General features: G+C 45.7%; 2 protein-coding genes and 1 pseudogene across 8 annotated transcripts; 1 reads left to right on the forward strand and 2 right to left on the reverse strand.

The window, feature by feature from the left end:
- Positions 1 to 62,333: 62,333 nt before the first annotated feature.
- On the reverse strand, positions 62,334 to 62,458 carry LOC132222956 (U2 spliceosomal RNA; annotated as a pseudogene).
- A 6,079-nt stretch (positions 62,459 to 68,537) lies between these two features.
- EDC3 (enhancer of mRNA decapping 3) lies at positions 68,538 to 189,923 on the forward strand. Of its 6 annotated transcripts, none has more exons than XM_059657201.1 (8): positions 68,546 to 68,691; positions 76,867 to 76,995; positions 93,451 to 93,661; positions 97,153 to 97,472; positions 141,651 to 141,986; positions 176,334 to 176,487; positions 180,398 to 180,615; positions 187,627 to 189,923. In XM_059657201.1, exons 3-8 carry the CDS (start codon positions 93,498 to 93,500, stop codon positions 187,959 to 187,961), a joined length of 1,527 nt encoding a protein of 508 aa, XP_059513184.1. In that variant the 5' UTR covers positions 68,546 to 68,691; positions 76,867 to 76,995; positions 93,451 to 93,497; the 3' UTR covers positions 187,962 to 189,923. The 6 variants fall into 6 exon arrangements, with proteins under 6 accessions (XP_059513194.1, XP_059513184.1, XP_059513155.1 ...); XM_059657172.1 differs by having other exon boundaries at positions 93,480 to 93,661; XM_059657181.1 differs by having other exon boundaries at positions 68,554 to 68,754; positions 93,480 to 93,661.
- Positions 189,924 to 190,260: 337 nt separating this feature from the next.
- On the reverse strand, positions 190,261 to 203,858 carry CLK3 (CDC like kinase 3). 2 transcript variants are annotated; one of them, XM_059657233.1, is made up of 13 exons: positions 203,720 to 203,858; positions 200,021 to 200,172; positions 199,121 to 199,337; positions 196,934 to 197,030; positions 196,591 to 196,657; positions 194,845 to 194,961; positions 193,995 to 194,161; positions 192,745 to 192,839; positions 192,525 to 192,654; positions 192,196 to 192,278; positions 191,691 to 191,770; positions 191,334 to 191,424; positions 190,261 to 190,746 (listed from the first exon to the last, which is right to left on the reverse strand). In XM_059657233.1, exons 2-13 carry the CDS (start codon positions 200,170 to 200,172, stop codon positions 190,570 to 190,572), a joined length of 1,473 nt encoding a protein of 490 aa, XP_059513216.1. In that variant the 5' UTR covers positions 203,720 to 203,858; the 3' UTR covers positions 190,261 to 190,569. The 2 variants fall into 2 exon arrangements, with proteins under 2 accessions (XP_059513216.1, XP_059513226.1); XM_059657243.1 differs by lacking the exons at positions 194,845 to 194,961; positions 203,720 to 203,858.
- Between the last annotated feature and the right edge of the window lie 11,443 nt (positions 203,859 to 215,301).

Consider the following 215,301-nt stretch of genomic DNA (forward strand, 5'->3'; position numbering starts at 1 on the left):
CATAGATGGAGAACAAAGCCTTTGGTTGTCAGCCACATAAGCAGACTGTGGCCCAGATTTCTTTTTTTAAATATATTTTTATTGATTTCAGAGAGAAAGGGAGAGGGAGAGAGAGACAGAAACATCAATGATGAGGGAGAATCATCAATCAGCTGCCTCCTGTGTGCCTCCTACTGGGAATCGAGCCCACAACCAAGGTACATGCCCTTGACCGAAATCAAACCCGGGACCCTTCAGTCCACAGGCTCTATCCACTGAGCTAGAGATGCCCAATCATTCTTGTACTGATTTATTTTTTTACTTAAAAAATAACTTGTTTCCTGTGCTATAACACATATGAGCCTGAGAACATCATACTAAATGAAAGAAACCAGATACAAACGGCCACATCTACACTAATAAAAGAGAAAAATGGTAATTGGCGTACAGCGATACCCTTTTCATTGGCTAATCAGGGCTATATGCAAATTAACTGCCAACTAAGATTGGCAGTTAACTGCCAACAAGATCGCGGTTAATTTGCATATGTAGGCACAATGCAGGGAGGCGAAAGGGAAAGCAGGAAGAAGCCCCCTGCCACTGACAGTGATCGGAAACCCAGGGGGGAGCTAAGAGCTAGGGGGCAGGGCATAGGCGGCCCTGGGGCCGCCTTTGCCCTGCCCCCCAGCCATGATCGGAGAATCAGGTGCCTTGTCTGCCCTGGCCAGTGATAGCAGGAAGTAGGGGTGGAGCCAGCAATGGGAGCTGGGTACGGTTGAAGCTGGCAGTCCCAGGAGCTAGGGGTCCCTTGCCTGGGCCTAAAGCGAAGCCCACGATCGCGGGGCTGCTGCAGCTGCGGGTCCCCGCTGCCTGGGCCGGACGCCTAGGCCAGAGGCGTTAGGCCTGGGCAGGGGTGGAGCCTGCAACCGCGGGGAGCTGGGGGTCCCCTGCCCAGGCCTGACACCTCTGCCGGAGGCCTCAGCCCTGGTCAAGGGGCCGATCCGGTGATTGGTGATCGGAGGGTGATGAGGGTCAACTCCTCTGGCCGAGGCATCAGGCCTGGGCGGGGGCCAGAGCCAGTGATCAGGGGAAGATGGGAGTCCCCTGTCCAAGCCTGACACCTCTGGCGGAGGCATCAGGCCTGGGCAAGGGGCAGAGCCAGCAATTGGAGGGGTCTGGGGGTGCCCTGCCCAGGCCTGATGCCTGGGCCAGAGGCATCAGGCCTGGGCTGGGGGCAGAACCAGTGATGGGGGGAAATGAGGGTCCCCTGCCCAGGCCTGACGCCTCTGGCAGAGGCGTCAGGCCTGGGCAAGGGGCCGATCCTGCAATTGGAGGGTGATGGGGGTCAACGCCTGAGGGCTCCCAGTATGTGAGAGGGGGCAGGCTGGGCTGAGGGACACTCCCCCCCACACACCCAGTGCACCGGGACCCTAGTATTATATAATTCCATTTATATGAAATGTCCAGAACATGCAAATTCATAGAGACAGAAAGTACATTAGTGGTTGCCAGGGGCCAGGGGATGGAATAAAGGAAGGTACAAGGTTTCTTTTAAGAGTGATGGAAATATCCTGGAATTATATAATGGTGATGATTGTATAACCGTTTTATGCTATTTTTCAATTACAGTTTACATTCAATATTATTTTGTATTATTTTCAGGTGCACAGCATATACTAAAAACCACTGAATTATGCAGTTTAAACTAAAACACTAAAAATGAAAGAGTTTGTCAACCTTTTTTCTAAAAAAAAAAGTGAGAAAGGAATGGGGATAGTATATACACAATTTATGTAAAGTTCTCAATAATCATATTAGTAATAATATTAGTATTTCTATTTTGAGACTACATGGTAATTTAGGGTAAAATAAATGAGCAATTAATAATGAGAATATTCTAATTCATAATCCCCTGTATCCTTGAGAACCAGGATTTTTGGTATGGAAAAAAAGAGATACAGATATAATATAGAAAAGGTTAAGTTAAAAGGTATATATGTTGCCTGGCTGGTGTGGCTCAGTGGTTGAGAGTTGACATATGAACAAGGAGGTCACAGTTCAATTCCCAGTGCGTGCCAAAGGCAGCCAACCAATAATTCTCTCTCATCATTGATGTTTCTATCTCTCTCTCCCTCTCCCTTTCTCTCTGGAATCAATAAAAAATATTTTTTTAAAAAGCATAAAAGGTATATATATAATGTATATGTATATTTCTAAGTGTTAGAAACAATGGCCAACTCATAGCAATGAGCATTCCTAATGCCTAGATTACCATCCAGGGTTTCTTGGAGAAACACTGGTTACAGATATGGGGTAAGAAATGTAAAAGATGAGCTTAAAACAGTTGCACAAACCACAAAGCAAATATGCCACAATATGACCATGAGTGGATTAAGCCATTCAGGAGCCTATGGAAAAGGCTCCAACTGGCCAAAGATAGAACAATTCTGAGTGTCATAAAAATATTTCCACTGATTAAAACCCATCAAATATGTTTGAATCCATGAGCTCATAAAAAATCAGCTGATTACCTTCAGCGGAACCAACCTACTATCTTGAAAAGTGAAAAACCAAGGCAAAAAGGAAGCATTTATTCTACCTTTTCTTTTTTTTCTTTGATTAGTTAAATCTTTATTGTTCAGATTATTACATTTGTTCCTCTTTTTCCCCCCCATAATTCCCCTCCACCCAGTTCCCACCCCACCCTCCGCCCTCACCCCCCCCCCCCGCCACTGTCCTCATCCATAGGTGCACGATTTTTGTCCAGTCTCTTCCCACATCCCCCTCACCCCTTTCCCCCCCAGGAATAGTCAGTCCACTCCCTTTCTATGCCCCTGATTCTATTATAATCACCAGTTCATTCTGTTCATCAGATTCTTTATTCACTTGATTTTCAGATTCACTTGTTGATAGATGTGTATTTGTTGTTCATAATTTGTATCTTTACATTTTTCTTCTTCTTCCTCTTCTTAAAGGATACCTTTCAGCATTTCATATAATACTGGTTTGGTGGTTATGAACTCCTTTAGCTTTTTCTTATCTGTGAAGCTCTTTATCTAACCTTCAATTCTGAATGATAGCTTTGCTGGATAAAGTAGTCTTGGTTGTAGGTTCTTGGCATTCATCACTTTGAATATTTCTTGCCACTCCCTTCTGGCCTGCAAAGTTTCTGTTGAGAAATCAGCCCACAGTCGTATGGGTACTCCCTTGTAGGTAACTGACTGTCTTTCTCTTGCTGCTTTTAAGATTCTCTCTTTGTCTTTTGCTCTTGGCATTTTAATTATGATGTGTCTTGGTGTGGTCCTCTTTGGATTCCTCTTGTTTGGGGTTCTCTGTGCTTCCTGGACTTGTAAGTCTATTTCTTTCACCAGTAGGGGAAGTTTTCTGTCATTATTTCTTCAAATAGGTTTTCAATATCTTGCTCTCTCTCATCTTCTGGCACCCCTATAATTCGGATGTTGGTAAACTTCAAGCTGTCCCAGAGGCTCCTTACACTATCTTCGTATTTTTGGATTCTTTTTTCATTTTGCTTTTCCAGTTGGGTGTTTTTTGCTTCTTTGTATTTCAAATCGTTGACTTGATTCTTGCGATCCTCTGGTCTGCTGTTGGGAGTCTGTATAATATTCTTTATTTCAGTCAGTGTATGCTTAATTTCTAGTTGGTCCTTTATCACAACCTCGAGGGTCTCATTAGATTTCTTGTAGGTCTCATTAAGTTTATCAGCAGTTTCTAGAAAATTCTTAAAAATCCTTGAAAGTGTGGTTTTGAACTCTATATCCAGTAGTTTGCTTTCTCCATTTCTGTCATTTGTGTCCTTTTTATTTGTCTATGCATTTTTTATGCTTCCCTGTGTTGATAAAGTGGTTTTCTGTGCTAAGTGTCCACTAAGGCCCAGTGGTTCAGTCTCCCCAATTACCTGAGGAGGACACTCTTGGTGCACCCCCTTGTGGTCTTTGTGCACAGTCTTGTTGTAGTTAAGCCTTGATTGTTGTAGCTATCACTGGGAGGAATTGACCTCCAGGCTAATTGGCTGTGAGAATCAGCTGTGTCTGCAGTGGAAGAAGTTCTGTGCTGGAGACCCCCTCCGGGGCAAGACTTGCTTCAATGGGGCTTTGGTGCTCACTGAGTCTGCCCCCTGAGTGTGTCCTATAAGGGTCCAAGGAGGTGCAAACTGGATGGTCCCACTCTGACCACTGGGAACACTCACTCCTGGTTCTCTAGAGAGGTGCTAATCTAGCCTTTGCCTGAGGCTACCCAGCAAAAGCCTCCCTGCAGGGCTTGGGCGGGGCAGGTCTCACAGGATCAACAGGGTGGGGCTAGCAGTTATGGCTGCTCTCAGTCCTGCCCTCAGAGGCTCTGCTTCTCAATGTCCCAGTAATCGCTGCAAGTCCCTCGGAGAGAAAGCTGCCCTCGAGTTCCGACCGATGTCAGACAGTCCCGGTTCTCCCATATGAGTCTGGGTCCCCAAAGACTCATCCAGAACTGGAGCTCTGAGCCTGAGACTCCCTCCCGATTGCAAAAGACAACCACGCCCTCAGCCGCCAGCCCGCTCCACGTGCGCCTCTGTACCTTAGTATTTTACTTCCGCACCGCTCCTCCTCTGAGTCTCGGTAAGCTTTTCTCTTTCCTGCTAGTTGTAGAATTTCCACTCATCCTGTGGTTCTGGATGATGTCCGTTCCGTCTTTTAGTTGTATTTTTGAAGTTGTTGTGCGAGGCACCAAACTCTGGTGTTTACCTATGCCGCCATCTTGGTTTCTCGGTCTTGTTTTTTTACATTTTTTAAATGTTGGTAAAATATACATAAAATTAACATCTTAACCATTTTTAGTGTACAGTTCAGTGGTATTAAATATATTCACAATATTATGCAATGGTCACTAAGATCCATCACTATAGCACTGAAACTCTATACCCACTAACAATAACTCTTTATTCCCCTCCCCACATAGATTCTGCCTCTATGATAGTGGCTTTATTTTGTTTTATCATGTTCTCAAAATAACCCTGTATGAGAAAAAGAACTGAGAACAAAGTGGCCAATGAGTATCAGGCCAGCTTATAAAAATACTGAGGTCTAGCTGGGAGCATCAAATCAGTTCCAGAGATTAGGGTCTGTTCTTTCTCAGTCCTCTTTTTTGGTCAAGTACAAACAAAGGGAGGCCTCAGAACATTCATCCAGATTTTCATCATTGCCAGGATTTTGCTGACTAAGATCACTCTGCTGATTAAGAAGAGCATACACTTCTGTAATTGACTGTAGCCTATAACTGAACCAGGGTTAATCTTTTCTTCTGTTGCAGGATGTTATTGGGCCATCTGTTGTGACAATGGCTACCCCACTTGTAGGACCCTACCACTACTTACGATTCTAGACAGGCCATATTGGCCAATTGTAAATTAGAAAATTATCAGAATCAAAATGACTATTAGTATTTTGAAAGGCCTGGAAGCCAAGGACCTACATTATTAAAACCCAGGCAATGAAAACATGTTCTAGAATTCATTTGGGCCTATTGTAGGGAGTCAGTGGCTTTTTATATTTTCCTTGTATTTATTTACATAGGTGCAGCAAGCATATTTGCTATAGCCCAGACTTCCCCTTGCTTGACCAAGAGGAAATCACAGACTGTATGATTGTCTGACAACTTTAGTCAATGAATTTAAACTAGCCTGTTGGGCTTCAGAACAGAAGTGGGATCATATGTTACTCTGGTAGGTCAGAGACAACTTTGAATCTTTTTTAGTTGTGCTATTCCCACTGTGAGAATTGTAGCTGCAGAGTACCCGTGAAGAAGGAATCAGTTATCCTTCATGGAAGTTCTTATGAATAATTTGTGTTTGCCTCATTTTGGAGGCTTCTGAGTGTCTTTTTAAGGAAGCATGATATACTTTAGTGTCTGCAAAAATAAACACTTATGTATTGCTGTGGAAATGTAAAATGATGTCGATGCTTTGGAAAACAGCTCCTCAAAAGTTTAAATATAGAGTTACCATGTGACCTAGAAATTCTACTCTTCGATATATAACCAAGAGAATTAAAACATATGTCTACACAAAAACTTGCTCATAAATGCTCATAACAATGTTATTCATCGCTGGAAGCTGGTCCATCCTTGCTGCTTGACACAGTCGCTACAGGGAAGAAACATCTGCACAGCATGTTTCAAGGGACCTGGCATACTGTTCTTAATATGTTTGCTCCCCTTCTTAGCGCTATGTGTTCTAACCAGGGCCACCTCCCCGAGAAAGGTTGTTTCCCCAGGTGAAGATTTTTCCCTGGAGTTAGGTATTAACAGGACTAAGGAAGGGAATAAATCAGTAAAACCCCTTAACTAAGTGCCAGGCGGGTAGTTAATCACCTTAACTATGAACAATCACGCTTAAGCTACATAATCTTTACTTAGGATAATCTCCTTCAGTTACTTCCTTGTAGCTTAACAGAACAGTAGAATAGTGACCTTGGAATGGAGATAACAAACTAGCCCTAACCTTTGGAATAGAATGGATAGGATTAAACTCAACTGAACTAGATGGAGATGGGATTTTTGGCAAAGGTCAAATAAGAAACTATAGACATGAAACAAGGAACTGTAGAAGGTCAAGGGAGGACCCAAAACATATGATGATGTAACTATAGAGGCATGCTTATAGGATCAAATGGTATAAATACAGATGTAACAGGAGAATAAAGAGAGAACCTGGCTATGCTGATCAACTGAATGCTGTCTCCATGTCCTTCATTGTTCGCCGACTCCATCCACACCTTTGGGAACCCTTGGTCCGCTGGGGCCAGACCCCAGCAATTCATAATAGCCAAAATAACAGAAATAACTCAAATGTTATTTGAGTTATTGGATAAACAAAATGTGTAATATCCACAATGGAATATTATTCAAACTTAAAAACAATGAAGCACTGATACATGCTGTAACATGGATGAGCATTGAAAACATTATGTTAAGTGAAAGAAGCCAGACCACATATTATATGGAGGAATGGGGAATAACTGCTAATGCGTACAGAGTTTCTATTTGAGGTGAGAAAAATGATCTGGAATTAGTGGTGATCGTTGCACAACTTCATGACTATAGTAAAGAAAACACTGAATTAGAGACTTTAAAAGGGTGAATATTATGGTATATGTACTATATCTCAAATTTAAAAATTACATCAGGGACCAGGAGGCCAGGACAAATGAGTCTTATAGAATGTTGAAGCTGTTCATATTTGGTCTACAGGCCAATCAGAATCTTCTGTGCCTACTAAGTTTAACATATAAGACTGGCTAAGCAGTGGTTCTCAACCTTCCTAATGCTGCGACCCTTTCAGACACTTCCTCATGTTGTGGTGACCCCCAACCATAAAATTATTTTCGTTGCTACTTCATAACTGTAATTTTGCTACTGTTATGAATCGTAATGTAAATATCTGATATGCTATATGTGTTTTCCGATGGTCGCGACCCATAGGTTGAGAACCGCTGGAAGAGTTATTTGGGAAAGACTGTATTTCCAAATAAATGAAGGTCTCTATTACTTGGCAAGTTTAATAAATTCACTTTTGTCTTTCAGTTAGTCTCCATTTTAAATTTTCTTCAAAATGAAGGCCCCACATGGTGGCTATCCCACAGGACCCTCAATTCTTGAGCACTCAATTCTGACCTTGTGTGCCCTTTATTGATAACTTCCAGTTTGCTGTTGGGTGTATCTCAAGGACAATGTTGAATTTCAAGTATTTCTGTTGAGTCTCACTGCTGTATTTTGTTATCCTAGGATATACTAGGCTCCTTTGTGGTTCTCTCTTTTATTAACACTTTAGAGAGTTCATTAGGCAATCCTTTACTAAACCTGTTTATCATTTCATTGTCAAATGATTTTTTTTCATTCCTTAGTAATTCCTTAAGTTACTAAGAGGAAGGGAGGGGAGAGAGAGATAGAAACATCATTTGGCTGCCTCCTGCATGCCCCCACTAGGGATCAAGCCCACAATCTGGGCATATGCCCTGACTGGGAATTGAACTGTGACCTCCTGATTCATAGGTCAACATTCAACCACTGAGCCATACCAGTTAGGCCATTCCTTAGTAATTTTTTTTTTGATTGTTTTAAAGGAGCATTTTTTAGGGAACACATAACGGCACAGATCTAATAAGTCCCTTTCCAAGCTGGCCCTCAAGAGCTTTAATAACTTTTTAATATAAGTATGTCCCATGCAATATTTGGGACATACTTATAGTAAAAAAAATTTAATTGTTTATCTAAAATCCAAATTTAACTGGAAATCCTATATTTTTATTTGCTAAATCTAAAAATCTAATGGTACCCCATAAAGATTATATCATCTTCAAACAAAGGCATTTTTACTTCTTCCTTTCCAATGTGAAAGGCTCTGGCTGAATTTCCAGTACTGTGTTGAGCAGGAGTGGTGAAAGTGGGCAACTTGTGTTGTTCCTGATCTTAAAGGAAAAGTTTTTCTCCTTTCACCATTGAGTATAATGTTAGCTGTGGGCTTTACATATATGGCTCTTATTATGTTGAGGTATGTTCTTTCTATAGTCAATTTGTTGAGTTTTTATCATGAAAGGATTTTATATTTTGTCAATGCTTTTCTGCATCTATTGAGATGATTATATAATTTTCATTTTTAATTTTGTTAATGTGATGTATCACATTTATTGATTTGTATATATCAAACCATCTTTGTGTCCTAGGGATAAATCCCACTTGATCATAGTGTATTGTTATGGGTTCACTCAGTGAGATAGACCACTGACTCAGAATTCAAATTTAAGAGCCTATATTAAGCTGGCCCAGCTGACTACAGTTACAGCACCCTACCGAAGCAGAGGCTGAACTGCAGCCCAGACTACAGGAATTACAGCATTTTTATTTGCAAAAACCAAAAAGTTATAAAACCTTAGTTTCTGACACAGTACAGCATCATTACAGTAACTACCTTCCTATCTATGTGTTCTAGGAACAGAGAGTACAGCATGCTGGGAAGGGGCCATGAGACCATATCTCAAGGCCTGGCCTGATGTCAGTACCTTCCTATCTATGTGTTTTAGGAACAGACAGCACAGCATGACCCATCTGGCCAAAGCGCCAGATATGTAGCCCAGCACAGTATGATACTTTTAATGTGCTCTAGAATTCAGTTTGCTAATATTTTTGTATTTTTAAGTCACAGTTGATGTACAATATTATATTAGTTTCAGGTCTACAAACCCACAATTAAACATTTATATAACTTAGGAAGTTATCACCCCAGTAACTGTAGTGCTCATCTGACACATGTAGTTATTACAGTATTACTGACTATATTCCCTGTGCTGCACTTTACATCTCCACGACTATTCTGTAACTACTAGAGGCCCAATGCACAAAATTCATGCAAGGTGGTCGGCCCTCACAGCCCTGGCTACCTCAGCCCACATGGCCCCTGCCCACTGGTTGTTCCGGAAGGTCGTTCTGCCATCTGGTCTAATTAGCATATTAGTTCTTTATTATATAGAATTAATTTGTACTTCTAAATCTCTTCACCTTTTCACCCATCCCCCAACTCCCCTCCCATTTAGCAACCATCAAAATGCCCTCTGTATCTGTAAGTCTGGATTAAAAACCCAGAAGTGGAATTGCTGTGTCCTTCTTTGTTTCTTATTATAGCCTTTAAAAATATACATATTTTGTCTGGTATAAGTATTGCTACCCCAGCTTTTTTTTCAACTTTTATGAAATATTCTTTTTCATCCCTTTACTTTCAGTCTCTGTGTGCTTTCCAATCTGAAGTGAGTCACTTGTAAACAGCACATGTAAGGGTCTTTTTTAAATTATCCATTCATCCATTGTATGCCTTTTGATTGGAGTATTTAATCCATTTGCATTTAAAGTAATTATTGATAGATATGTATTTATTGACATTTTATTATTTATATTTTAAAATGTTTTTATTGATGAGAGAGAGAGAGAGAGAGAGAGAGAGAGAGAGAGAGAGAGAGAGAGAGAAACATCAATGTGAGAAAGAAACATCAATCATTTGCCTCCCATATGCACCCCAACCAGGGATCAAGCCTGCAACCTGGATATGTGCCCTGACTAGGAATTAAACCAATGACTTTTTGGTGCATGGAACAATGCTCAGTCAACTGAGCCACACCAGCCAGGGCTAATCACATTTGACCTTTTTCTTCCTTATTCTTCTTAAAGAAGACTTTTTAACATTTATTTTAATACTGGTTTGGTGGTGATGAACTCCTTTAGCTTTTTCTTATCTGGGAACCTCTTTATCTGTCCTTTAATTCTAAATGATAGCTTTGCTGGGTAGAGTAATCTTGGTTATAGGTCCTTACTTTTCAACACTTTGAATATTTCTTACCAATTCCCTATGGCCTGCAAAGTTTCTGTTGAGAAATCAGCTGACGGCCTTATGGGTGCTCCCTTGTAGGTAACTAACTGCTATTCCCTTGCTGCTCTTAATAGTCTCTATCTTCCACCGTAGGCATTTTAATTATGTATCTTGGTGTGGGCCTCTTTGGGTTCATCATTTGGGATTCTCTGTGCTTCCTGGACTTGTATGTCTATTTCCTTCACCTGGTTAGGTAAGTTTTTCCATCATTATTTTTTTTTAATATTTTTGTTGATTTCAGAGAGGAAGGGAGAGGGAGAGAGAGATAGAAACATCAGTGATGAGAGAGAATCATTGATTGACTGCCTCCTGCACACCCCCACTGGGAATGGGGCCCGCAACCTGGGTATATGCCCTGACCAGAAATCTACCCTTGACCTCTTGGTTCATAGGTTGATACTCAACCACTGAGCCACGCCGGTCATGCCCATCATTCTTTTTTCCACAAAGGTTTTCAATTACTTGCTCTCTTCTCTTCTCCTTCTGGCACCTTCATAGTGTGAATGTTGGTACACTTGAAGTTGTCCCAGAGACTCCTTACACTATCTTCATTCTTTTTGGTATCCTTTTTTTCTTTTCTGATTGCATGTTTTCTGCTTTTCCAAATTACTAATTTGCGTCTGTTTCACCTACTCTACAGTGGATACCCAGTAATGTATTCTTCATTTCTGACTGGTTCTTTTTTATGCTGTCTATCTCCATTTTTATGTTTCCTATCTCTTTGTTGAAGTTCTCACTGAGATCATTGAACATCCTTATAACCAGTGCTTTGAACTCTGCATGTGGTAGATTGCTGGTCTCCATTTTGTTTAGTTCTTTTTCTGAGGTTTTGTTCTGTTCTTTCATTTGGGACATGTTTCTTTTCTTCCTCATTTTGGCTGCCTCCCTGTGTTTGTCTTTATATATTAGGTAGAGCTGCTATGTCTCCTTGTCTTGGTAGAACAACCTTATGTAGTAGGTGTCCTGTAGGGCCCAGTAGCACAGCCTCCCCAGTCTCCCAAGCTGGGCACTCCAGGTGCCCCTCTCCCCACCCCCCATGGGCTGTGTGTACTCTGCTATTGTAGTTGAGCCTTGAATGCTGTTGGCACTTCAATGGGAGGGATTTACCTCCAGGCCAATCAGTGCCAAGGATTGGAAGTGATCTCCTGTGGAGGATCTGTTGTGCATGCAGGTCAGTTTCCCCCTGTGCCCAGCCTGGAGCTACCAGGCATGAGCTACAGAGCTATCTACAGGTGGCTGCTACTTGTGCTGGGCTTGGAGGTGCCTGGAAGAGGCCAAGCTGCCAACCAAAGCTGGTTGCCTCTAGTGCCAAGCCTGGGGCCACTTAGCAAGAGGTATGGAGTACACAAAGGCCAGATGCTGCTTGACAGATTTTAGGGACATTGCAGCATGAGCCAAGGTAGGCTATTGGTATGGAACAGCCACTGGAAAGGGCTTGGATGGGGCCCACAGGTTGGGTGGGGCAGAGTTTCAGGGATTCACCAGGGTGGGTGAACAGTGATAGTCAAGTTGATAGAGACTCAGATATGGTGCCCTGATGACTGTGGGGAAAAGGGGGGGGGGGTGCTCAACAAAGGAACAATGGCTCTGCCAGCACTTCTGTTTGGGAGAAAGCTGTCCTTCTAGTTCTCGCCCTGATGCCAAACAATTCAGTTCTCCCTTGTATATCTCTGGCAACTTTGGAGTTGCAGTTGTAGCACTGAAACTCAAAGCAAGTGAGTTCAAATAAGTCCATCTGTGCCCTTTAAGAGAAATACCTGGGACTCCAGGATCTCTCAGTCTCACTCAGCCACAATCTCTGCTTGTTTTTACAGCCAGAATTAAGGGGGCTCCTCTGCCTGGCACTCAGACCCTTGGCTGTGGGGTTTGGTGTGAGACTGGGCCCCCTGACTCCTCAGAGGGGGGTTCCTCTACAGCCAAAATAACCCTCCCTGTTACCACCCCACAGGGTGTGGGACCAGACAGTTTGGCATCTCTGCCCCTCCTATCAGTCTCAATGTGGTTTCTTCTTTATATCCTTAGTTGTAGGACTTCTGTTCAGCTAGATTTTAGGCCAAGGGTGGGCAAACTTTTTGACTCGAGGGCCACAATGGGTTCTTTTTTTAAAAAAAAAATTTTTTTTTATTGATTTTTTACAGGAGGAAGGGAGAGGGATAGAGAGCTAGAAACATCGATGATAGAGAAACACCGATCAGCTGCCTCCTGCACACCCCCTACTGTGGATGTGGCCTCAACCAAGGTACATGCCTTTGACCGAAATCGAACCTGGGACCTTTGAGTTCGCAGGCCGACACTCTATCCACTGAGCCAAACCAGTCAGGGCTACACAATGGGTTCTTAAACTGGACCAGAGGGCCAGAACAAAAGCATGGATGGTGTGTTTGTGTGAACTAATATAAATTCAAAGTAAACATCATTACATAAAAGGGTACGGTCTTTTTTCTTTTTTTAGTTTTATTCATTTCAAACGGGCCGAATCCGGTCCTCGGGCCGTAGTTTGCCCACGGCTGTTTTAGGCAGTTCTGAATGATGGTTGTAATTTTGATGTGGTTGTGGGAAGTTCCAAGTACCACTTTTACTTATGCCACCATCTTGACTGGAAGCCCCAGTTTGTTAATATTTTTAGAAGAATTTTTGCCTCTATATTCATCAAGGATATTGGTTTGTAGTTTTATTGTAGCATCCTTTCCTGGCCTAGGTATCAGGGTAATGTTGGCCTGATGAGTTTGGGAGTGTTCCCTCCTCTTCACTATTTTGGAAGAGTTTGAGGATTGGAGTTAGTTTTTCTTTAGATGTTTGTTAGAATTTGCCAGTGAAACCATCTGATTCTGGGCTCTTCTTTGTTGAGAGGTTTTTGTTTACTAATCCAATCTCTTTTTTTAAAGATATATATTTTATTGATTTTTCACAGTGAGGGAGAGGGATAGAGAGTTCGAAACATCCATGAGAGAGAAACATCAATCAGCTGCCTCCTACACACCCCGCATCAGGGATGTGCCTGCTACCAAGGCACATGCCCCCCGATCGGAATCGAACCTGGGACCCTTCAGTCGGCAGGCTGACGCTCCATCCACTGAGCCAAACTGGCTAGGACGCAATCTATTTATTATTGATCTATTCAGATTTTCATGATTCAGTCATGTGGGTTTTATGTTTCTAGGAATTTCTCCATTTCTTTGAGATTATCTTATTTCTTGCATCTGGTGGTTGTAATCTATTATGGTCCTTTGTATTTCTGTGGTATCAGTTACAATGTATCCTCTTTCATTTCTGATTTTATTTATTTGAGTCTTCTCTTTTTTTCTTGGTGAGTCTAGCTAAAGATTTGTCCATTTTATTTATTTGTTTGTTTTAAAACAGCTCTAGTTCCGTTTATCATTTCTATTGTTTTTCAGATCTCTGTTTCACTTATTTCTGCTCTGATCTTCGTTATTTCTTTTTGCTAACACTGGGCCTAGTTTTTTGTTTTTACTAGCTCCTGAGGCATAAATTTAGGTTGTTTATTTGAGATATGTCTTTTTTGTTGTAGGCATTTATTGCTATGAACTTCCTTATTAGGACTACTTTTGCAGCATCACATAGGTTTTGGTTTGGTGTGTTTCCATTTCTGCTTGTTTCTAGATATATATTTTTTTCACTTCCCTTTCATTTGTTCTTTTGACCCATTGGTTGTTCAGAAGTGTATTGTTTAATTTCCACATATTTTTTAATTTCCCATCTTTCCTCCTTTTAATTATTTCTAGTTTCATACTGTTGTGTTTGGAGAACACAACTGGAATTATTTTAATATTCTTAAATTTGTCATCACATGTTTTGTGACCTATTCTGGAAATGTTTCGTGATTTATTCTGGAAAGTGTTTCATGGGCACTTGAGAAGAATGTGTATTCTGTTGCTGTTGGATGGAATATTCTGTTAGGTTTATTTGGTCTAAACCCGTGGTCGGCAAACTGCGGCTCGTGAGCCACATGCGGCTCTTTGGCCCCTTGAGTGTGGCTCTTCCTAAGCCTTAGGAGTACCCTAATTAAGTTAATAACAATGTACCTACCTATATAGTTTAAGTTTAAAAAATTTGGCTCTCAAAAGAAATTTCAATCGTTTTACTATTGATATTTGGCTCTGTTGACTAATGAGTTTGCCGACCACTGGTCTAAACTATGGTTCAAGTCCAATATTTCCTTGTTGATTTTCTCTCTAGATGATCTATTTATTGCTGAAAGTGAGATATAGAATCTTCTACTATTATTGTATTGCTGTTTATTTCTTCCTTCATATTTGTTAGTATTTGCTGAATATATTTAGGTGCTCCACTGTCAGGTGCATATATATTTACTAGAGGCCCAGCCCACGATTAAATAGTGCACGTGTAGGGTCCCCTAGGCCTAGCCTGCAATCAGGGCCATGTCCACAGCCCCCGACACCTCGAATGCTCCACGGACGCTGCCGCCCCTTGCCCTCCACCGGATGCCAGGTTCTCACCTTCCCTGGGCCTGGTGTTCACCCACATGGAGGATGCCTGTAGGCAGTAGCCCCATTGTGGAGCCGCTCTCAGCGCCCTCCCCTTTGGCCATGACCGCAGGCCACACCATCTGGTATCGGGATGCCAGGATGTCCTTCTGCTCCACCGGCCTCTGCTCCATCTGGGCTCGGGTAGTAACCGCAGCTGCCACCACAGTCACCGTGCAAGAGTAAAACTGGCAGGCCGGTGGCACACGGGAGTGCACACTCTCTTATACTCCCCCTCCCACCTCTCAAAGGTTAGCCCCACCCTTTTGAATCCAGCCAATCCCGGAGCCCTGTTGCCCCACCTCCAGCCAATCTGCTCCCCACCAGCCTCCCCCGCCCCACCGCAACTGCCTTCCCAGCCACCCTTGAGGCTCTCAGTCTTTTGAGCTGAACCTTGCAACCCAGTGAAGGTGGGGAGGGCCACCTGACACACCAGGAAACTGAAGTCGGAGGCTGAGTGTGAGCACAGCTCCGCTCTGTTCCCTCCCATGGAGCCTGTCCTATCCCTCTGCACCAAGTGCTCAGGTCCCGCCCCTCCCTGAGGTCAAGGGCCTATTGTGCCTCCCCGGAGCCGCCTGCCTCTCCCTGCCTCCTGCTCCCCCCATACCCCTGCTGCCCGCCGTGCACAGGCCACCCGCAGCGCCCTGACTCCGCTCCCGCCACTGCCGCCTTGGTTCTGTTCCTGTCTCCGCTGCCTCTACTTTGCTCCCTTCTGCAGCACTTGGCTTCCTTCTACCTACATTGTCTTCAGTCTTCACTCCCCGGCCAGCATATGCAAATTAACCGCCATCTTGGTTGGGTTGATTTGCATATGGTCGCTCTGATTGGCTGGTGGGCACAGTGAAGGTACGGTCAATTAGCATCTTTGTCTTTTATTAGTGTAGATAATCATTACATCTTCCTGATGAATTGACCCTTTTATCATTATGTAATGATGTTCTTTGTCTCTTGTTAGTGTTTTTGGCTTAAATTCTATTTTGTATAACTATCCAAATATCTTTTTCCATCCCTTAAGTTTGAGCTTATGTGTGCCTTTAAAATTGCAGTGAGTCTCTGTAGGCAGCATATAGTTGGGTCTTTAAAAAACAACAACAATTCATCCATGTCTTTGAATTGGAAAACTCAATCCATTACATTTAGAGTAATTATTGAGAGGTAGGAACTGTTATGTAATAATGTCCAAAACTGCAGAAAAATTTTATAAGAGTTTATTTGAGCCAAATTGTTGCCAATCTAAAAACATTTTAGAGAATTTTTTTATATTGACAAACCTGTAGAGAATTTTATTTGAACCAAACTGACAATATGTGCCCAGGGAGCAAGATCTTGAATGCCCCATAGAATAACAGTTTTGCAGCCTCTTTTATGCATTTGAAATTAAGGAGGGACCATATTACATGGTGGTAGGAGAAAGCAAGGTGGGGATTGGATTACAGGGTAGTTAACAAGATTGAGGGCTCCCTTGAGGGTGGCTACATCTTACAGAAAAACCTTGATAATAACAGACTAATTTGGACAAGGAGGTGTTGCTTAAAGCCTAAAGTCCATCCTACCTAATAAAAGAAAAACATGGTAATTAGCGTACGACCGCTACCCTTCCCATTGGCTAATCAGGGAGATATGCAAATTAACGGCCAGCCAAGATGGCGGCCGGCAGCCAGGCAGCTTGAAACTAACATGAGGCTTGCTTGCTTCAGTGACGGAGGAAACCAATGTTCCCCGCCTACCTTGCCAGCCTCTGAGCCTGCAGTTTGAAACATTGTTACAAATACAGAAGCTAAACAAAACCCCAGTAACCTGCTTTCAGCCAGCCGGGATCTCAGAGCTGGAGTTGAAACAGTGTTTCGATTATAGAACCCAAACAAACCAGATACCTGCTTTCAGCAGCGGAGGCCTAAGAGCTGGAGCCAAGCCTCAGAGCTAAAGCTGGCCCAGAATTAAAAAAAAAGAAAAGAAAAAAAGGAGCAGTTGGGAGCTTCAGTCACCTGCCAGCCTGAAAACAGCCCTCAGCCCCTCACCCAGACCGGCCAGGCACCCAAGTGGGGACCCCCACCCTGAAGGGTGTGTGACTAGCTGCAAACAGCCATCATCCCCTCACCCAGGCTGGCCAGGCACAGCAGTGGGGACCCCCACCCTGATCCAGGACACTCTTCAGGGCAAACCAGCCAGCCCCCACCCGTGCACCAGGCCTCTACCCTATATAGTAAAAGGGTAATATGCCTCCCAGCACCGGGATCAGCGGAGCCGAGAGACCTCCCCGGCACCGGGATCAGCATGACAGGGGGCAGCGCCCCAACCCCCTGATCAACCTGCGGCTCTGTGTGTGACAGGGGAAGGCGCCCCAACCCCCTGATCAGCCCTGCTCTGTGGGTGATAGAGGGCTGTGCCCTAACCCCCCCTCCCCCCACGGGCCCTGCTCTGTGTGTGATGGGGTAGAGCCATAACCTCCCCATCGGCCCTGCCCTGAGTGTGACAGTGGCGGCACCCCAACCCCCTGATCGGCCCTGCTCTGTGGGTGATAGAGGGCGGCGCCCCAAGCCCCTGATCGGCCCTGCTCTGTGTGTGACAGGGAGCGGTGCCCCAACTCCCCTATCGGCCCTACTCTGTGAGTGACAGGGGGGAGCTCCTCAACCCCCTGATTGGCCCTGCTCTGTGCGTGACAGGAGGGAGCTCCCCAATCCCCCTGATGGGCCCTGCTCTGTGCGTGACAGGGGGGAGCTCCCCAACTCCCTGATCGACCCTGCTCTGTGCGTGACAGGGGGCAGCGCCCCAACCCCCTATTGGCCCTGCTGTGTGTGTGACAGGGGGTGGCGCCGCAACCTCCCCATCGACCCTGACTTGAGTGTGACAGGGGGCGGCGCCCCAACCCCCCAATCGGCCCTACCCTGAGCGTGACTGAGGGTGGCATCACAACCTCCCAATCTGCCCTACTCTGTGAATGACAGGGGGCGGCGCCCCAACTCCCCAATCGGCCCTGCTCTAAGCCCGACCAGGGCCTGCACCTAGGGATTGGGCCTGCCCTCTGCAACCTGGGAGCAGGCCTAAGCCAGCAGGTCGTTATCTCCCGAGGGGTCCCAGACTGCGAGAGGCCGCACAGAGCAGGGCCAATCAGGGGGGTTGGGGCTCCTCACCCTATCACGCACAGAGCAGGGTCAATCAGGGGGTTGTGGCGCTGCCCCATCACGCACAGAGCAGGACAGATCAGGGGGTTGGGGTGCTGCCCTCTATCACCCACAGAGCAGGGCCGATCAGGGGGTGGTGGCGCCGCCACTGTCACACTCAGGGCAGGGCCAGTGGGGAGGTTATGGCTCTACCCCGTCACACACAGAGCAGGGCCTGTGGGGGGCGGGGGGATTGGGGTGCTGCACCCTGTCACACACAGAGCCGCAAGGCGATCAGGGGGTTCAGGAGCTCCCCCTATCAGGCACAGAGCAGGGGTGATCAGGGGGTTGGGGTGCCTTCCCCTGTCACGAACAGAGCAGGGCCGATAGGGAGGTTGTGGCCCCGCCCCCTGTCACACACAGAGTCACAGGGCAATCAGGGGGTTTGGGCGCTGCCCCCTGTCACACTGATCCCAGTGCCAGGAGGCCTCTCAGCTCCGCTGATCCCAGTGCTGGGAGGCCTCGAGGCTATGCTGATCCCGGTGCTGGGAGGCATATTACCCTTTTACTATATAGGATAGAGGCCTGGTGCACGGGTGGGGGCTGGCTGGTTTGCCCTGAAGGGTGTCCTGGATCAGGGTGGGGGTCCCCACTGGGGTGCCTGGCCAGCCTGGGTGAGGGGATGATGGCTGTTTGCAGCTGGTCACACACCCTTCAGGGTGGGGGTCCCCACTTGGGTGCCTGGCCAGTCTGGGTGAGGGGCTGAGGGCTGTTTTCAGGCTGGCGAGTGACTGAAGCTCCCAACTGTTCCTTTTTTTCTTTTTTTTTTTAATTCTGGGCCAGCTTTAGCTCTGAGGCTTAGCTCCAGCTCTTAGTCCTCGGCTGCTGAAAGCAGGTATCTGGTTTGTTTGGGTTCTATAATCGAAACACTATTTCAACTCTGAGATCCCAGCGGGCTGCAAGCCATAACCTCACCCACAGAGCAAGGCCAATCAGGGGGTTGGGGCGCCGCCACTGTCACACTCAGGGCAGAGCCGATCAGGGGGTTGGGGCGCCGCACCCTGTCACACACAGAGCCGCAGGGCGATCAGGGGGGTTCAGGAGCTCCCCCTATCAGGCACAGAGCAGGGTTGATCAGGGTGTTGGGGTGCCTTCCCCTGTCACGAACACAGCAGGGCAGATAGGGAGGTTGTGGCCCCGCCCCCTGTCACACACAGAGCCACAGGGTGATCAGGGGGTTGGGGCGCCGCCACTGTCACACTCACAGCCCCCTGATCGGCCCTGCTCTGTGTTTGACAGGGTGCGGCACCCCAATCCCACCCCCCGCCCCATGGGCCCTGCTCTGTGTGTGAAGGGGTAGAGCCATAACCTCCCCATTGAGGTTATGGCATTTTTATATTAACAGGGTGTTAATTTTCAGGTTTTTGTTTATCTTCTATATTTGTAACAATGTTTCAAACTGCAAGCTCAGAGGCCGACAAGGCAGGCGGGGAACATTGGAGTCCTCCGTCACTGAAGCAAGCAAGCCTCATGTTCGCTTCAAGCTGCCTGGCTGCCAGCCGCCATCTTGGCCAATGGGAAGGGTAGTGGACGTATGGCTAATTACCATGTTTCTCTTTTATTAGATAGGACTAGAGGCCCGGTGCACAAAATTCATGCATTGGAGTGGGGGTCCCTCAGCTGGCCTGCGCCCTCTCGCAGTCTAAGAGCCCTCAGGGGATGTCCAATTGACGGCTTATGCTTGCTCCCTGTCTCCGTCACTGCTGCTGCGCTTGCCAGCCATGAGCCTGGCTTCTGGGAGCGCACTGTGGGAGCGCACTGACCACCAGGGGGCAGCTCCTGCATTGAGCGTCTTTGCCCTGGTGGTCAGTGCATGTCACAGGGCTGGTCGTTCCGCCCTCGGGCCAAAACTGGCTCTCTGACATCCCCCAAGGGGTCCCAGATTGCAAGAGGGTGCAGGCCAGGCTGAGGGACCCCACTGGTGCATGATTGGGGCCTGGGAGGGATGTGGGAAGTTGGCCAGCTGGGGAGGGACTGCAAGAGTGCTCCAGGGCGTGTTCAGCTTGTCTTGCTCAGTCCCGATCGGCTGGACCCCAGGAGCAAGCTAAACTACCGGTTAGAGCATCTGTCCCCTGCTGGTCAGTGCACATCATAGTGACTGGTTGACCAGTCAACTGTCTGCTCCCTGGTGGTCAGTGCACATCATAGCGAGCAGTTGAGCAGCCTTAGCATATCATTAGCATTTTATGCTTTGATTGTTTGAACAGCCAACTGGATGACCGGACACAGCATATTAGGCTTTTATTATATAGTATACATGTTTATGTAATTAAAATTAAGTATGTATGAAAAGTTTAATTTCACAGAAAATTATTCTATATGTAGTACTGTAATACTGTATTTAGACTGAATAGGTCTAGTACATGTGTGCATTCATCAGACACAGAGAGTAAACAAATGCACAGGGTGGGGCATGGCTTAGCACAGGTGGGAACATCAGCCAGTTGTGTTAAAACTGCTGCAGAAAGTCATGCCACAGGACAACAGAATCAATTATCTTGTGCGATAAGGTGTTATCATGTGCTAACCATTTGCCAAACTGTTTACAAGGGGTAACACTTGGATTTAAATATGTTGACCACAGTTGTAAATACGTCAGAGAAGTTGCTACAGTGTTTTTCCCAACATATGGCATATTCACTAAAATTTGTTAAAAATAACAGTGAATTAATAACAAAAACAATAACCTGTTAATTATAAGCCAATCTTGGAAAAAGCATTTTTTTAAAAATATATTTTATTGATTCTTTCACAGAAAAGAAGGAAAAGGGATAGAGAGTTAGAAACACCGATGAGAGAGAAACATCGATCAGCTGCCTCCTGCACACTCCCCGCTGGGGATATGCCCGCAACCAAGGTACATGCCCTTGACCAGAATCGAACCTGGGACCCTTGAGTCCGCAGGCCGACGCTCTATCCACTGAGCCAAACTGGTTTGGGCAGAAAAAGCATTTTTATATTAACAGGGTGTTAATTTTCATATGTGACATACAGACCAGAAATGTTGCCTGTTAAATCTGAAGTCTGCTGAAACAAGGTCTGAAAAATCAAGGGTTTACTTATCTCAAATGTGTCAACCTAACTGTACAGAAACAATGGACAGGGTTTGCTTAAAGCAAATATAAAGCTTCTACTAAAAATTTATATATGTCTGTGGTGTGCCAGAGACGGAACCTGCAACCCCAGGTACATGCCCTTGACTGGGAATAGATCTCTCGACCCTCTGGTGTGAGGTCTGATGCTCTAACTACCGACCAGCACAGGCCAGGGCTTTTTATGTTTTGATGTCACAATTTACATGTTTTTATTTGTTTAGCCATTAACAAATTATTGTAGCTATAGCTATTTTTAATCCTTTTGCCCTTTAATCTTACATTAAAGTTTAGTGGTTAATATACACAATATTACAGTATTAGAGTATTCTGAATCTGACTATATCATTACTTTATCCAATGTGTTGTATATTTTCATGTTACTAATTAGCATATTTTTATTTCAGCAAGAATTCCTTTCAGCATTTCTTGTAAGGCAGGTCAGGTCCAATGGCAAATGAACTCCTTCAGCTTGTCAGTGGAAGTCTTCATCTCATACAAGACATTTAAAACTAGTGACCTGGTGCACAGATTCATGCACATTGAAAGGAAATTAATTAGAAGGTGGCTGGCAGGGCGGGACTGGGTGAGATGGGCTGAACATGCCCTGGAGCCAACCTCCCATGGTCCCTCCCCAGCCGGCTGCACCTGGGGTGGCGTCGTGGCTCAAAGGGCATCTGTGGAGTGAGAGGGGTCCCTCCGGCAGGTAGGGTCCCTCGGCCTGGCCTGCGGGGATCAGGCTAAAACCATCTCTCTGACATCCCCTGAGGGATCCCAGAGTGTGATAGGGCACTCTGCAAAGTTGCTGTCATACAGGGTGTGGAACGCAAATGCAAGTGTGCAGTAAAACAGATTTGGGGCCAACAATGCCCCAGCAACAACAAACCCATGGCTGAAGGTGGAATTGCGCAGCCCCATGAGGAATTGGGCTCCCTCCTCTCTGGTTTCGGGGTGTGTCACCCGAGAACCACCACTGCCAAGTCACTGCAGCTCAGCAGCTCCTGCATTGGGCATCTGCTCCCTGGTGGTCAGTGAACATCATAGTGACCAGTTGGACAGTTGGACACTTAGCATATTAGCCTTTTATGTACTATAGAGATAGCAAAGCTGAGGGAGAACCAAGATGGTGGCATAGGTAAATGCCTGTACTTGCCATCTCCCACACCACATCAAAATTATAACTAAAATACAGAATAACCATCATTCAGAACCACCTGAAAGCTGGCTGAATGGAAGTCCTACAACTAGAGAAGAAGAAAGCACATTGAGACTAGTAGAAGGGGCAGAGGCATGGAACAGGCTCGTCCAACACCCACGTGTACTGTTCTTTTAATTGGGAGGAAGACTGTCTCTGCAAAGGCTGCCCGTGAGGAGCAAGGGGTCCCAGCCCCACACCAGACCCCCAGCCCAGGGTTCCAGAGCTGGAAAAAGACATCCCCACAACTACAGGCTGTAAAAGCCAGTGGGGATGGTGGAGACCTAGGTGTTCCATTTAAAGGGCTGGGGCACCAACTTACTCAGATTTCCAGCACTGGGAGACTTTGGGGGACACAGACACATATGGGGAGGAACAACTATCTGGCATCAGGGCAGGAACTTGGGGGCAGCTTCTTCCGGACAGGGGTGCTCTCAGGGGTCATTGTTCCTGTGCTGGAACCAACCCTGTTGCAGGGCTAACTGGAAGTCATATCTGAGTCCCTATCAGCCTGAAGCATACTGTTTACTCAGCCCTGGGGATTCTCTGAGACCCCATTCCATCCAATTTGCAGCCCACCCAAGCAGTTTGCAGCAGCTTTTCCATATGAATGCCCTGTCCTGGCTCAGGTTTCAGACTTTGCTAAAATCTCTCAAACAAGCTGCAACTGGTGACAGCATGCCCCAAACCTATCAATAAAAGGCACAAGACCTGGAACTAGCACCAGCCTTCATTTCTTCACATCTGGGTTTTGACTGGGCACCTCCAAGCCCAATACCAATAACAAATAGCAGCTGTCTGCTGATCTCTCTATAGCTCCTTCTGGGTGGCCCAATGCTGTGGCTGACTTTGCATCTCCCTAGAGGTAATAGAGCCAGTGCACCCCATGGACAACTTCAGACTATACCAGATTACAACTCTATACATCCACAAGACACACACTCAAGGGGCAGACTCAGTGAGCACCAAAGCCTCACTGAAGCAAGTCCTGCTTCATAGGGGTATTTCCTGCACAGTAGCTCTCCCACTGTAGTTGCAGCTGGTCCTCACAGCCAATTGGCCTGGAGGTCAACTCCTTCCAGTGACACCAACAGCAATCAAGGCTCAACTATAAGACTGCACACAGCCACCTAGGGGTACACCTAGAGTGCCCAGCTCAGGTGACTGGGGTGGCTGAGCCACTGGGACCTATAGGAAAACTACTTCACAAGACCACTCTAATAATTCCAGGAGACACAGAAGCTCTACCTAATAAATAGAAACAAACACAGGGAAACAGACAAAATGCAGAGACAAAGAAACAGGTTATAAATGAAAGAAATGGAAGCAAGCAAACTACTGGATACAGAATTCAATATCATGGTTATACCAGTAAGATTACTCAAGGACCTTCATGAGACTTTCAAGGATCTTAGTGAGAAAGTCAAAGACATGAAAAAGGACCAGTCAGAAATTAAGCATACACTAACTGAAATAGAGAATAATTTATAGGGCTTCAACAGTAGAGTAGAGGATTCCAAGAATCAAATCAATGATTGGAATATGAGGAAGCAAAAGACACCCAATCAGAAGAGCAAAAAGAAAAAAAGAATCCAAAAATATGAAGATAGTGTAAGGAGCCTCTGGGACAACTTCAAGCATACCAACATTCTCATTATAGGGGTTCCAGAAAGAGAGGAGAGAGAGCAAGATATTGAAAACCTATTTAAAGAAATAATGACAGACTAAAGTGATGGTGGCAGAATAGGCAGGTGCGTCCCAAGGCTTGTCCCAGAGCAAATAGAATGAGCAGCTGAAACAGATAACACCCACCCCCAAATTGGCAAAGTATACTCAGCTGGTGAGACAGTCTGCAGCCAGGAAGGGCAGAGGTCCCCTGGAAAGGTAAAAACCAGGGACCTGGGCAGGAAAGTTTGCCAGATCTCTGAGCCCAGAGGGTCAGAGGGAGACTGCAGGACACCCAGCTGCGTCACTTGGTACAGGCACAGCCCCTGATTGGGGAAAGGAAATCTGCAAGATTTGTTGGCGCCGGGGGATTTGAGATCTGGGTTCCATAATTACAGAGGACTGAGCCTAAAGGGGGCAGTCTGAAGCACTGACCAGACCATGCAGTGCCGGTAAGAGAGGAGCTTACAGAGACTCAGTCTTCCTCGTTTCTGCAGCCGGCATTTATTTGTTCGTTTTCACTGAACCCCGTTCATAGGACATTTCAGATACAGACACTCACCCGTGCTGAGGAGCAGGAGAAGGTGCAGACGAGTGGAATCTGGGAAGAGGCTGGGGAGAGAAGGGGGTCCAGGAGAGGTGGCAGCAAATTGAGTGCTGAGTCACGCCTGAGCCCAGACTTGGGCAGCCATTTTGTCCTGAGGATATAACTCCTCCCTCCAGACCCCAGGCAAGGAATACAGCCACACCCAGATTCCACCCTGAATGATATGAAGAATTAACAAACCTGATTAGTCCCTGGGAGTTAACAGGGTCTGGCCTATAGAGGGGCCTTCAGTCCTGGCAACAGAAAAAAAAAAAAAATCACTGACACTCCAGAAAACTGGGATCTTAAGCCAGCCAAAGGAATGACATTTCAATTTTTCATTTTTATTTTTTTATTATTATTTTATTAGCTCTTTTTTTTTGCTTTTTTCTTTGTTTACCTTTTTTTGTTTGTTGCTCTTTTTTTGCTTTTTTCTTTGTTCTCCTTTTTTGTTTGTTGCTTTATTTTCTACTTTTCACATTATTTTTTCAGCATTCAATTTTATTTTATTTTTACTTGTTATTTTCTATTTTTATACCATTTTTTAAATCAATTTTTTGTAAATATATTATTTTGTTCCCTGTCTGTCTCTTCTTATCCATTCATCCCTTTTCTACCTCCACTATACTGAAGTGAGGTCCTCCCCATATTTATACTATTCTCAACCTTATTTCTTGTATATCAGCTCAGCCTCTACAGATTCTACCCCCACCCTCTTTACTGGGTGTTTGGTATTTGTATTTGTTTGGTTTATCTATTAGTTCTGTGGTGTCTTCTCTCTCTCTCTCTCTCTCTCTCTCTCTCTCTCTCTCTCTATATATATATATATATATATATATATATATATATATATATATATGTATGTATATATATATGTATGTATGTGTGTGTGTGTATATATATATATATATATTCCTTTTTCTTTTCTCTCCTATCTTTTTTTTTCTTTCTCTCTCTCTCTCTCTTAGATATCATTTGTACTCTCTTTTCTCTCCCCTAATCTCTTTTCTCAGGTGGTCACTTATATTGGGGTTATTGGTGTCATGAGTACATTCATGCTTTGTTCCCCTTGAGTCATGTCTTGTTAAGGTGAATTTTATCCTGTCTGGCTAAAGTGCTACAGAGCAAGCCACATAACTAGACACCTGGAGAGGAGGAGCAGCGACGTGTGCAGCTCACTCCTGTTCAAAGAGCAGCAGCCGTGCAAGCAGCCCACCCCCATCCAAGGAGCAGCAGACTTGCAATCAACCTGTCCAAGTCCAAGGAGCAGTAGCCCCACAAGCAGCCCACCAATCAGAGGAACAGCAGCAGCGTGCAGCCAGTCCCCATTCAAGGAACAGCAGCCACGTGAGCAGTCTGCCCCAATTCAAGGAGAAGCAGCTGTGTGTATAGCCCACCCCCATCCAAGGAACAGCAGCCTCATGATCAGCACACCCTCTTTCTGAGGAACAGCAGCTGTGTGAGAAGCCTCCCCCACCAGCCAGAGGAGCCACCACGGATGTGAACAGCACCCACCAGAGGAGCTGCTGCCAACTGAGGAGCAACTGCTACCACAACCGCCTGAGGAGCAACCGCAGCCCGAGGAGACACAGCCACCCAAGGAGCATCCCCTGAATGACTCAACATCTAGATATGTCGGTGAGATCAAACATGGGTAGACAAAGAAACCCCCAAAGGAAAGAAGAGGACTCGCCAGAAAAGCAGCTAAGTGAACCAGAGGCATGCAACATGACAGAAAAAGAATTCAGATTAAGGGAACTAGAGTGCATAAACCAGATGGAGGAAAAAATCAACAACTTCTGCAAGAAGCTAGAAGAAACAGATGAAAAAATCAACAACATATGTAAGAATAAAAAAGAAATGGATGAAAAAATCAATAACTTATGTAAGAACCAAGAAGAAATGAAGAATGATATAGCTGCAATAAAAAACACCATTGAAAGTTTCAACAGAAGACTAGGAGAAGCAGAGGACCCAATTAGCGAATTAGAAGACAGGGAAACAAAACACACCCAAACTGAACTGAAATTGGAGAAAAAAATTAAAAGACAGTAGGAGAGCCTAAGGAGCTATGGGACAACATGAAACGAAGCAACATATGAATAATAGGGGTGCCAGAACAACAGAAGAGGAACAAGTGTTAGAAAACCTATTGGAAAAATAATATCAGAAAACTTCCCTGAGGTGGGGAAGAAAAAAGTCACACAAGCACAGAGAGTCCCAAACAAGGTGAACCCGAAAAGACCCATGCCAAGACACATCATAATTACCATGGCAAATGTTCAGGACAAAGAGAGAATCTTAAAGGCTGCAAGAGAGAGACAGAAAGTTACATACAAGGGATCTCCCATTAGATTATCAAATGATTTCTCAATAGAAACACATCAGGCCAGAAAAGAATGGATGGAAATTTACAAAGTGATGCAAAGCAAGGGACTGAATCCAAGAATACTCTATCTAGCAAGGCTATCATTCAAAATTGAAGGGGAAATAAGAAGCTTCACAGACAAAAAAGGCTAAGGGAGTTTATCACCACCAAGCCAGCAATGCAAGAAATGCTAAAGGGACTGGTGTAAAAAGAAGAAATAAAAAGCTCAGAAAGAAAACAGGCACAAAAAATAGAAAAGGCTACAAACAAGTGCCTTTCAATAATAACTTTAAATATAAATGGGCTAAATGCTCCAATCAAAAGACATCGAGTGGCTGAATGAATAAAACAACATGACCCATATATTTGCTGTCTACAAGAGACCCACCTCAGAATAAGGGACTCACACAGACTGAAAGTGAAGGGATGGAAAAATATTTTTCAAGCATATAGAAATGAAAAAAAAGCTGGGGTAGCAATACTTATATCAGACAAAATAGACATCAAAGTGAAGGCCATAACAAAAGATAAGGAAGGCCACTTCATAATACTAAAGGGATTGATACAAGAAGATATAACCCTGATAAACATATATGCACCCAATGCAGGAGCACCCAAATACATAAAAAAAAAAACCTGGAAGATATCAAGGGAGAGATCGACAACAATACAATCATAGTAGGGGACTTTAATACACCACTAACATCACTGGATAAATCCTCTAAACAAAAAATCAGCAAAAAAACAGCCATCCTAAATGACTCACTAGATCAGATGGACTTAATTGACAACTTCAGATCATTTCACCCCAAAGCCACAGAATATACGTTCTTCTCAAGTGCACATGGGACATTTTCAAAAAAAGACCACATATTGGGTCACAAGAAAAGTCTCCCCAAATTCAAGAAGATTGAAATCATACCAAGCATCTTCTCAGATCACAATGGCATAATATTAGAAATAAACTACAATAAAAACAACCCAAAATACTCAAACACCTGGAAGCTGAATAGCATGTTATTAAATATTGACTGGGTTACCAATGAGATCAAAGAAGAAATTAAAAACATCCTGGAAACTAATGACCATGAAAACACAACAATCCAAAACCTATGGGACACAATGAAAGCAGTCTTGAGAAGGAAGTTTATAGCCCTACAGGCCTACCTCAAAAAACAAGAAAAAATGGTAGTAAATCATCTAACTCTACAACTCAAAGAATTAGAAAGACAGCAACAAGAAAACCCCAGAGTGGGCAGAAGGAAGGAGATAATAAAGATCAGAGCAGAAATAAATGACATAGAGACCAAAAAATCAATACATAAAATCAATGAAAGCAAGAGCTGGTCCTTTGAAAGGATAAACAAGATTGATGAACTTCTAGCCAGGCTCACCAAGAAGCAGAGAGAGAGGACCCAAATAAACAAAATCAGAAACGATAGAGGCAAAATAACAACAGACCCCACAGAAATACAAATGATTGTTAAAAAATACTATGGACAACTCTACTCCAACAAACTAGACAACCTGGAGGAAATGGACATATTCCTAAAAAAATACAACCTTCCAAAACTCAATCAGGAAGAATCTAAAAATCTCAATTGGCCAATAACTATGGAAGAAATTGAAGCAGTCTCAAAAAGCTTCCAGCAAACAAAAGCCCGGGGCCAGACGGCTTCACAGGGGAGTTTTACCAAACATTCAAGGAAGAACTAAAACCTATCCTCCTCAGACTACTACAAAAAATTGCAGAGGAAGGAACACTTCCAAGATCATTCTATGAAGCCAGCATCACCCTAATACCAAAACCAGGGAAAGACAACACAATGAAAGAGAATTACAGGCCAATATCCCTCATGAACATAGATGCCAAAATCCTCAACAAAATCTTAGCAAATCGGATCCAGCAATACATCAGAAAGATCATACACCATGACCAAGTAGGATTTATACTAGGGATGTGAGGATGGTACAATATCTGCAAATCAATAAACGTGATATATCACATGAACAAATTGAAAGAAAAAAAAACCACATGGTCATATCAATTGATGCACAAAAAGCATTTGACAAAATCCAACACCCATTTCTTTTTTAAAAATATATTTTATTGATTTTTTACAGAGAGAAAGGGAGAGGGATAGAGAGTCAGAAACATCGATGAGAGAGAAGCATCGATCAGCTGCCTCCTGCACACCCCCTACTGGGAATGTGGCCAGCAACCAAGGTATATGCCCTTGACCAGAATCGAACCTGGGACCCTTGAGTCTGCAGGCCGATGCTCTATCCACTGAGCCAACCCGGTTAGGGCAAACACCCATTTCTGATAAAAACTCTCAGCAAGGTGGGAATAGAAGGATCATACCTCAACATAATAAAAGCCATATATGACAAACCCACAGCCAACATCATAATCAATGGGCAAAAACTAAAACCATTTCCCCTAAGAACAGGAACAAGACAGGGATGCCCACTCTCACCACTCCTGTTCGACATAGTACTGGAAGTATTAGCCATTGCAATTAGACAACAAGAAGAAATAAAAGATGATCACCCATGAGTAAACAATGTTCCCCAAGAACTGAACATAGGAGGTACAAAAGGAACTCCTTTGCAAAAATCCTGTTCTAACTGCTACCATTTCCCTTTTTTGAAAGCTTCTTTTGCAAATGGGAAGATGGAAAGATCAATCAACTACATTGCAGGAGACAACCCTGAATGACACTAAGAGTTGGATTTTTCATAACTTTAACTCTTGGAAGCTGCTAAACTCACTAATCACTCAGAGAAGTAGGCTATGGCCCAAGGCTGTGAACTATTAATCAATTTCCTAATGGCTATGTCACTGAAAGGAAGCATTATATGGTGCTCAGAGCCAAGGATATTCCTTATGCAAATAAAGTATATAATCAAAGATAATTACTTACAGGAAAGTTCTCAGGATCATATTCATCTCAGACAGAATTTTGTTGGTGCTATTAAAATACTTTAAAACAATATAGTGTTCTAATAGTACTCCTTAAATTTTCGCTTTTTAAAGAAAAACATATAGTAGTTTCTTAATGGATCAGGTACTAAAAAATAAATAGCACAAATAAGTATTAAAAAAAAGAAGAAGAAGAAATAAAAGGCATCCAAATTGGAAAAGAAGAAGTAAAACTGTCCTTATTTGCAGATGACATGATATTATACATAAAATAACCCTAAAGACTCCATCAAAAAACTATTAGACTTAATAAATGAATTTGGTAATGTAGCAGGACACAAAATTAATGCCAAGAAATCTATAGTGTTTCTATACACCAATAGTGAACTTACAGAAAGAGAGACTAAAAAAGCAATCCCATTTACCATCACACCAAAAAAAAAAATTAAGCTACCTAGGAATAAACTTAACTAAAGAGGTAAAAGACCTCTACTCAGAAAACTACAGGACGTTGAAAAAAGAGATAGAGGAAGACATAAAGAGATGGAAGAACATACCATGCTCATGGATTGGAAGAATCAACATCATTAAAATGTCCATACTACCCAAAGCAATCTATAAATTCAATGCACTTCCCATTAAAATACCAATGGCATATTTCACAGACCTAGAACGAACTCTCCAAAAATTCATCTGGAATAAAAAAAGACCCCAAATAGCTGCAGCAATCCTGAGAAAGAAGAACAAAGTAGGTGGGATCTCAATACCAGATATCAAGCTGTATTACAAAGCCACTGTTCTCAAAACTGCCTGGTACTGGCACAAGAACAGACATATAGATCAATGGAATAGAATAGAGAGCCAAGAAATTGACCCGAACCAATATGCTCAATTAATATTTGACAAAGGAGGCAAGAACATACAATAGAGTCAAGACAGTCTCTTCAATAAATGGTGTTGGGAAAATTGGACAGATACATGCAAAAAAAAATGAAACTAGACCACCAACTTACACCATACACAAAAATAAACTCAAAATGGATAAAGGACTTAAATGTAAGACGGGAAACCATAAAAATACTAGAGGAATCCAAAGGCAACAAAATCTCAGACATATGCCGAAGCAATTTCTTCACCGATACAGCTCCTAGGGCATTGGAAACTAAAGAGAAAATAAACAAATGGGACTACATCAAAATAAAAAGCTTCTGCACAGCAAAAGAAACCATCAACCAAACAACAAGAAAGCCCACTGCATGGGAGAACATATTTACCAACGTTATCACTGATAATGGTTTAATCTCCAACATTTATAGGGAACTCATACAGCTTAACAAAAGGAAGATAAACAATCCAATCAAAAAATGAGCAAAGGACCTAAATAGACACTTTTCAAAAGAGGACATTCAGAAAGCCAAGAGACATATGAAAACATGCTCAAAGTCACTAATCATCCAAGAAATGCAAATCAAAACAACAATGAGGTACCATCTCACATCTGTCAGAATGGCTATCATCAACAAACCCACAAACGACAAGTGCTGGCAAAGATGCAGAGAAAAAGGAACCCTCGTGCACTGCTGGTGGGAATGCAGACTGGTGCAGCCACTATCGAAGACAGTATGGAGTTTCCTCAAAAAGTTAAAAATGGAACTTCCATTTGACCCAGTGATCCCACTTCTAGGAATATATCCCAAGAAACCAGAAACACCAATCAGAAAGGATATTTGCACCCCTATGTTCATAGCTGCACAATTCACCATAGCTAAGATCTGGAAACAGCCTAAGTGCCCATCAGCAGATGAATGGATTAGAAAACTGTGGTACATCTACACGATGGAATACTATGCTGCTATAAAAAAGAAGGAATTCTTACCATTTGCAACAGCATGGATGGAACTGGAGAGCATTATGCTAAGTGAAATAAGCCAGTCAATGATAGAAAAATACCACATGATCTCGCTCATTTATGGATAATTAAGACCATTATAAATTGATGAGCAAAAGTAGATACAGAGGCAGAGCAACATCGAACAGACTGTCAAACTACAGCGGGAAGGCTGGGGGGGGGGGTTGGGGAGTGGGGGGGGCGGGTAAGAGATCAACCGAGGACTTGTATGCATGCATACGAGCATAACCAATGGACACAAGACACTGGGGGACATGAGAGGCTAGGGGAGGGTCAACGGGAGAAAAAAAAAGGAGACATATATAATACTCTTTGTAATACTTTAATAAAACAATTTGTTAAAAAATAAACATTAAAAAAAAATAATGACAGAAAACTTCCCCTATCTGGTGAACGAAATAGACTTACAAGTCCAGGAAGCACAGAGAGTCCCATACAGGAGGAACTCAAAGAGGACCACACCAAGACACATCATAATTAAAGTGCTAAAGAGAAGAACCTTAAAAGCAGCTAGAAAAAAGCAGTCAGTTAAAGGGAGTGCCCATAAGACTGTCAGCTGATTTCTCAATAGAAACTTTGTAGGCCAGAAGGGGTTGGCAAGAAATATTCAAAGTGATGAATAGTAAGGAACTACAACCAAGGTTACTCTACCCAGCAAAGCTCTCATTTAGAATTGAGGGTCAAATAAAGAGCTTCGCAAACAAGAAAAAGCTAAAGGAGTTCATCACCACCAAACCAGTATTACATGAAATGTTGAAGGGTAATCTTTTAAAAAAGGAAGAAAAAAAAGGAGAAGGAGGAGGAGGAGGAGGAGGAGGAGGAGGAGGAGAAGAAGAAATAAAAAATATGAACAACAAAATGGCAACAAATATATATCTATCAACAATTGAATCTAAAAATAAAAATAAACAAGAAATCTAACAGGGAACTCATACAACTTAACAAAAGGAAGATAAACAACCCAATCAAAAAATGGGCAATGGAACTAAATAGATACTTTTCGAAAGAAGACAGAAGGAAGGCCAAGAGGCATATGAAAACATGCTCAAAGTCACTAATTATCCAAGAAATGCAAATCAAAACGACAATGAGGTACCATCTCACATCTGTCAGAATGGCTATCATCAACAAATCAACAAACGACAAGTGCTGGCAAGGATGCAGAGAAAAAGAAACCTCGTGCACTGCTGGTGGGAATGCAGACTGGTGCAGCCACTATCGAAGACAGTATGGAGTTTCCTCAAAAAGTTAAAAATGGAACTTCCATTTGACCCAGTGATCCCACTTCCAGGAATATATCCCAGGAAACTAGAAACACCAATCAGAAAGGATATATGCACCCCTATTTTCATAGCGGCTCAATTCACCATAGCTTAGATTTGAAAACAGCCTAAGTGCCCATCAGCAGATGAGTGGATTAAAAAACTGTGGTACATCTACACGATGGAATACTACGCTGCCATAAAAAAGAAGGAATTCTTACCATTTGCGACAGCATGGATGGAACTGGAGAGCATTATGCTAAGTGAAATAAGCCAGTCAGAGAAAGATAAATATCACTCATTTATGGAATATAATGAACAACATAAACTGAGGAACAAAAACAGACCGAGAGACAGAGAAGCATCGATCAGAACGTCAAACTTCAGAGGGAAGGTAGGGGAGAGTGGGGGTAAGAAGGAGAGATCAACCAAAGGACTTTTATGCATGCATATAAGCCTAACCAATGGACACAGACAACAGGCAGGTGAGGGCATGAGTCAGGGGGTGGGGGGTAATGGGGGTATAAGGACACATATGTAATACCTTAATCAATAAAGAAGTTTTAAAAAAAGGTATCTAATGAACAAAATAAGCTGATGAATAAAATAGAATCAGAGGCATAGAGGCATGGAACAAACTGACGAATCTCAGAGGTAAGGAGGAAGTGGGGAGGGAACAGATTAACCAAAGATCTTATCTATGCACACAGACAGTAGGGTGGTGGAGGCCTGGGGTCTGGCAGGAACCTGGTGGAAGGGGTCAAATGGGGGAATAAGAAGGCACATTTGTAATACTCTCAACAATAAAGGTTTTAAAAGAAAAAATAAAATAGTAAAGCCTACCCACCCTGTGTGGCTCAGTGGTTGAGCGTCAACCTATGAACCAGGAGTTCACGGTTCAATTCCTGCTCAGGGCCCATGCCCAGGTTGCAGGCTTAGTCCCCAGGAGGGGGCATGCAGGAGGCAGCCAATCAATAATTCTCTCTCATCATTGATGATTCTCTCTCTCTCTCTCTCTCTCTCTCTCTCTCTCTCTCTATCTCTCTCTCTCTCCCTTCCTCTCTGAAATCAATAAAAATATATTTAAAAATCTTAATAAAACAGCAAGGCCAATGTGATATACACTATCTAATAATATGTTAATAAGATTAATTATTTTTTAAGATTGAAAATTAAAACTTTTAATAATATTGTCATCCAACATTGTCGGATATGACTAAATCTTTAAATATATACATACAGTAATGTCAGTAAGCAAAAAAAATTAAATGTTATAGGAAAAGGGGGACTTATAAGTAAGGAAAAATTATGGCCCAAAGTATACAATTTGTTTTAGTTATGAAGAAATAAAGAATTGTTCTTTGTCCACTGCACACTCAACTCAGATAACAAAATTTTATTTTACCTCACTTATGTACAGACCCTCAATTCTCAAAAATCTAATTTTTGTTCTTTTATGCTGCCTAGATTGTTTTATTTTTATTTATTTTTTAAATATTTTTATTGATTTCAGAGAGGAAGGGAGAGGGAAAGATAGAAACATCAATGATGAGAGAGAATCATTGATCAGCTGCCTCCTGCAAGCCCCACACTGGGGATCGAGTCCACAACCAGGGCATGTGCCCTGACCAGGAATTGAACCGTGACCTCCGGGTTCATAGGTTGATGCTCAAACACTGACCCATGCTGGCCAGGCTGCCTAGGTTGTTTTAAATAAAACAGCAAGAATTCTTCACTTCAGAAAAGACTAAAATTCTTAAAGATTATCATGTTAACTTTTATTATGTTTATTTTCAATAGTAATTATTATTCTGGTTAATGAGATAGCCAAGATAACATATTCATTGTTCTTGTGGCCAGTTTGTTCTAACAACATTTTTTACATTGCATTTACAAAATTCAAAATAATAAAATATTAAGAATTTTTGGGACTAGACCACCAACTTAAATCATACACAAGAATAAACTAAAAATGGATTTTAAAAAAGGGCTGGGGAAAAAAATGAATTTTTGGGATAGTGGTTGGTGGTTATACAAAATTGTGAATGTACTTAATAACATTTAATTGAGCCCTTAAAATGCTTAAAATGGTGAAGTTCATGTTCTGCATATTTTACCATAATTTTAAAAAAGAAAAGTCTTGTCCTGACTGGTTTGGCTCAGTGGATAGAGCGTCGGCCTGGGGACTCAGGGGTCCCAGGTTCGATTCTGGTCAAGGGCATGTACCTTGGTTGCGGGCACATCCCCAGAGGGGAGTGTGCAGGAGGCAGCTGATGGATGTTTCTCTCTCATCAATGTTTCTAACTCTCTATCCCTCTCCCTTCCTCTCTGTGAAAAATCAATAAAATATATTAAAAAAAAAAAGAAAGAATAAGTCTTACAAAAAAAAATAAAAAGAAGAAGAGCAAGTCTTTTATACCTAAACTGACTAAGGTTTCCTCAATGTTCACTGGGGAACCAGAGAAATTTGCTTCTCATCAAAGGAAGAATAATAAAAGTTTGTGTAGTTAATTTCCAGATTTTATTTAACTTAAATTGTTGAGAAAATTATTTTGTTTTCCAAATCCAGATGAAAATAAATTAAATTTGCCATATCAAAAGAGAAGTTCGGTTTTGATATTATCTATAATAATAAAAGGGGAATATGCTAATTATACTGGACGTCCTTCCTGAGGAAGCCAGGGCCGGAGGGAAGCCAGCCATTCCCGGGTGCCTGCCGGCAGCCGGAGGAGGGAAGCCCGGGTCCTGGGTGCCGGAGGGAAGCTGGTGCCAGCAGCTGGGGGAAGGAAGGCCTACTCTTGCACAAATTTTCATGCATCGGGCCTCTATTTATAAATATTTTTCAGGGACTATGTACTTTTTTTGTTTGAGAATAGACATTGTCATGTTGACCTGCAGCAACAAAAACAATAACTACACACAGATTGATGAACAATTTTTGTTTCTAGGTTTAAATAATATTTTCCGTTGGGAACAATCATAAAAATACTTTGTGGTGTAAATGACTGACTAAAGCTTTATAAATTGGTGTGTATTATTCTCAATAGAGGATTTCACTTTCTAAGTCTAGTATTGTTGATTATTAAATTAAGCCAGAGCCATTTGGTCAAATAGTTTCCGTTTTGTTTCCGTATACTTGCCGGGTCCCTGCTATAAGTTATAGATCAGAAACTGAGTCTCCTAGAAGGAACATCCAAAAGTCTCAATAGCCAGTCAGCGTGGCTCTGGTTGAGCGTCAACCCATGAACCAAGAGTTCACCAGTTTGATTCCCAATCAGGGAACAAGCCCTCGGTTGCAGGAGGCAACTGATCAGTGTTTCTAACTCTCTATCCCTCTCCCTTCCTCTTTCTCTAAAATAATTAAAAACATTTTTTAAGTGATTTAAGAGAAAAAAATGTCTCAATAATCATCACAGACACTTGCCAGACTATACTCAGTGTCCAAGTCAAGGTATCCAGGACCTTTTTAGTACTAGCGGCAGGGACATCATGGAAATAAAACACTCAAACCCAACACTTTTTAATCAAGACCATGCCTATAAATAGGGCTACTAATTTACCTTCTAATTATTTTAACTATTTTTAATTTTTGTGACTATCCTAATTCTAGGAATGACTCTTTATATAGAGACTAGAGGCCTGGTACATGAGATTCATGCCCTGGGGGGAAGGGGGTCCCCTCAGCCCAGCCTGCGCCCTCTCGCAGTCTGGGACCCCAGGGTGATGTCCACCTGCCAGCAGTCAGACATCCCTCTTGCAGTCCGGGACCCCTCACTCCTTACCACCCGCCTGCAGGGGAGGCTTGAGCCCAGCTTCTGGCTGAGCAGCACTCCCCCTGTAGGAGTGCACTGACCACTAGGGGGCAGCTCCTGCATTGAGTGTCTGTGCCCTGGTGGTCAGTGCACATTATAGCAACCAGTCATTCCACCATTCAGTCAAATTGCATATTAGGGTTTTATTATATAGGACTAGAGGCCCAGTGCACAGATTCGTGCACTGGTGGGGTCCCTCAGCTTGGCCTGCAGGGATCAGTCCAAAACCGGCTCTCTGACATCCCCCAAGGGGTCCAGATTGCAAGAGGGCACAGACCAGGCCAAGGGGCCTCTAGTATGCATATAAGATCTTGGTTGATCTCTTCCCGCCCTCCCCCTATCCCTTTGATATTCATCCGTCTGTTCCATGTTTCCATGCCTGTGGTTTCTGCTCCTGCACTGAGCGTCTGCCCCCTCAATGGGTGGTCAGTGTGCGTCATAGCTACCAGTCAGCCGGTCACTTAGGCTTTTATATATATAGATAGTTCATTTTTTAGATTCAGTAGCACCTCAGGAAATGTAACTTGTTGGGAATATCACTTGTCTCCAAGAATACTGATGAGAGATCCCTTCTATTACAATATTTCGGTGTGGCTCAGTGGTTGAGCATTGACCTATGAACCAGGAGGTCATGGTTTGATTCCAGGTCAGGGCACATGTCCGGGTTGTGAGCCTGATCCCTGACGTGGGGCATGCAGGAGGCAGCCAATCAATGATTCTCTCTCATTATTGATGTTTCAATCTCTGTCTCCCTCTCCCTTCCTCTCTGAAATCAATAAAAATATATTTAAAAAAATAAAAATAAAAATGCCATCAGCTACAATTGTGATAGGGCTCATTTATGGAAATTGTTTTCTGTTTCTGATTGGTCCAAAATTAATAACTTTATTGAAGAAAAAAGTATATAATATAGGCTGATCATATTGAGGGGGAAAAACTAGTTATAATAGTTCCAAAAATATTTTATATATATATAGCTTGTGTTAAGATAACTTATGCAAATATGACATAAATACTTGTTGCAAAGGTTGATAGATTTTTGTAAAGCCATGTAATATAAAATCTTTCTGATTGTGCCACATCACATGAAATACCAATAACATTTACAGTCAACTAATTGATCAAAGAAAATGTCTTTGTGTTGGCAGGACTAAGTATACTCTTTTATCACTGAATCTATCACTTCAGGCATATTTTTTATAATAATTCCAAGACATCTAAAAAATATAAATTTAACAAAATTGCAGATTGTGTTTGTGTTTATGCCAAAGGAATATTGCTACACAATGGGGATGTGAAAGGGAGTGAGGAGCCTGATATATAGGAATTTTTTATGCCATTCTTGGATTTTAATATTTTTCCACTCTCTGATAGTATCTATAATAATGACTTAATCTGTTCTCACTGACATGCCTGTTCAAGTACAGACTATCTAGGAGGAGTCCAAAAAATTATTGTCCAACACTTTGTGAGTGTATTTGCTCCTTGGTTTGGTATACCTGCACTTGAACATTATACACAAATTTTTTCTTCATATGGCATTCATTGTATTAAATTACAGAATCAGACTGAGCTACTTGGCTGAATATGGTAGTGTCTGTTCATTAGCAATACGGTAGTGTCTGTTCAATGCCTTCTCTTGTATATTTGGATAAATATTTCTGCTCAAGTAGAAAGGTCTTTACACAAAATATAAAAATAAACTACTTTGCTTTTAAAATTACTCTTTTGGAATCAATTCTCATGATTAAGTGTGGGGAAACCTTGAATTATGGTTCAGAGGTGCTTTTCAAACCCTCCTTATAGTCTAATTGACATCTTTACATCAGAGTCATCTGATGCTAGAACTCCAGAGTTTTCAAAGCTACTGTGGAGCCCCTATTTGCAGAGAAGGAAAATGGATCCACTAAATTATCAAATCAATTTAAACACCTGATGACCAACTGGACACAGAGAAGGAATACACACAGCTGTGAAGATCTAAGAACATGAATCAGAATTTTGTGGTCTCTCCTTATTTAAATTAAAAAGGATCAAAGGCCATAACCGGTTTGGCTCAGTGGATAGAGCGTCGGCCTGCGGACTGAAAGGTCCCAGGTTTGATTCCAATCAAGGGCATGTACCTTGATTGTGGGCACATCTCCAGTAGGAGGTGTGCAGGAAGCAGCTGATCGATTTTTCTTTCTCATCGATGTTTCTAACTCTCTATCTCTCTCCCTTCCTCTCTGTAAAAAATCAATAAAATATATATATTTTTAAAAAGGATAAAAGGACAAACAGGGTGTTGCTTCTGATAATGAACCTCAAGGCCATAATATTAGGAATCATATTTATTGAAATCATATCAACATCAGGGACAGTGCTGAGAAATATTGTTCTTTTAAATCATAAGACCCTGAGATTTTGCTGTTTAAGATCATATTGGGGGGAAAGAAGAGGAATGTTGGAGAAATTACACTACCAGATTTCAACACTTACTACAAAGCTACAATATTCAAAACAGTATGGCACTGGAATAAGGATAGACATTTAGGTCAATGGAATATAACTGAGAGTCCAGAAATAAATCCATATATCTATGGTAAATAAATTTTTAACAAGGGTGTCAAGGCAATTCAATGGGGAAAAGAATAGTCTCTGCAACAAATGGTACTTGGTATCCACATGGAAAAGGACTTGGGCCCTAGCCAGTTTGGCTCAGTGGATAGAGCATTGGCCATGGACTGAAGGGTCCTGGGTTCGATTCTAGTCAAGGGTATGTACCTCGGTTGCAGGCTCAATCCCTGGCCCTGGTCAGGGCATGTGCAGAGGCAACCAATCAATGTGTTTCTCTTTCTCTCTCTCTCTTCCCCTCCCTTCTAATTTCCTAAAAATCCATGGAAAAATATCCTTGAGTGAAGATTAACCAAAAAGAAAAAAGAAGTTGGACCCTTATCTCCACCATATACAAAAATTATCTCAAAATAGATCAAACGCCTAAATATAAGGGCTAAATCATAAAGCTATTAGAAAAAAAAAAAAGAGACAAATCTTTGACAGCAGTTTCTCGGATATGACACCAAAAACACAGTAAGAAAGACCAGATACATTGGACTCTATCAAAATTTAAAACTTTGCCCGGCCAATGTGGCTCAGTGGCTGAGTGTCAACCTATGAACCAGGAGGTCATGGTTCAATTCCTGGTCAGGGCACATGCCCGGGTTGTGGGCTCGATCCCCAGTATGGGGTGTGCAGGAGGCAGTCAATTAATGATTCTCTTTCATCATTGAGGTTTCTATCCCTCTCTCTCTCTTATCTTCTCTGAAATCAATAAAAATATGTATATATTTTAAAAAGTTAAATATAGAATTACCAAATAATCCAGCAATTCCACTCCTAGATATATGCTCAAGAGAATTGAATACTGTTATTCAGATATGAACTTGTACATGAAAGTGTATATAAAATGTGGTATATCCAGCCCTAGCCAGTTTGGCTCAGTGGATAGAGCATCAGCCTGCAGCCTGAAGGGTCCCAAGTTTGATTCCAGTCAAGGGCTCATGCTCAGGTTGTGGGCTCGATCCCCAGTAGGGGGCGCGCAGGCAGAAGCTGACAATGATTCTCTCTCATCATTGATGTTTCTCTCTCTCTCCCTCTCCCTTCTTCTCTGAAATCAATTAAAAAAATAAAATAAATAAAAAATAAAATGTGGTATATCCATACAGTGGGAGATTATCCTATATAATATAACCCAAATATGCAAATCAACCAAATGGCGGAATGACCGGCAGAACAACCAGTCATTATGACACACACTGACCACAAGGGGGCAGAGGCTCAACAGAGAAGCTGCCCCCTGGTGGTCAGTGCGCTCCCACAGAGGGCGTGCAGCTCAGCCAAAAGCCAGGCTCAAGGCTGGCGAGTGAAGCAGTAGTGGTGGGAACCTCTCCAGCCTCCACTGCAGGTGGGCGGTAAGGAGCAATGGGACCTGGACTATGAGAGCTCTGGACTATGACAGGGATATCTGATTGCCAGCTTAGGCCTGATCCCCGGGAGGATAGGGCCTAAGCCGGCAGGCAGACATCCCCCAAGGGGTCCCAGCCTGAGCGAGGGTGCAGGCCTGGCCAAGGGACATGCCCCCCAAGTGCACAAATCTCGTGCAAAGGGCCTCTAGTCTACGTATAAAAGCCTAAGCGGGAGGAAAACAAGATGGCAGCATAGGTAAACACCGGAAATTGCTGCCTCCCACAACAAATTCAAAAATACAACTAAAAGACAAAACGGACATTATCCAGAAACACAGGAAGGCTGGCTGAGTGGAAATTCTACAACTAGAAGGAAACAGAAAAGCACACTGAGACTCAGAGGAGGTGCGGAAGTGCAGAGGTATGGTAGCGCACGAAGCAGGGGCTGGCGACTGAGGATGCGGCTGTCTTTTTGAATCAGGAAGGAGTCACAAGCCCCCTACTGCTCTGAACTCAAGGCCCAGATGAGTCTCTGGGGACCCAGACTCATACAGGGAGAGACTGGACTGTCTGGCAGCGGGCAGAACTCCCAACTCGAGGGCGGCTTTCTCTCAGAGGTACTTGCAGTGATTACTGGGACACTGAGACGTGGGGCCCCTTAGGGCTGGGCTGAGGATCAGCCATAGCTGCTTGCTCCGCCCTGTTGATTCCCTGAGACCCCGCCCAACCCAAGCTGTGGCAGAGGCTTTTGCATATGAATGCCCTGGCCCTTTGCAATCGGAAAATTACCTAAGAAACTGCAGCTGGGCCAGACAGACCCAGAACTTCCAAGAGAAGGCCTAAGGCCCCACAGCTGCTTGCACTGCTTCACAGCTAGGCCTCATTTGGGCACCTCCAAACCCCAAACAAGGAAGGGAAATCTGAAGATCGCTTCGTAGCTCCTGCTGGGTAGCCTCAGGCAGGGGCTAAATTAGCACCTCCTTAGATCCAAGAGCCAGTGTATCCAGTGGTCAGAGTGGGACCATCCAATTACAACTCCTTAGATCCATAAGGGACACACTCAGGGGGCAGACTCAGTGAGCACCAAAGCCCCACTGAAGCAAGTCTTGCCCCAGAAGGGTGTCTCCAGCACAGACATTCTCCCACTGCAGACACAGCTCATTCTCACAGCCAATTGGCCTGGAGGTCAATTCCTCCCAGTGATACCTACAACAATCAAGGCTCGACTACAACAAGACTGTGCACAAAGCCCACAAAGGGGTGCACCAAGAGTGTCCACTTCAGGTAATTGGGGAGGCTGAGCCACTGGGCCCTATAGGACACCTAGCACACAAAGCCACTCTATCAACACAGGGAAGCATAAAAAATGCGGAGACAAAGAAACAGGTCACAAATGACAGAAATGAAGGGAAGCAAATGACTGGAAATAGAGTTCAAAACCACACTTTTAAGGTTTTTCAAGAATTTTCTAGAAACAGGCCAGTTAGCCTGGAGGTCAAATCACCCCTGGTATTGCCGACAACAATCAAGGCTTAATTACAACAAGACTGCACACAAAGACCACTAGGGGGTGCACCAAGAAAAGATTTAAAAAAATGCGGAGACAAAGAAACGGGACGCAAATGTCAGAAATGGAAGATATAGAGCTCAAAACCACACTTTTAAGGTCTCTCAAGAACTGTCTAGAAGCTGCCGATAAACTTAGTAAGGCCCTCGAAAAGACTGGTGAGACTGCCGATAAATGTAGTGAGATCCTCAAGAAATCTAATGAGACCCTCAATGTTGTGATAAAGAACCAACTAGAGATTAAGCATACACTGACTGAAATAAAGAATATTATACAGACACCCAACAGCAGACCAGAGGAGCGCAAGAATCAAGTCAAAGATTTGAAACGTGAAGAAGCAAAAAACACCCAACTGGAAAAGCAAAATGAAAAAAGAATCCGAAAATACAAAGATAGTGTAAGGAGCCTCTGGGACAGCTTCAAGCGTACCAACATCAGAATTATAGGGGTGCCAGAAGATGAGAGAGAGCAAGATATTGAAAACCTATTTGAAGAAATAATGACAGAAAACTTCCCCCACCTGGTGAAAGAAATAGACTTACAGGTCCTGGAAGCACAGAGAACCCCAAACAAAAGGAATCCAAAGAGGAGCACACCATCAACTAAAGGACTTGTATGCATGCATATAAGCATAACCAATGGACATAAGACACTGGGTGATAGGGGAGGCTAGGGGACTGTCTAGGGCGGGGGGATAAAATGGATACATATGTAATACCCTTTGTAATACTTTAAGCAATAAAAAATAAATAAAAAAAAAATAAAAAAAAAAACAAAGAGGAGCACACCAAGACACATCATAATTAAAATACCAAGAGCAAAAGACAAAGAGAGAATCTTAAAAGCAGAAAGAGAAAGAAACCCAGTTACCTACAAGGGAATACCCATACAATTGTCAGCTGATTTCTCAACAGAAACTTTGCAGGCCAGGAGGGAGTGGCAAGAAATATTCAAAGTGATGAATACCAAGAACCTACAACCAAGATTACTTTATCCAGCAAAGCTATCATTCAGAACTGAAGGTCAGATAAAGAGCTTCACAGATAAGGAAAAGCTAAAGGAGTTCATCACCACCAAACCAGTATTATATGAAATGCTGAAAGGTATCCTTTAAGAAGAGGAAGAAGAAGAAAAAGGTAAAGATACAAATTATGAACAACAAATATGCATCTATCAACAAGTGAATCTAAGAATCAAGTGAATAAATAATCTGGTGATCATAATAGAATCAGGGACATAAAAAGGGAATGGACTGACTATTCTTTTTTTATTTATTTTTTATTTTTTTATTGCTTAAAGTATTACAAAGGGTATTACATATGTGTCCATTTTATCCCCCCACCCTAGACAGTCCCCTAGCCTCCCCTATCCCCCAGTGTCTTATGTCCATTGGTTATGCTTATATGAATGCATACAAGTCCTTTAGTTGATCTCTTACCCCCCTACCTCCTGCCCCCCAACACTCCCCGGCCTTCCCGCTGCAGTTTGACAATCTGTTTGAGGCAGCTCTGCCTCTGTATCTATTATTGTTCAAAAGTTTATAATGGTCTCTATTGTCCATGAATGAGTGAGATCATGTGGTATTTTTCCTTTATTGACTGGCTTATTTCACTTAGCATAATGCTCTCCAGTTCCATCCATGACGTTGCAAATGGTAAGAGTTCCTTCCTTTTTAGAGCAGCATAGTATTCCATCGTGTAGATGTACCACAGTTTTCTAATCCATTCATCTACTGATGGGCACTTAGGCTGTTTCCAGATCTTAGCTATGGTGAATTGTGCTGCTATGAACATAGGGGTGCATATATCCTTTCTGATTGGTGTTTCTGGTTTCTTGGGATATATTCCTAGATGTGGGATCACAGGGTCAAATGGGAGTTCCATTTTCAGTTTTTTAAGGAAACTCCATACTGTCTTCCATAGTGGCTGCACCAGTCTGCATTCCCACCAGCAGTGCACAAGTGTTCCTTTTTCTCCACATCCTCCCCAGCACTTGTCGTTTGTTGATTTGTTGATGATAGCCAGTCTGACAGGTGTGAGATGGTACCTCATTGCTGTTTTGATTTGCATCTCTCGGATGATTAGTGACTTTGAGCATGTTTTCATATGTCTCTTGGCTTTCTGAATGTCCTCTTTTGAAAGGTGTCTATTTAGGTCCTTTGCCCATTTTTTGATTGGATTGTTTATCTTCCTTTTGTTAAGTTGTATGAGTTCCCTATAAATTTTGGAGATTAGGCCCTTATCAGATATGACATTGGCAAATATGTTTTCCCACACAGTGGGTTTTCTCGTTGTTTTGTTGATGGTTTCTTTTGCTGTGCAGAAGCTTTTTATTTTGATATAGTCCCATTTGTTCATTTTTTCTTTAGTTTCAAGTGCCCTAGGAGCTGTATCAGTGAAGAAATTGCTTCGGCATATGTCTGAGATTTTGTTGCCTTTGGATTCTTCTAGAATTTTTATGGTTTCCTGTCGTACATTTAAATCCTTTATCCATTTTGAGTTTATTTTTGTGTATGGTGTAAGTTGGTGGTCTAGTTTCATTTTCTTGCATATATCTGTCCAAATTTTCCCAGCACCATTTATTGAAGAGACTATCTTGGCTCCATTGTATGTTCTTGCCTCCTTTGTCAAATATTAATTGAGCATATTGGTTCGGGCCGATTTCTTGGCTCTCTATTCTATTCCATTGATCTATATGCCTATTCTTGTGCCAGTACCAGGCAGTTTTGAGAACAGTGGCTTTGTAATACAACTTGATATCTGGTATTGAGATCCCACCTACTTTGTTCTTTTTCAGGATTGCTGCAGCTATTCGGGGTCTTTTTTTATTCCAGATGAATTTTTGGAAAGTTCGTTCTAGATCTCTGAAGTATGCCGTTGGTATTTTAATGGGAAGTGCGTTGAATTTATAGATTGCTTTGGGTAGTATGGACATTTTAATGATGTTGATTCTACCAATCCATGAACACGGTATGTTCTTCCATCTGTTTATGTCTTCCTCTATCTCTTTTTTCAACGTCCTGTAGTTTTCTGAGTAGAGGTCTTTTACCTCTTTAGTTAAGTTTATTCCTAGGTAGCTTAATTTTTTTGGTGCGATGGTAAACGGGATCGTTTTTATAATCTCTCTTTCTGAAAGTTCACTATTGGTGTACAGAAATACCTCAGATTTCTTGGGGTTAATTTTGTATCCTGCTACATTGCCAAATTCATGTATTAAGTCTAGTAGCTTTTTGATGGAATCTCTAGGGTTTCGTATGTATAATATCATGTCGTCTGCAAATAAGGACAGTTTTACTTCCTCTTTTCCAATTTGGATGCCTTTTATTTCTTCTTCTTGCCGAATTGCAATGGCTAACACTTCCAGTACTATGTTGAACAGGAGTGGTGAGAGGGGGCATTCCTGTCTTGTTCCTGTTCTTAAGGGAAATGGTGTTAGTTTTTGTCCATTGAGTATGATGTTGGCTGTGGGCCTGTCATATATGGCTTTTATTATGTTGAGGTATGATCCTTCTATTCCCACCTTGCTGAGAGTTTTTATCAAAAATGGGTGTTGAATTTTGTCAAATGCTTTTTCTGCATCAATTGATATGACCATGCGGTTTTTTTCTTTCAATTTGTTTATGTGATGTATCACATTTATTGATTTGCGGATATTGTACCATCCTTGCATCCCTGGGATAAATCCTACTTGGTCATGGTGTATGATCTTTCTGATGTACTGCTGGATCCGATTTGCTAAGATTTTGTTGAGGATTTTGGCATCTATGTTCATGAGGGATATTGGCCTGTAATTCTCTTTCATTGTGTTGTCTTTACCTGGTTTTGGTATTAGGGTGATGCTGGCTTCATAGAATGAGCTTGGAAGTGTTCCTTCCTCTTGAATTTTTTGTAGTAGTCTGAGGAGGGTAGGTTTTAGTTCTTCCTTGAATGTTTGGTAAAACTCCCCTGTGAAGCCGTCTGGTCCTGGGCTTTTGTTTGATGGGAGCTTTTTAATGACTGCTTCAATTTCTTCCATAGTTATTGGCCTGTTGAGGTTTTTAGATTCTTCCTGATTGAGTTTTGGAATGTTGTATTTTTCTAGTAATTTGTCCATTTCCTCCAGGTTGTCTAGTTTGTTCGAGTAGAGCTGTCCATAGTATTTTTTAACAATCATTTGTATTTCTGTGGGGTCTGTTGTTATTTCGCCTCTATCGTTTCTGATTTTGTTTATTTGGGTCCTCTCTCTGCTTCTTGGTGAGTCTGGCTAGAGGTTTGTCAATCTTGTTTATCCTTTTAAAGAACCAGCTCTTGGTTTCATTGATTTTCTGTATTGTTTTTTTGGTCTCTATGTCATTTATTTCTGCTCTAATCTTTATTATCTCCTTCCTTCTGCTCACTCTGGGGTTTTCTTGTTGCTCTCTTTCTAATTCTTTGAGTTGTAGAGTTAGATGATTTACTACCATTTTTTCTTGTTTTTTGAGATAGGCCTGTAGGGCTATAAACTTCCCTCTCAGGACTGCTTTCATTGTGTCCCATAGGTTTTGGATTGTTGTGTTTTCATGGTCATTAGTTTCCAGGATGTTTTTAATTTCTTCTTTGATCTCATTGGTAACCCAATCAATATTTAATAGCATGCTATTCAGCTTCCAGGTGTTTGAGTATTTTGGGTTGTTTTTATTGTAGTTTATTTCTAATATTATGCCATTGTGGTCTGCAAAGATGCTTTTTATGATTTCAATCTTCTTGAATTTGGGGATACTTTGCTTGTGACCCAATATATGGTCTATTTTTGAATATGTCTTATGAGCACATGAGTAGAATGTATATTCCCTGGCTTTGGGGTGAAGTGTTCTGAAGATGTCTATTAAGTCCATCTGATCTAGTGAGTCATTTAGGATTTCTGTATCTTTGCTGATTGTTTGTCTAGTGGATTTATCCAGTGCTGTCAGTGGTGTATTAAAGTCTCCTACTATGATTGTATTGTTGTCGATCTCTTCTTTGATATCTTCCAGGAGTTTTTTTATGAATTTGGGTGCTCCTGCATTGGGTGCATATATGATTACCAGGGTTATATCTTCTTGTTGTATTGATCCCTTTAGTATTATGAAGTGGCCTTCCTTATCTCTTGTTATGGCCTTCACTTTGAGGTCTATTTTGTCTGATATAAGTATTGCTACCCCAGCTTTCTTTTCCTTTCCATTTGCCTGAAAGATATTTTTCCATCCTTTCACTTTCAGTCTGTGTGAGTCCCTTCTAATGAGGTGGGTTTCTTGTAGATAGCAGATGTATGGGTCATTTTTTTTTATCCATTCAGCCACTCGATGTCTTTTGTTTGGAGCATTTAGTCCATTTACGTTTAAAGTTATTATTGAAAGGTACTTGTTTGTAGCCATTTCTTTTTTTGTGTGGCTGTTTTCTTTCTGAGCTTTTTATTTCTTATTTTTATACCAGTCCCTTTAGCATTTCTTGCATTGCTGGCTTGGTGGTGATAAACTCCCTTAGCCTTTTTTTGTCTGTGAAGCTTCTTATTTCCCCTTCAAGTTTGAATGATAGCCTTGCTGGATAGAGTATTCTTGGATTCAGTCCCTTGCTTTGCATCACTTTGTAAATTTCAGTCCATTCTTTTCTGGCCTGATGTGTTTCTGTTGAGAAATCATTTGACAGTCTAATGGGAGATCCCTTGTATGTAACTTTCCGTCTCTCTCTTGCAGCCTGTAAGATTCTCTCTTTGTCCTGAACATTTGCCATGGTAATTATGATGTGTCTTGGTGTGGGTCTTTTCGGGTTCACCTTGTTTGGTACTCTCTGGGCTTGTGTGACTTTTTTCTTCCCCACCTCAGGGAAGTTTTCTGATATTATTTCTTCTAATAGGTTTTCTAATCCTTGTTCATCCTTCTGTTGTTCTGGTACTCCTATTATTCGTATGTTATTTCGTTTCATGTTGTCCCAAAGCTCCCTTAGGCTCTCCTCCTGTCTTTTAATTTTTTTCTCCAATTGCAGTACATTTTGGGTGTGTTTTGCTTCCTTGTCTTCTAATTCACTAATTCGGTCCTCCGCTTCTCCTAGTCTACTGTTGATACTTTTAATGGAGTTTTTCATTGCAGCTATATCACTCTTCATTTCTTCTTGGGTCTTACTTAAGTTGTTGATTTTTTTCATCTGTTTCTTCTAGCTTCTTCCATATGTTATCGATTTTTTCATCTGTTTCTTCTTGCTTCTTGCAGAGGTTGTCGATTTTTTCCTCCATTCGGTTTATGCACTCTGGGACCCTTATTCTGAATTCTTTTTCTGTCATTTTGCATGCCTCTGTATTACTTAGCTGCTTTTCTGGAGAGTCCTCCTTCTCTTTCCTTTGGGGGTTTCTTTGTCTACCCATGTTTGATCTCACTGACATATCTAGACGTTGAGTCATTCAGTGGTTGCTCCCTTGGTGGCAGTGACTCCTTGGTCTGTGGTTGCTCTTCGGGCGGTTGCGGTAGCAGCTGCTCTTCAGTTGGCAGCAGCTCCTCTGGTGGGTGCTGTTCACAGCTGTGGTGGCTCTTCTGGCTGGTGGGGCGAGGTTTCACATACAGCTGCTGTTCCTCAGCAGAGGATGTGGTGCTCAGGAGGTTGCTGTTGCTTGGATCTGCTGCGTTGATTTAAAGGCACTAAATACAACACAACAAGGCACCATGTACCAGGCACTATACACAAATATACTCACGATATTAATAACCCCAAATAAAGGTGACCACCCGAATTAAGAGAATTTGGGGATAAGGAAGAAGGAAGAGAAAAAGATAAAAGAGAAAAAAGAAAAGAAAAGTAGGGACCAAAAAAAGGAGTGCAAAAATGAAATTGGGAAAAAGGAGGGGGGAAAATAAAAGCGAGAAAAGAAAAGAAAAGAAAAGAAAAAAGAGCGAAAAGAGAGAATGAAGTGGAAGAGGGGAAGAGACTTTTTATATGAGGCGAATACTCCTATAGAACAGCCATTAATCCCAACAAATTCCAGCAACAGCTCCCTGGGGTTGAATGCAAACTAGAAACAACCAATAATATAACGATGAAAATAGAATGGAGAACACTAATCCCAAAATAAAATAAAGAGAAAATAAAATGGCACTTTAAAAAATGGTAAAATGGTAGCAGTAATAATACTGGTTAAAAATAAGAAGGTAGTAATTAAAAGGGTAAAATCAGGTGATGGAAAAGGAAGAAAAACAAAGAAAAGAAAAAAAAAGAAGAAGAAAAAAAAGAAAAAAAATTGGTTTCTTAGTTAAAAGGTGAAAAAAGAAAAAAAAGATTGCAGTAGTGAAGGTCCTTCGGTTCTTCTATTCTTCAGTGTGGCTCGCCTTAGACCTGCCAGGTATTCAGGAGAGTGTTGAGTTTCCCTGCGATATACTGTTCCTCTGTGTTGTAAACCACAGTCCTTATTTTAAAGCAGGCCGCATTTATTTCCCAGACTGCCTTATTTTGTGTTTAGCAAAGAGTCAGTTTGTGGGTCAGCCTCTGGGTGGCAGTGTTCTGGGGTTGGCCTCTGAGGCTATAGGGCCTCTCTGTCCAGTGGAAGTTCACTGCCCAGAGCTGACTGCGTAATAGTTACCGGCGCTGTGTTGTTGCTGGGATTGAAAATCCCTCTATAGGCCAGACCCTGTTAACTCCCAGGGACTGATCAGGTTATTTTAATCCTTGATCTCGTACAGGGTGGAATCTGGGTGTGGCTGTGCTCCTTGCCTGGGGGCTGGGGGGAGGAGTCTCACTCTCCAGAGAGAATGGCTGCCCCAGTCCTGGGCTCAGGGGTGTCTCAGCACTCAATTCGCTGCCACCTCTCCGGGCTCCCCCTCTCTCCCCAGTCTCTCCCCAGATTCCACTCCTCCGCACCCTCTCCCTCTCTTCAGCACAGGTGAGTGTCTGTATCCGAAATGTCCCATGAACAGGATTCAGTGAAAACAAACAAACAAACGCCGGCCGTGGAAACGGGGAAGGCTTGGTTTCTGTAAGCTTCTTCTCTTACCGGGACTGCATGGTCAGGTCAGCTCTTCAGGCTGCCCCCTTTAGGCTCAGTCCTCCATGATCACAGAACCCAGCTCTCAATTCCCCCAGCGGAGCCAGGAATCCCGCGGTTCTCCTTTCCCCTAGTCAGGGGCTGTGCCTGTCCCAAGGGACGCGGCTGTCTGCCACGCGGTCTCCCTCCGACTCTCTGGGCTCAGAGGTCTGGCAAACTTTCCTGCCCAAATCCCTGGTTTTTTTTACCTTTCCAGGGGAGTTCTGCTCTTCCCGGCTGCAAACCGTCTCACCAGCTGAGCAATTTCGCCAATTCAGTGTGGGTGTTACTAGTTTCAGCTGCTCACTCCATTTGCTCCAGGACACGACCTGGGACGCGTCTGCCTATATCGCCGCCATTTTCCATCCCGGACTGACTATTCATGGGGCGGGGGGGGGAAGGGGTGTGGGAGATGCGGGAAGAGACTGGACAAAAATCATGCACCTATGGATGAGGACAGTGGGTGGGGAGTGAGGGCGGAGGGTGGGGCGGGAACTGGGAGGAGGGGAGTTATGGGGGGGGAAAAGAGGAACAAATGTAATAATCTGAACAATAAAGATTTAATTTAAAAAAAAAAGAAAAAAAGAAGAATTTTCTAGAAACCGCCGATAAATGTAGTGAGACCCTCAAGAAATCTAGTGAGACCCTCGAGGTTATGATAAAGGACCAACTAGAAAATAAGCATACACTGACTGAAATAAAGGATATTATGCAGAGTTCCAACAGCAGACTAGAGGATCGCAAGAATCAAGTCAAAGATTTGAAATACGAAGAAGCAAAAAACACCCAACCGGAAAAGCAAAATGAAAAAAGAATCCAAAAATACGAAGATAGTGTAAGAAGCCTCTGGGACAGCTTCAAGCGTACCAACATCCGAATTATAGGGGCGAATTATCCAGAAGATAAGAGAGAGCAAGATATTGAAAACCTATTTGAAGAAATAATGACAGAAAACTTCCCCTACCTGGTGAAAGAAATAGACTTACAAGTCCAGGAAGTGCAGAGAACCCCAAACAAAAGGAACCCAAAGAGGATCACACCAAGACACATCATCATTAAAATGCCAAGAGCAAAAGACAAAGAGAGAATCTTAAAAGCAGCAACAGAAAGACAGTCAGTGACCTACAAGGGAGTACCCATACGACTGTCAGCTGATTTCTCAACAGAAACTTTGCAGGCCACAAGGGGGTGGCAAGAAATATTCGAAGTGATGAATGCCAAGAACCTACAACCAAGATTACTTTACCCAGCAAAGCTATCATTCAGAATTGAAGGTCAGATAAAGAGCTTCACAGATAAGGAAAAGCTAAAGGAGTTCATCACCACCAAACCAATATTATATGAAATGCTGAAAGGTATCCTTTAAGAAGAGGAAGAAGAAAAAGGTAAAGATACAAATTATGAACAACAAATACACATCTATCAACAAGTGAATCTAAATATCAAGTGAATAAATAATCTGATGAACAGAATAAACTGGTGATTATAATAGAATCAGGGGCATAGAAAGGGAGTGGACTGACTATTCCTGAGGGGGGAAGGGGTGTGGGGGATGCGTGAAGAGACTGAACAAAAATTGGGCACCTATGGATGAGGATAGTAGGGGGCGGGGGGCGTTTGAGGGCGGAGGGGGGGTGAAAACCGGGTGGAAGGGAGCTATGGGAGGAAAAAAAGAGGAATAACTGTAGTAATCTGAACAATAAAGATTTAATAATTAAAAAAAAAAGCCTAAGCTACCGAACGACTGGAATGACTGGTCACTATGATGTGCACTGACCACCAGGGGGCAGATGCTCAATGCAGGAGCTGCCCCCTGGGGGTCAGTGCGCTCCCACAGCAGAAGTGCTGCTCAGCTCACTGACCCATCCTAGTGGCCCATGGTCCTGGTGGCCCACCAGCCTGGCAGCAGCCACTCACTCCTTCAGTAGTCCTGCAGGTCCAATCTCCAGAGAATGGGCCAGGCACCGACGGACCAGTGCTGCCAGCACAATCCTGACAGCGCTGCCAGCCTCCTGGAAGTCAGCCTCGAGCATCGTAGCCACTTCCCTTCCCTAGATGCTCCACAAGGAAGTAACAATATAAAAGCGGCTGCCAGGTGGCTTCCGACAACCAGCGTGAATGTCAGTGGGACGGATCCGGATCCCAGGCCAGCAAGGGCATCCGCCCGCCTGGAGGACCGATTGCATCTCATCCCCCCCACCTGCAGGGCCCTGCTCGTGTACAAATTCGTACACTGGGCCTCTTGTTAAGCCATAAAAAGGAATTAAGTACTAGCACATGCTATAAACACAGATGCCTTGAAAACATGCTAAGTGAAAGAAGCCAGTCACAAAAAATACATACAAATATTGTGTATATAAAATGTCTAGAATAGGCAAATCTAGAGATATCCCATATCTGTTAAGCAGTCACTTCCAATTTTCCCCTCCCCCAAGCCCATGGTAACCTCTAACTTACTTTCTGTCTCCATGTTTATCCATGCTTTTGTTGTACATTTAGGTTGTTTCCATTATTGGCCATTGTAAATATTGCTACTATGAACATTATTGTACAATATTTTGTTTGAATATATATTTTTAATTTGAGGGGGTCTATATCTAGAAATGAAATTGTTGGATCATATGGTTATTATGTTTAACTTTTTGATGAACTGACAAATTGTTTTAAACAGTAGCTGCACCATTTTACATTCCTACCAGCAATGCATGAGGGTTCCAATTTCTCCATATCTTCACCAACACTTATTTTCAGTTTTGTTTTTTATAATTATGGCCATTCTTGTGGGTATGAAGTAGTATCTCATTGTGGTTTTGACTTGTATTTCCTTACTCATTAACTAAAAAATAAATAGTTATTCCAATGACTTTCCAGCTTAAATTTTGGAGGCTAACTTTCCTTAATAGTGATGTAACCGGACAACCAAGAGGTCTGGGTTACCTGTCACTACTTCAGCTAATTAAGCAGGGACAGCGTTGAATCATATATGAGCATTCATTCCAATACTGCTGGCAGTATGGGAGAGCAGCAGGTCATCCATAAAAATCTGCTCTGCCTCTCCCCATAAGCCAGCTGCTTATATTGGGTAGGACAAAGATTATATGGGAAAGTAGGAATTTCAGGTATGGGAAAGTGGGCATGGGATAATCTTTACAGGTTACAAGTCATGCAAGCTGGGGTGGAGAGTGTCACAGAGAGCAGGTGCCTCGATTACAGATAACAGGGGCTGGGGATTGTAAAGAGCAGGTGACTCCAGGACTAGATTGTCTCAGCCACAAGGTTCTCAGGAGGAGGATGGACTGCATTCCAATGTTAGCTCCCATGTCCCAAGGTGTATAACTCCCAGCAAGGTTAGGATGTGCTCTTTCTAATCAGAACAGAAACATCATGGTTAACAGAGCATGATTAGTATCCTATATAAGAAAAGGGTGATATGCAAATTGACCCTAACAGCAGAATGACTGGGAATGACAGGTCACTATGACACACACTGACCACCAGGGGGCAGATGTTCAATGCAGGGGCTGCCCCCTGGTGGTCAGTGTGCTCCCACAGGGGGAGCTCTTCTCAGCCACAAGCCAGGCTGATGGCTGCCAGTACAGCAGTGGTGGTGGGAGCCTCTTCAGCCTCCTCAGCAGCGCTAAGGATGTCCGACTGCAGCTTAGGCCTGCTCCCCGCTGGCAAGTGGACATCCTCCGAGGGCTCCCGGCTGCCAGAGGGATGTCTGACTGCCAGCTTAGGCCCAATCCCCCAGGAAGCGGGCCTAAGCCAGCAGGTGGTCATCCCCAGAGCGTCCCAGACTGAGAGAGGGCACAGGCCGGGCTGAGGGACCCCCCCGAGTGCACAAATTTTTGTGCACCGGGTCTCTAGTCTATAATAATCTATAATAATAAAAGTGTAATATGCTGATTAGACCAGATAGCCAAACGACCTTTCAGATGTCATTCTGGACGTCCTTCTGGACGAAGCTGCCATGGCGGGGGCTGAGGCAGAGGTGGTTAGGGGCGATCAGGCAGGCAGAGGTGGTTAGGGGTGATCAGGCAGGTGGGCAGTTAGGGGCAATGAGGCAGGCAGGCAGGCAGGTGAGCCATTAGGGGTGATGAGGCAGGCAGGAGAGTGGTTAGGAGCAATAAGGCAGGCAGGCAGAGTGGTTAGGGGTGATCAGGTAGGCAGGCAGGTGAACAGTTAGGAGCCAGCTGTCCCGGATTGCGAGAGGGATGTCTGACTGCCGATTTAGGCCTGATCGGGCCTAAATGGAGTCGGACATCCCCCGAGGGGTCCCAGATTGCAAGAGGGTGCAGGCCGGGTTGAGAGACCCATACACAAATTTCGTGCACCGGACCTCTAGTTTCTTATAATTGTAGCTGGTCCCCAATATTCTATTTCTGCCCCTAACAGTGATACTGTTATAATAACCTGGTTACTATTTAACAGGGAAAGAGTAAAGGGAAGACTAGATAATATAGGCAAGCCATTTACACAGCTTTGACAGGAAGCTGCAGTTAACTCTCTCCAAGTCAGTTTCCTGCTGATCAGTGGAGGAAGGAATTGGACAAAGGCAGTAAGGTCTGGGTAATGTGGGAAGGTGCTTACCTGTCAATCACTGGGAACAGGTAATTGCCCAGAATAGCTGTGGCCACTGTGAGGGCTTCAAACCTGAATATTTAAACTCCTAGACAAAAGGCGTTTCCTCTCTTGGCTCTCTGGCTCACAGGCCTCCTCGTTCTCCTGTTGCAGGGGGTGTGCTCTCCTGCCCCCAAATGGCTCACAGTCATGTGGGACCCACATAATGAACTAGTGGACTTTTTTTAATCCTCACCTGAGAATATTATTTCCATTGATTTTTTTTTTTTTAAGAGAGAGTGAAAGGAAGGGAGGGATGGGGAGAGAGAGAGGTGGAAACATCAATATGAGAGACACATTAATTGTTTGCCTCCCACAGGCACCCACCCCACACCAGGGAGGTGGGTGTCGAACCTGCAACACAGGTACATGCCCTTGACTAGGAATCAAACCCTCCACCATTTGGTGTGCAGGCTGACACTCTAACCACTGAGCAACACCGGCCAGGGCTGAACTAATGAACCTTAATTATTTAATGCTAAATTGGACCCAGATGCAACATGGAAAAGAAACTCTGGACACTGGCTTTGTTTTTTGGCTTTGCTGAATCCACAGCTGCCCCCTTTTCAGGACTGGTTTAAGGGACATGGGACATTACAACTCAAGAAATATAACTCCATGCAAATAAAGCCTTTTACCACATCTCATTCTCCTGTGTGAATCTTAGAAAATTCTTTTTCTGAAGATATTGCACCACCCCATGCTTACTAATGTCGGGGAAATTGGATCTCCTAATTTCTCTGGTAACAATAGAGTACCAATATATTCAAATGTTGATAATGCTGTTACATTGAAGTTCCACGAATTCACAATTTAATATCATATACACTACATAATCAAATTTTCAATTTTCACAGCACATTTAACAAAGTAACTAGGAATACTGAACACCAAAGATGTTACAGAGTGTGCAGAATTCTAACAGGGAGAGCCAAGATTAAGTAGGTTTCTTTAGGAAACAATTCTACCAAAAATATGGGAATACAAGTAATTTAAAATGTTTGGCTCAGTGGATAGAGCATCGGCCTGTGGACTGAAGGGTCCCAGGTTCGATTCCGATCAAGGGCATGTACCTTGGTTGCGGGCACATCCCCAGTAGGGCACGTGCAGGAGGCAGCTGATCGATGTTTCTCTCTCATCAATGTTTCTAATTCTCTATCCCTCTCCCTTCCTCTCTGTAAAAAAAATCAATAAAATATATTTTTAAAAAATAAAATATTCAAGACATTAAATGCACAATTGATTCCAAATTGCCACTTAGCATGCTTTGTACTATAGTATTATCACTGTAATTAGCCAGCTATTAATAACGGGAAAGGAGCAAAAAAGGCGGCCAGACATTATAAGCATGGCCATCCAGGAAGCTACAGTTTCACACTTCCCACGGAACCACCAGTCCACTTCCTGCAAACCACTGGAGGCTGGGGTCCAAACAAAGGCGAGATGGGTGCACGCACAGTGAAGCAGGGGTGACATAGGGAAGAGGCCAGTCTAGCCTGGGTCACCATGGATTGGCCTACTGAAAGCCCATGAAAATTTGGGAGCACATAATCTCCCGAACAAAGGAGCTTCTATAATAGTCCAGAGGGAAATGGGACCTTGGGAACTCAGGGGTGTAATTCCACAGAAATAAAGTTTTCTACAATATCTCATCCTCCTGTGCCAGTCTCAGAAAATTATTTTTTGTGACATCGCAAGAAACCCACTGTTAGGTCTGATCAAATAATTGAATCCACTTCACAATGGACATTCCACTTCGCTTAGAACACATTCCACTTGCTAAGACTACATTCCACTTGCTAAGACCATTATCTCTCCCCTGCAGACCTTTCCAGGATCTGGACCCGCCCCAAGAATGCTCCGCCCAGAAAAAGCCCGCCTAGAGTCCTTTAGAATCTCTGACTCCCTGACCCTGGGTGCTGGTGCCATTTTGGGGCTCAGCCCATCTGGTCTCCGGATGACTTAATAAATTTATAATCCCTTACCACTTTGGCCTCGTGCATTCCTCCTTCGGCAACCCTAACACCCACATCCCCTGGCATCCCATGAGGAAACAGAGAGCTCCCCACCGATAATAATGAGATATAAAAACTGCCCCATCTATGGAATGTTAAACTGACACCCAATAAAAGCCTCCCATATTCAGTATACCACTATTTCCTGGTTGTACCAAAAAGATAACTAACCAGCAAATGATTTCACTTCTTAAAAAAGCATTTACACTTAAAAAAATGGGATGAGGTGGAATTCCCTCCTTCTTAAATATGTTTCTAGAGCTACTAAAAAACTTGCATTTACAAAATAGTTGATAAAAAATATATTCCTCTGGACTGTACAAGAAGGGAGACAGGGACCACCAATAAGACATGGTATATGCTATGAATCAGGCTCGGCTTCTTTCTCTCCTGCTTCATCAGAGTCTGAACTCTCCTCATTTTTGTTAGGGTCACTGAAGGAGGAAAACACAAGGCAAAAAGGGGTAAAGAATTATGAATTTATTAGGTCATCTGGAAAACCAGATGGGCTAAGCCCCAAAACGGTGCCAACACCCAAGGACAGAGAGTCAGAGATTTTAAAGGACTCTAGGCAGGCTTTCTCTGGGTGGAGAATTCTCTGGGCGGTCCTGAGGGGAAAGATAATGGTCTTAGCAAGTGAAATGTGGTGTAAGCAAAAGGGAATGTTGGTTGTAACGTGGTCTAAAGGACAGTTCCCAGGGAAGGGGGTGTTGATTCAATTATTTGATCAGACCTAACAGTTTTTAATTTCTCCATTCTCTGCAGATACATCTTTAGTGTCCTGGTTGGCCACTTCAACCTGTTTTTCCTTTGCTCCTCTTTTCCCTTTTGTTTGCCTCTGTAGGTTTATCCTCTCCTACTGCCTTTTTTGGCTTTGTTTCCACTTTTGAAGGAGAAGGTTTAGCTGACAACCTCCCTGATGGCTCTTGAACTCCTCCTTCTCAGCTGAGCTGAACTTCCTCTTGGCATTGTGGAGGAGGGTGTCAGCCAGTGTCTGTGGGCCACACTCCCCTCTCCAGCCTTTGTGAACCTGGGCTGCCTAGTTGGCTGCTTCTCCTGCTGTTCACACTACTTGGACCCACCAAGGTTTACTATTCCATCTGTTTTCCTAATTTCTTAGTGATTATAAAAATGATTATGACTGAAAAACTTTAATGGCATGGAAAAATACAATAGGCTTTGAGTAAAACAGCATGGTACAATACTAAATATATAATATAATCTATACTAATAAAAGGGTAATATGCTAATTAGATTGGATAGACCGGCTGTCTTCCGGATGTCCTTCCAAACAAAGCCATGGTGGTGGGGGCTGAACCAGAGCAGTTAGGGGCGATCAGGCCCGCAGGCAGAGGGGTTAGGGGCAATCAGGCAGGCAGGCAGAGGGGGCTAGAGGCAATCAGGCAGGCAGGCAGGCAGGCAGAGGTGGTTATGGGCGATCAGGCAGGCAGGCAGAGGCAGTTAGGGGCAATCAGGCAGGCAGGCAGGCAGAGGGGTTAGGGGGCAATCAGGCAGGCAGGCAGACAGGCAGAGTGGTAAGGGGCAATCAGGCAGGCAGGCAGGTGAGCGGTTAGGAGCCAGAGGTCCTGGATTGCAAGAGGGATGTCCGACTGCCAATTTAGGCCCAATCCCACAGGGGACATCCCCCAAGGGATCCGGGACTGGAGAGGGTGCAGGCTGGGCTAAGGGAACATCCCCCATGCACGAATTTTGTGCACCAGGCCTCTAGTATCATGTATATATGTGTGGGAAATTTTCAGTAAGGCTGCATTCCAAAATGTTAACAGTTGTCATTATTTCTGAGATTTGAGATTACTGATGATTTTTCTTTCAAATTTTTTCTGAAATTTCCAAGGCTCTAAAATAAGCATTTTTAAATTTTGTAATCATGGGAGAAATTAAGGTTATTATCCTTTTTAAAATCCTAACCTTTATATAGCATTTTATAGTGTGGGATCTGATTTCATGTACATTACCTCACTTATAAAATGACATGTGACAGTTTAATACTCTTAAGTAAAAATGAGATCACATAAAAGAAAGATAATCTTATGTCAAATAACTATTAATTTAGAGCTTGCTTATCCCCAAAACCTATACCATATAAGTAGGGTGACTTAGAATTTATTGTCTAAACCAGAACATACTTGAGAGTAAACGGGGGGATACTAATCATTATGACAGAGTACTGGGCATGAACTGGGCAAACTGGGACATATGTTCCCCCTACATGTAAGTAATGGAGACCCAAATCCCAATGTTGGATCCACCGTTAACTTGCTAAACCTTCACCTATATTAATGGGCAGTAAAGTAGATAATTTCTAAGATTCCTTTCAGTTCTGTCATTCTGGAACTCTATTATATGTACTGTCAAGTCAAGGACTATAAAAAAAGAGATTGGATTAGTAAACAAAAACCTCTCAACAAAGAAGAGCCCAGAATCAGATGGTTTCACTGGCAAATTCTAACAAACATCTAAAGAAAAACTAACTCCAATCCTCAAACTCTTCCAAAATAGTGAAGAGGAGGGAACACTCCCAAACTCATCAGGCCAACATTACCCTGATACCTAGGCCAGGAAAGGATGCTACAATAAAACTACAAACAAATATCCTTGATGAATATAGAGGCAAAAATTCTTCTAAAAATATTAACAAACTGGGGCTTCCAGTCAAGATGGTGGCATAAGTAAAAGTGGTACTTGGAACTTCCCACAACCACATCAAAATTACAACCATCATTCAGAACTGCCTAAAACAGCCGTGGGCAAACTACGGCCCACGGGCCAGATCCAGCCCGTTTGAAATCAATAAAACTAAAAAAAAAAAAAAAAAAAAAAAAAAGACCGTACAAGTTTGCCCACCCCTGGGATAGAGCGTTGACGCCTATGGACTGAAGGGTTCCAGGTTTGAATCCTGTCAAGGGCATATGCCCGGGTTGCAAGCTCAGTTCCCAGTAGGGGGCGTGCAGGAGGTAGCCGATCAATGATTCTCTCTCATCATTGATGTTTCTATCTTCCTCTCCCTCTCCCTTCCTCTCTGAAATCAATAAAAATATCCTATCTAATAAAAGAGAAACATGGTAATTGGCGTATGACCGCTACCCTTCCCATTGGCTAATGAGCGAGATATGCAAATTAGCTGTCAGCCAAAATGGCGGCTGGCAGCCAGGCAGCTTGAAACTAACATGAGGCTTGCTTGCTTCAGTGACGGAGGAGTCCAACTTTCCCTGCCTGCCTTGCCAGCTTCTGAGCCTGCAGTTACAAACATTGTAACAAATATAGACGCTAAACAAAACCCCAGAAACCAGCTTTCAGCTGGCTGGGATCTCAGAGCTGGAGTTGATACAGAGTTTCGATTACAGAACCGAAACAAACCAGATACCTGCTTTCAGGAGCGCAGGTCTAAGAGCTGGAGCCTCAGAGCTAAAGCTGGCTCAGAATAAAAAAGAAAAAAGAAAAAAAGGAGCAGTTGGGAGCTTCAGTACCAGCCTGAAAACAGCCCTCAGCCCCTCACCCAGACTGGCCAGGCACCCCAGTGGGGACCCCCACCCTGAAGGGTGTGTGACCAGCTGCAAACAGCCATCATCCCATCATCCAGGCTGGCCAGGATCCAGCCTGATCCAGGACACCCTTCAGGGCAAACCAGCCAGCCCCCACCCATGCACCAGGCCTCTATTCTATATAGTAAAAGGGTAATATGCCTCCCAGCACTGGGATCAGCAGAGCTGAGAGGCCTCCCGGCACCAGGATCAGTGTGACAGGGGGCAGCGCCCAAACCCCCTGATCACCCTGTGGCTCTATGTGTGACAGGGGGCGGGGCCACAACCTCCCTATCGGCCCTGCTCTGTTCATGACAGGTGAAGGCGCCCCAACCCCCTGATCGGCCCTGCTCTGTGCCTGATAGGGAGGAGCTCCCCAAACCCCTGATCACCCTGCGGCTCTGTGTGTGACAGGGTGCGGCGTCCCAACCCCCCCGCCCCTCACGGGCCCTGCTCTGTGTGTCACGGGGTAGAGCCATAACCTCCCCATCAGCCCTGCCCTGAGTGTGAGAGTGGCAGCGCCCCAACCCCCTGATCGGCCCTGCTCTGTGGGTGATAGAGGGTGGCGCCCCAACCCCCTGATCCGCCCTGCTCTGTGTGTGACAGGGGGGAGCTCCTCAACCCCCTGATGGGCCCTGCTCTGTGCGTGACAGGAGGGAACTCCCCAACCCCCTGATTGGCCCTGCTCTGTGCGTGACAGGGGGTGGCGCCACAACCTCCCCATCGACTCTGCCTTGAGTGTGACAGGGGGCAGTGCCCCAACCCCCCAATCGGCCCTACCCTGAGCGTGACTGAGGGTGGCATCGCAACCTCCCAATCCGCCCTGCTCTGTGCATGACAGGGGGCGGCGCCCCAACTCCCCAATCAGCCCTGCTCTGAGCCCAACCAGGGGCTGCACCTAGGGATTGGGCCTGCCCTCTGCCACCTGGGAGCAGGCCTAAGCCAGCAGGTCGTTATCTCCCGAGGGTCCCATACTGCGAGAGGGCACAGGCCGGGCTGAGGGGCCCCCCCCCCTCGCCCCCCCCCCCGAGTGCACAAATTTTTGTGCACCGGGCCTCTAGTTAAAATATAAACATCTTTATAATGCCTGTCTTCACTTCATAACCTCACCTTTCTGCCTTAGTTTGGATTGTCATTATGGGTCATCTGGTCTTACTCCCTTGCTTAAAGTTTTCATTTGTTTCCCATTGCCTTTAGGATAAATCTAAGCTCCTTAGAAACCAGAAAGCCCTTAGGATTTGGTTCCTGCTTATCATTCTAGATCAATCTATCATCACTTCCTCATTTTACATATATACTTTATCCAGTTGAATTACTTGTATTTCCCTGGATGGGCCAAACTTACCCACATTTCCTTGGCTATCTATGCACTTCTACCTTTACTGGAATAACCTAATTAATTTAACCTAACTAATCCATTTTTATCCTTTGAACCTCAGCAAAATGTCACATCTAGAAAGTTCTGTGCTCCTGTTAGTGTCTCCTTCCCCAACCTAATGTGCCTGGGTGCCAGGACAGATACCACAAATTCCTTCATTGTTACCATGTTAATTGTTCCTGCACCCACCTAAGTATGTGTCTATCATTTTACTTTTTATCCAATCCCAGGGATTTCCCCCACTTTGCTTTCTCCCACCTCTCTGGTCTATCATCAATGGATTTCATGTAACCACCTACATCCCTTCCTTTGATTGCAATGTATAAATATAGATGTAACCCGCCATTCTCTGGAGCATATCCCAATCCGTTGAGATTCTGCTTCCCGGCAATTGTCAACAGATTGGCTCAAATAAACTCACAAAAATTTTTTTTTTTTTTTAAATTGAGACCCAAGCTCAGGAAGGCTTTTAAACTGATAAGAACAGATACTACACTTGATCTTAGCCAAAAGGCCGAGAAGCGATGAGGAAGGAAGGCTTTTGAGAATTTTTTTAAAAAATACATTTTATTGATTTTTCACAGAGAGAAAGGAAGAGGGATAGAGAGTTAGAAACACTGATGAGAGAGAAACATCGACCAGCTGCCTCCTGCACACCTCCTACTGGGGATGTGCCCGCAACCAAAGTACATGCCCTTGACCAGAATCGAACCCGGGACCTTTCAGGCCGACAATCTATCCCCTGAGCCAAATTGGTTTGTCCTCACAAAAATTCTTCACAGATTTGAATGTTTTATGTTAATAAGCTGCACCCTTTATTCCACTTTTAAACCCCTGTCAAAATCACTAGGGAACTCTTAGTTGCTAAGTTTAATGGACATATTCAGGCTTCCGCTGATTTAAGCTCTTTGCAGTATTTAATATGTCAACTAATCTCTTGAAACTCTCTTTTGAACCAGTTTGGCTCGGTGGATAGAGCCTTGGCTCACCGACTGAAGGGTCCTGGGTTTGATTCCGGTCAAGGGCATGTATCTCGGTTGCAGGCTTGAGGCAACCAATCAATGTTTCTGTCTCCTCCACCCTCTAAAAATCAATGGAAAAGTAAGTTATTAAAAAAATAAAAAAACCTCTCTCACCAACTGCTGGGTTTTCTTTTCTTTTTCTAAATATGTTTTTCTTTATTTTGAGAGAGAGAGAGAGAGAGAGAGAGAGAGAGAGAGAGAGAGAGAGAGAGAGAAACATTGATAGAGAAACATGGATCAGCTAGCTGCCTCCTACACACCCCCTACTGGGGATCAAGCCCACAACCTGGGCATGTGCCCTGACCAGGAATCGAACCAGTGACCTCTTGGTGCATGGGATGACACTCATCCAACTGAGCCACACCAGCCAGGGCTGGGTTTTCTTATTTTCCTAGCTGTTGCTTCTCAACTTCCTTGGAATCATTCTCTTTCGGTGTATATACCTTAAATGTTATGTTCTTGGCTTTTGACTCTTCTCATGCTGCTTGCTATCCCTGGACCATATCACCCACTTTTAGGACTTTAATTACAGCCTGATTACTGATGACTTCTAAGTTTCATATCTCTTTCCTGACCTTCAGATCCACATATCCAATAGCAGGCCTATTCCTAACATGAGCACGGCCAGAGCAACAGTACACACGGAGATACCTGACTTGTCCCCCTTTTCTTTTTACACCTTTCTACCTTATATTGTGAGGGGCTTCTTAGTTCTACATGTGTGAATTTCTAAACTCCATCCACACACCACTCAAATAGCCACTTTTTTGGTTACTCCTTGGACTTAGAGGAGTGTTGTACAATGGCAGTGAAGTTCACCCTTAGGGAGGACAGACCTGGGGAAAAGGCCTGTCTATGGACTGAAAGTGGCCCTGGGCCATTGGGGAGGGAATTTGGTAATCCCAGGAATGAGAAATGGAGCAGGTCTGAAAGTGGGGGTGTGAGCTCTGGGAAGTCATGTCCCCTTAGCACTACAGAGGAAGGCTTGGCTTGAGGAGAAACAGAGTGGGGACCATCTAAAGTGTGGGGTCACGGGCAATGTCCCAAGTTTTCAAATCTAATGATTTTAACTGCTCCCACAGGTACCTTAAACTCACATACGCAAACCTGAATTTATCATCTACCTCCTTTTCTTCCTCTATTACTGCCTACCCACAACTTCTTTATTCTCTTCGTTCCAGGTTTGAATAAATAGCACCACCAAACAATCTTTTGCCTTAGCTGTAAATCGGAGAATTGATCCTATCTCCTAAACATCTTTATAGCCTTCGCAGGTTTGGTTCAGTGGATAGCAGCCGTGGGCAAACTACGGCCCGCGGGCCGGATCCAGCCCGTTTGAAATCAATAAAACTAAAAAAAAAAAAAGACCATACCCTTTTAGGTAATGATGTTTACTTTGAATTTATATTAGTTCACACAAACACTCCATCCATGCTTTTGTTCTGGCCCTCCGGTCCAGTTTAAGAACCCATTGTGGCCCTCGAGTCAAAAAGTTTGCCCACCCCTGGGATAGAGCGTTGACGCCTATGGACTGAAGGGTTCCGGGTTTGAATCCTGTCAAGGGCATATGCCCGGGTTGCAAGCTCGGTCCTCAGTAGGGGGCGTGCAAAAGGCAGCCGATCAATGATTCTCTCTCATCATTGATGTTTCTATCTTCCTCTCCCTCTCCCTTCCTCTCTGAAATCAATAAAAATATTAAAATATAAACATCTTTATAATGCCTGTCTTCACTTCATAACCTCACCTGTCTGCCTTAGTTTTGATTGTCATTATGGGTCATCTGGTCTTACTCCCTTGCTTAAAGTTTTCATTTGTTTCCCATTGCCTTTAGGATAAATCTAAGCTCCTTAGAAACCAGAAAGCCCGTTGGGATTTGGTTCCTGCTTATCATTCTAGATCAATCTATCAACACTTCCTCATTTTACATATATACTTTATCCAGTTGAATTACTTGTATTTCCCTGGATGGGCCAAACTTACCCACATTTCCTTGGCTATCTATGCACTTCTCCCTTTACTGGAATAACCTTTTTCACCTAATTAATTTAACCTAACTAATCCATTTTTATCCTTTGAACCTCAGCAAAATGTCACATCTAGAAAACTCTGTGCTCCTGTTAGTGTCTCCTTCCCCACTTGCTTGTTAGGGTCCCCTCTTATATGCTGTTATAGTACTTGGTGCTTTTGTATCATGCTGGTTGTAATTCTGTTTTTCCCTCTGGAATACGAGCACCTTGAAGGCAGAAACTCTGTCTTTATTCCTGTCCTAGTACCCAGCACAGAATATGACACCTAGAAGGCAGGCCCTCTATAAATGCTTACTGAATGAATCAAAGACATGAAATGAACATTCTATTTATATATACTTTTAAAAAAATATTTTTTAAATCCTGACCCAGGGACATTTTTTTTGTTTTTTTGAGAGAGAGAGAAAATCGATCTGTTGCCTCACAATCTGGGTATCTGCCCTGACGGGGATTCGAATCTGCTATTTTTTGGTGTATGGGAGGACACTCCACCAACTAAGCCACACCGGCCATGGCTATATATACTTTTTTTTTAAATTACTGTTTTTTTAATGTAATTAATAAGCAATTTATGTGTCAATTACTATAAGGTAGAAGGAGTTCTGAAATCAGTTTCTAGTTTTTGCTGATAAAAATCCTTAAATATGTGTGACCATGAAAAATGCTGAGCCTGGTTTTCTCCTCTTCCAAGCTCTGTGGCACCTTTTCTGGATACCAAGATATGTCCTGGGATTGTCATGTCCTAATGGCAGGGCCTTATTGCCAGTCTTGGGTTACTTATGCCTTTCCTCAACCTTCACTTTAAGTAATTTTTAAACAGGTACTGACTGTATTGCTATTAGGAGGTTTTGTTGTTCTTTAATACTCCCTGTAGAATGCTGGTATTCTGCTCCACTTCTTAAGCTGGGAATTTTCTCTTTGTGGGGGCACTTGGCCTTGCTAATGGTATCTGAGTTCTTAGTGTCCTGACCTGTCTCTAGTCCTGAATTCTGCCCTTTTGTATTCCTCACCATGCTGAGGTACAGGAAGGATTGCTGCAAACTCCCCTTTTTGTGGGTGTAAGTGGGAAGTAACACTGATTGGGATCCCAGTTGTTAAAATGGGTTTCCCCACTGATTGACAGTACACATGAAATCATAATTTTTAATATCTGTAACACACTTTTCTGCATAAGTAACCAATGCCCCATACTGAATGGCCAGCTCTGTTTTTGGTGAAGTGGGAGCTAACTTTTCCTAGGGCAGTGGGTGGATGGAATGCTCCTAAGAAGCTCCATTTCAGAACTCTTTTAAACAATTTTAAAAGTGTTTAAACATTTTTAATTATATATAATCTTTGTAACAATTCAGAAGTATATGCAGTCATGTGCTGCTTAACAACAGGAAATGTTCTGAGAAATGCCCTGTTAGGCTATTTCGTTATTGTGTGAACATCATAGAATGCACTTCCACAAACCTACTGCGCACCTAGGTTACATGGTATACCACTATCGTTTATGTGGTCTGTCGTTGACTGAAATGTTATGTGGCTCATGACATAGTAAAAAGTGAAAATCTTCTTCGCTTATTCCCGTACTCCCATTCCATACCTCTCCCCTAGGTAGCTACAGTTTAGAGGGTATCTATCCTTTCAGACTTTTCTCCATGCATTTACACATGTAGTTTTTTTGTTTGGGGAACATCACATATGTAGCTTGTTTTCACAAAAATGAGATTGTAATGTACATATTGTTCTGTGACCTTTTTTAAAACTCTTCTTTCCAGGTCAGTAGCTATTCATTAACTTATAGCAGCTGCCTACTGTTCTATTGTTGATTAATTGCTCAAAGCTCCCAAAGTGAGCTAATTTTATCAAACCAGGAAGGCTACTTTTGGTTTTGTTGAGATTAGATCTCAGCCAGTTAGCTGTTTTGTTTTTCCCTACAAGTACTCTTTGAAATCTATGAATCTTTTTTTTTTTTTTACTTTCCTTACTAATTATGCTTATTTGCAGTTATAATTTGCTGTCACATTTTACTATAATAATCGTTAAATTTGATTCCAGAATGCCTCACACATGTGCCATAAACAAACACTACTACACTTTCAGTGTAATGTTAAACTTATCCCTGGCTGCTACATAGCTCAATGTGTTCCTATTTTAACCATTTCATAGCTAATATTATTCGAGCTAGATTAACATATCAAATGAGGCTGCATTGGCTTTGGTAAAGCTGAACAGTGGCCAGTGTGTTTAAATATTTGTTATTTAAAAACTTCATCATGGTGGCTTTTGAACATACACAAAAGTAGACAGTATGATCTATAATAACAAAAGCATAATATGCTAATTAGACTGGTCAGAAGTGGACGACCTTCCAGACGAAGCTGGGGCTGCGAGGGAAGCCCGGGTCCCGGGTGCCTGCTGGTGGCCAGAGGGAAGCTGGTGCCAGCAGCCGGGGGAAGGAAGGCCTACTCTTGCACGAATTTCATGCATCGGGCCCCTAGTAGTATAATAAAGCCCTATATACTATAACCCAGCCCCAAGAACCATCAACCCATGGCCAATCATTTGGGAATATCAACCATGTTCAGGTACACATTATCTCACTTAACTCCACAGCAACTTTGTTAGCTATTATCTTAGGTTTGTCTCGAATTGCATAGCTTGTTTGTAATAAATAAATTCAACTCAGGACTCAACCCTACCGCCGATACACCAGTGGATCCCAAACTAGAAGGAACCTTTAGCATAATAGATGCCAAGGTCTCTCCAGTCCTACTAAAACTGAATCTCTGGTGATGAGGGAGGGGAAGGGAGAGTCCTTGGAAAGTGAAAATTTTATAAAGTTCCTCAACTGATTTCGAAGAACCAGTTTTGAAACCACTACCCTACCCAGTGCTGCCTGTTCAAGCAGTGGTTCTCAAACCAGGTATCAGACTTTAAGATGACCTTGTAAATTCTAAGTTCTACAATTCCTCATTATATTTAGTGTTGGCCCTAAACACTTGCGTTTCATAAAAATCAAGACTACCAAAATAAATGCCACGGCGGGGGCGGGTGGAGAGCGGAAAGAGGGGAGGAGAGGCATTTTCTCCTGCAGCTAACTAGTACTGGGGGCGGATGCGGGGGGGGCGGGGGGGGGGACAATCACGCACAGATTGGCTGACACTAATCCCCAAATGGGCCAAAGGTGATAAATTCTGATCAACCACAAAGGGACTTCTAGTTTCCTTTAATCCATCCCGGGGCCTGCTTATTGCGTCCCACGGCTGCAACTGACCAAAGATGGGGCTCACGTCACAACTCCTCGTCCCCAAAATTCTCTGCTCTTGCTCGGAGATTAGCACAAGGGGGGCTAGAGGGAAAGCGGGAGCTTGTCACCAAGTCTTCCAGAAAGAGCGTAGTCCCCCCGGAATCCGGGCCGGGATGGGGGTAGGACCCCCCAAGCAGGTCTCCAGCCGACATAAGCAGGCGGGGCAAGCAACACCGGCCCTCCCGCGGGCTCCCAAGCTCTTCAATTTCCCGGCGCCCCGCCCCTAACCGCCCGCCCTCGTTTCCAAGGCGTCCCACAGGAAGTGACCTCACGACGGTGGCGTGGATACGCAGGCACTTCCGGCGGCCGCGCCTGTGGGGGTGGGTTGCAGCAGCCCCTTGGTCTGTGGGTTCCTCCTCGAGTGTGGGCTGATTGGCGTGGTGTGCCGAGGAGGCGCGGACCTGACGGCTTGGAGGTGGGAGCTAGGGGCGGCGGCTGGTTGTGGGCGCTCGTGAGAGAGGGCTTCCGGGGTTGCCAGGTGGGTTTGCTTTAAGGCTTCGAGAGTCCAGGCTTCCTAGACTTTTATAGAGGCGCGCACGTGCTGGAGGCCGCGTCCGGCGCGCCGAGGGCCAGGTACTAGGGGTGGCCTCGGGGGCGTGGTTTGAGGTGGAGGCCAAGGACCGCCGGTTTCTAAGCAGTTTGGGAATGGAGTGGGTGTGCAGCTTTAAGCGGCCTGGCCGCTTGGTTAGCCTTGTTGATGGCTGCTACAGCTCGCCCACTCATTGCTTTGTGCCTCAGTTTCCTTTTGCACAGTAGAGTAGGGTGGCCGGGAAGAGCGCGAGTGCCACATCCATCCATGGCTGATGGCTTGAGGACAGAGATGAACTGGGGTCTGGAAGGGAGAGGTGGCTGAGAAACTAATGGTACCTGCAGGGCCCAGTTTCTGCTGAATCCTGGGAACTTCCCCATGATTCTTTCCTGTTGTTGGAGTAAGGCTGAACTTCTTATTATCACTGCTCTTTGTGTGATATTGATTGACTTTAACAATAATTGACTTATAAGGGGTTAAAATATTTTGCTGTGTGGGAGGCATAGTCCTCGCCTGCTTGGCCAGTTAGTTTTCAATAAATCTCCCAATTCCAGAGCTAGCTGGAATCATAACAATCCTCTCCCCTGGTATCAGGAGAGGAGCTGAAGACCCAGAATGGTTTTGTTCTCTTTCGTAGCCATTGGCTAAAGTGATTTCATCCTGCCGTCTGTATAATTGGTCTTAATCTCAGGAAAGCATAAATGACAGTTTTCTGAGTAGGTCCCTATTTCAACTGGAAACCCCCGAATGAGTCAAGTCTTTTTTGTTAATGAATAGCAGGTTAGGTGTACTAAGCACAAAATTCCTATTTGTTGGTTTTTCTGTGAAGATGGTTACAAACAACAACTTTTGATTACCAAGAATATTTTGTTGGATCTTCCTTGTGAGGGTAGGGCTTTGGGACTAGCAATGTCTCTCAAACAATATCTCCTTTGACTGTGACCCACAGCTAGATACATATTACATCGTGACTCAGTATGTCCCCTGCATGCATAAAGTGTGTGCACACACACAAACACAACAAAAATTTACCCTTTCTACATATGATGCACTCGGACATCACTTCATTGAAAGAAAAAAAAGTTGATTGCAACTCACTAAATTGACTGATTGCTAAAACCTATAGTTTGAAAAACATTGGACTAGAAAATGTTTAAGTTCCTCGTGATTCCTGAGATTCTGTAGTTAATTCAGAGTGGAAAATGTGTAATTTTTCTGTTGTTCTCAGCCAGAGTAGCCAAGTTACTAGAATTCTTATAAATTCAGATCAGCCGGACAGGCCATCCAAATTGGTAGCTCAAAGTGGATATAATATCCATAGTGATAGTGTCAATTTTAGCAAGGCATTTAAGTCTTTTATGATGGCATGATGGGTGAGATGGGGGAATTTGCCAGATTGTGGTAAAAGTAGATGGAGTCATGACATTGAGTATCTATGTTTTGAGGGTTTGATTTATGGATACAAGACCGCTGGGATCTGATGATCTGAGTTGAGGCTCTGTCACTTTCTTTATACACAGAATGTCTTTATAGTCTTATCTGAAAGGTATGCTTAGCAAATATGTGGCCTTGATGAAGTATCATCTGGCTAATCTCAAGATTTGCCCAGTGCAACTTAATGGAATGGAAGGATCTTATAAATGTGAGGAATTCCACTTGGAGTCCAAAAAATTCAGTTATACCAGTTAATGATGGGAGAGATGTGACCTAGGAGGGGCTCATGTATAAAAAGATGTGGAATCTCAGTCATCTGAGTCAGTGGTATGGTTAGCCTGTGAGAAGAACTGGTGTGACCTGAAGTATTAGATTGCATTAGGAAAATGTAAGATCAAGGAAGGTTGTTGCATCACTTGACCCCAGCACTGGTTGGCTCACACCAGGAATTTTAGGCTTAGGTCTTAGTATTCTACAAGAATAAATAAAGTGTGAGGTTAGACATTAGAAGGAATTGGAATTTGTCAGCTTATAAAAAGTAATTTTTTTATTGGTTGTCTGAGATGGTGAAGTTGCTTTGGCATGAGTGATCCTTTTTCCCATCATCATTTCATACATATTCAAGGTCAGTGTGGTCTTAAAATATTTTTGCTTGAAAGTTTCTAAAACATTGGGAAATCTCTTACTTTTAAGTTGGCATCTGAAATTTTTCATCATAAACTTAAGTAGTTTAAACATTTAATTTTTAAAAAAAATTTTTTATTGATTTCAGAGAGGAAGGGAGATGGAGAGAGAGATAGAAACATCAAGGATGAGAGAATCATTGATGGGCTACCTCCTGCATGCCCCCTACTGGGGATTGAGCCTGCATCTTGAGCTTGTGCCTTTGACCACAATTGAACCTGGGACCCTTCAGTCCTCAGGCTGAGGCTCTATCCACTGAGCCAAACCTGCTAGAGCTAAATATTTAATTTTTAAAAGTTAAGGATATGCTCTGGGTTGGAGTGTTAGCCCATGCACCTAAGGGCTGCTGGTTCAATTCCTGTTTAAGGGGACGTCCTTGGGTTGCAGGTTTGATCCCCAGTCCCCATCTGGGCACTTGCAATGTTTCTCTCTCTCTCTTTCTCTCCCCCTCCCTCCCTCCTTCCACTCTCTCTAAAAATCAATAGAAAAAATGTCCTCAGGTTAGGATTAACAACAATACAAAGTTAAGGATGTAATTTCTTATATTGTAAATGTTGACTTTGTAAAAATAATACAAAGCTAAATAAAATAACAATTTGATGTTTTTAAAATATAAAAATAAAACTTTATTACATTAAAAACCCTCTAAGAGCCCAGCTGGTATGGCTCAGTGGTTGAGCATCAATCCACCCATGAACCAGGAGGTGGCAGTTCAATTCTCAGGGCACATGTCTGGGTTGCAGTCTTGATCCCCCATAGTGGGTATGCAGGAGGCAGCCAATCATGATTCTCTCTCATCATTGATGTTTCTATCTCTCTCCCTCTCCCTTCTTCTCTGAAATCAATAAAAACACATTTTTAAAACCTTCTAAGACAGTGGTTCTCAACCTTCCTAATGCCTCGACCCTTTAATACAGTTCCTCATGTTGTGGTGACCCCCAATTTCATTGTTACAAATTGAACATAATTAAAGCATAGTGATTAATCACAAAGACAATATGTAATTATATATGTGTTTTCCGATGGTCTTAGGTGACCCCTGTGAAAGGGTCGTTCAACCCCCAAAGGGTCGCGACTCACAGGTTGAGAACCGCTGCTCTAAGATATATATAAATGGTATATTACTGTGCTTGATTTTCAGATGTTAAGCCAGTCTTGTGTTCCTGTAATGAACCCCACTTAATCATGGTGTATAATACTTTTTATATGTTGCTGAATTCAATCTATAATAATAAAAGTGTAATATGCTAATTAGACCAGACGTCCTTCCGGACATCCTTCCGGATGAAGCCGGGGCTGCGAGGGAAGCCCGGGTGCTGGGTGCTAGAGGGAAGTCAGTGCTGGCAGCAGGGGAATGAAGGCCTACTCTTGCACGAATTTTGTGCATTGGGCCTCTAGTTTACTAATATTTTGTTAAGAATTTTTGTGTGTGTTCATGAGGGATATTGATATGAGGTTTTCTTTTTGATGTCTTTGTTTGGCTTTCGTTATCAGAGTGATACAGTTGACCCTTGAACAATATAGGTTTGAACTTCGTGGATCCACTTATACCCGAATTTTTTTCTTTTTTAAATGTACTTTTACTAGAGGCCCGGTGAACAAAAATTTATGCACTTGGGGGGCAGAGAGGGGATCCCTCAGCCTGGCCTGTGCCTTCTCATAGTCTGGGACCCCTCAGGGGATGACCACCTGCTGGCTTAGGCCCTCTCCCCGGGGGGATTGGGCCTAAGATGGCAAGCAGACATCCCTCTGGCAGCCCTCAGGGGATGTCCACTTGCCAGTGGGGAGCAGGCCTAAGCTGCAGTCGGACATCCTTAGCGCTGCTGAGGAGGCAGGAGAGGCTCCCACCACCACCGCTGTACTGGCAGCCATCAGCCTGGTTTGTGGCTGAGCAGAGCTTCTCCCATGTGAGAGCGCCCTGACCACCAGAGGGCAGCTCCTGCATTGAGCGTCTGCCCCCTGGTGGTCAGTGTGTGTCATAGTGACCATTCATTCCCAGTCCTTCTGCTGTTAGGGTCAGTTTGCATATTACCCTTTTACTATATAGGATAGAGGCCTGGTGCACGGGTTGGGGCCGGCTGGTTTGCCCTGAAGGGTGTCCTGGATCAGGGTGGAGGTCCCCACTGGGGTGCCTGGCCAGCCTGGATGAGGGGATGATGGCTGTTTGCAGCTGGTCACACCCCCTTCAGGGTGGGGGTCCCCACTGGGGTGCCTGTCCAGCCTGGTTGAAGGGCTGAGGGCCGTTTTCAGGCTGGTGGGTGACTGAAGCTCCCAGCCTCTCCTTTTTTTCTTTTTTCTTTTTTTTATTCTGGGATTTATTTACTTTCTATGGCTGTCACTGGAACTGAGAGCCGGCTTTAGCTCTGAGGCCAGCTCCAGTTTGAGGCCTCGGCTGCTGAAAGCAGGTATCTAGGCTTTGTTTAGCTTCTATAATTGAAACACTGTTGCCATCACTGCCGCTCTAAGCTCCGAGGCCGGCTGGCTGAAACAGCTATCTGGAGCTTGTTTAGCTTCTATAATTGCAGCATTGTTTCTTAGACTGCAGCTCAGAGGCCGGCAGCAGCAGGCGGGGAACCTTGGCTTCCTCCATCACTGGAGCAAGCAAGCCTCCTGTTCGTTTCAGCTGCCTGGCTGCTGGCCGCCATCTTGGTTGGCAGTTAATTTGCATATCGCCCTGATTTGCCAATGGGAATCGTTCGGGGGTATGGTCAATTTGCATGTTTCTCTTTTATTAGATAGGATTGATTTCAGAGAGGGAGGGGGAGAGAGAGAGAGAGAGAGAAACATCAATAATGAGAATCATAGATCGGCTGCGTCCTGCACGACCCCCTACTGGAGATCTAGCCCGCAACCCAAGCATGTGCCCTGACCGGGATTTGAACTGTGACTTCCAGGTTCATAGGTCAACGCTCAACTACTGAGCCATGTGTTTTTTCTATAAATTGGCCTCCATATACCTGGGTTTCTGCCTCCATAGATTCCATCAAGTGTGGATCGAAAACAGTATTTTCAATTCTCAGTTGGGAATCTATCAATATAGGTCAACTGTATGCATTGTTTATGCCATTTTATGTAAGGGACTTAAGCGTTGGTAGATTTTGGTATCCTTGTGGGTGTGAGAGTGTCCTAGAACCAATCCCCTGTGGCTACCAAGGGACAGTGTTAAGTTTTTTGGGAATCAAAAGTTCAGAGATGCCCTGACCGGCTTGGCTCAGCAGATAGAGTGTCTGCCTGCGGACTGAAGGGTTGTGGGCACATCCCCAGTGGGGGGCGTGCAAGAGGCAGCTGAATCGATGTTTCTCTCTCATCGATGTTTCTAACTCTGTATCCCTCTCCCTCTCCCTTCCTCTCTGTAAAAAATCAATAAAATATATATTTTTAAAAAAAAAAAGTTCAGAGATTTTAGACTGCCCCTAACTCCCTCATTGGTCAAGATCAACTGTACTACCATGGTAAATTAGTTGGGAAATGTTCCTTCCTTTTATATTCTCTGAAAGAGTTTGTCAATTATTTCTTTCTATATGTCTGATAGTATTTACCAATGAAGTCCCTGGGAAAGGACTTTTATGGGTAGATTTTTAATTACTAAATCAATTTCTTTACTTGCTATAGGTCTATCCACATTTGCTTTTATTCTTAACTCACTTTTGGTAATTTGTATCATTCTGGGAATTGGTCCATTTCATATTTTTTTCATTTTTCTTTTTGAACTTGTATCCATCCATTTTCAGGAAATTTTGCCTTAAAGCAGAAGTCAGCAAACTTCTGTAAAGGTCCAGATGGTAGGCTTTGTGAGCCATGTAGCTTTTGTCATAACTGTTCAACTTTTTCATTGTAGTGCAAAAAACGGCCACAGACAACAAGCAAACAGCTGAGCATGGTTGTGTTCCCATAAAACTTTATTGGTAGTGAGCAAGATTTGGCCCATGCGCTGTACTTTTCTGATGAAGTAATAAATGTTATGGTTAAAAATCTTTTATTGATAATTCAGTTATCTAGGCAGATCAAGTTTATGAAAAGTAGTGTGGAAATTGATCCTCTTGCTTGCATATGCTCAGTGGTTAGAGTGTCAGCCCATCCATGGAAGGGTTGCAGGTTCGATTCCAAGTCAGGGGCAAGTCCCTGGGTTGCAGGTTAAATCCCCAGCCTGGGTCAGGACATGTGGGGGAGGCAACCAATCCACGTGTCTGTCTCACGTCAATGTCCCTCCCTCCCTCCCTCTCTTCCTCCCTCCCTCCCTCTCTCCCTCCCTCCCTCCTTCCCTAAAAATTAATGGAAAAAGATATCCTCGGATGAGGATTAACAACAACAACAAAAAAAGAAGTAAAAGTCTTTTCACATTTGATTAATTTCTGGTATTTTAAAAATTCTTACTGTAGCTTTTCATTCTGCACCTATCCTATATAATAAAAGGGAAATACACAAATTGACTCTAAAGGCAGAATGATCATAACGACTGCTGGACCAGTCACTGTGAGGCTCACTGACCACTTTTGGTTTTTTTACCCCCGGCGGGCAGGCTCTGATCGCCTGATGGGAACTGGGAACCACTGGCAGGAGATGTGGGTGGTGTCAGACCAAGGCCCCCACCCCCACTAGTTGCCCCACACACAGGGCAACCCACAGCAGGGGCGGGGCCGGCAAGCGGGCAGGAACAGCCAACTTCTCAGTCCCTTACCCCGGCTGTCAGGCACCGAGCACCCAGTGGCGAAAGGGGAACTAGGGGTGGGTGGCAGCAGGGGGTGGGGCCAGCTGTGGGCAGCCAGGGAAGATGGCCCTGATTGCAGGCCAGGCCTAGAGACTGTACCCACGCACGAATTTCGTGCACTGGGCCTCTAGTCTAAAATAAGCATCAGAATAGAATCATGATGGGCATAAATGATCAGAAAAGAAATTCATACTTTTGTTACATTAAGTAGTCAAAGGCTGATCAGTCTGGGGAAAATAAGCCTGAAGTACATATGTGTATTTTGTTTCGTTTACTGTCATCAGTGTTGTGGAAATTGTGTTGTATGGGAAATTTACCTGATTTATTAAATTTTTATAGATATATTGATAATTGTTGCAACTCAGTGAGGATATGTGAAGGTTTATTATGCTGTTCTACCTACATTTTTGTAGTTTGAACTTTTCTATAATAAAATGTGAAAAAAAAAGTCTTATGGATGAGCCTGCTAATGCATTGCTTCTTTTATTTCTGTTCTGTCAGGATAGTTTTGTGATACTTGCTCAATTAGATCACTAGAGAACTACCTGAGTTTGTCTTTAGGTTTTTATATTTTTGATTACCACAGGAGTGCTTTTTTGCTTCTTTGTATGCTTTTTTGTTATTTTTCCTTTTTTATATTTTATGTAGATATATTTCTAAAATTAATATTTGAAACCGCTTGAAATGCTACTCTATTTTTTATTTTCATGGAAAACACTAAGCCAGTATTTCATTTTATACTTAATATTGTAAGTTACATATATACTCATATACTCATCTGCTATTTCCTGACTTCTCTGTCTAGGGCACTGTTAGATGTCATATCTTATATAGGATTTTGCATAGAGTATGCTTAAAGGATAATTGTATTTTTAGAACCATTTCCAAAAAACAGCCAGGCATTTAAAAAAATATATTTTTATTGATTTCATAGAGGAAGGGGAGAGGGAGAGAGTGATAGAAACATCAATGATGAGAGAGAGTCACTGATCAGCTGCCTCCTGCACTGGAGATTGAGCCTACAACCCAGGCCTATGCCCTTGGCCGGAGAATCGAACCTGGGACCCTTCAGTCTGTAAGCCAACACTCTAGCCACTGAGCCAAACTGGCTAGGGCCAGCCAGGCATTTAGATACAAACATTTAGGTACTCTAGACTTTGAGTGATTAACTTCTGTCAGATTTATTATGTCTAATTCATTCATTGATTATTTATTGAGTTCCATTTCTATTCTAGGCATTCATATTGACTGAACAAGACAGTCAAGGTTCCTTGCCTTCATGGAGCTTACAGTCTAGTGGGGTGACACAACATAAACAAATAAGATAATTCATATGGGTGATTTATTCTGAGCTCATACAGAAGGTAAGATGCTTTCGAGTGTTGGGAAATAGATTGGGTATCCAGGAAAGCCTCTTTGGGATGGTAACATTTTAGCAGATACCCGAAAGACAAGATAGAACTAGCCATTCACAGAGTTGGGGAGAGTGTGTTCTGAGACTACCTGGTGCAACGTTCTGGAGGGAAGGAACAAGCTTAACATGTTTGAGGAACAGTAGTAAGACCAGTGTATCTGCAGGACAGTGGAAAGGGAATGGTGAGAGATGAAGCTGTGTGAGGTTAGCAGAAATCAGATCATGTAGGGATGATAGTTTTATGGAAAAGAAGGTTGTCTTGATGACTAGAACAGCTGCTAAGCAAGATCATGACAGCTGACTTACATTTGAAAATTTGCTCTGGTTGCTGTGCAGAGAAAGAATAGAAGGGGGGGCAGGAGTAGTAGAGAGACCAGTTAGGGGACATACGCAATCATGAGATTGTGGTGGTTTACAACTAGGTTTAGAGTTGTAATACAAATAAATAGTACAAGATTAAACTCTGCACATATTCACAACTATAAACCTGCTTTTGCCTACCACTTTATGTACATTCATGTACAAGTCTTTGTGAATATGTTTTCATTTCTCTTGGATAGATCCTAGGAATGAAATTTTGGGTCATGGGAGTGTGTTTCATATTATAAGAAACTGCCAAACTATTTTCCAAAGTGGTTGTATCATTTTACGTTATCAGCATTGTAAGAGAGTCCCAGTTACTCCACATTGTCACACACTTTTGGTATTACCTGCCAGTTCCTTTTATTTTAAGTCAATGTAGTGGCTATAAAATGGTATCTTATGGCGTGTGTTTTTTCTGATTTGATAATTTTTTTTATTATAAAATTTACCATTTTAACCATATTTAACTGTTACAATTTGGGGCATTGAGTACATTCACATTGTGCAACCATCATCACCATCCATCTTCAGAACTTTTTCATTATCACAAACTGAAACCCTGTCCTCATTAAGTCAATTCCCCATGCCCTGCTCCCCCAGCCCTTGGCAGCCACCATTATATTTTCTTTCTCTCTGAGTTTGACTACTCTAAGAACCTCATATAAGTGGAATCATACTAAATTTGTCCTTTAGTGTCTGGCTTATTTCACTTGATGTCTTAAAGGTTACTCTATGTTGTAACATATATCAGAACTCCCCTTTTAAGACTGAATTATATTATTCCATTCTATGTATATGCCACATTTTGTTTATTCATTCATCTCATGGACATTTGGATTGTCTGGTGTTTTAATTTGCATTTACTTAATAATGATGTTGAAAAGCTTTTCATATGTTTCTTGGCCATTCAGATAACTTCCTTTGCTTGCTTTAAAAAAATGTGTCATTTTCTTATTGCTGATTTATAAGCTTTCCTTATATATTCTTTTTTTCCCCTTATTTTTATTGATTTCAGAGAGGAAGGGAGAGGGAGAAAGAAATAGAAACATTAATGATGAGAGAGAATCATCGATAGGCTGCCTCCTGCAGCTTTCACACTGGAGATCGAGCCTGCAACCTGGGCATGTGCTCTGACTGGGAATGAGTTCCTGGTTCATAGGTCAACACTCAACCACTGAGCCATGCCGGCTGGGCTAAATTTTCCTTACATATTTTTGGTACATTCCCTGGATCAGAAACTTTTGTTGTGATTATTTCTCCTTGACTGTGGCTTACCTTTTTGTTTTTTTTCTTCTCATTGTTTTGGGGTGTTTATAAAGAAGAAAGCAGGCCCATCTTTTTACCATCATAAATCTGAAAGCTTTCTTGAAGTGCTTCACTGCCTGGGAGGTAGTCTCCAGTGGAGTGATTTGGGGATGAGGCAAGATGATATGGAATACCTTCTTAAATATTGCAGTACCATTATTTTAAATGTATGGCTATCTAGCCTGGTGAGCGTGGCTCAGTGGTTGAGTGTCAGCCCATGAACCAGGAGGTCACGGTCCAATTCCCGGTCAGGGCATGTGCCTGGGTTGTGGGCTTGATTCCTGGTGCGGGGCGTGCAAGAGGCAGCCATCAGTGATTCTCATTATTGATGTTTCTATTTCTTTCTCCCTCTCCCTTCCTGTCTGAAATCAATAAAAAATATATACTAAAAGAAAGGTATGACTATCTAAACCTATCCAGAGAATGATTTGGTTTGTAAAAAAATAGTTTTCTGCTCTGGTACATTGTAATATGACAAAAGGTGATTTTACCTTTGAACTGATTGAGCCTCTATCCTAAGACAATAATTTAAGACCAGCACTAAATGAAATTGATCATTGCTGTATTTTTTATAAATGAAAAATGGAATTATCTGAATGTGCAAAGAAAAGAAAGGAGTAGTATGTACAACATAGAAAATATGCCTTTGTACTAAGAAGCTGACTTTTTTTTTAGAACCTCCCTGAGGATATGTTTTTATTAATTCTTAGAGAGAGAGAAACAGACATTGATTGGTTGCCTCCTGCCTATCCCCCACCCAGGGATGGAACCCTGGACCTAGGTATGTGCCTGACCAGGAATAGAACTCGCAACCTTTTGGTGTACGGGACAATGTTCCAACCAACTAAGCCACCCAGCCAGAGCCTAAGAAGCTAACATTTTGTTCTGGTTACAAGTGTGTAAAATATCCAGTATAATATCTGGGTTGCATATACCCCATCTGTAAAATCGTATAGTAAAATAGCTACCTCATTGGGTTGTCTTGCGATTGGAAGGAAATAATAGCCCCTAACGTTTTAGCTCATGCCTGAAATGGTAAGTATGCAATAAATGCAATCTCTGCTGCTGTTTCTTACACAATATGATGGTATGTGTAAATGGTTGTGGGATTACGTGTGTAATGGTTATGGGATTATGTGTGTTCCAATCACCTCTTATTTTCTTGAAGGTGATTTTTCCCTTTTCTGTGACCTACCACATTAAATTACCAACAAATTCTATACTAGTATAGGTCTTGAATCCATCAGCTTTGTCCCACCTTCATTGATGTCATCTATTCTAGCTTACTCCTGGAGCTGTCTCCCAGCTGGTCGCACTGCATCTTTTTTTGCACCTCTTACAGTTTGTATTCTTTTTTAAAAAAAAACACCAAAAAACCCCAGAAATTTATTCTCTCACAGTTTTGAAGGACAGAAGTCTGATCTCAGAGTGTCATTTAGCAGGGTTGGTTCCTTCTTGGGGACTCTGAGGGAGAAGCTGCTCCATGCGCTTAGCCTCTGGTGATTGTTGGCCATCCATGGCTTGTGGCAGCATCACTCCAGTCTCTGCCTCTTGTCTGACAGACATGGCATTCTCTCTGTATCCAGTTTGTATTCTTTTTCTTTTCTTTTTTTAAATTAAATCTTTATTGTTCAGATTATTTCATTTGTTCCTCTTTTTCCCCCCCCCCCATACCTCCCCTCCACCAGTTTCCCACCCCACCCTCTGCCCTCACAGCCCCCCACTGTCCTCATCCATAGGTGCACGATTTTTGTTCAGTCTCTTCCTGCACCCCCCGCACCCCTTTCTCCCCCAAGAATAGTCAGTCCACTCCCTTTCTATGCCCCTGATTCTATTATAATCACCAGTTTATTCTGTTCATCAGATTATTTATTCACTTGATTTTTAGATTTACTTGTTGATAGACGTGTATTTGTTGTTCATAGTTTGTATCTTTACCATTTTCTTCTTCCTCTTCTTAAAGGATACCTTTCAGCATTTCATATAATACTGGTTTGGTGGTTATGAACTCCTTTAGCTTTTTCTTATCTGTGAAGCTCTTTATCTGACCTTCAAATCTAAATGATAGCTTTGCTGGGTAAAGTAATCTTGGTTGTAGGTTCTTGGCATTCATCACTTTGAATATTTCTTGCCACTCCCTTCTGGCCTGCAAAGTTTCTGTTGAGAAATCAGCTGACAGTCGTATGGGTACTCCCTTGTAGGTCACTGACTGTCTTTCTGTTGCTGCTTTTAAGATTCTCTCTTTGTCTTTTGCTCTTGGCATTTTAATGATGATGTGTCTTGGTGTGATCCTCTTTGGATTCCTTTTGTTTGGGGCTCTCTGTGCTTCCTGGACTTGTAAGTCTATTTCTTTCACCAGGTAGGGGAAGTTTTCTGTCATTATTTCTTCAAATAGGTTTTCAATATCTTGCTCTCTCTCATCTTCTGGCACCCCTATAATTCGGATGTTGGTACGCTTGAAGCTGTCCCAGAGGCTTCTTACACTATCTTCGTATTTTTGGATTCTTTTTTCATTTTGCTTTTCCGGTTGGGTGTTTTTTGCTTCTTTGTATTTCAAATCTTTGACTTGATTCTTGCGCTCCTCTAGTCTGCTGTTGAGAGTCTGTATAATATTCTTTATTTCAGGCAGTGTATTCTTAATTTTTAGTTGGTCCTTTATCACAACCTCGACGGTCTCATTAGATTTCTTGAGGGTCTCATTAAGTTTATCGGCGGTTTCTAGAAAGTTCTTGAAAAACCTTAAAAGTGTGGTTTTGAACTCTATATCCAGTAGTTTGCTTTCCTCCATTTCTGTCATTTATGTCCTGTTTCTTTGTCTCGGCATTTTTTTATGCTTCGCTGTGTCAATAGAGGGGCTTTCTGTACTAGGTGTCCTATAGGGCCCAGTGGCTCAGCCTCCCCAATTACCTGAGGTAGACACTCTTGGTGCATCCCCTTGTGGGCTTTGTGCACAGTCTTGTTGTAGTTAAGCCTTGATTGTTGTAGGTAACACTGGGAGGGATTGACCTCCAGGCCAATTGGCTGTGAGAATCAGCTGTGTCTGCAGTGGGAGAACTTCTGTGCTGGATACACCCCTCCGGGGCAAGACTTGCTTCAGTGGGGCTTTGGTGCTCACTGAGCCTGCCCCCTGAGTGTGTCCTTTATGAATCCGAGGAGCTGCAATCTGGATGGTCCCACTCTGACCACCGGGCACACTGGCTCCTGGATCTCTAAGGAGGTGCTAATCTAGCCTCTGCCAGAGGTTATCCAGCAGGAACCAGCTGTGACGCAATGCAAGTTGCCCTGGGGCCTTGGGCCAGCTGCAGTTTGTTAGGTAATTATCAGATTGCAAAGGGCCAGGCCTTTCATATGCAAAAGCCTCCGTGGCTTAGGCAGGGCGGGGTCCCTGGGGATCAACAGGGTGGAGCAAGCAGTTATGGCTGCTCTCAGCCCTGCCCTCAGAGGTCCTGCTTCTCACTGTCCCAGCAATCGCTGTAAGCACCCCCGAGAGAAAACTGCCCTCGAGTTCTGACCGATGCCAGACAGTCTAGTTTCTCCCGTATGAGTCTGGGTCCCCAGAGACTCACCCGGACCTGGAGCTTAGAGCTTGAGACTCCCTCTCGATTAAAAAAGACAACCATGTCCTCAGCTGTCAACCCTCTCCGCATGCGCCTCTGTACCTCTGTATTTTACTTCTGTACCGCACCTCCTCTGAGTCTCGGTATGCTTTTCTCTTTCCTTCTAGTTGTAGAATTTCCACTCAGCCAGCCTTCCTGTGGTTCTGGATGACGTCCATTCTGTCTTTTAGTTGTATTTTAGAAGTGGTTGTGTGAGGCAGCAATTTCCGGTGTTTACCTATGCCGCCATCTTGGTTTCTCATCTCTAGTTTGTATTCTTTAATGGTGGCCTTTGATGAACATGAATTTTTATTTGATGAAATCTAATTTATCAGATTTTTTTTTCCAGGATTAGCACTTGTATTTTGTCTAAGAAATCTTTACCCCAAAGTCACTAAGATACTCTACATTTGGTTTTCTAGTAGCTTTAGTTTTTGCTTTTATGTTTAGAGTAGAGGCCTGGTGCACAAAAATTTGTGCACTCAGGAGGGTCCCTCAGCCTGGCCTGTGCCCTCTCGCAATCTGGGACCCCTCAGGGGATGACCACCTGCTGGTTTAGGCCTGCTCCCCGGGGGGATTGGGCCTAAGCTGGCAGTCAGACATCCCTCTGGCAGCCCGGGAGCCCTTGGGGGATGTCCACTTGCCAGCAGGGAGCAGGCCTAAGCTGCAGTCGGACATCCTTAGTGCTGCTGAGGAGGCAGGAGAGGCTCCCACCACCACCGCTGTACTGGCATCCATCAGCCTGGCTTGTGGCTGAGCAGAGCTCCTCCCATGTGGGAGCACACTGACCACCAGGGGGCAGCTCCTGCATTGAACGTCTGCTCCCTGGTGGTCAGTGTATGTCATAGTGGCCAGTGATTCCCAGTTGCTCTGCTGTTAAGGTCAATTTGTATATTATCCTTGTATTATATAGGATAGAGGCCTGGTGCATCCGTGGGGGCTGGCTGGTTTGCCCTGAAGGGTGTCCCAGATCAGGGTGGGGGTCCCGCTGGGGTGCCTGGCCAGCCTGGGTGAGGGGCTGATGGCTGTTTGCAGGCTGGCCAAGCAACCCAGCGGAGACCCTTACCCCATGAGGGTGTGGCCAGCCTGGGTGAGGGGTTGATGGCTGTTTTCAGGCTGGCCACACCCCCTTCAGGGTGGGAGTCCCTGCTGGGGTGCCTCGCCAGCCTGGGTGAGGGGCTGATGGCTGTTTGCAGGTTGGCCAAGCAACCCAGCGGGAACCCTTACCCCATGAGGGTGTGGCCAGCCTGGGTGAGGGGCTGATGGCTGTTTTCTGGCTGGCCACAGCCCCTTCAGGGTAGGCATCCCCGCTGGGATGCCTGGCCAGCCTGGGTGAGGGGCTGATGGCTGTTTGCAGGTTGGCCAAGACCCCAGTGAGGACCCTCACCCCATGAGGGTGTGGCCAACCTGGGTGAGGGGCTAAGGGCTGTTTTCAAGGTGGCCACACCACCTTCAGGGTTGGGGTCCTCACTGGGGTCCCTGGCCAGCCTGGGTGAGGGGCTGAGGGCTGTTTGCAGGCTGGCCACAGCCCCTTCAGGGTAGGGGTCCCCGCTGGAGTGCCTGGCCAGCCTGGATAAGGGGCTGAGGTCTGTTTTCAAGCTGGCCACACCCCCTTCAATGTGGAGGGTCCTGCTGGGGTCCCTGGCCAGTCTTGGTGAGGGGCTTATGGCTGTTTGCAGGCTGGGCACGGCCCCCAGCCGCCTAAGCTCCCAGTGGAGGCTGGCTGGAAGCAGGTATCTGGGATTTATTTATCTTCTATAATTGAAACTTTGTTGCCATTTGCAGAGTCCACAGATGGCCAGAGCAGGCGGGAAGCTGGGCTTCCTCCATCGCCGGGCAACCAAGCCTCCTGCTTGCTCCAGCTCTGTGGCTGTCGGCCGCCATCTTGGTTGGGTTAATTTGCATATTGCTGCTCTGATTGGCTGGTGGGTGTGGCTTGGGTGTAGCGAAGGTACGGTCAGTTAGTATCTTTGTCTTTTATTAGTGTAGATAGTTTATTTCAAATTAATGTTTGTATCTGGTGTGGGATAGGAATAGGTTATTTTTCTCACATATCCATCTACTTATTCTATCACCATTCATTGAAAACTACTTTGATTTATCCATTGATTTACTTTGGTACCTTGATCAGAAGTCAGTTGACTGTATGTGAATGGGTCTACTTCTGGACTCTATTCTGTTTCATTGTCTGTCTATTCTTGCAGTAATATCACACTGATTTCTATAGTTTTATAGTAAATCTTGATAGAAGGTAGTGAAACATCTAACTTTGCTTCTTTTTTTTCATAATTGTTTTGACTTTTCTATTTTGCATTTCCATATACATTTTAGGACCAGTTTTTCAGCTCCAAAAAGGCCAGATGAGATTTTTATTGATACATGTATTTGATTCACTTGGGGAGACTTGACAACAGTAAGCTCCTCAGTCTATGAATGTGGTATATTTCTCCATTTATTTAGATATTTAAAAAAAATTTCTCATCAGTCTTTCTACTGGAGATCCTGCACATTTTTCATTAGATTTATTCCTAAGTGTTTTATGTTTTTTAATACCATTATAAATAGTATTTTTAACTTTGACTTTGTTTTTCGTTACTATTCTGTAGAATACAGTTGTCTATTTTATACTGACCATGTATCCTGTGACTTTGCTAAATTCACTTATTAATTTTAGTAGGATTTTTTTATTTTTTGGTACATTCCCTAGGGTTTTTATATACACAGTCGTATAGTTTACAAATAAAGACTGTTTTACTTTTACTTTTCCAGTAGTTATGCTTTTTAGTTCCTTTTTATTGCAGTGGCTAGGCCCGACAATATAGTTTTGAATAGAAGTAGAATTGATAAGTTTGGACATCCTTGCCTTGTCCCAGTCTTAGGGGGAAGTATTCATTATTTCACTATTAATACGTTAACTGTAATTGTTTTGTAAAAGCCAACCCCTTTTTGATATCATGAATGGAGATTGAATTTTGTCAAGTGATCTTTCTACATTTATTGATATATATAGTCATACATGATTTTCTTATTTTGTTAGTGCTGTAGAAGACATTGGTTTTTTATTATAAATTTTATTTGAGGTCATTGCACATGCATATGCATTTGTAATAAATAATACAGAGAGATTCCATATATCCTACCTGATTGCAAAAGTATAGCACAATATCACTACAAGCATATTGACATTGATATGATTAGGACACAGAACATTTTCTTTACCAGAAGGATACCTCGTGTTGCTCTTTTATAGCCATACCTGTTTCCCTCCTGTTGCTGCCCCTTCCCTAACCCCTGGGAACCATTAATCTCTTCTCTATTTCTATAGTTTGTCATTTCTAGAGTGTTCTACAGATGGAATCATACAAAATGTAACCTTTTGGGGCTGGCTTTCATTTTTTCCCATGGTATGGATGTACACAGTTTGTTTAACCATTCACTTATTAAGGTCATCTGGGTTGTTCCCAGTTTGGGGTTATTAGGAATAAACATGATAATAGTATTCATGTGCCCTAACCGGTTTGGCTCAGTGGATAGAACGTCAGCCTGCAGACTGAAGGGTCCCAGGTTCGATTCCAGTCAAGGGCATGTACCTTGGTTGCGGGCACATCCCCAGTAGGGGGTATGTAGGAGGAGCTGATTGATGTTTCTCTCTCATCGATGTTTCTAACTCTCTATCCCTCTCCCTTCCTCTCTGTAAAAAATCAATAATAAAAAAAAATGAACTCTGATTTCTAAAAATAAATAAATAAATAAAATTCATGTGAAGATTTTTGTGTAAACCTGAGTCATTCTTCTGGGATAAATGACCAGTAGTGCATTTTCTGAGTCATGCAGTAGTTGCATGTTTAGATTTTTTATAAGTTGCCAAATTGTTTTCCAGAATGGCTGCACTATTTAATATTCCCATCAATAATATATGAGTAATCTAGTTTTTTCACATTCTTGTCAGCACTTGGTATGATCAGTATTTTTTAATTCAGCATAGGTGTGTAGTGATACCTCATTATGGTTTTAATTCGCATAATGGTTGATGATGTTGAACATTTTTTCATGTGCTTTTTAAAAAATCCTTTTTTTAAATTGATTTCAGAGAGGAAGGGAGGAGAGAGATGTAGAAACATCAATGATGAGAGAGAATCATTGATTGGCTGCCCCCTGCGTGCCCTACACTGGGAATCAAGTCCACAACTTGAGCATGTGCCCTGACTAGTAATTGAACCGTGATCTCCCGGTTCATAGGTCGATGCTCAACCACTGAGCCACGCCAGCCGGACTCATTTGCTTTTTTCTTATCTTCACCTAAGGATATGTTTATTGACTTTAGAAAGAGTGAGAGCAAGAGTGGGAGGGAGAGATAAGGAGAGAGAAACATCAATGTAAGAGAGAAACATTGATTGGTTGCCTCCTATATGCGCTCCGACGGGGAATCGAACCAGCAACCTTTTGGTGCACAGGAAGATGCTCCAACTAGCTGAGCAACCCAGCCAGGGCTTCATGTGCTATCCTATCTAATAAAAGAGAAAAATGGTAATTGGCGTACGACGATACCCTTTTCATTGGCTAATCAGGGCTATATGCAAATTAACTGCCAACTATGATTGGCAGTTAACTGCCAACAAGATGGCGGTTAATTTGCATATGTAGGCACAATGCAGGGAGGCGAAAGGGAAAGCAGGAAGAAGCCCCCTGCCACTGACAGTGATCGGAAACCCAGGGGGGAGCTAAGAGCTGGTGGGCAGGGCAAAGGCAGCCCCAGGGCTGCCTTTGCCCTGCCCCCCAGCCATGATTGGAGAATCAGGCGCCTTTGCCGCCCTGGCCAGTGATAGCAGGAAGTAGGGGTGGAGCCGGCGATGGGAGCTGGGCACGGTCGAAGCTGGCAGTCCCGGGAGCTAGGGGGTCCCTTGCCTGGGCCTAAAGCGAAGCCCACGATCGCGGGGCCGCTGCAGCTGTGGGTCCCCGCTGCCCGAGCCGGATGCCTAGGCCAGAGGCGTTAGGCCTGGGCAGGGGCGGAGCCTGCAACCACGGGGAGCTGGGGGTCCCCCGCCCAGGCCTGACACCTCTGCCAGAGGCCTCAGGCCTGGTCAAAGGGCCGATCCGGTGATTGGTGATCGGAGGGTGATGAGGGTCAACTCCTCTGGCCGAGGCATCAGGCCTGGGTGGGGGGCGGAGCCGGGGATTGGGGGGATATGATGGTCCCCTTGCCCAGGCCTGAAGCCTGGGTCAGAGGCGTCAGGCTTGGGCGGGGGGTGGAGCAAGCGATCAGAGGGAGATGGGGGTCCCCTGCCCAGCATGATTCCTGGGCCAGAGGCCTCAGGCCTGGGCGGGGACCAGAGCCAGTGATCAGGGGGAGATGGGGGTCCCCTGTCCAAGCCTGACACCTCTGGCGGAGGCGTCAGGCCTGGGCAAGGGGCCGATCCTGCGATTGGAGGGTGATGGGGGTCAACGCCTGAGGGCTCCCAGTATGTGAGAGGGGGCAGGCTGGGCTGAGGGACACTCCCCCCCCCCCACACACACACACCCAGTGCACGAATTTCGTGCACCGGGCCCCTAGTTTGTATATATTTGTTGAAATATCTTTTCATTTCCCTTTTGATTGGGTTATTTTTGTTCTGTATTTACTATTGGGTTTTTAGACTTTAAAAAATATATATATTTTAGATACTAACTAGCCCCTTGTTTTTGTCCATATGTAGTTTGCAAATATTTTCTTCTAGTCTGTAATGTGTCCATTTTTTTCTGCTAAAGTCTTTTGCAGAATAAAAGTTTTTAATTTTCAAGAAGTCCAATTGATCCCAGCCTGTGTGGCTCAGATGGTTGAGTGTCTCCCAAACACCGGGAGGCCACTGGTTCAATTCCTGGTCAGGGCATATATCTCAGTTGTGGGCTGGATTCCCAGTAGGGGTATGTAGGAGGCAGTCCATCGATGTTTCTCTCTGTCTCTCTCCTTCCTCTCTCTGAAGTAAATTTAAAAAATAAAATTAGTCCAGTTGATCAGTTTCTCTTTTTATGGATTGTGCTTTTGGTGTCAAGTCTTATAACTCTTTACCTCACCAAAGGTTTCTCATATCTTTTTCCTGAAAGTTTTATAGTATGATATGTAAGTTCAAGATCCATTTTGAGTAAATGTTTATTAAAGTTACGAGACTTAGGTCAAGGTTTATTTTTTATTAGTGGATATCTCTTTGCTCCAGTACTATTTGTTGTAAAAGCTATGTTGCCTCCTTTGGATTACTTTTGCCAACTACTGATCTTCTTACTGTCTCCATAGTTTTGCCTTGTCCAGAATGTCATATAGTTGGAATCATACAGTACATAGCCTTTTTAGATCAGCTTCTTTTACTTAGTAATATCCATTTATGTTTCTTTTCATGGCTTAATAACTCATTTCTTTTTAGGGCTGAATAATATTCCATTATCTAGATATACCACGGTTTATTTATCTGTTCACTTACATGAAGACCTTTTGGTTGATTCCAGATTTTGGCAGTTATAGATAAGGCTTTTATAAACATCTGTCCTCAGCTTATTTATTTATTTATTTATGTACTTATTTATTTTTAAAGTATCAGTTTTTGTGGGTTTTTAAAAAATATATTTTATTGATTTTTTAAAGAGAGGAAGGGAGAGAGATAGAGAGTTAGAAATATCAATGAGAGAGAAACATCGATCAGCTGCCTCCTGCACACCCCCTACTGGGGATGTGCCCGCAACCAAGGTACATGCCCTTGACCAGAATCGAACCTGGGACCCTTCAGTCCTCAGGCTGACGCTCTATCCACCGAGCCAAACCGGCTAGGGCTGTGCTCAGCTTTTAAAAAACTCATTTGGGTAAATACCAAGGAGTATGATTTCTGGACTATACGGTAAAAGTATATTTAGTATTGTAAGAAACTACTAAACTGTCTTCCAAAGTGGTGTATGTACCATTTTGTATTCTCATCAGCAATGAATGAGAACCCCTGTTGGTCCATATCCTCACCAGCATCTGATGTTGTCACTGCTTTTAGATTTTGGCCATTCTAGTTGGTATGTAGTAGTATCTCATTGTTGTTTTAATTTGCATTTCCTAAAGACATATAATGTGGAGCAAGTTGTCATGCTTATTTGCCATCTACATATCTTCTTTGATGAGGTTTCCTGATATTTTGCCCATTTTAAAAATCAGATTGTTCATTTTCTTTTTTTTAACCTTTTTTTTAAATTAAAGCTTTATTGTTCAGATTATTACATTTGTTCCTCTTTTTCCCCCCCATAACTCCCCTCCACCCAGTTCCCACCCCACCCTCCTCCCTCATTCCCCACCTACTGTCCTCATCCATAGGTGCACGATTTTTGTCCAGTCTCTTCCCGCATCCCCCTCACTCCTTTCCCCCCCCAAGAATAGCCAGTCCACTCCCTTTCTATGCCCCTGATTCTATTATAATCACCAGTTCATTCTGTTCATCAGATTATTCACTTGATTTTCTGGTTCACTTGTTGATAGATGCATATTTGTTGTTCATAATTTGTATCTTTACCTTTTTCTTCTTCTTCCTCTTCTTAAAGGATACCTTTCAGCATTTCATATAATATTGGTTTGGTGGTGATGAACTCCTTTAGCTTTTCCTTATCTGTAAAGCTCTTTATCTGACCTTCAATTCTGAATGATAGCTTTGCTGGGTAAAGTAATCTAGATTGTAGGTTCTTGGCATTCCTCACTTTGAATATTTCTTGCTACTCCCTTGTGGCCTGCAAAGTTTCTGTTGAGAAATCAGCTGACAGTCGTATGGGTATTCCCTTGTAGGTAACTGGGTTTCTTTCTCTTGCTGCTTTTAAGATTCTCTCTTTGTCTTTTGCTCTTGGCATTTTAATGATGATGTGTCTTGGTGTGATCCTCTTTGGATTCCTTTTGTTTGGGGTTCTCTGCACTTCCTGGAGTTGTAAGTCCATTTCTTTCACCAGGTAGGGAAAGTTTTCTGTCATTATTTCTTCAAATAGGTTTTCAATATCTTGCTCTCTCTCTTCTTCTCGCACCCCCATAATTCGGATGTTGGTACGTTTGAAGTTGTCCCAGAGTCTCCTTACACTATCTTCATATTTTTGGATTCTTTTTTCTTTTTGTTTTTCCAGTTGGGTGATTTTTGCTTCTTTGTATTTCAAATCTTTGACTTGATTCTTGCGACCCTCTAGTCTGCTGTTGGAACTCTGCATAATATCCTTTATTTCAGTCAGTGTATGCTTAATTTCTAGTTGATCCTTTTTCATAACCCCGAGGGTCTCACTATATTTTTTGAGGGTCTCACTACATTTATCGGCGGTCTCACTAGATTTCTTGAGGGTCTCACTACATTTATTGGCGGTTTCTAGAAAATTCTTGAAAAACCTTAAAAGTGTGGTTTTGAACTCTATATCCAGTAGTTTGCTTTCCTCCATTTCTGTCATTTTTGACTTGTTTCTTTGTCTCCGCATTTTTTATGCTTCCCTGTGCTGATAGAGTGACTTTCTGTGTTAGGTGTCCTGTATGGCCCAGTGGCTCAGCCTCCCCAATTACCTGAAGTGGACACTCTTGGTGCACTCCTTTGTGGGCTTTGTGCACAGTCTTGTTGTAGTTAAGCCTTGATTGTTGTAGGTATCACTGGGAGGAATTGACCTCCAGGCCAGTTGGCTGTGAGAATCGGCTGTGTCTGCAGTGGGAGAACTTCTGTGATGAAGACACCCTTATGGGGCAAAACTTGCTTCAGTGGGGCTTTGGTGCTCACTGAGTCTGTCCCCTGAGTGTGTCCCTTATGGATCTGAGGAGTTGTAATCTGGATGGTCCCACTCTGACCACTGGGTACACTGGCTCTTGGATCTCTAAGGAGGTGCTAATTTAGCCTCTGCCTGAGGCTACCCAGCAGGAGCTATGGAGAGATTCCTCTTCTTTGTTTGGGGTTTGGAGGTGCCCAGATGAGGCCCAGCTGTGAAGCAATGCAAGCTGCTGTGGGGCCTTAGACCTTCTTTTGGAAGTTCTGGGTCTCTCTGACCCAGCAGCAGTTTGTTAGGTAATTTTAGATTGCAAAGGGCCACGCCTTTCATATGCCAAAACCTCTGCGCACAGCTTGGGTGGGGCGGGGTCTCAGGGGATCAACAGGGCGGAGAAAGCAGCTATGGCTGCTCCCCAGTCCTACCCTAAGAGACCCCATGTCTCAGTGTCCCGCGGTAATCACCGCAAGCACCTCTGAGAGAAAGCCGCCCTCGAGTCTGCCCGATGCCAGACAGTCCAGTTTCTCCCCGTATGAATCTGGGTCCCAAGAGACTCACCCGGAACTGGAGTTCAGAGCATTCGGGAGCTTGAGACTCCATCCGGATTGAAAAAGACAACCGTGTCCTCAGCTGCCAGCCCTCTCCACGTGCGCTGCGTCCTCAGTTACTAGCCCTTTCAGCATGTGCCTCCATACCTCTGCACTTTACTTCTGAACTTCCTCTGAATCTCAGTGCTTTTCTCTTTTCTTCTACTTGTTGAATTTCCACTCAGCCAGCCTTCCTGTGTTTCTGGATGATATCCGTTTTGTCTTTTAGTTGTATTTTTTAAGTGGTTGTGCGAGGTAGCAATTTCCGGTGTTTACCTATGCCGCCATCTTGGTTTCTCCTCTGTGTTTTATCTTTATTTCTTATAAGTACCGCGCGCTAACCGATTGCGCCACTGGAGCTCCTTATCTTTATTTCTTGATTAGTCTACTAGTAGTTAAAGATTTATGAACTTTATTGTTTTCAAATAACTAATATTTGGTTTTGTTTATTTTTCTGAATTGCTTCCTATTTAATTGATTTATACTCTTTATTTTCTTTCTTATTATTTTAGAGTAATTTCCTCTTTTTTTTCCAGCTTCTTAAGATGGAGTCTTCAATGTTTGGTTTTGAACTTTTCTCCTTTTCTAATATAAGTACTTAAAGCTCTAATTTTCCCTTTAAGCACTGCTTTTATTTTTTTACTATGTCTTTATTGATTTTAGAGAGAGGACCGGAGAGGGAAGAGAGATAGAAACATTGATGAGAGAGAACATTCATCTGTTGCCTTCTACATGCTCCCACCAGGGATCAAGCCTGTGTCCTGGGCATGTGCCCTGACCAGGAATTGAACTGTGACCTCCTGGTTCATAGGTCGATGCTCAACCACTGAGCCACACTGGCCAGGCTTTAAGCACTGTTTTCAGTTTATTCCACAAATGTTACATTTTCATTATCACTGAGTTTCAACTATTTTCTAACTTCTCTTTTGATTTCTTCCTCGACCCATAGGTTATTTAGAAATGTCTTGCTTAATTTCCAAATTTTGAGATCTGTTGTTTTCAATTTCAAATTGAGTTTTGTTGTGGACTGATATCAGTCCTTTGAAATGAATCGATAGTGGTTTAAGGCCCAGCATACGTTGGTGAGCATTCCATGTAGATGTAAAAATAATGTATATTCTGTAATTGTTAGGTGTAGTGTTCTGTAATGCCTTCAGCCAGCTTTTAAAGAAAAATTTTGTCCAGAATTTATCATTATTTCAAGAGGGTTATTCTGATATGAGGTACTCTGATATTACCAATATTTTTTATATATTATTTCCTCATAATAAATTCTTTTTGAAAGCATTCTAATGGCAGATATATTAAAATATAATAGGTTATAAACAGGTTATAGTTTGTGTGATTTGATAGCTCGGTAAATACGTATCTATCTAGTACATGTGCTTTAAAGCAATTGTAAAGTCCATACATATACGTATTATATGGTACTGTTTTTTCTTTTTTTTTAAATATATTTTTATTGATTTTTTTACAGAGAGGAAAGGAGAGAGATAGAGAGTTAGAAACATCGATGAGAGAGAAACATCGATCAGCTGCCTCCTGCACTTCCCCCACTGGGGATGTGCCCGCAACCCAGGTACATGCCCTTGACTGGAATCGAACCCGGGACCCTTCAGTCCGCAGGCCGACGCTCTATCCACTGAGCCAAACCGGTTTTGGCTGTTTTTTCATTAATATGCAAACTCCTTCTGGAAAAAGTTTTATTTTTTATGTTTTATTACATCAATTAAGGATATGACAGAATACTAGTATGTATTATTTAGCACACATGATACAGAACCTGACATAATTCTTTTCTGAATTTAATTAAAGATTTGTCTATTTCTTAAGGTATACTGCCTGGTTTCTTCTCTCCACAGTGGTCTCACATCTGAAACATGGCTACGGATTGGCTAGGCAGTATTGTGTCCATCAACTGTGGAGATAGCTTGGGTGTCTATCAGGGAAGAGTGTCAGCAGTTGATCAGGTCAGCCAGACCATTTCTCTCACCCGGCCTTTCCACAATGGAGTGAAGTGCCTTGTGCCGGAAGTCACCTTCAGGTGAGTATCCTGACTGATTCTTTCAAATCTAATCTGGTGATCTGGTGGTCTGAACCTAGGCCAGATGGCCAATATTCTCTTGTGTAGCACTGCTTTTGAGTACAGTCTTCTTGTCAAAGGTGAGATTTTGCAGTCCTGCTGCTGTTTCAGTAAGCTATCATAATTGGCTTTCAGCTAATGGTTCAGGGTTTGTGAAATGTTTTTATCTCTATCAAGCACGCATCTATTTAAATGGATGGGTCAAATTCAGAATAATCTTTCTGTTTTCCTTTTATGGCTTCAGATTTTACTTCTCAGTTTTGTATCCCTGTGCCTTCTTACTCTGAGTTTGTTACTGGTTTTCCCTTGTATAACTGCAGCTGTCTGTAGATTTGTATCATAATTTCTCTCCAGAAGCACAATGTAGCCAGTAGTTAAAGTTCTTAGCTATAGGGATGTATTTTTCTTAGTGTTTTCCAGCATATCTGAAGTTCAGTTGTCTTCACATCCCTCTTTTTACCAACGTGGCAAAATTATGTTAATTAAAAATAAAAATAAAAAAGACTATCAGACAAGAGCTTCCTTAACTTTCTGAATAATACCCACACATAACCTTTTCTGTAGGTGTATCCAATCTTATTTCTTACCTCCTCTGAAGTCTGAATAGAAATACCTCCTTTGTGTTCAGGACTCACCTTATCATGTGTGCTTTATATGCTATCCTTTTCTATCATCTTTGAGACCCTGTCCATCTTTTGTGTGTCTTTAGTTTCAGCCTTTATACTATCTCTTTCCTCTCTGCATTCTAACATTCCCAGGCTTCCCCTGTAGTACACATTCCCCTCCAACCCACATACAACTTGCATTTGCAACTATCATTTCCTTCTCTTTACACCTATAGTTCTTTTCAGAGCTAAGTAGTCTGCCTTCATTCCCTTTGTGGCCTCATTCTCTAGTCCAGTGGTTCCCAACGTGGGGCACAGACCCCATAGAGGGGCAATTTGATTTTTAAGGGCGGCAATTCGAGAATGAATTATTAACAGCCAATTTTTTGCATTTCTTATGGTTCTAGGGGCCTCATATACAGTATATAAATACTGTGACATATTTATGCATTTCAGTTCTCTATTATATGTTTTGAAACTTTATTTGCTATTTTTTTTCATATCACTTCATATTATTTTTTAAACTATTTTTAGTGATTTCTTCCTAAGTACTTCAGCTGTCCTTTTGTTCTTTTATTTTTCTTTCATTGATTCCATGTTCTTTGGAAGCTTGTTTAGACCAAGTTAATGGCCTTTTAGGCTTCCTCCACATGAATAGAAGTTTACTTTTTGAATAATAAGAATTATATGTCATGGGGGAGGGGAGGGCTCATCAGAATTTTAGAGATGCTTAGGTGGAGCATGCCCAAAAGAAGGTTACTTCCCCCCCCCCCCCCCCTTATCTTACTTTACCATTTTGCTGAACTAGCTCTTTCTAAGGTTACAGATGACCTAATTGCCAAATTCATTGGTAGTGTCTCAATTATAATCTGTTCAAATGCTCCCTAACTTTTGAAGTGTCCTCTTCTTTTAGTTTCTCTATCACCTCTTTGAATTTTCTTTCCATGTTTTCCTTCATTCCTTTATTATTTCTATTTTTATAGATTCTTTTTCTTCTCACTTTTAAGATTGGGTTACTCAAATTTCTATCTTTGATTCTTTTCTCATGCTGTACTCTAGACAATCTCATGTGTACCTTGTTATATATTAATGAGATCCCAAATCTTTTTTAGTAGTAATAATAAACATTTATTGAATTTTTAATAACTAAATACTAGACTTAAATATTTGCATATATCATGTCATTTATCCCCATGAGAATATGTATAAACTGGCCATTGTTACTGGTGACTTCTCTGTTTTCCTATATCTGTGGTGAGCAAACTGCAGCTCGCGAGCGACATGCGGCTCTTTGACCCCTTGAGTGTGGCTCTTCCTAAGCCTTAGGAGTACACTAACTAAGTTAATAACAGTGTATCTACCTATATAGTTTAAGTTTAAAAAATTTGGCTCTCAAAAGAAATTTCAATCGTTGTACTGTTGATATTTGGCTCTGTTGACTAATGAGTTTGCCGACCACTAGCCTATATCAAATCTTTAATTTAGACCCATTTTCTGAGCTTCAGACATTTTGTCTTCTGGTCATTTTGAGGTGGCTATCCTTAAATCTTCAATTTAAGATTTTCAAAGCTGTGCTGACTGGTGTGGCTCAGTTGGTTGAGCATCATCCCATGTACCAAAGGGTCACTGGTTCGAATCCTGGTCAGGGCATACACCTGTGATTCAGGTTTGATCCCCAGTTAGGGTACTTGAGGGAGGCAACTGATTTAATGCTTCTCACATTGATGTTCCCCTCTCTATTTCTCTCTCTCTCTCTCTCTCTCTCTCTCTCTCTCTCTCTCGCTCTCAAATCAATAAAAATATATTTTTAGAAAAGATTTTCAAAGCTGAATTTGTTACCTGCAGATTTCCACTCAAAAGATCTACCCTTAAGAGGTGACTAATGACACCTTCCACCCAAGTTAGAAACTTAAGAACCATAATAAATTGTTTCTCTTGACCTTCCTGTCACCAAATCCTGTGAATTCCAAGTGTCTCATGGCTCTATTTTTCCTTCTCTCTTTTCATTGTCACTTGCCCTATTTATCCCCTCCTACTTCTTGCCTGGTTTCCTAACTCGTTTCTTCACCTACAGCCACCAGAAAAATCCAATGTGATTATGACTGGCCCCTGATTAATTACCTTCACAGGCCTTACCTCCACAAACATCTTTACTTTTAGTCAAACCATAAAATTTGCAGTTCATCAAATAGGACACATTTTGTTAGTCTCTGAGCCTTGGCCTGAAATGCCTCTCTTGCTTGGGCAACTCTTATTTTCCGTATCCACCCAGACTTAACATATGTGTTTCATCGATCTCTGCCAAACTAACATCTGCATTTTCCTTTTGGGTTCTCTAGTCTCTTATGCACACTTATGTCATAGTATTTAACACTTTTAATTATCTACTTGTCTTTTCTGCTGACCAGACTGTGAGTTCTTTGTAGGTATGTATTGCTTTTCATCTCTATAATCTCATGTAGAGTGCAGGGCTTACCACATATTAAGTACTATGTATATGCCTACTGAATGAGCAAGTGAGTAAATGAATAAAAAAAAAGCTATTAAGCAATCTGGAAATCTAAGATACTAATAATAGTTTTGTGATTAACAGTAGGGTTCTTTAAAGGCTAGTGCTTTGTCTGTTGAATATTGGTGGCTGAGTCTTGTCTTTAGTGATCTACCACCTTTCCTAGTTTTTGCCTTTGATAACTCATTGAAATGCAACCTTGCAAAGGTATTGCTCAAGCATGTCAAACTTGCGACCCGCCGGCCACAAGTGTGACATGCTTGGTTGCTATTGATTTCAGTTTCATCACTGTTACCACTATTATAGTTTTGAGAGTTGGATTCTTTTGTGTATTTCAGGGCAGGTGACATTATGGAGTTAAAAATCCTGGAGATACCAGGTCCCGGAGAAAACCAACATTTTGGAGACCTTCATCAGACAGAATTAGGCCCTTCTGGTATTGGGTACCAAGTGGGTATCAATCAGAATGGCACAGGCAGGTTGGTCAAGAAGCCAACCTCTTCCAGCAGTGCCCCTCAAAACATCCCTAAGAGGACAGATGTGAAGAGCCAGGATGCTGCCATTTCCCCGCAGCAGCAGCAGTGTTCCAAGAGCTATGTGGACAGGCACGTGGAGCCTTTGAGTCAGTCCAAAAGTTTCCGTCGTCGGCACAACTCTTGTAAGTTGGAGCAAGTTGATATTTCTTCTTAACCTGATGTTTGAGGGCTGTAAGTTCTTATCTATTGCTATTCTTTAAACAAATCCTTTACAAAAGGATGCTGGCAGACCGTCACAAAAATATAGCACAGTTCTCTTATTCCAGAGCTATAAGATAATAAGGGAAAAGAAATAAGCTGTTAGATGACCTGCTGGCGTTGCTCAGTGTTGAGTGTCGACCCAAGAACCAGGTCAGGGTTCGATTCCTGGTCAGGGCACATGCCCGGGTTGCAGGCTTAATTCCCAGTAGGGGGCGTGCAGAAGGCAACCAAACAATGATTCTCTTCATTAATGTTTCTATCACTCCCTTTTTCTGAAATCATTTTTTTTTTTTTTAAAAGAAAAGAAATACACTGTTAGAGACTCATACCAGTTTCCTTTCTTTAAGAAAAAATCTGCCTGGAGTTCACATAGACAGAAGTTATATTGTTTTTAATCTGGTAACTGATGGTCATAGTGATGTCTGAGTTGGATCTGCACTGGGACTGTTCCAAAGTATTCTTAAATAACTTTTCTTCTTGTGATTTGGCTCTAATCCTCGATAGAGGAGAGGAAGGCACTTGCCTAGAAACCTCTGTGACCTTAGTTTCTGACAGGCTGACAATTTAAAATTTGCTGTACTCACTGTTCCTACTGGCACATCCAGAGAGTATGCACTGGTGTCTATTGATTTCCAGTTTTATTTAGCACTAACAAATTGTTGAATGTTATTTGCTCATTATACAACCATAGTTAATTCACTGATTTGCTCTGAAATAATCAAATCTTTTATATAATAGTGAATTATAATAGATTCACTAGAATCTGTGTGGCATTGATGTCAGGGGTCATCATTTTTAAGTTTTGAAAATATCTGATTCTGTGAATAAAATCCTGAAATTTTCAAAATTAAAAAAAAAATAGGTATTTCAAGGTACTTTTCTTCAGTGCTTCTTTTTTTGTTTTTATATTAATCCTCACCTGAGGATATTTTTCCATTGATTTTAAGAGTTTCATATTCTACCGACTGAGCTAGCCGGGCACCCTTTTCCATTGATTTTAGATAGAGTGGAAGGGAGGCAGAGAGGGGAGATAAGAGAGAAGGAGAGAGAAACAATCAATGTGAGAGAGACACATTGATTGGCTGCCTCCCACACATGCCTTGATCAGAGCCCAAGATCAAACCTGCAATCCAGGTATGTGCCTTGACCGGGAATTGAACCCAAGACCTTCAGAGCCTGGGCTGATGCTCTAACCACTTAGAACACTGATCAGGGTTTTCAGTGCTTCTTATATAACTATCTGAATTGACAATGATTGAAAACCTGAGACTAAAATTGAATTATTATTTTTGTTTCCTTTCAAAAACTGTAGAATGCTTGAAAAGAAAATGAGTCTTTTCTCTCTTTTTTTAATGTATATTTTTTATTGTTGATAGTATTACGAATGTCTCTTGTTTATCCCCCCTTTTTTACCTGCCTCTGCCCAGACCCAACCCCCCCTCCCTGGTCTTCACCACCCTATTGCCTGTGTCCATGGGCTATGCATATAAGTATATAAGTTCTTTGGTTTATATCTTCTTGTCCCCCCAACCCCACAACAAGGTATGTTCGTCTGTTCCATGCCTCCATCTTCAGGTCTTATTTTATTGGTCAGTTCATTTTGTTCATTAGATTCCACAATTAAGTGAAATCATGTGATACTTGTCTTTCTCAGACTGGCTTCAGTTAGCATAATATGCTCCAGATCCATCTATGCTTTCCCAAAGGTAAGAGAGCCTCTTTTTTTTTAAAATATATTTTATTGATTTTTTAAAGAGAGGAAGGGAGAGGAATAGAGAGTGAGAAACATCGATCAGCTGCCTCCTGCACACTCCCTACTGGAGATGTGCCCACAACCAAGGTACATGACCTTGACTGGAATCGAACCTGGGACCCTTCAGTTCGCAGGCCGACCCTCTATGCACTGAGCCAAACCAGTTAGGGCAGGGGTCCTCAAACTTTTTAAACAGAGGGCCAGTTCACTGTCCCTCAGACCATTGGAGGGCCGGACTATAGTTTAAAAAATACTATGAACAAATTCAGCAACAGGCAGCGGCGGCAAAAACACTCGGCGGGCTGGATAAATGTTTTCGGCGGGCCGCATGTGGCCCGTGGGCCGTAGTTTGAGGACCCCTGGGTTAGGGCAAGAGAGCCTCTTTTTATAGCTGCACTAGAGGCCCAGTGCATGGATTCATGCGCCAGTGAGGTCCCTCAGCCTGGCCTGCGCCCTCTCGCAATCCAGGATCCCTCGGGGATGTCAGACTGCCAGTTTCGGCCAGGCCTGCAGGGATTGGGCCAAAACTGGCAGTCTGACATCCCCCGAGGGATGTAGTAGTGCACGAAGCGGCAGGCAGCCAGGGAGGACCTGAGCCCAGGCCAGGCACCGTGCCACTCTCACTCATCCTGGCCCTGCTGCACTTGCTGCCGCCGCCGCTGCTTGGTAGTGCTGCTGCAGAGGTGGAAGAGGCTCACGCCACCGCAGCTGCACTTGTCAGCCATGAGCCCACCATTTGGCGTCCAGCGGTCACCTGAGCAGCATGCCCCACTGCGGGAGTGCACTGACCACTAGGGGGCATTTCCTGCGTTGAGCATCTGCCCTCCGGTGGTCAGTGTGTGTCATAGCGACTGGTCAACTGGTCGTTTGGTCACTTAGGCTTTTATATATAAAAGTGGTATTCCATAGTGTAAATGTCCCACAGCTTTTTTGTCCATTCATCTACTGATGGGTACTTGGGCTCTTTCCAAATCTTAGCTATCTATCTATATATATCAAAGCCTAAGAAAGACCGGTTGACCGGTTGCTATGATGTGCACTGACCACCAGAGGGCAGATGCTTAATGCAGGAGCTGCCCCCTGGTGGTCAGTGTGCTCCCACAACAGGGGTGCCGGTCAGCTGACCAACCCATCCTGGTGGCCCACCAGCCCAGCAGCAGCCACTCACTCTCTCAGTAGTCCTGCAGGTCCAATTTCCAGAGAATGGGCCAGGCACCGATGGACCAGCGCTGCTGGCACGATCCCAACAGTGCCGCTGGCCTCCTGGAAGTCGGCCTTGGGCACCGTGGCCACTTCCCCTCCCTAGATGCTCTGTAAGAAAGAAATGATATAAAAGCGGCTGTCAGGTGGCTCCTGACAACTGACGCGAACATCAGTGGGACGGATCTGGATCCCAGGCTGGCAAGGGCATCCCAATGCCCACCCAGAGGGCTGATCGCGTCCTGGCCCCGTCCCCATCCCATTCGGGACAGGTGCCAGACTGGGCTCAGCAGGGCCGGGATGAGCGGGAGCAGCAGGCAGTGTTGGACTGTCCGTTCCAGCCCAAATCCTACAGGACACGTCGAGTGACCCCACCCGTGCAAGAATTCATGCACCAGGCCTCTAGTTGTAAATAACACTGCTCTGAACATAGAGGTTCATATATTCTTTCTGATTGATATTTCAGGATTTTTAGGATATATTCCCAAAAGTGGGATCACTGGGTCAAACGGACATTCCATTTTTAATTTTTTCAGGAAACTCCATATTGTTTTCCATAGTGGCTGCACCAATCTGCATTCCCACCAGCGGTGAATTAGTGTTGCCTTCCCCTACCCACAGCCCGCATCCTCACCAGCCAGGATGCTTGTAGATTTTTTGATGATAGCCATTCTGACTGATGTGAGGTGATATCTCATTGTAGTTTTAATTTGCATTTCTCTGATGATTAGTGACTTTGAGTATTTTTTCATGTCTTTTGGCCATTTATGTCTGTCCTCTTCGGGGAAATGTCTATTCAGATCTTCTGCGCATTTTTTTAAAATAAATTTTATTGATTTTTTACAGAGAGGAGGGGAAAGGGATAAAGAGTTAGAAACATCAATGAGAGAGAAACATTGATCAGCTGCCTCCTGCACACTCCCTACTGGGGATGTGCCCGCACCAAGGTACATGCCCTTGACTAGAATTGAACCTGGGACCCTTTCAGTCTGCAGGCCAACACTCTGTCCACTGAGCCAAACCGATTCGGGCTTCTGAGCATTTTTATTTTTTTAATCCTCATCCAAGGATATTTTTCCATTGAGTTTTAGATGGAAGAGAGAGGAAAAGACCGAGAGAAATAGCGATTTGAGAAAAACACATCAATCGGTTGCCTCCTGCACATGTCCCAAACAGGGCCTGGGCCTGGTAAGAGCCTGCAACCAAGGTACGTGCTCTTGACTGGAATCGAACCCAGGACCCTTCAGTCCACAGGCTGATGTGCTATCCACTGAGCCAAACCAGCTAGGGCTCTTCTGCCCATTTTTTAATTGGATTGTTTGTTTTCCTTGTTGAGTTGTATGAGTGCTTTTTATATTTTGAACTAGAGACCCAGTGCACAAAAATTTGTGCACTCGGGGGTGGGGGGTCCCTCAGCCCGGCCTGTGCCCTCTCACAGTCTGGGACCCCTCAGGGGATGACCACCTGATGGCTTAGGCCTGCTCCCTGGGGGATGGGGCCTAAGATGGCAATCAGACATCCCTCTGGCAGCCCAGCAGCGCTCGGGGGATGTCCACTTGCCAGCGGGGAGCAGGCCTAAGCTGCAGTTGGACATCCTTAGCGCTGCTGAGGAGGCAGGAGAGGCTCCCACCACCACCGCTGTACTGGCATCCATCAGCCTGGCTTGTGGCTGAGCAGAGCTCCCCCATGTGGGAGCGCACTGACCACCAGGGCGCAGCTCCTGCATTGAGCATCTGCCCCCTGGTGGTCAGTGTGTGTCATAGTGACCAGTCATTCCCAGTCTTTCTGCTGTTAGGGCCAGTTTGCATATTACCCTTTTACTATATAGGATAGAGGCCTGGTGCACGGGTGCGGGCCAGCTGGTTTGCCCTGAAGGGTGTCCCAGATCAGGGTGGGGGTCCTGCTTGGGTGCCTGGCCAGCCTGGGTGAGGGGCTGAGGGCCGTATTCAGGCTGGCCAGCGACTGAAGCTCCCAGCCTGTCCTTGTTTTCTTTCTTTTTTTTATTCTGAGATTTATTTACCTTTTATAATTGAAACATTGTTGCTGTCACTGGCGCTCTCAGCTCTGAGACCGCGGCTGGCTGAAAGCAGGTATCTGGGGTTTGTTTAGCTTCTATAATTGAAACATTGTTGCTTTTGGGCTCAGAGCCGGGCCACGGCAGGCGGGGAACCTTGGCTTTCTCCATCACTGGAGCAAGCAAGCCTCATGTTCGCTTCAGCTGTGTGGCTGCCGGCCACCATCTTTGTTGGCAGTTAATTTGCATATCACCCTGATTAACCAATGGGAAGCGTAGCGGAGGTACGGTTAATTACCCTTTTTGTCTTTTATTAGATAGGATATTAACCCTTATCAGATGTATCATTAGCAAAAATATTCTCCCATACAGTGGGTTCCTTTTTCATTTTGTTAGTGGTTTCTTTTGCTGTGCAGAAGCTTTTTATTTTGATGTAATCCCATTTATTTTCTCCTTTATTTCTTTTACCCTAGGGCAGTGGTTGGCAAACTCATTAGTCAACAGAGCCAAATATCAACAGTACGATTGAAATTTCTTTTGAGAGCCAAATCTTTTAAACTTAAACTATATAGGTAGGTACATTGTTATTAACTTAATTAGGGCACTCCTAAGGCTTTGGAAGAGCCACACTCAAGGGGCCAAAGAGTGGCATGTGGCTTACGAGCTGCAGTTTGCCGACCACAGCCCTGGTCGTATCAGCAAAAATTCTGCTATGCGAGATATCTGAGATTTTACTGCCTATGTTTTCTTCTAAGATTTGTATGGTTTCATGGCTTACATTTAAGTCTTTTATCCATTTTGAGTTTATTCTTGTGTATAGTGTAAGTTGGTGGGCTAGTTTCATCTTTTTGCATGTGTCTGTCCAGTTTTCCTAACACCATTTGTTGAAGAAGCTTTACTCCATTGTATGTTCTTGCCTCCTTTGTCAAATAATGGATTATAATGGTCTGGGTCAATTTCTGGGGTTTCTGTTCTGATCTGTTGGTCTGTATGCCTGTTCTTGTGCCACTTCCAGGCTGTTTTGGTTATAATGGTTTCGTAGTATCAACACTAATAAAAGAGAAAAATGGTAATTGGCGTACGAGCTACCCTTTTCATTGGCTAATCAGGGCTATATGCAAATTAACTGCCAACTAAGATTGGCAATTAACTGCCAACAAGATGGCGGTTAATTTGCATATGTAGGCACAATGCAGGGAGGCGAAAGGGAAAGCAGGAAGAAGCCCCCTGCTACTGACAGTGTTCGGAAACCCAGGGGGGAGCTAAGAGCTGGGGGGCAGGGCAAAGGCAGCCCTGGGGCCGCCTTTGCCCTGCCCCCCAGCCATGATCGGAGAATCATGTGCCTTTTCCGCCCTGGCCAGTGATAGCAGGAAGTAGGGGTGGAGCCAGCGATGGGAGCTGGGCACGGTCGAAGCTGGCAGTCCCAGGAGATAGGGGTCCCTTGCCTGGGCCAAAAGCGAAGCCCACGATCGTGGGGCTGCTGCCACTGCAGGTCCCCGCTGCCTGGGCCGGACGCCTAGGCCAGAGGCGTCAGGCCTGGGCAAGGGGCCGATCCTGCGATTGGAGGGTGATGGGGGTCAACGCCTGAGGGCTCCCAGTATGTGAGAGGGGGCAGGCTGGGCTGAGGGACACTCCCCCCACACACACCCAGTGCACGAATTTCATGCACCGGGCCCCTAGTCCTATATAATAAAAGGATACTATCCAAATAGACTGAACGGCAGAACAACTGTACAACCAATCAAAGCTTAATATGCTAATGACACCTAAGGCTGCTCAACTGCTCGCTATGACATGCACTGACGACCAGTTAGCAGATGCTCCGACCAGTAGGTTAGCTTGCTGCTGGGGTCCGGCCATCGGGACTGAGCAGGATGGGCCGGACACACCCTGGAGCCCTCCCATGGTCCCTTCCCATCCCAATTATACACCAGTGAGGTCCCTCAGCCTGGCCTGCACACTCTCACAATCTGGGACCCCTCAGGGGATGTGGGAGAGCTGGTTTCAGCCCAATCCCACAGGCCACTCCCCTTGGGAGGGCACCAGATGCAAGGCTCATGTCTGGTGAGTGCTACTGCAGCAGTGTGAGCCTCTCCCGATTGATCAGGGCTGATTGGGCGCAAGCCCTCGGCAGGCACAATGGGGCCAGGATGAGCAGGAGTGGCAGGTAGGAGCTGCAGGCGGCGTTGGACTGCGGGTTTTGGCCCGATCCCTGCAGGCCACCCAGAGGGACCCCACCCGTGCACGATTTCGTGCACTGGGCCTCTAGTAGTTTAATAATCTGGTATTCTGATCCTTCCAATTTTGTTCTTTCTCATGATTGCTTTTATGGTTCCATATAAAGTTTTGGAGTATTCATTCTAATTCTGTGATGTATGCCATTGGTATTTTAATAGGGATTGGGTTGAATCTAGATTCCTTTGGGTTGTATAAACGTTTTAATGATTTTAATTCTTCCAATCCATGAACATGGTATACATTTCCATTTTTTTTGTATCTTCCTCTATTTCTTTTTTCAGTGTCCTATAGTTTTTCAAGTACAGGTCTTTTACCTGCTTGGTTAAGTTTATTCCTAGGTATTTTATTTTTTGTTGTTGCAATGATAAATGGGATTGTTTGTTTAGCTTCTCTTTTGGAGAGTTAATTATTGGTGTAAAAATGCCATCGATTTTTGGATGTTGATTTTGTATCCTGATACCTTGCCGAATTTATTTATTAAGTCTAATAGTTTCCTGGTGGAGTCTTTAGGGTTTTCTATGTGCAATATCATGTCATCTGCGAATAATGAAAGTTTTACTTCCTCCTTTCTAATTTGGATGCCTTTTATCTCTTCTTCTTGTCTGATTGCTGTGGCTATGACATTTAGACTTTAACTTCATTACTTTGCTTTATTCTCTCTTTAAAAATAGACTTCTTTCTTTACCAAAAATGTTTACTTTTTTTGTTTTTTGTATTTACTTTTAAATAAGCCTTTATTGTTGAAAGTATTACATATGTTCCCCTTTTCCCCCCCTTAACTCCCTCCAGCCTGCCCCCATACTTTTTTTGTTAAAAGTTTAAATACTGAAGCAATTTATAATCTCATATGCTTGGAGATCATCTTTATTAACCATTTATATATTATTTTTCTACATATTTTCTCCCTGTCATTAACATGGTGCATTTTTTACAATTAATGAACCAGTGTTGATACATTCTTATTAATTAAAATCTATATTATTCAAACTGCCTTAGTTTTTGTTGTTATTGTTATTTTGTTAATCCTCACCTGAGGATATTTTTTCCATTGATTTTTTTGGAGAGAGTGGAAGGGAGGGAGGAACACAGAAAGAGGGAAAGACATTGATGTGAGTGAGACACATTGATTGGTTGCCTCTCACACATGCCTGCAACCCTTCTGTGCAGAGTATGGTGCCCTAACCATTGAACACATCAGCCAGGTTACCTTAGTTTTTTCTTGTTGTTTTTTTTTTTAATGTATTTTATTGATTTTTTTACAGAGAGAAAGAGAGAGGGATAGAGAGTTAGAAACATCAATGAGAGAGAAACATCAATCAGCTGCCTCCTGCACACCCCCTACTGGGGATGTGCCCGCAACCAAGGTACATGCCTTGACCGGAATCAAACCTGGGACCCTTCAGTCCGCAGACTGACACTCTATCCACCAAGCTAAACTGGTCAGGGCCCTTAGTTTTTTGTTAATGCCCTTGTGACATGTTCCTATCCAGCATACCACATTACATTTAGTAGCCATGTCTCCTCTTGGCTCTGATGGTTTCTCAGACTTCTGTTGTTTTTGATGACCTAAATAGTTTTGGTAAGTACTGGTCAGATATTTTGTAGAATATCACTCAATTGATATTTGATGTTTTTCTCATTATTTGACTGGTATTTTGGGGAGGAGATCACAGAGATAATGTCATTTCATTAACATCACATCAAAGGTATCTACTATGAAAATGGTTTATGACTTTTGATGTTGACTTCGATTGCCTGGCTGAGGTAGTATGTGTCGTGTTTCTTCTGTAAAGTGACTTCTTTTCCCCTCTTTACAAACTGTGCTCTGTGTAAAGAAGCCACTCTGTGCAGCCCACACCTAAGGAACGGGGAGTTATGCAGAGAATCTACATAAATTTTTTGGAATTCTTCTGTACCAGGCATTTCTCCCCTATGTATTTATTTAGTCACCTATTTTTATCGACATGGACTACATTTAATACTGCTTTATTTTAGTGCTCATCATTTTAGCTTTGGCCACTAGGAAACAAATAACAACAAACAAACTAGTTTTTTACTAGTAGTTCTTTACTTTCTGGCACTACAAGAGTCTCCAGGTTTATCTTCTGTATTTCCTGTCCCAGCTCTAGAATCAGCCATGTCTCTAAGGAGCCCTATTTTCTTTTATTGAACAATGTACTACAAACCATGATCTGGGTGCTAGGCATGTGCATTGCTACTGGGTGTTGCCTTTTAAGCTGACAGAGCAGGGAAATATATATGCATATTTAACCAGTGTATATACACGTACCTATAAGTATTTACATATGTAACTTCTCTACTATATATGAAGCTAAACATGAGTCTGTATAGAATAGATACCTGCAATTTTAATCTATTAGCATGTAGATCATTCTAGCCTCCTTTTCTTATGTGTAACTCCCAACAGTGAAACACCTGTCTCCTACCTTCTGCCATCCATTGACTTAAATTATCCCCAAAAAAGGAAAAATATATATTAAATTCCAGTATACATGTATAGCAGTATCAGAATTATTAATCCATACCTCCATTGACTTGTTTCATGTTTGTAACAGATTCTGTCACATTCTGCATTCCATCCTTAGATCCTCCAATCTCTGTAGTTTTGTCTTTTCCAGAATATCACATAATATTCTTTAATTTTTATTTTTCAATTACAGTTTACAATCAATATTATTTTAGTTTCAGGTAAATAGCATAGTGGTTAGACCAGTGGTTCTCAACCTTCTGGCCTTTTAAATACAGTTTCTCATGTTGTGACCCAACCATAAAATTATTTTCGTTGCTACTGTTATGAATCGTAATGTAAACATCTGATATGCAGGATGGTCATAGGCGACCCCTGTGAAAGGGTCGTTTGACCACCAAAGCCCAAAGGGGTCGCGACCCACAGGTTGAGAACCGCTGGGTTAGACAATCATACTTTACAAAGTGTTCAATACACATGCTTATTGAAATATTATCAACTATATTCCCTATGCTGTACTTTACATCCCTGTGACTGTTTTGTAACTATTAATTTGTACTTTTTAAAAATATATATATTTTATTGATTTTTTACAGAGAGGAAGGGAGAGGGATAGAGAGTTAGAAACATCCATGAGAGAGAAACATCATCGATCAGCTGCCTCCTGCACACCTCCAACTGGGGATGTGCCCGCAACCAAGGTACATGCCCTTGACCGGAATCGAACCTGGGACCTTTCAGTCCACAGGTCGACGCTCTATCCACGGAACCAAACCAGTTAGGGCTAATTTGTACTTCCTAATCCCTTCATCTTTTTCATCCAATCTGCTCCCAGTTCAGATTATAACATAATTAAAATCATACAGTATGTAGCTTTTTTAGACTGTCTTTTTTTGTTGTTGTTAATCCTTACCCAAGGATATTTTTCCATTGATTTTTAGAGAGAGTGGAAGGGAAGGGGAGAGACAGAGAGAGAGGAACATCGATGTGAAAGAGAAACATCGATTAGTTGCCTCCCACACATGCTCTGACCAGGGCTTTGGATCGAGCCTACAACCAAGGTACGTGTCCTTAAACAGAACTGAACCCGAGACCCTTCAGTCTGCGGGCCGATGCTCTATCCACTGAGCCAAACCAGCAAGGGCCAGACTGTCTTCTTTCACTTAACAGTATGTATTTAAGAGTCTTACATGTCCTTTTGTGCCTTGATAGCTCATTTTCTTTTATTGTTGAACAACATTTTGTTGTATAGATGCTTGTTTACTCATTTACCTATTAAAGGTTATCTTGGTTGCTTTCAGATTTGGTGATTATGAATAAAGCTGCCGTAAACATTTGTGTGCAGGTTTTATGTGGATACTAGAGACCCGGTGCACCAAATTCATGCACGGGGGGGCGGGGGGGCGTCCTCAGCCTGGCCTGCCCTCTCCAATCCAGGACTCCTCGGGGGATGTCCGACTGCCTCTCCCAATCCAAGACTGCTGGCTACTAAACGCTCACCTGCCTGCCTGCCTGATTGCTCCTAACCTCACTGCCTGCCCGCCTGATCGCCCCTAACCACCTCTGCCTGCCTGATCACCTCTAACCACCTCTGCCTGCCCTGCCTGATCGCCCCTAACTGCTCCCCTGATGGCCTGATTGCCCCTAACTGCCTCTGCCTCGCCCTGCACCCGGGACCCAGGATTCCCTCTGGCCGGTCGCAGGCACCTGGGACCTGGGCTTCTCTCCCTCTGGCTGGCTGCAGGCACCCAGGACCCAGGCCAGTTTTGCCTGGACCGGCTGCAGCCGCAGGGGACTGTGGCGGGCAGCGTCGCCTGGGCCGCAAGCGCTGGCGCCTGGGACCACGGAATGGGTGGCTTGTCCCTCTCCCAGGCCGCAGGCACTGGCGCCCGAGACCGGCGGGTGGGCAGCTTGTCCCTCTCAGGCCACAGGTGCAGCCACTGGCACCCAGGACCACAGGTGGGCAGCTTGTCCCTCTCCCAGATCGCAGGCGCAGCCGCTGGCGCCCAGGACTACTGGGCATGCGGCTTGTCCCTCTTCCGGGCTGGTCCCCATTCCTCTCTCACGAGCTCATTTGTGCCTAGCTGATCCCCATTCTTCTCTCCCCAGTGTTGAGTGTCTGAGCCATTATGGTGTGAGGACATGATGACCATTTGCATATTTGCTGTTTATTATATAGGATAAGTTTTCAGATAAATTACATAAATACCTAGAAGTGTGATTGCAGGTTGTTGGTAAGACTGTTTTTTCTATTTTTGTTTAATACTAACCATTATAGCAACTCTCTTTGAGGACTGCAGTTTACTTCAAAACAAGTAATTTATTTGATCTTTAACAATTTACTTTGCTATGTTAAAAAGTGCAGTTACCTTAAAAAGTGATGCTGTTTCTGCTTTTGCCGTTGGGTCCATTCCCTTTTCCTAGATTAACTGCATGTAAATAAAGAGATCATGGACAGAAAAATGTTCTCTTTCAGAGAACTTTTTTTGAATTCAGATTGCGTGGGAAATGTCTGTGGCCTGGGAATTTGATCATGAAATGTGGCTCAGGATTGGTTTGTGATAGAAGATAGAATTACATCTATTTATCTCTTCAGTGGCCCTGTAAGATGAGTAGAAAGGTATACCAGAGATTGACTTACTTGGCATTTATTTAGCATGGTAAGGATTCCAAGGAAGTAGATTGGTTTCTTCCCACCACAATTGTAATGTAGATTATCAGTATTTTCCTCATTTAGATTTAGATTTCTTAGTAGAAATCTATAAATAGAATTCCTTCTGATATATGTACAGATATTAATATTGAGACTGGTAGATTGATAAAACTATTGGAATATAGTAATTCCAATTCTGGCTTATAAGTGTTCTTTCAAGGTTAGTAATGAATTGTAAAGGGATTACCTAATCCAACATTGATAAGAGAGTTAATATAAACAGATTTCAACCTCTTTCGGTGGGGGACAGTTATAAAGAACTAGTGGCCTGGTGCACAGATTCATGCACATTGAAAGGAAATTAATTAGAAGAAAGATTCGTGCGGGAATTATATTACTGCAAAAAACGACATATCATAATAGTATATGTAATATCCTATCTAATAAAAGAGAAACATGGTAATTAGCCGTACCTGCGCTACCCTTCCCATTGGCTAATCTGGGCAATATGCAAATTAACTGCCAGCCAAGATGGTAGCCGGCAGCCAGGCAGCTTGAAGCGAACATGAGGCTTGCTTGCTTCAGTGACGAAGGACTCCAACGTTCCTCGCCTGCCGCTGCCGGCCTCTGAGCTTGCAGTTTGAAACATTGTTACAAGTATAGAAGCTAAACAAAACCCCAGAAGCCTGCTTTCAGCTAGCTGGGATCTTAGAGCTGGAGTTGAAACAGTGTTTCGATTATAGAACCCAAACAAACCAGATACCCGCTTTTAGCAGCGGAGGCCTAAGAGCTGGAGCCAAGCCTCAGAGCTAAAGCTGGCCCAGAATAAAAAAAAAAAGAGAGAAAAAAAGGGGCGGTTGGGAGCTTCAGTCACCCGCCAGCCTCAAAACAGGCCTCAGCCCCTCACCCAGACTGGCCAGGCACCCCAGTGGGGACCCCCACCCTGAAGGGTGTGTGACCAGCTGCAAACAGCCATCATCCCTCACCCATGCTGGCCAGGCACCCCAGTGGGGACCCCCACCCTGATCCAGGACACCCTTCAGGGCCAACCAGCCGGTGCACCAGGCCTCTACCCTATATAATAAAAGGGTAATATGCCTCCCAGCACCGGGATCAGCGGAGCCTCGAGGCCTCCCGGTACCGGGATCAGTGTGACGGGGCAGCGCCCAAACCTCCTGATCGCCCTGCGGCTCTGTGTGTGACAGGGGGCGGGGCCACAACCTCCCTATCCGCCCTGCTCTGTTCGTGACAGGGGAAGGCGCCCCAACCCCCTGATCGCTCTGTGGCTCTGTGTATGACAGGATGCGGCGCCCCAACCCCCTGATCGGCCCTCCTCTTTGTGTGACAGGGTGCGCACCCCCCCTCCCCAAGGGCCCTGCTCTGTGTGTGACGGGGTAGAGCCATAACCTCCACATCGGCCCTGCCCTGAGTGCGACAGTGGCGGCGCCCCAACCCCCTTGATCAGCCCTGCTCTGTGGGTGATAGAGGGCAGCGCCCCAAACGCCCCCCAGGCCCTGCTCTGTGTGTGGTGGGGTAGAGCCATAACCTCCCCATCGGCCCTGCCTTGAGTGTGACAGGGTGTGGCGCCCCAAGCCCCTGATCCACCCTGCTCTGTGTGTATCAGGGGGCGGTGCCCGAACTCCCCTATCGGCCCTACTCTGTGAGTGACAGGGGGGAGCTCTCCAACCCCCTGATCGACCCTGCTCTGTGCATGACAGGGTTGAGCCCCAACCCCCCTGATAGGCCCTGCTCTGTGAGTGACAGGGGGCAGCGCCCCGACCCCCTGATTGGCCCTGCTCTGTGCGTGATGGGGTGGCGCCGCAACCTCCCCATTGACCCTGCCTTGAGTGTGACAGGGGACGGTGCCCCAACCCCCCAATCGGCCCTACCCTGAGCGTGACTGAGGGTGGCATCGCAACCTCCCGATCTGCCCTGCTCTGTGCATGACAGGGGGCAGTGCCCCAACTCCCTAGTCGGCCCTGCTCCTAGCCCGACCAGGGGCTCCACCTAGGGATTGGGCCTGCCCTCTGCCACCCGGGAGCAGGCCTAAGCCAGCAGGTCGTTATCTCCCAAGGGGTCCCAGACTGTGAGAGGGCGCAGGCCGGGCTGAGGGCCCCCCCCCCCCCAGTGCACAATCTTTTGTGCACCGGGCCTCTAGTAGTATCATAAAATAAAATACAAAATATTTTAATATCGCTATTCACTATTTTTCTATAATAAAATTGTCAGAGATGAAAGAAAATTAGTAAAATGTATATGAAAATAATATGTAAATTGATTAAAAAATAAACAACATAAAAACAATAGACATGATATAAAAATAACAAAAACGATATAAAAACATTGATGAAAACAATAAATTGATTAATAAACCAACATGATATAACAACAAAGACATGATATAAAAATAACAAAAACATAAAAACAACATTGATAAAAACAATGATTGATAAATTGATTAGTAAACCAACAACAACATAATATAACAACAAAGACATGATATAAAAATTAAAAAAAATAAAAACAACATTGATAAAAAAAATTGATAAATTAATCAAACTTATCTAATATCTCCCTATACACCACATTAAGAGTAAAAACACTTTCAGAGTGCTTGACTAATTTCCCTTGTGATGAAGTATTTACAACTTTAACTTCACACGCTCTTCGAACTTGAGAGAAAGCAACATATAACTCACCATGTCGGAAAATGGGTTCAGGTAGGAATATTCCTACTCTGTCTAGAGTTTGTCCTTGTGATTTATTAATAGTCTCGAAAATGCTGGCATCACGGGAAACTGTCTTCAAATTAATTTAAATGGGAGGCCAGTGTCAGATTCAAATTAATTTAAATGGGAGGCCAGTGTCAGATGAGGACAAATCAATTTTTAGAATCAGAACAACCTCTCCTTCTGCAGGTGCTGTTAATACATCAGCTTCGATTATGTTAGCTCGCAATCTTTTGATAATAAATCTAGTACCATTACAAACACCCCATTTACTATTCAGATTTCTCAGTAGCATGATGATGGGGAAATTTTCCTTGTCAGCATCATCTGTTGAATCAATGGAATCATCACTCAAATATGTGTGAAAATTCCATCGAGTATATCCAAAATTTCTTCATTTAATTTATGAACGTGCTCATTTTTAGGACAAAGAATCGCACGTTTAGATATATTTTTAATATTATCTATAGATATACTATTTCCAAAGGTAGCTTCAATAATAGACCCGTTACAAATCATTCCACGGGAGATTTCAATAATACCCATTCCTAAATGGAAACTGCTATCAAGTTTGTCATCTCCAAGTTTTACTAACCATTCACTATAAGCAGAATCCTCTGATCTCATATTTGTTTTCAGAGACAACTGTCTGAAACATCCTCAGACACTACAGTACTTTAAACTTGTTTGTACTATAGCTGATCACAACACTGAGGCATTGTTGAAAATCCCCTCTGAGAAGGAGAACTTTCCCACCAAATGCAACATTCAAATTCATAATCTCTTAGTAGTCTATCTATGGCATTTATAGCATGACTGGATGCCATGGTGCATTCATCAATAATGAAAAGTTGGGCCTTTTTAATGGGTTTAGCAACTTCACTCTATATCAAGTCTAGAAATTGAAGTTTCATTTCGTGGAATTGGTAATTTATATTGGGAATGAAAGGTTCTTCCACCGAGAAGTAAATTTGCAGCAATTCCTATAGACGCTCTAGGTAAAACTACCACCACGACCTTTAATATAATGTTTTAAAACTTTATAAAGATAGGTTTTTCCACTATTGCCTGGACCATCCAAGAAAAATCATTTGGGGTGTACAGTTTGATCTTCAATGGCTGAAGTTATAGTCTGAAAGGCTTCCAACTGTTCATCATTTGGGGTCTACAGTTTGATCTTCGATGGCTGAAATTATAGTCTGAAAGGCTGCCAACTGTTCATCATTTGGGGTGTACAGTTTGATCTTCGATGGCTAAAGTTATAGTCTGAAAGGCTGCCAACTGTTCATCGTTCAGAGAATTGATCAATCTTTATTTTTAAACTAGAGGCCCGGTGCACGAAATTCGTGCACTGGTGGGGGGCGGGGGGGGGGTGGTGTCCGTTAGCCCAGCCTGCACCCTCTCCAATCTGGGACCCCTTGGGGGATGTCCGACTGCCCTGTGGGATTGGGCCTAAACCAGCAGTCAGACATCCCTTTCACAATCTGGGACTGCTGGCTCTCAACCACTTGCCTGCCTGCCTGCCTGATTGCTCCTAACCACTTCTGCCTGCCAACCTGATCACCCCCTAACCGCTCCCCTGCCCACCTGATCTATGCCTCACTGCCCCCTGCTGGCCCAGTCATCCCTAACTGCCCTCCCCTGCTGGCCTGGGTCCCCCCCCCAACTGCCCTCCCCTGAAGGCCTGGTCCCCCCCAACTGCCCTCCCCTCCTGGCTCGGTTTCCCCCAACTGTCCTCTGTCAGCCTGGTCGCCCCCAATTGCCCTCCCCTGCAGGCCTTGTCGCCCCACAACAGCCCTCCCCTGCAGGCCTGATTGCCCCTAACTGCCCCCCCTGCCAGCCTGATCACCCCTCACTGCCTCTGCGTGCTGGCCTGATCACCCCATACAGCCCCCCCTGTCAGCCTGGTTGCTCCTAACTGCCCCCCCTGCTGACCTGGTCACCCCTAACTGCACCCCCCTGCCAGCCTGGTCACCCCTAACTGCCCCCCCATCCCCCGCTGACCTAGTTGCCCCACGCAACCTGCTATTCAGTCGTTTGGTTGTCCCTCATTAACCCCCCTGCTGGCCTGGTCGCCCCACGCAGCCTGCTGTTCAGTTGTTTGTTAATTCCCCATTAGCCCCCGGCCGGCCTGGTCGTAGGCAACCATGTTGTGAGGGCATGAGGGTTAATTTGCATATTACCTCTTCATTATATAGGACTAGAGGCCCGGTGCACAAAAATTTGTGCACTTGGGGCGTGGGGGGGGGGAATCCCCTCAGCCCAGCCTGTGCCCTCTCGCAGTCTGGGACCCCTTGGGAGATAATGACCTGCTGGCTTAGGCCTGCTCCCGGGTGGCAGAGGGCAGGCCCAATCCCTAGGTGCAGCCCCTGGTCGGGCTCAGAGCAGGGCCAATTGGGGAGTTGGGGCACTGCCCTCAGTCATGCTCAGGGTAGGGTCGATTGGGGAGTTGGGGCACTGCCCCCTGTCACACTCAAGGCAGGGTAGATGGGGAGGTTGCGGCGCCACCCCCTGTCACGCACAGAGTAGGGCCAATCGGGGTTGGGGCGCTGCCCCCTGTCACGCACAGAGCAAGGCTGATCAGGGGGTTGGGGAGCTCCCCCCTGTCACTCACAGAGTAGGGCCGATAGGGGAGTTGGGGCACCGCCCTCTATCACCCACAGAGCAGGGCCAATCAGGGGGTTGGGGCACCGCCACTGTCACACACAGGGCAGGGCCGATGGGGGGTTATGGCTCTACCCCATCACACACAGAGCAGGGCCCGTGCGGGGGGGGGGGGGGGGCGGTTAGGGCGCCACCCTCTATCACCCACAGAGCAGGGCCAATCGTGGGGTTGGGGTGCCGCCACTCTCACACTCAGGGCAGGCCCGATGGGGAGGTTATGGCTCTACCCCGTCACACAGAGAGCAGGGCCCGTGGGGTGGCGGGGTTGGGGCGCCGCACCCTGTCACACACAGAGCCGCAGGACGATTAGGGTGTTGGGGCACTGCCCCCTGTCACGCTGATCCCGGTGCCAGGAGGCCTCGCAGATCCGCTGATCCCGGTGCTAGGAGGCATATTACCCTTTTACTATATAGAATAGAGGCCTGGTGCATGGGTGGGGGCTGGCTGGTTTGCCCTGAAGGGTGTCCTGGATCAGGGTGGGGGTCCCCACTGGGGTGCCTGGCCTGGATGAGGGGATGATGGCTGTTTGCAGCTGGTCACACACCCTTCAGGGTGGGTGTCCCCACTGGGGTGCCTGGCCAGTCTGGGTGAGGGGCTGTGGGCTGTTTTCAGGCTGGGACTGAAGCTCCCAACTGCTCCTTTTTTTCTTTCTTTTTTTTTTTATTCTGGGCCAGCTTAAGCTCTGAGGCTCCAGCTCTTAGGCCTGCGCTCCTGAAAGCAAGTATCTGGTTTGTTTCGGTTCTATAATCGAAACTCTGTATCAACTCCAGCTCTGAGATCCCAGCCGGCTGAAAGCTGGTTTCTGGGTTTTTTTTTAGCTACTATACTTGTTACACTGTTTCTTAAACTGCAAGCTCAGAGGCCGGCAAGGCAGGCGGAGAACGTTGCAGTCCTCCGTCACTGAAGCAAGCAAGCCTCATGTTCAGTTTAAGCTGCCTGGCTGCCGGCCGCCATCTTGGCTGGCAGTTAATTTGCATATCACCCTGATTAGCCAATGGGAAGGGTAGTGGTCGTACGCTAATTACCATGTTTCTCTTTTATTAGATAGGATAGTTTCTATGACCTTGGTAATTGAACTGACCACTTAGAGTATTTTCAAATAGATGAATGAAACTTCATTCTCAGGGAGCAGAGAGATACCACTTGAGGTCTGCTAAGAGACCAGGTTTGTGTATCGTCTATTCAGTGTGACAGTGATCCCTCCATCTGAGGTCAGAAAGTTCTTCTTTTCCAAGTTTTCGTGGTCCCACTATAACTTCTTAACCTCCTTGGATGTACACAATTTTTCCAATAGACCTGAAAATTTTGGTGATGCTGCTGCTCTAGCCCAAGAAGTTGATGATACCAGGGCCTAGAATTTGAGAGTTAAAAAGAAGGTCCCAGATACTTTCAGGCACCTCCTCATGAAACCTTTTGAATCTGGCACTTGCAATTTGATATTCAGGTGCCCTTTAGCCTGCTAAGTGCAGGACAGAGGTTCCCTTTACAATGTGTGTGTGACAAAAACCACTAAAAAAGTGACACTGAAAGAAAAAAAAGTGACACTGAGGATTATACAACAACCCGAGGCCTGGTGCACGAATTCGTATGTGGGTGGGTTCCAGCCGGCCCACCCTGATAGGGGCCAATGGGCTGGGCCAGCGGAGGGGAGGGGACACAGGAGGTTGGCCAGCCGGCCCCGCCCCGGATCAGAATGGGGGTGCTTATCAGGGGTGGGACTGACCAGGGGGAGGGACCACGGGCCTTGGCGGGCCAGTCCCGCCCCCAACCAGGTTTGGGGGGGGCGGATTAGGGGTAGGGCTGGCCGGGTGGAGGGGTCCTGGGCTGTTGGCAGACCAACTCCACCCCCTGGTCAAACTCTGGTAGAACTCCCAGTCAAAGGGACAATTTGCATATTACCCTTTTATTATATAAGGTGGGTTTGTTATGTTATCCTGGCCAAGGGGCTGGCAACAAAATGGCAAAGGGAAGACCGCTAGCCTCCTGTCTTAATACATATTTGAAAGGTAAAGAAATCTCGGAAGCACTGTTTATCTTTTCCAAAGGAAATGCTTTTCTCTCCCAATGACCAAAGGCCAGTTTAATACATAGCCAGGCCTTTGGTCAAAGTAAGTCAAGTATTGAGGTAGCTTATTCATCTAGGATTTTTCAATATTTCTATTAAAATACAAGGAAAGAAAAGAATAAGAGATAGTTGCCCACCTTTCATTTATTTTACGTTCTCTTATCTTTCACTTGCTGACCTTTTTTTTTCTTTTTTAATTAGGTCTTTATTGTTCAGATTATTACAGTTGTTCCTCTTTTTTCTTCTCATAACTCCCCTCTACCCGGTTCCCACCCCACCCTCCACCCTCAACCCCCCTCCCCCACTGTCCTCATCCATAGGTGCCCGATTTTTGTTCAGTCTCTTCCCACATCCCCCACATCCCTTTCCCCCTCAAGAATAGTCAGTCCACTCCCTTTCTATGCCCCTGATTCTATTATAATCACCAGTTTATTCTGTTCATCAGATTATTTATTCACTTGATTCTTAGATTGACTTGTTGATAGATGTGTATTTGTTGTTCATAATTTGTATCTTTACCTTTTTCTTCTTCTTTCTCTTCTTAAAGTATACCTTTCAGCATTTCATTTAATACTGGTTTGGTGGTGATGAACTCCTTTAGCTTTTCCTTATCTGTGAAGCTCTTTATCTGACCTTCAATTCTGAATGATTAGCTTTGCTGGATAAAGTAATGTTGGTTGTAGGTTCTTGGCATTCATCACTTTGAATATTTCTTGCTACTCCCTTCTGGCCTGCAAAGTTTCTGTTGAGAAATCAGCTGACAGTCGTATGGGTACTCCCTTGTAGGTAACTAACTGTCTTTTTCTTGCTGCTTTTGGGATTCTCTCTTTGTCTTTTGCTCTTGGCATGTTGTTTGTGGAGTCCTTAGGGCTGAGCCAAAAATGGTTTCCCATTTTGCTTTTTGACCCTATATTCTCTCCATTGATTAATTGCTTGTCTTCATTTGTCATTGTGATAAGTCCAGGATAGCTCATTATCAGTTGGTTGGGCCCTACTAGACATGACTGAATTCCTTTTCTCTGAAGCCCTTGCCACATACTCCTTCTTATATTATTATCAACAACTTTATCTTCCTATTCTTTTCAGTCACACAACAAACTTGTCATCATTTTTGATGGTTTCCTTTCTTTCTCATAGTTAGTCTCAAGTTGCCTTTTCTTTATAACCTTTTAGAGTTTTAACTTTTGCTGTTTGTTTGTTTTGATGTGGCTCTTTTCATTCCTTAATTCAGTAGAGATTTTTACTCTTATGGTATACCAATAGCATTGGGTGACAGGCTCTGCCCACTGTTAGCTTATATGCTGCTTGTAAAGTTAGCATAAGAACACCGGTAACTACAAAACAGAGTAGTGTAGGGTAAATGCTAGATGAACGGTACCCACACCTGCTACAAGTGGTCACTTATTAGTGATTTTTCAGCCAGAATTATCAGAGATCATGTGTTTGGGCTGAGTCTGTAACAATAAAAATGAGAAATAGCTTAAAAGTTCATCGGTACGTATGATGTATATACAGCGGTAGGCAAAAGTAGGTTTACAGTTGTGAGTATGTGAAGCATTGTATTATTGTTCATTAATTACTAGAGGCCCGGTGCACAAAAATTTGTGCACTCGGGGGGGGGGGGGCGGGGAGTGTCCCTCAGCCCGGCCTGTGCCCTCTCGCAGTCTGGGACCCCTCGGGAGATAACGACCTGCTGGCTTAGGCCTGCTCCCAGGTGGCAGAGGGCAGGCCCAATCCCTAGGTGCAGCCCCTGTTCGGGCTCAGAGCAGGGCCAATTGGGGAGTTGGGGCGCCGCCCCCTGTCATGCACAGAGCAGGGCAGATTGGGAGGTTGCAATGCCACCCTCAGTCATGCTCAGGGTAGGGCCGATTGGGGGGTTGGGGCACCGCCCCATCACACTCAAGGCAGGGTCAATGGGGAGGTTGCGGCGCCACCCCCTGTCACGCACAGAGCAGGGCCCTTCAGGGGGGTTGGGGCTCCGTACCCTGTCATGTACAGACCAGGGCCAATCAGGGGGTTGGGGCGATGCCCCCTGTCATGCACAGAGCAGGGCCCATCAGGGGGGTTGGGGCTCTGTACCCTGTCACACACAGAGCAGGGTCAATCAAGGGGTTGGCGAGCTCCCCCCTGTCATGCACAGAGCAGGGCCGATCGGGGGTTGAGGAGTTCCCCCTGTCACTCACAGAGTAGGGCCGATAGGGGAGTTGGGCACCGCCCCCTGTCACACTCAGGGCAGGGCGGATCAAGTGGTTGGGGCGCTGCCACTGTCACACTCGGGGCAGGGCCGATGGGGAGGTTATGGCTCTACCCCATCACACACAGAGCAGGGCCCGTAGGGGGGCGGTGGGGGGCGCCGCCACTCTCACACTCAGGCAGGGCCGTTGGGGAGGTTTTGGCTCTACCCCATCACACACAGAGCAGGGCCCGTGGGGGCGGCGGGGTTGGGGCGCCGCACCCTGTCACACACAGAGCAGGGCCGATCAGGGGGTTTGGGTGCCTTCCCCTGTCACGAACATAGCAGGGCAGATAGGGAGGTTGTGGCTTCATGTTGGTTTCAAGCTGTCTGGCTGCCAGCCGCCATCTTGGCTGGCAGTTAATTTGCATATCTCGCTGATTAGCCAATGGGAAGGGTAGCGATCGTACGCCAATTACCATGTTTCTCTTTTATTAGATAGGATTGTATTACTTTCCAAATGAACAACTGTAATCCCACTTTTGCCCCACCCTATATCAATATGGTATCTATAATTTATGCAGCCACAAAAAAAATATTTGGAGAAATCTTTTATGAAACAGTGAGATGCTCTACTAACTAAGAAGGCAGGATACAAAACTTCATAAGATTAATGCGTATTTTTAACTAAACAGAAATACATCAAAACGTTAAGTGAATATCTGTAATTTTCTATATATTTTATGCATTATCCACTATGAATATTAACAAAATGTTATTTTTTAAAAAGGAATACTTGTTTGCTGTTGCTTTCTAATTTCATTTTTTACCATTGTGCTTTGTTGAATAGGTTTTTTGCTTTTGCCTTCTATGCTCATTTTATAGATATAACTAGAGGCCCAGTGCACAAAATTCATGCACTGGCGGAGGGGGGGGTCCTTCAGCCCACCCTGTGCCCTCTCACAGTCCGGGAGCCCCTCGATTGATCACCTCAAAGAGGTAGGCCCCACCCACCCAGCTGGGGCTCTGTGATGGATCACCCCCGCAGAGGGAGTCCCCGCCCACCCACCGCAATACCACCACTGGTAGCCTGGGCCTCCCTCTTTGGGGTGATGGATCATGGGGCTTCACCATCGATCACCACCCCTGCCCACCCAGCCAGGGCTCCGCGATGGATCGGCCCCACAGAGGGAGGCCCTGCCCACCCGCCGCAGCAACACCGTGGGGTAGCCTGGGCCTCCCTCTTTGGAGCAATTGATCATGCCCTGCAGAGGGAGGCCTGCCCACCTGCCGCAGCCCACCAGTTCGTGGCCTGGGCCTCCCTCTTTGGGGTGATTGTGGAGCCCCCCAATTGATCGATCACCCCGCTGGCCAGTTCAGGTATCAATTGTGACCCACAGAGGTAGGCCTCCACCCACCACAGCCCACCGGTCGGTAGCCTTGGCCTACCTCTTCGGGATGATTATGGAGCCCTACGATTGATTGATCTCCCTGCCAGCTGGTGGCCTGGGCCTCCCTCTGCAGGGCAATAATGCAATAGATTGCACCACCCAGTGGGAGGCCCCGCCCACCCACCGCAGCCCAGTGGTCGGTGGCCTGGGCCTCCCTGTTTGGGGCGATAGTGAAGGCATTTGATCAGAGATATATGGTATCCCTACTCTTGTCTCCACATTTTTATATGTAGAAATAGTGCAGAATTGGGAATCTGACAGATTAAAGTTCAAATCCCAACTCAGACATTATTAACTATGTAAATTTAAGGCACCCTTAGTTTCCTCATTTGTAGAATGGTAAGTTTATTTTTATTTTTTATTTATTTATTTATTTTTAAATCTTTAAATTCTTTATTAGTTAAGGAATTACAAATATGTCCTCATTCCCCCCCATTAACCCCCACTTTCTCCCCCCCCCCCTCCTCCGCATGCTCTCATCCCCCTGTTGTCCATTGGTTTGGCTTATATGCATGCATACAAGTCCTTTGGTTGATCTCTTCCCCTTACCCCCACCCTCCCCTACTTTCCCTCTGGGGATTAATAGTCTGATTGCTGTTTCTCTGTCTTTGGATCTGTCCCTGTTCATCAGTCTATGTTGTTCTCTATAGTCCACAAATGAGTGAGATCATGTGGTATTTATCTTTCATTGACTGGCTTATTTCACTTAGCATAATGCTCTCCAGTCCCATCCAAGCTGTTGCAAAAGGCAAGAGTTCCTTCTTTTTTACTGTATCGTAGTATTCCATTGTGTAGATGTACCACAGTTTTTTAATCCACTCATCTACTGATGGGCACTTAGGCTGTTTCCAGATCTTTGCTATGGTGAATTGTGCTACTATGAACATAGGGGTGCATATATCCTTTCTGATTGGTGTTTCTGGCTTCTTGGGATATATTCCTAGAAGTGGGATCACTGGGTCAAATGGGAGTTCCATTTTTAGTTTTTTGAGGAAGCTCCATACTGTTCTCCACAGTGGCTGCACCAGTTTGCATTCCCACCAGCAGTGCAGAAGGGTTCCTTTTTCTCCACATCCTCTGCAACACTTGTTGTTTGTTGATTTGTTGATGATAGCCATTCTGAGAGTTGTGAGGTGATACCGCATAGTCGTTTTGATTTACATCTCTCGTATAATTAGTGACTTTGAGCATGTTTTCATATGTCTTTCGGTCCTCAGTATGCCCTCTTTCGAAAAGTGTCTATCTAGGTCCATTGCCCATTTGTTGATTGGATTGTTTATCTTCCTATTATTAATTTTCATGAGTTCCTTGTAAATGTTGGAGATTAAACCCTTATCGGTGATATCATTGGCAAATATGTTCTCCCATGCCGTGGGTCTTCTTGTTTTGTTGATGGTTTCCTTTGCTGTGCAAAAGCTTTTTATTTTAATGTAGTCCCATTTGTTTATTTTCTCTTTAGTTTCCATTGCCCTAGGAGCATTATCAGAGAAGAAATTCCTTCGACATATGTTTGCTATTTCACTGCCTATGGATTCCTCTAGTATTTTTATGATTTCCCGTCTTATGTCTAAGTCTTTTATCCATTTTGAGTTTATTTTTGTGTATGGTGTGAGTTGGTGGTCTAGTTTCATCTTTTTGCATATATCTGCCCAATTTTCCCAACACCATTTATTGAAGAGACTGTCTTGACTCCATTGTATGTTCTTGTCTCCTTTGTCGAATATTAATTGGACATAGTGCTTTGGGTCAATTTCTGGGTTCTCTATTCTATTCCATTGATCTATATGTCTGTTCTTGTGCCAGTACCAAGCTGTTTTAAGAACAGTGGCTTTGTAATACAGTTTGATATCTGGTATTGAGATCCCACCTACTTTGTTCTTCTTTCTCAGGATTGCTACAGCTATTCGAGGTCTTTTTTTATTCCAGATGAATTTTTGGAACATTCGTTCTAGATCTGCGAAATATGCCGTTGGTAATTTAATGGGGATTGCATTGAATCTATAGATTGCTTTGGGTAGTATGGACATTTTGATGATGTTGATTCTACCAATCCATGAACATGGTATGTTCTTCCATCTGTTTATGTCTTCCTCTGTCTCTTTTTTCAGTGTCCTGTAGTTTTTCACATATAAGTCTTTTACCTCCTTAGTTAAGTTTATTCCTAGGTATCTTAATTTTTTGGTGCCATGGTAAATGGGATTGCTTTTTTAGTCTCCCTTTCTGTAAGTTCACTATTGGTGTAAAGAAATGCCTTAGATTTCTTGGCATTAATTTTGTATCCTGCTTCATTGCCGAATTCATTTATTAACTCTAATAATTTTTTGATGGAGTCCTTAGGGTTTTCTATGTACAGTATCATGTCATCTGCAAATAAGGACAGTTTTACTTCTTCTTTTCCAATTTGGATGCCTTTTATTTCTTTTTCTTGTCTAATGGCAATGGCTAGTACTTCCAGTACTATGTTGAACAAGAGTGGTGAGAAGGGACATCCCTGTCTTGTTCCTGTTCTCAGGGCAAATGGTTTTAGTTTTTGCCCATTGATTATGATGTTGGCTGTGGGTTTGTCATATATGGCTTTTATTATGTTGAGGAATGATCCTTCTATTCCTATCTTGCTGAGAGTTTTTATCAAGAAAGGGTGTTGAATTTTGTCAAAAGGTTTTTCTGCATTAATTGATATGACTATGTGGTTTTTATCTCTCAATTTGTTTATGTGATGAATCACGTTTATTGATTTGTGGATATTGTACCATCCTTGCATCCCTGGGATGAATCCTACTTGGTCATGGTGTATGATCTTTCTGATGTATTGCTGGATCCGATTTGCTAGAATTTTGTTGAGTATTTTGGCATCTATGTTCATGAGGGATATTGGCCTATAATTCTCTTTCATTGTGTTGTCTCTATCTGGTTTTGGTATTAGGGTGATGCTGGCTTCATAGAATGAGCTGGGAAGTGTTCCTTCTTCTTGAATTTTTTGAATAGTCTGAGGACGATATGTTTTACTTCTTCCTTGAATGTTTGGTAAAAAACTCCCCTGTGAAGCTGTCTGGCCCCTGGCTTTTGTTTGCTGGGAGCTTTTTGATGACTGCTTCGATTTCTTCTATTGTTATTGACATGTTGAGATTTTTAGAATCCTCTGGATTGAGTTTTGGAAGAATGTATTTTTCTAGGAATATGTCCATTTCCTCCAGGTTGTCTAGTTTGTTAGAGTAGAGTTGTTCATAGTATTTTTTAACAATTCTTTGAATTTCTGAGGGGTCTGTTGTTATTTCGCGTCTTTCATTTCTGATTTTGTTTATTTGATTCCTCTCTCGTTGCTTCTTGGTGAGCGTGGTTAGAGGCTCATCAATCTTGTTTATCCTTTCAAAGAACCAGCTCTTGCTTTCATTGATCTTTTGTATTGTTTTTTTGGTCTCTACGTCATTTATTTCTGCTCTCATCTTTATTATCTCCTTTCTTCTGCTCACTCTGGGCTTTTTTTGTTGTTCTCTGTCTAATTCTTTGAGTTGTAGAGTTAAATGGTTTACTATCATTTTTTCTTGTTTTTTGAGATAGGCCTGTAGTGCTATATACTTCCCTCTCAGGACTGCTTTCATTGTGTCCCAAAGATTTTGGGTTGTTGTACTGTTATTGTCATTAGTTTCCAGGGTGTTTTTAATTTCTACTTTGATCTCACTGGTAACCCAATCATTATTTAATAACATGCTATTCAGCTTCCAAGTGTTTGAGTTTTTTGGATTGTTTTTATTGTGGTTTATTTCTATTACTAGAGGCCCGGTGCACACAAATTTGTGCACTCGGGGGGGAAGTGGGGGGTCCCTCAGCCCGGCCTGTGCCCTCTCGCAGTCTGGGACCCCTCGGGAGATAACGACCTGCTGGCTTAGGCCTGCTCCCAAGTGGCAGAGGGCAGGCCCAATCCCTAGGTGCAGCCCCTGGTCATGCACAGAGCAGGGCGGATTGGGAGGTTGCGATGCCACCCTCAGTCACGCGCAGGGTAGGGCTGATTGGGGGATTGGGGCACCGCCCCCTGTCACACTCAAGGCAGGGTCAATGGGGAGGTTGCGGCGCCACCCCCTGTCACGCACAGAGCAGGGCCCATTAGGGGGTTTGGGGCTCCGTACCCTGTCACACAAGAGCAGGGCCCATCAGGGGGTTGGAGAGCTCCCCCCTGTCACGCACAGAGCAGGGCCGATCACAGGGTTGAGGAGCTCCCCCCGTCACTCACAGAGTAGGGCCAATAGGGGAGTTGGGGCACCGCCCCCTGTCACACACAGAGCAGGGTGGATCAGGGGCTTGGGGCGCTGCCCTCTATCACACACAGAGCAGGTCCGATCAGGGGGTTGGGGCGCCGCACCCTGTCACACACAGATCCGCAGGGCTATCAGGGGGTTGGGGAGCTCCCTCTATCAGGCACAGAGCAGGGCTGATCAGGGTGTTTGTGCACTGGCCCCTTTCACACTGATCCCGGTGCCAGGAGGCCTCTCGGCTCCGCTGATGCCGGTGCTGGAAGGCATATTACCCTTTTACTGTATAGGATAGAAGCCTGGTGCACGGGTGGGGCCGGCTGGTTTGCCCTGAAGGGTTTCCTGGATCAGGGTGGGGGTCCCCACTGGGGTGCCTGGTCAGCCTGGGCGAGGGGATGATGGCTGTTTGCAGCTGGTCACACCCCCTTCAGGGTGGGGTTCCCCACTGGGGTGCCTGGCCAGTCTGGGTGAGGGGCTGTGGGCTGTTTTCAGGCTGGCTGGTGACTGAAGCTCTCAACTGCTCCTTTTTTATTTTATTTTTTTATTCTGAGCCAGCTTTAGCTTTGAGGCTTGGCTCCAGCTCTTAGGCCTCCACTGCTGAAAGCAGGTTTCTGACCTTTGTTTACCTTCTGTTTTTGAAACAATGTTGCAATCCTGCTGGCTGGGCCAACTAAAGCAGGTTTCTGGGGTTTTGTTTAGCTTCTATATTTGTAACATAGTTGCTTAGAGTTGCAGCTCAGAGGCCGGCAGCGGCAGGCGGGGAACATTGGAATCCTCCATCACTAAAGCAAGCAAGCCTCATGTTCGCTTTAAGCTGCCAAACCTGTTTGGGCACCATGTTTCTCTTTTGTTAGATAGGACTAGGGGCCCGGTGCACGAAATTCGTGCACTGGGTGTGTGTGTGTGTGTGTGTGTGTGTGTGTGTGTGTGTGTGTGTGTAGTGTCCCTCAGCCCAGCCTGACCCTCTCACATACTGGGAACCCTCAGGCGTTGACCCCCATCACCCTCCAATCGCAGGATCGGCCCCTTGCCCAGGCCTGATGCCTCCGCCAGAGGTGTCAGGCTTGGACAGGGGACCCCCATCTCCCCCTGATCACTGGCTCTGGCCCCCGCCCAGGCCTGAGGCCTCTGGCCCAGGAATCATGCCTGGGAAGGGGACCCCCATCTCCCTCTGATCGCTTGCTCCACCCCCCGCCCAAGCCTGACGCCTCTGACCCAGGCTTCAGGCCTGGGCAAGGGGACCATCATATCCCCCCAATCCCCGGCTCCGCCCCCCACCCAGGCCTGATGCCTCGGCCAGAGGAGTTGACCCTCATCACCCTCCGATCACCAATCACCGGATCGGCCCCTTGACCAGGCCTGAGGCCTCCGGCAGAGGTGTCAGGCCTGGGCAGGGGACCCCCAGCTCCCCGCGGTTGCAGGCTACGCCCCTGCCCAGGCCTAATGCCTCGGGCGTAGGCGTCCAGCCCGGGCAACGGGGACCCACAGCTGCAGCGGCCCCGCGATCATGGGCTTCGCTTTTGGCCCAGGCAAGGGACCCCTAGCTCCTGGGACTGCCAGCTTCGATCGTGCCCAGCTCCCATCGCTGGCTCCACCCCTACTTCCTGCTATCACTGGCCAGGGCGGCAAAGGCACCTGATTCTCTGATCATGGCTGGGGGGCAGGGCAAAGGCGGCCCCAGGGCCGCCTTTGCCCTGCCCCCCAGCTCTTAGCTCCCCCTTGGGTTTCCGATCACTGTCAGTGGCAGGGGGCTTCTTCCTGCTTTCCCTTTCGCCTCCCTGCATTGTGCCTACATATGCAAATTAACCGCCATCTTGTTGGCAGTTAACTGCCAGTCTTAGTTGGCAGTTAATTTGCATATAGCCCTGATTAGCCAATCAAAAGGGTATCGTCGTACGCCAATTACCATTTTTCTCTTTTATTAGATAGGATTATTCCCTTGTGATCTGAGAAGATGCTTGGTATGATTTCAATCTTCTTATATTTGGGGAGACTTTGCTTGTGACCCAATATGTGTTCTATTTTTGAAAATGCCCCATGTGCTCTTGAGAAGAACGTATATTCCGTGGCTTTGGGGTGAAGTGTTCTGAAGATGTCAAGTCCATCTGATCTAGTGAGTCATTTAGGATTGCTGTTTCTTTGCTGATTTTTTGTCTAGAGGATTTGTCCAGTGATGTCAGTGGTGTGTTTTAGTCCCCTACTATGATTGTGTTGTTGTTGATCTCTCCCTTGTTATTTTCCAGGAGGGTTTTTATGTATTTGGGTGCTCCTGCATTGGGTGCATATATGTTTATCAGGGTTATATCCTCTTGTTGTATCGATACCTTTAATATTATGAATTGGCCTTCCTTATCTCTTGTTTTGACCTTCACTTTGATGTCTATTTTGTCAGATATAAGTATTGCTACCCCAGCTTTTTTTTCATTTCCATTTGCCTGAAAGATATTTTTCCATCCCTTCACTTTCAGTCTGTGCGAGTCCCTTTTTCTGAGGTGGGTCTCTTGTAGACAGCATATATATGGGTCATGTCTTTTTATCCATTCAGCCACTCGATGTCTTTTGATTGTAGCGTTTAGTCCATTTACATTTAAAGTTATTATTGAAAGGTACGTGCTTGGATTCATTTATATTTTTGTGCCTGTGTTCTATCTTACCTTTATATTTCTTCTTTTTACAGCATTCCTTTTAGCATTTCTTGCATTTCTGGCTTGGTAGTGATGAACTCCCTTAGCCTTTTTTTGTCTGCAAAGCTCCTGATTTCCCCTTCAATTTTGATTGATAGTCTTGCTGGATATAGTATTCTTGGATTCAGTCCTTTGCTTTGCAACACTTCGTATACCTCCTTCCATTCCCTTCTAGCTTGATGTGTTTCTGTTGAGAAATCATTTGATAATCTGATGGGGGATCCTTTGTAGATAACTCTCTGTTTCTCTCTTGCAGCCTTTAAGTTTCTCTCTTTGTCTTGTACATTTGCCATCGTTATTATGACGTGTCTTGGTGTGGGTCTTTCGGTGTTCCTCTTGCTTGGGACTCTCTGTACTTGTGTAACTTTTTTCTTCCCCATATCTGGGAAGTTTTCTGTCATTATTTCTTCAAATAGATTTTCTAATTCTTGCTGCTCTTCTTGTCCTTCTTGCAGCCCTATTATGTGTATGTTACTTTGTTTCATGTTGTCCCAAAGCTCCCTTAGGCTCTCCTCCTGCTTTTTAATTTTTTTCTCCAGTTGTTGTTCAGATTGAGCTTTTTTCTCTGCCTTTAGCTTCTAACTCACTAATTCGGTCCTCTGCTTCTTCTAGTCTGCTGTTGAAACTTTCCATGGTGTTGTTGCTTGTAGCTATATCACTTTTCATTTCTTCCTGATTCTTGCATAGGTTGTTGATTTTCTCATCTATCCGGTGAATGAATTGTACAACCATTATTCTGAATTCTTTTTCTGTCATGTTGCATGCTTCAACTTCATTAATTTCCTTTCTTGGTGACTCCTCATTGTCTTTCCGATGTGTGTTGTGTCTTTCTTGGCGACTCCTCATTGTCTTTCCTCTGGGTGTTGTGTCGTCTCTTCATTCTGATTATCTCCCGATGGTTCAAACGTCGAGTTGCGTGGGCCTGGGCCGTGTGCAGTGGGAGCCTCACACCACCCTAGTGTCACTGAAGAGCTCTGACACTAAGATGTGTTGTTGTTGTGGGTTGGTGGGAACCAGGCTTGTTCAGAGTCAGTGTTGCCAGCGCTCAATGTGGCCTCGTGTGCGCCCTTAGAATCAGGGACCCTGCCTGAAACAGAGACCCCCCTGGAGCGTGTTGAAAATCAGCGCCCCCTAGCATGTGCCTGGAGTCAGAGTTCCCCAAGAATCCAGTATCAGAGTCTCTGTTGCTTCACGCGACCTCACATTAAGAATCAGGGTCCCTGTGTGCCCTTGCACCAAGAATTGGAGTCACTGGCTCTTAGTATGAATGCACAGGGAATCAGGGATCTCAGGCGCAGGTGATAAGAAACACAGTCAAGTCACTGGTGCTTGGTGCTGCCTCCTGCCCAGAGAATCGGGGTCCCTGGTCCCGGGCTACGCGAGACAAATTCTCGGTGTTCCGCGCAATTGCTCCCAGCCCAGGGCTCCGAAGCCAGCAGTGCGCGCAGGATCAGTTCCCAGTGTTTGCTCCCAGCCCAGGACTCCTGAACCTGGCATTACATGGGACCAGTTCCAAGGTGCTCATGCACTTCCAGGCTTAAGTTTCTGTGACAGCAGTCAGGCCCAGGCAAGGGGTGGGTCTATCAGTTACTATGGCGCTGCTCGCAAGCCTGCGGGGAGGGGGGATGGGCTCTGTTACTCAAGGATCTGCCGCGGGGATTTCTGAACTTTTGGTGTCCGCAGGTCTGTAGCTGTGGTCACAGGTCTCTGTCCCCAGTGGCTGCACGTCCTGGTATGCGTCTGAGATCAGACTGGGTGTTGCTGAGGCCAGGATCCTAGTCTCAAGCAGCTCTGTTTCTCCAGATGGCGTGGTCGCTGTGCCCGTGCTGGCCGCCCAGGAGTGTCCGCGCAGGGAGCGGGGCTCCGTCATCTAAGACTGCCCGGTTTAGCAGCCCCTTAGAAGACCTGCAGAATCTAACTGTCCCTAGCTCATACACACACACACCACACATGTCCACACACTCCTCTATCACTTCCTTGCGCTCTCACACTCTCTCCCTCCCTACCTCTAGAATGGTAAGTTTAATCAGGTTGCTTTAAGGACAAACTGAGATAATGTGTATATCAAAGCCTAAGATGGTGCCATGTACACAGGCTCTGCAAGATAACAAGGGGACACTGGCCCTGGCCTGGTTTCTCAGTTGGTAGGAGCATTGTCCTGTAAACCAAAAGGTTTTGGTTTCGATACCTGGTCGGGTGTGTATGGGGGAGACAACTGATGGATGTTTCTCTCACATTGATGGGGTCTCTCTCTCTCTCTCTCCCTCCTCCCCTCCCTCTCTCCTTCTCCCTCTCTCCCCCTTTTTCTTTCTGTAAAAATCAATAGAAACATATCCTCAGGTGAAATTTTTTTAAAAAGATAACAAGTGGGGAGTCCTTAGTGTCTTTCTTCCTTTACTCTCAGCTAGTAAATGACTGTAGAAAATAACCATCTTAAAGTATTTCCATGTTTTTTAGAGTATTATAAGAATTAATGAAGTAATCTTTGTGAAAAAGTTCACGGTAAACGTTCAAGTACTAGACAGTATGTCAGTTAGGATGCTCTAGATCAGTGGTTCTCAACTTTCCAAATGCCGCAACCCTTTAATACAGTTCCCCATGTTGTGGTGACCCCCAACCATAAAATTATTTTCATTGCTACCTCATAACTGTAATGTTGCTACTGTTATGAATCGTAATGTAAATATCTGATATGCAGGATGTATTTTCATTGTTTCAAATTGAACATAATTAAAGGATAGTGATTAATCACAAAAACAATATGTAATTATATATGGTTTCGATACCTGGTCGGGGTGTGTATGGGGGAGACAACTAATGGATGGTCTTAGGCGACCCCTGTGAAAGGGTCATTTGACCCCCAAAGGGGTCGCGACCCACAGGTTGAGAACCGCTGCTCTAGATGTAATAGGAAACCCTACTCAGTGGCTCAAATAGTAAAGAAACGTCACAGTAGAGGTTTGACATTTTCTGGTACACTATATAATAAAGGCCTAATATGCTAAGTGTCCGGTCATCCATTCAACCAAAGCATAATATGTTAATGATATGCTAAGGCCGCTCAACCGTTAGCTATGACATGCACTGACCACCAGGGGGCAGACGCTCTGACTGGTAGGTTAGCTTGCTGCTGGGGTCCAGCCAATCAGTTCCTCCCAGGCTGGGCAACCTTCCACAGCCCTTTCTGGCCCCGATTGTGCACCGGTAGGGTCCCTTGACCTGGCCTGCGCTCTCTCTCAATCCAGGACCCCTCAGGGGATGTCAGAGAGCTGGTTTCAGCCTAATACAGCAGGCCAGGCTGAGGGACCCCCCCACTGGTGCAGAATTTGTGCACCGGGCCTCTAGTAGTACAATAAGGGCTTCAGCCTTGTTTCTCTGAAGCTTTTCTTTGTGTGTTAGCTTTGTCCTCGAATTGATACTGGCTGGCTTCAGTAGTTGCATGTGTCTCATCCAGATTTAACATTCTTCAAAAGAGGAAAAGACACCATCTCTTCCAGTTTATCATCTTTAGCATCATTTCTCAACCTCAATACTCTTGATATTTTGGGCCAGATCATTTTTTAAAATATATTTTTATTTATTTCAGAGAGGAAGGGGAGAGGGAAAGAGAGATAGAAACATTAATGATGAGAATCACCAATCGACTGCATCCTGCATGCCCCCTACTGGGGATTGAGCCCACAACCCGGGCATGTGCCCTTAGCTGGAATCGAACCCAGGACCCTTCTATCCACTGAGCCAAACCAGCCATGTCCCAGATAATTTTTTTTTTGAGTGGGATACTGTCCTGTGCATTGTAAGATGTTTAGCAGCATTGTCTTGACTCTACCTACATGCCAATCGTACACCCAAACAATACCAGTTGAAAACAAAAATGTTTTCAGACATTATCAAATGTCCCTTGGGAGGCAAAATTGCCCCATTGAGAACTAGGAGTTCCTCAGAAGTGAGGAAACCTTTATCAGAAACTGCTGCAGTATCTTTTTCCTGTTAGCGCCTGCCCTATCATGTCTGCTTAGCCATACCCATATTGCTTTGCATACCCATGCTTAAATCAGTTATTGACCACCACCATGATTGATTTAGGAATTAGTCAGCTTTCTAACCTGAGAGGAGGTTATCTAAACAAAAATGGGTTTTGTTGTGAGGGTAGAGGGGTCTGAATGTGGGGTAGGTAACAACAGTCTACTAAGAGGGGGGAAAAACTATTTACTCTAAAAATTGCTTACCCGTGGCAAGGGCCTATTGAAGGTGCTATGTTGGAAAATGCAGGCAATTTAACTATTGGGTCTGCTGGAGTGATTTGGAATGGTAGTATAACATTAGTTTAAGACTGGGGTTAAGTTAATATTGTTCAACATTGACCTCTAACACCAAGCACAGATCCCAGTAGATAGCTGTAGATGCTTAATGAAAAGTTTTTGAGTGATTACCCATAGGAAAAGGCCAATCAGAATGCTCCCATGTGTAAAATGGTGTTTTGGATTCATTGAGCAGGCAGTGTGATTATAAATGCAGTTGGCTGAGCCCTGGCTGGTTTGGCTCAGTAGATAGGCTTGCGAACTGAAGGGTCCCAGGTTTGATTCCTATCAGTGGAAAATGCCTGGGTTTCGGGCTCAATCCCCAGTAGGGGGTGTGCAAGAGGCAGCCGATTAATGATTCTCTTTCATCATTGATGTTTTTATCTTTCCCTCTCCTCTCCTCTCTGAAATCAATAAAAATATAAATGAATGAATGAATGAATGAATGAATGAATGAATGAATGAATAAATAAATAAATAAATAAATAAATGCAGTTGGCTAGAAATCAGAGACTTGAATAGACCACCCCCATTCCTTTCTTCAAAATAAACTATATTTAGCTTTAGAGCAGCAGTTCTCAACCTGCATGTCGTGACCTCTTTGGGGGTTGAACGACCCTTTCACAGGGGTCGCCTAAGATCATCGGAAAACACATATAATTACATATTGTTTTTGTGATTAATCACTATGCTTTAATTATGTTCAATTTGTAACAATGAAAATACATTCTGCATATAAGATATTTACATTACGATTCATAACAGTAGCAAAATTACAGTTATGAAGTAGCAACGAAAATAATTTTATGGTTGGTGGTCACCACAACATGAGGAATTTTATTAAAGGGTCGTAGCATTAGGAAGGTTGAGAACCACTGCTTTAGAGGAAACTATGATTTGACCTAAATAGTGCCTTAAAATAAGCATGAAGTATTTGACTCATAATATTGATATTATTTCATTTGGTTTCTTGTATTTACTCCTTTAGAACTAACCATTTCACCCTGGCTGGTGTTGCTCAGTGGTTAGAGTGTTGGCCTGTGCACTGAAGGTCCTGGGTTTGATTCCTGGTCAAGGGCACGTATCTCGGTTACAGGTTTGATAGGTCAGGGCATGTGCAGGAGGCAGTCAATCTCTCTTTCTCTCCCTCTCCATCTCTGTCATTTGCCCCCTCCCTTCCACTAAAAAGCAGTGGAAAAAATATCCTAGATGAGGATTAACAGCCACAACAAAATAGAATTAACAATTTCTATGACATTGATAATAACTCTTGATTGGATCATCAGTTTATTTACTTAATATACCTGCATATTATATACATTAGATATGAGACAAAAGTACAAATTTAAAAGGATTAGATAAACATGAAGTGAACTATATTACAGTAATATTTTACAAGTTCAAATATGGTTTAATGGTTCAAAATATTTTTTGCTTTATAAAAAACTAACATTTGTCATAAAAACTAAAAATGGAACTTCCATTTGACCCAGTGATCCCACTTCTAGGAATATATCCCAAGAAACTAGAAACACCAATCAGAAAGGATATATACACCCCTATGTTCATAGCAGCACAATTTACAATAGCTAAGATCTGGAAACAGCCTTAGTGCCCATCAGCAGATGAGTGGATTAAAAAACGTTGGGACATCTACACAATGGAATACTATGCTGCTGTATAAAGGAAGAAGCTCCTACCATTTGCAACAGCATGGATGGAGCTGGATAGCATTATGATAAGTGAAATAAGTCAATCAGAGAAAGATAAATATCACATGATCTCACTCATTTGTGGATTATAACAAACATAAATCGCTGAACAAAACAGATCTGGAGACCGAAGCATCAATCAGATGCTCAAACCTCAGAGAGAAGGTAGGGGAGGGTGGGGTAAGGAGGAGAGATCAACCAAAGGACTTGTATGCATGCATATAAGCATAAGCGATGGACGCAGACAGCAGAGGGCAGGACTGGGGGGATGGGAGGGACAATGGGAGGATAAGGACACATTTGTAATACCTTAATCAATAAAGAAAAAAAAGCTGCCATTGATGCTTGAAATCCTGAAAAACAAAAACAAAACCTAACATTTGATTAGAACAGAGTGATTAACTCTGAGTCATTGACTTTTGCAGGGTGGAGGGGAATGATGGACCTGTTCATTATCTTGATTGTGATGATGGTATCACAGTGTATGCATATGTTCAAATTAATCAAATTGAATACATTAAGTATGGCAGGTTTTTATATACAAGTTATACCTCAGTAAATCTGCTTAAAAAAAATTACCAGTAATGCAACTCATGAGCAGTTGGACCACAGGTGCATCTTTTCTGAGCTCCTAGGTGTGAGTCCAAAGCAGCAATAGAACTTGGCTGACTTTCTGTTTCTTTAGTATTTTCCCTTTCTATTAATATTGTATTTTTCCGTTGATTTTTAGAGAGAGGAAGTGGGGGGGAGACAGAGAGAGAGAGAGAAACATTGATGTGAGAAAGACACATTGATTTGTTGTCTTCTGTGCACGCCCTGACCAGGGCCGGGGATCAGGCCTGCAACCGAGGTACATGCCCTTGACCAGAATCAAACCCGGGACCCATCAATCCAAGGACTGATGCTTTATCCATTGAGCCAAATCAGCTAGGGCTCCTCTCTGAGATTTTAGAATTGAAAATATATGCTCTATTTCTCTGTATGTGTAGGTGTCTGTAAATCAGAAATGTCTTTACTTGTACAAATTAAAAAGGATTAGATAAACATGAACTATTTTTACAGTAATATTCAAATATTTCAAAATAATTTTTCTATTAAACATTATTTGGTTAGAACAGACTGATTCTCTGTGAGTCATTTTTAAAATTTTGGTATAACCCTAAGGAAAATAGTAACTGCTGGTTCTTAGAGAAAAAATTTAATGTAAGGAAATGGTTGAGTAAGTGTTAGAATATTAAAAAAAAGCAAAACGGGAAGAGGTTGGAGTTATCAGAACCTCAAATTTCAGAGAAGGGGCTTCAGAGAGCTGATGCCAGTACTTCTGAGGGGAGCATTGAAGCTGGTTGTGTCTATACATGTCAGAAAGTAATGCTGGAGACTAGAACCAACTGCTAGGGCAGTGATGGTGCAAATAGCAAGCAAAGGAAGAAATAGTCCCTTCCAGCCTCTTCAGGTACCTACTGCTGGTGGTGGAACCTGACAGGAAGCCAGCTAAGGAAAGAAAAATGTAGTTTGCAGAGTTCCAGTCCCGATTCACAAAGGGTAAGGGTGGAGTTCAAAGAGATAGTTTAAAAAGTGACACATTTAACACTTTGAATGAAACAGATATTCAAAGAACTGGTCCCAGGTTCCATTAATTAAATTTTTATTTTATTTTCATGGCAATCATAGCAAGAAAGAATACCTGAGAGGCATGATGTAGAGCAGGGTGAGCAAATTTCCTATAAGGATCAGATTTTAAATATTTGAGGCTTTGCAGGCCATAGGATCTCTGTCTCTAATACTTGGCTTTGCCTTTGTAGCACAAAAGCAGCCTTAGACAATATGTAACAAATCCTATATAATAAAAGCCTAATATGCTAAGTGTCCGGTCATCCAGTTGTCCATTCAACCAATTAAAGTGTAATATGCTAATGATATGCTAAGGCTGCTCAACTGCTCACTATGATGTGCAGTGACCACCAGGGGGCAGACGCTCAATGCAGGAGCTGCCCCCTGGTGGTCAGTGCACTCCCACAGAGGGAGCGCTGCTCAGCCAGAAGCCAGGCTCACAGCTGGCGAGCACAGCGGCAGTGGCGGGAGCCTCTCCCGCCTCCACTACAGTGCTAAAGATGTCCAACTGGCGGCTTAGGCCCGCTCCCTGCGGGCCTAAGCCATCATTGGACATCCCCTGTGGGCTCCCAGACTGCCAGAAGACACAGGCCAGGCTGAGGGACCCCCCTGAGTGCATGAATTTTGTGCACCAGGCCTCTAGTAAACAATAAAAGTTTATTTATAGAAATGGGTAGTGGGCTAGATTTAGCCCTAGGGCTATAATCTGTCGACTCCCCATGTGGTGCATTTACACCTAGGGTGAAGTTAGCACTTAGTGATTGTCCATATCCTATCTAATAATAGACAAACATGGTAATTAACCATACCTCCGACACGCTTCCCATGGGCTAATCAAGGTGATATGCAAATTAACTGCCAACCAAGATGGCGGCTGGCAGCAGGCAGCTGAAGCGAACAGGAGGTTTGCTTGCTCCAGTGATGGAAGAAGCCAAGGTTCCCTGCCTGCCGCTGCCGGCCTCTGAGCTGCACTCTAAGAAACAATGTTGCAATTATAGAAGCTAAACAAACCCCAGAAACCTGCTTTCAGCCAGCCAGGCCTCAGAGCTGGAGCTGCAACAGTGTTTCAATTATAGAAGCCAAACAAACCCACATACCTGCTTTTAGCAGCCGAGGTCTCAGAGCTGGAGCTGAGCCTCAGAGCTAAAGCCGGCTCTCAGTTCCAGTGACAGCCATAGAAGGTAAATAAATCCCAGAATTTAAAAAAAAGAAAAAAAGGAGAGGTTGGGAGCTTCATTCACCCGCCAGCCTGAAAACGGCCCTCAGCCCCTCACCCAGACTGGCCAGGCACCCCAGTGGGGATCCCCACCCTGAAGGGGGTGTGACCAGCTGCAAACAGCCATCAGCCCCTCATCCAGGCTGGCCAGGCACCCAAGCGGGACCCCCACCCTGATCTGGGACACCCTTCAGGGCAAACCAGCTGGCCCCCACCCGTGCACCAGGCCTCTATCCTATATAGTAAAAGGGTAATATGCAAACTGACCCTAACAGCAGAAGGACTGGGAATGACTGGTCACTATGACACAGACTGACCACCAGGGGGCAGACGCTCAATGCAGGAGCTGCCCTCTGGTGGTCAGGGCACTCTCACAGGGGAGGAGCTCTGCTCAGCCACAAGCCAGGCTGATGGCTGCCAGTACAACGGTGGCGGTGGGAGCCTCTCCTGCCTCCTCAGCAGCGCTGAGGATATCCAACTGCAAGTTCAGGCCTGCTCCCCGCTGGCAAGTGGACACTCCCCGAGGGCTGCCAAGCTGCCAGAGGGATGTCTGCTTGCCATCTTAGGCCCAATCCCCCAGGGAGCCGGCCTAAGCCAGCAGGTGGTCATCCCCTGAGGGGCCCCTCCCTACCCCCCTAGTGCACAGATTTTTGTGCACCGGGTTTCTAGTGGATTTATATTTGGAATAACCTTGATAGTTTTTAATTTGAAAGTTTCATCTTTATAAATCTGATTAGACTAATTTTTAAAGACCTCATGCTGGCTGAAGGCCTATAAGAATACTAGGGGAAGTGTTAGCTCTGCCATTCTTTTGTTCACTTAGGGATTGCATTATTAGTATTATCTTTAATTTTAAAAGAAACCTGTTTTTATTGATTGTAGAGAGAATGGAAAGGAGAAGGAGAGAGAGATAGAAACATCAGTGATGAGAGAGAATCATTCATCGGTTGCCTCCTGCACACCCCCTACTGGGGATTGAGCCCACAAACCAGGCATGTGCCCTGTCAGGACCTGGAATCAAACCCGTGACCTCCTGGTTCATAGGTCAACACTCAACCACTGAGCCAACCTGGCTGGGCCTTTAATGCATTTTTTAAGCCACTTCCTCATTTTTGAATACTTTAGTTATAAATTTGTGTAGTTGTACAATGATATGAATGTACTTAATGCAGTGAATACTTAAGAATGGCTAAAATAGAAAATTTATGTTACATACTAGAGGCCTGGTGCATGAAATTCGTGCATGGGAGGGGAGTGTCCCTCAGCCCAGCCTGCACCCTCTCCAATCTGGGACCCCTTGGGGGATATCCAACTGCCAGTTTAGGCCCAGCAGTCGGACATCCCTCTCACAATCCGGGACTGCTGGCTTCTAACTGCTCACCTGCCTGCCTTCCTGATTGCCCCCAACCACTTCTGCCTGCCAGCCTAACCCCTAACCGCTTCTCTGCTGGCCTGATTGATGCCTTACTGTTTCCCTGCCGGCCCGATCACCCCCAACTTCCCTCCCCTCCCAGCCTGGTCACCCCCAACTGCCCTCCCCTGTAGGCTTGCTCGCCCACAACTGCCCTCCCTTGCTAGCCTGATCGCCCACAGCTGCTGTCCCCTGCCGGCCATCTTGTAGCAGCATCTTGTGATGACGTGTGGGCGGCCATCTTGTGGTGACGTAGTGCCAGGGCATGACACCACCTAGGCTTTTATTATATAGGATATTTTACCACACACAAAAAAAGATGTAACTTTACTTGCATCTATAACTTCTTGTTATAGAGCATCACTCTTTGCTCAGATATCTCAAATACTGGCATGAAACCTCATAAGGTGTCAGTTAACCATCCATACATTAAATTCATAAAGATTGATTTCTTGTTGGTTTTAGTAAAAAGAATGTAAATAGAATATTTAGTACAGTCTCTCTACTCCCAGTAGACCATCCTGTGCACACCTGGGTATGCACACACCCACTGTATTAGAGACCTGTTTCCTAATAGAATGGTTTTACTTAATATTGAGGCAGTACATTAATAATTTTGCAAACTGGACTTTTTCTCTAGTTCTTTCCTTGCCAACGTACATTGCTAATGGAGTTATCCTGACTTTGTGTTTTCATGCCTACTCTCCCATTCCTAATCCAGCTCTGCTTTTCATCCATATTTCTTGAACACTTTATATAAGCTTCTATTATAACACTCATCACATCATATTTTATTTATTTGCTTATATATCTCTCCTCCTCCCTTTTTGAGTAGCATGTCTTGGTTATATACTATATTCCCAGCACCTAGCTGTGGCACACAACATGCTCTGACTAAATTATTGGAATCAGAACTTACCCAGCCATTGATAAGCTTCTTAGTAGTTCATAATTAATCTGAGCTATTTTTGGTGGTTCAGCCAGCTCTTCCTTCCAAGTGTAATTTTGGTCAGCTTTAGTTTTTTCCCAGAGGTCTAAATCTTATTTTTACTGCCAGCCACAGCCCTTTTTCATACCAGTATTTGGCAGTTAGGAAGATTAGAACACCAGTTACATTTGCATAGTACATAGCTTTCAGAATAATTATTGTAAGTAATCTTGCTGGTGTTGGTTAATTCATTAAATACCTACTGACTCTGTGCTATGTGCTAGAAATCCTGCTGGGGATACACAGTGAGCATTTTACATACAAGGGAACTGAGAAGTCGGATGACAGGTATAAGATTACATATCGAGTTAACTGACAGAACTGTGACTAGATCCTAGGCCTCCTGACTCATTGGGTGGAAGGGAGTTGCTCTGAGAAGAGTTAGAGCAGGATAGTTGGGATGGTACTTGTAAGAGGGTTTGTTTATGATCATCCTAACCTCTACTTGTGTATTTTCAGTAATTGAGGAGCCTAGTGTTTTCAAGGAAGTACCTTACATTTATTTAGACCATGTTGGAGGTTCAGTTTGGGATACCGGGCACCTGGTCCAACCTTTCAGGTGGTCAGATGAGGATCAGAGTACAAACTCAATTCAGGATTCTCTTGGAATGAATGGTTTGGAGAATTCTGTGGGGTCTTATGCCTTCGCTGCTAGGAGAGTAATTGACTGATGTGTGTCAGCCAAATAGAATCTTAGAGAAAGGGTGGCTGGCTGCCCTGTTGCTGATGTGTATCTTGGTGTGGCCTCTGCAGGATCAGGTTGATATGGTCCTTGTCATTATTTGATGTTTCAGAAATTGTTTACCTAGAAGTGATAATTTTTGAGAAAAGAGATCACATTAACCCAAAGATCTAAGGACAGGTTTATAAGTCAAAATACCGACTTAGCCCGGCCAGTGTGGCTCATTGATTGAGAATTAACCTATGAACCAGGAGGTCACAGGTTCGATTCCCCATCAGAGTACGTGCCCGGGTTGCAGGCCCAATCCCCAGGGAGAGGCATGCAGGAAGTAGCTGATTGATGATTCTCTCTTATCGTTGATGTTTCTATCTCTCCCTCTCCCTTCCTCTTTGAAATCAATAAAAATATATTTTAAAATAATGATGTATAGTGGGAGATGTATATCTTGCTCAGAATCTGGAATCTGTCTAAACCAGGGATTCCAACCCACTGGGCTCTAGCCTGGTGCCAAATTAAAAATCAGAAGGTTGCTTGCTTGCTAAGAAAGAATTAAGAGCTGGTTGAATAGTATCTTCCTATGAGTGTCTGTCACATTGAAGTATTCTTTCTTAATTACTTAACATTCAGAATCAAACCACCCAGACTTGTAGGAGGAGACTACTGTATTTTTGCCCTTTCACTTTTTGATATTCAGTTGTCAAAAAAGCCTCTCTCAGCCCCGGCCTGTGTGGTTCAGTTGGTTGGAGCATTGTCCCATACACGGAAAGGTGGCAGTTTTGATTTCTGATCAGGCCACATACCTATGTTTTGGGTTTAATCCCTAGTCAGGGTACAGGATATGTTAAGGAGGCAACTGACCACGTTTCTCTCACATCGATGTTTTTTACTCTCTCTCTCAAATGAATTTTTAAAAAATTAAGCCCTAGCCATTGTTGCTCAGTAGTTGGAGTGTCATCCTGCGTATTGAAGGGTGGTGGGTTTGATTCCTTGAAGGGTGGTGGGTTTGATTCCCTGTCAAGGGCACATACCTGGATTGCAAGTTCAATCCCCTGCCTGGTTGGCGCCTGCAGAAGGCAACCAATCAGTCTGTCTTTCTCACATCAATGTGTGTGTGTGTGTGTGTGTCTCTCTCTCCCTCCCCCCACCCCCCGCCACCATCCCTCCCTCCATTCCACTCGCTAAAAATCAATGGGGCGGGGGAATATCCTCAGGTGAGGATTGCAACAACAACACAATTTTTTTTAAAAGCCTGTCATTACCAATTTCTGTCGGGAGAGAGAACTGGTTTAAACTTCCAGGAGTACCACTTATTTTCTTTTGTTATTATTATTATTTAAGCCTCTCCCAAAGATACATTTTTCATTGATTCTAGAGGGAGGGAGGGAGGGAGGGAGGGAGGGAGGGAGGGAGGGAGGGAGAGAGAGAGAGAGAGAGAGAGAGGAGAGAGAGAGAGAGAGAGAGAGAGAGAGAGAGAGAAACATTGATTGGCAGCTGCCTTTCGTTCACACCCTGACCAGGGATTGAACCCGTAACTGGGCATGTGTCCTGACCAGGAATTTGGTATTATGCTGTAGTCAACTGAGCCACACCAGCCAGGGCAGTACTGCTTATTTTATATTCACTATTACTTGGGTAATATATAAAATCTATTATTTCATGAAATTTGTGGTAGTTTGTGCTACTTAATATGATTGAAGAATAGCTTACCATCTTCACTTTGATTCCTGTAACGCTCTCCACAAAGGACTGATGCATTTTCTACTTCCACTGAGCACTTTTCTGTGGGCACACTGAATTTAGTTCCTATTTTTTTCTCCAGGGTCATCTAGTAGCAGGCACCCAAATCAGGCAACTCCAAAGAAAAGTGGTTTAAAGAATGGCCAAATGAAGAATAAAGATGACGAGTGCTTTGGGGATGATATTGAAGAGATCCCAGACACAGATTTTGATTTTGAAGGGAACCTAGCCCTATTTGACAAGGCAGCTGTGTTTGAGGAGATTGATACATATGAGAGGAGAAGTGGTACCCGTTCCAGGGGTATCCCAAATGAAAGGCCTACTCGGTACCGCCATGATGAGAACATCCTGGAGTCAGAGCCCATAGTCTACCGTCGGATTACAGTGCCCCACAATGTGAGCAAGGAGTTCTGCACAGGTGAGTTTTGCACGAGATCCCACATCCTCCTGGCTGCTCTCCCCTTCCTGTTATGCTTGGAACAGAATGACCCAGATTCTGACCCAGAGTCTTATAGTAGGAATTAATTAAAGTGGCTTGGTGGTTGGCGATTAATATTGTCTCTTGGGGATTATGGCCAATACAACATAATTACCTATCATTGTGAGGGAGTTAATTTCTCTACATGTCCATTTATATCCTGCATCTGGCAGAATCTGTTCTGCAGTTTATTTAGTACTAAAGGCTGGTGCACAAAATTCATGCATGAGTAGGGTCCCTAGGCCTGGCTGGCAATCAGGGCCGATCTGTGGGGTGACTGGTGGGGCGATTGGGGCCCCCATGCACCCACCTGGGCTGGCCTGGTGCCGCTGGTCTCCTCCCTCTGCAGAGTGACGGGTGGGGTGATGGGGGGGGGGGTGCGCTGGCACCTGCCTTAGCTGGTGGCCTGATGCCGCCTGCTCACTGGCCCCACCCCCCACTGCCACTGCTGGACAGAGCCTGCGGGCTGGGGGCAGCTCCTGTGTTGAGCATCTGCCCCCTGTTGGTCAGTGCACATCATAGTGACTGGTCGTTCCACCATTCAGTTGATTTGCATATTAGGGTTTTATTATATAAGACTAGAGGCCCAGTGCACAAAATTCTGTGCACTCGGAGGGATGGGGAGATTCCTCAGCTCGGCCTGTGCCCTCTCCCAGTCTGGGACCCCTCGGGAGATAACGACCTGCTGGCTTAGGCCTGCTCCCAGGTGGCAGAGGGCAGGCCCAATCCCTAGGTGCAGCCCCTGGTCGGGCTCAGAGCAGGGCTGATTGGGGAGTTGGGGCGCCGCCCCCTGTCATGCACAGAACAGGGCAGATCGGGAGTTTGCGATGCCACCCTCAGTCACGCTCAGGGTAGGGCCGATTGGGGGGTTGGGGCACCGTCCCCTGTCACACTCAAGGCAGGGTCGATGGGGAGGTTGCAGCGCCACCCCCTGTCATGCACAGAGCAGGGCCAATCAGGGGGTTGGGGCGCTAACCCCTGTCACTCACAGAGCAGGGCCCATCAGGGGGTTGGGGCTCCGTACCCTGTCATGCACAGAGCAGGGCCCATCAGGGGGTTGGGGAGCTCCCCCCGTCACTCACAGAGTAGGGCCAATAGGAGAGTTGGGGCACTGCCCCCTATCACACACAGAGCAGGGCGGATCAGGGGCTTGGGGCGCCGCACCCTGTCACACTCAGGGCAGGGCCGATGGGGAGGTTATGGCTCTACCTCATCACACACAGAGCAGGGCCTGTGGGGGGCGGTTGGGGCGCCGCCCTCTATCACCCATAGAGCAGGGCCGATCAGAGGGTTGGGGCGCCGCCACTGTCACACTCAGGGAAGGGCCGATGGGGAGGTTATGGCTCTACCCCGTCACACACAGAGCAGGGCCTGTGGGTGGGGTGGGGGGGCACCACACCCTGTCACACACACAGCCGCAGGGCGATCAGGGGGTTGGGGAGCTCCCCACTATGAGGCACAGAGCAGGGCCGATCAGGGGGTTGGGGTGCCTTCCCCTGTCATGAACAGAGCAGGGTGGATAGGGAGGTTGTGGCCCCGCCCCCTGTCACACACACAGCCGCAGGGCGATCAGGGGGTTTGGGCGCTGCCCCCTGTCACGCTTATCCCAGTGCCGGGAGGCCTTGCGGCTCCACTGATCCCGGTGCTGGGAGGCATATTACCCTTTTACTATATAGGGTAGAGGCCTGGTGCACGGGTGGGGGCCGGCTGGTTTGCCCTGAAGAGTGTCCCGGATCAGGGTGGGAGTCCCCACTGGGGTGCCTGGCCAGTCTGGGTGAGGGGCTGAGGCCTGTTTTCAGGCTGCCGGGTGACTGAGGCTCCCAACCGCCCCCTTTTTTTTTTTTTTTTTTTTTATTCTGGGCCAGTTTTAGCTCTGAGGCTTGGCTCCAGTTCTTAGGCCTCCGCTGCTGAAAGCAGGTATCTGGTTTATTTGGGTTCTATAATCGAAACACTGTTTCAACTCCAGCTCTGAGATCCCGGCTGGCTGAAAGCAGGTTACTGGGGTTTTGTTTAGCTTCTGTATTTGTAACAATGTTTCAAACTGCAAGCTCAGAGGCCGGCAGCGGCAGGCAGGGAACGTTACCTTCCTCTGTCACTGAAGCAAGTAAGCCTCATGTTCGCTTCAAGCTGCCTGGCTGCTGGCCGCCATCTTGGCTGGCAGTTAATTTTTATATCATCCTAATTAGCCAATAGGAAGGGTAGCAGAGGTATGGCTAATTACCATGTTTCTCATATATTAGACTAGGGGCCCGGTGCACAAAATTCGTGCACTGTGTGTGTGTGTGTGTGTGTGTGTGTGTGTGTGTGGAGTGTCCCTCAGCCCAGCCTGCCCCCTCTCACATACTGGGAGCCCTCAGGCGTTGACCCCCATCACCCTCCAATCGCAGGCTCCGCCCCTGCCCAGGCCTAACGCCTCTGGCCTAGGCGTCCGGCCCGGGCAGCGGGGACCCACAGTTGCAGCGGCCCCGCGATCGTGGGCTTCGCTTTAGGCCCAGGCAAGGGGCCCCTAGCTCCTGGGACTGCCAGCTTCGACCGTGCCCAGCTCCCATCGCTGGCTCCACCCCTACTTCCTGCTATCAATGGCCAGGGCGGAAAAGGTGCCTGATTCTCTGATCATGGCTGGGGGGCAGGGCAAAGGCGGCCCAGGGCCGCCTTTGCCCTGCCCCCCAGCTCTTAGCTCCCCCCTGGGTTTCCAATCACTGTCAGTGGCAGGGGGCTTCTTCCTGCTTTCCCTTTCGCCTCCCTGCATTGTGCCTACATATGCAAATTAACCGCCATCTTGTTGGCAGTTAACTGCCAATCTTAGTTGGCAGTTAATTTGCATATAGCCCTGATTAGCCAATGAAAAGGGTAGCTCGTACGCCAATTAGCATTTTTCTCTTTTATTAGTGTTGATAGGATGTTATGATTAATAACTAAAGGCATACGGGCCAACTATCTAGATTCACATAATCCAATCTATTTTCACTTTGGCTTCCCTGTTACTGCCTGAACATTTTAGCAGAAGTTTAACTCTTCATTAATTATTTGCTGTGGTAAAAAACAGTTGGAGATGAATGTTTGAAACCACTGGTTAAAATTAGGGTTTCAGTAAATTACATTTGTTTACTACACTGTATTCATCTCCTGCTAGCCCTGGTCATTGAGGGTTGACTAGTCATAATTGTCATATAACAAAACAGTACCTTGGTAATTGTGTATATCACTGTATATGATAATCTAGAGCAGGGGTGGGCAAACTTTTTGACTCGAGGGCCACAATGGGTTCTTAAACTGGACTGGAGGGCCGGAACAAAAGCATGGATGGAGTGTTTGTGTGAACTAATATAAATTCAAAGTAAACATCATTACATAAAAGGGTACGGTCTTTTTTTTCAATAGTTTTATTCATTTCAAACGGGCTGGATCCGGCCCGCGGGCCGTAGTTTGCCCACGGCTGGTCTAGAGTCTATTACCCCAGTGCTTTTTAAGTTTCTTTTTTTTTTTTCTTTTTTTTTTTTTTTTAGCAGTAGAGTCTTCAGACATATAAAAGCAGGTAAAAGCAGCTGTGGGAGAGGTGTTCTACCTCATCTCTGTCCCTTCCTCCCAAACCACATTCTTAACTGGGCTTCTTGGAATATAGTTTGAAAACCATTGTTATAGAATTATCTTAAGCTAAAGGGGGAATCATAATCATTTTAATAGGTAGAGAAGAAACTGAGTAATTGGTTTGAAGTTTTGAATGTAAATTTTGAATGCTAGTAGTGCTTATAGGGAGAATTATGGAGCCAGCTTAATTATATGGAAAAGAATCAGATCTGACATGGCTTTTTTTTTTTTTAATATGTTTTTATTGATTTCAGAGAGAGGAAGGGATAGGGAGAGAGAGAAACATCAATGATGAAAAACATCAATCGGCTGCCTCCTGCACAGCTCCTACTGGGGATCAAGCCTGCACCCCAGGCATGTGCCCTGACTAGGAATTGAACTGTTCATGGTGGATGCTCAACGACTGAGCAACACCAGCCAGGCTGGCAATGGCTTTTTGTAGACAGCTATAGAGCTCTATTGTATTTGGTTTTGCTGTGTGTAGAAGTTTGTACCTGCTTTTCATGTGAAGAAAAAAAAAAGACTGTCAAGCTAAGAACGACTCCTAAATTGTTTCCGTCTATCACTAGCAGACTCTGGCAGAGATGCCTCTTTACTAAGGTTGTTTCCTAAGTGTCATAGAGTGTATCTTGCTGAACTTTGATTTTTACCACCTATGTAAAGGCAAACAGCGTAGTTCAGAATCAGGCTTAATTTAACTTGCCATGTTTTAAGTTTTTCAAAGGCAGCTCTCATCCAGCAGTTCAGGTAGTAGTACCTCATATCTGCCATTCCTCTACCTCTGACTGCTCCCCTCTTACTGCCTCTGCTGGTAGCTCTTTGGAGTGAGGTGGTTGGTCATTCAGTATGTGGTTTCCCTGGAATTCCTAAGCTCAGGGAGATGATAGCCTGCCTTGGAGTGAAGTAACTAACTGGGAGAGAATAACAGGGAGAATCAGTAAAGTGTCAACAGTGCTAAGGCAAGGAAATGAAGCCCTTTTGCCTAGCAGGGTCTATGTTGGAAAAGGAGTCAGCAAATAGTTATCCTCCTGAGCAGTTTCTACCCGTGATTTTTATCTCAGCTTCAGATCCTAGGCATAAATAAGCCTCAAAGCAGGTTTTACTGAATGTTATTCAGATATTGCATAGATGGGGACACTTTTCCAATTGGATCGACTACCCAAATGTTAGGATCAGAATAAGGCAAACTATCTGGAATACGTGGGGAAACAACCTAGGTTCATACAATGTTAGTGTTAGGTTACTTGCTTACCTAGTATAATTCTTTCATTTTACAGATGAGACTCTTAAAAACTTTATCCTAAAAAAAAAACAACAAAAAAAAAACAAAAAAAAACTTTATCCTATATACTTTCCTCTTCTGAATGCAGTTAACAGGAAGGAAAATATAGTATGAGAAGGTCAATTTAATGGCAAAATAGACTATAGTCTTTTTTCTTTAGTATGCCCTCAGAAATTGGCCAACTTAGATCAGCCATTACACGAAAAGTGGCTTGGATAGCTACTCAATCTAGCCTTGTGGCATTCATGTTCTAGAACAGTGATGGCGAACCTTTTGAGCTCGGCGTGTCAGCATTTTGAAAAACCCTAGTGCCGTGTCACATATAGAAATTTTTTGATATTTGCAACCATAGTAAAACAAAGACTTTTTTTAAAATTGATATTTATTTTATATATTTAAATGCCATTTAACAAAGAAAAATCAACCAAAAAAAATGAGTTCGCGTGTCATAGGTTCGCCATCACTGTTCTAGAACCTCAGATACCTTGTTTTCTACTAATCCCCAGACCCAGAGAGGCAACAGAAGAAAAGTAACTACCCATTTGGTGATGGCTGGGGTTTTAGGTTCTGAGAGCTCGCTGCTGGGATTCCATATAGTACTGCATGCCAAGTGGTGTTAACAGTTTATAAGCCATTACTATTGCTTATACTTCTTCTCTTGGCAATACTCTTCACCAACTGTGGGTGCTAAGAGGGAACAATGGTATAAAAGTTCTGTTGATTGGGGAAACACATTCAGGAAGCAACTAAATTTAACTCTTGGTTTAAAACAAGTCTTTTCTCTCTGGAAAGCCCTTTTGAGTCTTTTGACAGTACAGGCAGTCCTCAGGTTACGTCAGACTTGATGCACCTTGTTTCGTGGTTATATCGCCATCTCCCATCCTATCTAATAATAGACAAACATGGTAATTAACCATACCTCCGACACGCTTCCCATTGGCTAATCAGGGCGATATGCAAATTAACTGCCAACCAAGATGGCGGCCGGCAGCCAGGCAGCTGAAGCGAACAGGAGGCTTGCTTGCTCCAGTGATGGCGGAAGCCAAGGTTCCCCGCCTGCTGCTGCCAGCCTCTGAGCTGCACTTTAAGAAACCATGTTGCAATTATAGAAGCTAAACACACCCCAGAAACCTGCTTTCAGCCAGCCGGGCCTCAGAGCTGGAGCTGCAACAGTGTTTCAATTATAGAAGCCAAACAAACCCACATACCTGCTTTCAGCAGCCGAGGTCTCAGAGCTGGAGCTGAGCCTCAGAGCTAAAGCCGGCTCTCAGTTCCAGTGATAGCCATAGAAGGTAAATAAATCCCAGAATAAAAAATAAAGAAAAAAAGGAGAGGTTGGGAGCTTTAGTCACCCGCCAGCCTGAAAACGGCCCTCAGCCCCTCACCCAGACTGGCCAGGCACCCCAGTGGGGATCCCCACCCTGAAGGGGGTGTGACCAGCTGCAAACAGCCATCAGCCCCTCATCCAGGCTGGCCAGGCACCCAAGTGGGACCCCCACCCTGATCCGGGACACCCTTCAGGGCAAACCAGCTGGCCCCCACCCATGCACCAGGCCTCTATCCTATATAGTAAAAGGGTAATATGCAAACTGACCCTGACAGCAGAAGGACTGGGAATGACTGGTCACTATGACACAGACTGACCACCAGGGGGCAGACGCTCAATGCAGGAGCTGCCCTCTGGTGGTCAGGGCACTCTCACAGGGGAGGAGCTCTGCTCAGCCACAAGCCAGGCTGATGGCTGCCAGTACAGCGGTGGCGGTGGGAGCCTCTCCTGCCTCCTCAGCAGCGCTAAGGATGTCCGACTGCAGTTAAGGCCTGCTCCCCGCTGGCAAGTGGACATCCCCTGATGGCTGCCGGGCTGCCAGAGGGATGTCTGATTGCCATCTTAGGCCCAATCCCCCGGAGAGCGGGCATAAGCCAGCAGGTGGTCATCCCCTGAGGGGTCCCAGACTGTGAGAGGGCACAGGCCGGGCTGAGGGACCCCCCCTCCCCCCCCAGTGCACAAATTTTTGTGCACTGGGCCTCTAGTTTATTTATTTAAAAAAACGTTCCTTCATTTTGATGTATGTACGTATGTGCTTTATGTTTTTTATTATCTACCACAAGGAAAGGTCAGGAATTGTTATCTTTTTTAAAAATTTTTTTTACTGTTTCACTTCATTACTGCTGTGTTTGCGCTCCATGTGAGTGACGTAGGTGCTTATGTAGGCAGGTTCCAACTTACAGTGAAAATTGCGTTACGTCGCGCTGTAGGAATGGATCTCTGACGTAACCCGAGGACCTATTGTACTGTTGTCTCCAGCAGTCACAGCCTATCAGATATTCCTCTAGCTTGGACCTACTCTGCTAAATAATGATATCAGAGGCCGCATCCGTGTGTGTTAGGTTTGGCTATAAAAATGCTAGATGCATGTGAACACTCGAGAGGTCCCCAAAGAACACTGGTCAGGAGAGTGGTAAGGCCTCAGAGAATCTTTGCTCAACACTCATAATATTCTAAACAAAATATTTAAGACACTTTGGATCAGTCAAAATGCTGTGTGTCGAGTATATTTCCCTCCACGTCCCGCGTGGATTAGGGTTCGGGATCTGAAAGAGGAGCTGCACACAAATGAGAGAGAAAAGAGACAATTTGGAAATGTTGGGGAGCTGGGCGGGCAAGTCCAACTCAAGGAGAAGAACTTCCCCCAATGCTCAGGCTGCTCCAACCTTTTATTTGATCTGGGGTAGCCCTAGGGTAAGGAGGTTTCAATGACACACAGATACTGTCATGATTAAAGGTAGGGAGGTTGCTTCAGCTACCATTATCTAGATCAGGGGTGGGCAAACTTTTTGACTCGAGGGCCACAATGGGTTCTTAAACTGGACCGGAGGGCTGGAACAAAAGCATGGACGGAGTGTTTGTGTGAACTAATACATGTTAACACTGCTGCTGGTGAAGGAGCGGAGGGGAGAGCAAGAGAACCCTCCGCTCTTTCGGCTCCGCGGGCCGGATAGAACACCCGAACGGGCCGGATCCGGCCCGCGGGCCGTAGTTTGCCCACAGCTGATCTAGATTAACTGGGTGGTGCACAGCCCTGACTTTTGCTTGGGCTTCAAGGTTACTAACTTTTGGGGGTCTCTGTCTATACTCAGCTAGTGAAGACAATAAATGGACTTCGGCATCAGCTGTGCTTATTGAAAGTTATTCAAAGACAGTCCTTGTGTTCAGGTTATTAAAATGTACTGGGAAATGGCAATCTATTTATATAAAAACCCTGGGTATAATGCCCATCACATCCAAGGCTTGACTAACCAGAAGGAAGTCAGTCCTGCAGGGGGTGCCTTGGCATCGGCTGCGCCCTCCCTGAGCTGTTTCCCGCAAGGGGGAGGTTTGAGGCAGGAACCCACCCTAAGAGCCTGGACACACTGAATCCTGGGTCGCCTTGCCAAGGGCTTTGCTCTCCCAGAGCTGTTTCCCACGAGGGCGAGGTTTGAGGCAGGAATCTGCCCTCAGAGCATGGACACACTAAGTCCTGGGTCTCCTTGCCAAGGACTGTGCCCTCCCTGAGCTGTTTCCTGTGAGGCCTGAGGGAAGAACCCACCCTCGGAGCACCAGGAGTGCTCAGCGGCAGTCAGTTCTGGGTTGCTGAGGCGGAGGGCACAGGGTGGTAGAATTCTTGGTCTGGCCCAGCAGGGGGCGTGGTCGGCCTTCAAACCAGACCCTGACAGTAGGGAGGAGGGAGCCCCATTCCTCTCAGAATCTGCTGTTGGATAGCTTGCTGTCAGTGGCCTGCCAGCCAGGAACCCCATTCTCCTACACCCCGGACCCTGACAGGAGGGAGGAGGGAGCCCCATTCCTCACAGAATCCACAGGTGGCCAGCTTGCTGTCAGGGGCCTGCCAGCTAGGAATCCTATTCACCTGCATATCTGTATAAAGTTTTAATACATTATACTAGAGGTCGTGGTGGTACTGTTTTACCCACAGCATCTACAGGAATTGCTGCAAATTTACTTCCCAGTGGAAGGACCTTTCATTCCCAATATAAATTACCAATTCCATTAAATGAAACTTCAATTTCTAGACTCGATATAAACAGTGAAGTTGCTAAAACTATTGAAAAGGCCCAACTTCTCATTATTGATGAATGCACGATGGCATCCAGTCATGCTATAAACGCCATAGACAGATTACTAAGAGGATTATGAATTTGAATGTTGCATTTGGTAGGAAAGTTCTCCTTCTTGGAGGGGATTTTTGACAATGTGTCAGTATTGTACCACATGCTATGCGATCAGCCATAGTACAAACGAGTTTAAAGTACTGTAGTGTCTGGGGATGTTTCAGAAAGTTGTCTCTTACAACAAATATGAGATTAGAGGAATCTGCTTATAGTGAATGGTTAGTAAAACTTGGAGATGACAAACTTGATAGCAGTTTCCATTTAGGAATGGATATTATTGAAATCCCCTGTGAAATGATTTGTAACAGATTATTGAAGCTACCTTTGGAAATACAATATCTATAGATAATATTAAAAGTATATCTAAACGTGCAATTCTTTGTCCAAAAAATGAGCACGTTCAAAAATTAAATGAAGAAATTTTGGATATACTCGATGGAGATTTTCACACATATCTGAGTGATGGTTCCATTGATTCAACAGATGATGCTGAAAAGGAAAATTTTCCCATTGAGTTTCTTAATAGTATTACTCTTTTGGGAATCCCGTGTCATAAATTAAAATTGAAAGTGGGTGCAATCATCATGCTATTGAGAAATCTTAATAGCAAATGAGATCTTCATAATGGTACCAGTTTTATTATCAAAAGATTACAACCTAACGTTATCGAAGCTGAAGTATTAACAGGATCTGCAGAGGAAGAGGTTGTTCTGATTCCAAGAATTGATTTGTCCCCATCTGACACTGGACTCCCATTTAAAGTAATTTGACAACAGTTTCCCGTGATGCCAGCATTTGCAATGACTATTAATAAATCACAAGGACAAACTCTGGACAGAGTAGGAATATTCCTACCTGAACCCGTTTTCCAACATGATCAGTTATATGTTGCTTTCTCTCGAGTTCGAAGAGCATGTGACGTTAAAGTTAAAGTTGTAAATACTTCATCACAAGGGAAATTAGTCAAGCACTCTGAAAGTGTTTTTACTCTTAATGTGGTGTACAGGGAGATATTAGAATAAGTTTAATCACTTTAACAGTCATTGTTTGCGTCACTGTTGTTTTTATATCATGCTTTTATTGTTTTTATGTCATGTTTTTATTGTTTTCATATCATGGTTTTGTTGTTTTTATATCATGCCTCTGTTGTTATATTCTTTTGTTACTGTTTGTTTATTAAAATTTATAAATTATTTTCATATACATTTTACTAATTTCCTTTCATCTCTCACACTTCTATTATAGAGAAAGGGCAAATAGCAATATTAAAATATTTCCTCTAATTCATTCCCTTTTAATGTGCACGAACTTTGTGCACTGGGCCACTAGTATACTATATATGCCTGGCGTCCAATGAGGGTGTACTGCGTGTTGAGAAGCAGGAGAGGTCTGGAAGACTAGGCTGATCAGAGCAGGCTTCACAAAAGGAACAGGACAAAAGCCCTGAAGCATGGGCAGGATTTCATCAGACAAACATGAAGAGGATATTCATGAGTAGGCTGGGCAGGTGCTGTTGAGGAACGGTCCTCTATTGGCTGGTTTGGCCAAGGCAAAAAGTTTGTGTTGGGGAGGAGAAGGAATTAAAAATAGCTTTGGACAAAAGCACAGAAAGCCCTGTGTGCCAATGCTGTCCTTGTCCTATGGCCATGGAGAACAACTGAAAGATTCTGAAAATGACATAATCCAAATTTCTTTTTGGAAGACTTTGAGTCTATTTAGACTCAAACCTGTGAGGCAGGAAAAACATCAGTGAGAGTCTAGTTGCAGTGAGATTGCCTGATTGACGCCTAACTCCTCCCCTGCTGGCCCGATTGCCCTCCCCTGCTGGCCTGGTCCCCCCCAACTTCCCTCCACTGCTGCCTGGTCCCCCCAACTTCCCTCCCCTGCCGGCCTGGTTCCCCCCAACTTCCCTGCTCAGCCACACTTAACAGAATCAGCCGTTGTTCACACAGCTCTCAGCGGCCTGACAGCCAGGACTCTCATTCACCTGCATCTCAGGCTGTGACAGTAGAGAGGTGTGGACTATGTCCACCTATCTATCTATTTAGACTGGTCTCATGATAGAATTCAGGGTAGAATTCAGGGAATTTGATAGGTAATATGCAATAGGTAATAGGTCAGGGCACTCTCACATGGGAGGAGCTCTGCTCAGCCACACTTAACAGCCTCACTATAACCCAATTTGATTATTGAAAACAAGCGGGAAAGGAAAAGGTGACCAATAAGATTGAAAGGCATTAAACCTGTGAGGCAGGAAAAACATCAGTGAGAGTCTAGTTCAGCCGTGGTCAAACTATGGCCCATGGGCTGGATTCGGTCCGTTTGAAATGAATAAAATTAAAAAAAAAAAAAAAAAAAAAAGACCATACCCTTTTATGTAATGATGTTTACTTTGAATTTATATTAGTTCACACAAACACTCCATCCATGCTTTTGTTCCGGCCCTCCAGTCCAGTTTAAGAACCCATTGTGGCCCTCGAGTCAAAAAGTTTGCCCACCCCTGGTCTAGTTGCAGTGAGATTGCATGGATTTATAGCAGCTGTTCTCAACCTGTGGGTCGCAACCCCTTTGGTGGTCGAACGACCCTTTCACAGGGGTCGCCTAAGACCATCCTGCATATCAGATATTTACATTACGATTCATAACAGTAGCAACATTACAGTTATAAAGTAGCAACAAAAATTATTTTATGGGTGGGTCACAACATGAGGAACTGTATTTAAAGGGCCAGAAGGTTGAGAACCACTGATTTATAATGGGCTGAGTCCACTGACCTCCTGTAGTGCTTTGTGGCTGAGCCCAGAGAAAGCAGATACTAGAGTTACTACACTGAGGAATAGTGGTGAAGGAGTTACTAACTATTAAAGGTTTCAACAAGGAAGCTTCTGTAGAGTCAGAGAATTGAGATCCATAGCTGAAAGGGGGCTGCTGAGCCTGTTCCCTTATCTGTAAATTGGGATAATACTTTTAAAATGAGATTATGTAGAAAAGCAGCTAGTACATTGCCCTGTTTATAATTGTTACTAGAGGCCCAGTGCACGAAATTCATGCACGGGGGTGGGGGGGAGGCAGTGTCCCTCAGCCCAGCCTGCACCCTCTCCAATCTGTGACCCAGGGATCGGGCCTAAACTGGCAGTTGGACATCCCTCTTACAATCTGGGACTGCTGGCTCCTAACCGCTCGCCTGCCTGCCTGATTCACGCCTAACTCCTCCCCTGCTGGCCTGATTGCCCTCCCCTGCTGGCCCCGTCCCCCCCAACTTCCCTCCCCTGCTGCCTGGTCCCCCCCCCCCAACTTCCCTCCCCTGCCGGCCTGGTCGCCCCCAACTGCCCTACCCTGCTGGCCTGGTTGCCCCCAACTGCCCTACCCTGCCAGCCATCTTGTGACCACATGGGGCTGGCCACCTTGTGCAAGGGCATGATGGTAATTTGCTTATTGCCTCTTTATTATATAGGATTTGTCAATATGTGACTTCAAATGTGAATTTCAAAGGCTGTCTCAGTAGTGTAATTTCAAAGTGTCAACTTCTACAAAATTTCTATTATGTATCAGACACCGTTCTAGATACTCTGGTCAGTCATTGTCCAGCACCTCAGGGCCTTAGAGTATAGGATAATCAGATGTATTTGGGGTGACAGGAAGGTGAGGTGAAAGTCTGGTTCAGAAGCAGCATCACTATAAGCAACATCATAATATTGACTGTTTATTGCGTATTTATTCTGTTCACATGCTTATGTCAGTTAATTTTCATGGCATTGCTGTGAGGTTACACTGTTACCTCCATTTTTTTTGTTATCCCCATTTTTCTGGAGTTAAGTGTTCCAGTATATCTTTCATTGGGAATGACTTTTAAGGTTTTTTGAATTCTTCATTCCCAGGTTCTAGTAAATTCCTCTCAGGTTTTTCTATTCAAGAACCTTTTCTTTTGGGTAAAATTTTTATTTCTACCATTTGTTTGCCACCTTGTAGCCTTCTTCTGTCCTCAAGTACTTGGACGCCCAGATGGGAGGCTGGGGATTGTTATTGGTGCAGGCACTGAATCTCCGCAATTAACCCACCTGCTTGGCCTAAGGGTGTACTCTGCCTCTACACTATGTGTCTGCTAAGATTTGGAGAGCAGCAAGTGTATGAAATGACCTGAAGTACACTAGTTACTGTCTTCCAAGAGGATCAAGTCAAAGTTTGAGTGAGGCACTCTAGTCTGGACTCCCTTTGAGTGTAGCACTACTTACCCCACTTACGCACACCCATTTCTCTTGGTGAAAACAGTTTTCCTTCCTTCTCTGAAGGGGAGCAGCTGATGAAGTCACAGTTGTTTTGTAGCTTGCCTTTCTACTTTTCCCACCATAACTAGTTAGGTCTTTGCGCTTCAGGGAAGACGATCTCATTGTCTTCTTAAACATTGACCCAGCCTATGTGGTTCCTGCCTTGATCTCCTCACAACCCCAATTCCCCATCCTTTGTTTACAGGTTAGACCACATGTTACAGGGATACCCTTTCCAGGGAGGCTCCTCTCCTACATTACTTATTTTAAAAGAGCCACAGAGACATATCTACACTAATAAAAGAAAGATGCTAATTGACCATACCTTTGCTACATCCACAAGCCAATCAGGAGAGTATGCAAATTAACCCAACAAAGATGGCGGTTAAATTTGCATACTGCAGGTGGGGCAGGCAGTGCCAGATGCTGCCAGGCGGTCTGGGCCCCCAGATCGGGGACCGGGGAGGCGGGCCAGGCAGCGCCAGATGCTACTGCGGGTCCGGGCCCCCAATCGGGGAACACGGGAAGGCAGGACAGGAAATGCCAGACACTGCCTGCGGGGTCCAAGCCCCAGATTGGGGATGGGGGAGGCAGGACGGGCAGCGCCAGACGCCACTCAGGGAGGTGGAGCAGGCAGTGCCCGACGCCACCCGCAGGGTCCTGTCCCCAAATTGGGGACCGGGGAGGCGGAGCAGGCAGCGCCAGATGCCCCCTGCGGGGTCCGGGCCCCAGATGAGGGACCCAGGGAGGTGGGGCGGGCAGCGACAGATGCTGCTGCGGGGTCCAGCAGAGCGAGAAAGCTGGTGGCTTGGAGGGCACGGCTCCCTCTGTCACCCCAGCTTCCTCACCATAGCTGTGGAAACTGACAGCAGGGAGGAGGAAGTCCCACCCCAACAGAATCAGCCAGAATCAGCCGTTGGTCACACAGCTCTCAGCGGCCCGACAGCCAGGACTCTCATTCACCTGCATCTCAGACTGTGACAGGAGAGAGGTGGGACTATGTCCAAAGAAAAACTGTTGATACAACGTAGCTCTGCAGCCAAAAGATGCCTGTGCTATCAACAGAAAATGTCTGCAGAGCAATGTGCGTCTGATCTTGAAAGAAGGCGGCACCTGCAACAGAACGTACGTGAAAAGCACCTACTGGAAAAACGCCACTCTGAAGCCAAAAAACACCGACGTCATCGACAGAAATTGTCTAAAGACCAATGTGCCTTTGAAGTTGAAAGAAGGCGGTGGTGACAACAGAATATGTCTAGAGAACAGTCATCAACAAGTACTACCCAATACCAGTAGGAACTGCCTTCTCAGCAAAAATGGAGTACATGAGGATGCAATCCTTGAACATAGTTGTGGTGGAATGACTGTTCGATGTGAATTTTGCCTATCCCTAAATTTCTCTGATGAAAAACCATCCGATGGGAAATTTACTCGATGTTGTAGCAAAGGGAAAGTCTGTCCAAATGATATACATTTTCCAGATTACCCGGCATATTTAAAAAGATTAATGACAAACGAAGATTCTGACAGTAACAATTTCATGGAAAATATTCGATCCATAAATAGTTCTTTTGCTTTTGCTTCAATGGGTGCTAATATTGCATCACCATCAGGGTATGGGCCATACTGTTTTAGAATACACGGACAAGTTTATCACCGTAATGGAACTTTACATCCTTCGGATGGTGTTTCTCAGAAGTTTGCTCAACTTTGTATTTTGGATACAGCCGAAGCTACAAGTAAAAGATTAGCAATGCCAGAAAACCAGGGCTGCTCAGAAAGACTCATGATCAACATCAACAACCTCATGCATGAAATAAATGAATTAACAAAATCGTACAAGATGCTACATGAGGTAGAAAAGAAAGCCCAATCTGAAGCAGCAGCAAAAGGTATTGCTCCCACAGAAGTAACAGTGGCAATTAAATACGATCGTAACAGTGACCCAGGTAGATATAATTCTCCCCATGTAACCGAGGTTGCTGTCATATTCAGAAACGAAGATGGAGAACCTCTTTTGAAAGGGACTTGGTCATTCATTGTAAACCAGATCCCAATAATCCAAGTGCCACTAAAATGAAACAAATCAGTATCCTCATTCCTACATTAGATGCAATGACATATCCTATTATTTTTCCACATGGTGAAAAAGGCTGGGAATAGATAGTGCATTAAGACTCGACAACAGGCCCTGGCTGGTTTGGCTCAGTGGATAGAGCGTCAGCCTGCGGACTGAAGGGTCCCAGGTTCGATTCAAATCAAGGGCATGTACCTTTGTTGTGGGGGGTGTGCAGGAGGCAGCTGGTCGATGTTTCTCTCTCATCAATGTTTCTAACTCTCTATCCCTCTTCCTTCCTCTCTGTAAAAAATCAATAAAATATGTTAAAAAAAAAAAAAAAGACTCGACAACAGTGTAATCAACAATAATACTAGACAAAATGTAAGGACACAAGTCACACAAATGCAGTATTATGGATTTCATCTCACTGTGAGGGACACGTTCAACCCTATTTTAAATGCAGGAAAATTAACAGTTTATTGTGGATTCATATTTCAAAATGGAGGCCAAACCTAACCCTAGCCCTAGCCCTAACCCTAGCCCTAACCCTAGCCCTAGCCCTAGCCCTAACCCTAACCCTAAAAAAGAAAAAAAAGAAAAATGGAGGCCAATTGGATAAATTTCATCAACGCAAACCAATCTAAGTTGAGAGTTGAAAAATATAGTGATTTGATGGATTATCTCAAATCTAGATCTGAAAAGGACAATGTGCCGATTGGTAAAATGATAATACTTCCATCATCTTTTGAGGGTAGTCCCAGAAATATGCAGCAGCGATATCAGGATGCTATGGCAACTGTAACGAGGTATGGCAAGCCCGATTTATTCGTAACCATGACATGCAACCCCAAATGGGGAGATATTGCAAACAATTTACAACACTGGCAAAAAGTTGAAAACAGACCTGACTTGGTAGCCAGAGTTTTTAATATTAAGCTGAATGCTCTTTTACATGACATCTGTAAATTCCATTTATTTGGCAAAGTAATAGCTAAAATTCATGTCATTGAATTTCAGAAATGCAGACTGCCTCATGCTCACATATTATTGATATTAGATAGTGAGTCCAAATTACGTTTAGAAGATGACATTGTGACCGTATAGTTAAGGCAGAAATTCCAGATGAGGACCATTGTCCTTGACTTTTCAGATTGTAAAATCAAATATGGTACATGGACCATGTGGAATACAAAATCCAAATAGTCCATGTATGGAAAATGTTCAAAGGGATATCCAAAAAATTTCAAAATGCGACCATTGGAAATAGTGATCGATATCTCAAATACAAACGAAGATCTGGTAGCACCATTTCTATTGGAAATAAAATTGTCAATAATACTTGGATTGTCCCTTATAACCCATATTTGTGCCTCAAATATAACTGTCATATAAATGTTGAAGTCTGTGCATCAATTTGAAGTGTCAAATATCTATTTAAATACATCTATAAAAGGCACGATTGTGAAAATATTCAAGTTTTTGAAAAAAATATTATCAATCATGACGAAGTACAGGACTTCATTGACTCCAGGTATGTGAGTGCTCCTGAGGCTGTTTGGAGACTTTTGGGAATGCGAATGCATGACCAATCTCATGCAATCACAAGATTAGCTATTCATTTGCCAAATGATCAGAATTTGTATTTTCATACCGATGATTTTGCTGAAGTTTTAGATAGGGCTAAAAGGCATAACTCGACTTTGATGGCTTGGTTCTTATTGAATAGAGAAGACTCTGATGCACGTAATTATTATTATTGGGAGATTCTACAGCAATATGTGTTTAATAATTCTTTGTGGACAAAACGCTGAAAGGGTGTGAATAAAGTATTAGGTAGACTGTTCACTGTGAGCTTTAGAGAACCAGAACGATATTAACTTAGACTTTTGCTTCTGCATGTAAAAGGTGCGATAAGTTTTGAGCATCTGCGAACTGTAGGAGGTGTAACATGATACATTTCATGAAGCTGCTAAACACCAAGGATTATTACTTGACGACACTATCTGGAAAGATACGCTCGACGATGCAATCATCCTTAATATGCCCAAACAACTACGGCAACTTTTTGCATACACATGTGTGTTTGGATGTTGTTCTGCTGCAGACAAATTATGGGATGAGAATAAACCTTGAAAGTTTCTATTGGAAATTACACCAAAGAGAAGGTACCTGTGTAAACTGAAACACATGCCCTTAACGAAATTCAGGAGGTATTCACATTACATGGAATGAAATGTTCACATTTCAAACTTCTGGACTATCCTTTATTAATGAATGCAAATACATGTGATGAATTGTATGAGCAACAACAGGCAGAGGTTTTGATAAATTCTCTGAATGATGAACAGTTGGCAGCCTTTCAGACTATAACTTCGGCCATTGAAGATCAAACTGTACACCTAAATGCTTTTTCTTGGATGGTCCAGGTGGTAGTGGAAAAACATATCTGTATAAAGTTTAAACACATTATATTAGAGGTCGTGGTGGTACTGTTTTACCCAAGGCATCTACAGGAATTGCTGCAAATTCACTTCTTGGTGGAAGAACCTTTCATTCCCAATATAAATTACCAATTCCATTAAATGAAACTTCAATTTCTAGACTCGATATAAAGAGCGAAATTGCTAAAACCATTAAAAAGGCCCAACTTCTTATTGATGAATGCACCATGGCATCCAGTCATGCTATAAACACCATAGACAGATGACTAAGAGAAATTATGAATTTGAATGTTGCGTTTGGTAGGAAAGTTCTCATTCTCGGAGGGGATTTTCAACAATGTCTCAGTATTGTACCGCATGCTATGCGATCGGCCGTAGTACAAACGAGTTTAAAGTACTGTAGTGTCTGGGGATGTTTTAGAAAGTTGTCTCTTAAAACAAATATGAGATCAGAGGAATCTGCTTATAGTGAATGGTTAGTAAAACTTGGAGATGGCAAACTTGATAGCAGTTTCCATTTAGGAATGGATATTATTGAAATCCCCCATGAAATGATTTGTAACAGATCTATTATTGAAGCCACCTTTGGAAATAGTATGTCTATAGATAATATTAAAAATATATCTAAACGTGCAATTCTTTGTCCAAAAAATGAGCACGTTCAAAAATTAAATCAAGAAATTTTGGATATATTTGATAGAGAGTTTCACACATATTTGAGTGATGATTCCATTGACTGAACAGATATGCCGAAAAGGAGAATTTTCCCATCAAATTTCTTAATAGTATTACTCCTTCAGGAATGCCGTGTCATAAATTAAAATTGAAAGTGGGTGCAATCATCAGGCTATTGAGAAATCTCAGTAGTAAATGGGGTCTTTGTAATGGTACCAGATTTTTTATCGAAAGACTAGAGGCCCAGTGCACAAAAATTTGTGCACTCGGGGGGAGGGGGGACCCCTCAGCCCGGCCTGTGCCCTCTCGCACTCTGGGACCCCTCAGGGGATGACCACCTGCTGGCTTAGGCCCGCTCCCCGCGGGATTGGGCCTAAGATGGCAATCAGACATCCCTCTGGCAGCCCGGCAGCCCTCGGCGGATGTCCACTTGCCAGCAGGGAGCAGACCTAAGCTGCAGTCGGACATCCTTAGCGCTGCTGAGGAGGCAGGAGAGGCTCCCACCACCACCGCTGTACTGGCATCCATCAGCCTGGCTTGTGGCTGAGCAGAGCTCCCCACTGTGAGAGTGTACTGACCACCAGAGGGCAGCTTCTGCATTGATCGTCCGCCCTCTGGTGGTCAGTGTGTGTCATAGTGACCAGTGATTCCCAGTCTTTCTGCTGTTAGGGTCAGTTTGCATATTACCCTTTTACTATATAGGATAGAGGCCTGGTGCACGGGTGGGGGCCAGCTGGTTTGCCCTGAAGGGTGTCCCGGATCAGGGTGGGGGTCCCGCTTGGGTGCCTGGCCAGCCTGGACGAGGGGCTGATGGCTGTTTGCAGCTGGTCACACCCCCTTCAGGGTGGGGGTCCCCACTGGGGTGCCTGGCCAGTCTGGGTGAGGGGCTGAGGGCCGTTTTCAGGCTGGCGGGTGACTGAAGCTCCCAACCTCTCCTTTATTTATTTATTTTTTTTATTCTGGGATTTATTTACCTTCTATGGCTGTCACTGGGACTGAGAGCCAGCTTTAGCTCTGAGGCTCAGCTCCAGCTCTGAGACGTCGGCTGCTGAAAGCAGGTATGTGGGTTTGTTTGGCTTCTATAATTGAAACACTGTTGCAGCTCCAGCTCTGAGGCCCAGCTGGCTGAAAGCAGGTTTCTGGGGTGTGTTTAGCTTCTATAATTGCAACATTGTTTCTTAGAGTGTAGCTCAGAGGCCGGCAGCAGCAGGCGGGGAACCTTGGCTTCCTCCATCACTGGAGCAAGCAAGCCTCCTATTCGCTTCAGCTGCCTGGCTGCCGGCTACCATCTTGGTTGGTAGTTAATTTGCATATCGCCCTGATTAGCTAATGGGAAGCGTGTCAGCGGTACGGTTAATTACCATGTTTGTCTATTATTAGATAGGATTACAACCTAACATTATCGAAGCTGAAGTATTAACCGGATCTGCAGAGGGAGAGGTTGTTCTGATTCCAAGAATTGATTTGCCTCCCATTTAAATTAATTTGACGACAGTTTCCTGTGATGTCAGCATTTGCAATGACTATTAATAAATCACAAGGACAAACTCTAGACAGAGTAGGAATATTCCTACCTGAACCCGTTTTCGCACAGTTATATGTTGCTTTCTCTCAAGTTCGAAGAACGTGTGGCATTAAAGTTAAAGTTGTAAATACTTTATCCTAAGGGAAATTGGTCAAGCACTCTGAAAGTGTTTTCACTCTTTTTTTTTAAAATATATTTTATTGATTTTGTACAGAGAGGAAGGGAGAGGGAGAGAGAGTTAGAAACATCGATGAGAGAGAAACATCGATGAGTTGCCTCCTGCACATCTCCTACTGGGGATGTGCCTGCAACCAAGGTACATGCCCTTGACCGGAATCAAACCTGGGACCTTTCAGTCCGCAGGCCGACGCTCTATCCACTGAGCCAAACTGGTTAGGGCTGTTTTCACTCTTAATGTGGTATACAGGGAGATATTAAAATAAATTTAATCACTTTAACAGTCATTATTTGCATCAATGTTTTTATATCATGAGTTCGTCGTTGTTATATCATTTTATTGTTTATTAATAAAATTATGTATTATTCTCATATACATTGTAGTCATTTCCTTTTATCTCTCACACTTTTATTATAGAGAAAGGGCAAGTAGCAATATTAAAATATTTCCTCTAATTAATTCCCTTTCAATGTGCACAAATTTCATGCACCGGTCCACTAGTCAAGAGATAAATTCTAGGAGGTGTTTTGGATTAGAACACCTGTGCTCCTGCATTAAGTGCCACTACAACTTTTCATTGAGCAAGAGCATGAACCTGTTTTCTGAAATTGTGTGTCTGTAAGCAGACTTCCTTGACAGTGACGTGGTGAGTTTGGGGAACCTTAGATTTTAGAAGATCCTCCAGTGCCAGGAGTGGAGGGAGTGGTCAGTCACTTTAACATGGAATCCTTCAGACTTTCTGAGCCTGGATAATCAGGTGCACACTTATCGTAGGCCTGGAGGTCTGGTTGTAAGTGATGGCAATCTCATGAGGTTTTAGAGTAGTACTCTTAAGGTAGATGTCTTGGCTAGAGAATTCCCCTAGTGATGAACACTTGTGCTTCCTAAAGTCTTTCACTGGAAAGGGTTTCATGGCAATTTGTTTCCAGAGTATTAATTAAAGAGTTAAAGCTCACACTAAGGTCTGGAGGGTCTGGAGTCTAGCTTGTTGTGGTCTGAACACCTAAGTTTTTTTTTTTATGAATTTGTCAGTTGGTCATTCTAGAAACTGAGTTGGTCTCTACAAACATGACCACTTTGACAATATGTGCCCTTTTGCCATTTCAGAGCCAAAAGTATCTAGCCAGAGTGAGGAAAGAGTTTGATTTCAATGTATCCACCATCCTCCTTAAATTCAACATATCACAGCTAAGTCAGTCATTCATACCCTTAACTCCTTGCCATTCCTATTTCTTTCAGTGGGATCACCATTCTTTAAGTGTCCAGCATGAAACTTTGCAGCCATCTTTGCCACTTCCTTATCATAAAATAGCAGACCATATTTTCTCATTTAACAGTAGACGTGGTGATTCCTTTGGTAGCAGCTCTGGCAAGGAGTTTTACTTTATCTTCAATATTCATTTCTGGTTCCAGATTCTCTTCTTCCTTCAGAATCACCCATGAAATTATGAGCTTTTAGTTTCTTGTGCTATCTCACAGGTTCCCTTTGTCACTTGAAATCAATTCTATAAGATCATTCTGCCCTCATTTTTTAGCACTGTCAACTTTATCCTGAATAAAACAAGTTGGCTTTTAATTTTTTAAGTGTTTCTCTTAGAGAGAAAGGAAGGGAGAGGGAGAAATAGAAACATCAGTGAGAGAAAAACATCGATTGGCTGCCTCCTATGTGTCCCCTACTGGGAATTGAGCTCTCAACCAGGGTATGTGCCCTGACTGGTATTCGAAACAGCAACCTCTTGGTGCATGGGATGATACTTACCCAACTGAGCCACACCAGCCTGAATTACTTGGCTTTTAAAACCTTCTGATGTCTGATCCTGCCTCTACTCTAAGGTAGCCTTCATCTCATCAGCCTCTGGGCTCCAGGCAGCCACTAAAATTTTGTTTAAGTTTCTTCCCCATTCCACCTGGAGTTTTTCTTTCTTTCTCCCTCTCTCTTTCTCTCTCTCTCTCTCACTATCTCTCTCTCTATCTCTATCTATCTGTCTCTCTATCTCTATCTCTCTCTCCATTGTGACTACAATCCTGCCTGTTTAGATTTAGAATTTGTTGCCTGCCTGCAGCTCCTGACTTGAAATTCATACTTTGCACTGTGCTCAGTATATCACAATTTAGTTTGTGTATTCTCAGATACTTATACATATACTAGTGGCCTGGGTGCATGAAATTTGTGCACATTAAAAGGTGATTAATTAGGGGAAATATTTTAATATTGTTCTTTGCCCTTTCTCTATAATAGAAGTGTCAGAGTTAAAAGAAAATTAGTAAAATGTATATGAAAAGCTTCCTCAGGTCAGAGTCTGGGGCACGCTGGGGGACCCAGAGTCAAGTCCCTGCACACCCACGGTGCCTCAAAATTGTGTGAGACCCAGACCCAGCTGGCCCCACCCCCACTGGGCGAGATCCAGACCCAGCTGGCCCCACCCTTGTCAAGCCCCGCCAGTCGGGGGCACAGACTCAGGTCCCCCGTCAAGCCCCGCAGGGTGGGGGGCACGGCCTCAGGTTCCCCAGCCTGGTGCCGGGGTGGGAGTCTCATCCTCAGGTCCCCCAGCCTGGCCCCGGGGCGGGGGGTGCAGCCTGAGGTCCCCTGTCAAGCCCCGCCAGGCGGGGGTGGGGGGGTGGACGCGGCCTCAGGTCCCACGGCTGGGCACCGGGGCATGGGGCATGGCCTCAGGTCCCCTGGCCCGGTGCTGGGGTGGGGGGGCATTGCTGGACATCCCCCAGCCTGGCACTGGGGCGACGGGCACAGCCCGAAGTCCCCCAGCCTGGCACCAGGGTGGGGAGTGTGGCCTGAGGTCCACTGGCCTGGTGCCGGGGTGGGAGGCACAGCCTGCGGTCCCCTGTCAAGCCCCACAAGGCAGGGGGACAGCCTCAGGTCCCTGCTGATTGCTCGTTAAGGCTCGTTACGGGAACTCGGCCTCTGCTGTGGGCGCAGCCATCTTGACCATTCCGGCATGACAGTCAATTTGCATATTCCCTCTGTTAGATATTTTTTCTCTCTAGCTAAATTTCAAGATTGTGGGAACAGGATCTATTTTTATATACTTTTTATTTACTCTATCTCCTGCCATTCCCCACCCACCACCAACTTGAAACATTATTGTTCTGTAAACATTTTTTTTTAATATGTTTTATTGATTTTTTACAGAGAGGAAGGGAGAGAGATAGAGAGTTAGAAACATCGATGGGAGAGAAACATCAATCAGCCGCCTCCTGCACATCTCCCACTGGGGATGTGCCCGCAACCCAGGTACATGCCCTTGACCGGAATCGAACCTGGGACCCCTCAGTCCGCAGGCCGACGCTCCATCCACTGAGCCAAACCGGCTTCGGCTGTAAACATTTCTTGATCATGTCTGAAGTCACTTATCTCTTTCTCTTTATTCCCAACTTGTTATATTAAAAAACAAGTTTCAAAAAGTTGCTAGGCTAGGATAATTAACAACCATACACCCTTCATTTAGATTCACCAGTTAACATTTTGTCACATTGACTTTTTTTTAATACATTGTAAATCAGTACATGTAATCTTTCTTTTTTTTTTAATTTTTTTTAAAATATATTTTATTGATTTTTTACAGAGAGGAAGGGTGAGAGATAGAGAGTTAGAAACATCGATGGGAGAGAAACATCGATCAGCCGCCTCCTGCACATCTCCCACTGGGGATGTGCCCGCAACCCAGGTACATGCCCTTGACCGGAATCGAACCTGGGACCCCTCAGTCTGCAGGCCGACGCTCCATCCACTGAGCCAAACCGGCTTCGGCTGTAAACATTTCTTGATCATGTCCGGAGTCACTTATCTCTTTCTCTTTATTCCCAACTTGTTATATTAAAAAACAAGTTTCAAAAAGTTGCTAGGCTAGGATAATTAACAACCATACACCCTTCATTTAGATTCACCAGTTAACATTTTGTCACATTGACTTTTTTTTTAATACATTGTAAATCAGTACATGTAATCTTTCTTTTTTTTTAAAATTTTTTTTAAAATATATTTTATTGATTTTTTACAGAGAGGAAAGGAGAGAGATAGAGAGTTAGAAACATCGATGAGAGAGAAACATCGATCAGCTGCCTCCTGCACATCTCCCACTGGGGATGTGCCCGCAACCCAGGTACATGCCCCTGACCGGAATCGAACCTGGGACCCTTTAGTCCGCAGGCCAACGCTCTATCCACTGAGCCAAACCGGTTTCGGCCAGTACATGTAATCTTTTTTTAAAAATTTATATTTTTTGTTGAGAGTATTACATATGCTCCCCATTGCCCCCTTCCACCCAGTGCCTGTCCCATCCAGGCCTTCACCACATTATTGTCTGTGTCCATGGGTTATGCTTTTATTTATATATATATATATATAAAGAAGTAATATGCAAATGAGGTTGGGACTCTGTAAAGGTCACGACCAGGGCCCGAGCCTGAGAACAACATACAGGCGTGGCTGGGAGTCTGAGAGATCAACACAGAGGTGTGCCTGCTCCAAGCCTCTGACACGGCTGGGGGCAGGCCCCCAGCAGATGGACACACACACACTTACACGGGGTGCCTGCTCTGAGCCTCCGACGCGGCTGGGGACAGGCCCCCAGCAGGGAAACACACACACAAACACACGGGGCGTCTGCTCCATATCTCCCACGCGCAGCTGGGGGCAGGCCCCCATCAGACACACACACACACACACACACACACACACACACAGGGCACCTTCTCCAAGCCGCTGTGGCACAGCTGGTGGCAGGCCCCAAACAGACACACAAACACACATACGGGGTGCCTGCTCCGAGCCTCTGCGGCCAGACTGAGGCTTAGGCCTGGGCTCCTGGACTGTGAGAGGGGGCAGGCTGGGCTGAGGGGCCCCCACCCCCAGTGCATGAATTTCGTGCACCGGGCCTCTAGTATGCATATAAAGCTCTTTGGTTAATCTCTGCCTGTCCCCTTCCCCCTTTTCTCTGAGGTCCATCCATCTGCTTCCAGGACTCTGGATCTATTTTTTAAATCTTTATTGCAAGTATAAACTATTTCCCCTTTTTTCTCCCCATTGACCTCTTCTAGCATGCCCCATCCCCCACCCTAGGCCTTCACCACCATATTGTCTGTGTCCATGGGTTATGCATATATGCATACAAGTTCTTTGGTTTTTCTCTTACCACCCACCCACTCTCCCCTGCCTTCCCTCTGAGATTCTGCATTCTGTTCCATGCTTCTGTGTCTCAGTCTATTCTGTTCAACAGTTTATTTTGTTCATTAGATTCCACGTATAAGCGAGATCATGTGATACTTGTCTTTCTCTGACTGGCTTATTTCACTTACTCTCCAGGTCCCTCCATGCTGTCTCAAAGGGTAAGGGATCCTTCATTTTTACTGCTGCATAGTATTCCATGGTAAAAATGTACCACAGCATTTTTATCTATCTACTGATGAGCACTTAGGCTTTTTCCAGATCTAAGCTATTATAAATAGTGACGCTATGAACATAGGGGTGCATACATTCTTTCTGATTGGTGTTTCAAGTTTCTTAGGATATATTCCTAGAAATGGGGTCACTGGGTCAAATGGCAGTTCCATATTTAATTTTTGGAGGAAACTCCGTACTGTTTTCCATAATGGCTGCATCAGTCTGCATTCCCACCAGCAGTGTATTAAGGTTCCCTTTTCTCCACATCAGCACTTGTCATTTGTTGATGGTAGCCATTCTGACAGGTGTGAGGTGATACCTCATTGTTGTTTTAATTTACATCTCTTTGATGACCAGTGACTTTGAGCATTTTTTCATATGTCTCTTGGCCATGTGTATGTCCACTTCAAAGAAGTGTCTATTTAGGTCCTTTGCCTATTTTGTAATTGGATTGTTTCTCTTCCTTTTGTTGAGTTGTATGAATTCCTTATATAGTTTGGATAGTAACCCTTTATCAGATGTATCATTGCCAAATATGTTCTCCCATACAGTGGCCTCCCTTTTCATTTTTTTTCTTTGAGCAATAAATAGTGTAATTTATTGAATAGTTTGCTAGTTATATTTTCCATCAGCCCAGGTATATTTTGAACAGTCTGCTCAGTGAATGTGACCTAATTTAATAGTCAGTTTATTAAAAACAACAACCCGGGCATAAAGGTTGCAAGAAACAGAAACAAAGGGAGAGTGAAGGGGTCAGTCCCTTTTCATTTTATTGATGGTTTCTTTTGCTATGCAAAAGCTTTTTATTTTGATGTAGTCCCACTTGTTTATTTTCTTTTTTGTTTCTCTTGCTCTAGGAGATATATCTGCAAACATATTGCTGCCACAAGAAATATCTGAGATTTTGTTGCCTATGGTTTCTTCTAGAATTTTTATGGTTTCCTGACTTACATTTAAGTGTTTTATCCATTTTGAGTTTATTCTTGTGTATGGTGTAAGTTGGTGGTTTAGTTTCATTTTTTGCATATATCTGTCCAATTTTCCCAAAACCATTTATTGAAGAGACTGTCTTGACTCCATTATATGCTCTTGCCTCCTTTTTCAAATATTAATTGAATGTAATGGTTTGGGTCTATTTCTGGGTTCTCTGTTTTGTTCCATTGATCTATATGCCTGTTCTTGTGCCAGTACCAGGCTGTTTTGTTTACAGTGGCTTTGTAGTATAACTTGATATCTGGTATTGTGATCCCTCCAACTTTGTTGTTCTTTCTCAAGATTGCTGTAGCTTTTCAGGGTGTTTTTGGTTCCATGTAAATTTTTGGAGTATTAGTTCAAATCTGTAAAATATGCTGTTGGTATTTTTATTTTTTTAAATAATATATGTTATTGATTTTTACAAGAGAGGAAGGAGGAAGGGAGAGGGATAGAGAGTTAGAAACATCGATGAGAGAGAAACATCGATCAGCTGCCTCCTGCACACCCCCTACTGGGGATGTGCCCACAGCCAAGGTACATATACTTGGCTGGAATCGAACCCGGGATCGTTCAGTTCGCAGGCTGATGCTCTATCCATTGAGCCAAACCAGTTAGGGCCTGTTGGTATTTTAATAGGGATTGCATTAAATCTATAGATTGCTTTGGGTTAGTGTGGACATTTTAATTATATTAATTCTACCAATCCATGAGCATGGTATATGCTTCCACTTGTTTATATCTCTTCTGTCTCTTTTTACAACATTCTGTAGTTTTCCGAGTACAAGACTTTTACCTCCTTGGTTAAGTTTATTCCTAAGTATCTTATTTTTGTTTTGTTTTTTGTTACAATGGTAAATGGGATTGAACTCTCTTTCTGAGAGTTCATTATTGGTATATAAAAATGCCATCGATATCTGGGTGTTAATTTTGTATCTTGCTACATTACTGAATTAATTTATTAGATCTAGTAGATTTTGGTGGCATCTTTAACATTGATGTGTCTTCTATAAATAATGAGTTTTACTTCCTCCTTTCCAATTTGGATGCCTTTTATTTCTTCTTCTTATCTAATCGCTATGGCCAGAACTTCCAGAACTATGTTGAATAAGAGTGGTGAAAGCAGTCATCTATATCTTCTTCCTCTTCTTAGGGGAAATGCTTGTAGTTTTTGCCTATTCAGTATGATGTTTGCTGTAGGTTCGTTATATATGGCCTTTATTATGTTGTGGTGTGCTCCCTCTATTCCCACTTTGCTGAGAGTGGGTGTCAAAAATGGGTGTTGGATTTTGTCGAATGCTTTTTCTGCATCTATTGGTATGATCATGTGAGTTTTGTCTTTCACTTTGTTTATGTGATGTATCACATTTATTGATTTGTGACTATTGAACCAGCCTTGCATTCCTGGAATAAATTCCACTTGGTCATGTGTATGATCTTTTTAATATACTAAAGGCCCAGCGTGTGAAATCGCATGAGACTCAGACCCGGCGTGCCGCAGGATCCAGTGTCAAGTCCCGCCAGCGCTGCAGGACCCAGCGTCAAGTCCTACCCATGCTGTGGGACCCATCAATGCACCTCCTGGTGACTGCTCTTTGGTCATTATGTCTTTAAGACCACTGGGTTTTTATTACATAGATTGCTGGTTTCGATTTGGTAATATTTTGTTGAGGATTTTAGCATCTATGTTCATCAGGGATATTGGCCTATAATTCTCTTTCTTTATAGTGTCTTTATCTGGTTTTGGAATTAGGATAACATTGACCTCATGAAAAGAGCTTAAAAGTGTTTCTTCCTCTTGGATTTTTTTGAATAGTTTGAGGAGTATAGGTGTTAGTTTTCTTTGAATGTTCGGTAAAATGGGCCTGTGAAAACATCTGTACAGGGCTTTTGTTTGATGGAAGGTTTTTGTTGTTTTTTGTTGTTGTTGTTGTTGTTTGTTTAATTATGCATGTGTTTTTTAAAATATATTTTATTGATTTGAGAGAGAGGGAGGGAGAGACAGAAACACCAATGATGAGAGAGAATCATTGATCAGCTGCCTCCTGCATGCCCCCCACTGGGGATCGAGCCCATAACTCAGGCATGTGCCCTTGATTGGAATCAAGCCCTGGACCCTTCAGTACACAGGCTGACGCTATCCACTGAACCAAATCAGCTGGTGCTGCTGGGAGTTTTTTTGATTATTGCTTCTATTTCCTCAGTTGTTACTGGCCTATTCAGGTTTTTTGATTCTTCCTGATTCACTTTTGGAAAATTGTATTTTTTTAGGAACTTGTCCATTTCATCCACATCATCCAGCTGGTTGGCATATAGTTAATCATAGTATTTTCTTACAATCCTTTGTATTTCTGTGGTGTCAGTTGTTACTTTACCACTTTTATTTCTGATTTTATTTATTTGGGACCTTCCTCAATCTTGTTTATCTTTTCAAAGAACCAGCTCTTGGTTTCATTGATCTTTTGTTTGTTTGTTTGTTTGTTTTGTTTTGTTTTTAGGCTCTATGTCATTTATTTCTGCTCTGGTCTTTATTCTTTCTGTCCTTCTACTTACTGAGAGATTTTCTTGTTGTTCCCTTTCTAATTCTTTAAGTTAGGGTTAAATAATTTATTAATAATTTTTCCTGGTTTTTGAGGTAAGCTTGTAATGCTCTGAACTTCCCTCTCAGGACTGCTTTCACTGTGACCCATAGATTTGGGGTTGTTATGTGTTCATTTTCATTTGTTTACAGGAAGCTTGAACTCACTGGTAGCCCATTCATTGTTTAATAACATGCTATTTAACCTCCATGTGTTTGAATGTTTTTGAGTGTTTTTACTGTAGTTGATTTCTAATTTCAGGCCATTGTGATTCAAGAAGGTGCTTGATATGATTTCAGTCTTCTTGAATCTGTAGAGACTTAGCTTGTGTCCTAACATGTGGTCTGTCTTTGAGAATGACCCATGTGCACTTGAGAAGAATGTATATTCTGCATCTTTGGGGTGAAATGTTCTGTAAATGTCAGTTAAATCCATCTGATCCAGTGTGTCATTTAGAGTCACTGTTTCCTTGTTGATTTTTTTTTTCTGAAAGATCTATGCAGTGAAGTCTTTGAATTTGCTATTTCTTTTGTGTCCTGGTTTTCTGGGCCCTGAAATGGCACATCTTTGTTGATACTGATGCATATAATACTACTAGTGTCCCAGTGCACGAATTCGTCCACATTGGAAGGAAATCAATTAGAAGAAATATTTTAATATCGCTATTCACCCTTTCTTTATTAATAGAAGTGTCAACCAAATTCACAATCAACAATGACAGATCAAAACACACGTGTGCGATTGGCGCCAGCGAGGGCTTTATATGTATCGTGCATGCACAAGTTAATTTGGCCATTTATATATATAAAATAAACTTGCTTAATTAGACCTGCTTTCTGATTTAGCTAAACTTTTTCCAGCCCAGTGGAGCACCCCAACTTCTCTTTCAGTTAATTGTCAGCAACATAGCAGTAAATATCAGCACGAACCAGATTTTTATTGTAGATCACGCAGGGAGAACAAAGGGTAAAATATTTAACTGCAGCAGTGTTTGACTATATTTTGCGCAGTGAGAAAACCTGAAGTCCTTTTCAAGGTCCACCATTTCTTACTTCTTTACAGCCAGGTCAAGTTTCTAAGCTTTCTAAATCTCCATTTTCCGGCTAATGAAAAGAAAATAGGATTCCACCGAGTCTCCTATCTACCTACTCCAGGACTTCTGTGAGGATCAAATGAGATAAAGCATGGGAAAACGCTTCACAGACATTTGGTTAAAGTGTGAAATGTTTCCACCTGGCTATAAAGCTAGTTGGGTTCCTGGGCTGAAGAAACTGCAAGGAGGCTAGTTGCTAAGCAGAGGAAGCTGGGCGTTGCTATATGACGTCATTACCTGGTGCCCACAGCCACTATTGCTGGGCTGGGCTGGGATGTGGGCTGCATTTTGCACCATGGGGCCTCAGCAGCGTTGGCTGCGATTTAGTGGGCTGCCGCTCCGGGGTGGTTGCTTTGTGGGCACCAGGTTTGTAGTGCCCTTTATTGTTAAACTAGGAGCCTGCGGGAATCGGGCTGAAACTGGCTCTTCGACATCCCCCAAGGGGTCCCGGATTGTGAGAGGCCACATAGGCCAGGCCCAGGGTCCCCACTGGCAGGGAGGCACTGCAGGAGGGCTCCAGGGCGTGTCCAGCCCGTCTCGCCCCATTCTGATCGGGCCTGGCCGGTCAGGAAGGGACTGCGGGATGTCTCCAGGGTATGTCTGGCTCGTATCGCCAGTCCCGATCTGCCAGACTCCAGCAGCAAGCTAACCTACCGGTTAGATCATCTGCCCCCTGGTGGTCAGTTTTCATCATAGCAACTGGTCGAACGGTTGGAGGGACAATTCGCATATTGGGCTTTTATATATATAGATGGCCTGCCCCGCTAGGGAGAGGAAGTTGAGCGTTGCTACATGACGTCATTACCCAGCACTCACAGCCACCATTTCCGGGCTGGGCTGGGCTGGGCTGTGGGCCGCATTTTGCGTCATGGGTCTTGGCAGCATCGGCAGTGATTTGGTGGTCTGTTGCTCCAGGGTGGTGGCGGGGCCTGTGTCCCATTTGGGGGAAGCCGAGTGTTGCTTTGTCGACGCCAGGTTCGTGCTGCTGTTTCTCTGTAAATGGCAAGTGCACATCACAGCAGCTCCTGCGTTGAGCGTCTGCCCCCTGGTTGTCAGTGCACATCATAGCAGCCAGTCGGATGGTGGGAGGAACACTTAGCATATTAGCCTTTTATATATATACTAGAGGCCTGGTGCACAAAAATTGGTGCACTCAGGAGGGTCTTTCAGCCAGGCCTGTGCCCTCTCACAGTCAGGGACCCCTCGGGGAATGACCACCTGCTGGCTTAGGCCCGCTCCCCGGGGGGGATTGGGCCAAAGCTGGCCGTCAGACATTCCTCTGGCAGCCCAGGAGCCCTCAGAGGATGTCCACTTGCCAGCCGGGAGCAGGCCTAATTGCAGTCGCACATCCTTAGCACTGCTGAGGAGGCGGGAGAGGCTCCCACCACCACTGCTGTACTGGTAGCCATCAGCCTGGCTTGTGGCTGAACACAGCTCCCCCTGTGGGAGCACACTGACCACCCAGGGGCATCTCCTGCATTGAGTGTCTGCCCCCTGGTGGTCAGTGTGTGTCATAGTGACCAGTGATTCCCAGTCGCTCTGCTGTTAGGGTCAGTTTGCATATTACCCTTTTATTATATAGGATAGAGGCCTGGTGCATGGGTGGGGCTGACTAGTTTGCCCTGAAGGATGTCCCGGGTTCCCACTGGGGTGCCTAGCCAGCCAGGGTGAGGGGCTGATGGCTGTTTGCAGCTGGTCACACCCCCTTTAGGGTGGGGGTCCCCACTGGGGTGCCTGGCCAGCCTGGGTGAGGGGCTGATGGCTGTTTGCAGGCTGGTCACACCCACTTCAGGGTGGGGGTCCCCACTGGGGTGCTTGGCCAGCCTGGGTGAGAAGCTGAGGGTCGTTTTCTGGCTGGCCAAGCCCCCCAGGCGACAGAAGCTCCCAGCCTCTCTTTTTTTTCTTTTCTTCTTTTTTTTATTCTGGGATTTATTTACCTTCTATAATTGAAACTTTGTAGCCTTGAGAGGAGCTCAGAGCTGGCCTGGGCAGGCAGGAGGGAAGCTTGGCTTCCTCCATCACCTGGAGCAACCCAGCCTCCTACTCACTCCAGCTCTGTGGCCACAGCCGGCTGAAAGCAGGTATCTGGGGTTTATTTTTCTGCTATCAATCATTGAAACTTTGTTGCTTTGAGTGGAGCTCAGAGGTGGGCCACAGCAGGCGGGAAGCTTGGCTTCCTCCCATCATTGGGGCAACCAAGCCTCCTGCTTGCTCCAGCTCTTGGCTGCCGGCCACCATCTTGGTTGGGTTAATTTGCATATAGTCACTCTGATTGGCTGGTGAGCGTGGCTTAAGGCGTAGTAAAGGTACGGTCATTTTGCGTGTTTGTCTTTTATTAGTGTAGATACTAGAAGCCCGGTGCACAAAATTTGTGTGAGGGGTGGGGTCCCCTCAGCCTAGCCTGCACCCTCTCCAATCCGGGACCCCTTGGATCCTGAGGATCAGGCCTAAACTGGCAGTTGGACATCCCTCTCACAATCCTGGACCACTGGCTCCTAACTGCTCACCTGCCTGCCATCCTGATTGCCCCTAACTGCCTCCCCCCCGCCCCCGCTGGCCTGGTCACCTCTTAGTGCCCCCCCCCCCCCCCGCTGGCCTATTTGTCCCCAACTGCCCCCCTCTTCTGGCCTGGTCGCTCCTAACTCCCCCCCCCCCCCCGCCAGCCTGGTTGTCCCTTACTGCTCCCCCTGCCGGCCTGGTCGCCCCGCCTGCTGTTCAGTCATTTGGTCGTCCCCCACTAAGCCCCTGCCGGCCTGGTTGCCCCATGCAGCCTGCTGTTTGGTCATTACTGTTACTGTGACAGTGTCCCAGACAGTTTGCATATTCATCTATTATTAGTATAGATAGACTAGAGGTCTGATGCACAAAATTCATTCAAGGGGCTCAGCCCTCACAGCCACAGTGGCTTGCCTCAGCCCTCACAGCCCTGGCTTCGTCTGGAAGGTCGTCTGGAAGGACATCTGGAATGTCATCTGGCTGTCTGGTCTAATTAGTATATTACTCTTATTATTACAGATAGACTTCAAGAGTATCGGCTGCTGCCCTAACCGGTTTGGCTCAGTGGAGAGAGCATCGGCCTGCAGACTTAAGGGTCCCAGGTTCGATTCCGGTCAAGGGCATGTACCTTGGTTGCGGGCACATCCCCAGTAGGGAGTGTGCAGGAGGCAGCTGATTGATGTTTCTCTCTCATCGATGTTTTTAACTCTCTCTCCCTCTCCCTTTCTCTCTGTAAAAAATCAATAAAAAATATTTTTTAAAAAAGAGTATCAGCTGCTGCAGACTTTGGCCTTTTAAAACCAACTACTTGCAGTGGCTGTGAGTCTCTCTAACTGTTATAGAGTTCTCTTTATTTAGGGTGAATAAAATGTTCAAGATTCTTCTGAGTAGTCTAAAGCAAGCACTAGGTTATTTTCCATATACTCTTTCCCTACGGTATGATTATTGGGTCACATTCAACCCATATAGGCAGAAAATGACAAATTCTTTGAGAAAACAAGTTGCTAATTGAAATTTTTTACAAAGAGGAGGGTAAGTGGAAGAAAGGACAAGGAAGAAGTGGGGAGTAGATGGGGTGAACAAGTCATCCTGCCTTGAAATTGAATAATGGGACCAGAGGATCAGGAGGGTTAGGTCATGTTTGTTCCCCTTCTGGGGAAGGATAAGGGGTTTGCTTGTAAGAAAAACCTCACTGCCAGGACAGCTTTTCTCCCACTTTGGGACAAGCATGTTCTCTTCTAATGTGGTTCATAGGTTGCTATTACGTACTCTATGCTGGCCTTTTCTTGGTAGTACCTAATATATCTTACTGGATTTGGTCTTTTTGGTCAAAGCTTCACAAACCCTGCTCTGTGGTAACCTGAACAAGCTGTTTCTCAGTTTCCCATCTACTGCCTGAGCCTCTGGGGCTGCATAGCATGTCTCAGTCTCAGATGAGGCACATGGGTCAGGGAAGGTCAGTCTAAAAGCCCTGGCTTTCACAAAATTCTGGATTGAGTACACGCATTTGTGAACCTGATTTCCTGTAATCACTGCCCTTTTCTCTCCACACCTCCTTTTGAACTGCAGACTCTGGCTTGGTTGTCCCAAGTGTTTCCTATGAGCTACATAAAAAGCTGTTGTCTGTGGCTGAAAAGCATGGGTTGACTCTGGAGCGGAGACTGGAGATGACAGGCGTGTGCGCCAGTCAGATGGCACTGACTCTACTTGGAGGACCCAACAGGTAAATGCCTCTAGATTGGCGGGGGATGAGTGTGGGTTGATGCTGCTCTCTTGGGCCCCACCACAGAGCCTCACACAAGAGGCATTCATAGATAGTTGCTGCTTGTCTAATAGGAATGCCTTTATGAAGTAACTTTCCTGAATGCTGGAGGTTTTTGTTTGTTTCTCTAATCCCCCTCTTGTGAGTCCTCATTTTTCTCCCAGCAAGCCACACTTTGACTTTCTTTCCTGATACTAGCTGGCTTTGAGAATGATGCTGACTACCAGCGGCTGCCTTCTCAGAACCTTCAGAGATCCAGCCTTTGGCACTTGCCATTCACAGGGGCTGGGGCACAAATCAATCCTGAGTTTCGTGCCTGAGAACTTCCACAACCGCCCTGACAGTTGGGTGAGAGAGCTGGAATTTGTTATCTTTGCACCTATCATTTTGGTTTATGTATCAGGAGCAGTGCTTAATTTTATTTGTGGACATTTACTGATACAATGTACTAGCCTTAGCGGTTTCCGTAGTGTAGTGGTTATCACGTTCGCCTCACAATGTTCCAGCCTTGTGCTAGGACTAGGGATACAGAGAAGGAGAAAACACTGCTTCTGCCCTCTAGTAGCTTAATGGAGCCCCCAAAAAGTACTATGCTGTGGTAGAGGAAAAAGAAGATTCTCCAGCAAGCCACCTTTTTTCCTACTCCAGGAAGAAGCCAATCACTCTTCCTAGAGCAGGGCATCCAAGCTGAGCCCTGCAGAGGAAGGGCCATTTAACAGGGACAGCAGGAAGGGAGAAAAGTTGTCTAGATCTGTGGAGTAGCATGTGCCAAGAGCAGAGAGAATTGAGAGACCATGGAAGGTGAGGGGAGCTGTAAGTCATTAAGTATGGCTGGAAAATAGTGCTTGGTGCAACTGAGCAGTAGGGAGCTGCTGAAGGAATTTTAGTAGGGATGTGACATGAATAGTCTTGGGTTTTACAAAGATGACTTTGGCTGAGTAGATTAAGTGGAGGCAAGACTGGAGACATTGAGACCAGTTAGCAAACTGTAACAGAAAACTGAGCCAGGGGCTAAATGATAGTGGCCTCAACCAGGGAAGTAGAGATCAGAGAAGGGGAGATAGGTGGAGGATTTTTTTTTTATTTTTTTTTACTGATAAAATCAACAGGGCAGGGCCATTGAATGGATGTGGGAGGTGATGGAAAGTGGAGAGTCTGTAGTCACGGAACTTTAAGCTTTCCAACATGGATATCTTGTTGGATGGTGGTAACATTCACTGTGATAGGGAATGTGAGAAGAGCAAGTTTGGAGGAGATGGTGGATCTTGTTTTGGATAGGTTAGGTTTGAGAGGCCTGTGAAATAGCCAAACAGACTATTTAGCAGTCTGGATCGGTGGTTTAAAAGACAGCCTGAGCAAAAGATAGAGATCTGGACGTCATCAGCTCATAAATGGTATAGAATAGAGGAGGTCCTATAAGGAGAGTATAAAGAAAGGATGGGCTTAGGGTGGAATTCTGGGAAACATCAGCACCAAAGGCATAGTTAGGTGAGGAGCCTTCCAAAATGGCTGAAAAGAGAGTTAAGGAAACTAAGAGGATAGTGCTTCAGAACCCAAGAAATAGTGTTTGAAGAATAAAGGAATGGTCAACATTGGTACTGCTGAGATATCTAGCAAAATTAGAGTTGAGAAGTGTCTGCTGGATTTGTGTCCTCAATAAAGAGGACAGTGGCAACCTTGTGGGAGAAAGGTGTCTAAAGTGAACCAATCTGGACGTGAGGTTTCCCCTTCTTGCTGTTCCACTCACCTTGTCCTATAGGTGTGTTTATTCCTCCTTGTCATTGATTTGGGCTTGTTTCTCTATCGTGTTGGATTTCTGGCCTCTCCTGTGCAGCAAAGAGGCAACAGAGACCCTGTTCCTCACCCCCACCTACACACACACACACACACACACACACACACACACACACACCTGTCCCCAAGGAAGGAAATAGTGCAAGCTCCCCTCTGATGGAGTACCAGGCCCTTGGTTCTCGTGACTGCCGCACCTCCCCAAAGTGGCCATTGGGGTAGCTCCTGGAGTAAGTTCTTCCTAGGAACATTTGAGGCCATTAAGTGGCTTCCCAGAAACAGTAGTTATACTCTCTAGCCAGCTTCTTGGAGCTGGCTGTCCTTGTGCCTATCTGAACTCTCAAGGACTGTCTCCTGTCCTTTGCAGCATTTGCTGGTTTTCCTTTGAGAAAGATTACCACTTAGTAAGCATTTTCATGTATGTCAAGGACCATGTATTTTTCGTTGTTGTTATTGTTGTTAATCCTCACCCAAGGATATTTTTCCATTGATTTTTAGAGAGAGTAGAAGGGGGTGGGGGAGAGACAGAGAAACATTGATGTGAGGGAGACACATCAATTGGTTGTCTCCTGCACGTACCCAACCAAGGCCAGGATGGAGCCTACAACTGAGGTACGTGCCCTTGACCAAAATTGAACCTGGGACCCTTCAGTCCATGGGCCGATACTCTATCCACTGAGCCAAACCGGCTAGAGCAACTTTTTCACTGTGCTTTCACAACAGCAGTGAATTGGATACTCATAACTTCACCTCAAAGGTAAGTAGTAGTCTAGAGTTCTAAGATGAGCTAGCTAAGGCTCAGAGAGCTAGAGCCAAAAGACTTGCCCATGTGACCCTGCTCATACATGGAGCCAGGTGTCCAATATAGATAGATCTGTTTCCAGTGCCTGTGCTCTGCTCCCTACTATTGTGTGTGTTGGTACCATGGTCTGCTTTGAGTCCTCTGATGGGGGATGCCTCTGTGAGAGGGAGAGTCCATTTAGGAAAAAGACATAGGTGAGTCATATGCCAGAACTATGCAGTGTCTGTCTGAAGATGCAAATATAGTAGAAGAAATGAATGGTATTCCCCCAAGTTTATTTGGAGGGTAGGGATTTCCTCTTTGGTTTGACAGCACTGTCAACTTCCTCCCTTTGGGAGACCAGTAAGTAACTGTCACTGCTCCACCCCATGCAGGGACCTAAGCCTGTTTCTGTACATTCCCCCTACCTTCCTGCCCTGGGGGCAGACTGTACTGCCTTTGGGTTGGGCACAGCTCCAGGGCTAATCCTCCAACCTTACCTGTGGCTTCTCTGAGACCTGAGAGGAAACTGAAAGTGATGTCATCAGGAAGTGGGTGTCCAAGTCAATTGCCAGCCTAGGAGGCTGGAAAGCCCCTAGCTTGCTGCCTCCTCTATGACCAGTACTATGACAGTGCCAACATCTAGGAGCACTTTTTGTGTGTTGGGCTCTGTTCTCAGAACTGATCCACACAGCATCCTATGAAGTTGGTCCTATTAGTATCTACAAAGTTGCCCTTATTAATGCTTACTGGAAGCTCAGTAGAGAGAACGTGGACTGGTAACCGATTTAGAACTATCCGTCTGGTGCTTACTGTGAGTTTCTTAGAAGCAGAGCCAGAGTAATTCTGGAAAAGGTGAGCCTTGAGCTGGATCTCAAAGAAGAGGTGGGCTTTCTGGGCAGGGAACACAGTTTGAGCAGAATCAAGAAAGAGCTTTACGAGTGCAGGAGAGAATGATGAGACCAGACTTACTGCAGTGGGGCAGGCATGTTGGGGAAGAAAAGTAAAGAAGGCTGCTGAGGTTAAGCAGATTTTGGACCTAATAGGTTCACACTGTGAGAACAGTAAATGTTCTTGGTAAGAAAACAGTGTTCTATGGAACAAGATCTGGATGAACTACCTAGTGAGAAGATCCAGCAGATGAAGTGACTGACACTGGGGTATGGAACATGCTGTAGACCTCTGCAACCTGGGGCATCAGGAACTCTGAGAGGAACAGGTGCCAAGGTACTTGCTTGGTTTAGGGTGCAAGGGATTGCCAGGTCTGCAATTGAGAATGCGTCTTTACTTCTGTTCCAGGTTGAATCCCAAAAATGTTCACCAGAGGCCTACAGTAGCTTTGCTATGTGGGCCGCATGTGAAGGGGGCTCAGGGTATCAGCTGTGGAAGGCACTTAGCCAACCATGATGTCCAGGTGATCCTCTTCCTGCCCAACTTTGTCAAGATGCTCGAGTCCATCACCAATGAGTTGTCTCTCTTCAGCAAGACCCAAGGCCAACAAGTGTCTAGTCTCAAAGGTGAGCACTTGAACAAGGCTGGGCTGAGGCTGCCTCCCTCCTCAGTAGTTTGATGGTCTGGTTGTACTGCCCAGTGGCGACAGGTGGAAAAACACCATGTGTATAGGCTGCTCTGCCTGTTGTAAGGAGTCATAGTACAAATGGGAACTACTTTGGTGTTGACTTGCCTACTTCCCATCCCTTCACCCTCCTTGTCCCAAACTCAGATAGAGAGCTGTTGACCCATTTATTCATTTCAAAAATATTAATGGAGCAGGCACTGTTCCTGACAGTAGGGATAAGGCAATAGTTCTTGTTTTTAACATTTTTTGTAGTATTTTGGAAACAAATAAAGCAGAGAAGAGAGTGTTGGGTAAGGAGTAACAGACGTAGATATTTCCACGTCAGGTCGACAAGAGCCTATGGATGGATCACTGTAGGGGTTTGAACTTTTACTGGGGTGAGATAGAAAGTCACTGGAGGAATAAATAGAAGAAAGGTATAATCCAGCTCAGGGTCCACATCAAAATTAACTAAATCACAGAACAACCGTCATTCAGAATCACCTAAAATCTGGCTGAATGGAGGTCCTACAACCAGGGAATTAAAGAAAGTACATTGAGATTGGTAGGAGGAGTGGAGGCATGGAATAGTGTAGTGTCCAACACCCACGTGTGGCATGTTTTTAACCAGGAGGGATATGTTGGCCACAGAGGCCCTCCCATGTGGAGCAAGGGGTCCCAGCCCCACACCAGACCACTCCGCCCAGGATACCAGTACTGGGAAGAGAAGTCTCTATAACTTCAGGCTGTAAAAACCAGCAAGAATTGTGGCTGAGTGACACGGAGGCTGCTGGAATCCCAGGCAGTTCCTCTTAAAGGGCTGGTGCACAAACTTAGACTCATTCCCTCTTGAGTTCCAGTGCTGGGGCAGCAGCTTAAAAGAATCCAGGGACATACGGGGAGGAACTAAATTGTGTGGCAGCTTTCTTCCAGACAGAAGTGCTGGCAGAGGCCATTGTTCCTTTGCTGAGACCTACCTCCCCACCACAGTGCCAAAGGCATCACCATATCTGAGTCTCCATCAACCTGGCCCATACTGTTCATCCCACCCATTCCCTGCGACCCTGCCTCACCCAAACTGTTTGCAGTGGCTTTTCCATATGAACGGGTTGTCCTGGCTCAGGCTTCAGACTTTTCTAAAATTAAATAAGCAGCAGCTGCCCTCAGTGTGCCCCATACCTCTCAATCATTGGCTCCAGGCCTGGCACTAGCAGCAGCCTGCCTTGCTTCACAGCTGGGCCTCGCCTGCGCACTTCCTAGCACAATACAAAATACCAGCCATCTGTAGATCTCTCTGTAGCTCCTGCTGGGTGGCCCAAGGTAGAGGCTGACTTTGCACTTCTCTGGAGGCCCTAGAGTCAGTGCACCTGGTGGACAGCTTCAGACCATATCAGATTACAACTCTACACATCCACAAGAGACATACTCAAGGAGCAGACTCAGTGAGCACCAAAGCCCCACTGAAGCAAGTCCTACTCCATAGGGGTGTTTCCTGCACAGCAGCTCTCCCACCGTAGTTGCAGCTGGTCCTCATGGCCGATTGGCCTGGAGGTCATTTCCTCCCAGTGACGCCAATAGCAATCAAGGCTCAACTACAACAAGACTGTGCACACAGCCACTCAGGGGCACACCTAGAGTGCCCAGCTCAGGTGACTGGGGAGGCTGAGCCACTGGGCTCTACAGGATACCTACTACACAAGGCCACACTACCAATTCCAGGAAACATAGCCGCTCTAAATACATAGAAACAAACATATAGAAGCTGCCAAAATTCGGAGAAAAACATGTTACAAATGAAAGAAGTGGAAGCAAACAAACTACTAGATACAGAGTTCAAAACCATGGTTATAAGGTTACTCAAGGATCCTAAGAGATCTTCAGGGGACTCAAAGAGCTTCGGGGAACTTGGTGAGACATTCAAGGATCTTAATGAGAATGTCAAAGACAAAAAAAGTCCAGTCAGAAATCAAGAATAATTTACAGGGCTTCATCAGTAGATGATTTTGAGAATCAAATCAATGATTTGGAATATGAGGAAGCATAAACAATCAGAAGAGCAAAAAGAAAAAAGAATCCTAAAATATGAAGATAGTGTAAGGAGCCTCTGGGACAACTTCAAGCGTCCCAACATTTGAATTATGGGGGTGCCAGAGAAAAAGAGAGCAAGATATTGAAAACCTATTTGAAGAAATAATGACAGAAAACTTCCCCTACCTGGAGGAAGAAATAGACTTACATATCCAGGAAGCTCAGAGAGTTCCAAACAAGAGGAACCCAAAGGGGCCCACACCGAGACACATCTAATCTAATAAAAGACAAACATGCAAATTGACCTTATCTTCGCTATGCCTTAAGCCACACCCACCAGCCAATCAAAGCGACTATATGCAAATTAACCCAACCAAGATGGCAGCCGGCAGCCACGAAGCTGGAGCAAGCAGGAGGCTTGGATTGCCCCTGGCGATGGAGGAAGCTAAGCTTCCTGCCCACCCTGGCTGGCTCTGAGCTCCACTCAAGGCTACAAAGTTTCAATTATAGAAGGCAAATAGATCTCAGAATAAAAAAAAAAAAATGGAGAGGCTGGGAGCTTTTGTCGCCAGGGGGCTTGGCCAGCCTGAAAACAGCCATCAGCCCCTCACCCAGGCTGGCCAAACCTCCATGGGGTGAGGGTCCCCACTGGGGGTGGGGCTTGACTAGCCTACAAACAGCCATTAGCCCCTCACCCAGGCTGGCCAGGCACCCCAGTGGGACCCCCACCGTGATCCGGGACACCCTTCAGGGCAAACCAGCTGGCCCCCACCCAAGCACCAGGCCTCTATCCTATATAATAAAAGGATAATATGCAAATTGACCCTAACAGGAGAATGACTGGGAATGACTGGTCACTATGACACACACTGACCACCAGGGGGCAGACGCTCAATGCAGGAGCTGCCCCCTGGTGGTTAGTGCATTCCCACAGGGGGAGCGCTGCTCAGCCACAAGCCCGGCTGATGGCTGCCAGCACAACGGTGGTGGGAGCCTCTCCCGCCTCCTCAGCAGGACTAAGGATGTCCGACTGCAGCTTAGGCCTGCTCCCTGCTGGCAAGTGGACATCCCCCAAGGGCTCCCGGGCTGCCAGAGGGATGTCTGATTGCCAGCTTAGGCCCAATCCCCCGGGGAGCTGACCCAGCACTGACTGCCTAGGGCAGTGGTCGGCAAACTACGGCCCCTTGAGTGTGGCTCTTCCACAAAATACCACATGCGGGCGCACATGTACAGTGCGATTGAAACTTCATGGCCACACTCAAGGGGCCAAAGAGCCGCATGTGGCTCAAAAGCCGCAGTTTGCCGGCCACTGGCCTAGGGAGCTGTGGATCAGGCCCAGAGAGAGGCCTCCAGAGAAAGAGGCAGGGTCTGACCCGTAGCCTCTGTGGCAGCTATTGATCAGAACTTGCCTCTCTTTCTCTCCCAGCCCGGCCAACAGCCCCGCCTCCATTTCTCTCCAGGCCTCCACCAGGGCTGCTGATTAGCCTGGCCTTTCTGATCAGGCCCCATTGATAGGCCCAGAGATGCTGATTGGCATAGAAACTGACCAATCAGAACCAAATCTGGGTCAACTGTGAGGAGCCAATGGCTGCCTAGGAGGTGGAGCTTTTGACACTGACTGGCATAGAAACTCACCAATCAGAAACAAATCTGGGTCAACTGTGAGGAGCCAATGGCTACCTAGGAGGCAGAGCTTTTGATGCTGACTGGCATAAAAACTGACCAATCAGAACCAAATTGGCAGGCAGAGGAGGGCAGTAGGGGGCGAGGTCAGGCCTGCAGGGGAGGGCAGTTAGGGGTGAGATCAGGCCGGCAGGGGAGGGCAGTTGGGGGCAACCAGGCTGGCAAGGGAGGGCAGTTGGGGGTGAGATCAGGATGGCAGGGGAGGGCACTTGGGGGCGAGGTCAGGCCGGCAGGAGAGGGCAGTTGGGGGCAACCAGCCTGGCAGGGGAGGTCAGTTGGGGGTGAGATCAGGCCGGCAGGGGAGGGCACGTGGGGGCGAGGTCAGGCCGGCAGGAGAGGGCAGTTGGGGGAAACCAGGCTGGCAAGGGAGGGCAGTTGGGGGTGAGATCAGGACAGCAGGGGAGGGCAGTTGGGGGCAACCAGCCTGGCAGGGGAGGTCAGTTGGGGGTGAGATCAGGCCGGCAGGGGAGAACAGTTGGGGGGGCAATCAGGCAGGCAGGCAGGCAGGTGAGTGGTTAGGAGCCAGTGGTCCCAGTTTGTGAGAGGGATGTCCAACTGCCGGTTTAGGCCTGATCCCACATATCGGGCCTAAACCAGCGGTTGGACTTCCCCCGAGAGGTCCCCGATTGGAGTAGGTGCAGGCTGGGCTGAGGGAACCCCACCCCCTCCGTGCATGAATTTCGTGCACTGGGCCTCTAGTCATAATTACAATGCCAAGGGTTAAAGACAAAGAATCTTAAAAGCAGCAAGAGAAAAGCAGTCACTTACCTACAAGGGCGCACCCATACGACTGTCAGCTGATTTTTCAACAGAAACTTTGCAGACCAGAAGGGAGTGGCAAGAAATACTCAAAGTAATGAATAGCAAGGACCTACAACCAAGATTACCCAGCAAAGCTTTCATTTAGAATTGAGGGTCAGATAAAGATAAAGATAAAGAGCTTCACAGACAAGAAAAAGCTAAAGGAGTTCATCACCACCAAACCAGCATTACATGAAATGTTAAAGGGTCTTGAAGAAGAAGAAAAAAAAAGGATTAAAAACAAACAATAAAATGGCAACAAACATATATCAGTAATTGAATCTAAAACTCAGAACAAATGAACAAGGAGTCCAGTGAACAAAATAAACTAGTGAATAAAATGGAACCAGAGGCATGAAAACATGGAACACACTGATGAATCTCTAAGGGGAGAGGGGAGGAAGAGATTAACCAAAGAATTCATATTGGACACACGATAAATACGGTGGTGAGGGCCTGGGGTGGGACTGGATCATGTTGGAGGCGGACAATGGGGAGGGAAAGGGGAACATCTGTAATACTCTCAACAATGAAGAGTTTTGTTTTTTTTAAATGAGTGACTCCAAGGTCTTCAGCCTAAGTAACTGGAAGGATGGAGGTGCCATCACTGAAATAGGAAGACTTGAGGGATGAGGTTTTTGGGGGAAGAGCAGAAGCTCAGAGGTGCCGCTAGATAAACAGGTGGAAATTTATATATGTAAATAAGAGTCTGGAGTTTAGTGAAGGGATCAGCTCTGGAGTTATAAGTGTGTATGTGGTATTTAAAGCCATTATGAGTCTGGATAAGGTATCTCCTAGGAAGGGAGAGTAGATAGAGAAGTTGTTAGACTATTTTCTTTGTTTACAAGTCAAGGAGTCAGAGACCAGAGAAGGAGTGATCAGTGAAGGAGAAGGGAAACTAAGAGAATCTGGTACCTGAAATACAAGTGAACAGAGGTGAGTATATTCTAGGTTGTCTAAAGAATGAGAATTGACCACTGGATTTAGCAGTGTGGAAGAGCAGTTTCAAGTGGAGCAGCGGGGGGTAAAATCTTGTCAGAGTGAGTTTAAGTGGGAAAAGTGGAGAGAACAAATGTGGCCCACAGAAAGGGCTTTGCCAGGGGTCAGATGGCGAGTTGGGGCCAGAGCTTGAGCCAGTTTCTTAACTTTCAGGCCTATGGGCACTCAGACCTATGGTGCCCTGTCCTAAGTAAGGAAGCCAAAGGTCTCTTTGTAAAAAGTCATTACTTTAGGCTGAGAGCTGGGAAGGGGGCTTGGTATGAGTTCCCCTTCTTATAATCTGTAACATGCCCATTCCAGGCAGTTCTTTCTCTGGTTGCCCTAACGCAGTGGTTCTCAACCTTCCTAATGCCGCGACCTTTTAATACAGTTCCTCATGTTGTGGTGACCCCCGACCATAAAATTATTTTCGTTGCTACTGCATAACTGTAATTTCGCTACTGTTATAAATCATAATGTAAATATCTGATATGCAGGATGTATTTTCATTGTTCGAAACCCACAGGTTGAGAACCGCTGTCCCAATTGTGCAAGCCTGAGGATGCCAACCCTTGAGTTTGGTCTGATTTCTGCTATTCGCAGTTTAACCTCTTACTTTGGTCAAGAGTTACATGCTTACTAAAACATCTGTTCTTACTAGTATACTGTCCCAGAGGCCTGGTTATAGCAGAGAAGCCTTTGTAAATGCCTGGGAGAAGTGATAGGTTCCCTCCCCATTCTTAAGTTGGGCTGCAAGGAAGACCCATTTCCATGAGACTAGTGAAGAGACCAGCTAGATCAGGTGGCTCTAGCAGGGTGAGTAGGCTAGCCCAGAGTAGAGTAAGTGAGCATGCGCTTGCCTGCTCATTTCTGGGCCAGTCAGCAAATGGCAGTCAGGGCCTCCCTGTGAGTGCTGACTTGGCAGTAGACCCCACCTTCCTAGAGCTCATAATATTCCCAGGAAGTTAGTCAGATTATGCTGTGAGAAGGTCTGCACACCCAGCAGGACTGTGCTTCAGCCTGTGAGTTCCATGAGGAGAGTGGTCCATCTTGCTGACATGCTGTTGGTCTCTAGCATCCATCCCACCAAGCCTTGGAACTTCCCGGACCTCAGGCCTGGCCCAGCCTTAGAAGGTTGGCCTATGGAGAGGCATTGAAGTAGTGTCTGAACAAGACACTTGAAGGGCCACCTGGATTCTACTCCCAACCTAGGTTCTCTGCTTAGAGCAGTGGTTCTCAACCTTCTGGCCCTTTAAATACAGTTCCTCATGTTGTGACCCAACCATAAAATTATTTTCGTTGCTACCTCATATCTGTAATGTTGCTACTGTTATGAATCGTAATGTAAATATCTGATATGCAGGATGGTCTTAGGCGACCCCTGTGAAAGGGTCATTCGACTGCCAAAGGGGTCGCGACCCACAGGTTGAAAACCGCTGGCTTAGAGGGATTTTCAGATGATATTTTTTTCCACCTGCAGATCTGCCCACTAGTCCCGTGGACCTGGTGATCAACTGTCTGGATTGTCCTGAGAATGCCTTCTTGCGGGATCAGCCCTGGTACAAGGCAGCTGTGGCTTGGGCCAACCAGAATCGGGCACCAGTACTCAGCATAGATCCTCCAGTGCATGAAGTCGAACAGGGCATTGATGCCAAGTGGTCACTGGCTCTGGGCCTGCCTCTCCCACTAGGAGAGCATGCGGGACGCGTCTATTTGTGCGACATTGGCATTCCCCAGCAGGTATTCCAGGAGGTGGGGATCAACTACCACTCACCCTTTGGCTGCAAGTTTGTAATCCCACTACACTCTGCCTAGAGGGACTCTGGACAGGCTGGACCCAGTAGTCCCCTGCTGCTCCTGACATTGAACTAGACAACGAATGCCTTAAGAGGATGTGAAGCTTCATGGACCTTATTGTTAAAATTTTCTCTTTTGGGTTTGTTTCTTCTGTGAGAGGACAGATCATATATATTTTTTCTTTTGAGAACATGTATTTAAAGCTGACCTGTCACCTGCCCTTCGCCAGGAAAGGCTTTCCCACTGGGTGTGTGAGTCAGGTGGCAGGCTGAGTGTGCAATGGCTCCAGGCATTTCTACACTCGGTCCCCTGCATGGCCAGGTCGGGCTTTGTTTACAGACCATAGGCAGCTTACAAACTGTGTTTCAGGTTTACAGCCACTGGGCCTGGGAGAACGTCTTGCAGGGTTGGGTAGGTCCTGTTTGGGGGCCTGTACTTCCTCTGTTTCAGAGCTGGTGGCTTTGTCTCCTCTCTGATCGTGTACAGCTGACTGCACTGCAGCTATCCACTAAAGGACAGAGTTACACTCCCCATTCGTTTTGAGGGCTGTGAGGCCTCCCCTAAACCCCACCACAAGTAGATTTGAGGGCTTTTTACCCTTTCTCCTTAGCTGATTAAGTTTTATGCTGGGATTTTCCCCCAAGGGTCCTTCCTCCTTTCTAAACCACTCTGAGAGGCAAGGAAAAGGGTGGCATCATCGCAGGTAATATAAGGTTATGTTACTGTAGAACCACAATGCCCATCTTGCCAGCAGTGCTCCCTAACCCCGTACCCTCCCTAGCTGTGGGGGGAGTGGAGGGTGAGCATCTGCTTAGTCTGAGGCAAGGCCCCTGGTGCTGAGCCAGTAGAGGCTCCCTGGTGCTTCTGTCCTAGCTCATTTGCCAGCATATACAGAGCCCTGTCCCCCACCCCCACCCCCGTAGCTATCATCCAAGAGCAGGGCACATGTCCCTCCCTTGTTGGAACCCTTTTTGGTTGTCCAGTCTGAATAGGCTTGGGACCAGAGCCTTATCTCAGAGATGCCAAAATGAGGCCAGTTCTGAGTAAGCTACCTGATGGGGCTCAGCCATAGAAACACACTGTTGCTCAGATCCTAAGGCACTAAGCCCCTACCAAGCATATCAAACTCACAACTGGCTTAAATGCGGCATGAGGCCCTAAGGCCTGCCGGCCTTGAGTTTGACGTTTGCCCTACCTTCGCAGGCCTAGGCCCTGGGGGCTGATAGGAGCCATGCCCTGGAGTTCCTGGCAGCAGTCCTTGCAAAAGACTTGTGCTTTAATGCCTTTCTCAGGGCTTCAGACTGCCTTATGTTTTGTGCCTACCCAGTCTGATTAAAGGGGTGAGTGGGAAAGCTCACCAAGGATCATGGACACAGGTAGGCAGGCACTGGTTTCAGGCTGCTTATCACTTTCCTATAGGAGCATAGCCAGGAACAAATAAGGCAGGGCAGAGAGGGCTGGTCCCTCTTCCTCCCATCCTTCCACAAATGTTCAATTGTTTCCAGCAGTGGGAGGACAGATTGTCAGCCCCGTACTGTGCATCTTCCCTTGGCCTCTGCTCACTCTCAGGACCAAGCAGCTCCCAAGATTGGACCCTCATTTTAGTCACAGGGCCACAATCTGTGCTGGGTTACAGGCATTTTAGTAAGCAATCACTAAGCAGTTCTGGCTGCCTATTACTGTGGTTAGGTCCCTTGACTGGGTACAGTGGGAAATGAGCTAGGACAGCCCTGGCCCAAAAGAGCTTGCTCTGGTAAACTGCTGTGGCCTAGGGGGAATGGCCTTGAGGGGCCACTGGGAATTTATGCTCAAGCCTTTTTTCTCCCCCGGTGGCACTGTGCCCTCAGCTGCGCATTTCCCAGTCAGAGGCATCCTGTCCACAGTGCCGTCCCCAAGGGGCCCCAATCAGGTAGTCAAGATTCATTCAAGTAGTTCTTGGGGGACCAAAAACCAGCACTAAAATAAAGCTGAATGACACAGTCCTGTGCTCTGGTAAGTTCTGCTCTGTGGGCTGCAGGGAGATGCTGCACCGAAGCCCTAGGAGCCCGCTTTGTCCCATGCTTGACAGCCTGCATACGCCCTAGTTTGGGGCACATACAGCCAGCAAAACTAGATGCCCCCTGGCGAATTACAGCAGGTCTCTCCCCTTAAAGTCCTTTACATAAAGGCCGGTGGGAAACAGGTGCAAGGCAGGGCCTATGTGCAGCAGGCTAAAGGCTAAAATAGCCCTTCTGGCCCCAAAGGAACACCCCAGCTTCTGGTCTTTTCACTGGTTGGTCCTGTGCCTGGCCCAGTTCATACTTAGCTCTCCACAAGCTGAACTGCTAAGAAAGACTTTATTAATAAGATGGGGAAGGGAGAAGGCAAGGAGCCTGGAGACGACGCACTGGTACCAGGGGTTACAAACAGTAAGAAACACTTTATTATAACTTTACAACATATAAATAGCTTGGGTCAAATCTGTGCTTTCTGGCAGCTGGGCATGTCTCCGCCCTTGCAGGCACCTGCCTTCCTTCACATTGCACTGTTCATTGGGTGGCTCTGGCCCTGGGGCCCGGTGGTTAGAAGTTGGAGAAAGAGGGCCAGGCAGCCCAGTTCCATCTCCTCATGTAGTGGCCTGTGCCTGTCATCTGCTGGGGTTGCGGCTGGTGTGGAAGGACCGCTCCTCAGGGGTCAGGCCAGCAAAGAAGGGGTGCAGCAGGGCCTCCGCCAGTGTGATGCGCTGGGCAGGGTCAAACTCTAACATCCTCCTCATCAGGTCAAACAGCTGCACGTGCTCCAGGGAGTCTTGGAGCATGTAACTCTGCTCAGGGACACAAGGTATCTCAGTGTGATGGCAGGGGCGTGGCAAGCCTTGCTGCATGAGTTGAGGCACTGATGCCTCCTGGAGGACTGACTGCCCTCTTGGACAGTGAGTGGCTCCATTCTTTTATGCCTGTTAAAACATTTTGCTCTGAACTTGTCAGGCTGTTTTGCTGGTTTGGTGCCTCTGCCCACACATGCAAAGTCCTGACAGGTAGGTAGAAATCACCTGTCAATGCACCAAATGCAGTTGACAGAGGCTTCCTGGCCATGTCTAGTCTTCCCTCCCCCTCAAGTCAGTCCTGCCTAGTTCTTCCCAAAATTGAGAGAAGAGGGGGGCTGGAAGTAGCACAGTCTCGGATACTTGGCTCTTCTGGTGTTCCCCAATTATATTCCCAGCCACCCTGTTGGGAAGGGGTAGGCTAAGAACCCCTCTGGAGCAATTTGAAAGAAGCCCCATTGCCAGCACCCAGCAGCCTCTCATTGTGCCAGGCAAAGGGGCAGCCTTTAGCTGCCTGGCCTGTCTCTCTGCTATATGTGTGCCCAGTGCCTTGGAATGAGTTGAGCTGGGGGAAGCCAGAAACTGACCTTCAGTGGTTTGCAGTTCTCCTTCACATACCGGCCATCAGAGCTGTTCTCATCCCAAACCAGGCCCCCTTTGTAAAAATATTTCTGCTTCCTGAAAGGGAAGGAACGGAGGGAATCGTTTGTGGGTGTGGGTGTGGGTGTGGGTGGAGAGATAGCAGGAGCCTGGGGAATGGCAGCAAAGCCAGGCAGGGAGTCCTGGTCTGACCCAGCAGGGCAGCAGGTTTGTCAGGTCACTCGGAGGAGCATACAGGGAAAGCTATGAGCCTGGGTGAGCCACAGCATCTTCTGCAAAGACTGTGCAGTAGCTTTTTGACCCACAAGCAAGATGGGAAAGATCTATGGGCCAGGGGTCCTTACCTGGTACGGTGGATCATGTGTGATGGGATGGGCCCTAGGATCTTCTCCATCATCACCAAATGCTCTCGGTTTTCGTGGGTCTATGGAAGGTCGGGGATAGAGCAAGCAGGGTTCAGTACAAGCCTCAGCCCCACAGGGAGGACAAGAGACAAAAAAGTGCCTTCCCAGTTTCTGTGGCCTTGCAGCAGCCTGCTACCATTTGCCAAGGATAAGGCTATGTTTCTCGCTCTCTCCCAAGAACGCAAACTGCCCCAGCCCATCTCCACACCCTCACTTATGCTGCGCCTCATGCCTCAAATATTCACTCTTTGAGCCCCTACCCTTCATCCTTGATGGCTGAGCTTAAGACTCCCTGAGTGCTTCAGCTATCCCGACCTCTTCCTTTCTCTGAGCATCTATGACTCTCAATCCTGGTGGGTCTCGGATGGTCTTCCCACACCAGGCCCCTGTGGCCTGCTGAAGTATGAGCACCCAGGGTCGCAGGGCAGTGTGGGAGGGGCCTTACCTGGAAAAGGGTGAAGCCCCGGTAGTACTCGAAGAGAATGCAGCCAATGCTCCAGACGTCACAGGGCTGTGCCCAGCCCAGCTCTGAAAGCCAAAATGGAGACGCTATGAGGCTCTGTGCTCTCACCCTAGAGGTCACAAGGCAGCTGCCACACTGGTTGACAGGACTCTTGCCCAAACCCCAGTACAGGTCCCTTTCTCTGCCAGGCCAAGTTGACAACCATAGTGGCTGCTTGCCAGTGGGCGGCAGGCAGGCACACCGTTGCCTCTGTTCATTCCCTCCCCGCAAGAGCCCACTTTATCTGGGTTGGGGGCTGCATAGCCACTCACCAAGGATCACCTCAGGTGGGCGGTAATGACGAGTGGCCACAATGGTGGTGTGATGCTCATGGTCAAAGGTAGCACTGCCGAAGTCAGCAACTCGGATGCTGGTGTTCTTCACTGACTTCTCCTCACAGCTCTGAGAGGCAAGGAAGGAGAGCCAGATCAGTACTCTGTCCCAAGGGGAACCTCGCTCTGCAGTGGGGCCTCCCCCTCTCCCCATCAATACCTTGTGCTCATTGTAGAGCGTTTCAAACTCAGAATTCACAAACAGGATGTTCTCTGGCTTCAAGTCTGTGTGGGTCAGCTGGTTCTCATGTAGAACTGGAGAGGCAGGAGAGAGGGGGAAGCGGGCTCTGAGAACCTGGGCTTCTCTGGCTCCTGCCAGCTCTAGGCCAGATCCATCCTCCAAAGCCAGTCTGCCAGAGACCCTCACACCATTACCTCAGCAGTGGGCTGAGGGAACAGACACAGCTCTGCCTCTACACTGGCTTCCCTCTCAAAGATTCTCTGTGCTTGGGGTCTTGGAGGGTTCAAATGCTTGAGAAGATGGGGGCGGGAGGGCTTTCAATTCAAAACACCACCTTCCACCTCTCCCTGCAGGGACCAGTCCTCCTCAGCCTGGTCTCTCACCAAAGCTACCGCATCAGCCTTGGGGTGGTTCCCTCTCCCCAGCACTAGCTACATCCTTTGCGGGGGCTGCTGAGTGAAAATGCAGGTCCCTTTATTAATAAATTAGGTGTCAAGCTGGTGGCAACAGAGTATTAAACCAAATTCAGTAACATCCATGAAGCCAGCCTTGCCTCTTCTCATCCCTAGCCCTAAGCTGGGAATCTTCCTTTTTCCACCAAACCCTATCCCAGCACTTTCAGACTCCAGCTCCCATCTGGCACTCAAGACCCTCAGAGCAGTGTGGCCCATCTCTCCCCAACATGGGCCCTTTTTCACAAGAGAGTGTCACCATGTGCTAGATCCAAGCCACCACTGAACTACTTGCCTTGCTTGGAGTGCTCTTCACCATCCCCTCCATCTACACAGTCCCGGTTCTAGGTCTATCTACCTCCTGTCCTGCTCCAACCACCACAAATTCTGCAATGCTGGTTGCGGTCAACCAAGTAGGCAGATGGGAAGTAGTAGTGTCCATGTGGGCAGGAGCTGTGGGTGGATCTCCCAGGTCACCTGGACCTTTTCATCCTTTGCAGGAAGGTGGGAACAGGATTGGTAGCTAGGAAAATTCTAGAGCAGCTCTTTCTTTCCTCCTGAGTGTTTGTGGGCAGTGGCTCAAAAGGTCCCTAGAGGACCTCTCCACCTACAGATTCATACCTAAATGCCTTTCAGTCAAAGGGGCCCTGATATGTCCCAGGCTCAGCAGAATGGTTAGCAGTGTGCCCGAGTGAATGGGGAAGAGGCAAGACCACCAGGTGACTTTCCTGCCAGGCATGTAGCCACCTCATGCTCCATTTGAGTGTAGATACTTACATCTAAGGGCGTGGCAGAGCTGGTAGGCCATGTGCCGGACATGTGGTAGGGGGTAAGGCTGGAAATTATTCTCCTTCAGGAATTCAAAGGTGTTCTTGCCCAGGAGCTCAAAGGCAATGCACATGTGACCGTGGAAGTTAAACCAGTCAGACATCAAGACGCACAAGCTAGGGGAGAAAGATGGATGGGGCTCAGGCTCTGTGCTGAGGGGGCTGGCTGCCCCACCCCTTCCCTCAGATGAAGCCAGTCCCCACTCCCTCCCAGGCCACAGTGCAGATACACAAAGAGAACCAGTTAACAGCAAGAGTACATCTCCCACCAGCCATCACCCAGATCAGCTCTGAGCAAGGACTAAACTTAATGCTATGATATGAGGGGGGTGGGCTAGGGGGGCATTTTGATTTGAGGTCTCCTGCCTACCTACATAAGATATTGGGCATAATCCCTGCATCTCCAAGAAAGAATGATGCCAGGATACTCCACAGGACTAGCAGTGCCTTTTTCAACTCTCTCAATGGAAATTCCTGAGTCTGTATGCCAAAGGTGGCTCTCCTTTGGGTCTGATTACGTGAGCCCCAGCTTCCAGTTTATATCTTGTCTAATGCTCAGTAAGGCCCACAAATGCAGGGCTGAGAGGCCTGCTTCAGAACTCTGAGCTGGTTGTGGTAAAACCTGGGCTGGAATCCAAAGGCTCCTTCCAGCAAGAATCACTTACCCAGCTCCCCTAGTTCTGAATGCACAGAGAAGTTATGATGCCCACCAAGTGAGAGGATACTATTGCTCAGCCCCAGAAGGGTCCAGGGAATTAGGGTTAGAGAGGATGCTTTCCTCACTCCTTGCTGACACTCACAACTTGTTCTCTTTGTCCTTTTCCTTGATTTTTTTGAGAACATTGATTTCTAGTCGGGCAGCCTCCCGGTACTTGCCCACGTTGCGAATGATCTTCAGGGCAACTTGAGACTTCCCTCTGGCACCGGGGAAGGAAGCAGAGGTTCTCATGAAAAGCTGCCCAGCTCTTCCCCCACCTTCCACACCAACCCAGCAACTCTTGGCAGACACCACCCAGTACTCAAGAGACAGGGCCTATCCTGAGAACAGACAACTGACGCCCAGCCTGTCCCATGCAACATCAGACCTCTACTCTCCTAACAGCACGCTCCTCTAGCACCTTAGGCTTTTATGGTCTCAGCTACCTCCCAGCTCCCCAGGAAAGAGTGGGCAGAGGGGCAGAGGCCTCTCCCACTGACCAACACCAGCCCCAGAGCTCACTCAGTAATAACTCAGCCTGTAGGCGAGTCAGATCCGATCCCTGTCAGGCTGTCTCTTGACCTTCCTAATCACGTCTGCAAAAATGGACAAATGGTTCCCTGGCAAGAGCTAAGGGTGTCCGGAGTAGGGGCCTCTCACTAGGAGGCCAAGGGCTGTTCCCTTTACCACACTCCCTCCACCCTCACCTGCCTGCCTACCAGCCACAGGTCATTGAGTGTCCAGTGAGAATTTTAACAATTCCTGTTCTGCATCCCCCCAGCCCCACCCCTACCCCCAGAGGTGACTTGTAGGATGACCTACTGAGGCTGGAACAGCCAGAATTCAGATGCTGAGTGGGGAACGAGCAATCAACTCTCCTGCAAGGGTGTAGCCTGAGACCTCTGGGAGGCTTACCTTGGTAACTTAGGAAAGGCTCACAGGCCCCAGAGAAGAGGTATCTTATAGAGCAGGGGTGGGGAACCTTTTTTCTGCCAGGGGCCATTTGGATATTTATAACATCACTGGCAGGCCATACAAAATTATCAACTTAAAACATTAGCCTGCTATATTTGGTCGAACATTTAATTAACTTACCCTTAATGCCTTGAGAGGGCCAGACCAAATGATTTCACAGGCTTCATACAGCCCAAGGGTCAGATATTCCCCACCCTGCTTTTCTCTCCCTATCTCATTTTCTCAGATTTTCAAGACAGGAAAGGACCTCATAGGAATGGCCACCAGTCTCTCCTAGAACAGGATCTCCTGATGGCATTCCAACCTTCAACACAGGGAGGCTGCCTGTGGAAGCATTCAGGGTTCAAAGGACCTTTTCCTGAGCTGAATTCTACCTCTTCACAACCCCACTGGCTGATTCCCTTTGAGTCCCTTGAAGGACCCTGAGCCCTGCCCCATAATGACTCCAGAAGTTAATTTTCCCTCTAGCTACTCAGAGTGGCACAGCTCAGAGAGCTTAGCTGCCACCATGTGCCACATCTCTCAGATCTGCCAGTTCTCTCTCTGGTCACAGTATAGTCTACATGACCCTATGCTCACTAATCCCAACCCTAACCTCTTGGGTCCAAGGTGTTTAAACTGGAACTGGGAGGCTTCCTTTCAGTCACCGTCACTATCTTATCTTGGGACTCCATGACCAGCTGGACTGCTGAGACTAACTGTCCCCTCCAAGCACGCCTCTGAATGAGGAAGCACTGCCCCACCACAAGAGCTAAGGAATATGGGCAACCCCTGAGCATGTTTCCTCATCTCTAAAACAGTAGAAGAATCATGTATGGGCAGCACATGGCTCAACTGAGACAGCTAGGATAAGCACTTCGCAGCTACAGCTCACCTGGCATGGTCCAAGCACTCCACCACCTTGCCAAAGGTGCCTTCGCCCAGGTTCCCCACAATCTCATCTAGGAGAGAAAAGAAGCAGGGCGTGAGGGACTGGAGGGCAGAGGGTCGGCAGCTCCTGCAAGTTCACAGCATTCAAATTCTCAAAAACAAAAAAGGTTTCTCTCTCACTGCTACACTCTTAAAAATAGAAGTTGCTAGTGTTTGTGTCATTCAGGCAATTACTGGTGGCCCCACTAAGGCACCACGCGCACTAGAGGCCCCTCCGGGCAGGAGAGGTCTGGTCTAACAAGGGGGTAGAAAGTAGAGAGGTAAAGTTTTACGAAAGGTGGCTGTACATCGCTCTTGGAGCCAATCGCCGATCCGGCACACCAGGTGGCCCTCCTTGTCATCTTCCACACTCCGGCTGCTGCGCTTACTGCTCTGTTGGCTTCTCTGCATGCACCGCCCCCCGAAACGCCATCCGACCAATCGCATGGTAGGCGGTTCCGATTGACAGATTGAGGTGTCAGTCAAAGGCAGAGGTGGAGACGGTGAGGAGCCGGTGGGTTGGTTGGTTGGATTTTCCAGATCCCAGCATTTCATAAGGCACACAGCATATATAACGATAGGGATATTGCAAGGGACACGTCAAGACACAAACTGACTTCAAAAACAGAAAAGTAAAAACAGCTACAGGTATGTAAAGACAACTTGGACGCTCAGAAAGATGACCAGCCTCTGCTGCTGAGGGGCCGGGCCATGCGGAGAGCCACAGCCTTGACACCCTTCTCTACTAAGTGTTCCCCTCCCAGACCCTCCCAGTATGCTTCGGCCAGGGTGGAGACGCAGTGAAAACGGCGCAAGAGTGTGGCTGTCCCAAGCCTTGGTCCATCATCCAGAATGGTCGGAAGCCACGCTGGCTTCAGCTGCAGAATGCCCAGCTTGTCTCTGCCTGCCTCTCTTGCCCACACAGCCCTGCACATACTCGACAGCTGCCACTCAGAGCCAAGCTACTACAGGCCTCCAGACAGCATCCATGGCCAGACTTAACATCATCACCAGATACGGCCTTCATTAGCAACCTTTTCACCACCAACCTCAAACAGGGAAGGAGCCAGGGATTCTCTGGGCTGGTCAACCTCCAGGTCTCCTACCATGATGGCCCACACAGGCCCCAAGCCAGCTCCTGCCATGGCACCCATGCTATTCATAGGCCAGGCACATCCTGAGCCTCATGACAATAGAGGGCACCAAAAGAGCCACAGAGCCACAGATCTGCACTGCCCTCCTGTGGCAGTGTGTGGCAGTGTGCAGAGAGGCCACCAGGCCATAATGGGTGCACACAGTCAACCTGCAACCCATGGCCACTCGAAGTAGTCACCAGAGAGCTCAGCAGAGAAGATGCCTGGCCCCTCCATTGGTTCCGCCACTACTCCTCAGGGGCCTCATGGCTGGCAAAGGGAGGGAGGGAGGGAAGCGGGGGAGGGGGAGAAGACAGCACATAACCTTGGAGACACACAACAGGCTTTCCTTCCCAGAGGTGTGATTACAGTGTGGGCTCCTGGTCTCAGCAGAGATCTATACAACCTTGCACACTAGAAACACCACCAGGCCCTGTTCCTGGCAAGTGGTCTGCAACTGGACAAGGCCTAGAGCTGTAGGCCTTTCTGTCATTTCTTTACATGTCCCATCACACAGGCAGCTCATCCCTTGTCTTGACTGCCTCTCATGCGAAGAGGCTAGGACAGTGATGGCGAACCTTTTGAGCTCAGCGTGTCAACATTTTGAAAAACCCTAACTTAACTCTGGTGCCGTGTCACATAGAAATTTGTTGATATTTGCAACCATAGTAAAACAAAGACTTTTTTTTTAATTGATATTTATTTTATATATTTAAATGCCATTTAACAAAGAAAAATCAACCAAAAAAATGAGTTTGCGTGTCACCTCTGATGTGCGTGTCATAGGTTTGCCATCACTGGGCTAGGCTGAAGGCCTGGCTGGAGGTCAGAAGGGAAGCTCCAGCCTGAGCTGATAAGAAGACCCTCCCCTACCCGTAGGCACTCCAGCCTCCGGGCCTTTGGGGAGGGACGTGGAAGTGAGACTGCAGAAGTTGGTACAATCCACACCAGTCAGAGCACTGAGCTGTGTGGAGGCAATCTCTCAGTGGGAAGGACCAGGCCATACAGCTCCAGACCACACACCAGCAATCCTGTTAGGATCTCTAAGAGGTATCCCTGGCCTCTTGCACCCAAGCAGCCTGAACCTGGGGCAATGTGGAGACAAGACAGGCCAGGAGCCTGCCAGCGCCGCAACCAGAGCCCCTTCAGCTGACACCGCCAATGGGCCAGAAGATAGAGAAGCCAGGCCCTTTGCTCAGCCCTGTACCTAAAGCAGACGACACACACAAACACACGCACGCACACACACCAAATGCACGTGTGCAGGGCTAGCAGTACTCACCCAGACCAGCCAACCTGAGAAAAGGCTACGGACAGATGAGGCCTTAAAGCCCCAGCAAGCACACTCTGGCCACCACTCACCGAGGAGGCACTGCTACAAGACCTGGTGCGGCGTTTGTGGCAATGGTGGGCATGTTTGCGAGTCCGGTACGGCTCTCTATCCCTGGACCGTCGACGATGATGGGAACGTGAAGATCCATAGTAGTCCTCTCCAAAAGATGGGCTCCGCTCTTCACATCGGTATGTGTCGCTATCACGGCGCTCCCGGTACCGCCTCTGGTAGGGTAAGCGGTCATGGCTGCCAACAGGGTGATGGGGACATTGGTCAGATAGGGCCTTTCCTCCCACCAGCCAGGTTCCTGCTATAAGGCAAGAGGTATGTGGTGAGGCCCCTGCAAAAGACTCATAAGGGTAGCCTGTTGGAGCAGAGGCAGTGAGACTGAGGGAAGTGGGGGAGGGGGAGTATATGTATATGAAGTCCAGCCTCCAGAACCTGAGCTACTGGCAGCATCCCTTCAGTGGCACAGGAGGCAGAGCGCTGGGGAGTGATCACAGTGGAGGGCCTCCACGGGTCCCAATGCATCGGAACTCCCTGTGGCCTGCTGAGGCTATAATTTTGGTCTGGGGTTGAGATAGGACTAGCGGCCAACCTCTGGAAAGAACTAAAGTTTCTAATCCCCACTGAGGAAGGCTCAGAGGTTGGCAGGAGAGATGCTGGCCTAGCCTAGAAAATCGAGTGTGTGCCAGGAAAAGAAGTCTCAAGGACAGAGAAAGAAGGGGCAGCAAGAATGGAAGCAAACACTGAGGCCAGGGAATGCAGCTGAAATCAGGGAGGAATCCAAAGAGGACAGGGCAGTGATCTAGGTGCAGCCAAGCAGAGGCAGCAGTCACTTAAAGGAGACCACGGCTGCCACAAGCCTCCACTGTCTCCCAGGCCCAGTGAAGGAAGGAGCCCTTCCTTTTGACCCAGTTCTCTCTCACCTTCTGGACCGAGATCTCCGGGGTGGAGGCTCCCTTCGAGATGGGTATCGCAGTCTCCCTTCGTGCTCCCGACTGTAAGACCTCCTTCTCTTCCATCGGTAGCTCAGGTATGGGTCTGGCTCAGGGGAGCGGTATCGCTTACAGTGATGCATCTAGGCCACAAGAAATGGACAGCCCTGCTAAACATGCAGCCAGCCACCTGGTTGCCTGAGCAGCCTAGGCACTCCTGAAGAAGAGGTTCATTGTTCCATTTGAGGCAGCCCCTCCAGGGGTTTATGAAGTGAAAAAGAACTCTGAGGTCACAGTGGTCAAAGAGCAGACAATAGAACAAACAAATGAACAAACAAAAAGCTGCCTCCCCAGCACAGCATCACTGATTGGCCTGATGGCCTGAGCACTTGGGGAACCAGGTGAGCCAGGACAGGTGCTGAGATGGAACATAGGGCGGGGTTGGTAAGCACCATCCATCACAAGAGACAGGGAGAAAGGGAAGCCTCCTATGCTCAATTCCCTCTTGCCTTACTGTGGGGTCCTACGAAGCACCTGCTCTGTCAAGCCAGAGTCAGATGGCTGTTGGCAGGGTGCCAACACGTAGGAGCCAAGGGTGAAAGTGCTCAAGTTGAACAGCCTGTGGAGGCCCTGAATTGGACCCCACTCAAAGCAGCAAGGACACAAGTTGTATGAGGAGCTACAGGCAGAAACAAGACCAGCTTTTGGAGGAAAAGGTGTACAAGGGTCTCACAAACATTCCCTAGCCCACCTGAGGGTCTGGCCCAGCAGATATGGTGGTCTGGCCAGCCCTTGCTGGTCCATACTCGGGGTCAGCACCAGTAAAGACGCTAAGACAGAGCACCCAAGTGTTTTGCCCAACACCCATTCAGCACCATCCAGACATCTTCAGTGCCATACTGGGCAATGCTTCGCCTCTAGCCAACAGTACTGTCCCTCTTCTAGATCCTCTGCTCTAGAACCTTTCTCCTGCACCCATCTCAGGCTGATGTGCTCAAGGAGGCATACCAAAAGTGCCCACATCACTATCCTTGCTCAGCAAGGAAGGACCAATATCCACTACAGGAAATTGCCAGGCTGTATCAGCCACCAGTGGAGAAAGATAGCTATGTGAGGCCAGCTCCCGATTCCACCCACCCCAAAAACTCTGACACTGCTTGCCTCCATGGGAAGGCTGGGCCAGAGACCATGGCCACCCTGACTCCCAACCCTTCACTTGGACATAGCCAACCTCCAAAGGTGGTCGGTCAGTCTTCGGTTTGCCTGACCAAGCACATTTTGGACAAACTCACTGAGACTGCCCCATCTCATGAGAAGTCTGTCAGGAAAAGAGCAAAATGGAATGCGCAGAGCAGCAAGGCATATCTGACAAACTCCTGGGAGCTTCTCTGTGATTCTAAGAAAGTCTCTGCCCTCAGTCACCCATGAGCAGGTATCTTCCCGTCTACCTGGAAGTCCAGGTCCCAGCAATCCTTGGAGGTAAATACTATGTAAAATTACTCATAGCTCCTCAAGTACTTAGAATGTTGTTCTGTTTTGATGATCAGCTGACTAATGTTTCACTGTCTTCCTGCAATTACCCTGGGTCAGGTGCCCAAGCTATGAAATGAAGGCGGTATCTCACATCTCCCTAAGTGACACAGATGATGCTCCAATGGCAAGGATAGATGCCCTGCCCATCCTTACTGGGCAGACAAAGCACCAGAGCTGGAGGCCATGGTCTAGTCCACATCAAGCCAAAGACTCCCTCCTGGGATCTAGACGATTCTTAAGTCAACACATGTTCATGTTAGAGGAAAGAGCACAGCTTCAGTGTCAGACAGATGTCAATCTGAATCTTGGCACTGCCACTTCTATATGTGTGCCTTCAGGCAAGTTATTCAACTACTGACCTTCAGCTTCCTCTGGCAGCTCGGGTAATCTTACAGGGTTCTGTGCGGATTACATTATGTCATCCCTTTACTAAGATGTCTAGCGTATCTTTTTAGGTCAAATGCCTAACCCAAGTCTGTGCCCACAAGAGGCACCTGAAGGGAGTTCTTCATTAATGTTAAAAAGGTTCCAGGTAGCCCAGCTGGCATGGTTCGGTGGTTGAGCGTCAACCTACCAGGAGGTCAGAGTTCAATTCCCAGGCAGGGCACATAGGGCACATGCCTGGGTTGCAGGCTCAATGGGGGGTGCAGGGGGTGCGTGCAGGAGGCAGCCAATCAGTGATTCTCTCATCATTGATGTTTCTGTCTCTCTCTGCTTCTTCCTTCCTCTCTGAAATTCTATATATATAAAAGATTCCAGGTAACACCAAAGTCTGTGTTAAATACCTTAAGGGCATTTTATAAGTCTCTTCCAAGGGACCATGGGGGGAGAACTCTGGGTAGAAAACCCTACAGTGCTGGCCTCCTGACCAAGCCACTATAGGTCTTGGTTACCATTTACTATGCCTGGAAAATGCAGATAAGATCTCCCAGCCAACTTGGCAAAGGAGATGATAAGCTATAAAGTACTTCACATAAGGCAATCATAGAGGAAATAACCTCTCCTTCAACACATTCTAGGCAGGTAAGTACTAGGTCTATCTAGTGCCCCTCATTATATTCCCAGCCAGGGCTTTAGGGCCCATTTCTCTTCAATTATCTCTCTCTGAAACCCCAGCAAACAGGTTATTTAAAGAAGCTAAGAGCCACAATCATGCTCAAGAAGACTCTGCTCTACACAATGAAGGAAACCAGGCGGAGATGCCAGCTTTTCTCTGAGCACAGACCTAGTCGGCTTCTCATTTGCTCTCCTGGCCAGTGAACTGGGCTGACAAGAGCAGCCAGCCAGGTCAGCGGCTGCCCTCCCGGATCCAGCCACCCCAGCGCCCCACGGTTATTTTTGGCTGACGCTGCTCCACCACTGCAATTTCAAACCCGCCACCTTGCAAGCCGCCACCGAGTGAAACACTCCTTTTCAAGGGCATGGAGGAGGGAAGCTGGAAGGCCGCCAACTCCACCGCGTCAAGGGGCCTGGCTCAGGCAACTCCCACCCCAGCTCCACACCAGTGCGCCCGCACCCGGAACTACAGCACAGACGCCCGGACGGGCGCAGCTCCGGCACTGGTACTGTCAGCTGGGCCTAGCCCCTCCCCCGGGCTGGAGTGGCTCCATCAACACAATAAAACACGCGGGAGCCTGTGGCCCTCGCTCGCGGCCCTTCCTGCCGCCCCGGGTCCCGGAGATCTCAAAGCTTCGTCCCCTGTAACCGCCGCCCACGGCGGCGAGGCAAAGACCGGGGCGGGCGGAGGAACGCCAGCCTGGGTCGGAATCAAACTCCAGGCCGCGAGGGGAGGAGAGTGGGACCCAGCCTCGAGCCGGGGGCAGGGGAGGGACCTGAAAGCCCCTCCAGTTGATCTAGGTAGCAACCGACCCCATTCCGCGGACAGTTGCAGGGCCGAAACGGAATCCCTTCAGGGGCCTCAGCGGCCGCGCAGGCTCGGACTCCAACACCGCGGAAACGAGAGGTCGGGGTCTATGGTGACCGCCCCCCGGGGGAAAAGCGGCGGGTCAGGGGTGAGAGGTCGGGGACCCGGGGCGTCAGGACTCGGGGCCTGCGGTGGCCAAGGAGAAGAAGGGGCAGACCGGCACCAGCTCGGGAACCCAGGGACCTGCATCCGGCGAGCCCATCGTGCTGCGGCGGGTCTGGGACCATACTTACCGTCTCCCAGGCTCCGGCGGCGACTAGGCCCCACTTCCCGCTCCCAGCGCCTCTTCCGCTTCCGGCCCCAGCCTCCGCCCGCGGCGGGCCCGCCCCTCGCGTGACGCAGCTGTCTCCAGCCCCAGCTCGCTAGCCTGGCTGCTCTAGCTCCCGACTCGAAGGCTCTGGAGGACCCGCCTTCTCCGCCCAGGTCCGTGCGGAGTCTGTAGAGACTGGTTCCGAGAAAGCCTAAGGGCATCCCCGGCCCGCCCCCTGCCGTGTCGCAAAGCACGTAGGCTTCCGAGACTTGGTGAGGGAGCTGTCCCAGGCCAGCGGGCGCTGGGAGCCGAAAGGTGGAGCCACGACTTGGACCCAGGGCTCAGCCCGCTCGGCCGCCCCGACGCCGACGGCGCACGCCCAGCTCGCGCGCGGGAAGGCATTGTTACGCCGTCGCCTCCGTGAAGACCCGGCGAGCTCCGAGGCCCGGGAAGGCAGTCGTAACTCCCGCTTACATGAAGGAAGAAACGAGACCACATTCTTTTTGGGGGGTGGGGGCAGTGGCAGCACGCCCAGTGCCCGTAGGCCCGCCGAGCAGTGTTATGGGGAGACGCCCAGGACCCGAGAGGCGGGCCGCCGGCCAAGGAGGCTCTCCCGCGAGCAACGCAGCAGGTTGGAACCTTGTTTCTCTGGCGTAGACCCCGCGCCCCGCCGCAGTCAGGCCCCACTGGCCATTTCTCTCCGAGTCACTCGGCGACCCCGGGAGCAACAAAACCCTCCCACCCACTGCCCCGCGCTTGGTCGGGGCGGGATAACGAGGCCCTGTTTCCCAGAATAGAAAACCCTAGGTCGAGCCCTTCGGGAGACTTCGCGGTTTGTGAGCGTGCACTCCCCACAGCTCGCAGGCGCGGTCCAGCCGAGCGGACCGGAGGGGCCCTAATTGCTCCCACGCCGGGCGGGGCGGCGGCGGGAGGAGCGGAACGCCCCTCCGGCCCCGCCCACGCCACGCCCCTCCCGGCGCCCAGGGTTTCCCCGGCCCCGCCCACGCCACGCCCCTCCCGGCGCCCAGGGTTTCCCCGGCCCCGCAGGCGCGGTCCGAGCGGAGCCATCCCCTCCCGAGTGGCGGAGGCCCCTCAAGTCCTAGGTCTCTGGCTTCCCCTTTGACGGCGTGGCTTGAGGAGCTGCCCAATTCTCCGCCAGCTCCACCATTTTCAGCCGAAGCTAAGTAAAAACGGGATGCGTTAAGGCACCCTCAAGATCGGTTCCTAGTCCCCTGCCAACCAAATGCACCCACCCCCCAATAGAGAGTTCTGGGGCCTTTTCAAGTGTCAGAGACGACCGAGCCCGGATGTCCCCGTCCCTAGATGTCCTCCTCCCACCCCCCTTAGCATGGCCTCCGGGGCCAGAGATTGAGTTGCCAGTTTTTGCCGGGACCCAATGCTTGGCCTGCGGTCGCGTCCACGCCACCATTTCAACCATTGAGACGAGGTTGGGAGGACCCTGTGGTGTCCCCTCCTCCCACCGCTTAGTGTTGCCACGGTTTCCATGGCTCCTGGAAGCAGAGGCTCTCAGGCTCCTATCCCGGGCGCTAAGTTCTAAGGGGTAAGTCGGGTCCGCCTTCCTACCAGCTCTCCCACCATCCACCATGGAGAACCCGGAAGCCCTTGCCTCCTAGTTACAAAACAGCTCTCTTTTTCTTGAGTAGAATAGGAGCAGTCTCCCTCGCAAAGCCTGCAGTCCAACCGCTGTTACGCCTGAGATTCTACCATTTAGGATTTCTCATTCCTAAAAGAAAGCCTGAGAAGAGACCTGGTATCCTGGACTCAATGTACCTGCAGGAGACGCTGGAGCCAGGCCTGCAGGGCCAGGCGCAGAGCTGGGATGGAAAAGGGAGTCTCCATGGGGCCAGCTGAGACCCCCTGCCCAGGCTCACTACACAACCTTACTGCAGGAGTGGCTGCTGAGCTCACCAGGAATGGGTCAAGCAGCTGGCAGGGTCAGCCCCATAGGAAACCCAGGGCACCAACTGAGCCAGGCGGTGCCCACCTGTGCCAGTGACAGAGATTCAGGGGAGCCTGGGCGCTGTCCTTGGGGGATTCCAAGGTTGGGTGAGGGACTCTAGGGACACCATAGTAAAGAGAATAACCAAGAGGGACAGATTAGAGCAGGGCCTCCACACAGCACATTCACATTGTAGTCTGGGTGGGAGCCCTGCTTTCACATTGGGTGAGGTGGCCCTGTGAGCATGAGGTAAGCCAGCCTCTGTCACCAAACCCTGAAACATGCCCAAAGCCAGACAGCCCCCCTTCCCCAAGTATTAGCACTCCTGTTTGTCACAGTCTGGCTTTTTATGGGAGCATTTGAGCATTTCAGCTTCAACAAGCCCTGTCTCCACTACACATGGCTGAGCCCCTCCTGCTGGCCCAGGCCAGCCTGGGGGACTTGAATAACCTTATCTACCAGGCTCCTGTCAGGATGCTGAGGAGTAGAAGTGCCCAGGGCAGAGAGTTCTGTGTGTGCAGGGAGCTGTGAAAGAGGCATCTCTGCCCCAGTCCCCATCCCAACCAACAAGACATAATGTGACATCCATGCAACTTGAAAGGAAATCATTGAGAATGGGGTAAGGCGATCTAGGGTCCAGGCTGTGTCCATATTGCTCTGTTTCTACTAGCATACTTCAGGTCCAGGAGGTACAGTGCCTCTTAGTGAAGAGTTTCAGAAGGTGGCTGAGTATTGGAAAGCAGATGGGGGAGGTGGTAGCTGCATTGAAATTTAAAGAGGAGGAACTGCAGAGACTCCAGAAATATAATGAGGACTGGCTTCCCCAGGTGTATGCTCCTCCTTCCTCTCTCTCCCCTCAACCCCTTCTTCCCCAGCTCTTCCCCACACTCCCTGTCTTTTCTGCAAGCCAATTAGTCTCCCTCCTCCTGAGGATGCTTTATCCTACACTTCCTCCCCTTCTTCTGCCCCTTTCTCATTATGTTCCATCATCCATTCATTTATTCACTGAGCATCTACTATGCCTGGCCCTCTTCTGTGCAGGGGAGAACAAAATTCAGGTCAGAACATGCCCTATCCCCAAGCTTATGGTTTGGGGCCACACAGTCATCAAGCTGGCAATTACAGTTTAAGTGCCTAATGAGGAGAAGCACAAGGGGGCAGCAGATAGGAAGGTCCTCCCCATATTGAGGGTTTCTGGGCCACTGAACTTGAATGAAAGATGAACGGGAGCATTTTCCAGGAGTGAAGGAACAAAGATTTTACCAAGGCCCAGAGAGGAGAGACATGGAGGTGGGATGTACATAGTCCCTGAACCAAATGAGAGAGTGGGTGAGGGGGTTACTGTGAAATATGGGACAGGGGCCAGAGCAAGGGCTTAAGTGTCCCAGGCCCTGTCCACCTGACTTGAACTCCAGCTTAGTGACTGCCACTCCTGGCCAGTAACCTCTCCTAGTCTCTTGGGCAAATATATATGTGCACAGACAGACAGACATATGGACACACATCCAGAGACACAGAGAAGCACACCAAGGAGATGGCTTGGAGTCAGGGATGGAGAGTTGTAAGAACCCAGGATGGAATCCTGCTGTGCTGCAGGAACCCCTACTGAAGCAAATCTGTTGATCTGGCTGGAAAGGGGGGGAGTGGGAGGGGGGTCTCAGCAGCAGTGCCTTGCTGGCCTTGAGCCTTACAAAAGGTGGAATTGGTCTAAATCAATTTATCTCAAACTGGGGTCTCTGAGAAGGCTGTTAGCTCCTCAAGAAAGCCGGCAACTACACATTTGTAAGAAACAAAATCTCTGTTTTTGTATTTCTCAACCCAGACCCTTGAGGATTGTAGATTGTCTTCCTAGGGTCGAGATGGACTATTTTTATGGGGTGTGCATGCTGGTTAAGTTGGGGGCCTACAGTGGACAATGTCAGCGAGAAGGCAGGGCACACTGACCTAGGGCTGGGTCCTCTGGGCATTCAGACTCCTGGAAGCAAATGGCACCAAGTGAGTCCTATACAAACAACACCCCAAACCAATGCCAACTCAGGCCCCAACTCTAGGGCCTTCTTGTCCCTTAGGGACTGCCCAGGTAATTTCTCCCCTCTCCCTAGCCCGAGGGATGCCCTTCCAGGGCTCACCTTCTTTGAGCAAGTGGGTACTTCCAGGCCCTGGGCCTGTCCAGGGAGGGTGACTTAAAATTCGACCCTGGGTCATGGGCAGAGGTCCTATGGGGAGTGGCTGTTGGGAAGAGGTTCTCAGAGAGAGGGGGAAGCAGCTGAATAGGGTCTGGATGCTGCTTCATCAGACTGGTGGGAGGGGCTCCCAGGGCCTCCAGCATGCTCCACCTCCAGTCCCATCCCCAGCCTCCAACTCCTTCCACTCTGACACTTTGTGTCTCTACCTCAGTCTGTCTGCCTCATCATTCCCAGGATTCTATGGTCTTCACCAGGGGTCCTTAAACTTTTTATTTTTTTTAAATATATTTTATTGATTTTTTACAGAGAGGAAGGGAGAGGGAGAGGGAGTTAGAAACATGGATGAGAGAGAAACATCAATCAGCTGCCTCCTGCACACTCCCCACTGGGGATGTGCCTGCAACCAAGGTACATGCCCCTGACCGGAATCAAACCTGGGACCCTTGAGTCCGCAGGCCGATGCTCTATCCAGTGAGCCAAACCGGTTAGGGCCCTTAAACATTTTAAATAGGGGGCCAGTTCACTGTCCCTCCGACTGTTGGAGGGCCGGACTATAGTTTAAAAAAAAACTATGAACAAATTCCTATGCACACTACACATATCTTATTTTGAAGTAAAAAAACAAAACGGGAACAAATACAATATTTGTATTTGCATGTGGCCCGCGGGCCGTAGTTTGAAGACCCCTGGTCTTCACTGTCCCCAAATTAGTGGTTGAGACTATGGGTTCAAGGAGGGGGTTGGGAGGCTGAAAGAAAAAGGTAAAGGGATTAAGACGTACAAATTGCCATTTATATAAATGGTCACAGGGATGTAAAGCACAGCATATGAAATATAGTCAATACTATTATAATAACTACTAGTGGCACAGTGCACAAATTCATGCACATTGAAAGGAAATTAATTAGAAGAAATATTTTAATATCGCTATTTGCCTTTTCTCTATAATAGAAGTATCAACCAAATTCACAATCAACAATGACAGATCAAAACACACGTGTTTGACTGACGCCAGCAAGAACTTCATATGTATTGCACATGAACAAGTCAATTTGGCCTTTTATATATATATACTAGAGGCCCAGTGCACAAAAATTTGTGCACTCGGGGGAAGGGGGGGGTCCCTCAGCCCGGCCTGTGCCCTCTCGCAGTCTGGGACCCCTCGGGAGATAACGACCTGCCGGCTTAGGCCTGCTCCCGGGTGGCAGAGGGCAGGCCCAATTCCTAGGTGCGGCCCCTGGTCGGGCTCAGAGCAGGGCCGATTGGGGAGTTGGGGTGCCACCCCGTCATGCACAGAGCAGAGCCAATCGGGGTTGGGGCGCTGCCCCCTGTCACAGAGCAGGGCCCATCAGGGGGTTGGGGAGCTCCCCCCTGTCATGCACAGAGCAGGGCCCATCAGGGGGTTTGGGAGCTCCCCCTGTCACGCAAAGAGCAGGGCCCATCGGGTTGGGGAGCTCCCCCTGTCACGCAAAGAGCAGGGCCAATCGGGGTTGGGGCGCTGCCCCCTGTCACTCACAGAGCAGGGCCCATCAGGGGGTTGGGGAGAGCAGGGCCCATCAGGGGGTTGGGGAGCTCCCCCTGTCACGCGAAGAGCAGGGCCGATCAGGGGGTTGGGGAGCACCCCACTGTCACTCACAGAGTAGGGCCAATAGGGGATTTGGGGCACTGCCCCCTGTCACACACAGAGCGGGGCGGATCAGGGGGTTGGGGTGCCGCACCCTGTCACACTCAGGGCAGGGCCGATGGGGAGGTTATGGCTCTACCCCGTCACACACAGAGCAGGGCTCATGGGGGGCGGGGGAGGGGGGTTGGGGCGCTGCCCCCTATCACACACAGAGTAGGGCCGATAGGGGAGTTGGGGCACCGCCCCCTGTCACACACAGTAGGGCTGATCAGGGGGTTGGGGCACCGCCCCCTGTCACTCACAGAGTAGGGCCGATCAGGGGGTTGGGGCGCTGCCCCCTGTCACACACAGAGCAGGGCCAATCAGGGTTTGGGGTGCTGCACCCTGTCACACACACAGCTGCAGGGCAGTCAGGGGGTTGGGGAGCTCCCCCTATCAGGCACAGAGCAGGGCTGATCAGGGGGTTGGGGCGCCTTCCCCTGTCACAAACAGAGCAGGGCGGATAGGGAGGTTGTGGCCCCGCCCCCTGTCACACAGAGCCACAGGGCGATTAGGGGGTTTGGGCGCTGCCCCCTGTCACACTAATCCTGGTGCCGGGAGGTCTTGCGGCTCTGCTGATCCCGGTGCTGGGAGCCATATTACCCTTTTACTATATAGGATAGAGGCCTGGTGCACGGGTGGGGCTGGCTGGTTTGCCCTGAAGGGTGCCCTGGATCAGGGTGGAGGTCCCCACTGGGGTGCCTGGCCAGTCTGGGTGAGGGGATGATGGCTGTTTGCAGCGGGTCACACACCCTTCAGGGTGGGGGTCCCCACTGGGGTGCCTGGCCAGTTTGGGTGAGGAGCTGAGGGCTGTTTTCAGGCTGGCGGGTGACTGAAGCTCCCAACTGCTCCTTTTTTTCTTTTTCTTTTTCTTATTCTGGGCCAGCTTTAGCTTTGAGGCTTGGCTCCAGCTCTTAGGCCTCCGCTGCTGAAAGCAGGTTTCTGGCCTTTGTTTACCTTCTGTATTTGAAACAATGTTGCGATCCTGCTGGCTGAAGCCCCACGGACTAAAGCACGTTTCTGGGGTTTTGTTTAGCTTCTATATTTGTAACATAGTTGCTTAGAGTTGCAGCTCAGAGGCCGGCAGTGGCAGGTGGGGAACGTTGGAGTCCTCCGTCACTGAAGCAAGGAAGCCTCATGTTCGCTTTAAGCTGCCTGGCTGCCAGCCACCATCTTGCCTGGCAGTTAATTTGCATATCGCCCTGATTAGCCAATGGGAAGGGTAGCAGTCATACGCTAATTACCACGTTTCTCTTTTATTAGATAGGATAGAATAAACTTGCTTAATTAGACCTGCTTTCTGATTTAGCTAAACTTTTTCCAGCCCAGTGAAGCATCCCAACTTCTCTTTCAGGTAATTGTCAGCAACACAGCAGTAAATATCAACATGAAGCAGATAATTATTGTAGATCATTTAGCGAGAGCAAAGGGTAAAATATTTAACTACAGCAGTGTTTGACTATATTCTGTGCAGTGAGAAACCTGAAGTCATTTTTTTAAAAAATATATTTTTGACTTAAGAGAGGAAGGGAGAGGGGGAGAGGTAGAAACATCAATGATGAGAGAGAATTATTAATTGATCGGCTGTTTTCTGCACTCCCCCTACTGGGGGTCAAGCCTGCAACCCAGGCATATGCCCTTGACTGGTATTGAACCCAGGACCTTTCAGTCTACAGGCTGATGCTCTATCCACTGAGCCAAACCCAGGTAGGGCTTGCTGACGTCATTTTCAAGGCCCGCCATTTCTTAATTCTTTACAGTCGGGTCAAGTTTCTAGGCTTTCTAAATCTCCGTTTTCCAGCTAATGAAAAGAAAATAGGATTCCACCGACTCTCCTACCTACCTACTCCAGGACTTCTGTGAGGATCAAATGAGATGAGGCATGGGAAAACGCTTCACAGACATTTGGTTAAAGTGTAAAATGTTTGCACTTGACTATAAAGCAAGTCGTGGTCCTAGGCTGAAGAAACTCCAAGGAGGCTAGTTGCTAGGGAGAGGAAGAGAGGTAGAAACATCAATGATGAGAATCATTCATTGATCGGCTGCCTTCTGCACTCCCCCTACTGGGGGTCAAGCCTGCAACCCAGGCATATGCCCTTGACTGGCATTGCTATGTGATGTCATTACCTGGTGCCCACAGCAACCATTTTCAGGCTGGGCTGGGCTGTGGGCTGCATTTTGCACTATGGGGTCTCAGCAGCGTTGGCTGCAATTTGGTGGGCTGTTGCTCTGGGGTGGTGACAGGGCCTGTGTCCCACTTAGGGGAAGCGGAGTATTGCTTGGTCGGCACCAGGTACATGGTGCTGTTTTTTAAGTGGCCAGTTTGCATCATGGCAGATCCTGCGTTGAGCATCTGCCCTCTGGTGGTCAGTGCACGTCATAGTGACTGGTTGGATGGTTGGAGGACACTTAGCATATTAGTCTTTTATATAGATAGATATGTGGTGCCAGGTGGGATTACTTTATAAGGTATGTAAATGTCTAATTTCTGTGCTGTACACCTGAAACTAAAAATTGAAAAATAAATTTTAAGGTAAAAAATGACTGTGGGCTCAGGCACCTAAAATCTGGGCTTAAATCCTGGCCCCACATTATACTAGCTGGTGACCTTGGGAAAGTTACTCAACCTCTGTGGGCATCATCTGTAAAAACAAACAAAAAAAGCAAGAACAGTAACAGTTTTCCTTCCCCATCAGCTGGCTGAAAAGGTGAAATTCAATAGCCCTATAACAGACTCAGTGCTGTGCTGGGCACGGCATGCAGTCATGAAACATTAACTATTACTGCACACCTCGTGCTGCTACAGGCATGACAGCTTTGAGGTAAGAGTCCCCTTCTAAATCAGGGTCAAATGAGATGAGGCCCTTTGGAGTCAGAGAGTTGCCAATGGGGTTTGATCCAGTTCACCTATTCGCCTTTTGTATTAGTTTGCTAGGGCTGCCATAACCAAGTACCACATAGCGGGTGGCTTACACAACAGGAACAGTTCTGAAGGCTTGAAGTCTGAGATCAAGCTATTGGCAACGTTGGTTACTTCTGAGGGCTGTGAGGGACAATCTATTCCTGCCTCTCCCCCAGCTTTCTGGTGGTCACTGGCAGTCTTTGACGTTCTTTGGTTCATAGATGCATCACTCCAATCTCTGCCTACATGTTCACAAGGTGCTCCCCGCTTGCCTGGCTGGTGTGACTCTGTTAGCCATCTGGTTTAATACCCAGTCAGGGCACATGCCTTGGTTGCAGGCTTGATCCCCATGTAGGGGACTGCAGAAGGCAGCTGATTGATGTTCGGCTCTCACATCGATGTTTCTGTCTCCCCCTCCCTTCTTCTCTCTCTAAAAACCAACAAGGTGCACCCCCTGTGTGCATGTTTTTTGTGGCCAAATTTCCCCTTTTCATAAGGACACCAGTTATAATGGATTAGGGGTCACTCTAATTCTCTCATTTTAACTTGATCACCTCTGTGAAGACCCCATCTCCAAATAAGGTGACATTCTAAGATACTAGGGGTTAGGACGCAAATCTTTTTTTTTGTGGGGAACACAGTTCAACCCATAACAGCTCCCAGTTTGATTACCTTCCTGATGGGTGCATTGAGTGTGTCTTGGGATCTCGTTTCCCCCTCATTTAATCTCAGGACCCTGACACAGCTACAGAGAGGCTAGAGCAGCCGTGGGCAAACTACGGCCCGAGGGCCGAATCCGGCCCGTTTGAAATGAATAAAACTAAAATAAATAAGAAAAGACCGTACCCTTTTATGTAATGATGTTTACTTTGAATTTATATTAGTTCACACAAACATTCCATCCATGCTTTTGTTCCGGCCCTCCGGTCCAGTTTAAGAACCCATTGTGGCCCTCGAGTCAAAAAGTTTGCCCACCCCTGGGCTAGAGTGTCAGAGGGACACAGTGAGTATGGGGGTGCCGCTCATTGAGCCTCAGGCACCTCCTCCACATCAAGTGAGGGAGGCAAGCCATGCTCTACTCAGACCCAAGATTCTGTGAGGGAGGCAACTGTGGAATCCTTCCTGGGCATCAGGCAGCAGGGTTTCCAAGATGATGTAGATGGGGTTGTGGCCTGTGGCTATTTCCGGGCTCTGGTCCTGGCTATATACTGGGAGCAGTACTGGCAGGACTCAGCGGTTCTAACCCTCAGTGATCCTATCACCCTAGTCAGTTTACCTAGCGGGTCACTGTCCATAGGCCACACTCTCTTCAGCCCTTTAGAACTGTGCCACGGTCCCAGCTGAGTAGCCCACTGGCCTTGGTTGGACTAATGATGCTCAGAATGGGACAGTCCCCAGGAGTGGCCAAGGCCCAAAGAGGAGTCCTCTGCCTGGCCCCCACCAGAGGCAGAGGGGAGAACTCAGGGACAGGCAGGGGCCAAGCTGCTGCCCTCCCACAGAAAGTGAGAGCTGGTTTGGGTGATCCTGGCTGTCCCCCAACCCAGATCAAGCTGGGGGTGGGGTTGGAGGAGGGGTCTGTCTTTGCTTTGTGGACCAGGCCCTCTGACTGGGCCTGTGACCAGGAACCAGAGGAGTTGATACTGAGGCCACCTGAAGAGATAAAGGTAGAGCTGAACCTGAGAGGTGTGTGTGTGTGTGTGTGGGGGGGGGGGGGGGTGCTTGGCTTGATGGAATCAGTGAGTCAGGATCAGGTTGTCTCTACCAAGGACCAAGAGCAGAGTCTAGATGCAACTGAGGCTGCCTTGCCCATGTACCATATATAGGTGGCCCTGGGAGGGGACCAGACCAGTAGATGGCAAGGCATCTCACCTATGAATGAAAAGCTTTTGAGTTCCAAACTCTTTTTTAATCTTTATTGTTCAGATTATTACAGGTGTCCCTCTTCCCCCCCCCCCATAGCTCCCCCACCCGGTTCCCATCCCACCCCAGGCCCTCACCACCCCACTGTCTGTATCCATAGGTACTGCATACATGCATATAAGATCTTTATCCAATCTCTTCCCACACCCCCCGACACCCCCTTAACCCAAGAATTGTCAGTCCACTCTATTTCTATGCTCCTGATTCTATTACATTCACCAGTTTATTCTGTTCATCAGATATTTTATTCATTTGATTTTTAGATTCACTTGATATGTATTTGTTGTCACTTTGTTGTTCATAATTTTTTATCTTTACCTTTTTCTTCTTCTTCCTCTTTTTAAAAAACATGCCTTTGATCTCTGGGTCCCATCATCACCAGGCACCAGGCCCTCCCTCCCGCCTCCCCTTTCTCCTCCCTCCTTCCTTGCCTGCCTGCCTTCCTCCTACTCTCCCTCCCTCCCAGCTCCTGAAAAAATAAAAGAAAAAAAAATGCCCTTCAGCATCTGCACTAATAAAAGACAAAGATGCTAATTGACCATATCTTCGCTACAACCTAAGCCACGCCACCAGCCAATCAGAGAGACAATATGCAAATTAACGCAACCAAGATGGCTGCCGGCAGCCATGGAGCTGGAGCAAGCAGAAGGCTTGGGTGCCCAGGTGATAATGGAAGCCAAGCTTCCAGCCTGCCCTGAGCCAGCTGTGGCCTCCGCTCATTGCAACAAAGTTTCAATTATAGAAGATAAACAAATCCCAGATACCTGCTTCCAGCCAGCCTCCACTGAGAGCTTGGGTGGCTGGGGGCTGTGGCCAGCCTGCAAACAGCCATCAGCCACTCACCCAGGCTGGACACACCCTCATGGGGTGAGGGTCCCCACTGGGGGGCTTGGACAGCCTGAAAATGACCCTCAGCCCCTCACCCAGGTTGGCC

This window comes from Myotis daubentonii, chromosome 1 (genome assembly GCF_963259705.1).
Source record: "Myotis daubentonii chromosome 1, mMyoDau2.1, whole genome shotgun sequence".
In the NCBI taxonomy this organism is placed as follows: domain Eukaryota; kingdom Metazoa; phylum Chordata; class Mammalia; order Chiroptera; family Vespertilionidae; genus Myotis; species Myotis daubentonii.

Excerpts from the sequence above, each read along its gene's own strand:
- EDC3 (XM_059657211.1), top strand. The coding sequence starts at position 93,498 with ATGGCTACGGATTGGCTAGGCAGTATTGTGTCCATCAACTGTGGAGAT. Across the intron at positions 97,473-141,650 it reads CCGTCGTCGGCACAACTCTT|GGTCATCTAGTAGCAGGCAC; the intron begins GTAAGTTGGAGC and ends TTTTTTCTCCAG. Across the intron at positions 180,616-187,626 it reads ACAAGTGTCTAGTCTCAAAG|ATCTGCCCACTAGTCCCGTG; the intron begins GTGAGCACTTGA and ends TTCCACCTGCAG.
- CLK3 (XM_059657233.1), bottom strand. The coding sequence starts at position 200,172 with ATGCATCACTGTAAGCGATACCGCTCCCCTGAGCCAGACCCATACCTG. Across the intron at positions 196,658-196,933 it reads CGATTGGCTCCAAGAGCGAT|ATGAGATTGTGGGGAACCTG; the intron begins GTACAGCCACCT and ends TTTCTCTCCTAG. Across the intron at positions 194,962-196,590 it reads GAGTGCTTGGACCATGCCAG|AGGGAAGTCTCAAGTTGCCC; the intron begins GTGAGCTGTAGC and ends CCCCGGTGCCAG.